Raw genomic sequence first — 288,358 nt, forward strand, 5'->3', positions numbered from 1 at the left:
AAATTTAAAATACTTAACTGATTTTTAAAAATAATTCTAAGTATTCATTTATTTGACTATGAGCTCTTAATTTTTACATTATATAGTGTTCAGCAACCTGGAGGAAAAAAATTCTACCAACTAATGACCCAGAAATAAATTACAGTACATACACCTTAGGACATATGAATTCTCTTGTCGAATGACATTGGCACAAGCCCAAACAACAAGAATAAGAGCTTCTGAAAATATTTCATCTGCGTGGCACTACATCATTCCCATGCACTGTATTCATTCATACAAGAAATATTAAGCAGTTAGTGCTATTCCATGCATCAAGGGCTTTAAAATAACTTTCTGAATTATGTCTCAGCAACATAACAAATCACACTATCAATTAGCTTCTGTAACAGAAATGACATTTCATAATATATTTTAGCGTGAAAAGAATTGGTCAACTATAATTTATGTAATCTGAAAAATGTGAGGAAGAAAAAAATCATAGTGAATTTACTGATGATATTCTAGGACAAGAATATAATTTGAGTTGTACATAGCTGTCCAAGAAAATTGCGTGGTTCTAAACAGTCTGCAGTAAAGAGCTGCAGCAAGTTTGCTACAAAATGATAAAACAAAAAAAGAGAAGCTCTGTCATTAGTCCCTGCTGTAACCTCTTTAAAATGATACTTCCTTAAGAAATCATTCAAGGATTTCATGTCACATGTGTGTCTCTCTGTCTCTCTGTCCAGAGGTGCTGTGGCTGGTCCTGCCAGCATGGCTGCTGTCCCTGCTGCGCAAAGGGATGCAGTGGAGCAGACACCAAAACAGAGCAGCTGCTGCTGCAGGTGTTTGTAGGCAGGAAAATCAGAACAGATTTGAGTGTGGTATACAGATTATTCCCATAATTATTTAAGACCATTCATCTTGAGTTTGAACAATAATTTTGTGATTTTACAACCTTCTAAGTCTTCCAACCTGTGCTTTGGCACTGTCTGACCTGGAAGCTCTCTTGAAATAGGGTATCAGAGGGAATTCAACCATCCTATATGAGTGTAAATCCTTTCTTCTCTTGTGTGAGGATGAAAGACCGGCTCATCACTGTAAAGTCACCAGGAAGTCACTCCTCCCTTAAAGTCCCTCTTGGGTATTAATTCAGGCCTCCAAACGCAGTGACTTCATGTATATATAGTGACAGATAGTTATCAGCACGGGTTTTAAGGATGTGATCAAGTTAAAATTGAAGGCATGCCTATGTGCCCTGAAATATTTACTGGTTGGTGGAAGACCCAAATTGGTACTCAGATGATAAACTGATGGAATACTTCTCAGTCAGTGATAGTAGAGCATGTGGGATCTTTCATGAACATGGTAGTAGTAGCATTTTCAAAAGTAGGCACAACAGTCTTCACTTCAGAATAAGAAGAGAGGAAACGTATTTCATATATTGCAGTTTTCCAGATGGTTACTTAAGGCTTATAGTTTCTTATGACTTACTTAAGAGGAACAATTTTAGATCTCTTAATGTCATTTTTATAAAAATGAAGTATGGAATGTTAACAATATTGCTGGTGGATAAAATACCAATTATAATATTCCCTGAAATATGAATCTTGATACCTATTATTATATGTATGTATACTCTTAAATATACTAAAATAATAATTGTAAATGCAATAGTCCATCTATGAAGAAATGTTTTCTTCCTCTGCTAAAAGAGTGCTTGAAGTCAGTGCTGAGTTCAAACAATTGAAGCAAACAAAATAAGGACCCCTTTCAGAAGTAAAGGCCAATATTTTGGGCTAGGAAGGTACAAGAAATTAAAAGGGTGTTTTGTGACAGTGTCCATTACTATGGGAAATATTTAGGAAGATATTTCTTTGTCACCGAATATCTACTGTGATTTCTTTTCCCTTTGTTTCATATAATGCTTCAGCTTCACACATGATGGCAGAAGAGGGTGAAAACTGTCAAGATTAAATTGAAAGTGAGTCCATACTGAGCTTGAGTAGATTGTCCTTTCCAGTAACTGAATGTTCATGACTTGTCACTTTCCTTGATAGTCTCATACTTGACACTGAGCATTTGAAATTGTTAGGAGAAACTAGATGTTTACAAAGATGTACAGCTTTTCCAGAAATCAAGGCTGCACTAATTAATTTGTGTTTATTGTGTTTATTTCCTGAAAAGGCATCTAAAAATATTTTTATAATGTTCTGGCTTTTTTGATGACTTAATTTTCTTAAAGAAACTGAACTTATTGTCATAAGTTTCTTAGCAAGGTGGATGGTAAAGACTTCTGGTTTTTACAGGCCTACCATAACCATAATCAACAATTTCACAATTCCAAGTTGACATAACTTTTCTGTGCTATAGGTACACTGAGATAAGCTGCAGATAATAACAGTGAAGTAAACTGAAGAATCAGATTCATTATTATCTAAAATTATTTTTAATTCTGAGTAGGTTTTTTCTTATTTTTGCCCAAGTATGTCAATTGTGAAAGAAGTTCAGGGAGAGATCCAGAAAGCAAAGAAAAAAAAAACCAAAACAAACCTGAGTTTTTCAGAAGTGCAGATGGTAATTTCCCTTGACAATCATAAACTCTACTGGCTTCTGAGTGAAAAGATTATGTAATACAGGTGTTTTATTTTCTGCTTTTTGATGCCAAAATTTTAAGAAAGAGATCAGTGCTCCTGGTATGTTTTGATTAGTGCAATGAATACATGATCATAATCCATCAGTAAGGGAGAACAGTTTCATGCTGTAAGACAGAAGTGTTCATTTGGAAAACTGCAGGCAATGGTTTGGAGAACAACCTCTTAAGTGCAAAGTGAGTTTGATGAAAGAACAGTGACAGTGGAATTACAGTTAAGACCTGTAATCTGCAATATCCTGGAATAAAAATGCAGGGAAACATGTTTGTGATGAAAACATTTAATCTGCTCAGAGGAGACATCTTGATCTTCATTCTGGTAATAATGAGCTTGTCTGCTGGAGTTCTCAGCATTGTAGAAGCAGCCAGAACAGCCTGTTCTCCCACTGATGTGTATTAATTACCTGTCAGTACGCCAGTGGAGAGAATTAACTAAGATTTCCTGATGGAACAAAAGAATGGGTTTCAGAAATATTTGCAGTTCTGCCATGTCCTCAGAATTTATCTGAGCCTGTAACTCTTGAAATAGGTTACATAGTATATATGGAGTATACTGCAGCTGAGGTATGTAGATGACCACCTGTACTTTGGTTAATCCTGACAGTGAGGCAGCAGCTAAATTTCATAGATCACTATGCATAGTACTGACATAGAGTTCCTACCTTGTCATTCAGCATCTGAGCCTCTCTGGCCATTACTTTTCCCTGATGATTAACAAGCAATCCTGTCACTGTCACTAACAACACAGGTGCATGCTTTCTCCTGCACTGCTGCTCTGGAAGCTCAGATACACATGGATACAGAAGAGCAGGCATAGAATGGGAACAGACTTCTTCAGCTGAGGCAGACTTCACCACGGAGATACACTGCCAGTATGCTTTGCTTATGGTGTATCTGCTGTAGCAAAATATCTCTGATGTAACTATCTTCTGAATTTTTATCATATATGGAACAAAAGCTGTTTCCAGCTTCTAAGTTATAACAGCATACTTTTAGCTTTTCATCACATGTGATCTGTGTGGGCACCAGATAATTGAGAGGTATTTAATCTGTAAGGATTTGTCCCTTGCCACTCCACTCCTGCATGTGCAACTGGATGCACAGTTTGTGTATGCAGCAAAAGGAAGTCACAGCCCTAGTAACCACCAGAATGGCACAGAAGCCAACACTGAGATATTTGTAATAGGTATTGCTATCAAGGATTTATACACTTGTTGTCGTCCTGACACAAAAGCATATACTACATTTTCTGGTCCAGCAGAAACAGAATTTAAGCCCTACTATTCCCATACGTAAAATAAATGTTTGTTTTGCTCCTTTGGTATAGTCACATCTGTGCCCTTGGGCAGTGTCTGCATTTGCACCAGCACACTGGCTTCTGTGTGTGAGAACTTATAGTTCTCAGTTTTTTCTCCTCCAACAGAGTTCACTGGTATTTCTCCTGAATGACATTGACTTTGTTTCATCTGAAAATACCTATTTAGCATTCTTTGGTTATTAGTATTGCAAGATGGCATTAGAATATGAAGTGGGATGCACACTGAAATAAATTTGCACTGGAATTCCCCAAACCTTTCTGCTTCTTCATCAGTGTGATTCAAGGGACATGGCCTACATCTGTACTCAATCAAACAGGGCTGTGTTGGCCAATATAATCTATTTGTTTGACATTTTTATAGTAATTAATTGAGACTAAAGAGGGATGACTACATTAATATCTTGATGCAGCTATATAATAGTTGAGATAAAACTGGTGTGCCAAATTGCTGAAAGGCCCTTAAATTCTCTCACAGATTTTTAACTATTTGCGACATAGAAAAGGAAAGAGACTTCAATATAATGTAATAAAGAGAAAAAATAGTACAATCTATAATACTAAGTATTATAATAAAGAACATTATCATAAATTTTCTAGAAATCTTCTCTTCACCAATCATTTAAAATTATATTTCTCAATAATTGAGATGAGAATTATTGTTAATGTTCATTACTCTATTTTCTTGGATAATCATTTTCACTGAGGTCATAATTAAACAGAAATGTTCTAGCCATATAATATGTATATTATTCCTCTAGCTAGACTGTGAACAAATATGTCAAATATGTCTGCCCTGTGTATATCTATGGGAACACTCAGGCTGGAATAGTGGTGGAGGAGCATCAGAACACTCTAAATATATGTGAATGGTGAATCTGCTTAGGCTTAGACCTCATCTCACTGTCAAACCCTTCTCTCCTTTGCAAGTGCATTTGTTGGGGAAGGAGTCTCCTCTGAGTGGGATGTCAGATTTGCAGGTAAGAGCAACCACAGGGAGAATATTAGAAGTGTTTTATTTTAGAGGTGTTGCTCTGAATGCAGTAAAGAAATGAATGGAAGAGAAAGCAAGAAGGAAAAAAAAAAAAGTAGGAATTAATATTTCATCCAAAATCAGAAATAAGAGAGAAATGAGTTTCTCAAACTTGGTTTGATTGATAGTCTCATTTTTAATTTCAGAGCCCTTGGCAATAAAGGTTCAGTGTGGGTAAGGGCAAGGTCTTATCACTCAAAAGTGAAAGAAACTCAGATATGTGGTTAAGTGCATTTTTACCAAAAACAAGGCAAAAATATTTGCAAAAGGAGCAATGATAATTGCTTTATAATGTTACGTTAATTTATCTGTTTATAATGAGATACAAATAGACGATTTAGAAGGTAATCTGCATCAGAGCTATGATGGAATAATCTAGTTTATGGTGAACTTCTGGTAGAGCTGATCTTCAATAACAATTTCTGCCCCTCTCCATGCCATTGCACTTTGAACAAGAACGCCTCCAGCAGTGCTTTGCAGTACATGTGGTTTTAGGAGAAACAAAATCTGTATGTTAAAGACACTTCTATCTTCAAAAAGCAGTAAGGAATCCCCAGAGAAGCTGTGCTGTTTGTTACCAAAGCAAGAACATAAACGTTGTAAAGTGCACCAACACTACATTCACTGTCTAAGCTTTCATCTACAAGTGAGTGATGAGCTGATCTTATGACCTTTTAAAAGTATCCTTTTCTAAATTTGAGGCTATGAAAAATAGCTTGAACAATATACTTTCAACCTCGGTAGTTTATCTCTTACTGAAATTATTTTTGAAAGCTATTTTGGATATTTTCCCCCATGCCCAAATCCACTTGTTTGTTTGGGTTTTTTTCTCAAGAATATACAACTTTAAGAACAGATTTGTGTGTTAGTTTTTCCACGAGAAAGAACTGACACAACTCTAAATGCAGAGTAGCTCTGGTGGGCCACAGCAGAAGACATGGAAATGAGGAGATAGCGATCCCAAACAGAGCCTGAGCAGAGTTTATACAGAGGCCTCAGCTCTACAGACCTGTTCATTAGCTCGAGTGACCACTCCATACCCTGTGCACATGCCGTGAGAGGATTCACTTGCCTTAAAAATGCACCTGTATGGGCTCATTCCTAGTGAGAGAGGACCATGGTGTGCCAACTAGAAAGTGCAGCATTGCACAGGCACAAGATGGGCAACTCTGTTCACTTGGACATACCATAAAGATGTCAAGAACAAGGTTGGAATACTTCATCCTGGATAGGGTCTGGGTAGCATATAATGACCTAAAAGGAGAGATTAATTTCATGCTGAAACAAGAGGTTTCCAGCACCAGAAGGGTCCTAAGATTGCTGTTATCTTTTCTATAATTTCTGGTTTTCACTCAGTGAATCATTTAGCTAGGCTTCAGTGTTGGTGCTTTTCTTATTGTTATCCCAAAGGAACCAACATGACCTCAATAACACAACAGTAACATTTATGACAACCATCATTTATATTAAAAAAAAACCAAACAAACAAAAAACCCCCCTATTTCCATTACAAACAAGTAGATTGATGAAGTATCGCTGATATTTTTAAGAAAAAACACAAAGCAATTATCCCCCTATGCCATGGAAGATTTGTAGGAAGGGCAGTATCTTTCTCCAGGTTACATCATTAAGATGCAATGATCACAAAGCAGAAAGTGGTGTAGTGTTATGATGCTAATTTTGCAAAAAATAGAAAATGCTACAAATTTTTTTTAAGGAATGTGATTGCTAGGCATACTCTTGGTGGCAAAATGAAAATTCAAGGACACAAGATGCTGTTTATTAGCTCCCAATCAAGTGTAAGCAAGCTGACTTCGGCAGTGTTAACACATTTTATTAATGAAATCTTAAGGTCTTAAAACTATCCATTGCCTAAATTACTTTTTGTATATGGTAAAATGTTCATGTCATGCTCTTACCACATACTGCAAAAATGTGTCCCTTTAATCACTGTGCACAACTCTGAACCCCTAGTTTTGTTTGTAATTTTTTTTTTTTATTGTGTTACATTGAAAGACTTAACAACCAGCTCCTGGGAGCCCTGTAATATTTTGCTCCTGGGCTGATACTGTTCTGGTTGGCCCACCATGACAATGTGTCAAGGTGTTCACACTTTTAAAAATGTACTTTCTGACCAGTAAGTAGGAAAAAAGGTATCATCCTCCTGAAAAGCATTACTGAAGACATTTTAAGATGAAAAAACCCACTGATTCTATTATTCCTTGTTTCTATCAGAGATTGGTACATCTCATATAGACAGCTTGCTGTTTTCTATTGCTTTCCATACATTTTTACATTATTTCCATGCATTTTTACATTGTTTTTTTTTTTTCTTTGCAAATACTTAATTTTTGTTGCTTTATTTTGTACTACAGAGATATACTTTACATATCCTCACCTTCTCTGGAGATAAAATAATTCTGTTGCTTTTAATTAAACACTAGCACTTCTGCCAATTCTTCATGATTTAATATATGTAATACCATTAACTTGTGATTAACCTAGGTCAATATATCCTTGGAATAGAATATCTGAGTCTTAAATGCAAGAATTTTCACTTTCAAATCATATCTGGCTGTTTTAATGGACTAATGAGCACAAAAAGGTGCATAGAATTAATAACTGAATACCATAGTCTTCCTATCTCACAGTATTTCCAAAACATTTTAAAAAGACATATACATCTGTTTATTGTTCTGCTACAGATAACACAGGATTAAAGAATGGTAAAGAATGTGCCTGTCAGAATAAGGATCAACATTTGTGTTTAAGATTGAGCTCTGCAAAAGTTCAAGCCAAAATTACACTCTGTAAGGCAGTCACCTCATGAAATTTTGTGAGATGAATAGGAAGACTGTGCAGTCTTTTGCAGTGAGTTCTCAGATGTGCAGCTCATTTTATTAGTAGACTAACTCCTCTCTTTGGATCTTATAATCCCAAAATGAAATCAGGGCAATGGAATCTGAACATCCTTCTAATCAGAAGACAGAAAAGGATCTGATGCTTCCTAACCTCTCTTCCTCTTCTACAAAGGACACCTCGTAGAAAAGGTCCAAAGGACTTTTGTAAGATGCAAAACAAAGAGCATGACTGTCCATGGGTGTGAGTGCTGTGAGGGGCACAAGCAGGAACAGATGGCCAAGCAGTTCCCTGGGCTTGCCAAGGCCAGAGTGGCTCAGGGACTCACTCCTGTGCCTCAGCGGGTAGCTACAGCAGGTAGCTACAGTTCACCTCCTCACGAGCAGGGGAGTCACACAGAAACCAGCCCCTGCAACATACCAGGCTTTCAGGATATGCTTTGTGCTGGATGTCTGTGTTATCTTTTCCTGACCCTCCAGCATCTCCAGCTGCTGCAGGAATAGTTCCTGATTTCCGTCAGCAAGGCACTGCTTAGGGACTAGCTTTGACCACAGGTATCTCAGGTAGTCCCACTCTTTTTCAAGGCAATATAGTTTTTCAAACATTAACTTAACAGAAAGCAGAAAAAAAAAATCTGATAGAAACAAAATGTCTTTATTCTGTGTGAAATAATTCTAGTTTTTGGAAGTAAAACTGAACCATGTATGATTCATTCCATATCACATTTCTATAGCTAAGGCCTGTACAGGATGGAGCTAGTGTAGCTTCTCTATACCATTATGGAACATTATTTGCTCCAGCTGGCATTGTTCTAATGTCTTCTCTAGAAATAATGGTTTTCTATCCTAAAGCATTTAAATACATTGCCTTTTCTCCTAAAATGCATTCAATTAAAGATGGATTTTATACAGGATTAAAATTCCAATGTGCCTTAGCACAAGCTTAGTTCTTGGCAATATTTCATACAATGATCCCAAACACTTTGTAGAACAGAAGTCTGTCTTTATTACACTCATAACCTGGTTTGGCTTTTCATGTGCAAATGACATTCCACTAAAGCTAAATATATTGTTGCACTTCATTGTGTGAATTAAATATGAGATGGAATACCGACACAGAAAGCTGGCAATTTCCATTAGCTTTCACTGTTTACAGAAGCAGTATTGGTGTTATAGTCCTTGCTTCTGAAAACAGAGGTGTAGTAACAAGCTAATAATTTATTCTGGAATCAGCAGCCCAATTAAAGCAGTGAGGATGTGACTTAAGCAGAAACAGACACTTAAGGAGTGGAGGGAGAGAGGCACACAGTAGTGTGGTGCCACAACCTGCTGCAAGTTGATTGTGGATTGGGAAGAGAAATGCAGTGGAGGAAGTGACTCACCTTATGGCTGGGTATTTGAGAGAATTGCAGTGGAGGAAGGGACTCACTTTATGGCTGGGTGTTTGACTGCACCCGTAGAGCCAAGCAGCTCTTACCCACACTGAGGAGCCTGGGATCTCAAAGCTGGTGTCCACAGGACCACAGTGACACCAGCGACAACATATCTTTATCCTAGGTGATCGTAACAATGAAATACACTGTAGCATTGCATTAATGATCCATCTCCCGCTCTACATGGGACACTTTTTGTTTTCTGAAGCTGTCAACAGAGCCAAAGGTTGTCGGCTTCTGTGTTCATCTCCAGTTTTCCTCTTAGAAATGGTACTATGAACTGCCATGGGGGCCCTCTCGCTGCCTCTTCTGTCCTGCGGTAGCGCTGCTCTCTCTGAAGTCAGGTTCATGTTGGACTCTGCAGTTCCTATGGCACTGCAACTGAACATTTGAATCAGACACTGCCTGAACTAAAATGTGAAAAAACAGGAGATCAGTCAAAACACATAAGAAATGTAAAAACAATTCTATAAATCAATCTGCATATTAGCTAAAGTCTTGGAAAATCTCTTATGAATCAGTTTGGAATATAAAAAAATAACCCTATAAAATAGGTTTGCCTATGCCACCACGAAGAACTCTAAACCTAAAAATTAACTGTTTTGAAAAGAGCCAATCTTAACCTAGAAAATAAATTTTCTGCTTCTTGCTAATCATATCTAATGGACATAATTGGTCATTTCTCTAGACTCATGTTTTCATATACTAAATTCCTGGCTACTCAAAGATGGGTTTTTGTTGTTCTCATCCACAAACAGGGTAAAGTATAGCACACATCTACATGGTTTGGGAGTTCAGGGTGCTGTCCACAGGATGTGAGATAAGCAATAGCTCTCTCTGCAGGACTGGATAAATAAATTCACCAATTTTTATTCAACAGTTACTTAACTGTTTTTCTTCATTTAATTTATGTGCTTGATGCCACCACTCTCAGTTGCTTTATTCATTGCAGAAATCTGCCCATGTTTATTATCATTCCTGTTATCACTGTGAGCACATGGCACTCTAGTTCATCCCCATGTCAATTTTTTTTTTCTGCATCCAATCCTCTGCCCTCATTCCAGAGAAAAAAGCTCCCTATCAAATGGGCATGTGCAATACTTCTACTCCCCTGCACATAAACCACAAATGCCTCATTTTCCCAAGACAAATTCAAGCTTTGAAAATCTGCACCCCACCTCAGGATCAACTTAATGGTGTTGCATTCTTAAAGCCTTATTGAAATATACTGGGACAGTCTTGAGAACATAATTTTCATGCAGGAAGCTAACTCATGTTTCCTAAGGGCTGATTTTCCTTTATAATATCTAAACCTAATAATTATTAACATTTATATTTCAATAATGCTCAGAGGTTTACACTATCTTCCACCAGGCAGATTATTTTTTCATTCTAAATGCTGGATATTGTAATGCTTGTTAGCTAACACATAGGTAGGTAGAAATAATTCATTATAAAGCAAGACAAAACAGCAAAATATGAGTGTTAGAGACACTCTGAGAGCATACAGTACCTGTTTGTTCATAAAGACATAAATAATTGGATTATAAACGGTAGCTGTTTTGGAAAAGAAGGCCGGAATTGCTGCCAGACAAGGATCCAGCTCAATGGAGGGATATGCAGTGACTAGGATAGAAAAGGTAGCATATGGCATCCAGCAGATTAGAAAGGCAACGATCATAAAAACAACCATTCTAGTCACTTGTCTTTCAGGTCTCCTGGTAGTTCCCAGCCTGCCTTGTGCATCTGACACCTTTTAAGAAAACAGAAAAGATTCTAAAAAACAAACAACAAGGTGTCCAACCAGTGACTTCAGTGAGCTGTCTAGTTGCCACACTAGAAGGAAGGACCTGCTCTTCCCAAGTGCAGCAGCACAGAGGGATGGGTGCCAAAGTTACTGCTGAGAGACATGAACTACCATGTACCAGCATTAGTAAATTTTCCTTTGCTTAAGTATCTTTATATTTTTATTGTCAAAGTGAAAAAGAAGGACATCATGTCATAAGCAGATAGTGAGCTGAATTCAAGCACTTTCTATTCCAGGTAGCTTTTGCAGACAGCTGGTGTCTGGCATGGGTATTACAGACAGCACACGGCTGAGGCTGTGCTACCTCCTCACCGAGGGGCAAATTCACACCGGGGGAGTCTGTCTGCCTCAGTGGTGCTTTATGGCCTTCCCCGGAAGAGCATTTACAATCTAATGATGTCAGAATTAAAGTGGGATTGAGGCATTTAGTAGGAATGCTCTCCCTCTTTTCCTCAGTGGTCATGCAAGAAGCTTAAGCATAGAGGTTGATACAGAGATTAGTTGATGTCAGTGTCTTTCTGGGAAACATCCCTGTTTGGTTTCTGATGACTTAGCAAAACAAGGTGCTGTTATGAAATGTTATTTTACATGAGAAATAATTAATAACTCTGTATGGCTCCAGAAAAACCTGATACCAGGTCTTGCAATTATTTTTAATAAAATAAGATTTGTTTGCATAACATGGCCTTTTAACTTCCTGCAGTAATGTTAGAATTCTGTGGAGACATTTTCCCGAATACTTTTGAACTGCACTCAAAGAATTCAACGTTTGTGCTTAAAGAGGTATTGATGCACCTCCTAGGAAGGGCAATGTCCTCACCTCTGTAGAAAGTTTCAATTCACATCAGTTTTTGCCAGATATAAATATAACAACAACATATCAACAATAATAACAACAACAACAGATTGTTACAATAACTGCAAGTTACTAGGCATTAACAAAGGCTCTGTTTGGTACTGATAAGATAGTCCCTGCCAATATATGAGATTTCTGTAGCATTTTTTTAATGTATGTTGTTTCTACACAGAGAGCGGCCCAGCCTCCCTTTCAGCAGAATTGCAGTCCCTTGGAAAAGGAACACAATCTCCTTTATTGCAGTTTCAAAGATTTCATCTTTGTTTCATAACAGCCTGGTTTTCTTTTTCACATATAGCTTTTCCTTTCTCTCTAAATACTGATAAAGAAAAACATACTGGTGCCTTATCTTCCAAATAAAGGAATACTGCCATTATAATTTACCTCTATTGTAAACTACTAATTTGTTATTTTCCCGAAGATTAATTTCTTTCATCAACTTTGATGTTGCAGTGAAAGCTACAATTGGCATTGTAAAGCTGGGGTCACTGGGACTGAGGGACTGGCAGATTATTCCACTCAGGAACAAGCCTGCACTGTGACAAATGTGGGACAAAATGCATGAAGAGGGATGGTTGGGAACATCAAGACACCAGTTCTGGTGCTTGAATCTCTCTGTTCACTGTGATCAGATTTTTGAAAATGAGCTTAGTTGTGAGATACAATCATATGGCAATTCAAAATAGATTTACAGAATGTGTTGCAGGTACTGGCTTTTCAGAGCATTGCAGTAAATAGAAATATTAATATTGTTCAAAAATCTTGTCCCCAAATCCTGGACCAATTAGGAATTTCCTGTTATATTGTCTTCTTTGTCTCTTTTTGCAGCTTCCTCTTTGGATCAGGTCAACACAACCATTAACGAAAATTCAAAAGCATTTCTTAAGTCTTTTAAATATTCCTAGACAATTTTTTTATTAAACAGCATTGCATTATTTACAAAGGCTACATCTTATTTTGAGCATATTACTAAGTAGTAAGCAGCACTCTTAAAATTTACAACTGCAGTAATTTTAAGCCGCATTCTAATTTGCCTGTTTTGAGTCTTATGAAATATCACTGAATTGAAGCATAATTGTGAATAAAGCAGTACTGGATCATTCTGTTTATTTATGAGGTAGACATTCTTTCACTTGTATGATGTTTGACTAATGAGATGTACTGATAAGTGATGTGAACTCCACACTTCAAAACATCACTTCTAACCATAGCATGAATTTCTGTGTGTAAGGGTAAATATATAACAAGGGATATAACTGAGTGTGTTTTCTGCCTGCAAATCTGACCTGTCTGATCTTTATAGAAAATCAAACACAGTAATTCCAAACTTTTGCATGCATACACATTTTAAAAGTTTACTTATGGGTGCTTCTTCTTACCTTTTTTAACTTCCGCACCAGTTTTCCATAGGATACCAAAATAACCAATAAGGGTACTATAAAACAGGTGGTGAAGAAGGTAATAATGTATGTACGGTCAGCATAAGCTCCTGAGTACCTGTATAAAATACAAAATACCTTTGTATGTATTACTACTGCATGTTCTTATTATTTTCTTGGACTATTAATCTTTCTTTTCAAAGAGTCACTAGTATTTTTGTCAAACGTTTTTATTCAACGTGCCCCTTTTCAGCTCTAGTCATATCCCCAGATGGAGCCCCGGGCCATCTCCCTGCCAGGGGCTGGGAGAGGATCCTACACCTACAGGTACAGTATGAAAGAACTGTGGGGCCGATTACGTGGGAAGGGACATGTAGTACAACCACCTGCTCCAAGTAGAGCCAGCTGTGGGGTCAGACTAGCTGGCTCAGAGCTTTGTCCAGCCTTCTGAAAAAAATCTATCTCTGACTCCTGACAAAAAGCACAAGGTCTAGCGTGATTATTTTCATTAGAGATGGAGGCTCCGCCCTTTAGAAATTTTTGTTTTAGAAAGTGATCACAGAAAATTTTGATCAGTTTTATTACAACTTTCTTTACATCTGTTTTTTTTTCAGAGATTTACATCATCTTTAACCCTTTCCTTTATATTCCTGGCCCTGAGGCATCATGAACTGCAAGTTTCTTACCATACTCTGTGAGAGTGGCCTTACCAGTTAGGCTCACAAGTAGTCCCGATCTTACTGGTGGTGTAACTGCTCCAACCAGTTGTTGGTAGAATGGTCCAAATGAAGGAAAAACTCCAGACAAAGACAATACCTAGAGCTGCATGCTTCCCCCTCAAGCGTGCATTTCTCAGCGGGCGGCAGATCACAACGTACCGCTCAAAAGCCAGCAGAGCAAGAGACCAGAGAGCTACAATGCCTGTAGCAAGAGAACAGTCAGCATCAAATTTGGGTAGACAGCTGAAAAGCAAACACCATCCCAAATTACAGAATCCCTGAACTGTTTATTTTGAAAAGCATCTCTGGAGGTCTTCACGCCCCCTCAAGCACTGTCCATCTAGCAGGTTGTTCAGGACCAAGTCCAGCTGGGTTTTGAGTATCTTTGGAGATGAAGACTCCGCAACCATTCTGGGCAACCAGTTACACTCTTTGACTACCCACAACATCAGACACCTTTTCTATCAACACCAGTTATGAAAGGATAGGCAATTTATGTGCATTATTCTATTACTAATGAAGAGCATAAGAATTTCATGTTTGTCCAGTTTGCAGTCTACAGTATGAGTGCTACAAAACCAAGCAGCTAATCAGGCCAGTTAAGTGACTAGGACTTGCACTTTTAGTTCTACACTGAAAAGCTGTAAATTATGCATAGCATCCAAATTAATTTACTAAAATCTTCAAAACATTATCTTTGAAAAAATTATTTCAGGCTATCATAAAACTCCAACCTGCAGACAGCTGTCCACAACATCAAATTATCAATTTAGGCACATATTACCTGGTGGGACACCAAAATCTTGAAATAGCCTGATCTTTCTCCATAGGACACGGCTTACATGCCACAAACTGATGTAGAAGCATTGTCCCTCAGCAACATTCCCTCTGTCTAGCTTAAACAGGTAGAGAGCATCTGTGGGACTCCTTTTCAGGCTGAGGATCAGCACTGTGTGATTTAGAGCAGGGACAAGTATTACTGGCTGTCTTCATGCAGCTTCAGAGACAGGGACAGGATGCAGGAATAAGTGTCTGTCTCAAATGAGTAGAAGCCCTGTTCTAAACGAGTATCCCATTTACTCTGCAGAAGTGTATTTACACGGGGTACTGTGTGGTGAGGATTTTTCCTCTTAGAGTACTTCTAATATTTTTTGGTCGTAAGTGAAGAAAGCCATGAAAAAAAATCACAAAAATATGTTGAAGTGTGGACTGACTGTTACAGGTATGTCCCTGCTCCTCAGAGCCCCTGGAGGACAGAGAACACAAGATGTTCCCTGCCCTGAGGTTTTCCACAATTTATGGGCAGCCACTCACTCTTTTTCTCTCTCTGTTATTTATATATGCACACACTTAAATACAAATATTGAAAATAGCTATGTGTAACGACTTTTTTGCTGAAATTGTTTTACCATAAGCCCCGTAACACTGCTACTCTATTGGAAAGCTTTTCCTCATTCTATGACACATATTTGATGATGAGTACACATGCAACAGGCCATGTATATGACAGGGATAGAGAGATATATTTTTCACTCTCCACTACAGAATTTATGTAACAGGGGAAAATACCAGTGAATAAAAAGGCATGCAAAGTCAGTGACTTAGGAAGCTGCAGTAGAATACATTGAAGGAAGTTGAAGGAAAAGAACATACAACTACAAACAAAATCAAGCTTACCAAAAAATGTGACAGCAAATCCTTCCAATACACAAGCCCAGTATCCCATAAAAAAATAACCTTTTAGATTTGTTAAAAAGCTGATGGTACCACCAGTCAGTGAGACCAGGAAATCAGCCACAGACAAATTGACTATAATATAATTGATGGGTTGTCTCAATTGCTTGAACTTAAAAGTTACCAGGATTACAGCCAGGTTCTCAGCAAGTGACAGGGAGGTCACCAACAACATTACTGCTGCCAGAAGCCTGAATTGCCAGGGCTGGATGGAGTCCAAGGGACGACGGAAGGGATCCCATCTGGCAGGAGAAGAGTAACTGGGCAAGAGCGACCCATTTTCAAATACTCTGAATGCATCCATTCCTTTGTTCAGTAGCAAAAATTATAATATAATATAATATAATATAATATAATATAATATAATATAAGACTTTCAACTCTGTAAATAATATCCAGGATTAAAAGGAGATGTTTGCTCTCTCCAACAGAAGTGTGAACAAACTCCCCCTCCTTCTGCTCTCCAATAATAACTGAGGAAAAAAATGTTTCAGTTGGAGGAAAGTTTAGTGCTGCAGAGCGAATGTGGGAGGAGGGATTAGCAAGAAAATTATTTTGAGCAACTTAGAGCCCCTCTTAGAGCAACTAGAGCAACTTCTGCCCCTCTCTGTCCACTGCCTCCCTCTCACTGCAGCTGTGCCTTTATCTGTAGCAGCTTTCCTTCTCCTGCAGCAGCCAGTAGTGCTGAAATACCCCTCAGCTCCGCCCTACTCAGTCGGGAAAAAAATCAGTGTTTGCTTGGAAGCCTCCCACACTTCCAGCACTTTAAAAAGAAAGGCTACCTGGAGAGAGGGAGTTGTCCGTGGTGAGCAAGAGAGCTTACAGGAATTTGGGAAAAGTGACTGTAAATGTTGAAATCAAAATAATGTGATGTTTGACATTGTACTGACCCTTCTCATCAGGTGGTTCCCAAAGAATTCTCCAAAGATGAACTTTTCTCTACAGACCTTGAGAAACCAACAGATAAGGCCACACATGGAAGCAGCAGGGAGCAAAAACCAGACCTAGGCACTCCTTTCCTCTAGCTGCAGACGATTAGATCTCACTGTCTCTTTGCAAAGCAGTTATTTTTTTCTTAATCAACCTGACTATCTCAGATAACCAATAAATGAAAATAAATGTTCTAAATATTTCACTTGCTCAGAGGCATTTATAATGACTGATGTAAAGATAACCTACATCTGGCTGTAGTGATATGTGCAATATACACACAGGGTCTCATTATATACATGTCATATTTAGTGAAGTTCTGCTGCTAATTTCTAGCCCCAAAATGCATTTCTTTTAGCTCAGTCTTGCTTTCTTAGATCAGCTGATGAGTGAAAAATGTTCTGAAAGCCTACTAAATATAATTACAATATTAAAAACTGAAATTCAGCATCAACAGAAACAAAAACAGCCAAGTTTTTTGCGTCACACCAACAACTGAATCCATCTTTACCCAAAACAATTCCTGTAGCCCGGGTAGGTAGCTGGTGAAAAGACCTGACTGCACATTGCTGACAGGAAGAACTGTATGTGCTGTATCATTTTGCTGGCAGAATTTGTCAGTTTGTTGCTTAACATGTAATCCAGCCTCTGATTAAACTGATGGAATTTTACAGAATAGTAAGAACTGAGGCATTACTTAAAGTTCATTACAAATATGGATTTGAAGAGCTGACCCTGACTTGATCTGACATGACTTAATATGTGCTTCTGCTCTGAATAGTAATTTTGGATATTATAAAGAGTATTCAAGAGCCTACATAAAACATTTATATCTCTTTCTGCTAACTTTGAAAAAAACAGTCTGAAATTTGAAAAATTAAAGGGTTTTTTTATTTCTTCTGCCCTATCAGTAAATAATTATTTTCAGTCTCTTGATTTCCCCAAGTAGGGCTGATCTGAATGTAAGTTCAATTTCTGCAAACTGAATACACTTGCAGGTGCTTTAATGAACATGGAAATATCTCTGGAGTACTTCCTTTTGAGACGCACCAGAAGTTATCACCCACATAACCTGTTTCCTCCAGTGTCAATAGAGCTCGTAATTGCCTATGATTGGATTTTTCTGATGACATAAGATCATTTATGCACTCTCTTGCCCATCTGAATTGGGTTTTTCCTAATAAATTTTATTTTTGTATTTGTACTGAAATAGAACATTTATTGTGGAGAATTTATGGGAAGAAAGTAAAATGTTCTGAGATACTACTTTAAGAGAGTTTTAGGTCCTGTATAAACCAAGCCATATGTCAGTTCATCATACACAAAGCTCTATGAAAAAAGAACAATCATTTCTCAGTTCAGCAACTCTCTTATTCCTAGCTTAAATGTCACAGATACATGTCCCTGTACGCTTCAGAGTGCTCAGGGTTTTTAAACAACAGTATCTATTGCAGCTCTAAATAAAAAGTTTGCATATCTTGCAGCCCATTAAATGAAGGCTTCTACTGATCCAAATGCCATTAAATTCTATCACCAAAAGTGAATGCCACAAAATCAGGGCAAAGAGGGGGTGAAGAGAAGTGGTAAGGATACACAGAAGGACCAGTGCCAGCACCTTCTCCTCGTGCTGTGGGAACGCTGCCATTGCAACACTCCCTTCTAGCCCAGCAGAATGATGCAGCCTGGGGAGGGACTGCCAGAGCTTCTCACAGCTGGGGAGGGACTGCCAGAGCTTCTCACAGCTGGTCACCAGCCTGGGGAGGGACTGCCAGAGCTTCTCACAGCTGGTCACCAGCCTGGGGAGGGACTGCCAGAGCTTCTCACAGCTGGTCACCAGCCTGGAGACCCAGGGACTGTGAAACTTCTGATAGAAGTTTGCTAAGCAGTCCTTCAGATTCAAAACAGCAGAAATTGCACAGACTGCTCCAGAGCATAGGCAGATCTTTTGCAGATAAACTTAGACTGCCTGAGACATCCTGTGTGTGAAATCCCATAACACCTCTGATACTCAGTGCTTTGGAGAGAAAAGCAAAGGAAGAGTGTTGAGAGAGGAGATGAGGCTTTCTCAGGCAAGGAAGCAGGGTGGACTGACTATGAATTTGCCATAGTGAAAGGCAGTGCACAAAGACAGCTGCCCTGATCTTGTTGACTTCTCTACCAGAAGAATTACACCCCAGTACATAGTTTTCCTATATAATCATAGGAAAATGCAAAAAGCACAGGCTGAGAAGAAGAGTCAGAACAGTCAGGGTAACACTGAGATCCAGCACAAAGTAAGCTTCTTTATGCATGGAAAAAAATCACCACATTATGCAACTTGATAAATGAGTAGCAAGCAGCTTTCTCTGCTCTGATTTGGCATTAACATGGTCATGGGACTCCGGCTAGGGCTGCCCGGGGTGGACGGGCAGGCTTGCAGTCCTTGACAGGAGGAACCTTTGATAGCACAGGGCTCTCCCCTCCATTCAGCTGGCTGTGCATACAATGAGCAAGGCATTTCTGCATTAACTGCACTAACAGGCAAGCACTAAGCACATCTCATTCTGCCTTCTGCCTGACTATTCTGTGGATAAATTAAGATATATGTACTTCAAGAGAAATATTGTCTTTACAGGAAAAAAAAGGGTTTCACCTTCAAAATGCATGATGTTTTCTGTCTTCTTCACATTTACAGATGTCTAATTTACCATTCTAATTATCTTTCCTATTGAAGTAGACATTTTCTAAATGTTTGTGTTTGGAAAGAAACAACTATAATATCTTTCCACAATCTTTTCTCCCTTTGAGAAGGTAATTTTGAACCCTTCTTTCCATGAGATCTTATAAGTACTGCTTCTTAGTCTTTTAACCCCTGTTCCAGGGACAGATCTTGTTAGTAATTTTGTTCCTTCCAAATGTGACTTCATACAGAGTTTTTCTATATCATCAACAAATAAAAAGTCCTTATGTTCTGCATAAGCAGTTACAAGATAAATTTAATTTTTGCAATTCATAAAATCATTCAGAATGATTTTAATCAGTATAAATAAATCCTATCTTTCATTACCAAAACAAGGGGCAGTGGGGGAGAAGAATGACCTCAGAAAACCAGAATATATAGTGTAGAATAAAGTGAAGCAACAGCACAGAAGAAAGGATTACTGTCATAATTCATGTGGCAAATTGGATGTCAAATGAGCAAAAATTAATGCCAGAAAGGGAAAAAAAAAGTATTGGTAACTTGGCATGTGAGAGGATAGAAAGTGCACATTAGAATGTGTGAAAGTAAAGTTAAGCCTCACAATTTCACATACAGAGTGTACATATGCAAAAAAGTTACATTCCATGCTGACAGAAAATCACTGGAAAATGTTTGCTCATATGACATATAAAAAAAATCTGCTAGAAATAAAGCTGCCTAAACATCTGTTTCATTCATAAACACTTGCTGTTAAACACAGCACATATACTCTCCAAAGTAATTCAGTCTCTCACTAGAGCAAAAACTAACTTCCTGGTCAGATTTCAGGAATATATTTCAAATATATTTCATATTGATGACCTTAATGTAAAAAAAATAATGTATTAAAGTGATCAGATTTCAAGGAAGGAAAATCTCACTGTTTCAAGAGACTTAAGTATCTGTAAAGACAAGTTAAGACATACAAACCAACAGGACTAGAGTTACAGAGGATATCCTTGTCTTTTTCTGTTTTATTGGAATTGCTTTATTGGAAGAGCTAAGATCTCTTAAATAACTACATATCTGTTCCTGTCCCCAATACAGGGTTCATACCATGCCTTTTAAAGGTAGAGTCATCTTTAAATAAAGCTTTTAAAATTCTTTTTTTACTTTCATTTTTCTTTAATATGGGATAATTTCTCAATGAGTTATTCCAGTGTATTTTTAAACTACTTTATCTGACACAACTTTCTGTTTTCTGTTATGTGTTCTAAGAAATCCTGTTATGCAAAACACAGCTGAGCTCATTCACTTCTGTCCTCAACTGCAAAAGAAACGGCATCATTCCCTTGTTAATCCAATTAGCATACACAAATTAAAAGGATTATTTATGTCAGTTGAATTGGACATTGTAGAATATATTATCTATAGAACTATCCCTGAATGTATTCCTGGATTGCTGAAATGACCAAACTGAAAAAATACAGTTTTGAGGCATTTTTCTGGTGGAAATGCACTTGGTTATTATTCTAACAAAATTGTAAATACTATCTAGTTTCTGACATGAAGGTTTCACTGTGTTTCATGTTGTATAAAGAGAACAGAAAGGCTTCAGCATGTGATTTCAAGTGAATATAAACTGGGAGAGTTCAGCCACTTCCTTGTAAGAAGGGAGGAGTGACCAGTGCCAAAGGCTGTGACCTCTGAAAGCACATCTTCCTGCAGAGGAGTTCCTGACCTGCACAGGGCCTTCTTATTGGAACTATACTTGGAGAGCCTCTTCCTGCACTAACAGGGAAAATAACAAGATGGTGAAATCAAATTACTACAGAACAGACAGAAAAACAGTAAAGAATAAGGAAAAGAGAGAGATGGCAGTGTAGAAAGCGCTGAGTGAGAACGTAACTTGGCAAGACAGAGAAAACGAGCCACATCAGGAGTGCCCATGTAGGGAGTTTTCACTGGTCCTATTTCTTGCTTTTTTATATTCTCAAAAAAACTTGGTGTAGTGGAAGGTGTCCTTGCCCATGGCACTCCCTGCCATTAGAACTGGATGATCTTTAAGATCCCTTCCAACCCAAACCAGTCAGTGACTCTAAGTAGAATAAGCAGTGTAAGTACATGGACACAGCACAGTCATTGGGTGCTTTTACATCAGCTTTGCACTTTTCTGCACACAGAGAAGAGGCAGGAAATGTAAACAGCCAGAACTGCAGCCCAGGAGTACAGTTCAGTGGAGAATGCTTGTACATGCAGTTCAAGTTAGCACTTGGACTCCCTGATCTTGGAGGTCTTTTCAAACCTAAACGATTCCGTTATTTTATACAGCAATCACTGCCACACTAGTAACACATCATTTAAAATAATAATAGCATTGTATTTTAAATTACCATCATTCTACAATGGGAACAAGGAAAAAAGGTTAGTGACATGAGAAAAGGATGGCCTTCTTTCCAAGATACCTGCCAGCAACAACACATCTTTTCTTTATTAATGATACCGATTCATTTCAGTGGTATGCTTGTTCTAGAAGTTGCTAGTAATCGTAAGAGGAAGAAAAATTGGGACAATTTCAAACACTACCCTTTTGTATTTGCCCTGAAAAGTAAAGTAAATAGTATTACAGTGCCCTCAGGTGGTGTAATTAAATTCTGTCCTACTGTCTTCTCTAGAAAGACAGCTCTAAATAATACTAATTTTAGCAGACTGAGTGAATATGGAAGGCAAATCACAGCATAAACAGTTTTGTTCCCAATGAAGGTTCTTTTCTTGAGCGTTCTGACAACTCCTGATCATTAAAAAGCATTCTTTAATTTTTAAATACTGTGGAATACATGTAACAAATCTCCAGAAAAAAAACTTAAATAACATCATCACTGAATGTAAGAACAAAAACTAATAGAAGGAAAGAGATCTAAAAAAGAAGGTAAAACCTAAGAGCAGAAGACGTAATGAATTCTGTAAGAGCTTTTTGGAAAAAAATACTAGGTAGATATTTAAAAAACCAAAACAGAGTCCAAACCCCAATCAATCAACCAACCAAACAAACAAACCCGCCACAGATACAATAGAATTTCTTAGATACATTCATGTATGTCTTAATGATGATGAAAATTGCATAAAGAAAGCAGTATATGATGCACTTGTAATATAACCTGAAACATCCTGAATTCATACTATCATTTTAGTCTGAAGAAATCAGCTTCCTCAAGGCACAGGATATCTTTAATGTGCATCAGTCCATTTTTTTTTTTTTTTGTTATTACTAAGAGTAACAATATAAAATGGATATTATTTAGCCGATCTACTGCTCCACAGTCAGGGTAATTCCAATATTTTGTCTCGTATAACTAAATGGTGGATGTATAACCATCATTTATCATTGTTTTATGTCTTCTTCAAAAAAATCTGAGGAAGATCAGGACATCACCAGGAGAATCTTCTAACTTACCACAATTAAAAATTTGTCAAAGCTGGAGTAATAATGTAATTTGTTATTCTTTTGAGATACTCTTAAAGGAATAGCCTGTCAGCTTACAAATATAAATTACATCATGGAATATGTGCACTGAAGATGATGGGAATCCTACCACCGAACATGGCTTCACAGAGAACACCACTGCACTGTAGCTTTGCCCATGTAGTGTCCATCCAGTTCTGTCCTGTTGTCTTTCTTGGGAAACAGCTATACAAATAATATTTATTTTCAGCAAGCTGTGTGAATATGGAAGAAACACACAAGACAGTGGAAGCATCATAAACCTAAGCAATCCACTATTTTTCCAACTCCCAGTAAATGGACTCTGATGTCCTACAGCTCAGAACCACACTGCTCCTCTTCTTACTTGCTCCTGAATTGGCTCCTAATAGCTGTCTAACAGCATATGTTGAAATATTCCCCAAACTGCTCAGAGAAACATTTTCAAACTGTTGCAAAACCCAGACAGGACAAAAGGAATTTGAATCTCACCAGTCTTTCATTTCCTATGCAAATGATACTTTCATTTTCTTTCATGATGATTTGGGGAGCTCTCCAATCACTCTGAAATCGTGTGCCATATGAAATTCTGTGCTAACCCTTCAGTTTTCTAAGGATTGCCTTGAGATTTCTGAGGATGGCCAGAAAAAATGCTGTCACATTTTGGTCATCTGTCTTTACAAAAAAAAAAAAAAAAACAAAGGTAAGGCTCTCACCCCAAGTCATACCCCAGTCCTCTCAGCTTTCAGTAATCCCTGTCTTTTTTCTTATCCTCACTTACATATTCAGGTAGAGTTTTACTAACAAAACAATTCTCTGTGGCTCAGAGAGAATCAATAGTGCTTATAAGCACACTCTTTATTTATTGGCAACTTACTCCTGAGTTCCCCCATCCAGGCTATCAATAGGAAGGCAATCTCTTTATAGCACTAATGACTTGCGGTAAAGTATATACATCTGTTTAATACAAATAAGAGCAAACGACTTCCCAGTCTTGGTTAGATAAAATAGAGCTCACAAGGGCTTATCTTACTTAGAAAGAATAATTTGTAGCCTTCTCTCATTAAAAGGATAAACTATTAGAGTGGAGACAAGTAGGAAAAGAATAGCATTGGAGGAACAAGGGAAGTGGGAGAGGGTTGGTGGGTGGACACCAAGTTTAACACGATCTAAAAACTCAGTGATCTTAATATTAACAACCATCTAAGCCATTGGCAGAAGAAAAGGGACAGGTAAACCAGGGTTTCCCCAGAAAGAGGGAAAAAAAAAAATCAAAGTCCTGGGAATCTCAGTAATACCAGTGATCTACTGGAAGCTGCACCAAAAATTCAGTCCAACATAAACTGACTCCTAGATCAACTAGGGTAAGAAAAGCCCTTCATTTTAATAAGGACATTAAGCCAAAAAACCACCCCCACCCCACCATATCCTTGTTAAGTGTGTCTGTCAAGATATACAACAGAGAGAACAAAACTAATGCTAATAATTGCTTATCTTAAGTCTCTCAGAAGTTTCACCTGCAGAAATACTGTTTCATTTCTTGCCCTAAAAATATGTATAAAATTATGTTCATGCTACTTTCCATCAATATTTACAGCAATGATTGGTGATTATAACACTAGAAGCTTTCCTTAAACCTAATTCATGTTTTCCAGAGCTTCAAAACTTGTGGCTTAAAATCCAAAGCAGACCAATTCACTGAAGCACTGAAAACTTCCTCATCCTAAAATCTCACTCTAGTCTTCAGCATGAATAAGTTATTTTGACAGGATTTAAATATATAGCTCTCCCCCCACCCCAATAAAGAGATTAAAACCTCAGAGAGTCACAAGATACATATTGAGCCTTTTGTTTTTGTTCTTTCTAGAAAGAACTAAAAAGCAGTCTCATCTATGTCCTTGGTAGCTGAAGTTAACCGGCTTCCCAGGAAGATATCAGTTAGAAACAGAATTTTTACATTTCTTCACATTTCTGTCACACTGTTCTCAAGGTCACCCAGTTTCTCTTGTTGCTGCTCCAGACTATGAACACTCTCAGCTCTGCACCATTAGCAGATTCCTACCTTTTGTGCCAAGGATCATAATGGAAAATATTAAATATGGCCTTTCTCAGAACATACATCATCATCTGAGATGTTTCAACAGAGATCATTTTGTCTAAAATGACTTTGTTTTCTAGTGACTACATTATTAGGCAAAAATACCCCTCATTTTTAAACACAAGGATCTCTTTCAGGTATGCTGTGAAGAAGCAGCATCCACACTGTCAGGAACACAGGCAGACAGCATCATCACAGGGCCAGGACGTGGATTTTCCTGTTCTATGTAACTCCGTGCAACAGCATCATTTCCCTCGCTCCTCCGCTGATACCTCCATCAGCTGCAGAATAACTCAGGAAAGGAAACCTGTGAGGTGAGCTGCTCTGAGCTCCTGCTTTCTCAGTTATTCTGTTTTTACATGGACTTTACAGATGCACTTTACAATAATGTATAATACAGTGGAGGAATCTATTCGTGACTTATTTTATTCTAGTCCACAACCTCTCAGACATTTTCAGCTGCACAGAAGCTACAAGAAAAGGTACTTTGGCTGTATACATAACCAAAAAAAACCAACCAAACAAACAAACAAAAAAAAAAAACAGGTTAAATAAAACTTGTCTGAAGTTATTTGTAATGTAGAATTTAATTCTGGTCCACGTACTGCAATACTCCTCTTTTCCTATGTTGGAATGTGTTAAGTCCCAGACGAATTTGATGTTACTGATATCAGTTTTGTTTCTAAGCCATTTTTAAGAAATGTTACTGATGTCAGGGGCAAAGCAAAACGATCGTGAACTTCACACGGTGGGAATTCGTGTTTTGTCCTGCCTGTAATTACGCCTGGCGAGTGCGTCAGTGCCGCGGGTCTTACCATCCGCGGCCCGGTGCGGGCGCGTCAGGCTCCGGGACTGCGCAGGGACAGCGCCGGGACAGCCGCGCGAGTCTCCCGGAGCCCCGGCGCTCGTGTCCGTCCGGGCGCCTTAGCCCCGTCCTACCGCCGCCACAACACATCCGGCACGGAGAAAAGCGGCGGCAGCGGGCCCGGCGGGGGAACGAGACCGAGACCGAGACCGAGACCGAGACCGAGACCGAGACCGAGACCGAGACCGAGACCGAGCCCGGGCCCGGCGGGCGGGGCGGACGAACCGCTCCGTGCCCCGGCCCGTTGCCGGCAGGGGGCGCCGGCAGGGCGCGGAGGCGGCGGAGGCCGGGCCGGCCGCAGGGGCGCGGGGCAGGGCGCGGGGAGCCCGGACAGGCGACCGCGCTGCCCGGCCCTGTTCTCCTCCGCCGAAATGAACATTCCGAAAGCCCTCCATCAGTAACTTCTGCTCGGCCACAGGAAGCACCGGAGACAGCAAGCGCTCCGGCAGCCGATGAGCCGCTGCCTCTTCGGAACGGTATTCCCGACTTATTTTACCGAGACCACCACTCCGAGAGGCTGCCGGGTGTGATTGCGGGCGCTGTGCCGAGGCTGGGGGCGAGCAATCAGATGGCTGGGGCCCGGGCGCGCGTAGCGGCCGGTGCAGTCGCCCCGATGACTGCCCGGCCACTGCGACGTCTCCGAGGGGAACGAGCTTTGCACCCGGAACGGGGCTTGCTTAAGGGCTAGGGGAGTCCTTGGCCCCGGAGCAGCCTGGCAGCGCCTGGGACCCAACAGCATCGGGGAGAGGGAGCGGCGGGGCGGAAAGAGGATTCGCGAGCAGCCCGCGGGCGGGGAGCCGGAGACACCCGGCGATGCCTGCCCGTGGTCTTCTCTTTCGGTGCCACACCTCATCGGAAGAACAGACGCAAAAGTAGATTTATCACGCCACGGGGTCTACAGAAATAAACCCCACATATTTCCACTTGGAAAAAAAGAGGGTATGAGATTTCAGGAAAGTCCGTGAAATGGACAAACGCACCACTGGTGTGCAACAAGTGTCATTGATAACATACAAACTGTCAACCGGATTCCGAGGGCGGCTTTAGATGGAGCGGGAGACTTTGGCTCTGCCCCCGGGACCCGTGCGCCGATGGGCGAGAGACCCGAGGTAGCAGCCCCCTGCAGGGCCACCGGCCACCGCGGTCCAGAGGCCGCCGGGGGCGACGCGCGTCGCGTTTTGCGCGCTCCTGGCTGCGGCGGAAGCCGCGCGGGAGCGGGGCGGCGGCGGGACACAGGCACGGACACTCTCGGATGTCCCGGGGAAGCAGGCGGCAGGCGCGGGAGGACACTGCACTCCGCCACGGCCCTCTGCTCCCGGCGGCACGGCAGCCCAGCGGCGAGCTTACCCGTCAAGGGTGGACGGGGGTCAGTCTCGCCCCGCCGCAGCGTGGATGGCGGAGGCCGCACGCTTACCTTGTTCCATCGGTCCCGCGCAAGAAAGCGGCGTCTCGGCGGGGCCGCTCCTCGGTGAGCGGCTGCCGGCTGCCCGTGTCTGGATCAGCACCCGGGCCCGGCCGGGCGGAGCGGGAGGTGTTCCTCTCGTCAGCCGCTCAGCGCCGCGGGGTCGGCATTCAGAGTCGCGAGATCTGCGGGCTCGGCGGGCAGAGGCGCTGCTGGCCCCTAGCACCGCACTGGGGCAGGCAGACGGGCGGGACGCGAGCAAACCCGGCGGTCTACGCCCCGGAGAGGCACGAGGTGGCAGAGACCGAGCCGCGGGCTGACTGCGCGCCGGCACCTGCCTGCCCGGGACGGGTGGTCCCCGATCCCTGGCGGAAGCCACGACTCTCCGGAAGGGCCGATCAGCCCCGTCTGCGGCCACCTGCAGCAGCTTTCAACGCCGCCGTGAGCCGGGGCCGCGCCGGAGGCGGAGGGAGCAGGTGGCATCGCCAGCCCCTTCCCAACGCACGCAGGCGTCGCGGAAACGAGCCTGCACAGAGCTGATGAGGCTCTCCTTACAAAGCCCGTGACTGTTCCGTCCGCTGCTGATGTTTGCAATAGGCAGAGGGAAAAACAACGAAGTCGTTTATTAAACCTTCTTTAGCGCAGCGTCGTTTTGAATCTCACGTTTGTACACTAAGCTTTTTACAAGGATGCACAAAACGAGATGCACGGACTGTTACATCCCGTAACTCCAGCGATTGAAAACAAAGACCATGGACGAACCCGAATAATTACTTCCCAAAGCTGACCTACATTGACATTACGGTCTTGTTACAGGTTAAACGAAACCCTGTTCACCTGCAAACGATTCTGACGACAAACATGACTACATCCAAAGGACCACGCTTTTAGTAATTGTTCTGATATGATCAAGTCGATTCGTGCTTACTTTATGAACACTTTCAAAATATTTAGTTCCCCGCTTGTTGTGGTTAATGTTTTCCTTGGATAACAATGTATCAAACCCGTAGAGAAAGCAGTTGCAAGGCGGAAAACATGCTATAAACCCAGTTATTGGAATTATTTTCTGTGTAAGCCTCAAATCGGAATTCTTCTTTTCTTGACAGTGAATTATGCTTTCGATTAGGAATAGCTCTGGTCATTCAATTTATTCGAACGAGCTTGGTTCCGCAGTGATGCAACAATAGTTTTTTTCCCTTTAAAGACCAGGGGCTATACCCCTACGTCGGGTCGGGAGGGTGGGGGGGAACGAAGGGAAGGAAGAGAAGGTAGGGAAGGCCGAGAAGGAAGGGAAGGCCTTTGCGATGCCAGAACAGACAACAAAGTTGTTCACAGGGCGTAAGATAATTTTTTACAACAGCTTTAAAAACGTTAGGCTCTAGCGCGAGGGAACGGCCGCTGAGCAGCTGAAGACGGAGCCGATTACCCAACAGAATAGCGATCGGGGCGGGCATTACCCCTCAGTGCTCCGGGGCAGCACGGCCGCCGGGGCCCGGCGCTCATTGCCTGGCTGTTCGATGAGGCGCCGGCGGGAGGGGCCCGACGCTGCGAGTGGGGGGGCGCCGCCGCCTCCGGATGTAGCCACTGGCGGCCGGCGGGGGTAGAGCGGCCGGCGGGGCGGGGCCGGGCGGGCTGGCGGACCCCGCGGTGGGGCCGGGCTGGCCGGTCGGACCCCGCGGTGGGGCCGGTTGGACCCCGCGGTGGGGCCGGTTGGACCCCGCGGTGGGGTCGGGCTGGCCGGTTGGACCCCGCGGTGGGGCCGGTCGGACCCCGCGGTGGGGCCGGGCTGGCCGGTCGGACCCCGCGGTGGGGCCGGTCGGACTCCGCGGTGGGGCCGGTCGGACCCCGCGGTGGGGCCGGTTGGACCCCGCGGTGGGGCCGGGCGGACTGGCGGACCCGGCGGTGGGGCCGGGCTGGCTGGCGGACCCAGCGGCGGACCCCGCGGTGGGGCCGAGCTGGCCGGTCGGACCCCGCGGTGGGGCCGGGCTGGCCGGTCGGACCCCGCGGTGGGGCCGGTCGGACCCCGCGGTGGGGCCGGTCGGACCCCGCGGTGGGGCCGGGCGGACCCCGCGGTGGGGCCGGGCTGGCCGGGCGGACCCCGCGGTGGGGCCGGGGGTCCCGTCGGGCGCGGCGCGGCCACGTGCAGCCCCGCGCGCTCCCACGGCTCGGCCCGGCCGTGACGTATCGGGGTGGAGGCGCGCGCCGCCCGCCGATTGGGCGGTGTTGGCGGCGCGGGGCGGCGGCCGCCCAATGGGCGCGGGGCGCGCAGGTGCCCGCGCGGTTATCTGCGCGCGGGGCGCGGCGCGGAGCGTCCCCGCGGCCGCCGGACACGCGGCCGGGGCGACGCGCGGAGCTGCGGGTTCCGCATCCCCTTCCTGCCGGATCGCGCGTGGAGCGCGCTGCCCGTAATCCGCCGGGACGCGCCACCGGTGGGGCTCTTTCTCCCGGGACTCCCATTCTGCTGTTTGGCCGCAGACTGGCTTTCACCCCGGCTCGGCTTTCGTCGCTCTTCAGCCTGGACTTCGGAGCTGCGCGCCGCGGGAGCGGGCGGTCAAGCGCCGGGATTTTCCTGTTCCCAGCAAACTTCGGGACTTGCTGTCGCTGAGATCCCGCGAGGGGCGAGGAGCCCGTCCCGCCCGCGGCCGCGGTCCCGGCGAGGGTCCCCAGCGGAGCGGCCGCGGCGTGGTTGGGAAGGACCCACGCTCGCTGATGCCCGCAGATGTTAGCGGTGGGACAGATGGATGCTAATCGCCAGAGCGCATTCGTCCTTAGCAGTGCGCCGCTCGCCGCGCTGCACAACATGGCCGAGATGAAGACCTCCCTGTTCCCCTACGCCCTGCAGAACCCCTCCGGTTTCAAGGCACCGGCCCTGGGCGGACTCAACACGCAGCTCCCCTTGGGGACACCGCACGGAATAAGCGACATCCTGGGGCGGCCCGTGGGCAGTGCCAGCAACCTTCTGGGCGGGCTGCCCCGCATCAATGGGCTGGCAGCCTCAGCCGGGATGTACTTCAGCCCCGCTGCCGTCTCCCGCTACCCGAAGCCTCTGGCGGAGCTGCCGGGACGGCCGCCCATTTTCTGGCCGGGAGTGGTGCAAGGCTCTCCCTGGAGAGATCCTCGGCTCGCCTGTCCCGGTAAGTGCGGCCGGCTCTTGCAGGGCGCGGGGAGCAAGCGGCCTGGGATCCAGAGCCGGGGCGGCCCCAAGCCGGCGGACGAGCGCGGTGAACGGGGCGGGTGGCAGGAAAGCCCGGTGCGGGTTACTCGGTCCTCACGGCCCCCGGTCTGTCCCAGACCGAGCCCTGCTTTAGAGCCGGCGGACACCCGAAGCGGCTCCGCAGGGCCTGGCTGCGGGCCGGGGGCAGTGCAGAGTTCATCCCTGACGCAGCTCTTTCTCCGCTTCCAGCTCAGACGGGGATGGTTTTGGACAAGGACGGTAAGAAGAAACACTCTCGACCGACTTTCTCTGGGCAGCAGATATTCGCTTTAGAGAAAACCTTCGAACAGACGAAATACTTGGCAGGACCGGAGCGCGCCCGGCTCGCCTACTCCCTGGGGATGACTGAGAGCCAGGTGAAGGTAGGTCCGTCCCGCGGGCTCCCGCCTCTCCCGCTCCCTGCCGCGGCTGCTTTCTGCCATGTTGATAATTACTAGCAAGGATTTTTTTTTTTTTGGGGTGTCAGTTAGAATTTAAGTTACATTTCAATATTGGATAGACTTTAGGCTAATTTCTAGGTGTTTTGTGCTTAGAGCTCTCTGCTGCAAATGATTTAAAATAAATCGACATTATACTTAATATAAACCCCCATCACAACAACGACAAAAAGCCCCTCGCAGGTAATTTTTTTAAATGGTCACTTTTCCACGAGGATCACATCCACTGGCACAACTTTACCTTGTGTAACCCCGCAAATTTTTTAGCAAAGCCTGCAGGTGCATCTGAATGTTGGGGTACACTATAAGCCAGAAGTACTTATTTTTCCTGGCTATTGTATTCTGTTTTCAACAAACGACTGTTCTGGGAAGCTGCTGATTTAAGCGTCGTGCAGCCCCGCAGAGCCGGGCAGGTATCCCCAACGGGACGCCCCCTTCCCCGGAGCCGTCCGGGGCTCTGCCTGGTGCAGGCTCTGCTCCGAGTGCCCGCAGCCCCGCGTTGTGGATGGGATGGGGTCGGCGGGGGTGGACGCGGCGGCGGGGCCGAGGCCGTGGCTGAGCTGTGCCCGGTGCCGGTGCCCAGGTTTGGTTCCAGAACAGACGGACCAAGTGGCGGAAGAGACACGCAGCAGAGATGGCCTCGGCAAAGAAGAAGCACGACTCGGAGACAGAGAAGCTGAAGGAAAGCTCAGACAATGAGGACGATGACGAATACAACAAGCCCCTGGACCCCAACTCAGACGATGAAAAAATCACGAGGCTATTGAAAAAGCACAAATCCACAAACCTGTCCCTTGTCAGCCCCTGCAGCACCAGCTCAGATACGCTGTGAGGGCGCTGGGCCGACGGCCGCACCGGGCAGCGCGGCAGGGGTGAGTGTAACTGGGTGTTTGAAGTGGTGTGTTGTACAGCCTAAGATGTATGTGAAATGTATATATTTTTTACAGAATAAGTTATGAATTTATTTTCTTTCTCATCGATGTAAATTTCAGAGAAATTTTTTCAACTTTTTGGGTTTTGTGTCCCTGTAAGGTTTCCTGCTCTTTCCTTTAGCCTTCCTGTTAATTTCCTGCTCCTAACAATCAGGTTTTCTTACGTTTTCTATGGGTCCCAAGTCTGAGCTCAGCCACTTTGTATATAGCAATTTCAGATTTTGTGATGTATATTTCTAGTGTAAAAACGGCAGTTTTCTTTCATTCCGTCCCCTCAGCATTTTGGCAGTTTCATTTCTCCTGCCTCTGGATTTTATGCTTAATAATACCAAAAAACCAAACCAATGCCCAAAAAAAGCACGAGAGGAAAATGGACACTTGATTTTACATTAGAATGTCTCCACATGTGTTGGAAAGACTTTGTATAAATCAATAAATTATTTAACAACCTCCTTTAGTGAGTTTCTTCCCGCATTTCTGTGCCAGGGGCCGAGGACACCAGAGCTTCTGCAGGGTGCCCGATGCTGCTCCGCAAGGGAAGTGGAGCCGCTGCGTCCGGGGTCGGGCGGGCTGAGCCGGGAGAGCCCCGGCCCCGTGGCACGGCCGGGGGCCGCGGTCACTGCGGCGTGCGGGCCCGCGCTGGGGACTGCCCATCAGCCCCGGAGGGGAGACAGACCCGGGGCTGAACGTGCAGCCCGAGCTGCCCATGCAGCGTTTCGTCGGCTTCGGGCGGGTGATAGGATCCGCTCCGGAGAGGGAGATAGGGGCCGGGACACAGCCCATTTTGCTGCCTGCGTACTGGCCGCTGCAAAAACCCGGGGAAGAAATTGTTGAGATCCGCGGCGGCTCCACCACCCTCCCGTGCTTTCCCGCCGGGCTTCCGGGCCGTACTTCGGCCCCACACCTGCGTCCGCACCCGTGCCCGAACCGGGCTCTGCGCCGTTCCGTGGCCGCCAAAGCGCTCCCAGCCGCCCGAGACTCCACATTTCCCCCTCGGCACACGCGAGTCCGCGTGGGTGTTTGAGCCGCCCGCGTTGTTAAGATGTTTTTTTTTGCTGCTTTTGTTTATTTTTTTTTTTTAAAGGAACGAGAGCGTCTCTTTTCCCCGTGTCTCAGCTAGGGCTTCGCAGCCCGAGCAAAGGCAGGGAGCGGCTGCACCGCAGGCGCTCCTGCTGCCCTGCCCAGCAGCCAGCGTCCGGTGCGGGACCCAGCACCGCAGGCCCCCCGTTCTGCAGCCACCTTCCGCAGCGCTGGGCCGAGCGGGCACGTCCTGGCTCCCCGCACCGCGGAGAGCCGCGCCCGGGCCTCCCCTGCTCGCCCTCCCTCTGGGTGCCGAGGCCCGCACGGCGCCGTTACCACCGCGGCACGACACGGGCCCGCGTCGGCGCGGCTCTGCTGCTGAAAGGGGCCCGGACCTCTCCCCGTGCAGGCCCCACGGGTGCCGGTGTCCCCGCTCACTGTGACTGACTCCCCTTCGCTCCTGCCGGGGCAGCTCCGCGTCCCGGGGAGGGCGGGGGGGGGTCCCGCAAATCCCTACTCACTGAACGGGGCCGCGCCCAGATATGCCGCGTTTACAGAGGGAGTAAATCGAGTTTAGGGTCTAGTCTTCACCCCGGCTGTGAGCACGCGGAGACCGGATCGGTGTTCGGGCTCCTGAGGGGAAGTGGCTGGATAAAAGCACCTGCGCTCGAGGCTAGTCATTCCCACCTGCCTCTTCCCAAAGTTCTTAAACGAAATGAGCTCCGAGGGGGCGTTACGGGAGAAGCGGGCTCCGAGGCACCGCAGGACTGACAGCCCGGAGACACGGCCCCGGGCAGAGGGGGAGCTGACAGGACCCGTCCCCATCCTGGGCCAGAGCCCGCCGCTCCTGGGCTGTCCGGCGCTGCGGCGGGGTGTCCGCTGGCATCGGCCTGGCTCGGCTCACCCCGCGCCCCTGGATTCGGTCCGGGGCTGTTAAAATGCGGAAGTTGCGTTTCATGAATTTCTGAGGGTTCAATTCGTAGCATTCTCAGTAGCTCACCCCCGCAGGTGACCAGTGCAGCCTGCAACCCCGGGAAGGTTTGGGCCCTGGACGACCTGCGGTTGGAGGCTACAGCGAGTTCACCGTACTCGGGCCCCGGTCCCTGCTGGAAAAGGCTGGAGAGGTTTCTTCTGAAGCTTGGGATAATCACAAAGGAGTTTATGGTGGCACATTTACTGACTTGCTGAGGACTAGCATCTTATGAACAGCTTGTAAAGCTGCATCACCTTCCTCTTATCAGGGCTCCCATACCAGCTCCTCAGTGCCTTTTACTCGGTTTGTATTGTTTTGATTAACACCAGAACTGCATCCTATTGTAGAAGTTTTCATGTGAAAAATACCCTTGTTGCTTGGCAGATTCAAAGGTATCTCAATAAGAAATGTGACAATTTAAGAATTTCCCTGTAATCACCAAATGAAAGGGGCAGACACAGCCATGTTCACCATGATTAGTTTTATTGCTTGAGAACCAGAGTACTCATTTCTAAAGGCCTTCAGAGTTATCATGAGTTGAGTTCGCTTAAATAGAATTACTGTGTGGTTATAATGCAACATGGCACAGTAACAATACAGAGCTGCAGACACCCTTTGGGCAACAAAACTTGCTATAAACTGGGCTGTACTGTTGAGAAAACTCTGCAAGCGGATATCAAATCATTTCCAATGGTAGTGATTTATACCAAAATCAAGCATCAATCTAATGCCATCACGCAGTCCATGAACTCTGTAGTGTTCTAAATTAAATCAATAAAACATACATTTGTGTTTCATCAACAGACTCCCTAATCACCTTTTAATGTTGTATTTAGTGGTGGGAGGAAAATGTCTGTAACAAGACTATATTGTAGGCTGCACTGAGCTACTAACCAGGAAAATTTACAGTTGGGTTGATGGTTGGATTTTTTTTTTTTTTTTAAATACCGTATAAATACAGTCTGTGTCCAATACAGTTGCTACTTGAAGCGACTATGATTTTCTTCTCCCGTATTGTTATTGTTTCAATATAGAATATGGCACCATGAAACAGTAACAAAAGATGGACAAAAACAGTTTACAAAATTCTGGAAAGTTACACCCAAACCTAGCTAAGAACTTCACATTCAATCCTTAATATTATATAGAAAGAAGAGAATATAGGAGTAACAAAGTGAAACTGCTAATATATGTGCTATATAGTAAGCTATATATCTGTATCCAGGATGGCACTGCTATATATTATTTATTATATAAATGTTGGTTGTTGATGTACACTTAAACTAAACCTGCTAAGACTCCAATACTTACTGCTGATATGGCACTCTCAAGCATTCATACTGGAAAGTATATTTAGCATAAGTTTTGGTCAGGTTTATAAATTATTTATATATCTGTGTATATATACACATACATACATATATATATACACACACATATATGTATGTATAGAAAGCAGCTGCTGTGTGATTCAAAAACCATGTAACATGGCAGTATAGTAAATAAAATGAGAAAAAAAATTAAAAAATTAAAACAAAAATGCTAAAACTAAAACACAAACCATTAGCCTTGGTCAAAAAAGAAAATACCATTTAAAACCACCAATATCTCTATCTATACAATCCAATGTACAAAATCCCAAAGTGGTAAAGATATATAATGGGTATGATACCTTTAAAACTTTATAATATGCTGAAATAGCTTTTCCACATTGACAAACACTTATTAAAAGTTGAAAGTTGTGAAATCTAGAATACATAACATATCTGCTGTCTATTTAGAGTTTTGGCAACAGAACTGTGACATATATATAAAAAATAATTCCACATTTCTACTTGATGTCACATGAACATACAAGACAGTGAGGTATGTGAGGCGTCTCTTGAACAGAGTCCAGATGCTGAAGCATAGTGTACGATCAGCAGTCTAAAAATGTGGCACTCAGGACTGGATTTATCAATACAGCTGTTAGGATTACAGATTTCAGTGTGCTGCCTTCCCTCCTGGCTACAGTGTGGTTTCACGGAAAATCTTCTCACTTCGTAGGCATCTTTTTCCTGTTGCAGAATTGGCATTTTTTAAAAAAGAAAGATAAACACAGGGGAAATGATGTAGAAAATGTAATAGAAATGTAAAGAAAAAAGATGATATTTACCACCACATCACTGCACGACACAACACTTGTGCACATTTGCAATAGGTTTACCTGCCCCAGCAGCTATTCGAAAGGACAGGAACACAGGCTGCAGCAAGTTAGGGAAAAATAGAAGTTACATGTTTGAAACATACGTGGTTTTTTTTTTTCTTTTTCTTTTTAGTCAGTAGTAAATATAACAAAAAATTCTCTATGACTGGAAACAACATGTTGCAACAAGTTTTTGAATTAATCTAATTACAAAATGCACAAGGGAACAACATCATCTCCTCACAGATTTCTGCTCCCATTGAAACTTAAGGGAAAATTTTCCACAGACTTCTGTGGGAAGAGGTTCAGGTACCATACACATCTCCCTTTTGTAACAGTGCCGCAGCACCTTGGTGATGAAGGAAACAAAAACTGCTGTTTCTGAACTGGCTGACCCAGAGCTTCTTGTTTACTGGGTAAGTTAGTAAGTTGCTCTATTTTAAAACCTTGGATGATTCTAGACCAAATGCCTTAAGTGCATTTTTCCTTAGAAAATAATTCTCTGACCATGGAATTAAATAGGGGTATGCATTTGTGAGTTCAGATTTGCATGTACACATGCATCCACACATACAAGTACCCACTATCCCTCTCTGAATTATCATTCAAGAGCCTCAATGCTGTTTTTAGATAGGCTTTCAGAGGTTACCTCCTATTCCTCAATTGGCTTTTTTCAAGGAAAGGAAATACTTTTTTGTATGTTTTATTCTATTTCTAACTTAGGTTTCCATCTGGTATCTTCAGAAAAGAAGACCATAGAATTCAGGTATTTTATTAATTTAAGCAACTGGTATTTATTTATTTATAATTCTTTATAGTTTCTCTATATTATTTTTATCACTTGTTGTTTGAACATGGAACTGCCAATATGTTCTTTTACTAATAAGCATCTATGCATCAACCTAGTTGAAGCTATGCTTTGAAAGCATAGTTGATAACCCAATGAAATCACTTGTGTTCTGCTAGAAGAGTTTTAAGTGCACAGATGGCTGCTCCTCTTCGCTTGCATCGTACCCTGCTTTCATTCTAGCACCTGTCCTGTTCTTTGATTTCATACAAGCAGCCATTCTGATAGACAGACTGGCTGCACCTGAATTCGACTTTGAAACATTTTCAAGGTATTACTTAAAAATAGGGCAGAGATATAGCTGAATTACAATTAGTAGAACCTAGTGCATACATTCTCCTTCCTAATTAAAAAAAAAGAAGATAAAAGACTGAAATATTTAATTACCTTGTGATCCCCCATGCAGACATTTGGCCCAATGTGGTCATATATTACTATCTTCTCATCATTTTCTGACTAGTTAAAAAAAACCAGAAAACAACAGAACAATAGTCAGTCCAAGAATTCTCCAGATTACACACACAGAAGGAACATTGGAAATATTGTGCAAATAGGTGAAACCAGTTTCTGAATGAGGTGATATTAACACATGTTCGTTTGGCTCCTCCAGAGAAAGGATGTGTAAAACAAACTTTTATGCCCAGTACTGCTTGCAGTAATTTGTGCAGTTTGCCTGCATAAAAAACCCCCCTGAGATCTCTGTGCCTCCTCTCTGCTGATGGGATCTTGGGAAACATTCATGGCTAACGCTGCACTAAGTGAAATGAGTGACTTGTAGTTGCATTCCAGGCTTCTGCTGCAAAGTGTAGCAAGCACATTTGGCCAGTCCTTTTTTAAGAACAACACAATTTTTATTGAATTAGGTGAGATAAATGTTCTTTGAATTAAATGCAATCCATGTTGCCTTATAACAGCATTTGATTTCATCATATAGAGGATTTTAAATGTTCAGAGAGATGAATTATTATTTTCAGGTTATGAGTATAATCTTTAACCATTTCTCTGAGATAAATTTCTTCATCTGAAAAAAAGCATTCAGTGATTTTAAGAAAAGCAGCAAATGACGGATGACATTCCTCCGGTCTCCATTATGAATTGCTTTCATTTTGTTCCATGTTGAACTTTACCCTTATACACTGACTTCTTTAGCATTTTTATCTTAATGAATAATAAAATGTACTCATCTTTCTGCCATTTGCAATAAATGTGATTTGGAGGAACTATTTTGATTCTCTAGCACAGTACTTCAGGAATAAATACAAATACATTGCCATACAAAATGATTTCTTATTGTGCTAAACAATTTCTATAAGCTAATTAAATCTGTAATCCGCACACTCTCCAGTCTCTAATGCAATTGTAGATTGCTTTAAACTAGTTGGCGATACTAATTTATTTTGTAGGAAACAGCCAAGACTTTCTCATCTGTAATCAGTCAAGTTTGACTGGGCAATAACTTTATATAAACAGTAGCATTTAGGACTATAAAGTTAAAACTGAATTATCTTTAATGCAGTAAGGAAGCTTAAGGTCAGATTTACTTTACAGCATGGTTGTCTGCCAAAAATATAAAAACATAACCTTCTGCATTGTATGCATGAGCACTTTCCAATATTTCAAGATCATAATGCCACCAGCATCGGAAGTGGGGATACATTCATCAAAAGCGACTTGATAATTTACAAAGGCAGCATAAAATTGTGGATTTTCAACTGCATAATCTTTAGACAGATAAACAAATTACAGCAGCGCACAAGCAGAAACAATATACACTTGGCTGAGCATTCATTACTTCATGCGATCAGGCATCAGCGCAGCTCCTGAGCAGTGGGCAACCTTTGGTGGTTTAGGGCTCAGGAAGCATAAAATAACATGATGGTGAGGTAACCGACCATGGCATGATAGATGATGTTGCATGAAAGCTGTTTACAGCCCCATGTCAGTACAATCTGTAATGCCTACTGTGTAGCTGAACACACTGTACAGTGGCAATTTGTGCACCCTGTCCTTTCTTTACCTAGGATTTAAATGCAGATTTACTACAGATTTACTGCAGTTTTTGTTTGAAATAAAATACAGAATTGCCTAGGCAGAAAAAGAAACACTTTAATTGCCTATAAGAAAAATTAATACAGCAAAAAAATTATCTGAATAAGAATATTAGATAGATAGTTACAACTGAAAAAATTCTTCAAAAGTTCATATACATTTTTATTTTAAGGATTTGTTACAGTGTAATCAGTTAATTAAAATTTGCTTTTGCTTTCTTCAGAGTTCCTTTTAAAGCTTTAAAATATATGTCTCTGCAGTGGAATAAATTCTCAGTCAAGGCCAACACTGCTTCTTGTGTAGAACCACAGAAACCTGTAGGGTCATTTTGCCCTTTCCTCTATCAGTTTGGCATTCTTTTCTGATGACTGTTCTCATTAGGTTCTATGGGCCAGAATGCTGGTTTGGCTTTGAGCTGGATAAGCGAACTCCTGTGGTGGTACAGACTCACTGAGTTAAAGCCCAGTCTGGCCTCAGCAGCACCTGTCACTTTGCATACGAGCTTCTGGAGAGGTCCCAAACTGCCTGACCCAAATTTGCAAATGCAAAGCTCCAGAGACAGAGTTATGTGCACTTTTAAAGGTGAGTTTTGAAGGATCCAGCTGATGGGGTTTCTGTTACACGGAGACTGGAAATTGTAACTGACCTCACAGTTACAAACTTCTTCAGTGCTCTAACTTTGTTTTCCCTTGTTTAATCTTCTCCCATTATATCCAAGTTATAGCCCTCTAGATAATCAGAAAGAATTCCTTTCCCTCTGTACTGTTTACACTCTTCAAGCTTTTGTGTACACATCTATCTCCTTATTCATAGCTTTAAAAAAAAAAATCTTCCCTCATTGGCCAGTCTTTTAATGGTTTTAATCCTTTGTTCTTTAGGAATTTCATGGTCACCAAGCACTGTCAGTAACATTTTGGGTAAACTCTCATTTTTTGGCATGATATTTTTGTATAAGAAAAACAAATAACACTGATTTTGACATTACTATTTGACTATAAAGCCTGTATTGCCCTTAGGCATCACTTTTTTTACTGAATACTGCATTGTCTAAAATTTTGGGTGAAATTTTATGATGTCATGCAGACACTTTTTACACATTAGAACATGTGAGGAAGTGCATCGACTTGAAATTCGAGTATCTGTGGAAAACATGTTCCCAGCCTTTCAGTGAATTATATACTGCAAAGCAAACAGTCTAATCACGAGATAAATAACCCCAATGAGAGAGAAAAAGAAGGTTATAAACTTCAGGTGAGCAACTTTCAAGGGTGTAATTAATTTAAGCTTGAAAAAAAAAAAGCCAAGAAGCTATAGAACATTGATTTATTAGAAGATTATTTTCTGTAATTCACTCCCACTAAACTGCATTAATTATACAGGAGCACACAGACAGACACATGACTTTTGGCAACTTTGGGTTCAGTAAGTCTGCTAGAGTCATACAGTCTGGCCAGCCAAGACAACCTCACTGCAGCACATCCATTTATACAGCCGCCCCTGGCCACCACCAGCTGGCCAGCTCAGAACAGGGAGAAGTGGGAGAGATCTCCATCACCTCCCCATTCCCTGATCTGCTCTTGGCCCTCCAGAGCAGCCAGCCACCAGCCTCAGCAGGACGGGGTCTAGGTGCAGCAGCACGCACACAGGGACAGAGGCACTGGGAACTGGCACAGGTAACAGCTGACCCGGCCCAGTGCTCCCAGGAAAAGGAGGGCAGAGTGGAACAAGGAGAGAGCAAATGACAGAAAAGAAAAATGGAAGGCTCCTGAACCATATTTAGATCATTTAACCTTGGATAGAACATCACCAGCTAACCCTAACCCTCTCTATAAGCACTAAATCCCAAGAGGAATTGTATGTTCTAAAAATGTTGCACAAGCTTATCGCTAAAGCTCTAATGGAATGTCTAAATTCAGGCACCTAGTTGGTTTACCAAAGTTAGGAGCCTACCTGCTGGAGACTATCCTCATTCAGGGGACAGGGATAGATTTGGCCTACATAGGATCTGACATATTCTTGGGAGTACCTTAGGAAATCTACCACTCTGGTAACTCAGGTGCCTCCAGTTGCTGCTGTACAGGCTTTTCTCTCAATTGTGTGACTCCTCAGCCACTAGCCACTTGTACCTGCTCTTGTCTGCATCCCTGCTGAATCCTTGGTAGGGGCAGTGTTGCTGCTTATGTCACTGTAGGGTGGACTGGGCTGGGGGACTAATGGGGACTTTTTATAGGGGCTTTTTTATTTTCTGTCACTCTCTTTAAAGCAAGCGGTTAGTCTCCCAGTGCTGTGCATCCCTGCACAGAAGAGGCACAGGACAGAAGACAGTCAGTTATCACTGGCAGCTCAGATACCAAAAGAAGTGCTTGTGAAAGCTCATCTTTTAGTCACCGTCAGCAGGTTTATGGGGACAAATCCCCCTTCATAGGTGCAAAGCACTGGAGGCACACCCCTCCATTTACTACCATGGTCTGCTGTCTCCAGCTTGGCAAACTCAAGGGCAGAGTCTTCCACTCACACCTGCCTTTGGTGCAGATAAATGCAGTGTGGAGGCACTGGGGGGCTGCAGGTCTGTACTTACTTTCAGAATGAGCTCCTTGGCTGAATGGGACATCAGGATTCTGTCGCACCAGGCTGGACATCTCGTGTTCATGTACTGCCTTCCCTGGCTAGAGTCCTCGCTGTAGGGATAACTGCAAACAAATCCCATCCACAACCATCAGTGACTCTTGGCAAAGCAGACTGACACCTCTGGCTCAAAGGGCCATACCACTTACAAAATGTCACTGTTAAAAAGCAGCTCTTCCAGACACCTTTTTTCCCCCTCCTCCCTCTTTCCTTTTCATGTGCTCTTTTTCTATGTCTCTTCTCAGATCTACAACTCTACTGCACGGTTAAGAAGTTAAGATACACACAGTTTCAAAACTCTCACCTCCTACCTTGTGTTTTTGCATGTGAGAGTGTTCAGAGTGCTGGGACCACTGCAGCTGTACACAAACCTCTCCTGTATGGATTCTTTAAGGGTGACAGAAAGGAAGACAGGACAAGACAGCAGGCTTTGCAGGAGATTTCTTCAGAACCAAGGAATCAGGAATGTGGTTTAAAGAAAATTATGCTGACTACATAAGATCCCATACCTATGAAATTGTGTTAACGAAAAGTATATTATTTTGTAAAGACATCTCAAATAGAAGCAGATTAAATAGTAGTTACACTCTGGGGCCATCATAAACATGCTATGACATCTCCAGTGCATTCTAACTTAGCTTTAAAGGGCAAGAGAAAGTGTTTATTTTAATCCACAGAATATAACTAGAGGTAACACACCTGTGTGAGCCCATGGGCTGAGATCAGGGCTGAAGCACCTGAAGGGCAACCTCTGGCTCAACCTCAATAAGCTGAGGCCAGAATTTTTCTGTCTCATCCAAATCCTGTCATCAGTTTACTAAGACAGAACTTTGCATTTGATGATGGCTCACCACACTGTAAGGCCCGCTGTTTTCTTAGACCATTTCCAAAATGGCATGTAGGAGTAGCTAAGAAGGGGTTTTGGAGAAATCCAGAGGGTTTGTGACAGGCTCAACTTCTTGAATACTGGGCCTGAATTAACTGAAGTCTGCCCTTGATAAAACTCTTAAAACCCCCAAACATCTACGTATGTATGTGTGAGTGTATTTGAAATGACATTTGCATTTTATTCTGCTCCTCACTGAATTAATAAAGGAAATACTAAGGTTTTTCTGATATGTGTCTTAAAATAAAATTTCTGGTATTGTAAAAAAAGGGTTTGCATGCTTGAAGAGAAACTTATTTACCATCCTGCTTGGTGTGATACTCTGAAACAGAGACATACAGCTCTCTACCAAATGGATTTACAAGCTACACTGCCATTAAAAAGATTAGCCATGGCAAACATCCAAGAAAAGTGTACTGAATGTATTGGAACAAACCAGTGATCTCAGTACGTTTTCCACCTCATCAAACCTAACAAGACTCATTTTCAAAACATATTATGAGAATTCAATTTGCTGCTCCACTGACATACAGAAGTACAGCTTATTTCTGAGTGTCTGTGAAATATTTTGATGATGTAATACTATATTGGTAGTAGAAGCTCTTTGTCTGCAACTTAAGGGTTGACTTTTTCTCATAACCTCTTACTTTACTTATTCCAGAACCCCACATAACTGAAGCTACTTTTTATGACATAAAGGTATAAGAATCATGACATAAAGGTATAAGAATCAATCACATTTCATATAATCCTTCCTTTTACAGCATTAACTGTATGGCTTTTGAAATATGATGTTCTGTACCTGGAATGATCTGTGACTGCTATGTGTTAGAGCATTAAATCCTAGAGCCTATATTCTATTAAATGGTATTTATCAATTTGCTTTATTTATCTTAATGCTTTCATAGGGTGAAAACTTCTGCCTATTTTTCAAAGTCCTTAGCACTGATCACCCAGTCAAAAGTTACTGTAAGTTTACAAGTGCCTTTGGCAAATCAGATTTCTAATGGCTGGGACAGAGATGAAAACAAATGCTGCAAAATTGTCCAGACAAAATGGCCTGTAGGTAATAATTTAATATAATAAAGTGAGGCAAACTCTTCTTTTTATAAGAAAGAATCCTTTGAAGGAAGCAGGAAGCATGGAGTGCTCTGTCTCACTGCACTCCAATGAATAAAGCTCCCTCCCTTCATCCTCTCTGGCGTGTGGAAGTCCTAATCTCAGTGAAATGCTGACACTAACATAATAAAAAATCCTAACAAGATGCATGCCCCCAAAACTGGGAGAACTATTAGCTCTCCTCCTTCATGCTCTAGAGGGGTCACAAACACTTTGGAATAAGCAAAATTCTTTTGTACATGGGCTCAAATAGTGGCCATAGTTGGATATGACTCAAAATTCTCATGAGGGATTCTTTTTTTTGTGACTTTCTGGGTTGTAGGGCTATTTTAGTTAAATATATGCCACTGATCTTAAGTAGATTTTAGCAAATAGGAGTTCTATTAGAGGTTTCTGGAATATAACTGTCATTGAAGAAGATTTTGTGAAACATGCTGCTGAATGTATGCTATTCCAGAGCAAAACGTTTCAAAGTTAGTATACCATACGCCTCAGAAGTTGTCTCCATCATCCTGTTCCATAGCTAAGTGAACAGTGGCATGAAAGTAGTGTGACTGCTTCCAGAATCATCTGCATGTGAACTCTGAAGCTTTAGCTTGCTTGGTGTGTTTTTAAGGGTCTTATCCCCAAGGATACTCTAGTGTCTTACATAATGTTACTTCCTTTGGATGTCTTCTCCCCAGCTGATCAGATTTAAACCAAGTCAAGAGTAGCAATGGAAGGAGGAGCAGACAGATGCACAGGTGTTTTAGGAAGGATGACAGCTCTGATGCAGCCAAAACAGAAGGATGTTGCAGAATCAAAGACTTAGGGAAAACACCCAAAGTCTCAGAAGCAGCTGCTGGGGTAGCACTTGTTTCAGACTCAGCCCCTGGGCGCCCCACACTCGGGGCCGAAAACACAACGCTGTCCTGTCTGCCTGCCCCACACAGCCACTGCCTGAGAGCACTGACCCATGGCACGACTCAGGAAACTGGAAAATACCATCCCATGGTGGGACCCAGAAACTGGAAAATACCATCCCATGGTGGGAGCCAGAAACTGGAAAATACTTCCACCTGCTGCAGTGGGGACCCAAGACACAAGTGTGCCAATACACGCTTCTACCTGACCGTTCACTTTTCATTCTTTCTAAGCTGGCTTCATGATTTCCCTTCTCTTTTCCTTCCTCTCAACCCCACTTCTTGACTGCTTTTTTGCCTCTTGGTATAGTCTCTTAAAAATTACTGTAAATTTAAGCTTGTGTGCATGCAAAAAGCAGAACTATTCTCATAATACCCATCTTGCAAAAGACATTAGGAATAAGACTGTCTATGATCAAGGGCAGTAAGATAGATTTGTTTTGCTGATCTCCGGCCTCTTTTCAAAACTTACTTAGTAATTCTAGTCAATAGATTTTCTGATTTGTGAGTTGTAGAAATAATTTCAGATTTGATAAAAACAACTGCAGGTTTGATAAAAAGAAAGTCAAGGACTCAATACCAAATAATCAAAAGTTTGAAATTCCAGTACCAGTCTCCTGGTGGGGAGGTATTGTGCCATTCTTCTGTGCTTCCATCATTAGTCTTGACTACCAGGACAATGACTGTGGCAGAGAAAAAGGGAAAACCAGCTTTCCCTATCCCAATAACTAGACAGGAAAGAATGTATTATTTTTTCCTTTCATTAGCATTCTGCCTCAATCACAATCTACCTTGTGTAATACACAGAAAACAGGGATCTTGAGAATGAATAGGGAGTGCTCATGTAAAAATGATGACATAACAGATAGAGGCCTCTAGGTACCACTGAAACATAAATGATAAATAGATATAATGCTAACACATACAGGTGCTAGAGGTAAGGTAAGGATGTACACAGTTCCATAGTATTCTGTACAGTTACACACTTTTTTATACACACTATATTACATCTTTTTAAAAATACAATAGGGAAATGGGGAATTCCCTGTGGAACAAATTTTATGCCCTATTTAAAACAGTGGAAAAGGTCTTAGGAATTTAGGACCTTAGCCTAAAGAACTTAACTCATGTTAGCAGGGTAATTAATAGCAAAAAGTGACTGTTATTCTTTGTGTATTTCAGCCAGAATTACACAAAATACACTTTGACTGTGCATGTTCCTGGATGATGCACAGACAGGCAGTTCTGGAGCATCCATGTGAAAAGCTTGCACAATTTATTTCCAATTGTTTAGGACTTACTCTTTCTGAAGATGCAGCTTCTAGCTGCTTTTCCATCCTATTTCACGAACTTCTGTTTCAGTTGCACTTATTTAATCAGGATTACTGTCAGGTAGGTTTTCTGAATAAAACTTCTAGCAACATCATTAATATAATGTTCAATACTGTTGAAATTTAACCAAACACTTTGATGAATTGCTAACTTACTCTGTTAATAAGGAGCAGGCCATCCAATGAACTACTGTTGTCACAGTCAATAAGGATGAGAACTACTTGGCAATTGTTTGGGGAAAATAAACCATTAAGAGGGTCAGTAAAATCAGAGCACTACTACTGTTGACAGGTATTGTCAGACATGATTAGACACCTTTACAAAAATGCTCACTGCAGGGTGAAAAGTCGTTCGACATCATAAACCATCCTGTCAGCAGTGCCTCAACTCAAAACACAAGCCAACAATGCTGTGTATATAAATGTCTCCTTAACTGGCATTTCCAGTTAGGAAAAACGCTCCTAATGAACTCTTCTTGTGTGCAAGCATGGATAAAATCTGTTAGTGAGATGGGTGAAATGTACTTTCCAACAGGACAATTCATTCCCTCTGGAGGGCTGTTACCTGCAGCTGCCACAGGCAGTGTCCTCTGGCACGTGTGGCACCCGCGTGGGACGTGCTGGGACAGCCAGTGCTGGGACACCCTGTGCTGGGACACCCTGTGCTGTGCTGGGACACCCTGTGCTGTGCTGGGACAGCCAGTGCTGGGACACCCTGTGCTGGGATAGCCAGTGCTGGGACACCCTGTGCTGTGCTGGGACACCCAGTGCTGGAACACCCAGTGCTGGGACACCCTGTGCTGGGACACCCTGTGCTGTGCTGGGACAGCCAGTGCTGGGACACCCTGTGCTGGGACACCCTGTGCTGTGCTGGGACACCCAGTGCTGTGCTGGGACACCCAGTGCTGGGACACCCTGTGCTGGGACAGCCAGTGCTGGGACACCCTGTGCTGTGCTGGGACAGCCAGTGCTGGGACACCCTGTGCTGTGCTGGGACAGCCAGTGCTGGGACACCCTGTGCTGGGACACCCAGTGCTGGGACACCCTGTGCTGTGCTGGGACACCCAGTGCTGGGACACCCTGTGCTGTGCTGGGACAGCCAGTGCTGGGACACCCTGTGCTGTGCTGGGACACCCAGTGCTGGGACACCCTGTGCTGTGCTGGGACACCCAGTGCTGGGACACCCTGTGCTGGGACAGCCAGTGCTGGGACACCCTGTGCTGTGCTGGGACAGCCAGTGCTGGGACACCCTGTGCTGTGCTGGGACACCCAGTGCTGGGACACCCTGTGCTGTGCTGGGACATCCAGTACTGCTCTGGGACACCCAGTGCTGGGATACCCAGTGCTGGGACAGCCAGTGCTGGGACACCCTGTGCTGTGCTGGGACACCCAGTGCTGGGACACCCTGTGCTGGGACACCCTGTGCTGTGCTGGGACACCCAGTGCTGGGACACCCTGTGCTGGGACATCCTGTGCTGTGCTGGGACAGCCAGTGCTGGGACACCCTGTGCTGTGCTGGGACAGCCAGTGCTGGGACAGCCAGTGCTGGGACACCCTGTGCTGTGCTGGGACACCCAGTGCTGGGACATCCAGTACTGCTCTGGGACACCCAGTGCTGGGACACCCTGTGCTGTGCTGGGACACCCTGTGCTGGGACACCCTGTGCTGTGCTGGGACCCTGCCTTCTACAGACCATGCTGCCAGTACTGCTCTGGGAACTGTGGCACCACTCACCAGGCAACACTGGGGAAAATTCAGCTATTTGATCCTTTTTGGTCCAGTAAAGGTCATTCTGAACAACTGTGCAGCCTACTTCTAGGTTCAAATACAGATCATTTAGCAAACTTTATCATGCTTCAGAGAGTGGAAATGCCTCCTGTTCAAAAACTCCTTGTGCTCGCTCATCTGTCAATTGTCCCCACATTTTATAACACCAATTTTTTTATAATACAAAGTATTTGAGATGGGATGGAACTATAAAGCATCAATAAAAACTGAGCTCTTTATGGGAAGAACTGAGACAATTTTGATTTGGTTTATTTTATTTTTGAACTTAGGTATGAGTCCTCACATTTACTAAACCTTTTCTCATTTACAGGTCTTTCTATTTATATATGACATTGACAGAGAATTCAAAAGGGGAAAACCTTCAACCACTCTTCTTCAGAAAATTATTTACTATTTTCATATTTTCTGAGAAAATGTTGGATCAATTTACCTTCAGCTCTCAGATTGTCTAAGATACTTTTACCTGAAGAAAGGATGGTGAACGTGGACTGCCAATACAACCTTTGGGTGCTCTGAAAGTTTTAAGGCCAAAGATATAAATAAAAATATTTTGATATTTTTAATTTACAGTCAGCATTAGTGTGAGCTGGTAATTAAGTGTGATTTCAACAAAATACCATTCAACCAATCAAAGGGTGATATCTAATTTTTGTCAGGTACTAGAGTGTTAGTTTCTTCCTCAAAATTGAATTAACATTTTTTATTTCCCTGAACCTGAAAGGGAGAGTTGGATTCCCTAGATCTCTTCCTAACAAATGACCCCATGTAATTTATCTTCATATGCACATCTTAGGCAGCAGATCTAAGCTAAGCAGTAGGACACACTGGTGTTTGAATTAGATTATCTGCTTCATAGGTACCAAAACACTAATAAGCCTTGGTGATGCTCTGCAAGCCAACTGCCCACGATACGTGTCTCACTTCAGCCAAATCAGGAGGGCAAACAGAGCCCTGCAAACACAGTAGTTAGAGAGCAATGTGTTAAACAGCTGCTACTTGCACAGGCTACACTAACACCATGGTGATAGTACCAACAATTGGAGTCAAAGGTGACAATGGGACAGGGGGTCACCCGGGCAAACCAGCAGCAAAGGGCAGGATGGGTAAACAGGACTTGAGCCCTGAGTCTGGGCACAACACAAAACAGGAGGGTTAATGACATGGTATATTTATCAGAACCTTTTTTATAGATTTATGCTGGGCACATTGCTCTTTGGCTTAACACTTCTTTGGAAAATACTGGTCTGTAATATGCTTCAGAGTGAGCATTACTGTATCACCAGTGTCGCAGGACCTTTTTCAGTTTAAAAAATAAATAAACCCAGAGCCTCTTTCTTTTTCCAGAAAGCATAATGCAACCCTTCACTTTCTGTGAAGAACATTCACCCAGAATGGTGTCCATAGTGCTGCTGAAAACCACCCTGTGGCCAAACCCCAGTGACAGGAGGACACGCGTTGGTGCTCGCTCCGGTGCCAGAGGCTGGCACAGGGCTGATGGCAACGGGCACACTGTGCTCTGCTCTGACCCCAGAGCTGTGGGGAGGCCCAGCTGGCAAGAACGGATTATTTGGCAATACTAGAATGGGTTATTCGGCAATACCAATGCCTCAGCAAGTGAACACTGAGTGATGCACTCTATTGCTTTAGTAACAGTAATGCTGTACCCCACGCAATGTGTGCAATACTGCTACTAGTACAAGTGGATAAATGGAATCATGAATAATGTTGGCTTGTTGGGAAGGACCCAGTGCTGACTTGTTGCACCAGAACAGCCTGATGTTACTATCTATGACTGTGATTGAGCTCGATGTCTTTTCTGGGAATACCTGTACTTCTCAGAAGTACCTTACTTTGGGGCTAAATTTTACAAAATCTCATATTGGAAAAAAATAACTTGGAACCTGAGGGAAGAAATGGGTCAGGATTCAGACTCCAAACTACTGGGCTTTTCAGCAGTACATTCAGATGGGACAGCCTGGCTGGCAGCAAGGACCATAAGCTCTTTAGAATATGCTTTGTTTTCTGCTTGCAGCGTGGTGTGTAGTCCTTACTTTACACATGGTCTAGAGTAATTATTTGAAACTTTTTTACTTCATTGGTGGTCCTTTCTTTTCCCCTTTGCCATAATTCCTTAAACCAGACCTTGGATAATGCTGTCCAGTTCCTCACAAAATAAAGAAACACCCTATTTCAATTTGAAAATTGAGAATTGGTGAGAGTGGCACTGGTTTAATGTGAGTGGAAACATGGAGGCAAGATCTGAAAAATCATTGTAATTATTAAATTCAAATTGTTTTGGAAGAAATGACAGCTGTCTCTCTGCTTGCAGCTGGGAAGCTGTTTCTGTGCTTCAGCCTTAGATGCTGTAAGCACCCAAACAACTGCATCATGTCAGGTGGGAATTTGCTCCTTGGGGGCTGAGAGATCCATGGATGATTTCAGATACCTCACTAATACTGGAAGGAGTTTTACAGTGCATGAGTGAGTTTGAAGTTCAGTAGAAAATACTTCTTAGTTGGCAAAAAAAAAAAAAAATTGTGTTATAAAAGTAACTGATAATGCAAGCATAAAAATAACCTAGGGCTTTTTCATATGAATGCCTAACTCCCTTTTTGTGAGACAACAGGACCCAGTAGCATTACTGAGGAGGTGTTCTAGGAAACGAGAATCCCGATTGCTTCAGGAGTGCTGCCCTGCCCTGTCAGCAGGCAGTCTGTATGATCTGAGAACATGCAGAGAGGCAGTGAGAACACTGGGAATGAAGAGCAGCCTGCTGACACCTAAACCATCATCTTGTACTTCCATTTCACACCCAAGGGTGAGATTGGGGCTCTGTGCAATGGCATCCAGAGGTTCTACTCTGCATAGTCTCTGCAGAAGGGAAGGAACAAGGGAGCACTCTGGGCTTTGCTTCATGCAGAGCAGGCTGGCTCAGTGTAAATCAGACCACAAAAATACATGTGTCATTGTGCAACCTCCTAGGACAGAGAAGGGTCATGGGACAAAATACAAGGTAGAGAAAAAATATTTTATGGACTAAATAAGATTTTTGCAGAACAGTGAACCAGAGCTAGAGAGAATTCCAAAGGAGGACACTCTGCCGAGAATAAATGAGATTCAACCCGTCTCCTGCTCAGAGGTGTCAAAAGCCGAGACACTGCCAGTGCAGAGGGTCTGCTTGAGACAAATATCACACAGAGGGTATCTAAGACACAAACATATGTCCAACCAGTAAATTACATGACAGCCTAATTCAACAACAAACAAGAATAGGTCACTTTAAGAGAATGATTAATACATGAGATTGCTGTGCATGCAGCCTTATCTGAGAGCAAACCTTGTATGTGGGTGTGAACTCTTGCTAAAGTCAGCTCCTATCTTTGTTATACAACAGCTACAAGAATAATTATAATAATTAATGGAGAGCAGTGATAAAGGTAACAATTGCCCACCTGTATATTGACAGACCACAATGTTTTTACTTCTTTTTTTTCACACCTCCTGCCTTTTGCAGTGATTGTTGACCATGAAGCCTTTGCAGCCTCACACTGGGCTGTTTGCTCATGGCCAAACTGTTCAGCTTGTGAGTGACAGAGCTTACAGAGTTTAAAATTCTAATTTGTATTTAGTTTCCAGGGGCTTGGGTTGCTATGGGCTACACTAGATCACAAAGGGTAACAAGATGAAAAGATGAATATTCACTATATAAAATAAAAGACCTCAAAATATAGAAGTGGGTGAATAATGTCTGAGGAATACTCTTTGGAAATATTTTTTACAGGTTGTCTAACATAGCAGACCTGCCACATAGCCTGTGGTCTCTTGTTAAACTGTGGCTGCCCTCCCAGGAGGCCCTCCCCTTTGGTATATCTCAGCAGGACAGAGGAAGGGTTTGTGAGGGAAGGGTGGACTCTGGACAGGGCCACAGGAATGCCTGGCCCTGGCTGTCCTCCTGCCACTGCCCTGGAGGCTCCAAGGACCCTGGACAGAACGTGCTGGGAAACCCTGTGGGCATAGCATCAGCAGATCCAGGTCCAGAACAGATGGGACGAGCCTCTTTCCCCTGGAAGTTCATTCACTGCATCCTTGACATGCTCCTCTGGGCACAGGCATACAAGGTGCTGAGCTGATATGGCTTAGGCACATACATTAAAGAATTGAAAGGAACTCAGAATTGAAGAGAAGTTTGGAAAATGCTTTAGGGCTGCTGAACAGAGAGGAGATAACTGACAGGCCTGCAGATGCTGTCAGTGCTATAAAATCACAGAATGAAGGAATGGTTTGGGTTGAAGGAACCCTTGAGCTCAGTCAAAGCGTTGTTCTAGATGGGTTCTAAGGGGTGACTACCTGAGCACCCCTCCTTCTGCACTGCATCATGATGGTCACCCATGGCAGCATGAAGAATTCACAGCAGATCAAGTAGACATTTGGTCTTAAATGACAGTATTGCACTGGGGAAGAACAATAGATTCATTTTGAGTTCCCCAAGTATGCCTGCAGAAATGCCAGGTTTAGATGTGGCTGTAGGAGCACTCAGAAGTGGCTCTCCAACCCATCCCACATTCAAAGTTAACTGAAGAGTCCCGAAGCTAATGTGCAGTAACACAGAGTCTGTCAAGACCCTGTAGAAAGTCCTTTGTATATGGAGGAACATTAATTTGCTGTGCTGCCTTAATACCATTCCATTTACAGATACAAATTTAATCTGTAACTATAAATCTCATAGAAGTATTATATAAGTAATTATTTATACATACCAAAAATTATGTATGACTAAAAATAGTAAAGTATTTCTGTTAAAAATACATTACTGAGCCTGTGGCCATGCAAGGACCACAGGAGGGGTAATAGGATGTCCTTGCCTTATGACACAGAAAACAAGGAGGGATGAGTGAAAAAAGCATCCTAATGTAAAGCTAGTTTGCTCTTTATATATACATGCCATCTTTCAGTATATAATTTTTTAATAATTTTTTATTATTACTATTACTATTAGTCATTGAGAAGGAAACAGAGTGAGTAGAACTAAAACACACAGAGACTACTCACACCTATTTCTGATCTCTGCTTGAGGGGAGCATGACACTGAAAAGCTCTTACAGAGTGGTCTGAAGAAGCTGAAAACTATTCATGGAACAATGTATTTTTGGTAAGCCTTGCTTTGGCTGAAAGCACTAATGTTGGAGAAATTAAGTAGAAGAATATGTATGGTATAAAAATTGCATCACTTCCCCTCACCTTCATCCACCCTGACCAGATACATGACGAGTGAGGCACACTTAGGGATGTGCACACCCTGCTGGTCTACTGTTATCATACTCAATCAATAAGGACAATTTAGAGTGGTGGTAACTCCGTGCATACTTCCAGTGTCCCAGGGGATCAATACAAATCAGTATCGCAGCTGGCTGGTAAGAAGTAATGAGATTATGATCACAAAAGGCAAGCTTCCCAAATTTTTTCTTAGCGTATGCCAAAACATCATACTTTTCTATCTGTCCATGAAGCATAAAATAGTAGTATCTAAACATATTAAATCTATTAACAAAAAAGTATATAAAAATCATAGTTTTATCTGCCTTTCTTCTACTATTTTTTGAACTTTTTCTTTGTGAATGCACTATTTCTTTCCCTTGAAAGCAACTGTGAGATTTGACTTCCTCACTCTTGGAAAGGGACGATACATGTATAAAACGGCACCAAATCTTCCACAGATTTCTCCTGAATAGAACTGCCGTTTGCAAAATGCTTGGTTTTGTATGATAGGAATAGTTGTCCATTCATGGCTAAAACACCTCAAGGATACTGCTGACTAAAATCATGCACCTGTATTAAGCCAATTTATTCTAACAGTCTTAAGTAGTTATATGATGTTTACTGAAACTGAAAAAGCAGAATCTAAGTTCCTGCCCTCCTCTCTGATACCCCTCTTGGATTTCCCTGAGTGATAGCAGTAGGCTCTACACCCCAGCTGACTGTACTCCTGCTGAGTGCCACTGCTCACAGTCATCAAACAGCTTGAGGCAAAGACTGTCTCTGTTGTTGCAGTAATGTGATTTAACAGGTGGTCTGGGCCCAGTGCTTAGAAGTCCTTCCACATCTCTGAGCACGCATTCCTGCCAGGTCTGTTTTAAGAGCAGCTATAAAAGACAGGATCAGCGGAACCCAAATGATGAGCTATGGAGCACTACTGGCATGTGGTTTATTAGTGATGGAGGGGATGTGGGGAGAATAAACAATCATGAAAGGAACAGAGATCATAATTTCTGCAATAAATATGGGAACATTCACATTTTAGCAACAGTGCAAGTAATAATTATGTTGTAGCTAGTTAAATAAATGGATTATATATGAATCTTACCTGGGAGGAAATGAGATGTCCAGTTCATACAATCTGTCTTTAAAGACTGACAGCTCTCTGTCAAATTCTAAAAGCTATAAAAGATAGAAATAAATGCTTTCACTCTTTAATGTTGAACTTCAGCAATTAAAAAATACTACATTACATAAAAGGAAACTATGATCACACACAGCTTGAGATATAGCCTTCATAGAATAGTTTTGGTAACACAGTATAAAACTGTCTGGACTATTTTGATACATAAACAGTGCCTTGAGAAAAGTGTTCAAAACATTCCTTTTCCTCAGTGAAAGTTGTAACATTGGCTCTTCACAGCACTGCCCTGTAAGTGCACTTACACTGCAAGGCTACATTTCTTGAAATTTCATTAGCAGTCTCTTCAGAGATAAACCAGACTAGCATTAAGAAAGAACAGCAAACTGATATGCTAACCAGCCCATGAGAATGTCAGTGAAATGCATCATATTACTCTGTATTATCTTAGTGCAGATAAGCAACTACAATGTGCACATCACTCTTGCCAAGCAAAGCCGAGTTCCTGTTCACCTGCTCTGGAGGGTGCTTGGCAGACAGCAGACAGAGGGATGCATGACAGTAGGTAAAGGGTGCTCCCAGGCAGCAGCCAAGACAGAGCACCAGAAGCAGGTGTTTAACAGATGTAATGTCCTGTATAAATATTAGTCCCAGCCACACTGGTTTTCCCCATGACCTCTACAGAGAGAATAAATATCCACAGTCTTTGTTCATAAACACGAACCCACTCACAACTCAATGATAATTGTCCCCATTGAACCCATAACTGTTCTGATGGATGCAAATGATCTTACTCCAGAACCTGGCTGGGGTGCAGCCCCACGTCTCAGGGAACTGCAAGCTAAAGACAAAAGCTCATCCCCACGGTGCTGGCCCTGGCTCTGAGGACCACTTGCTGTTCTGATGAGCGTCCCGGCACTGTCCCGCGCCATGGTGGTGTTTGCCCACCGTTCATTAATCATGTCCCATCTCACAGCTGTGCTGATACCACTGTATGAATGGTAGAGGTTCCCAAAGAAATTAGATCGTGTCCCCCTTTCCCCTCTGTCACCTCATAAATCATTCCTGAAATGTGCAATTAGCAGCTACTTGTACACATTAATTATCTGCGTGAAAAGCAGCTACCTGAACCACCTGCACTGCTGATTAGTTCCCTCTCCACGGCTCGCCCAGCTCTCTCCAGGCTCTCCTGCCATATGTAGGTATCTTTATATGAAGATGCCAGGTGATGGGCAGCTTTCCCTGCTTTAGTTCATTCGACACCAAACTCTGTGGCAGTATGCTGGAAAGATTCTGCAATGCTAATAACTGTGACAATTTGTGCTTGTTTTAACATCTGATTGTAAGCCTGAGAATTCAGTATGTCTACAAAAATATTTTGAAATATCTGCGTGGAAACTTACAGTATGTATCTAATAATATACTCAATACTAAAAGTGTTGGGCTGGTCCAGCACTCACTGGTATAACTGAAGTAAACTCAATGCACTTGAAGAATAAATGGATGTTTCCATCACCGTGAATGTTTCCAGGCTCTGTTTCTGTTTTTCAGTAAGCAGAACAGATTGGTAGCCACAATACATACACACTGGCTATGAAAACAAATATTACCATCCCTTTCCTGCTCCACATGTCTCCACCTTAGAGGTATCAGTCACCCTACGTGAATCTGGGATAGGAAAACAAGTTTCCATAGCCAGTTAAAACTATTAATTGAAATGTATGTCTACACATGTTTCCTACTGTTCCAAGTAAACAGCTCAGAGCAGGGAAGGGGAGGTGTCAGGAGAAAGGCTGTTTCTGAAGTGTTAAACTGAATGAAAGAACAATGCTCCACAGAACACAATGGTATAAATTACTCATGGCATCCCAAGGGTTGGCAAAGTTCAATAGATGCATTGTCCTCTCACACCAGTTCACATTTTCAAAATTTTATACATTCAGATTGTTCTAGCTATGATAATATTTGCAAACTCAGTGAGGCCTGGGGTTTAGAGGACTAAGCATTTGGATGTGCATTATCATCCACAGAAGTTTCTGCTGTATTTGTTTGCTGCAGTTGTGTATGCAGTGTCTGTGCTATGCAGATGAGCTGCTGACACTGTGGCAGATAACAGGAACAAGACAGCACTGTGTACTGTGCTGTCAGTTTCCCAAGTTTCCCCAGGTAAAGGTACAGCTTCAACCTGAAGCCAAAGCCCAACCAGGTGCCTAGAAGGATTCAGGGAATGCTCATGGTGAAGAATTCATCCTGCCATGTAAAACAGCCAAATATGTTTACTGGATTATTTGCAAGAGCTTTTATTTCCTGCTAGATATTAAATAATAACGCACTTTCATAAATTATTTTTCCTAGTTATTAAGTGACTGTGTAACAGGGCCTGTAACCTTCTGTCCAAACAGAGTGTGTAGACAGACACCTGCTCGCTTGAGAGGGCAAGGACGGGTTATCTGTGTGCTCAGGGCTGGGCAGTGGGAACCCCCCAACACCCCTTCTCTGTTTACCTGGCAGCACTGCAGGCAGTGAGGAGAGCAACGGAAGAGATGATGTGTGAAAACCTGAATTGTGCATTTTGAGAAACTGCAGTTATCCTTTTCAGTAGAAGACCATGTTTCAACTGTTATTTTTTGCTGTGAAAAACACTTGCATTCTCATTTAAGCCTGTAATCTCAAAATGCAAGGTTTTTGATGCAAGTGCAAGGTGTTCATTAAGCCTTGTCACAAACAATTACAAATGTCATTTGCCCTGAAAGCAACTTTGGTTAAGAGAAGGCACAGGGCCTGGCATGGGCATCAGTCAATTCCATCTGCTTTACAGATATACGGGTGCCTGGAGCAACCTGGCATGACAGAAAATGAATGAAAATTAACATGGGCAAGATGATACTGAGGAGCAGTCAGAATTTCACAGGGTAATGCCTTTACTTTTAAAGCATGTAACATTGTCTTTAAAAAACCCCACCTAGAACATACTCCTTTCATGGCAATTTCACCACAAGCTGCTCACTGATTTCCATACTGTACACCAATCAGCACTGTGAATAATGTCATTGCTGAACAGGAAACATGAGTATGTCTGTCACTCTAAATGTTTTAAAAATGAAAAAAAAATAAGTTCAAACACCAGAAATCAATATATTGTTCTATTTAATTTACTCATAATAAGATCATCTTTAAGAACCAAATCTTTAAGGTGTTACATGACATGCTGTGGTAATTTGAGCAATTACACAGATTTTAAAATGCTGTGACTGGGAGATCATTCCGGAATTATATGCCATAGGCAGCTTTCAGAAGCCTGTTATTTTTTCTCCAAACTCAGTTTCACCAATGTATTTATGTGAATGCCACATATTTATACCTAAATAAAAGTGAAGATGATGCAGGGTCTACGTTTTATCTGCTGCAACACTGAGTTGATGACATTACATCAAGATATTTGCTCTACAATGTCCAGTGACCAGCCCAACAGGAATGTTTGATGTACACCTGAATGAAAATACCATCCATCCATCATCCATCCTTCCGTCTGTCCGTCCGTCCATCCATCCAACCAGTGTATCAATAGTTAGTTACTACCTGTGAGCCACTGTGACCCCACACTGCTGGAATGCAGCCAGGCAGTATGTGTAGGAATGACTGCATTTGCAGCAAAGGATATTTCCTATTTATTTTGAGGAGAATTAAAAGCATTCAGGACTGATGGCTGTGTCAGCTGCAGTACCCATCACCTCCTAAGGGAATGATCAGAACTGCTGTTTTTCTAGGGTGCAGTGTATCCTGTAAAACCTGCTGAAGGGATTCTCACTTTTTGCTCCCTTTTTCTTGGCAGCACTGTAACATGCATTTATGTGCTGGGGTGGAAGTGAAAGCAATGCACAAAATTCTAAATTCCTACATTATGCAGCTTCACAGTAGTCAAAAGGTTATAAGAGAGTTTAGGCAGTTGCAGAAACCGAGGTTCTGCTTGCTTCAATTTAAAGCAATGAAGCACTGTTAAAAGGTCAGCATCTATTGGGTACACTGCAATGGGCCACCTTGGCTAAAATCATACACGTATGAACCCCTTCAAACAGGGCAACTTAATTCAGTCATTGGAGTAGAACAACAGCAATTACTCATCAAGACCTACAGACCAAAGTCAGAGCACTGGTAGATCAGGAGGTGATATTAGCAGCATTTATCAAATCCATCTGCAGGGCCCACAAGAGAATTCACAGCTGTGAAAGGGAAATGAAGTTTCAGACCAAAAAGAGGAGATGAGCATACATAAGTGACCTCAGAGAATTAAAACATGTGGACCCTGGTCACTGTAACCTCCTTTGCCAGTCTTGTGGAGCGCATGTTTTTTTACAAGAGACTTTGGAAAGACAGTAATTTTATCCATCTTTCCAGTCCCAGCAAATTATTTAGAAACTGATTCAGTAGTCTACTGATTTCAGGTAAAGGCCTGTGGAAATGCTGATCCTTTCCACTTATCCATGAAAATGCTGTACATACCTCTGTCTGATTTAAAGCTACTTCTTTCTCTAACAAAGACTATGTAAAATGATCTATTACTACATATTTTGAATCTTAATCTTCTTTCTCTCATTGCCAGTCTTTAAAATCATATTTCACAGAAAAAACACCAAATCATTGAATATAAATTTACCACTTATGCTGTTTTTGTATAATATTATATTTCTGCACATATCTATATAACCTGAATGGCAGTGTTGTCAAATCACAAACGCCCACATAAATGTGGATCTATGGCACACAGAGAAATGCAGATCTATGGCCACAGAGAAATGGCACCAAAGAGATTGTTCTCAGCATTAGGGGGGCGAGGCACAGCAATGCATGGCTAGTGGCACTGAGGGCTGACATGACTGGTATGGATAAGCTGTCAGTCAAACACCTGCTAACAGTTGCAAGGGCTCAGCCACCCCTCTCTTCTGCAACATGCAGCAGCAAATCCAGATCTTATCCTGTGAGACTTTTGTTACTTGAAAAAACCAGCATCAGAAATCAGAACCTGTTGTAGTATTTAGGAAATCAGCTCTCAATGAGAAGACTGGAGTATATGAAAAGGATAAACTAGTGAAGAAGCCAAAAGCACCGACACAGATTAAGCCTGGGTTTCCACTCGTGCAGCAGCAGGGAACTTTCTGCTGGCCACAGAAGCTCCTTCCACACCTCAAGGGCTCCTTGCCCCAACGCTGCCCTGCAGCAGTGAACTGCATCCCATCCCTCAGCTGCCCTGTGCCCGGCAGAGCCTGGAGCACACCGAGAGCCTCCAGCCCCACCACCCTGTGTGCAGCCAATGCTTCCAGCAGACGGGATCTGCTCGCCATACACAGCCTGGTGTGAGGCAGTGTGGCCCACAGGACAGTGGCTGTGCCCTGTGACTACCAGCTGCTCACAGCTGAACACACGCTTTCCATTTTCTGATGGGAAATTTGGATTTTGCTGCTCACTCTCCTGGGACTCCAGTGCTTACCTCAAAAGAAAGTTGACTCTGGAAAAATGTATTCATGCAAATTGCCATTTTCATAACTTTGCTGGGACAGACACTAAATATTATTGTAATAATTCATACACTGTGCACAGTAGCTTGTGACAAAGCCCCTTCAAAATGTCAGGAATGACTGAGTGGATGCTGCCTTTAAAACTGAAAGACTTTAATTAGGAATATCCTACCTGCAAATATGACACACTCAATGGATTATTTCATTAAACTTAATATATCTGTTATTGTGAAACATTAGTTTGTCCCACCTGGGAATCCAAACCACACACTATCCTGTTACACAGTTACTTGTGATCTGCAATTTGGGAAAAGCATAAAATATGGAGAATACAGTTTTAGTATTACTTGTAGAGTGGTTAAAATTGGAATTTTCTTGAGGAACGACTATGAAATGTTTCTTACTCAGGCAAAACTCCCACTGTGGATTGAAGATTCCCCGAGGCTTGGCTGGCATGAGTGTTTTGGGGAACAGCAGGACCACAGAGGCATATCAATGCTGGGTGTGCCCCCGAGGGGTGTGGGGAGCTCCAATCAATCCCTGTGCTGCCCTCACGGAAAGTCAGGCATCTCCCAAGGTCACTGGGAACCTCCAGACACCTAACACTGAGGTGCTGCTCTTCCAGCAGGGATTCAAATCCATCCCCTCCTTGTGTGGGGCTGCTGGAGGCTGCTCTGGGAGCAGCAGGGAGGAGGACTGCAGTCTGTGCCTCCCACACCTGTGTAACAAGAATACGCAGACAGGCCTCGGACCAGGGACCAGAACCCATCTCTCCATCTCTGCAGCTGGGTACCCCACTCTCGTCTCTAGCTGTGCCTTTTGTATGAAAGTATCCTCAAGGACAATTTTTCAAGTTAAAATTACTATTTGCTTTTCTCTGTGCAATCTTTTGTGCATGCAGACATTAATTTGGGAGGTTATCAGGGGTACCTGGAGAGCACAAGAGGATTGAGCTGCTGCAGAGAGATGGTGAAAAAACAATTAAGCACCTTTCTATTCTTATTTGGCTTGCCACAGACTTTGGGCAAGGTGTGGAAGCTTTGGTAAGGCGCTTGTGTGCACAAATATTAACTCTAAGGGATGATGGTGACATCCATAAACTTGGGGACTGGAATGCAGGTGCAAACGTTGCCTCCCTGGATATTCTCTTATATGTCACACAGGTTAAAAAGAGCCAAAGCACATTAGCAGATCATACTACAGGCTGGATTACAGAGTGCAAATACAGATGCTGAACCTACTCTTAGGGCTAGACTTAAACAAGAGACAATGGTAAAAAAAAAAAAAAAAAATCACAGTACACTTGAATTATCCTTAGGCCATACAGCAGCTGTATAGAACAGGATGGGGGAAAAGGTAATGAAATACTATTTGTAACTTTGTGCTATGGACAAATTTTACATCAGAATTATTCATCTATTTGAAGCTTGCGGTAAACAGCTAACCCAACACATCTGGATTGACTTGTTTGTGCAATCTGGATTTACATTTCTGTTTTGCTAGTGAGAACAATTTATTGGTAATATTCCCTATCTCTGTCATTTCTCATTTTGCAGTTTATCCAGTGGCATATCAACTAATGGCTCATTTAAGCAAATGCAATTCTAAACACAGGAATGCTGCTTCTGAATAAAGACGCAGAGCATGAAGCTATTTTCCTATTAATACTTTATGAAAATCAGGCATCTCAGAAGATTATCTTAAATAAAAGAAGCAGTTTCAGGATAGGCAGGATTTCTTTATGACCAGTCTGAGGTAGCAATGGTCCTAAGCAATCAATTTCCTTTCTCTATCCTAATTTGCCCTTATACATCATATTCAAGATTTTATCTGGACAGGGGCTGGTTGGCTCAGTGGATAAACCTCTGCCTTTTCACCTCTGGGATCATGGTTCAAGTCATACCCTGATGAAATGCACTTGATCGTCCTAATCTAGTTCCTAGTGGACAGTATTCCCATTATCTTTAAAAGGGTCAGAGCCAGAGCCAAGGCCATTGGGAAGAGTGCATTGTGCTATATCTTGTCTGTTGATTAATACATTTTCAGTGACGCCAGATCTTTAATCTTCATAAGAATACATATTCTCACAAAAATCTTAATAGAGGTCCCTTGCGGACTATATCCTTCTGCTCAATTTGTGTATCATTTCAGGATTTCCTGGGAACACACACATTCCCCCCCAAATATATTGCTTAAAATTTAAAAGTTTGTTTGCCTGTACTGTTTGCAATAACATCTCTAGGTTAACTAGCATGGTAACACATCACTTTAAATCACTACTTCTCAGAGGGAAAACAAGACCTTTAACTCAATCCATACTTAAAGCACATTATAATTTTCTTCTCATACCATATCAGTTGAGGCTGAACACACACAGAATAAAGGGAATTTATTCTGTGAAGGGAAACTGAGTCAGAACATACTCTCCATAAGAGTTCACTGTTTGTCCTCTGCACCAAGCGAGCTGCTGCACAATTAAGAAATAGAATCACTTCCATTCCATGAAAATCCAGGTTTGGAATCATTGGGCTTTTCAGCATAACACTCTTGGCTCTGGTTTGGCATGAATGCTGGTACACCACCAGGCCCTCTGAACCCTCTGGTGATCCTGGAGCTGTGTGCAGCAGCGCCGTTGGACTAATCCTTCTGCCCCTGAGCAGCCCAAAGCACACGGGACACGGGCTCTGTGTTTCTGTGGGAGGTGGGCCTGTGGGGGCTGGGGCTGCAGCACCCAGGACCAGCAGGGACAGCAGGATGCAGGACCACCAGAGCAAGCACAGCTTCACTATTAGTCACCAGCTTCCACAAAGATCAATAGAAAAAAGAGATCATGATCTTAGCAGGAATATCATCAGGTTCCACTCTTAAGGCAATTAATTCACTGATCACTTTTACTACACAGTTGTGGTCCAAATCCTAAGAACAGTGCATTAGCTTCTACCTGGATTGATTATTTAATACAGATCATAGAAAAGACAGGAATGTAGGTACCATTCCTCACCTTTAATTGCAGTTAAAGATTATAAAATGATTCCTGATGATTAAATCGTTCCTCTGTAGTCATTACAGGTTTTTACATTCTTACTATATATTTATTTAATTGACTACTGAAGAAATACAATTTAGCTTGTGGTTCTTTGGTATAAATCAATAACCTGATTATATTTTTTTTTCATTACATAATTACTCTTGGCTTGCTTTTCTTTTGATTGTTTTGAAATTAACAGGGAACTCCTTTTGAAAAAAAACCCCACTTATAGCCTGATCTATCACAAACAATTAAAGCATCTGGAAATATCTGGTAAAAGTGTAGGTTTATTCAAGAACTCCCTGCCCCTCTTCTGGAAGCACTGGCATGGCTGATTTTTATCACTTAAGGGCTGGAAATCCAAAGCTACAGCTGTGTTTTGTGTGAGTGACATGCTGGTGAGCCAGTGTGAGCTCAGCAGCGTGGGCAGCCCCACAGACCCCACAGGAAATCCATGCAGGGCTCCAGGGCACTCTCTGCACCTGCTGGGCAGAAGAGGAGCAGGACCACAGAGGAGCCATGGGGGCACGGTGGGGGCTCCCATCCAGGGGCTGCTGCCTCTGGGAAGGTGTGAGAACCTTCAATTGTCCACCACTCCAAAATGAGAAGCCTCATTTGTCCTTTTCCAGTACTCACAGACAAGCCCCCAGAGCAGGATGACACCATGGAACCAATCAGCACAGCCTGGCTGTGTGCTACCATCCAGGTCAGAAATGCTGAGCTTTTGCTAATTGAAAACAACAACGTAACTGGGACCTGTGCGATGCCAAGGTGGAACTCTGCATGCTGCAGCTCCTCCTGCCCACCTCTCTCAGTGCTCCTCTGCAACACCCTCCCCACACACCCACACAGGACAGCTCTGTGTGGGTGTGGACTCACACCCTGCTCTGTTGGATGGACCACAACTCCAACGTACAATTCAGAACACAGGAATTAAATAATAAAACACTTCTGCATTATTGCAACAGCTGTTTTCAAATAGGCTTTATCTTTTTTCCTATCACCATAGAACTGGGTAAATCTGGGTGTTCCTTTCTGAAATACAATGATACAGAACAGTCATTGCACTCTGGGGTAATCAATATAGGTAATTGCTAAGCTAACTTTGGAATAAGCTACAGCTAAGTCTGAATAAGCTACAGATTAGTTTGGGAAAATTAGACCCGACAGATTACAGTATGCATTTCAAACTGAATTTCTGTTAAACAGGTGATTTGTATCTATATCAGATTTTTCATAAAAAATAATCATTTTTATAAATATATATTATGATTCTTTTTGTTGATTACAATGTAGAAAGGAAAGAATAACTGTGTATGGACAATGAAAAAGTAGCCTGTTGATAATAAATATTTGTCAGATCTTGTCACATCTGTATACATTCCAATGCTACTGAAGAGACATGGCACTGATAAAAAAATACCCTCTGAAAAATCAATGGATTTTGAGCTAAAGCAGTTGCTAAACACACAGAAAACATCTTTATCCAACAGCCCCAGTGCTGTGAAAATTCCCAAGCCTTGCACTGGTACAGCTAAGGAAAATTTAATCTTCCCAAATACTCATCAGGGCACTCCATCCTGCAGACCTGACAGCCCCACTTATAATTAATTATACAATTTCGATGGGAATATCGACTGCACAAAGCTATAAATCATAGAAAAAGTCAATAGGCATGGACACATTCAATCATGTCCCGACCAATGATTACTACTCTTAAAATACAATAATTATTTTCAGGAGCCAGCTTGAATTAAATTTCTGTCAGGCCGGTACAAGACCGGCGGTTGATGAAGGATGCGATGGATTTTTTGGGTTGAATTCGGTGCAGAGACATTTATCGTTTTAGATAGGTAGTTTGTTTTTAGTGATCATGGTGCTGCGTGTTTAACTAGACCATGAAGATTAGATTATCTCCAATGGCTCATTATATCGTTTATCTCTTTCTTCCATGTTTGATCTGGAAGATTTCCCACTTCTTGATGCATGAAAGAAATGACTACTGATTTTGAAATGGAATGTGTTTAAGTGGGATTCTGCCTGTACCTTCACACCCCACAGCCCTGTATGCAAATCAAGCAGCAGCCATCCAAAATACCACTAGGACAAGGCAAACAAGCACCAAGAACAGCTTTACACAGCTTCAGGAATGCACTGGGGGAAAACACAAATGACAAATACTTTGTCAGTTGTTTAAAAAAAAAAAAACCTGTAAGAGTTATTATAATTATATGCATAGAGGAAAAATCTGAGACAGGAATGTGATTCATATGGGAAAAGGAATTGGAAGGAGACATTGCTTTGAATTAAATGTCCCCAAAACTGCAAAACATCAGTGAAAGAAACATTAGGCATTTCCGAGGATGCATTCACCTTGTAAATTGAAACCAAACAACCCCAGACTGATCTGACAGTGACTGTCAGAAGTCATTTGAAGCATTTGAAGGTACCACAGAGGCACCTCTCGTAGTGAGCACACAGGCCACATGAGCCACGCTGTGGGACAGCAGCAGGGACTAGAAGGGGAATCAGATCTTCACCTCTCATGAGTCTTACTCAGCAAACTCTTCTGACCTCAACAAATGAGTGAAATCTCATATTCTCACATGGAATCAATATCCCAGGTGAAGCCAAGTTAAAATCAGAGAGGGCACCAGGGCTTCAGCTGCCCTCCATGTCCTAGAGCCCTGCAGTCAGCCCTCCAACAGCCTGGCTCTCTGTGAGCAGTGAGAGAATGAGCTGTAGGCAGGGTTTGAGAGGAGAGGGGTGGAGAGCCATGGATCCTGTGCACAGCCCATCCCCAGGCAGCAAGCAGCAGTGTGCCCTGTGAGCGGGCACACTGTGTGACTGGCACAGAGTGCAGCTAACTGGGAGCTGGGGATGGGGCCCTCTATGTGTTCCCTTGGATACATAACTCCTAGGAACCCTGGATGAAATGGAGAAAGCTGCAAGCTGTGATACACAGCTTTTCCAAAATGAAGTGGCCACCATTTGAAATAAAATCACATTAAAGAAAATACAATGCCCCTCTCCACAGAAAAATCAGAGTCCTTGTTACAAATCAGAGTGTGAGTGTCCCATGTCTGCTTAATCCTCTTGGGAAGTCCTGTATGCTTGTCCACATAGTGACAGTCTGCTGCAGAGTTTGAGATTGCTATTCGAGTTACTCTTGTGTTTTGAGTATATTTTTGCACACTTAGAAGACCCAGGTGTTTTCAGAAGGGCTTTGCATTTAAGGGCCTTTCCTAAGTTACTGTGTGATGCACAATGAGGAGCTAGGAAGAAAAAGAGGATGCTTGAAGAAATGCAGACTAGAGGACAGACAAGAAAAGTGAATTGTGTACATTTAATTTACAAGATATTTATATAAAAAGAAGGTAAACATGCCAAAGTTAAGAATATGTACACAAAATAACTGGCTAAGTGGTGAGGAAATCTGAAACAGTTATTGTGTTGGCTGAATTATCTCTTCTCATTCTGCAGACAGGAGGGGTGATAAGGATAAAGGGCTGGTTAGAGAAATGCAATTTGTATGTGAATTCCCAACTTACTCTTTGAAAGGGTTTAGCAATGAACTTACCGCAGTGCCATTGTTGTCTCTAAATACGTCTTGATTAAAATAGTCAAAGAGCTTCTTTTCTAATTGCAGCATAACCTAAATAAAAAAATAAGGAGAAAGGTCAGCAAAGCTCTTGGACTCAGCAACTCAACACCCAGCTGCTGGCAGTGACCCTTTCAGAGACATGCAGCCCTTTAAAACCACACATTTCCACATGTCCAAAGCCCCTTGTCAGCTTGCCCATTTGCTTGGCTGGCAATCACTTAAACAGATCCAATTAACTGAGCATTAGGTGTGACAATCTATATCCTCCCCTCCCTTTACATTATCAGTTTGGAACAACTATATTCATGCTTTGTAGAAAAGAAAGTGAACATTCAACACTGTTTCTATTTACATAGGGGTGCCAAGGGCATTAAGTTGTTTACCTTTCGGTCATTATCAGATTCACGAAATATTAGCTTGACTACTTCATTTGTGTCAGCTGCCCGGATGGTCTGCATTGTGGCCTTTGCACATAGTGTCTAAGAAAAACATAAGAGGAGAAAGGGAAACAAGCTTTTATGCAACAGAAGACCCGATTTAACTGAACATTATGAATAGATCTTCAATGCCCCCCATCGATTACAATTTGCTGTAGGTCAAAATGCAAAGCATTGCTAATTTAAGTCACTTCCACTTATGATGGACTTGAAACAATAAACTGAATTACTACTTGAAGAGAAACAGGCAATATTAAGAAAATATCAGTCAGGAAAGGCAAATAGTCATTCAGCTTCTACCATGCAGACAGGTTCTTTCACAGTTATCACTGTATGCTGTATCACACATTACATGCAAATATCCTCCAAACCACTGCTTACAGATAATGACCAGGTTTTGTGCTGGTTCTTAAGAGCTGATAACTACATTGACACTGCAGTTCTGTGAGTTAACCCTTGTTTGCAAAAACATCTGCCCTGTAAATTCATGTTACAAGTACACTTTTCAAGTCAGAGAAATGCTTACACAATCTGACAGCAATTTTCACAGTTTACTTTGCATAGCAAATTCCCTCTTTTAAATAAGAGACATCATGTCCCTAGATATTCTGAGGACTGGGTGCCTAAAACATATTATGAACCAACATTTTTATCAGGCACAGATGAACACAGATGAACAACATTATATCAGGCACAGTATGAATTTCCACGAAAGTATTGGGCCTTGATCTATTGGCCACTGGCCTGGCTGAGACCCAGTTCCACGGGTAGTGGGGAATAAAATGAACTGGGCTGCTCAAAGGGCATGGCAACAGGTAAAAATCTAGAGCTTTTAGCAAAGCAGTTAGCGAAGCTTCAAGTATGTGAAGTGCTTTGAAATGGAGGCATATCCATCTTAACTGGGCACATTTCAGTAAGTGCTCTGCAGCCTCCCTGCCTGGGCAAGGCTGCTGGGTGTTGTGCAGAGCTACCTGTGCCCCTCTGCCTGGCTGCTGGGAACCACAAGGAAGAAGTCAGAAAGCTGAGGAAATTTTTCAAAATGGGCATGGTTCAAAGACACAGATGTGTCGCCACACGTGGGAGGCAACTCAGCATCCATGGCTGCTGCTGAGGCACACGTTGCTGACAGGATCTGTGCACAGCCGTGGATGTGCATATGGCAAAGACCGTCCTTCTGAAAGAAACCTTCTTTTGCTAGAGGCTCTTAAGAAAAGTGTTTTCTGTTAAAGAAAGTAACTGAGTCAAGGAAGCAATGAGGTGACTTCCCTGCTCTGCTCACCCCATTCCTTTTCATAATAACCAGACAAAAGATTTTCATTTTGTATAATGTTAATTTGTAAAATAAATATGTTCTGTGGTATAGACTTTCACATCCTACTACGTGCTTCTCTCACAGACAGAAATACTTATATTTGGATTCATTATCAGAGGTGCAGTGTCTACCAGACACAACACCATGAACTACAACTCACTTCTCCTTTCCCCATTCTCACCTTCTCCTGAAGGCAGAATTCATGCCAAATAAGTATTTAAACAAAAATCCATCTGCTTCCAAATAATTAAGATCTCATCTGAGGATCTCAGTGCCAGAATGGGAATAATCTGCCAATGGACATTTTGATCCCATTTGATAAAAATTTGATCCTGATAAAGGTCCTCACCTATTGGCACAGTAGAAATAAAAAGCAGCGAGTTGAGTGCTTTCATTTTTAACAAGTAACTTGAATGGGATTTGGTAAAAACCCACAAATCTGTTATTTTTCCTACAGGTTTGTGAATGAAACAGGTGTTAATTCCCCATCTCACTGAAAAAAATTATGTCCATTTCTGACAAACTTTTCCTGACTGTTCCCTCCCTCCCCAAAAGCAGTGCCAAGTGCATCTAACTCTGGGTTTAGCCTAGAACACTCTGCACACTCGCAGGTGTGTGTGCAATCACAGGTTCCACTGGCAGAAGGAGCACTGGCCCCACAGGCACAGGCACGGGCTGCTCTGCGAGTACTTCATCTGCTCTGCGGGATGTTCAGGTGGTTTTTTGAAGGCTTGGGAGAAGAGTGGTAACATGCTGGTGAAATGCCACCCTGCCTGGCAGGAGGAGTGGCATGCTGCACCTCCAGGAGCTTTTGCCTTCTAGCACAGACCTCCTACCTGTTCCCTCGCACCCAAGGCAGGCGGATGACCCCTTTGTCTGCTCGGACCTGCAGCGGCCGTTTTGCCATCTGTGTCCGAAGGAGCTAGTGAGGTAATCCAGCAGCGAGCCATTCCCAACCTCGCTCCCTCCACGCGGGTGATTGAAATTCAGAGCACAGATCAGATAATCGGGTCAAGCCCAAAAAAAGAGGCTTTGGGCTCATGTGTCACAAATCAGTCTGGTCCCTTCAAACAGCACACCAGATTAGAACAAGCACCCGAACAAACCAGAGCGGAAAACCCCGCAGCTCTCTAAAGCTGGTTTCTAAAGCTCTAACAAATCGCTCCATCTTTCACTCATTTAAACTTTCCAAATGAGGGTCAATACGGTCCCCGAGCATCCAAATGCTAATGCGCTTAAGTGCGCTTAAGCAGCTTTCCAGACTGAATGGGCCAAAGAAGGGCTCGAAAAGACACGGCAGAGTTACTGTCACTGTCAAAAAGTCATTGTAGCCACCCCCAGAGTGGTTGCAATTCAACAAATTCATGATTTCTGTCTCTTAAAGGCATCTGCTTGAGAACATTTTTTTCCCTGAGCTGCTTTATCTCACAACGTCAGGCTGGCTCCAAAAGAAAAACCCTGCGATCGACTCTTGAGAACCAATACAGAGAAAGGACCCACATACCTTATTGCTTTCAAATTTCACACACACAAAAAGTTACCTTATTCACAGACAAAAGTGATTGGGCAAAGGTTCATTTCTTATACAAGCTGGAGGCACTCCTTTTTTCCTCCTCCTTTCAATTTCTGCACAGTCGTAGTCACCCAAGCAGAAAACTTTCAGGACCATGTGCCTTTTTAGGCAAGCCTGCTTATGAAGGGATTTTTTGTTGCTAGCAAAAAAAAAATCAAAATGCTATGAAAATTCACTGTTCCTTGCTGGGTATTCCCTCAAAGGTATATTTTTACAAGGGCAGTAGAGGTGAAATCAGATATCATAACTCTACATAACTTCTTTTTTAAAAAAAATAAAACAAAACATATTTTTTTTTCTTTGGAAACAAGATTTGGTTAAAAAGCTTGCAGGAGGGCTCTATTCAGAGTTGAGATAGAGCTCGGTAGCCAGCCTTTCCCTAGCAAACACAGCCATATCTCATTCCTGTTTTCCCATACTATACACAGGTAGATGCTTTGTAGAACTTCTGAAATAGCCCTTTGTGATAACTTATGTGTACTGAACCGCAAAACATAGTAACAACTTTCCTGACAACGGCCTTAGAATGTAATAACAACATCCTGCTACACAAAGCTAGGAGGAAATGTTTTTTTATATCTACAAGAGACAAATCTGGAACTTCTTCTAGACTCGGCAATTCTCAGAATTATGCTGTTGATTTACAGCATGACACACCTTCTGCTCCCTCATATACACCACATATACACCTCATATACACCACAAATCAAAGTGTTTAAGACTGCATTTCTTCATACTTAGAGTAAATAGGGATACAGGCATTAAAACAATTGTTATATTCATAAAACACACAACAGTCCATAAAATACACTTTATATCGTGTTTATATGGGAACACTGTGAGCAGCTGTGGACTGCTCTGCTGCTTCCTGCTTGGCTGGAAATAGCTGCGGATTTTTCACTGATTCCACACTCCTGCTTTCTGAACATCCTATAGACTCTGAGTCCACCTCCTGATGTGTGAGCTATTACACGCTTGTAAGTCCCTCAATAATTTTTAGGCGGTGGGAGGGAAACCCCCCAAAAGGGGGTATTTAAACACCTAGAGACAGCCTGTCCTACTGCATCTGTCCACTCATGTTAAAGATGTGCATTATTGTTCTCTATTATTTGAATACTCTACTTAGGACTTATTATTACTTTGAATTCTTCTAAAAAACAGAAGAGAAAATAGAATAGATACATTGTTCCTTTACAATTTAAAAAGTTCAGCAATAGCTGCCACTGGAATTTGCAGCAAGCTGCACAGATTGACACAGATGTCCTCATGGCTGTGAGTGCTAGGAAAGAAGTGCAGAGTCTGAAGATTCCTGACAGAAGCTAAGTGAAATAAGGTCTTGAGCACATGAACAACCAAATCAACTACATTTTAAGATACTTGACTTTTTTCCAGTGAAATACTCTGTGGATTCTGGAATGACAGAAAAGACAGACATACATGTATCATCTAATTATGAAAGTGAATACTTCTGAAATGCTGCTCAAGACCCGAAATCAATCTGACACTTATTAAACTAGGATAATATAAAAAAAAAAATTATAATCTGGATGCAAATTGTATTTGAAATAATCAGTGAGGTAAAAAATTTGCTACTTTGGGAATAACAGAAGCATCTGTCTTGTTTGGGCTCCTCCTTACCTTTGAGAAGATTACATGATTTCCTGGATATTGAGAATACAACAACAGCGAATTCCCCAAATCAAATGACATCAGAGAATTAAAATTTGCAAGTGAGAAAAACAAAGTTACACGTAACTTTATGAGTCAATGAGAGTTGTGCATTTAGCTACAGGACAGATAACACCGTGCTTTTTAAACTGCACCTTCCCATTGAAATGGAGGCTTATTATAGCCAATTTTTCACAGCCACAGAGGTTTTTGGCTTCACAGCTGCTGCAAAAATCAAGGGCACCCCAGGGCTCAATCTCCAGGCTACAGCAACCAAACCCTGTCTGAGATGACATACACTTCTATTGAAAAAAATATTCTTTAGACTATATATTACCTTGTGTTAACTTTAACTGTGTGCAAATAGCAATAATATCCCAGAACAGCTACTACACTTTCCAGCAGCAGGAACTGAACTCAGCAGTGACGTAAGTGTTAGCTGAATAAAGAACAAACACAAACAAGTATTAATGAGAATCCACGTAAATACCAATAAAATTACTTTCTCTTTGGATGTTCCCAGAGGAGTCAGCTCACATCCAGCGGAGGCAGGGCGGTGGAGCCGGGTGGCAGCAGAAACCCCTGCCCTGCCCCTGTCTGGTGGCACTGCTCATGTGCCCTGTGCACAGCCCCTCTTCCGAGGGCACATCACTGCCACTGACAGGACCCTGCTGCCTGCACCGTGTCGGGACTGGTTTAACCTCAGGGCAGGTTAAAGAAGCACCAATCCTACCCCTGTGAGCGCCTGGCCCGGGAGCTGCCTGGGACCCGGTCCGCTCCACGCAGCCCCCTACAGAACTGTGGCACAGGGATATTCTGGGATATTTTAAAATGCTTCTTCGGGTGGTGTCTGAGACCAAAAAATCGGCACCAAAATACTATCCTCATGCTCCCATTGTCCCAGAGATCTCCTGCCTCCCTAAAACAGATGATCCCTGCTGGAAACAACTTGCCTTCCTTTGGTCTCAATTTCACAGCAGCACTAGGTTAATTGTAAAATGCATTTTCTTGTCCAGAAACAGATATAATTCATGACAAGGTTACCACAGCATGCCACCAAGCAATGCCAAACCCTTCCTGTTTACTTTTCAGGCACTGTGCTGAGTGACCTGAGCGTCCAGGAGGCAGCAGGGCCGCTGTCTGGCAGCACAGTGTACCTGCGCACCCGCCTGCAGCCAGGGTGGCTTCCCTGCCCTGGCACTGCCCAAAGCACCACCCGGCTCCTACAGAGTCATCCCACAGCACTGGCTGTGGCTCCTGTGCGTGTTTGCTCAGCAGGCAGGAGGCCAGGCTTACCACAGCATGCTGCTGCAGACCCTGGCCCGGGCAGGGATGGGCACTGGAGTGGCCGGCTCACAGCTGGAACAGCTGGCCCAGTGCCAGAGTGGCCAGCTCAGTGCCATGTGTCAGTGGCACAGCCTGCCCTTCTCCAGGTCTGGAGAGAGCCCCGAGGTCCCTGACTGCAGCCTCTGCTTCAGCAGCTTTGCTCTGTGCCAACAGCTGGTGGCAATTAGGGCTCTCTTTTAAATTCTCTTCTTCAGAAAAGAATCTGAATTAATTCCAAAAGGCCTCTGCCTCTCAGATTCTCCAAGATTACAGATCAGGCTAAAACTCCTTTTCCATATTCCCCTGAATGCTGATTACCTTCTTATTTTCTCTCTCTGTCTCTCTGGTCAGGTTGCACATCTTTTTTGCATTCTCCTGTTTCATTTTCCCGACTATGATCTCAAGCCTGAGTTCAGCAACGTATCTACAGGGTTATTCACAAACAATTTACCTGGAGCTGTCTGGCACCTGTGTGAATCAGGACATGGAACTGTGCAGGGTCTCTGTGGATAAAGGTAAAGGGCTCTCCTGCTCACTTTTTAAGGCTTCAGTTTAAATTCTCTTGCTGACATCAGACATCAATAATTGGCATCCAGGACTTTGATCAGATCCAGATAAACCCACAGCACAACAAGATCTGAAACTTGGAAGCAATCTGACAGAAAAATCCCTTCCCTCCTCCTGTCCATCCTTCTAAATAATTTTGTATTACTACTTGATGTCAAGTAGTCCTGAGGGAGTATTCTAAGAGAAATATTTGCTTTTTCTTAATTATAGAAATTGGGACAGTCCAACTGTTCCTAAGGAAATTCTCTGCATAAATGCAATATGTATGTCTTGTTCCATAAGGTGTGATCCTCTTCAGATCTACTCAGATGTTCTGTTACTTATCTTCTATTATTTTTTCTGCTTTGGCCATGCAGTAATGCCAGCTTGAGAAATTCCTTGTTGGAAACCTTCAGAGCACTTACACTCTTCCACTCCAGCTGACCAAGCAGAGGACTGGGTGTATTGTTCAACAAAGACTTTGATGAAACACACAGAATCTGTGATGTAAATCTGTTTCTGCAGAGAAACATAAAATCCCCTGCTCTCTTGAATTCAGGAGGAATGGAATAAGAGTCAGCTTTTCTCCTTATAGCTAAACTTGCTTTTACTTAACTTGCAGAATAGGAACCTCTATTTCTTTTCATTCTAAAAGCTAAACAGGCTGTGAACCCCATCTGCTCCTGTGTACCTTGCAATTGCCTTTGCTTTGAGTGGTAACATTTGCCTGTGTGCGCACTAAGGGTGCTTGTGTTTCTGCTGCCTCCAAACTTCATGGTTTCTTACAGCCACAAGAAAAGGAAACATGGGAGCAGTAACACCAAGTAGCAAAAATGTAAGCCAACTGCTAAGAAAATTATTTGGTGCTTCTTGACTTCCAGCACTGGGTTCTGCAGTGCCTGGAGCCTGTCAGCTCCACTCTCAAGCCTTGCAGGGAGCACACGTCCCGACACAGCACAGCATGGGCATGGCCAGCCCATGGAAGTGCTCCAGGCTCCCACCTGACCTCAGAACAGCAGCAAGCCCAGAAACACTCCCAACCAGCACTGCCAAATGGAGTAAATTCAGGAGTTTGCCCTTTAAAATAATGGGGAGTTTTTTACAATATCAGTGGTGTGACACAGCTCAAGTTCAAGGCTTAACCTTTGGAGAGTGTGACCCTTTGGCTCCCACATAGTAGACTCTCAGCAGCAGGTATAATTAGGAGCTGACTTTCAAGACATGTAGTATTGGGCAATTCTGAAATCAAATTCTGTATGTACCTAAAATCTAGATATCCTGAGGCAGGCACTGAATACTTTTAATCACAAAATCAGAAATAATAAAGAAATAAAAAACTTTTTTCTTCTTCCTATTATGCAAACCAGCAAAAAAATCCTTAGTCCCTTAACAAAGATGGGATTTGAGATGTGGAACATGTAAGTGACTTGCATGAGGCACAAGTGTGTTGTAGGCTGCCAGCAGCTCAAGCTTGGACTCTTGCTAAGCCTAAGCACAACGGTGGGATGGACAAGTCCCTCCAGGATGGACATGTGTCCCCCAGAATGGATGAACGCCCTCCAGCTCATACAGTGGTCATGAGCATGTACAGCAAAGTGGAAGAGATGTCCATGTTCTTCCACTGTTTTCTATCTATGGGGAAAAAAAACCCACTCCAAGTTAACTTTACTATTTAAGGAAACAAATGTGACAGGAAAGTGATCTTGAGGTCACTGCATCTGGTTTCCAGTCCTGAACAAGTTGGGAATGCAAAATTCACTGTGTTGATAACTGAAACATGCTGCATGGTGTTATGGTGAGACTAAAACTTTGCTGACCAGGTGATGTCTTCCTGATACAGCATGTGAACCATTTCTTTACTGTATTTTCCCCCTGTTGTTTTGTTTGTCCAGCCTCTTTGACTCAACTCCTTTTTATTCTGCCACATCTCATTCATTTCTCATTGTCATACTCCCTGTCTGGTTCACCATCATTTGCTGCTTTACTCACTTTTGAAATGGAATATGAGGTCAGCAGCCCATAAGTTCAGATAATCCTTTATAGCTAGTTATGTTCAGAGAGCTCTGAAAGCCATGATGGGGGATTGCTGAACTGTCCCTCTCCCAGCCCTGTGGTCGTGCAGGTGTCTGGCTACTGCAGTGCCCTGGCCACAGCCAAATGCTGGGCTGTCCCCAGCACATTGCCCACCAGCAGGCTAGTGCTTCTTCAACAAGCCCAGGACATCATGGAGTTCACCCATTTCCAGGAGCCCACATTCACACATTAAAATAAATATTTTTGGATGAAATGAATGAAGGATATTTTTGTAAAATAATGCGCAAGGGGAGTACCCAACATCTGCTATATTCTCCTTAATGAAAACTAAATTGGACTGACAGATCAGCATGTGTACACTCCCAAAGAAGACTGGCATCACATAAAAACAGCTGTAGGGTAGAACAGTCAGTGTGGAGAGAGGAAACAGGGTGGCATGTTCTATGTGCTGCCTCTATTCACCACCCTGGTAATGCAGCCCTGAGTTCCTTCTGGCTTGGTCTGTGATGGTGTGAGAGCCAAGTGTTGTGCAGTACAGCAATGCTCAGGACCTCAGGACATGGTCTCCACTGACAGGTTCAAGACTCGGGACCAACAGCCCTTGGCCAGCTAGGGGCACAGCTGATCAGAGATTGGAGGAACAGCAACTTCACAGCACTGGCTGGGGATTCCCAGGGATTTAACCCTGCAGGGAATGCTGATCCCTGGCTCATTCGACCACATCACTGAGGGCACCCACTGAGTGAGGACAGAAAGTTCTGCAAGAAATGAGACAACCAGAGTCCTCCTGCTTGTAACAAAGACCAGCAAGGCCCCCCCCACCAGAGGGGATGGGACCTGACTGGGCCAAACAACCAGAAAGTGTATTCTACAGAGTTTCTGAAACAGAAAGGAAATTCTTTTTGTTACGCAAACCAAGATTCAAATATGTGAGACACGTGAGTACAGAAGAGTTAATGCAGCATCATTTTAGAGCTCACAGCTGGGGTTGGCTTGTGAAGTGCTATTCTTTCTGCTGTATCTTTAAGTGCAGTTAAATTCATTTGTCACTTGATCGAAAGCCAACAGGCTACAAATCTCCCAAGCCCCTCTGGCGCTGAATAGTGACAGGAGGATTCTGTTCTGCCATCAGAAAACATTTGTGCGCAGCTCTGTCCGCAGTCATACACGCTACTTTAACTCATCTGCCTCCCCATTCTCCCCATCCTGGCAGGACAAATTGCTCACTGTGGCTCCCTTTCAGAGGCAGCGCAGCGCGCAAAGAATCATGACTGAGCAGAAACACAAGGAACAGGCACATAAAAATTCATCACTTTGGCCTGCTGACCTCTTGCCACTGGATTTGGCAAACCCCATCTCAAAAAGTAGCACCGAGGGAGAGCTAAGCAGAGCGGCTGAGTGAAATTACTGACAAAAAATATCCTGGACACAGGAAAACCCCACCAGATGCTTCATTGTCTTTGCAGAGAAGTGGTGCTGAAAAAGGGGGTGATCTACCACATGGCATATTGGGTGGAATAAGTAGTGCCATTGTTTCAGGGCAGCTCTGTCACTTTACTGACCGCAATACAAAGAGGTGTAAAGCAAGATTTAATCCTGACTTTTTAGTCAGCAGATTAAAACCAATCATGCCAGATGTCCACAAGACTGTTTAACATACAGAAAGCTTTTTCATACTCTACAAAATAGTAGAAGTTGTAATAACTTCTTTATTTCCTCTAGAGAGGCCTTTTTAACTCACTTTTACTCAGAAAAAAGGGAGATGTTGTAACAGATTTTAAGATGTGCTATTAATTTTTACTCTAGCCTTTCTTCTTTTCCCTTTTGAGACAAAGCTAAACAAAGTAAATTCTTTAACCCATCCAAAATTAGACAAGTATGCCAAAGAAAACTGCTGGTATAAGAAAGTTGTGATTTTAAAAAGAATTTATACCCATTAAGACCAGCAATGGATGCTAACAGCAGTGATTAAGTTCTTCAAGTAGTACTTGAAGCGGTGAAAGACATTAAAACATGGTGGTCAGCATGCTGAGAAAGGAACAGATTATCCTTTTCCCCTCAAAACTGGAACTGTGCTGGTGAGACTTCGGGCCCAGATGTCTCCTCACCCCTGGTCTGAGGATGTGTGTGCTCTGCTGCCTGCCTGGAACAGAGCACACAGGCAGGGCACGTGGGGCTGCGGGCTGGCAGGACCCTCGGGGGAGCCCTGGCCACAGGAACCTGCCAGGACCCTGCCCAGCACTCGGGGACGGGTGCCTCTGTGCCAGCAGACACGTGCAGCAGGGGATGTCACCTCCACAGCCATTCCTGCCGTGGGACCCAGAGCCCTGACCACAGTCACCGCCAGCTAAAATACAAGTGCTAGTAAGTGAAAAATACTCACTGAGTGGTCTTCCTTAAACTCACCTACACAACTGTTACACACTTTGCAGTGCTGCTGCTTTCTTCTATATCTATTTATGAACAAATTAATATCCAAAAGTACTACCATAACGGATATAAATTCAGCAATAATCAAAGCATATTTAGTAATTTTTTCTACTATATTAGCAAAATGGAAAAAAGTCTGCATATTAGTGTTCCCCTGCTGAATTTCCATAGCCAAAAAGGCTGCTAATTCAGCAAAACTCAGAATGTATATTTAGTTTGTCATATTAAATTGTAAATAATTTATGCATTTAAGAAAAATAATTAACTTCTCTTTGGAAAAAATGATAGAAAAAATAAATCTTAAAATTCCAGTATTGGGCTGATTTCTATCGCATTTATCATTTAATAATTTAGAAGCCATATGGCAGCAAGATAACACCTTGCTTGGCATCCCTTATCTATCACTTGCCTTGGAAAAAATACAACTTACATATTTCATTTGTTTTCTCATCATGTGCTTTAACAAAATCCTCATTACAAGCTTCTAAAACAAAAGTAACTATCTTAGTGAATCCCTGACCTAAACCAGTACTGTTAAACCATTTTCTTCAATTCATACCTGACAGAGGCCTAAGTGAGGAGTTGAAATCATAAACCAAACAAACGAGCAAGGCACTGCTTCAGTTCTACTAACACTAAGCTAGGGACAGGCACAACTCCTTCCTGGCTGCTTTGTGCTCTCGGAGGAGCACCTGTGAGACACCTGCAAGCTCTTCCTGCTGGGCTACTGCAGGTGGGGAAGGGCTCAGCTGTGTGTGACTGTGGCTCTTCTGTCCTCCTGCCACCACATGAAGCACTCTGCGTTTTTCCAAAGCAGGGTGCCACTTCTCGAACTCATGGCACACAGAAGAGTGTGTTCTGGCTGACCATGGTTTGCAGCATTGTAAACCACAGCCACAGCTACAAGGATAGTAGCCTGCTTCCTTACTGGAAGATGGGTTTCATTAAGTTAATTAAGATGCACAATTTGTCTTTCATCATCATCATCCTTACTGTACTCCTTGCAGCTCCTGTATCATACAAACTAATGATTCTCTGATTCTGTACTGAAAATTTTGGACAGGCAGAGCCTCCAGTACTGCCTCTCATTTCCCCAGTGCACTCTAATGGCTGAAAGGTGTAACACACTGGCTTAAAATCTTCTGGCCTCTCACTGTCATGCTGAGGGGATGTGGGCAGGCACTGCAATGAAGATGATGGTACTTTGTAACTAAGTCCAACTAGAGGCTCTCAAGCTACCTAACAGGAATAAGTCAACCAAGTGTAAATCTGACTAAGAGATTTCTGCCAGTTAAACACGTACTTCATTACTGCTTATTCCACCCTGGAATTTGCACAAAATTACAATTCTACTCTCTACTTCTGAATTTCTTCAGGCAAATCTTGTGGGTGGCCCTCAAGATACATTTTACCAATTTTTCATGCCCATCCCTCGAAATGTGACCCTGCTCCTGTGCTTTTATCTCTCTGACAACTTCACACAGGAAAACATGCAGCCCCTCTGATAGCATGAAATCGGAAACAATAGCCTCTGGAAACAAAGGGGAGGAGGGAGGCAGGGTACAGTCCAAGTCCTGGCTGATTTTAGGCACAAACAGATGTTCATAGGGCCCAATACCCTGAGCAAGCTGAAAGGAAAAGCTTGTAAAAGAAATGGACCTTAAAAACAATGTATTGAAGAGCTTTAAAATAAAGGCAAAGGGAAAGCAATATGGCTTTCACTGATAAATCTCAGCTAAGAAAACCAAAGTGGCACCATGAATTTCAATGATGCATTTTTCTTTCTCAATGAACTCTACAGCTCATTTTGAAATCTACAAATTGCTTAAATCGCAACTTAGTTTACAAGTCTCCCACAGCCATTAAAAGGTTACAATACAGGCATTTCTATTTCTTGTAACTAATCACCAGAGCTGGAAACACCCAGCGAAGCCCTGAAATATAGGCTAATGCCATTATTTTAAAAGCTGCTTACAGCTCAACAAAGAGGAATATGCTGAAAGAATCTTGATTGGAAAAAATCTTAGACTAGCTGTTGGAACAAATTATGTTCAATCTCCTGTTCTTTTCATGTGCACTATTTCAGACTCAAAAAGCCCCATGGAAAGAATCCTAGAAGCGCTGTCCTGAATTGGACTTGAGTTGCATTTCACAAAAGCCAAAACGCAGCATTTACAAATGAAACAAAGTGTGGAATCATTCCTCTGACTGAAGTTTCTGCTTTTGTGATTAAAACTCTCTTCCTCTCTCTTGAAGAGCCTGCCATCCAAAAGGCCCTGTGCCATGCTCCAATGCACAAAATACATGTATTCATTACAGGAGAAAAAACCCTGAAAAATTTGGCACAAAGGCGGGTGCATAGCTTAAGTCCTGTTTAGGGTAGCCCTCACTTGAACTCTGCTCATTTGCATAGATTTTACCTATTGATTGTCTCTATCAGGGATACAGTGGATGGCTAAAAGGAATGTTCCATCAGCTGCTTGTGGTCAGGTGCAGATTTAATTTGATAGTTATTAGCATCAATGAGACTCACACAGTAAAGGAATAAAGAAGTGGAATGTTTTTCCACCAGCATCACAATCAGTAGGAATTATTTTAATGACAAACAAAGCTGAGACTGAAGGTATCTAAGCCTATAGGAAGCTTAAGAAATTACAGGTTGAAACTCCATCCAGAAGTGACTGTGCATTTGTCTACCCTGATCATACATACCAGATCTCACGTGGCACCGATTTCATCCTCAACTGAAGCAAATGGCACCTCTTTGACTAAAACAAACCTTCAGAAAGGCATGGCCTCTTGGTTACACACAGGACACTCACCAGTTCCTCTGGCAGCCACTCCAGGAACAGAACTACTTTTTGATCACTCTTGTGGCTAATATCCCATGTATGATTTTTCATGTTAAATTGTCTGTTGGCAGCTTCTAAACATCACTTAGACCCAAAAGGAAGGAGGACACTGCTATGAGCATAGCAAAGTATGAAACTGCAGCGTTCTGACTGCAAACTCCTGGGAAACCCTCGGACCCATGGCAAGGGGTGTCTGAGTTAAATGCAGTAGACCTCTAAGAAAGTCCAGCTCAGCAAAGCTGGCCCTACAAGTTCCGAAAATGACTCCTTGGCACTCAGATCTGACCCAGTGTCTGGGCAAGAGGATAGAGGGCCTCGCTCTCCTCTCACACCAAACTGTGACTCTGCAATACATGGAGTGGAGGTGCGCAGTGGATTTCAATACACAGGCTCAGCAGCCACACGTAAAGTCAAATATGCAATTACAACAAATTTACCTAAAGATGCCTGAATGATTATGCCATGGCATTGCTGTGGGAGCTGGGGTTCAGCTGTTTGCAGCTGTTTGCCTTTGGTGCCTCCCACCGCTCTGCCACTGACCCCTTGGTGCTCCTACATGTGCAACACAGACAAATGCAAAGTTGAACACTGATGTTTTCAACAAACTCATCTTGCCACAGGATCACTTGATTTCACTCCACCACTTTCATCCAAGTTGTTAATCTCAGGATAAACTGCCTTGTTCAAGCATGTTTTGTGACTGCATTTTCTCTCTCAATTTTCTTCTCATTACCAACTCTTGCATTAGGTTGCCTGAAATGAATATCAAGCTAATGAGCCTTCAGCTATTGAGAACCTTGCTCAGTGTCTTAAGTGCAAGGGGGCACTTAACTACAGGAACAAATTTATTCTTCTTCTAAAATTCTGTAATGTCCCAGGTACACCAATTTGTTCCAAACCAACTTTTAAACCTGTTGTTTGCAGATGGGCAATTACAAATGGCCATTCCTACTCTTTAAATTCCTTCTCCTGACTGATCTGTCAGGAAACATCACTCAGGCACTGGTGGCTCAAAGCTTTCCTTCATTTTAAAATTATACATAAATGTGTCAAGTTTAGGAAATTTCCAGTACATTCAGGGAAAAGCCTAATGATTTTTTTACTTCCAGATATGATCAGAGCCCTTGAACCTTTTATGGCTACAATACTGACATCCTTGTGAAATTCAGCACTTGTTAAAACTGCAAAAATAAAGGATAGAAACGAAAAATAAGTCTTGCTGACTCTTTCTATGACATCTACAAGTCGGGTAATACTGTAAACAGCTACCCTTCATAAGCCTTCCACATCTAAGGGAAAGAGAATTTATATTCATCTGGATTTTTGGACTGTCATCAGAGACTTCTGCATGAGTGCTAGTAATGTAGTATTACTTGTAGTTGCAGTGCTGAACGATCTACAGCAATGTGATTTCAGTACTGCTATCAACTGAGCAACCAGTGCAGTTTGCACTAACTTGGCACATTTTACTCCATCAAGGACATACTTTAACTTCTGAGAACTACACTCAGTGTGCAGGAAATTGAACTGCCCATATTACAGGGTTTTAAAATTACCACTACAAAACCCACTATGAACTAGTACACAGATAAGATCAGTTAAAGATCTGTAATTCACCAGCTTCAGTGCAAATTCCATTTAGTTCTAGAGGGATTACCAAAAGTGGGAACAATGTTAATGCCAACAGTCTATATATACCCTTCTGTAGCTCCCCAGTGCACACACATGGCTGAAAGAAATCTGTGTGAGTTATTGGCAAAACATCAGGTGAAACAGCCATCTGTATAGGAATCATGGGCAGAAACTGGCTTTTATTTCAGTGGTCAGAGGTTTCACCAGAAATTCTGACAGCAAAGGGCCAGCGTCAGCTGTTTGCTGAACCAGGTATAATATGCAGCATCAGGCAGCAGTTCGAGCCCTCTGCACAGCCTAACAACAGAAGAATTGCAGCCTTCATTTTGTCTAACCCTGCTTTTATTGTTTCTCATTGTTTCTTAGAGTTATTCTGTTGTCAATATTTGAAGAACAGAATCCTGTCTGGGTATTGATTTCCTAAAGACTTTGAATCACTGCCTTCATAATGCATATATTTTAAGGCAAGTGCATGCAAAAGGTGGAGGTGAAGTTGCTTATTGAATTAAATCAATACAAGATACCACACTGGCAATTATCATCTAGTATTCATTTTACATAATGTAAAATACCCAGCAGACAGAAGAAAAACAAATTTCCATCCCACTTCGGCAATCTTAATTTAAATCTCTTGCATACTCTGGACCTTGGGCTTGCTGAAGTTCAGCTGTTGTCACTCAAGCATTTAGCACACACTTGACTCTGCTCTGAAGCAGGTGATGAGGGGATGGCACAGTGCTGCCTCCTGTGACACTCCCTTGGCTCCCACTGAAGGGAAGACACAGACAGCAGTGCAGCTGAAGTCTGGAGATGCTTCTCCAAGAGCAGCTCAGGGGCTGCACTGCAGAGACTCCATGACTAAAAAAGCCCCAAATGACACTGATGGGGAAACACAGGATCCACACTAAAGTCCAACTCAATTCAGCTTATGTTTGTGTTCTGCAAGCTTAATGGCAGTACTATAGTTACGCTGCATTCAGCTGAAAGCAAACAAAAAACTACATCTGGTTTAATTTTCAGGGGACCATTAGGGTTATATGAATAAAAATAATCTCGAAGTAGCATTTTAGAAGCACAGCGTGATCTCCATGACAAGTTTTACAGTAGATGCACTTCTTTCCTGTCTCTAAGGCAGCAAGGGGATCTGAGTGCCACGCAGCAGGCTTGCCAGAACACCGTGAGGACCAGAGCTAGATGCAACAAGCAGCAGTGCACCCTAATCCAGCCCAGACTTCTTCAGGCTGACGAGCAAACCAGCAGCCTTCGCCTGTCAGAGAGCTGTCTGCTGTGCTCAGAGCTGGACAGGAGGTGATGGGAATCATCTACAGCTGCTCAACAGCCCCCTGCACTGAACCACGTGGCAGAACTGTGCTCCTGCCTGGCAAGGGCCGAGCAGATGTGCTTCACTAGGAGCTCAGGAAGATGCTTTCCCCCAGGAAGCGGCTTCCCTCCCTTTATGACAGGAAAGCAGCAGAGGCTGGGCATATCTGTCTGTGACACTGTCAGGGCGCTGCCTCTTCCCACTGCCTTGCTGGGGATGGGGAGTACCCCCACAGCTGTGCCAGGAGGGGGAATCCCCCCGAGGCATTCTGTGCACCCTAAATGACCCTGGCCCACTCCACAGCTTTCCTCCCCACCTTGCAGCAGCAGTTTCCACGGAGCACAAGGAAGCTGACTTGTCAAACACTTTTTACATGGGACCGCAGAAGTGCCACCACACAGGCTGAACCCAGAATCTGCTCCCACCAGGAGGCTGCTCCATATATACTGTTTCTTCTCCTACCTCTACTAGAAAGTGCTATTTAATTGTTAGTGTTTATTTGTCCCACTGAAAGGGCAAGTTACATGAAAGTGTGGAAAGTCAGCTGCAAAGAAATCAACAAAAAACAGCAGAAGCCAGAGGAAACACGACTTCACAGAAAGGTCTATGTGGTAATATACCTTGTTCTTCCAGAGGAAGATGCCATGAAGAAATATGATAAATTTCAAGGATTTTATTGGCATACTCTTAACTCATTAAAAAAAAAATCTATTCCATGATCGTTGAGAATAACATCAGACTGTATAGGTCAAAAATTGACTGACATCACTCTGGACAGGCATTATTGAGACACACAAAGAAGCTGTTGTGCCTTTAAGCTTATGGTACATTGCAACGCAGTAAATGAAAAGCCACTATTATGAGGGGATGTTTATGTCAGTATCTGAAACAAATCTTCTTTTTACTAGGATAATACTGTCTTAAATTGTTAACTGTTGATCAGATAAACAACATGTGATAAAGATCCTATAATCTCTTTTCATACAATTGGTTTTAACCCCTTAACAGCTTTACATATTAAAATATTGCACATTAATGACCCTTCTGAAAGCTTGAAAGAGCTGTAAATTACATCCTAACACACTTCTCTGTAAGCAGTAATGAGATAATTCAGGATTAGATTTTAATAAGGTGGAGATAGGATGATAAAATTTTCACAGGAGGTAATGTCTCAGTCACTGCTAGAACATCCTGCTCCCTTCCCACTCTTTTGATCTCTGTGTGAGAAGAAACAAGTTTGATCTCCCTGGTAAGGGTGCAGATTGAAGAGGTATTTCATGCAGTGCAGGACATGGAGAACCTCTCTTGCCATGTGGTACCAGGCAAAGGTGACCCATTGCTGCATGACTACATAAAGGGCCAGAAAGCTTTATCTTTATTTCCTTGGAGAAGGAGCAACCTAAATGTTACAGCAATTATTACAGCTGATTTGAGATTCCTAGATTGCCACTTTGCATATTTTGCTTTGAAATGTCAAATTCAAATTGGGACCGGGAAAAAATGACACATTATGGGAAATCCTATTCTGACAAAGGTAAAATTGCTGTCTGAATTATCAATATTAATAAAGGCAGATTTGTGGGCACATCATGTAGATCAGAAAGTCGAAGTTTCCTTTAATAATGCAGATGATAAAATACAGTGGAGACCAGCATCCAATATAAATTTTTTTGAAATTACCACAGTGTAAGTTCTCCTCATAGGGGCTGAGGAACAGAAACTGCTGTCCTGTTTCTTACGTCTCTGCTACAGAACTGTGAGAGCAAGAACCATGAAAGAGAGAAAAGTAACAGGCTGCAAGTGCTTATTCCATGGTGCTAAGCAGTTCAGGGTGACTTTCCTGAACTTTCTTAAAATTAATACTGACGTCTATGCTAATTTACAGTGAAAGGCGGACCAGGTCCATTTGCCTGTGTTAGTGCAGAGAGGGCTGCAGAAGCTGGAAGAAGAGAAACAAATAGAAAATCTGTCTGCCAAAGAGGAATACATGTACGTACGTGTATGCCTGCATTGTAAGGTACAATCCAACAATATTCTGAACACCTTTGTGCTGCCAACTTCACGGCAGAGATCCCACCGAGAGCCGCCTGTGCCTCAGGGAAGGACAGATCAGGGCGTTTGCACCACTGTGACAGGCACAAACCCCAGCCCGGAGCCTGAGGGGCTCTGTCTGCCACCACAGTTCAGATAATCACACTTTGGATAAGGTGGCTTTAACTGCAATGGAAACAGATTCGATCAAGATTTCCATTACAAGCCAAATGATTTAATGCAACAGCAACTGGTGTCTCTCACCACCATCATTTGCTGCCTGGCCCATGCAATATCCCACCATAAATGAGTTTTTCATACTTTAGGCATCACCTTTGTCCATTCTCCCTGAAGCTGACCACATTTACCACTGATCAAATCTAAATAAAAATAAAGTTGTTTTTTTTTTTAACAAAATATCCATCTTGGTTCCTTAGTGCTCTTTTCTACAAATTTTGAGACTTACTATTTTCAGGTAAAATCAAGAAATTTTTGATGTTTTAACATAGTTGCACACACATCCAGAGATTTTGTGCATTCAGTTCATCAACTCTCACTGTATTTCTGACTCCTCCTCAAGAATAAAATTTGCCATTGCAACAGGTGTTGCTGATGATAGAGGCAAATATGATCCCGTTCCTTGATTTTCAGATAGTTACCAAATTCTTTCTACCCAATTTTGTTTCTGATAAGCAAGCAAAATATCATTCTTTAACGCACAGTGTAATTTTTTGGGAAAAACTCCCTTTAGGCTTCCATTTATGGCAATGAAAATAGGTATTCACAGACTTTTAATACACTGCAAATATGCAGAGTGTAAATCTTTCTTTCCCCCTGCCCTTTGCTTTAGGTCATCAGTGGGAGATCTAAATACTACTGCACGGTTCATACATAGATGTGAAAAATTTGTATTGCAGTAACACTCAGGAATAAACTGAAATGTAAAAAGAATGCACTTTCTGTAGGTACATCTATTCCTTCTAAAATGAAATAATTCTTAAAAAGGGGGATTTTATAGCATTTTCCCAGGTGATATCCTGCCTCATTTGAGCTCTTAAGTTTCTATGCTAGAGATAAGCAAAAAAAACAATTAACAGGTGGCTTTATTAAAGTACTTATCACAGATTTTTACATTATGCATTATAATACTCCACTAAATTATTTAGACTACACCAGCCTAGATAAGAGTAACTTTAAAGTCCAGATATTATTACTGGTTGGTCATATGTGTGATTTTCCAGCCCCAGCTGCCCCGTGAGCCCCCTTGCCCTGCCTGAGGAGGGCTGGCTGCCAGTGCTTGAAGGTAAGCACGGGATGAACTGCTTCCCACGTTGTGACTCCCACATCCCCAGGGGATGAACTGCTTCCCACGTTGTGACTCCCACATCCCCACGGGATGAACTGCTGCCCACGTTGTGACTCCCACATCCCCACGGGATGAACTGCTGCCCACGTTGTGACTCCCACATCCCCACGGGATGAACTGCTGCCCACGTTGTGACTCCAATGCTCCCCATGGTACAGGGGCAAAACCCCGGGCATGTCAAAAAGTGACAAACACACTTCAGAGTGTCATCCAGCAGACACCAACCAGCCTCCTGCAGACAGACAAGCACTGTCACACCTGGGCAGGCTGCAGCAGCTACCTGCACCTGGCAACAGGACTGGACCAACTGCGAGCCATTGTTGAGCCCGTTTTTCCACGTGCACAAAGCCGCAGCCTCTGGAACTGCCAGCCCAGGGAAAGGTGCCAGGTGCCCTGCAGGTCCCTGTGCCAGGAGCTCACAGGCACCCCACGCCAGGTGCCCTGCAGGTCCCTGTGCCAGGAGCTCACAGGCACCCCATGCCAGGTGCCCTGCAGGTCCCTGTGCCAGGAGCTCACAGGCACCCCACGCCAGGTGCCCTGCAGGTCCCCGTGCCAGGAGCTCACAGGCACCCCACGCCAGGTGCCCTGCAGGTCCCTGTGCCAGGAGCTCACCCGCAGGAGCCTCCCGGCCCCGTGCCCTCCCTGCCCCACCGGGGTCGGGCACGCACAGCCCGCAGCCGCCGCCCGGCGCAGGATGCCCGTGCCGGCCGGCCCCGCCTGCCCGCAGGTGACGGCCGGCAGGTGCGAGGGCTGGGGACGGCGCTGCTGTCCCCGCTGTCCCCGCCGGCAGTGCCAGCCCAGGGCACAGCTGCCGCGCAGCGAGCGCGCCCTGCGCCGGCCGCACCGCGGGGCCGCCTCACAGACCGCGGCATTCATTAGCTTAATGACGCCCAGCCCTATCAGAAAGCACGAGATAACTGTATTTAATTTGTGTACGTTTTAATTACGGACCAGGCAGCGCCGAGTTTGATGAACGCATCATCTTTTCCGTTCTGCTTTGTCACCGCGCTTGTGTTAATTTGCATCGGAGGCCGCCGCGAGGCCCCGTTTGCACCGTGCCCTCCTTCACAGCACGACGCCGTCGGGACCTCTGCCTGCCGACAGCAGTGCCAGCCCTTCCCGCGGCCGCAAATTAAAAGCAGGTTTATGACCACATGCTCCGAGACCCTCTGGGGCCCCAGAGGAGGCAGCCAGAGAACAATCCATTCACTCATCTCTCCCCTTATCTATGATGGAAGTAGAAACAATTGGATCATTTAATTTACTGTTGCAACGGGGATATGGCTCATTGGCCCCTCGTTGTTTTGAAGATGGATTTAATTAACCTCCTATGAATCTTGCCAATACGTGTGGCACCATCAGTATGGAATGAAAGATGTCGAAAAATCAGCTGCAGGGTAATGAGCATTTCTCAAGCTTGCTCTGCTGAGAGGACTCACGGCTACAGAGCTTGGCCCCAGCAGAAAGCTGTGGAGCAGATTGAGTTAATACACTGCTGTGTGGCCTCTGGGAATCCAAGCTCGGGTTTGCCTTAGACTACTAAGAAGAGAGGTAATTGAATAATTCCTAGTAGCCACATGTACCTTTAACGCAGAGGCGATTTGCAATCACTGGAAAATAAATAATTGCAATTAACTAGACTATTAAGTAAATATATCCAGTCCCTCAGGGAAGTAATCTGCATGCTTTTATAAGTCTGGCTACAATATAAAACTCATCACAATGTCTGTGAGAGTAATTTATAATGAACATTTAGCAGGTGCCTCAGATGTGTTGCTGCGATTTACCTACATTAATAAAGCCCTCCTTATTAGACCTGAAGTTGTATGCATTTTAATTTAACATATCTTTCTTACACTTTCCTTTTACAAATGATGCTTTTTCCAGCATTCCCTAGAAACATTTGAGCTTGTAAAAAACATTAAAATTTTTATGAGATGAAGGTATTTACAGCAAACTGTTTGAGATTATAAAACCAATCCAGGATTTTACATTCTTTCCTAACTGGAATGAAAACATGATCTGAAACTTGTAAGCTATTGATTTATTCCATAATGTGCTGGTTTATCTCAGAAATAAAGTAATGTGTTTTTTCTCTTACAGAAATGGTTTAGTATCACTTTACTGCAGGAGGAAGGGGATGCTGTTACAGTTTTAAACTACCAGCCCTATGGAGCAGGACCTCCCGGAGCTCAGCACTTGGCCGTGAATTAAATGGTTGCACCTGGTAGCCCAAAGGGGTATGTGGGCACCTGCATGTTATCACTGCCCAGGAATTAACAGTCTGGTTTAGTTAGGAGTAGGGAGGCACAATGAGTATGCCCACAACTACATACACTTGCTTTATATGCCATGTCAGTATTTTTAATGCAATAGAACTTGACTGATTTCTCAAAGAATTAGTCAGAATTAAAAAAAAATAAAAAATATTGCTGTGTTTGTAACAACAAGACTGTGCAATTCTTTCATGCCCTTTTCCTGATGCATTCAAAGCATATTCTGCAATGTTATTTCGATTAAAAAATATATATACACACATACAAATATTTGCACCTGACAAGACAGCCAGGTGGTTGGTGGTGTATCCTGAATGCACGAGGAGAGCAAGAGCCTCATCCTGACAGGTGACCTGTTTCTGTCCAGGGAAGCACATCTGTACCAAGGAGGAGATAATTAACTCTCTACATCCATCCATCACCTGACTACCTCACTTGAATCAGCTTTTCAAATCAGTGATAATTGTCTAATTAACTATTAATCTTTTTCATGACAATTACTAATGGATCATTTGTTGGCTGGAGTTTGCAAAGATCCTTGTTAGTGTCCAATACATGGGATGAAACAAGTTCAACTTAAAATATTTCTTCATATTTGAGTAAAGAACTAAATTATTCAGATGTGAAAAGATGTTAATCGGCTTTTATTTTGAACAGGAGATGTTTGTTCCAAACAGAGCGAGTGATGTCTCAGAGGAAGAGGTCCCCGTTTTGCAGGCACACACTGTGGCAGTGCCAGGGTGCTCCTCTGCGTTCTGCTGGCACGAGCACGCTGGATAAAGGGATACCATGCCCCCACTGGCTTGTTCAGAATGAAAGACCACGTTGTGCCAAGACAGCGTGATCAAATGGAAATTATGTGATTCACTGCAGCATCAGCAACACAGTGGGAGCTAAAAAGAATGAAGTCGTTCCTATTTTATCAGATAATATAAAATCACATGGTCAGAGGTGGCAGAGAGGCACAGTGCAAGTGAATGACAGAGCCAGACATGTAAATTCTTATGAACAGTTATTACCTTTTAAAAAACATTTAATCAGCAATTCCAGTCCTGACTTATTAAAGGGCTGTTTGGCAGAAGTCTAGAAAGGAAATATTCTGGTTGGCTGTAACCCATGGAGCACACAGGGTGGGTGGACAAGGTTAATTCTGAGTTTTAAGATGAGGACATCACTTTTTTTTTCTGCAGATAGAGCTTGAAAGCTTTTTGTAGGCCAAAATGTCTGGAATCCTGAAATACTACTTCTGCTGCTACCTTTATAAATTTTCATATACGATACACTTAATCCCTCACCAGCTTACCAAGCTACCACCAATCTTAACAAGGCTTTAATAATGAAAATAATGGGTTTTTTTTCCTGGATACAAGGCAAGGCTGTGGTTTACCTTGAACAAATGGATTTTGTGATTAATGTGACTTTCTCCGAAAGCCTGACAAACTGAACTTGTTACTGAACTGCCGTTCTTGGGACTGAGGAGCACACAATTTTTGATTTTTTTGTCTTGGAAGTACAAGGTACTTTTCTAAGAGACTCCTGAATCAGCAGTCTCAGAAAGAGGGTTTTACTCCCAAACAGTCAAAATAAGCCCTTTTTATACTTTCCTATAATGGATGTATTGCATGAGGAAGACTTACAGTATGGAGTTTCAGTGCATAACTTTAAATATTAAAGTCATTCTCAGAGATTAATACAGATTGTTACTATGGCCAGCTGACTGAAAAAATACTCTTCCTTGGTCTAGACCCACCCAAAACACTTGAGTGGTGACTAAAACAGAGCAAGAGTGGTAAACTGGCTCACTGAGACAGAAGGAGAAATACTGCTCTGGACAAGCACAGCCACAGCTGGGAGCTGAGATACTTTGGGCTGGGGCAGGGTACAGGAGAGAAGCAGCTCCAAGTTCCAGCACAGTGCCTGGGCCAGCTGGAGTGGGAAATGTCTATTTAGCATCTTCTCTAACAAAGAAGAGGAAAGGGCGCCCTGCCTGTGGCAGCCCGTGCCTGGGAAGCCTCACACATGGAACGGGAGCAGTCACAGCCCTCCCTCTGCTCTGCCACAGCTCCCGGGGCCACACAGACACACAGGGCCAATTCTGCTTCCACACCTAAGCCAGCAAGTGTTTGTGGAGTTTACAGAATATAACAGATGCTACTAAGCTGTTTACATTAAAAAGAGAGGTAAAAGTGGAGATCAGAATGGCCTTAGACTCATCACAACATGAAACCCCATAAGCTCTGCAGCAGCCACCACAGCAGCGAAAATTAACTTACTCCTTCCATGTGGTCACTCACAGTCACTTAATTTCTCTAATTTCTCACCTGAAACAAAAATAACCTGACCTCCTCAGTTCTTGGTAAGAAACCCCCTCATTCATCCCTCTACAACCTCCTCTTCTTACTCTTAACGTGTTCAGAGATTTTAGTATCCTGGTTTTATGTGGGTAACAGCCAGATTATCTTATTTCAGACCTTTCAGGCATGTAACGTATTACCTTTTAAAGAACCAAAAGACTAACTCATAATAATTATTAAATTTCTGTAATATTCTTCAAGTTCAGCCTACAGTATGTCTCACTGCCGCTGCAGATTTCTTTGAAGTCACCTCATCAAATCTCCTTTCTACTGAATTTTAGAAGGCAATTTTCCAGAAACAGAAAAAGTACCTTTGTCACACATGGAATGATAAATTTTGGAGTGTACTTCTGGTAAGTGCAAAGATTACAGTGACCTGTGTTAGCTTTGAAAGGGGAGATCAGAATCTTTGAAAAAATTATAGGAAAGCTGTCTCCTACATGAAGACACATCACAAATCCATGTTTCTGTGAAATGCTGTGACAATACTTGTACTAGAGACACTGCAGAGAAGCTATAGACTAGAATTCAAAGTTGAACCAATATAAAAGTTTGCATATTTTTTAATATGTTACAAATACTTCCATATGTGCTGGGAATAGAGGTGCTGGAAGGTATCTGAAAACAGTGGGCAAATAATCAGAATACTGTAAAAAAAGTCTACCCAAAAAAATGTAGCATTTAAAAAAAAATCAGTAGGCAAAACTTTGAATTTAAACAGCAGCAAATCCTCAGCCACCTTTGCCAGTATAGGATTAAGTGAATTTACCTGGCTGTCAGACAGAAGACTCAGGTCTTACAGAACATCTTAGAGTGACCAAAACCCAAGGAAATGTAGATCTTTCTTCTGCAGTTACTGCCTTACTAAACACATTTTGTAACTACAAGGGTTATTTTTGCTGGCTGGAGCAGGGTGGTTTCCTCCAAAAGGCTGGACCCTAATGGAAGACTTTCTGAAAGTTCTACAATGATAAGCACTGTCATTCACCTTCCTCAAAGGGAGAGACTGGCCCCCCAGCTTGGCTCGTAGTCCCAGTGGGATGTGCTGGGACCTGGCCCCAGTGATGCTGCCCAGGCAGGTCAGGAACTGAGCAGCAAACACACCTGGAAAATTCACTGGTGCTACCTCAGCAACAGCACCTGGCATTGCCCATGTGCCAGTAACAACCTCCCCTTGGGTGACTCCAACTACAGGAAAGCAGATTTTCCTAGCAAGGAAATCAATGTGACTTTAAATTAAGGCTCCCAAAAGTGTTCAATACATTACATATTAATGATTTATAGTCTATTAATTATGAATTAATATGCACAACATTTTTTGCCTCTGATTTAGGACACTGCACATCAGGGTCTGGACTCTACATTCTGAACAGCTCTCAGATTCTCCCTTTGAATGGCTTAATTAGGAAGTTATTTACAAACACACTTTATTCTTTATGTCTGATGTAAGCACAGTCTGCATTTACACAAGTGTTGCTTGTAGCATCTCAGTGTTCAAGCATTCAGCAGCTGTGGTCTCAAGAGGGAATTCAAAAGGTCAGCAAGAAAAGCAGAGATAAATTTAGTAACGTACACAAAGATGACAGGTCAATGGATTAACCCTTACAATTCCCAGTATTAACTCCACGCTGAATACTCCAAAGAGTGGTTAATATCCATTTGCATGGGCACACGTTTAAATACCAGCAGGGACTGGGATAGCCCTTGGAGTGGGAGGTTCCCAGCTGAGCACAGGCTCACCCTGGGGCTGGCACTGAGCGCCTGGCACAGAAGCACCTCTGCCTGCTCTGGTTCCTGCTCTGCCAGCTGTACACGGCCGTGGTCACCCAGCTCCAGAAAAAGGCACGCTGGAGCCACACCCTTTACAAGCTACTTCCTGAGGTGATTTGGGCCTGCATCTTTAACACAGGCAGACCACCAAGTCCTGTCTAGTGCAATTTCCTCTAGAGGTGGCCTATAGCTCTTCCAAATTGTACATTAGGAACGGCTCTGTCACCCAGGAGGCAGCCCTTGCTGCCAGTGCTGTACACTATGAACTCCCTCAGGACTGTCCCGGTGCCTAGAGGCAGTCCCAGACACATCACACAACTGCTTCCTACAGCTTTGGGGCTGCTGACATACAGGTTTATAAACTACACCAAGTACAAAACACTACAAAACAAACTTACTGTGACTTTAGCTGTCCATGTATAAACTGGAAGTTTCTGAACCAACTTCAATTATGCTTAATTAACACTGCAGAGTGGCTGGGTGAAGTTCTGATTACTGGGCTATGCTACTTCTCAAAAAAAAAAAAACAGTAGAAAATCTGTATTATTCTAGTGCTTTGTACACTCACACAGGCTTGCATCTTAGGTAGGAAGAATGAGAACATGAATTTGATTCATCGTGCAATTGTACCTTTTGTGCTCACATGCAGCAACATGAACTGGTAGGGGTGAAACACCCCCAAAAATGAAGAGTACTGTGTCAGGCTCAGACACCTCTGGGCTCACCCTGCTTGCTCTGCAGCTCACTCAGTTTCCATCATTTGGGGTTACTGACACTGTTTTGTTTGATGGGATGAAACCGACAGACATAAATGTAGAAATCTTAATCTATTGGTACCAAAGCAAACAGCCTCTGCAGCTTCAGTCCTGCAGACTGCTGGCAGTATGTGAGGCAGGAAAAGCTTGGAGCACCCTTCATCAGTACTGAGTGCAGGAGGTAAGTCTGCTGCAGTGTGACTGACAGGGGCTCTCAGACAGCAACATCCTCAGTAATACCATCACACCACTGTGAAGAGAAGAGGCATAACAGCTCTCTGAAGTGATCACCATCAAGTGATCTCTGAACATTGATGATAACTATGGCAGCCACAGGGCAGCAGAGCAGGTTTTAACCCTTAACATATGCAGTATGAAGCTGCATATTCTGAATTAGTGACTTGACTTTCATTTCAACTATGCTTTAAGCTTCTTGGCTAACTGACTGCACTACAGAAAGGAGTCCAAGAAGTTATTAGTTTCATATGAAATGTTCTAACATCAAACTCCAGTTTTTCAATGGATGGACTACTCATCACGTAAGGAAGGAGAACAGCACTACACCTGAATGGGGGGGGATGCCAGCCTTTGGCACACAGGACATTTCCCACAGTTACATTTACAAAATAGAAACTTTTGGCTCAAAAGATACATGCCTACCCTCAAGGACACCAAAAAGACATTGTAGTACCTCAGAGAAGTAAAGTGCAAAAACCGTAAGATTAAACTGGTTTACAATCTGGGTGTTATTTCTGACACCACCTTACCTGGAGCTCTAGCATTCAGGTCGAGAAAAGAAAAAGGTTTAGTACATTGTTTTGGCTTTATACAAATCTCCTAGTCACCTTTGCACATCAAGATGCTACAGGCACAAAGGTCTGTACTGATGACTGCCTGTATGTTTAAAGTGTGGAGATCTATCACGGACATTTAGGAAATGCCTCTTGGTTTTCCTCAGAGTAGGAAGGTAATGCAGCACTTCCTCTGTTTGCAGGAAATTATTCTGATTCACTGTGAGCTATAAGGAGATGGCAGAAGTCACAGCCACACAATGTTAGATAGATACTTGTTGGACATTCCTGTTAGAAGTAGTCTTGCTCAAGTCTGATGTCAATATTAACATTACTTTGTAAAGTTACTTTTAGGTTTTCTACAGGAAAAAAAAAAAAAAAAAAAAGAGATAAATCAAACCGGGTAGGGTCTACAACAGAAGAAAAAGAGAAGTCCTACCTCTACTACTGCTTTGGCATCCAGTCTGAAGTTGAAATCTCCAAAGACAAAATATGAAACTTTCTCAAAACGCTGATCGATAATTCTGGAAAAAAATGAAAGCAGAATAATCCTGTCATTTGGCTTTACAAACATGCAAGAATATACAAAGATGCACACATTATCCTTAAGCACAGTCTCAGAAATAATTATTGGAACCATCAAAACTCACAGTTTATACTGGACCAATATATTAACCATATTTTTCGGTTGATTTTCTTTGCTTAGGCAATTTTATCTCCAGCCCCGGTACACCACTGCATCAGATTTCCCATGCCTGGCTGACAGAGCAAGCTGAGGAAAGCATATTTGCAGCAGTTCATGTAAATCTTGCAGAAGTGGCATTTGGGGATCATGGAAATCTTGCAGGTATCATGGAGGGCCTTCACATCTTGGAAAGTTTAAGGCTATAGCTTTGGGCTGGGCAGGTAAGAATTGGGAATGCTGAATTACCAGTGAGTTCAGAGCACATTTGAGATTACTGATATGTAAGCAATGTTACTGTGTTTTGGGGTACTTTGTGAACCACACAAGAAGTCACAGGGTTGGGGCAGACATCAATCATCCCACCTGAGAGACTGAGCATCCCTGAGGTTCCCAGACCTGCTACAGCTCTCTCAAGACAGCTCTCTGTGTTGCTCACAGCAGATTTTTGCTGAGGCTGTAGCTAACACCTAACAAGTACTTGCTCCAGCTGTGAAGATTGACTTTTCCTCAAGCCTTTGCTCAGTCCCACCCAGGGAGATATGGCATTACTATCCATCTTTCAAATCTTGTACTACTAAAAACTGTCATATTATTAGCTAATCTATTATTAGCAACAGTTGTAAGGTACTCTCAACAATAAACAATTTTACAGCTTCTTGGCATTTAGAAATCCACCAAGTCACAGTTATTTACAAACCAGGAATAAATATAATTCATCTCCTCTCATTGGCTGAGGAAGGCATGAAACACCCAAAACTCAGCTGCCACAGCCACAAAGAATTTATACAGACAAAATGCACAGAACCCCCCTGGGTGTGCAAGATGTGAGAACTAAGGAACGAATGCAGGCAATATCCTGTGAACATTCTGGGAATACATCAACATGTAAGCATTATGTCAGAAACTTCAGGTGAGCCTGGGCAGGGCCCACACGGACAGGTAAAGCACTACCCAGCAATGCTGCCCCATCAGGAGGTGATTGTTTCAGGTGGCTTTACAATTTCTAACGCATTACACCCATTTATTCCCAAAGCTATAAGGAAAGATGCAACATTGGATCTGTAATGAGATACTGCTTCTCCTCTGAAAACATCCCACAGTTTTTGTCAACAGTAATCTATTACATAAGGAATATTATTCTATGGAAAAAATTATGTGCATTGGGCCTAAGACACTGATCATTTGAAGAAAATCTCTTCCAAAGACTTATCTGTTTCCGCTATGAAAATCTCCAATCCTCCATTTAGCTGACAGATTATTGCAGGCACTGTTAATAAATACTGCCCACTGTCAGCTACCAGCGAGCCCTGAGAAAAACCTGTCACTCCTGACCTGCACAAAACATTAGTTTGATTAGTGCCCTCACGGAAAATTGAAGGAAAATGAGAACTTAAAAGTTAAACCATTTTCATTGCCACAGTTTGCTAAAAGTTAAACCATTTTCATTGCCACAGTTTGCTAACACTATCATTGCAGAATCAGATCTGCAACTTACACATCAGAACAAGACTTTGCTTTGCCAACTGTCCTGATTCAAGGATCAGCTTTAGCTCTGCTCATTGCCATTTACTGCTGACAGAGGAATGACAGATATTGCAGGAATGACATCAAGGTCCACTGAAGGCCTCTTGAAACAAATTTGGGTTATGAGAACCATGCCTGTGATTGAATTATGCAAAGACAGATTTTCCAAATAAACAGACTATTCAAAAAATAGTCTGTGAAAATGTCTCCAAACTGATGACTGAGCCAGCTGATTAGTCTGCGTCCAATCAATTAATGAAAACACAGCCATTTCGTAGTCCTGCACATTACCTGATTTAAATGTGATTTGCATACAAATCAATGCCAGCTCTACACTTGATAATTTTCTCCAGTTTCTCCCCTTGTAGCTTGTCTTGTTGGACATTTTAGAAAGAGTGTCTCATGATAGATTAAAGAGTCCAAATGTTACTTCTCCCAAATGATGCTCCAAGTGGCTTCTGACACATCTCTTTTCACAGGTGGTGAAATTAATTCAGGTGTACAAGAAAATTCACAACGGTGGCACAGCAAAGGATGCACACATTAATGTACCTACTAAGTGATGTGGGGTACCTAACAATGAAAATTCCTTTAAGTGACTCAACTTGATACATGTATGTAACCTAATGTCCTTGCCATTACTTACTATTAATAAGTGGAACTTACTATTAGTTCAAGAGTTCCCAAGTCTTAGACCTCTTTCAGCAGTTTGGAACCCTGATAGCTTTGTGCTGAAACACCTCCTGGTACCTAAAACAGCCCTGAATCAATGGCACAAGAACCATTTTCCTGACCGTGCTTTCAGAGTCAGACCCCAAGTGTGCAAAGGAGATGGCAATAAAGAAGAGTAGAGCCATGTCCCCTCCCCTGGGAACGTGCAGAAAAGCTGCCTTCACTGAGGGCAATGGGACAGAAATGGGGCACTGCAAACACAGCCAGTCTGGCCAGGGACACAGGGAAGGTGTTAAGACTGGGGTGAGAGCTAAACAGAAGTCCTCTGTTCCTTGTATTTCCATGTTCTAAGCCATAAAAATGTACAGATCAACATGTACAGGCAACTGAGAATTCAGAAGGCAAATTTTTTAAAAAAACAATGAGTGCTTGCAGAAAAACTAGGAAGGCTTCCAAATCTACGTCATTCTCCTTTGCTCTTTGTTTCTCAAAAATATCCTTCCTTTTACAACAAATCAAATAGTCCTTTAAAACTGCCACCATTGAAACACTCAATGAAGTGATAAATCTGAACCATATAAAAAGAATGGAGTCAGCCCATGTCACCAGTATAAATCCTATGGGTTTGGTGGCAGGACCCAGTGCCATTTCCTTTAACAACTTTTACCAGCTCATCCCAAAGGTTTCAGCACACCTGAAGGCTCTATTCCTGTACAGGTTTAGATAGCTTATGACAGAACAGGTGACTCAGTTCTTCACCACTGTACAAAAGGCACAGGTATTTCCCTTGCACAATTCTACATGGCAACACACACAACAAGTCCTCAATGCCCTGCTGTCCCTGCTGCTTCTTGTGACCTGTGCAAGGCCATCAGGAGCAGACAGGGGTTCAGAGCGGATCCAAAAGTCAAATGCAAATGAAACAGAAAACTTTTCCAACAGATGACAGCTAGCCCTTCCTTTCCAGAACAAGAAGTCTTCATTTTGAAAAGGGTGGAAGAACACATTCCCCACCTCATCCTTTGCTCTTGCTCCAAAAGGAATCACTTATAGGAAAAGATGTTTTTAACATTTTAAGACATACGAAAGAAAGATCTTTACTTCTGCACATTTTGGAAATCAATATAATAAATTGGCAAATCAATCAATGTAGCAAACTGGAAAATCAGCTACACTGGGAAAAAAGCATGCTCCCATCTGGGTTTACTGCTGTCCCTGGTAAACTTTAGAGCACACAACTATAAACACCACAGATGATGTCTCCTCTAGCAGTTCCAAAACCACAGAACTTGTAATTGCACAGAGAGTCCTCAATAACATATTCTTCATGTCCAGAACACATTACTTGAATTATATTGCCAGTTTCAAACACATTATACATTTTTAATTGATGGCACTACACTGAAATTTTTCTGCACTGAACATGTTAGTGTCTGTCTTCGCATCTTGTTGTATTTTGAGAAGTGGCAGACAAGTTGAATGAAAGAGCTGAAGAAATTTTAGCCATCACAGGGGAGTAAAAGAAGGAAACATTCAAGCAATTGTTACTTTCAAGTGGAGTTTACAGTCCAAGTTATCCCCATGCTGAAATGCTTTGATGAGTTAAATGCACAATTTGTACTTTTTTTTTAAGGAGTAAACTTGACTGTCACTGCAAATTAACACTAAATTACAGTTTCTTTGCTGCAAAATAAATACATATAATTCTTATTTTGGTCTACTAACTGCAATTTGGCTCACTCTGGGTATCAGCAAGAGCCTTACAGCCCAGAAAGAAGCTCCTGTGTTGCACTGGAGACATCCATGCTCTGCTGTGTCAGTCAGGCTTCCAGCAAACCTCGCTCCCTCAGCAAAGCCTTTGGCCTGGCAGACCCTGACACACTGTCCTGTGACAAAACCATCTGTTATTCTGGGGGCATCAGGTGAATTATGAGGAACCTCTGACCTCCCCAAGCTGTGCTGCTGACCAGCCTGGCCGGGATGGGAGCGGGGCTCGAGGGAGAGGTCACTCAAATGCCACGGCAGGAGCCTGTGCTCAGGGGCTGCTCTGGGAGCCTGGGTGCCCCAAATCCCTCTGCCATAAGGACAGACCTCCCAGCTTGGGTGGCAGTGCCAGCTGTGCTGACTGTGAAGGCAAAGTTTTCTCAAAGCCACTTAGGAAATGTCAGATCCCTACCAAGACTAAAATAAGGAAGAGAGAGGGGCTCCTCTTCTCAATACTACTGGAAATCTGGGCCTATTTAATTAATTTCAGTTGCTACACATAACAGGCTTCAGTGCAGTCCTAAAGTGAACAATCGTGTGTTATTAGAATCCCTGAAATACTTTTGCAATATATTTTAAAGTACTCATTGTAGTAGCTAAAAATAAGGTTACTTGATGAAATGCACCTCTTTTATAAATGCTGTATGGGGCACTGCATACATACTTCAAAGCACGGAAATTCAGCCAGAAAATTATAGAATCAGCTCCCCCTTTCTTTCATACTTTTCGCCCTCCTATACTGTCCCCCCTTCACAGACTGGAGAAGACAAGGAAGCAGTTAAATATCAGCAATTTGGTCATGGAATAGAGCAGCTGAACATGATTCAGTGTGACAAGAGGCACTGTGATTTGGCTAAACCATTTCTCAGGGCACTTTGTAAGGAGGATCAGGAGCATTATTCCTTTAATAGCCATGTCGAATGCAATAGCCAGCTGGGTTTTGTCCCAGACCAAGGTATCAGCATCAGGTCAGAAGGTAACATTCTGTTTACACGATTATTTCCTAAAGCACTTATCTTCTCCTCGGTGTGAAAGTTGACTTTTCTGTTTGTAAGGAGGCCTAAAGAATTGAGGGAATGGGAAAAATTAGCTACACTGAGCTGGAGCTGAATGGCATTAGGTGGGAGGTCTGAGAAAGGCTGCAGCGACGCTCAGCAGGACACCTTATTAGCCGCGTCATCGCAGTTCATTCAGGCAAGCCATACCAGTGTCACCAGCATTCCCACACAAAGACAAAGTTCTTCACACAGTCTATAAACATGCCTCCCTGGCCAATTCATCCTAACTTGACACTGCTGAAAAAGAGGGGCTTGAGGGTTTTGGGTTTTTTTAAACACAACAATAACATAACAAAACAAAACAAAAACCGTGCAGCTCTGCCAAGCAGGCTGAATGGGGGAGAAGGAGGGACACTGTCACATTTCTTGGGAAGGAACAATTCAAAGGTCAAGTCATATTTTATTCAGTGAGCAAATTTTTCTAATAACTAAATGTATTTAAGATAAATACCAGCTGATATGAGCTGTTCCATCTTTCTTGAACGATTTCTAGGGTAAGACACTATCTCTCCACAACCTATTTTTTTCAGTGCATCATCTGCACATGGGAGTTACAGACACAAAAGCTTTTACAAAGGACAGAGAACCAAAGAATGGTTTGGGTAGGAAGGGACCTTAACATATGAGTGCCTATATAAAATGTCCTCTCCTAACTGAAGGAGTACAAGGATCACAACTAACACACCAAGACAAGAGGATCAGCTCACTCCTTGTGTGACATCATTTCTCAGGGCAAACTCACTGGTTTACTGCTGACCTGTGCAGAGCTTGGAGACATGGGTTCTGTGTGGAGTTGGTGCAGCAGAAGCAGTGCCGGGCTGTGTCCCCACAGGCTGTGCCCCCACAGGGTCATGGAAATCCCTGAAAATCCTCTCTCCCAGTGGGTGAAGTGCTCAGGGCACCCGTGGGGCACTCGCTGTGCACAGCACAGGCGCCCGGACCCTCGCCCTGTCCATGGCAGGAGCGACTGTGCCGAAGGCATCACCAGCTCACCTCCCCTGTCCAGGCAGGATCTCAATCCAACAGGGAACGTTCAGAAAATGGCTTGGCCATCCTGTTGGCAGAAGCCAAGAGCTGGCTGGGAGGTGGCAGGTGACCGATGGATAACAAGGTCATACACACCTTCTCCACGGATCTATGGTGCCAGAGGTAGTAACAGCTCCTGCAGTGACTTCTGGTGGAAAGTTAAGGAACGACAGCACTGTCTCCTGCTACAGCCGCGTCCAGGAACTGAAGATCAAGAGGATGGAAATAATACTACGTTTTGACTTACACCAACCCAGATCATTCAGATTTCTGCTGTTCCTATCTGCATTGCTTTTTCTTTATTAAAGTTTTAGTCAGAGATCAGCTAAAACAACACCTGCACCTTGAGAACTGGTCCCCTCCAGCAGAGGTTTCAGAGATAGCTTTGAAAGAGAACCCTGTCCTCTCCTGTGTATCACTCCCTTCTGCAGCTCCAATAGTGCTCAGCTTGCACACTTTTGCAATTTCAAATACACATTTAGTGACAAAGTCCAGAAAAATCCACATTAATTCCGAGTACAAGTTACCTGCTGACTGATAGTTTAAGTGTGCCTCAAAAGCCATAATGGAAGTGCCTTCATTGGCATGCCCAAGGTGGTGTAGTGCTGTCATTAAAAAGATAAAGTTTATAATATTTTTGTGCTTCGTTCTTTCTGATATAATGGCTAAAACCTATTAATAACACCAAAATATCTCAAAAGGTCAAGCACCATACAGCAAGATGAAGGGAATTGTCAAGAAGCTTAGGCAATCATCTTAGCACTCAAGACATTTGCCAGGGCTGTTTAACTAATATGTGATGTTCACTTTTAATTTCAATATAGTGCCATTTGGGCAAAAATGTTGTATTTTTTAATTAATTACAATGTCAGCAGCTATTAAGATTAAAAGAAAGACCACATCAATAATAAATACTTAATCCAAAGAAAGGATTACAAGAAGAGCAATAAAAATCAATTTTTAGAGCTGGAAAATTGTGACTTTTTCCTCACTTGACTGGTATTTTCATTATATTGACAAACCCATGATCTTACCTGACACTGACATTCGCCTAATGAAATAGCAGCCCTGGATAATGATGTAAGGACTTGTCAATTCCTCTACAGGACAACACAGCACTACAACACCGGCCTTACCATACAAAGAAATTTTCACGCTCTTCAGCTGATACAAGAGAAAACTACAAGAAGAAACCAGAGAAATGGTATGTATTTTTGGATCTTTGCTTTATCATGGAATATTAACATCCTTCCACATAGTTTCTGAGCTCTTCAGTGCTGGTGACACTTGTTGCTCAGCAGACAACAGGTAACTGCCCTATCTTTCTGCATGAAGCCCAAGACATCCCAATTCTTGTTTTTTGTTCTGCAGGGCTCAAATGTGGGGAGCAAAGCCAAATCCTGCGGTCACTTAGTGTCAAAAGCACAAACAGTGGGACAGAAATAACCAGGACATGTGGCAACAGGATACTGATCCATTGTTAAGCTGACAAAAATACTTTTGGTGACAGATTTAGAGTAACTCAGACTAAAGACACTGTCAGTCCTAAACAGCTCATTGATAGGAACGGCAGTGCGATGGTTAAGGAATTTTGCCAGATTTGGGTCTCACTAGGCCTACAAGAAGCATCTTTTCCAGCTCATCTCCTGTGATGGCTGTATGGGCAGCAGAAGGTGACAGGACACAAGCCATGTCACCCACAGCCAGCTGCCAGTGATGGGGACCTGCAGGCTCCACCGTCAGGACTGAGTAACAGCTGGGCTCAGGGCAACTGTGAATTTGAAATAAACCCAAACGTTTCTAGAAAAGGACAATGCAAATGGCTCAGACCCAGAAAGAATTCACTAACAAAGGACTAAACAATGCTCGATGCTGAGAACAGCTCCTGAGCAACCAATTTTACATTATCCCTTTGAAAATCACACTACAGTGGAGCACCAAGAGCTAAGAGAGGGAACAAAAAAGGGGTGAGGACAGAAACGTTTGAAGTGCTAAAGAGAAGGGAACAACCCTCTTTCTAAAGAGCACGGTGATCAAGACAGTTAAGAGCTGTCAACATTAAGTTTGAACAATGAAAATCCTAGGGATATAAAAGCAGCAGGACCCATTTCCTAGTTGGAGTGAGAAGCTTGCTCATCTTGGCTGCATCTTAAACCCTGCACTGATGAAATGAAGATAAGGAAGCTCCACAACAGGTGAGGCAGCCACACCAACTGCCCTACCCAGCCCTGAACTGGGTCTGCCCAGCCAGCCACATCCTCTCCAGCTTCTGCACAGGCAGAGCAGTGGCTGGAAGCGCTGTCCCTCCCATCTGAGCATTTTCCTGTTAGGGATGATCCGAATCTTTCCAGGACATGGAACGCGGGATGCAGAGCCCACAACCTCCTCCCACCGTGCTCCCACCTTATCGGAGTCAAAATCTTCAAGGTGGCTACTTGGCCTGGTGCCCACAGGCTCCAGCGGGAACAGAATGGGGCTCTTTCAACCATTCTCCGTTTTATCAGCTCACAGCCAGCATTGTAAATAAAATCACAATAGCAATTTATTTTCATTTCTCTGCAAATGAATAAGAATTGGATCAACAGCCCATATAGATTCTCTTTAATTGAATCACAGCTATTTGAGAAGATACGGCTATAGGATAGGAGATTTGAAAAGGCACAGACCACAATGGATGCTGATGTCAGTGTCACCTTTAGCTGGACACTAATGACTTATCTTCATCCAGCTCCAGGCTCTTTAAGGAACAAATTACAGTAAAGACAGAAGTATAACGCAATGAGAATGTGCAGAGTGTGTCACATTCTCATATAAAGCCATTTTCTGAGCAAAATCAAGCAGGCAACAAGTTACTTGCAGTAATTTCTTTTTTAAGAGGCATTCTCTTTTCTCGTATCACATATTTAATTACACATGCTCTCCCAGGAGAGGGACTGTTGCAGCAAACCCAACCTTGCCTGTGCTTACAGCACTTACATTCTGCTAGAAAGACTCAGCAGCCAACAGGGCAGCTCCAGGAGATCCTGTTAATGGAAAACAGGCAAAAAGGAGTAAAGCCCTTGGGAAGATGAGGCGGAGGCTCTGAGTGCCACAAGACTGCCATGATCCACATCCACACTGCAGGACAGGGACTGTGGGCAAGCAACTGACTAAAACCTCTCCAGGAACCCTCAGAGCTTTAACTGCAGCATTTCTTCTGAAAGAGCCTCAATTCTATTCACACTGGCCAGGTACAGCAAAAAGTGGCTTAGTGCATCTACTCCACTTTTTATTTAACTGACACCTTTCTCTGTGATACCTGCAAGTATCTAAAGTTCTGAATTTGATTTCAGAATTTCGCTTTCAAACCTGGTACTGTTCACACAGATTTAGCACAAGAGAAACATCAGAAATTTACCATTTGAATAATGAATACTGAAAATTTATTATAACGTGCTCAGTTTATAATGCAAAAAAAAAAAAAAAAAAAAAAAAAAAGCCCCAAATGCTGAAAACAACAGCATAAGGGCAAAGTTAGCGATTAGGATGACCAAAAATTATCATTCACTTAGTACAGAACTATTATTGTGTCCTTCAAATTATACTAGTGTATGCTTTCCATTAGAATGCATACCAGTACAAAAATGTTTTCCTGCTAAAAATACAACCTAAGTAAAATTCACAATGTGTCTGTGCAGAGAAGGAGGACACGAGCTGAGTTTTTGACAACTGCATCAAAGATGCCAAAGCTCAAGCCAGCAGAAAAACAAGGAGCAAGGAAAAGTGACTTTGGCTGTATTTGACAGGCTGAAAGTAACAAGACAATTTTGCTGGATTTACTCTTTAAAGAGCATATTATCCAAACACGCTAATTTTGAGAGCACTTAACCTTCCTTTAAAGGGGAGAATGACTGAATATTAATGAGCTGAGCTTCGGGTGTTTAATGAAAAGCTATCGATTTGAATGTGATCCAGGGGTTTAAACCTTTGTTAGAAGACATTTGGCTGGAAGGTTTATTTGCCCTGAGAGTGCTTTCTATCTGAATACACAGAAATTTCACTATGCATTTGAAGACTCATGTTAAAATCACTGTGGCAAAAAACAAATAAAGTAAAAACAAAACCAAACCAAAACAAAAAATCCCAAGCCCTCCTAAAAGCGAGCTGCTTTGAGGATCTTCCCAAATGACCCAGATCTTTAGAGCAAAGTTTTCCTTTGCCTAGAAACTAAGTGGCTTTTCTTTTGCTCATTCAGCTGCTAGTTCTGGGAAAAGCCCAAAGAGAAACATTTAGATTGGAGGGGTCTTTGAGAAGAGGTGACAGTTGACTGATGAGCATCCATAAAATGACAAAGAATAGTTGTGTGGAGCCGGTGCATCACATCGCCTCTCCCTGGGAAACTAATTGCTCTGAATTGTTAATAGTAACATTATTTTTCTGGCAATCATTTCTTTTCAATACTCAAAATCAGCATGAAACAGCTCCTTTGACCGGACATAAAAGTTAAATGTCCCAATGTTGATCAAATTAACTTCAGCTATGTGACAATGGACTATATTTGTGAGAAAATAATGAAGGGCACAAAGAGAAGCTTTATGCTAAGATTTCACAGTTGTAATGTAAAAATGTTTCTGTTGAACTAGGCCAGGGAACATTTCAATAGGAAAACAGAAGAGCACTGTCACTTTCATTAAAAAAAAACCACACTCATTTTATGGCTCTCAATGCTTGAGATAATTTCAGGAAGTTTAGATGGCTGGCACACCAAGAGCCAGGGATCAGGCTAACACCTCACGTCCTGTCCTTCCCAAACTCTCCTTCCCACTCTTGAAGGGCCCCATCCTGCAGCTTTTTCCTCATTCCCCAGACTAGGTATTGCATTCATACACTTTTCCCCATCAAATGGCTACAGAACATGACTAATATGCCAATATAGTTAATTAATATGAAATATGCACAAGCATTAGTCACAACAGATGCATGAAAAATTAAACCAAAATGTAAACTATTTTCCTCTCTTACTCTCACAAATAGCTTATACCCTCCAACTTCAGAAAATACAAAAAAAACAAGTATCATGCAAATAGGGCTAACTGTATGTGGGAATTATCAAAAATGGTCTTTGAAGAATTCCCCCCCCCCCCCCCCCCAAAATATAAAGCAGATGTTCTTACCTCATTTTAAAGCAAATTCAGTTTTGACTGTAGACCTGTGCCTACCTAGAACAACATAACTGACTTCTGGGGGCTCAGTTTGGGTTTACACTGGTGCTGACAGAGACTCATTACACACCTCAATTTTCTACATACACACTGTATATGTATTTGTAAAGTTACAAGCAAATATTTATTTAACAACAGTGTGATTCCAATTCTCTTGGTCTTTAAAGCAACAATCCGACACCACATCTTCTCCCCTGCTAAATGGCAAATATTAAATGCAATCTGGCTCAGCACATACCAGTGAGCTGCCTTTAAAAGTGTTCTTTCCATTTAACTGATTTTAATGCTATTAAAGCTAAATCACTTTAGGATTAACTTTATTAAAGCAGAAGCTTTATTAAAGCTAGAAGAACAAACCCTTCTACTCCTCAAACATGCTATTAGGATTACTAACGGATTTCCCCAGGAGAAAACTTTTAGCACAACTTTGTATCATTCCCCCAATGCTTTTTCCTTGGTTTTCCCCCACCCTCCCCCTGCTCAGCAACGCTGTGATGTTGCACAGCGTTTTTCGTATGCGTTAACACTTTGTGGCTAAAATAATTTTAGAAATACCATCTTCCCTGGCAATCTGAACAGTTAAACTGATCCATTTTAGCTTTATTTGCAAACCCTCTTCTGGTTTGCATCCTGAACTCCTGTGGTAGCTGTTGCCCAGATAAAAGGCTGTACATAACTCATGTTTATGAAGATGCAGCGTGAACACAACTGAGCTTTCACTGAGTCCCACAGTGACCCAAATCAACTGTGAGAAGGTGTTTCTGTTTCATTCAGTGAAGGTTTAGCTCAATAAACTGTTTTCCTTCTCAGCATTGTTCACTGGGTTTGAACTGCATCGCTGTTAAATGCTCTTTAGCAGTTTAAAGGCTTTAAAGGAAAAGACTTATCAGTCTCTGTTTTTAACAGCACTAAATCTGCATTATTAGTTCATGCAGATAAGGGGATTTGAAAGCTCAGCTTGAAACCTCTCTCTTTCTGTATTTATCTGACACTGCATAGTTCCAGTAGCTCAGCTGGAAATGTAGATCTATGAAGCTTTAAAGAGAGATTAAAGCCAAGAAAAGAAGTACTTTTCCCCCTATAGCTGCTCTCACTTTCCCTTTTCCTGCTGTCTGAGGGAGTGCTGGGGGACAATGGCCAAAGATGGTTCCCAAAGCCCCTGAATGGGGACACTGTTGGTGGCAGCATTCATTCAAAGTAAGCTTCAGTGTATTGTCCTCCCCAATCAGCAGATCAGAATAGAGTGTGCTGGTGGCTGCCAAAAGGTTAGTCCTGCCGATGAAAGGGGCTTCCCATTATTCACTGGCTACAGAACTCCCCCTTTGTGCCGCCAGCCCCTCACCGCACTGTGGAGGTCCGGATCTGCGGCTGGCTGCTCCCTCAAAATGAACAATTCATCCACGGCGAGCTTGCTGTGCCACTGTGCAACCCGAAATCGAAGGGCTCCTTTTCTAAGGACGGAGTTGGGGCAGTTTTTGGCAGTGTCACATTTTAATGATATACCATCGTGACATCCCTGACCCACAGCTGACACTAATACTGCAGCCTTATTACCTTACCCTTGCCAGGGCATCGTGGGAGGTCCAAAGCCAAAATTAGCTAATGAAGCACACTGTACGCTGCAAACAAGTGTGCAATAAGTAATGCAAAAGGTTTGCACAGGTTTCCCTCACGCAAAGCATTAGAAAAGGAAAAGAGACCAATGGAGCCAAGCAAAAATGAAAAAAAACCCCATACTGGTCTATGCAACAGAACTCAAGAATATGCACCCAGACTGCACGAGATCCTAATCTTCCTGAGTCCCTATTCTGTACATCAGGGATCTTACATATATATATATATATATATATATGCTATCTGTGCAAACATTCCAATCACCTCCAGCATTTTCAAGTGGTTTGAGCAGGTTTTGCAAATGATACAAGAGAAAGGCAATAGTGGCTTTTTCCTGTTCACCCTTGGGTCATCCCAAAGGTGAAATTCCTGTTTGGAGAAATTCCTGCTTAGCCCCCTGCTGGGGGAAAGGCAGTCTCTACCTACCCGCCCTTCAGGACAGAAAACCCAATGAAAGGAAAGAAAATTGAGAAAGAACATGACTGGAAAGGTGTTGACACGTCACTGCAACATTTCAAAACCTTTTCAGTGAAAAGCTATACAGGAAAAAATGGCAACGAGATATTTTCCAACACATAAACTGCTTTGTTCAGGAGTGTCTGTAACTTCCAGGCTGCTGCCAGAGAGAGCAAGAGGACAGGGATGCCTGTGGACAGGATCCCTTATGGCTCTGCCGTGCACAGGGAGCGATGCCAGGCAGCAGAGGGGCAGCAGCCTGCTTTGGGCAGTGGCTGTCCATGGGGCCAGGCTTGTGCAAGGGGCTGGCCCTGGCCAGCGGTGTGGCCTCAGCCAAAGGCTGTGGGGAGCAGCGGGATGGGGCTCAGCACCCCTGGCTGGGCTGGGACCCCCATTCCTCACCCTGAGGCAGGACAGAGGTGACACTGCCCAGGTGGCACTGGCCAGGGAACAGCAGCAGTGGTCCCAGGCTCACTGGGGGTCCTGGTGAAGAGTCCTCTGAACCCAGCACCCTGGCCCATGGCCACTGGCTGCTGGACAGCAGGGCTCGGGGCAGGAGCAGCACACAAAGTGCTCTGGTTCTGCATTCCCTCCAGCTCAGCAGTTTGTTTTAAGCTCCCCACTGTGCCGTGGATTGCCGTGTGTGCCACGGCTGCTCTGGAAGGGACACGTTACAGCTCTGTTTCTCAGGCAAACATGAATCTGGCTGGAGAAATACTTGTTTACTCTGCCAACACACCGATGCCCACACAGAAACATTCTTTTCTTACTCAAGAGAAAGCGGTCTTCTTCCTCACTTTATAATTAAGGCAGCTGTAAATTTCTGGGTATTTTTTGGGACTCCTCTCTATTGCACCACTCATCAGATGAGCCAGATCTGTAATACCACTCCAGCCCACAGGGCTGCTAACACCAGTGGTGACCATACACAAATGCTGTGCTGCTGCAGAGATGAGCAGCCTGCTGCACCCAGCTGGTGTGGAGGGACCCACAAGGAGAGGCTGAAAGACCTGGGTTTGTTCAGGTTGCAGGAAAGTTGTCTACATGAGGACTCTGCTGGCTTTACCTGTTTGGTAGTTACAGAGAGGAAAAAGCCAGACTTTGCTCAGCAGTGCATGCCAAAAGATCCAGGTGATGGACACAAACCACTTTGAGGAAAATTCTGTCTGGATGATAGGGACAGAAAGTTTCACAGTGAGGGCTGTTGAACACAGCAATGTGTGGCCCAGAGGAGCTACAAACCACCCTGCTGGAGCTACTTAAAGCTCAGCTGGACAAGCCGTTGAAGCCAGCCCTGCTCTGAACAGGGGGATGAATAAGGGACTTCCAGAGGTCGCTTCCAACTGGAATTATTCTGTTATTCTGTGACTGAAGATGCACTTGAATGCACTTCATTAGAGCTCACATAGTCTAAAAATAAGCTAATCTACCTAACACATTTAGAAAATAAGCGTGGTTCCTACTCTGCAATTCTGGTGACTTCAGAGTGGTTCCCTGAGATCAGCTATTTGGCTTTAAAGAACAAGTGTCAAAGTGATCTGTAACCAGCACTGTCTAGAAAACTCTGGCAAGCAGTAACCCGTTTCAGGTGACAGAATAAAACCTTCTACATTTCTGAGTGTGCCATTTGAAACATCCTTCATTTGCTGCTTATGAACACAGAGATTGAAAGAGGCCAGGAAAGGCTAATACATACCTATCAAGCACATAGCCAAGAGCCTTATGCCGTATTCCTGAGTAAACCGATGGGCTTGTTTCCCAAGCAATTAAATTGGAAGCATCATGGAAAAGATGAATGTTTACCAAGTCAAAGGCACTATGACAAAAAAAGGAAAAAAATAAAATGATTCAGGATAAAAGAAAAAAAACACCATTTGTTGCATCAGCAAAGCATTCAACACAGCACTTACTGTATTCACACTTATGTTACCTTAGTATTTACTCACAAGAACTGTGCAGATTAAGCTATCATAATCAGAAAACTGTCAGACTGCCATCAAGCTTACAGCTCATCCAGAGATAAGACTCCATCAAATCTTTTGCATGAAGGATGTATAACATGAAAATGAAAAGCTATTTGCCAGTTACAATTCCAGAAATCAGGCAGTACCCTTTCACTAAAATATTTTTAAAACAAAATTAAATGTGTAAACAAACAACTTCCAGTTTCAAAGCTGCAGCTAAGTGTCAAGTAGAACTGTGGCTTTGCAATAAACAACACGAAAAGGTACTGAGAGGAGAATGTTACTGACATAAAAGATTAAATCACATCACTGTGACTCCTTATCTGTCCCGGTGCGGAGAATGCTGGGACAGCAGCAGTCAACACACACCACTTCCAGCTGGGAAGAGGATCCCTGCTGCTTCCCTCGGCCCATGCCTGTGAGGCCACAGAAGCACAGATTTGTTTGGCCAAAGAAGCCCCCTGAGCCTGCCTGCAGCCTGGCAGCGAGCGCATGGACAGGCTCTGGCTGAGACAGGCACCAAGCAGAAAGCCCAGGCTATGCTCAGGGAGGTTTCCCAGACCATGGCAGAGCTGGAATGGACCTGGACACAGCAATAATGGCAGTGAGAACAGCGAGAGCACGGTCAGACACAGGCCACTCAGCACAAAGGGCTCTGCCAGACATCCTGGTGAAAATCTCTGGCTCCAGGGAGCAGCACATCCTGTCCAGTGAACCCACACTGATGGAGAGCAGTCCCACTAACCTTCTTATAAAGAGATAATGATCACAGAACCACAAAACATGACAGCTTGAGACATCCAGTCCTGTCTGTCTGAAGGACAAACAGAAAAAATCCCTGTAGGACAGGAAGGGTCCCACGTCACCAGCTCACCTGATGTGTAAAGCTACCTATAACCCAGCCCCAAATGTCTAAAACATGCCTGTTCTTAAAATTTACTGATAAAGGACTTTCCACCTGCAACTTCCTTGTCCTTAAACTCAGATTTTCATCATATTACCTATTCTCCTGCACATTAAACTGATTTCTGCCCCTTCTGCAGGGCTGACAGCAACCAGTTTCCCTGCTGTGGCCACCCAAGTTTCTCACCCCCTAGCCAAACTCTTCCACCATTCCTGACTCTGCTGTCCTCTTTCCAGCATACCTAGAGCAAGCACTGAAAGCCTAACAGAACACTCTATCACAGGCCTTGGCAGCACTCAAATAATTACTGTGCCTTCTCCCCTCGTGTCCTTCACAGCATTACCTATTAGCACATCTCAGTAAGATAATAATGATCCATATTCAATTCCTTCTCCCTTGATCCTTTTCTGCAGCAGGGGTAATGAGTCAGTTATTCCCAAAATAGTATTGGTGCTTTTAAATTCTCCTCTCGAAGTGCAGTGCTCTGCATTTCCCTGTCATCTTCCAGGGAATACTTCCTCGAGAATATCAAAATTATTCTGCTTGCTGATTCTGACCACTGATACACTTGCAAACATTCCTAAGCTTGGTGCCCTACCTTAAATGTTGTAAGTGCATTCTCTACTCCATTCTGGCTAGCAAATATGAACTACATATGTAAACTATATTTAAGACTGTAATGCATTCAGTGCACTACCTTGCACCTGCTAAAACACTGAGAACTACTGGAATAGAAACAAACACCTTCACCTTAGTCAAGATACTAAAAAACCCCACAAAATGAAAGTACATGAATTATGTAGTTCTCTTTCATTTTTTGCATAATATGAAAACCTATGAGTGCCCAAGGATTCTTTAGTTCTTTGTCCACACTAAAGGTAAGTTAATGAAAAATAATGGATTAGAAAAATCTGGATTCACAGAAAAACTCCATGGAGGCAGACCACTGAAGAAAAAGGACAGTTCTCTGAAGTCGGCTAAGGTCACTTTTCTGGATTTTTGGGAGCCCCTGTTTTTGGCATGAGATACATTCTGTGACAATGTGTTCCTAGGTAGGGAAAAGGAATAGCTCCCTTCAAGGACTCACACAGAAATACTAACAACAAGTGCCTGGGCTCTATTTTTATTGACCTATTAGAATGTAGAAATGCATCGATCAAAAGTCATGATTTATGGAATTGGTTTTCATGATTATGGGGAGAACTTTGTTCATATGCACAGAGACTGGGTGCAAACACTCATCACACCCTGAAAAGTCACATTATGCTCTCAGACTTCCTTAGGTGAATTTTATAACCCCCTGTATTTCCCATAGCATTTCACTTTCATTCTTCAGAAATTGTAAATAGTAACTTGCCCCTTCAACTTCCCATTAGAAACATCTGAGACCTTGCTAGATCATGTGGATTATAATTGCAAATTACTCCAGACAGAACTACCACCATGGCTCAGCTCATTACAGACTAGGAGAAGCTGTGAGGCTCCTCACCCTCACTGCCCAACATACCCTTGGCAGACACTCACCCAAACATCCCCCCTACAGCCAAGGACTGTCCTTTTTTAATACCCCCCACAAGAAAACATTACATTTAAATCTGTCTCTGAAGAACCTTTTTTTTCTTGGAAAGGCCTAAAAATAAATTAATGTTGTTTTTTCAGCAGAGAGGAAATCCCAGAGGACAGAAGAGACAGAACCTAAGGAAGTCATGATGCAAGAGCAGTCCAGATTAGCATCTGATTGATGTTAACACCCACTTCTGCAATTATCTAGTGCTGGAATCACACCCCATGCATATGCATCTGTAAAAATTAACATGAACCTACATTATCACACAACTGCCTGCCCAATTTCTGGGTCAGAAGTCCATAAAAGGAATAAACCTGGTACCTTTTCTGTTTTCACAGACTGCTTAATTAAATAAACATGCTTATGCCAACAAAGCCAGAACACTGTTCAGTACTCAGAAGTCAGCCTATGTGAATATTCATGAGATTTCAAAATCAAGCTTTCAATTGTAAGATGTGAAACAACCACATGAGGAAGCAAAAAGTGTTTAATGTTCAGGTACATGTACATGACTATAATATAAGTAAGCAGTAAAGAGCAAAACTGTGACTACATGGTAAAAAAGCAAGGTCAGATTTCCAGGCAGGCTCAGAGAAATCTGAAGGAGCGCCCGTGGAACAAGCTCTTTCTGCAGAAGCCCAGCGGTGAGGGCTGCACAGCCAGGCTGTGGTGCCCGGCCCAGGTGAGACGCCGCCGAGCCCCAGCAGCACCTCGAGAGGTGGCAGCAGCAGGGGAAGTGCCAGCTCCAGGCTGAGCTGGACCCCGTGCCCTGCCCAGGGGCACCGAGCTGTCCCTGACCCGGAGCTCCTCTGCTGCACAGCCCCACACCAATGCCACGCTGCTTGTGCACCATCACACTCTACCGAGCACGCCGTGCTCAACAGACAACAAAGCAGGTGTAGAACCTACCTGCTCTGTGAACAGACCAGTCTACACATGAAAACACCTCCTTGAGACAGCTGTTAACAAACGTACATAAACCAAATGTAATCAGAAACAACTTTAAGGTGCAACTTACCAATCAGTAATACACCACCTTGTTCGAATGAAACCTTTTCTGGACCACTTGCACTGAAAAATAAGAGAATAAGAACCAATCACCTTAGGTAAAGAATACTGTGAAAGTGAAATGTACTGACACAAAGAACAAAATGAAGCAGAGCTCATCCATACATTAGATCCAAGAAGCACTGAACACAAACTGAGGTACCTTTAAAACAGATATTGTGTCCTTTATAAATCCTGGAATTAATTACATTTTTGATCCTGCAGCAGTTACAAACTTACGTGTAAAATTAATAAAAGCCCTGGCAGTATACAGATGAAAGACAACCAAATAGGAAAGCTTTCCAGCTATATTTATGCTTAGCTTAAACCAGCAAATTCTTATTGCCTATGCACAAATGTTTTCTTTGTAATTTTACCTGAACTGTAAAATGTCATCAGAGATTTACATCAAATTAAACCGAATGAGATCTGCTAGAAAGCTATTTCTCTTGCTGAGCTAAGCCACCCAATATTTCTATAAAACTCAAGAATGTAAGTAGTGGTAAAAGATTCCATTCATCACAACTGCACCAGAAAGCCACAGCTCAGCTTGGGCCCACACCTGTCACTCACACTCAAGAAGGGGTTTTCCAGCACCACTGCCACAATCTACAACCTCCCATGGAAAGACGATTCTGCATCCTATTTATTCCTTGTTAACAATGCATGTGTGTCTGGGCTAATGTGCTCTGGGAATGAATATTGTACCACACAGGCCTAAATAATGCTGCCAATGATATTGTAGCAAAAGACTGATTCCTTATTGTGAATAAACTGCCAGTCCCAGCAGAGCATCCCCAGTCAGAGGTACCACTCCCCCAAACCTCCCGAGGCACTGGCCAGGTGTATTTATTCTCCTCCCTAAAAACAGACAGTCCTCAGTCCTAAATACTGCTGAGATAGTGAAGGGCCTCCACAAACCCAACCAGGCTGACTTGAATCATAGACTCTCAGACTGGCTTGGGTTGGAAGGGACCTTCACCTTGTTCCAGCTTCCCTGCTGTGGACAGGGACACCTTCCAACAGAAAACGTTGCTCCAAGCCCTGTCCAACCCAGTCTGCATCTTCTGACCACCCCTCAGGGAAAAGGGACCCATCTCCCTCCCCTTCTGCTTAGGCACAAGCACAGTGACTGCAGCCAAGACCAACCAGAAACAACACCATAATAATTATATTTCAAATAATAATCTACTTTATTGCAAGAATTTTTTTAACTGTGAAGAATTAGCCTCTTCTGCAGGTCCAGCAACCACTCAGGGGATGGCTGGCTGGAAAGGAAACACTCTGATCCTTCCTAACAGGATCCACAGCTGGATCACAAATCCCACAATCCAGTAAGGTCTCTTCTGTGATTCTCATGAGTTACAAGCAGAGATGTCAACACTTATTCAGAAGGAAACCAATGAAAAAAATTAAATGCTAAAAGCATTCAAAATTAGCTCTAATTTAATCTTGATTAAAAAAGGGAGCTTTGCCATTTCCTTCGTAAAAATAATTACACAGAACATAAAATCAAGTAGCCCAATGTGGTCCAGGATAATGTTTTCAATCAGGCTGCCATTTCTCATTTGCTATTTTCCTCTCTGGCAAAATGGCAAAGGCACTTCAAAAGATGCAACACCAAAACAGGCCCAACCAGATCATCTTGCTGAGAGTCACACTCAGCTGGGTTTTGAGCATCTCCAAGAACAGCGATTCCACAACCTGTCTGGGCCCGTCTCCTGCTGTTTAACCTCATGGTGAAAGCGTTTTCCAGATTAAATCAGATTTTCCCTTGCTGCAACTGCTGCCCCTTGTCCTGCTCCTGCACTGCCCCGGGGCAGCTGACCTCTGGGCCTGTCCCTCCCTCTCCTGGGGCACACAGGAGAGAGGCAGGCTCTCTGCTGTCTCTGCCACGGCTCTGGTCCAGCCCCACGACTGCAGCTCTGACACCTCACTATCAGAAGTCCTCACCAAAAAAAAATACAGTTTTTAAAATCACAAATTGAAAACTGGTAGTTACATTCTGCCAGCTTTTCCTTTGTGAATAGAGTCCCTGAGGAGATTGTGCTGACCTTTCAAAACCCCCCAGAACCACCACCTACATAAATAACCCCTGCTACATCGGGGGAAAGGACCTCCAGGCAGCATTAACATGAAGAGAGAGGTTAGAGAGGGCTAATGTCAAAAAGCACTGTGAGCAATAAGTAATGCACACAAACCATGATTGATAATGACCAGCACAGAGCCTTAATTCATCTTTTCTCCATCATTTTACTGACGGGGACCATATCAAATTAAATAGTGACCCAGAAAGGGTTTATTCAACCATACAAAGCAGGGCATGAAGGAAAGACATATTAAAGTGGTGATGACTGCAGTGTAATTGCAGCTCCTTAAAGGAACACCACAGCTCAGAGGGAAACCTGAAACAGGAATCACCAAATACTGGCAGCAAGAGCAACCAAGGTACTGAGCAGCACCCAGCACTGACAAGGCTTCCTTGCCCTGGTGAGAACTCAGAGCCTTCCACAGGAGCCCACGTCCCTGTGCTCACGACATGCTCAGCATTCACTAGTCAGGAAACAGAGCTGAATTATGGCAAATGAAAACAATGTAGAATGTAGTTCCTACCTCAAAATACTTCCTTTCTTCCCTTAGAGTAGATGCTTCAGTAACTACTTGAAGCCAGCAGCTCCATAATGCTACAGATGGAGTCAAACATTGCCAAAAAGCAACAAGTGGTGGACAGAGCCACGAGGGTTTGGGCCTTTTACCTGGCCCAGAGAGAAGGCAGGAGACCAGGGAGGAGCTGGAGCTCACAGTGGGAAAGGCCACACAGCTGAGGTGAATAAAGCAGGAACACCTGTGCCTCTACTGCAAAACAACTCCTGTTTCATTGTGCAGCTGGTATATACCCTCACCTGCAAACTACCTTCAGCTACTCAGAACTTGAACACACTTAACTCCTTTAACTTCAGTAAATAATTCACTTATCAATAACTTGTCTATTTAACATTAGGAATGCAGAAGTTAGCAGGCTTCAGGCCTGCGAATGCAGCCCAGGAGCTGGAGCTCAGAGCTCTGATATGAGGAGTCATCCCCAGCCTTAGGTACACACTGCAGCTGAACAACATGCCTGATGTATTTCTGATCATGCATGTGCTTCAGTATTTCTAAATGAAGTATTTGGAATGCAGAAAGTTTTGGAAACAGAATGTAAAGAAGAGCTATGGCTTGGGAAGGAGGAAAGAGAAATTTGCTTTTTATGGCAGATTTCAAAGCAACAATCTTTATTTTTACTTTAACAAATAGTCACTAGCTGCTACACCATCTGTAAGCCAGCATAAAACCAGGTGGAGATGACATAGGTCATCTTATGCTCTCGGAGAGTGATCTACATTTTAAAATAGGAAAAAAAAAATCCTACTTCATGTCCCAGAAAGGGGATACCACATCTTTCACCTTACATTATTAAGTCTCTTCTCAGATCCTCTGTTAATAGGATTCCTTTAGCCAGCAGATGGATTGTGAATACAGGCAGTTTCATCTACTAAAAGACAACATAAATCATAATTGAGAAAGGAGAGACTGCAGTAAGGTTATCACCATACAGCCTCCTCCATGAAAGGTTTGCATTAAAGCATTAGTGAAATTAATTCATCTTTCATAAGAGCTTTGAGCAGTATCTGTGATCTATGATAACAACCAATTTCTCACTATGAGAAAAAAAAAATTACTCAGGCCTGATAGACTACACAAATCTGCTTTTTTTAAAATGGCCTAACATTATCTAGAGTGTTGCTCCCAGAGGCATCATTTGAGGTTTATGCCTTGCCAAGAGGACACATAAATCAAAGCAGAAAGTTTTGTTAGTTTTATATGCAGTGGGCTGTAATTATTTTGAATTGCATTATGCCTCAATCACTGTAATTACTTTTAGATCATCCTTAAACAGCTGCAATAAAAAGAAATCAGTCTTAAACCATTTCTCACACAAAAAAATTGCAGATGTGATATGAAAGGTCTGGCTAAAACACACAAGAGCATGTCAATGTAATGTTTGGGCAAATATGCTGCTCGTGCCTTCTGCTGGGTAAACCCAAATTTCCAAAATACACACTATTTTGTGGCTTTTTAATTGCTATTGCTATTATTAACATTTGTCTAGGGAGAAAACATGTGATAGCAAGATTAATTTTAGCTTTACATATAGAAACACGCACATGAGAACCAAAACTATCTCCCTGTTGTTTTTTGCTCTTGCTGTGTCTGTGTGTTTAAGACATTTTCTTGTCTCCAGTTCCAAAGAAAAACAGCATGGTCTAAAAATCATTGCAATTATTTTCTCACTTTTCAAGCACATGAAAATATACTGGGCTGGCAGATGCCAGGGTGCAGGCCAGGTGAGCACGAGGAGCAGAGCTGCAGTTTGGATGCTGCTGCTGCTCACATCACTGCAGATCTGCACAGCCCGTGTCCCTTTCCTCTCCTCCTGTCCCTTTCCTCTCCTTCTGTGCAAAGCTCTGCAACAGCATGGCCCCGGCCTGTTCCACGGGTCTGGCTGCAACAGCATTCCCAGGAATTGTGCTGGGGGCAGGAACAGAACTGAACTTCCAAGCTGCTTCGGAGGTTTGCTCATTACTTAATTGCATATATTTGCTGATTTTCTCTCTTCCTGTCTGTTCCTCCTCCAGGTAAACACTATCCCTGACAACCAAAACACAGAGGTTTCTGCTCAGAGCAGTTGTTTAAGGCACTGGAACCAATGGGAGCAGTATGAGGGTGTCACAGCCTCCAAAGGCTGCTCCTCAGGTTCCAGTCCCCACAGTCGCCATGGCCTCGTCCCAAAAGCAGCACAGGAGGGTGTATTGAGGAGCAGCTGCAGCTGCTAATGAAGTGGGAACATCTGATCTCTGAGCACCATTCCTGCTCCACTAAAGCATGTGAGAGAGCCCTAAGACTCAACCACTGCTGTGAAGAATTGTTGATGCAAGAGGGGGAATAAACAATGCTGAAAAGTTACAGTCTCACAGTGAAGCAATAGCAGTGAAGTAAATAAAGGAGGAAATAGCTCTCCCCAGGTATCAGTGAGCAAAGCACAGCTTGTCTGGTGCTGAGGCTCTGCAGTGCCCTCAGCCATGGCACAGCACTGCCAGGCACTACCACAGCTCACTGCCACCGAGGGGAAAACAAGCACCTGAGGAATGGCTCCAGCTCCCTCAAAGTATTTAACACTTAGCTTCTAAGTATTTGATATGTTTATTCACAGGAAGTAAATGCTTTGCAAAATTATGTCAAAGGCACTTTTCCTTCCAGTACTGAGATATAAAAATAAATCATTTAGTATCAAAGTCAAGAAAAAAGAACAACCTTCATCCTATCAATCCCATAACTATTTATGAAATGCTCTGCCAAGCACACAAGCACTGTGTAAATATCTCTAAGTGTGTATATTTACAAATTCTAAATTAATTTTAGGAGCTTATTTAGTTCTTCCTTTTATTGAAGTAGTGACATGCCTGTTCGATCCACAAATGTTACAGGAGTTCAACAAATTTATTCATGTGGTTTGAGGAGAACATTAACCATTAAACACCCTTGTTCTAGATGTTCTTAATTAAAATTGAGAAAATTAAAGGAAACATCAAAGAAGAGAGTCTGCACTTTCAGGTGCAGTGCAAGAAACCCCTCAGCTCTGCTTTTGTTTCTGGTTTTGACAAGACCAGCAATCTCAAACCGCCAGCACCCCCCAGTTCTTACAGAACAAGAGCAAAAGTGAGTGTGAGGGCAGCCTTAGGCCAGTGCCAGTGTGTGTCTGGCTCGGGTGTCCCTGGCAGCAGAGTGAGCTCCCCGTGCTGGCCGGCCTGGCAGGATCCAGAGCCGTGGCCTCGGAGCTGCCAGGAGCTCCTGAGACAGCCCTGCCGTGGCACACTGCCACTCTGCCAGGCTTTGCACAAATCAATCCTTTCATCACTGTCCTCACCCCTCACGAGGATTTCTTACTGCATTTTGGTACATCGTGCCATGACTTAAAACATGTATTACAGGTGTCAAGAAACAGACAGACAAAATTCCAAGATTCCATTCTGCCCTTATCACTGAGAGGAGCTGCTCAAGAGTAGTCAGAGGAAATCAGAATCAAACCTAGTATTTGGAAATGCTTCACAGTTCTGTACATACCTCAGGGAAATAATCCTGTGGAAACTTCTCTTTTTCCAGCATGGGTGTGCTTTCTAAAGTGTCAGAGTAGATTTCTTTCCCAGTAACCTTTTTATACTTCTTAGCTAGGAGGAGAGATAAATCAAAATTAACACACGTAACTTCAACATTACAAGCATCTTCTCACACTTATTGGAAAAGCAGCAGCATCAGCAAAACAGCTGGTAAATCAACAGGATCTTACCAAAAATGTACAAGCACTGGACTGTTCTGGGGGGAAATAAACACCCCTGTTTCTATCAGACACCTTGAAGCTGCACAGTTATGGTATTGCCATTTCTACCATCCAGAGCCCTATGAAGTGGTGGAGCTCTAACTGTGAGCTTGGTCTCTGTACAGCCCTGCACCCAAATCCCACCTCAGCTGCTCTGAGACCCTGCAGCCCCCAGGCTCCTTCAGATCAACCCTTTCTGGCCATCAGCACACGAGGCATGGATTTTTACAGCTGGAATGGGTGTTGGACTTGTACAAGAGACTCAGTGGTGATGCACATCACTTTCCAAAGTCTCTAATGAACAATTTCATCATAGACAGAAACAACACAGACTCCCATGGATCTACTCAGCTCATGAATGAGAGGTTCTCCTTCTTGATCCACCTTACACTTGGTTTCTCACCTGATGAGTACAATGTACTGGCATATCTAAGGTGAGAACCTGACTCAGTTTAACTCCTCTGACACAGGAGCTCGGGCAGCTGATGTGCAGCTGCCACTATGCTGGACCCACTCAACTGGATTCAGTTTCAACTGGGAATGTACAAAAGAAAAACTCCAAGTATTATCAAGACTCCAAAACTGTTCAGTCCTACTGGATATCTGAGGAAGCATTTACTGTAATGCAGCCCTATGTCTTCGGGGAAAAAAAAGGTATCATTCTTTATGCACCAACCACTCTGAGGCCTGGCTCCCACAGGACAACTGAACAAATATCCTGATAAACTGATCTGGCATCATTCTAAGTAGACTGTGAATGGATGTGCCTCTTTCAGCAAGTTTAACAGTGTCAGCAAAGAGATCCTGATGCCTTCTGAGTTACAGAAAAGACTTGGCAGAACTTTAAGGACTGAAGGCATCTGCTGGGAGAACTTCAGTGACAGGCAGCAGCTGGCAAAGGGAGGCACCTCTCCATCCCCTGCGTGAGCCAGAGGCTCCTTGTGACAGGAGTGCAGAGCAGAGCACGCAGGGGCAGCACAGCCTGGCTGCAGCTAACACCAGCTCCACTCCACTGCTGACTTCACTCCAGAAAACAAGATTCCTTCTGTAAACACAAGTGGTCAGCTGGAACCGGCCTAAACCCCCTCTCTTAGAGGACATCCCTTCAGAACAGACAGCTTGGCACTAGTTTGAATTGTAAGCAAACTTTTGGGCCTCTGACCACTGTGAAAACAGCTCAACAGATCTACACTATAGCATATAATATGTGAGGCTGCAGGAGAAAACTGTTCTTTTTTCAAAATGGAGATATGTCTTCCTGAGATCTGAAAAACAGTGACAATCTTTTTTTTCCAGTCTGTATTCAGTCACATCCAACTGTGCAGTGAATTTTGAAAAGCAACAGTGATGTTCCAGGAATACTGAATTGTGTATAAACATCTATTTTTTTGCACGCTTTTGAGTAGAACCAAAATTTCATAATGATTTTTGTGCAGAGAATGTTTGTATTCATCTGGATTTTTCTTCTGATTTAAGAGCTTAATACACTGTGAAAACGTCAATAGTCATGAGAGAAGAGGCAAGTTTTACATTTCCCCTGAAAGATGGGAACCTTTGGGGTCATATTTTACAAACCCTATGCTGGGAGATGGATTCTGCTCTGACAAGAACAGCGTGTGACTTGCAACACCTATTCACCCACTTCCTTGATTTTTATTAAGAGTTTTTTCCTTCTCAATGATGTTTGGGCCGAACCCATCCTTTTGAGCATGGTTCACATTGGCAAGTTGGCTCTGCTAAGGTTTTGCCAAGAAAACAAAGCAGCGACCATTTAAAGCATTTCTTTTCTGAAACAAGCATCTGTTCATTGTTTTTCTATGAATTGTTTTCCTGTATACGTTTTCTTCCATTTTCTCACTTTTAAAAATTTTTTACGCTTTCTTTAAAAGCTGTACAGTAGCAAATAAGCTGCCAACAAAGGACTAATAAATCCAGAAAGCTCCTCTTTTCCTGAAGCAGCTGTCATGTCCCTGTCAGGAGCAGGACACCTCCCATCTGTGACCAAGGGAGGGACCTTCAGGTGGAGTTTGGGGTGAAACTGCTGCTGCTCCTCTGCTGCTGATGGGGTGGAGCTGAGGGCTCAGGTGTGCTGAGACAGCTCCCCAGCCACTGGCTCACAAAGCCATTGGCATGGCAGAATGAACAAACGGCCACACAGTGGACAGCAAACTGTCCCACCCAGGGCCTGGGGACCCCTGGGAGCCCCCAGCCCCCCCAGCCTCCCCACCACGTGCACACTTCATTCCTGAGCACCTGCAGAGCTGCTCCTGTCAGGGACCAAGCCCAGGTACGAGCTCTCAGGAGTGCCAGCTCTGCTGGGGAGTGTTCCCATATGGTTTGCCAGAAATAAAATCACTCTGTCTGTGATATTACAGCAAAAATGGTCCTTCAGCACTGAAAGCAGAGGTCACAGGAGGACTTAGGTTGGCTAGGTCTTGAATTGTACATACACAGAACTACTGTTCAAATATTTCAGGGCAGAAAGATCCTATACCCTCAATTATGTGAGCAGAGAGAATCTGCTGAGAACAAAAATAATTAATCTATACAATTATGACAATTAGTTCAGTCCATAGTCACTACCATCTCAACAGTGCCTCACCTTAATGGGATGCTAGACATAGTATTAATGTGACTCAGCTCAGTAAGCTAAATGAAGCTCAGGATATTTTTGTATTAAATATACACAGTTCTCAACTGAAATAACATAAATTTTATATAATATTTTCTATATTCACCTCAGGAAGCATTCAGTAATTTTCTATGATATTTCTAATATTTAAGTTACATAGCCCAGCATTACTTTCAAACTTGTGAGACACGGCAAGACCTCCAACCCAGGGATCATTGTGGGTTAAAACAGTGCCACCCTCCTACTGACCTGCTCTGCTCCCAAGTAATTTAAGCCATAAATCTACCTCAGCTGCTTTGCAAAATGACCATCACTGTTGGACAGTTAAGGTCTTGGTCCTGTATCTGATCTACATGGAAGAACCTTGTGGCCATTCAGAGTTCCTCTGAAATCCTCAGGGATCCCTATGGACCTAAGGGTGTATGGCAATGATTAATGCTCTGGCCTGCAGCCTGTGGCCATCCATTGACTCCTCCTAAAAGGTCTATAAAAGGTAAGAAAAGCAACACCTGTCACCAAGGGACCTGCCTGCATTTTACATAAAATGGAAACACTGCCAGGTACCACCAGCAGAAAAGAGGATGGAAAAGCTGCCTTGATGTATAAAGCCAACCAACCATTAAAAACATTTAATTCCTTTGCTTACCTTTAAAATCAAACTGGTAGATGTTTTTCAAAGATTCATGAAGAAAGTAAAAACTTCCTAGAGCCTGTAAAAAAAATCCAATAAAACACGGAATTAAATATTTTTGTATTATATTATATTATATTATATTATATTATATTATATTATATTATATCATATCATATCATATCATATCATATCATATCATATATAAAAAATATGTACTTTGGCTAACAAAACCCAAAAGAGCATCAGGCTTTCCAATTACAAAAAAACCCAAACTCAAGAAATTAAATACTAATAAACAGATGTTTACATTTTCTAAGATCTATAAAATTTTTAATTTCTTTTGCTGCTTCTCTGAGATTTCATCAGTCATGATGAAGATGACCTCTGACAGCTGACTATGATAAGGGCACTGCCAGGTGTACACTGAAGCACCAAACGGATGGATGTGATAGGTGACACAGACACCTGAGCACCTGCAGAGTGCCTTTCTCTGGCCTTTCTTTGGGCCTTTCTGAGCCCCAAAAACAGACCCTCAATTCTGTTACAAAAACCTGACCATTTCTTCTTCGCTTTCAAAGCAAAACCAAAGCTTTTAGAGCATGTGGTACAGGAAACAAGGGCAATTTTGAAGTTTTCTAACTTACAGTCAAAGCCTCTGCAGAAGAGGCTCCACGACCTTCCAACACAGCCTGACGTGGCTTTTTCCTACCCTGAAACTGGAATAGCTCCTCAACAGGGACAGCCCCCTGTGCCTTGCTGCGGCTGGAGCTGCAGGCTCCTCTCCAGCTGCCCCTCCAGGGCTGCCCACCCTGGGGCTCACGGTCCCTCCCTTGGTGCCACGGGAGCTTTGCCTCGGTGACACGCACAGGGACCACGAGCTTGCTGCTGGCTGTGCCTTCTCCACAAGCAGGTCATTTACTGCTTTTCCCCAGTTCATGAGAGGAAAATTACATATTAGAAGAGAGCAAATGAAAATCAAGTAAGAAACGGGGCAAATAGATTTTATGCTGGAATATTTAAAAAAACCAAAACAACAAAAAAATTAAAAGGACAACTTGATGAGCCTTTAGATACATCTGATGCACTCAGAAGAAACTGAAAAAAACCCCAGCCTGTTACTGGATAAACTCTTACTAAGAAGAATAAAAGAAGCAACAGATTAACCAAAAAGGATGATTTAGTTTCATTCCATCTTTTCCTCTCCAACAACAAAGCCCCTCCCAGCACAGCAGGGCTTGGTTCGGTGACTCTGCATTATTTATATGAGATGCTGCACATCCAGGGATTGGACATTTGCTGATTTGTCAAAAGCACAAACATGAGGTCCTACTCATCTCCTTGAGATATTAGTCCATCCAACAGAAAACAGTGCCACATGTTTAATTGATGAGTGCACGTCCCTGCGACCCAGGCAGATTCCTTCAGGCCTTTTTATAAAAAGGGTTCCCTTTTTATAACAGAGCAAGAGAACAAGGAAGTGCAGGGGACATCCCTGTGAAGGACTCAAGGCTAAGTGTGCTGCAACAAGGACACATTGCCAGGAGAAAATAAATCCTGGTACAAGACAAAACTGCTGCCACCTGATATTCCCATCTGGCCCATCTCTTTCTTCAAAGCATAGGGCAAAATCTGACATATATAAGGGTAACATTTGCTATATAACAATACTCTTTAAGAACTCAGTATAAGGATAAAGCTTTTTTTCTTACATGGCCTTCCGAAGAAAAAGAAAGAAGCCTTGGCAAGCATCTGGAAAGTATCATCCCAAATGCATACTGTTGGAAAAATTTAAAAGCAAATGAAAAAGGGATCCTGGAATGGGAAATCCTAGGCTATGTCAGTAACACATGGCAATCCTGTAACATCTAAGTGATGTTTTTAAGTGAGCTTTTCCTTTTTCCCCACGATGCAGGACAGCAGAATCATGCTGTGAAGGGACCTCTGACAGCCCAAGCCCTGTCAGTGAGGCTGCCCAGGGCACTGTCCAGGAGACTCAGAACTCTCCTGAGCTGCAGAGTTCCTGCCTTCCCTTCTGAGCTGCTGCTCCTGTGTCTGACCACCCTCTTGGTAAACTTTTCCCTTCATTTTCATTGGAATTCCCCATGCCTCAGCTGAGATGGAAATTTATGACTAAGTAAAAAAAAAGTAATTGGAAATAGTGACCGATCCAATTCAGGTACGAATAATACTCAAAACAGGTGACCATTTAAATCGAGGTGACAGAATTGTGAACTCCAAAGCTTCTCTATGTAGCATAACAACAACTAAACCAAGAAAAAAACCAGATGCTCTAAACCCTATTTCACTTAGGGTGTCATAACTCTATTAAAAACAGTACTGCCATTCATGCTTAAGCTGCAACTTCATTTCTGAGTGTCACAATTTGTTCATTGCTTGACTTTGTAGAGTTTTAATCTCATTTTTAAAAACTAATTTTTAAGACTTATGCAGCAGAAGTTCAGTTTGACAGTCTACACTTGTGGCACTGAGCATCAACTACTCGTGCACAATGAATCTGGGACAGTGATGAAATAACTCTGTCAAGTTTCAGGAGCTGATACCACTAACATTCAGACTGGATTGGACTGTGCAATTCCAAACACCACACTAAAAAGAATCAAAGCTATAATGGAATGGAAATTACAGCTATCACTACTTTCCGCATTGTTATAGACTTAATCAGGCTTAGGTACATAAATGTAGACTTGCAAAACTGATAGAGTGCACTTATAATTCTGTGCCCTAACACAATGAAATATATTAAAAAAACCTTCCAAGGCCTACTGCCTAGGCCCTTTTGTTGAGGCGATTATGTTAATTCAATTTATTTCTCATAAAATGTCGGTTAACAATAAAGTTAAATTAGATTAATTTAAAGTTGAAGAGCTTTGCTTTATTTTCTTATTTACAATTTCAGTATCCTTTGGAAAAAGCAGAGCTGGTGCATATAGCAGCAGCAGCAACAGCAGCACATACAATATCTAAGTGATACAAGACAGAAGCACATTATAGATTATAAACCACCCAAACATCTTAACTTTTAAATATCTCAAACATGAAGAAAGAAAGCTATTATTTGTTCCATGTGAAAGGTTGCTGAGATGGATGACTTCTGCTGTTAGCAGAAATTCCACACCACCTGTAAAGAGGTGCTTGTACTGAAATGCAGCTCAGCAGTCATGCTGTGCACTGTCCCTCCCTTCCTCGGGCAGAGACATCAGTGCTGCACCACACAGACCAGCAGACCCAGGAGTACTGCAGCCCTCTCCACAGCAGAAACCTGGAGCCTAACTCCAAGGGCCACTGAGGCTGACTTCCCCAGAGCAGGGACGAAGCAGGGACGAAGCAGCTCCTGCAGCTGTGCCCTGCAGGCAGCGCTGCCCCAGCCCTGAGCACATCAGCCTGCAGGCTCTCATCCCCCGAGCAGCCCGAGTTCTGGGCTCAGGGCTCAGGCACAGCCCAGCCTGCGGGTTAGAACAGGGGATTAAATATATACAGTCACCTGTATATTAAATATATACCGGTCACCTGAGCAGAGCACTGCTGCCCCGGGCTAGCCCAGGGATGGCACACGGAGCACTGCTTGCCCAGGGCTTGCCCAGGGATGGCTCATGGAGCAGTGCTGCCCCAGGGCTTGCCCAGGGATGGCACACGGAGCAGTGCTTGCCCAGGGCTTGCCCAGGGATGGCACACGGAGCAGTGCTTGCCCAGGGCTTGCCCAGGGATGGCACACGGAGCAGTGCTTGCCCAGGGCTTGCCCAGGGATGGCTCATGGAGCAGTGCTGCCCCAGGGCTTGCCCAGGGATGGCTCATGGAGCAGTGCTTGCCCAGGGCTTGCCCAGGGATGGCACACGGAGCAGTGCTTGCCCAGGGCTTGCCCAGGGATGGCTCATGGAGCAGTGCTGCCCCAGGGCTTGCCCAGGGATGGCTCATGGAGCACTGCTTGCCCACGGCTTGCCCAGGGATGGCTCACACTCTGCTCACCACACGTCTCACTGGAATAAAGTGCAGGCAGCAGCCACAGGCTTCTCTACTTGATTTTCCAAGCAGCCTGCAAACACACAGACCAGTGTGAGCTCTATTTCAGCAGCCTTAGGGCGGAGCAATGAATGGATGGCCCACAGTTAGGCTCGGATCAGGAAGTCCCCAGCTCATCAGGCCAACCTGGCAGCCCCTGGGTCTGTAACTGCATCAAGGTCATTGTACTCAGTACCACCAGAAGCTTCTAGACCAGCCCAACCTGTTGGCCTCAGGGATACAGGGACAGTAAATGCTATTCCCAGGACTGATCAGCCAGGTGAACTGGGAAGGAATTGTTCCCTGGCAGGGTGGGCAGCCCTGGCACAGGGTGAATTCCCAGAGCAGCTGTGGCTGCCCCTGGATCCCTGGCAGTGCCCAAGGCCAGGCTGGACACTGGGGCTGGAGCACCTGGGACAGTGGGAGGTGTCCCTGTCATGGCAGGGGTGGCACTGGGTGGGATTTGGGGTCCCTTCCAACCCAAACCATGATTCTGTCAATCCTTGATTTATACCTTACTTATTAATAAAGTCAGGAGCTGACAAGACAGAAAGGACTTAATCAGAGTCTGAGGTGCCCAGTTACACCCAGAAGCACATGGACACTTCACAGCAATACCCCTGGCCACGAGGAAATACCACACATTCACTGCCAGCAACTCAGTGCCAAAACAGAAAGTCAGGTGGCACAGCCATGAATACTCATCTGTAGCTTGGCCAAGTTCTTAAGAAACACGCAAGAGAGTAAAACTGATTCTTCTGCTGTCCCCCTGTTCACTGTAACCAACAGCTTGGCTTTAACACCCCTAAAATCAGTCACAGACCAGCACCCACATCCTGTAGGCACAGCAGGGAAAATTTCCTTTGCAAAGTCCCAGGACCTCTTTCGATATCACGGTCACTAATTGCAGAGTACACAGGCAAACACATCCTGGCCTTTGTGAGAATGGCCCTTATGGAAACGCTCAGGACCCAGGGAAAGGCCAGGCATTTTATCTCAGGCAACGCTGCTGTTAACAAAATGCTTTTTCCGGGCTGACAGAAGTACCTGACCAATCCTACCAGGCTGTGTGCACACCTGTACCGCAGCTGGAGACACGGAGAGCACACTGAACCTAAGGGGAGCACATTCATCAGAAGAGCTTCACATCTCCCCAGAAAAGTACTATGGAGAAAAAAACAGGCATCTTCTTTCTGTTAGCACACTGAAGTTGAACATTCAGTGCATTTAATTAGGTTCCAGAATGATACTCATTATGGTTTTAGAGATTTCTTTCATTAATCCATACAGAAAGACTCATCTGGGAGAACCAGTGCTGATGGCAAGAGAAACAATTGGTTCTGATGGATTACACATCCGGCATTATTAAAAGCACTATTCCTTTAATTATACAGGAATTTTGCCACAAAATTTTGACGATTTTAATAGCTATAGGGTTTTTTTAAACAGTTAATTGGCATAATTTCTTTTTAATGTCCACCATTTCAACTGTGGATATTTAATGCAAAAAGGAAATAGATGAATAAAAGTTTAATTACTGTACAGAGTAAACATTTGCTGCATTACCTCACTAAATGTGACAGTTAATATATAAAGATTGCTTTAAATATATTTAAAATAAATTGCCAATGATGACACAGAAACTGTAATTCATGTAGTCATAAAATCCATAATTAGCTTTAATGAATATTTAAAGTCAAAGTTCAGCCCAACTTTTTCAATGTTTAACCTCCTATATCAATATAGTTCAAGGAATTCATTTATCATGGAACATGACAATGTCTGAATATGAATTAGCGCGAGCACTGCTGACAGGAAGCCCTTATCTCCTACCAGCCTTTTTGGCTCTGCTGAATGTCAACAGTGAGTTTGGCACGCCTGACTCTATTGATTGTGTGCCTGCTTTGCCACCAACAATTTAAAAAGCATTTCACATGTTTATAAACCCAAACAGCAAGAGCAGGCATTAGTTTCCCATTAGCAGGATGGAGTCTGTGAGTGGCCACCTCTCGCTCAGGGCCAGCCTGGCACTGGTGGCGGCTGCCACCCCAGACAGGCTGACAGCAATGTCACACTGGAGCTGCCACGGAGACTCCCAGTCTGGGCTCGCTCGTGTCACAGCGACGTTTCAGGGACTTCAAACAGAAGAACCTGGAAGGGGAGGACGCGGGGCCTGGACCAGCACGGTGGCTGCCCGTGCCCAGTGGCTGCTTGCCACCACCCAGCCAGGGCTGCGGGGCTCTGGGTGCTCTCCTGCCCGGGCCAGACCCTGTTCCCAGGGACTGGGGGCACCTGAGCATGGCCTCAGCTGATGGGGCACCTGGCCTGCAGGTACCCTGACATGGGTACAGCCACAGCAAAACAGCCCCGAAATTCTGCTTGGGAACAAGACACGGCTGTCTCGGGCTTTTGTGCCAGTTTGGAAACACTTCGTAAAAACATCTGGCCTTAGTTTGCCATAAAATGTCGGTTTTGATACAGCTGCCACTTTCCCAAAAACAAAGGAAGGGCAGGCTGCAGTACAGGCTGGAGGCAGCACACCTGAACAGTGAATGATGAAGTACACACAAGGGATGGTGCAGTTTTTGCCTGTGGTTCTGTGCACACTCAATCCACTACAGCCAAATTAACACCAACCATCTAATACCCATTCAAGGTTAAAAAACCAGGCTGGGTACACTGATCAAGTCATTATAAAATACTCTATCACTTCTTATTTGCAAACAAATTAGGTGTCCAGCAATTTATCATTTCCTGAATTAGAGTTATCAGCTAAAGCACATACAATTAAAGTGCCATTGAGCCTGCCTGCACAGCCTGCTCCACCTGAAGCGCAGACAGACGGAGCCCGATCCAACCATTCCAAACAATTCCACCCTGCTCCTGCAGCTCTGCACTGCAAACACAGCTATCAGCTGCATTTCAACAGCATTTGAATAATTGCACCTTTAATAAAGTGTCAGAGTGGGTGGGCTCCAAATACTCACTGACAAACTTCAGAAACTCTCTCAAAACAGACCTTGGCCTGTATTCAAAACACCTGTTCAGTTACATGGGATATTTCCATTGAACCAAATGGAACTGTCCACTCAGAAGGACTAAAACCAGTGGCAGGACTGGCACTGCAGATTCTCTTACTCCATAAAGCCTAAGCCAATATTATGCATCATAATCTAAACATACAATGTCTATAAATAAATAATACATATATTTTATTTGTAATACCCATGTTGTGAAGAAGCCACCTGCAGCTGTATTTCAGCAGTGTCTCCAGTGCCCACTTCCCAGTTAAGACAGTTTTGCTGGAGTATTAGATACTTCTGGAAGCAGCACATGCAGCTGGGAGGGATAAAAAAGGGTGTCCAGCTCTAGGAGTCCCTAAATCCTGGGAATTTCTTGACTATAATTGTACTAGATCCATAGCTCCAAATATCCTTCTGCATTTCTAAAATAATTTCCACATACTGGTTTTGTCTTTAAAAGTTCTTCTGCCTTAAAAAATTCTACTTTATTTGTAATCCATTTATTTCACGGATCTGTCCATTTTTCAGACCGACTCTTCCAGGTGCACATCTGCATGAGGCTGGGAAGTTCCACCTGGGCCTGCCCTGTGCCAGGTGAGTCAGCTCTCAGTGCCCGTGCTCCCAGCTTCAGTGAGCTCTCAGAACACTCACTGTGGTTTCCAGACATCCTTGACTCCTCTGAATGCTGCAATCTTTGCTGTGCAGCCCTTGAGCATCAGCAGATGCACCTGCAACGTCTAGCACTGCTTCCTCACTCTTCCTTCTTTTGTTCAGAGCAGCCCTTTCAAGTGTGAAGCCAGTAACAGTGCAAATATCAAGAGGGATAATCACTACAAATTTATCACTAAAAAAATACAAATAATTTTTTAAAAATACTATTTTTTTTGTTTTGCTTTTATAATAGTCAAATTAAATGTAGTTGAGGAAAGAACTGATCTGTAAGTGTTCATACATAGCTTTATATCTTGTACTGTTTATTTCTAGTCTCTTTCACAGGATTTTGGTATATTCAGATGGGTTTATCTATTTAGGTTTAATTCAAGGTTGAGACTTGTCTACACCACAGACTGGAGTAACTATTCTGAAAATTCTAAGATATCTAAATCCCAAGTCACTTAAATGCTTAATCAAGAGATCAACATAAAAAAGAACTTGCTTGCAGTCCTGGTCATTACAGATACCTCAGAGAGGTCTCTGCTAACAGTAACCATCATGGCACATTTTCTGGAACAAAAACCTAGCCCCAGGAGTTTTAATTCTCCTATTCTGAAGACTAACAGAAAAATGAGGGATCTTCAGCTAACACAATCCACCTCTATTCCCTTCTCTTAATAATTTTGTTACAGCAAATGAAAAATCATATTCAATTTAAAAACATTATTTGGGACCAGTTAATTTAAGAAGAGAAAAATTAACAAACAAAACCTCTGAGCTTTATATAAACCTGTCCAGTGAGTTAATGAATAACCTATATGCAACCTAATGCATGGACAAAGAATATTTAATGCCACTTTTGATATTGACATATTTCACAAAAAGATTGCATATTTTAATTACAAATCAATTAAATTTAAAAAAAATCAGACAGAGGTTCTTTTCTGAAAACCGAGATTAGTGCCAGACCAAGGAACCAACCCAAGCTAAAGGAAGTGGATGTGTGCTGAGCACTTACAAAAGCGCCACTTATCAATATTCCTGAAGGCAAAGTAGAGCCTTCACAAAGTCATTAATCACACTTTTATTTAATATTTCTATTACTCAAGCACTCTGGAGGCCCCAATCAGGATAAGAGGCTCCCAGCTTGGCTGTGCCCCAGTGCAGAAGGGAGGCTGCAGGAATGCAGGAGCAGAGCTGCAGCCCAGGGCCGTGCTCTGCATGCGGCCACCCCGAGGGCTCATGGCAAGGGCCGAGTGTGCCAGAGAGCCAAAACCTCTGCCGAGGGTGCCAAAGCCAGTGCCAAGCCCCCTGCCATGCTCACAATATTCACCAGCTCCTCAGGATGGGAAGGGACACAAAGAAAGTCTAATTTCTAACTGTGAGCAGAGGATAAACCTAAGTTCTCCTCAAAAGATACCCAGGTAAATTTCATTGTTGAATCTTTTGGAGAACCAAAACTATTCCCCAGGAAGTTAAAAATTCTTGACAAGCTCAAAAAATTACCCAAAGATCCAGATTTATCATGTGGATAGTGGCAACACTTCTTGAATTTCAAGAAACAGAGCTTGAATGTCAGGTTGCAGAAGGTAATATGCAAGAGCAGAATATTATTTTTCATCTGTATTATACCTGCTGTTTCACATTTATTTTTGCAGCCAGGGCCAGAGGGCAGGAAGAGCAGCCTCAGTGAAAGCTCAGCCTGCTGGGCAGGGGACAGTGCTGCCAGTGCCAGCTGCCAGGCTGTCCCCCTGTCACACGGGACAGGGTGTGCCCTCAGCAGTGCCACTGCAGCTGGGACCCCACCCCTGTGCATTCTGAGCAGGTGGAAACACTGACAGATGCTCAACACTTCACCACAGTTTTCTTCTGGTAAAAAAAAAAAAGACACATTACCTTGGGGAAAACTGGTAGACTGTGTGACTCTTACTACACTGAGCTGATGCTAAATAATTTTAATTTTGAAAACTTTAAATCAATACTGTATTTCATTTATATGTTCTTACATAATACACTCAAGATGACAAATTCAATTTGATGAGGAGGCATTAATGCCCATTTCATTTAGCATTATACAGGTCATCTACAAATAGGAAAGTACCATGTGGTAAAAGGTTGTATTTAGCATGTCACAGTCACTGGTGGTTGTTTTGTATCTCAGAGAACCTTTGTAGCTGCTTCAAAATAAGAGATGATTGATTTACAAAGTACCAAATTTCAAATTTCATATTCTAGGACTAAACATCAAATAATTGGACAAAGCTGTCCCCTTGTCTGACCCATCACAATCAAGCCCCTTTCAAGGTTGACTGCCTGCATAAGAAATATGTGCATAATTTCATTTTGTCTCCTGTCCAACATCCAATGTTAGAAGTTAATTAAATTGCTTGTCCATTGTATTCATCCACTTACAAAGTTAATGATATTCTGTTCTTGAATTAAAGAGAATTTTATAAAGCCTGCACTATGGAACCTGGCATGCTGTACACCGAGGAGCTGAACCCTGTCATGGTTCCTGATTGCAGCTCTCCTAATTAGGAAACAAAATGAATGTTTCTGTGTCTGCCAATGCAGAGGACAAGTCATTCCAACAGCAAAGGTAAATGCTCTGTACAATAGCAACTTAATAATATCTCATGTTTGACTATAATAAATTCTGCAGGATTAATAAACCTGTTAAATTTTTAAATTAACATAACAAAGATGAACTGCAGAAGAACAAGGCAGCCTCAAAGGAGGGTCACAGATTTGAGGCACAGAAGAGCTTCTTGCAAGGGCATCAACCTTGAGGACACTGAAATCATCGTTTCTCGTTCTTGCACAGATGAAGAAGGAAAACACAATGCTATGGCAACCTGCTGGAGAAACTGGGATTATTAATAATTTCATCTGTACCGCTCTGGTGCCTTTGGCTTAGCTACACTGACCTGGTACTTCTGCAACAGTCTTCCTGGGCAGCCACACAGCCAGAGGTGTGACACAGCTGCAAATCCAGTACCTACAGCAGCGAGCTGGCTGTCCAGGAATGTGCTGGTGACAGCACTGACCATCAGGAGCCAAAGCCAGAACCAGCACAAAGCCTACGTGCCACGTGACAAAAAATAACCACAAGGTTACTATTTTTTTCTACTCTACTCTACTCTACTCTACTCTACTCTACTCTACTCTACTCTACTCTTTTTGTACATGGTTTGTAGCAGCGTGTGGTTTAGGATTCCACAATGGTTGTTCTTCCACTCAACCATGAGGACGAGTAGAACCCCTCAGCACCCTGCCCTGCACAAAGTCCTGTTTCAGTACACTCCTTTCCACAGCCAGAAGCCAGGTGCCTTCCCAGGCTGATGTCCTTGGAGACCCAGTCTTTCCCACCTCAGTCCTTGCTCTGGGCAAGCTGCACCAGCCTGCCCGTGGCAGGGGGCTGGACCTGGACAGTCCCTTCCAGCACAGACTGCTGTGGGACTCTGCGATCCCACCTGGCACTGCCAGGGGACAGGGCTGGAGCTGGGAGCAGCACAGGGCTGGCTCTGCTCCAGGGCTGGGCCTGAGCCGCGTCTGGCTGCGTAACCACGGTGGCACAGCCAGCCCAGCAGCTGTCCCTGGTGGCACAGCCCTGCCATGTCTGTCCCTGGTGGCACAGCCAGGCCATTGTCTGTCCCTGGTGGCACAGCCCTGCCATGTCTGTCCCTGGTGGCACAGCCAGCCCAGCAGCTGTCCCTGGTGGCACAGCCCTGCCATGTCTGTCCCTGGTGGCACAGCCAGGCCAGCAGCTGTCCCTGGTGGCACAGCCAGCCCAGCAGCTGTCCCTGGTGGCACAGCCCTGCCATGTCTGTCCCTGGTGGCACAGCCAGCCCAGCAGCTGTCCCTGGTGGCACAGCCAGCCCAGCAGCTGTCCCTGGTGGCACAGCCAGGCCAGCAGCTGTCCCTGGTGGCACAGCCAGCCCAGCAGCTGTCCCTGGTGGCACAGCCATGCCATGTCTGTCCCTGGTGGCACAGCCAGCCCAGCAGCTGTCCCTGGTGGCACAGCCAGGCCAGCAGCTGTCCCTGGTGGCACAGCCAGGCCAGCAGCTGTCCCTGGTGGCACAGCCAGGCCAGCAGCTGTCCCTGGTGGCACAGCCAGGCCAGCAGCTGTCCCTGGTGGCACAGCCAGGCCATCATCTGTCCCTGGTGGCACAGCCAGGCCATCATCTGTCCCTGGTGGCACAGCCAGGCCATTGTCTGTCCCTGGTGGCACAGCCAGGCCATCATCTGTCCCTGGTGGCACAGCCAGGCCATGTCTGTCCCTGGTGGCACAGCCAGCCCAGCAGCTGTCCCTGGTGGCACAGCCAGCCCAGCAGCTGTCCCTGGTGGCACAGCCCTGCCATGTCTGTCCCTGGTGGCACAGCCCTGCCATGTCTGTCCCTGGTGGCACAGCCAGCCCAGCAGCTGTCCCTGGTGGCACAGCCAGGCCATGTCTCTCCCTGGTGGCACAGCCCTGCCATCATCTGTCCCTGGTGGCACAGCCATGCCATGTCTGTCCCTGGTGGCACAGCCAGGCCATCGTCTCTCCCTGGTGGCACAGCCATGCCATCATCTGTCCCTGGTGGCACAGCCAGCCCAGCAGCTGTCCCTGGTGGCACAGCCATGCCATGTCTGTCCCTGGTGGCACAGCCAGGCCATTGTCTGTCCCTGGTGGCACAGCCCTGCCATGTCTGTCCCTGGTGGCACAGCCATGCCATCATCTGTCCCTGGTGGCACAGCCAGGCCATCATCTGTCCCTGGTGGCACAGCCATGCCATCATCTGTCCCTGGTGGCACAGCCATGCCATCATCTGTCCCTGGTGGCACAGCCAGGCCATCATCTGTCCCTGGTGGCACAGCCAGGCCATGTCTGTCCCTGGTGGCACAGCCATGCCATCATCTGTCCCTGGTGGCACAGCCCTGCCATGTCTGTCCCTGGTGGCACAGCCAGGCCATGTCTGTCCCTGGTGGCACAGCCAGCCCAGCAGCTGTCCCTGGTGGCACAGCCCTGCCATGTCTGTCCCTGGTGGCACAGCCAGGCCATCATCTGTCCCTGGTGGCACAGCCAGGCCATGTCTGTCCCTGGTGGCACAGCCAGGCCATGTCTGTCCCTGGTGGCACAGCCCTGCCATGTCTGTCCCTGGTGGCACAGCCAGGCCATGTCTGTCTCTGGTGGCACAGCCAGGCCATGTCTGTCCCTGGTGGCACAGCCAGGCCATTGTCTGTCCCTGGTGGCACAGCCCTGCCATGTCTGTCCCTGGTGGCACAGCCTTGCCATCATCTCTCCCTGGTGGCACAGCCAGGCCATGTCTGTCCCTGGTGGCACAGCCTTGCCATCATCTCTCCCTGGTGGCACAGCCAGGCCATGTCTGTCCCTGGTGGCACAGCCAGGCCATCGTCTCTCCCTGGTGGCAAACACTACCAAACAGTACCAAAACCTCGGGCTTTCACTGCCTATTTGTATCACCATCGTTATGAACTGAGTAACAAGTACAATGAGAATTGCCCATATTTGAAAAGCAACCTCTAGCAACTTTTTCCAATTTAATACAGAATATTTTACAGTAAAATCAGGAAGTCTCTCTCCCAGCTCTTCTTTGTCTTTCATTTGATGCTGTTAATACAGAGACTCGGTGTTAAACCTTGTATGTGTCACTGGACTGACTGAGCCAACAAAAGTGACCCAGGGCAGTGACTGCCCTGCCCTGCTCTGTATGCTGCCACTTCAGCCAGAGACAAAGATGCAGATTATATGCTTTTAAAAATTATTATTATTGCTAACAAGGAGCCAAACCTGGTATTTCCTAACAGGCTTCACTTCACTGACATGAAGAGCAATGTGATTTATGTGATTAGATATTTTAAGGCCTTTGGACCAGTTACTGCACTGATTCCATAAAAGAATAGCAATATGAACCAAAGCACCAATAGCAGAACAATTCAAGCTTACTCTGTCACAGTTCAGTAAAAATAATGAAAATTGAGTTACAAAGAATCTTTAAAAAATTTCAGTGTATGCAAACTAAAAATAAAACCATAAGTGAAAACGTGCAGCATGTTTGGTTTAGCAAACATAAGAAAACATCAGGATTACTGATAAGAAATTAATTTTCCTGTAATTATACAGAATAACTGGATTATGCAGAATAATTGAATGCATGCTGCTATTTTGCATTTCTTCATGTACACTTCAGAGCAATATTTTATTGTAATTAACTTTAAATTATGCTCAGCATTTTCTTCAAGTGGTTGCATTTCCAAAATAATGCTACATGGACCAAACCCAAAGATGTATTTCAACTAATGTAACTTTTGTGAACTGACACTCATTAAATGGTATTGGCAAATCAATAAGGACATAAAGATGTAAAGCCTTTCTTTATGAAATAAACCAGATTATACTCTTCTAATCTAAATACTCAGTTAAGTCTATTGGTAATTAAATCACATGGAAAACCTGCTTTATTATTAAAGTCTCTTCAGAATGTCCATGCAAGTTGGAGTATGTACATATATAATATATATTATTTATATTTCTACCTTTCATAACTTTTCAATTTAAAATTCAAATTAAAATTCTGTAATTTTTATTGGGAATCACATTACATGCATGATTGAGATAAGTTAATTAAAGGACAATCAATTCTAAGAGATGGCCAACAATGAACCTAACCAGTTTACAAATTACCTACTGCCATTCAACCAGAGCATGCAATGTCTGTGGGCAATTACAAAAAAGCTTTAATTGATTTTTAAAATTTCAATAATACCATACATTTTGTACATTCATAAGTACCTTGCCTGGGCTATGACTTTTAGCATTAGAGGAACTGCTGGGACCACCACTGCAAACTCCTGGGCAGCGCAGAGCCCGGATTCAAAGCTCAAAGCAAAGCTGACACGGCCTGTGCACCCCAAACCAGCCATGCCTGCACCTCAACTCGAACAAACACCCAGTTTGGGTGGTGTAATGCTCTAAGATAGCAATATTTTAAAGGAACTCATTCTTGACTAATTACAATTAGAAGGCATTTAGCACACTCCCTTGAAGTTTGTTACAGACAGACAAGTTCCACTGCTCTGATGGCAGACAAGAATATTGCTCTCTGAAAATTCTGGCATTCCAACCGAATTGCTCAAAACCAAGCAGTCGCTCTCTGACTCACTTCTAATACAGCAAACAGGACTCCTTAATGCTCTTTTGCCTCAACATCCTACAAAGTCTGAAGGAAAGGGTTGCTATGACCTGTTTCCACTGCTGCCTCCCTGCTCCACTGTGGGGAGGTCAGACGAGTCCCAGAGCACCAGCTCTGAGAAGCAGGAACAAGCAAAGGCTGGGCCCCCAGCAAAGGCATCTTCTCACTTGGGAAATCCCAAAAAAACCTACATCATGCTAGGAAAAGGATCTCCAGTGATTCTGTGGCTGCAGGCAGGACACTTGTAATGTGCAGGGAACTCATTTTGTGAGGCTGTCCCTGTACAACAGACATCACATGGACAGTGAGCAGAAAGCAAACGCAGGCTCACTCTTCCTGATGTGCTTGTCCTGCTGAGAGCCTGGAGATGAACAGGGCACTAGGATGGAGGTGCCTGTATCTGCCAGCTGCCAGGCACGCCAGCTCGGATTTATCCTGAAGCAGAAATCCAGCTTCGAGGTGGGGATCTTGGAAGGATGCCCCTCTCCCTGCTGCAGAAGCTCGTTTCACAAACGAAACATCATTAACAGTTTAGGAAGAACCTGAGAGAAATGTTTGCCGTATTTTGTTTGGAAGTGCAATTCATCATTTCCATTAATGCTTTACCTTTGGAAGTCTCAGATGAATTTCAGCTGTTGAACTGCCACAAGGGAATTCAAGGTGTTGAACTAGAAAAAATACAACAGTGCCCAAAGGCTTTACCAGCTTCAGGTGGGGGCCTAGCTTACAAAGGCAGCATTTCAATGTGCATTCCTGACTTCTAAAAAACAAATCCAAAAAGAAAAACAAAACCAAAGGGCTCTATAGACCATATGAAAAATGAGTTATGATTATTTCATTTACTATTCCTGTCACCACTGCCTTGCTCAAGGTTTTTGCTTGCCTGTTTTTGGCCTTGCTAGCATCACCATATTACCACTGTTTTCTAGTTTTGAGCTAGAAAACAGTAAAGAAAATATATTTTAAGCATTTCAAGAACAGCAGGTCATTGTAACATGCTTTGTGAAGCTGATCCATCAGTAACAAGAAGTCCACTGTACAGATTAAGCTCACGGTTCTGGAACGTGCTTCTTGGCCACAAGGAAGTTGATAAAAGGGAGCTTTGGTGATGCAGCCTGGAAGCCTCCAGACCTGCAGGTGAGGCCTGACTTTACTGCAGTTTGCAAGGACATTAACTGCAGATCTGTTCCTGCTCAGGACGATGCCAACAGCTCTGACAGCCCTGAAGAGGGAGGCACATGCTCAGCCAGCCTGGAATTACAGCTGGGCTCAGGAGGCACCCTGTGCTGCTGCACTGCCAGGATTACTGTGCTTTTACACTTTGAGCACAACTGAATGGAAACAAGTTTATACTTTTAAACTGGAATATGCTTTCTTACAGAAAACAGATTAATTAAAAGGTCTAAAAAAAAAGGGCTCTTTCGAAGGAGAGCAAGGTATCAGTCAGTTTTGCTGTTAGCACACCCACAGGAAGGGCTTCTTGTCCTACAGGCTCACACCTGGATGACGAAGCAGCCACCATCTGAAAGGAATGTTTCAGTAATAGTGGAAGTGAGAAAGAAAACCTCTATATAAATAGAAGTAATAACTTGAATTTTATTTTAAAACTGAGAAGATAAAAATAGTCTGTATAAATCAAGCAAGTTGTCTCTTCATGTCACTTTTATGATGGACATTAATCTTAGTTTCTAGACAGAGCTGCTGTCTGATGTAACCACGCTTATTGACTTAATGGGAAGAAATTTATATTAGTCTAGGAAGCTGTGATGAATGCAGTCTTAAAGTTCAATGACTCAAACACTTAGTAACCTCAAACATTGACCCAGATAGACAGAAACTTAAATCTTCATCCTGAAGCATAAGTTTATGCTTCATTCACATTTTGTTGTCAAGGCATTTTGAATCTTCACGTGTTTTTTCATCTCCTAATGCACATATGTGCGTGCACATGCTGTGCACACCATTTCCACCCAGAGAGAGGCCTGCCACTCCTGGGGTCAGGCTCTGGTGCCCCTGGCCTCTGCCCAGCTCAGGGGAGCCCAGCAGGTTCTCCCAGCACCAGCACCAAGGCCATGGCTCAGCCACAGCCCGGCCTCTGCTAGGCAGCACTGGCCCTGCCCTCAAACATTTCCACTTCCAGATTTAGGACTAAGATCTGATAAACAACCTTCACGCCTAAATATGTTAATATACATGTGTTCAATGAAAAGAAATATTCCTTAATCTGAGATCAGATAATATCACTGAACAGCAAAAGCTGTTCAGCTGCTGGGATGTCAGCAATTTAATGCAGCCAAAAGTTTATGGATCACAAATGTGATTTATCACACAACTGAAAACCTGTAACACTGACTCTTGCAAAGAACAAGGCTCAGGCTTTTGTGTAATTTGGTTTGGTTTAGAAAATTAGACAAAAAATAAACCATTCATGGCTTATGGCTCACACATTCAAAATTGGAGATCCCTGATGTGAAAGACACGTATGGACACCAGATGCTTGATTTGTTACAGGAACTATAGTGAAAACACTGAATTCCACCCCCCTCCACTGTCTGAACTTAGAAGATAGTCGTTAACTAACTTATAAAATACATTTTTATAGAAACACCCATTCCATAAATCAGGAGAGATTCCCAGCTGGATGTATCCTGAAACACTGGAGTTAACAAAATGCACCAATCTACATGGGACCTTTGTGAGACGACGGTGATGGAAATAGGAATGTTCCAAGTCAGAAGGAACAAGGCAACCGAGTTTAATCTGATTATTCTGAGGTTGAGGCAACATATTAATCAAGTGGACAAAACAATTCTGTTAATGACATTCAAAAGGTACAGTACAATAATCAATCATTTACTATATTGCAAATGATAAAACAAGCATCCAGAAGGGTTATGCTAATTACATGTTTCAAGTCAAATGAACCCATTCCATGCTTTGTCTTGTTTAGACAAATAGAGCATTGCTGCCATTTAATTGTATTTCAGATGTCTATACCAGTGTCTGCAGCGATACGTTAGCCTGCACACAACTGCAGCCGGAAAAGAAACTGCAGCTGATCCTGCAGGACGGAGCGCCGGCTCCGCAGAGCCCCGGCCACGCGCCCCGGCAGCGGCACCGGACACACGGGCACGGGACACGGGAAACAGGGACATGGGACATGGGACAAAGGAAACAGGGACACAGGGACACGGGACACAGGGACACGGGACACGGGACAAAGGAAACAGGGACACAGGGACACGGGACACAGGGACACGGGACACGGGAAACAGGGACATGGGACATGGGACATGGGACATGGGACATGGGACAAAGGAAACAGGGACACAGGGACACGGGACACAGGGACACAGGACACGGGACATGGGAAACAGGGACGTGGGACACAGGGACACAGGGACACACAGACACGGGACACGGGACACGGGAAACAGGGACAAAGGAAACAGGGAAACAGGGACACGGGACACACGGACACGGGACACGGGAAACAGGGACAAAGGAAACAGGGACACAGGGACATGGGAAACAGGGACACGGGACACACGGGCACGGGACACAGGGACATGGGAAACAGGGACACGGGGACACAGGGACACAGGGACACAGGGACACGGGACACAGGGACATGGGACATGGGAAACAGGGACACAGGGACATGGGACAAAGGAAACAGGGACACAGGGACACGGGACACAGGGACACGGGACACGGGACATGGGAAACAGGGACATGGGAAACAGGGACAAAGGAAACAGGGACACGGGACACGGGGACACACGGACACAGGACACAGGGACACAGGGAAACAGGGACACAGGGACACGGGACACACAGACACGGGACACACAGACACAGGAAACAGGGACACAGGGAAACAGGGACACGGGACACACAGACACGGGACACACAGACACGGGACACAGGGACACGGGAAACAGGGACACGGGACACACGACACAGGGACACACGGACACAGGGACACGGGAAACAGGGACATGGGACACAGGGACACGGGACACATGGACACGGGACACACGCACACGGGACATGGGACACAGGGACACAGGACACACGGACACGGGAAACAGGGACATGGGACACAGGACACACGGACATGGGACACAGGGACACGGGACACATGGACACGGGACACACGCACACGGGACATGGGACACAGGGACATGGGACACACGGACACGGGAAACAGGGACATGGGACACAGGACACACGGACATGGGACACAGGGACACGGGACACACGCACATGGGACACACGCACACGGGACACAGGGACACGGGACACACGGACCCAGGACACAGGACACACGGACATGGGAAACAGGGACACGGGAAACAGGGACACACGGACACGGGACACACGGACACGGGAAACAGGGACACAGGACACATGGACACGGGACACACGGACATGGGACACACGACACGTGACACAGGACACACAGACACAGGAAACAGGGACACAGGACACACGGACATGGGACACATGGACATGAGGACACACGGACACGGGACACATGGACACAGGAAACAGGGACACACAGGACACACGGACACGACGACACACGGACATTGGCTTATGGACACTTTGGCACGCGGACACAGGGACACTCGGACACAGGACACGCAGACACACGGACATGCGGACACAGGGACACTCGGACACACGGACATGCGGACACAGGGACACTCGGACACACGGACATGAAGACATAGGACAGGGTCACATGGACACACAGACACGGACACACGGACACTTGGACACGCAGACACACACGTGTGGACACTCGGACACGCAGAATGCGGACAGGTGCACACGTGGACAGACGGACACGCGCCAGGCAGGGAGCTCCTGCCAGGCACCCTGCAGGGGCAGCTCTGTGCCTGCACACCCCCCTCACCCGCAGTGCAGGACTCAAGGAAAACAGGAACATTTTTAAGCAATACCTACTAAGCCTATAAAATCAGCCAAACCCACAGAGAACTGACAGCAACCAAGTGTGTTCCTAAGTCTGTAATTAAAACCAAAAAAACCCAAACCCAAAGATCTTCCCCTAAATCCCAATCAAAACATCCTTTCGGATTAAAAAATAGGTAAATACAAATTTCCTTAGTTTTCAAAAGGAAGTTGTTTTTTAAAAAAAAGCACAAATCACTGCTATGTGTTTCAGAACCCTAACCCCATGCCTTTTTCTGACAAGCAACAGATTACAGTTTTATTCAAAGCATTTTCCAGTGAAAGCAAAAAAAAAAAGTAAGCCATAAGAAAATTCAACTTCCTACATTGCATCACCTTCCTCACTTTTAAGGGCCAATCTCTTGGTTACAGGCAAGAGAAATGCCCTCCTAAAGAAGCCACACTAACAAGTGCACAGATGCTATTGACTTCAGTGGGCTTCCTTGGGAATTTACATATTTACCAAATTAAAAAAAATATTAACATCCGGACTCAACAGGGGTGATCTGGCCCTACTGTTCTTTTGAGTAAGAAAAATGTCCATTTTCAGAAAGAAGACTCTTGATTTTGAATTGCAATGACTGCAAGTACCCTGATTCACACCGTATCCTGTATAGTTACACTACTGCTTCTGGTTTTCCTTGATAAAAATAAAATGTAAGGCATAAGGAAAAGTAGCCTACTAGCTCAGGTCAGGGAAAAAAATAACTTTGCTGCTATGTATAAAAACACAAGATCGATCTTCTGCAATTTAGTATCTACATTTAGTTTTGAATTTTTAAACTGTAAATTATCAAAACAGCAATACTTGTTTCCTAGCAACATTTCAGTAAATTATTAGACAAATCCAAATCACTGAAATGAAATTTTTAGCCTTAAAATACTGCATATATATCTGCCTGGTCTTTTAAAACCTGCTCCCTACCAGAGTGGTGACATTTTTCGTTTGGAAGTTTTACAAGGATTAGTCATCATTTTTGCTATTATATGCTATATAATCAGCCATGTAAACTCCTGTCAGCTTGCCTTAAATTAACTTTAATTCAGGTTTGCCAAAGAAGAAAATCCAACTGTAACTAAATGAGGTCAAGGACTTTGAGGACCTCATCGAGTCCCACAATACCTGGATCTCTTGATGAAGTCCATCTGCTCATCATGAGTCACGCAAATGGGTGCAAGTATGGATGGCAGATTAAAGAACTCTGTTTAATATTAGTCAGAAATAAGAAACAATAACTAATATTTGTAAAAAGTTACACCTGAAATATTCCACTCTGTCTTATGTTAAATGTACTTAGCAGAAAGGTCAGAGCTCCTGAATTTGCTAGATAAATAAATGTTGGTGAGGTGGATGAATCACTGGAGAATTGGTGCATGGCAGCGAATGAATAACCTGCAAATGCTTCCCAAACCCCATTATTTCCCTTTTTCCAGTAGGCCAAAGATTCATGTCCCTGCATGCCGCCAGTTCATTACGGAGAAATATCATTCCTCTCCTGGCACTCTCTGGGCGGCCTCTCAGCCCCACGAGGACCCTTTAATGTTTAATTCCCCATCATCTGCTCCACTGAACAGCTTAATCTCTGCTTGTATGATCAATACTATATCAGTGTAAATTAAAATGACAATTTTAAAGTAATTAAGCCTGTTAATGCTCGATTCAAATGTCATTATTTGCACAAGGGATTGAGGAGAAATTACATCGTGTCCAGGGTGACAGGAAAATGTTTGAGCCTTCTCAATCCTGTTGCCGCTGTGCCACTGGAGGCTTTAGCAAAGCAGATTAACTTCTAGCTCCCACTGCCAGGATACCTATCCAATTTCAAAAGAGGATAACACAATTTGATAAATTTAATTCCAGCTACAAACTCAATTATTGTGATAATGGATGAAAACTGGGAGGAGACACTAAACAAGACTCACATAAAAAATACACTTAACTTCAGAATGAGATACAACAGTAATTGTTTTATTTGATTTGCTCTATCCCTTTTGAAAACCCTTTAAATAATTGTGATTGTTAGAAGAATGGCCAGCATTTATTAAATAGCATGAGCTCTAAGATCAAAGTGGCTGCAGTTTAAAGGATTTTGGTCACAATGGAAATGTTTGCTATCCTTCGTTGTACAGCTACATTTATTAGACAAGTAAAATTACATCATTACAGTATTGGATCTCATAAATAGATCTATAAAACTCAACTACACTCAGATGAAATCTCAGCCCATTCTACGTGCTGGCCTTTTCAGACCTTACTGTGACAGCATGTAGTCATTTATTATTTCAAAGGAAGATTTTAATAGTAGAAAACCCTAAACTTTAAGAGACAGCCATAGGAGTGGGTTTGCATTTCAGGCCTGACCAGTGGAAAGTGCAGTCAAGCTATTGTTACCTGAGCTCATCTTTAACCTCGGGATACAAAAATCCACAGCAATTTAGGCAAAACACTGGACAGAGCAATCAACATTTTGTATTTTGAAGGAGAGAGCAGAAGTGAAACACTGAATGTCATGGTTTTGACTCATTGGTAAGGAAAAGTCAAAAACCTCCTATGCAAAGGAAGTTTCAACAGCATCACACTCCTACTGCAAAGGTACCACCAGCCTGAGAGGTCCATCAGCATTCCTGTCACTGGATATTGTTTAATAAATTCAGTTTATCTGACCGTTTGCATTTCCCGAAGTTCTCTGAAATAATTATATTGAATTTTTATTAGTGCACATGAAACATTTTTGGCTTTCACTTCTTTGAATAATAAATGGCATATATTAAAGTGCCTTACAGGTCTAATAACTTGCATCAGATCCATGTAGGCCTGTCTTATTAACTTTTAGTTTAAATTACAGCAGAATTCATCAATCAGTGTTTCTAAAAAGCAGACTGCACATTGCCACAGACTCAAGAAAAATGGATCTCAGGACAATTAAAACATCTACTGTGTCTCAAGTATTTAATCAGAAAATCTATCAACCCACAGATTTTCTTAGATGAACTGTCTAACAAAGAACCCTGAAAGAGTAACCGAACACTATTAAAATTTTTTTACAGTGATGAAGAAAATGGAAAGAAAGAACTGAGCTTTAAAAGCAAGCTTAAGTTTTAAAATTAAATTCATTAACTCTAGCACAGAGTTCTGAAATGAAAATTAAGTCGAGCTGCAGTAGGCTTGGTGCTCCCTCACTCACTCCTTGCACACAGCAGCTGCTGCCGTGGCACAGCTCAGACCCAAGCCCCGAGTGCTGTCCAGTGTAATGAGAAAGATCTGTCTCCTGCAGGAATAGCTGCAGGTTCAAAACTGGGACTCCATGGGAATGCTACTAATGTGAGTTAATGACATTTTGCTCTGATAATGAAATCTTTAAATTATAAAGCTTCTGCACCAAAACAGAACCAAACTGCTATCTTTAAAAAAATGACCAGAAAGCACATCAAACGAGTGAGGCACTGTTACTCTGGGATTCCCCAGTTCCTTCAAACTCTGCTTTACCCTCTCTCTTCTCACATCAGTGACAGGCCTGAAGACCTGGCTGCTGCCACAGCATATGGAAGCAAGCATGTGTTGGGCAGGGCTTACTCTTCTTCGGGAAACTTGAAAGAGGAAATTAAACATACGTCTTTTGGAGGGTATTTTAAATTATGTTAGGAAATATGAAGTAACACTGTTTTCATACCACAGTGAAATTATCATCCCTAACAATATTATGCAGTATCTGCACTGACAGCTTGAAATGTTTCCCCTGTCATGCTGTATGAATAAGTAATCCAGACATGAGTCCACATATGGATTCTACAGCTAGCTAGTTGAATTCATAGAATATATATTAAAAAGGAGTAATGTGCCAAGAGTATTGAACAAGGCACTTCTCCTCAAGTATCCAGCTTGCTCCCACAAGGCAGAGAGGGAGCATGGTTCACCAAGGGTACAGATGAGGACAGCTGCCTAACCCCACTGTTCAGAGCAGAGTTCATTCCTGCTGAAGGGAAGGGAAGGGAAGGGAAGGGAAGGGAAGGGAAGGGAAGGGAAGGGAAGGGAAGGGAAGGGAAGGGAAGGGAAGGGAAGGGAAGGGAAGGGAAGGGAAGGGAAGGGAAGGGAAGGGAAGGGAAGGGAAGGGAAGGGAAGGGAAGGGAAGGGAAGGGAAGGGAAGGGAAGGGAAGGGAAGAAGGAATACAACTTTCAAACTAGTTCCTGAATAGACTATTAGACTATTTCCCTTTATACCTCACCTAAAACCTGGGCACATGTTACTACAGCTTTTCTGGCTTGCATTACTAGTAGGGTGTGTTAATGGACATCCCACCGAATGGAGCAACACATTAATTGTTTCCCTACGTACAATAATAGTTCCATTTATCATGCACATGTTGACCCATGTTGGCTTTGCAAAGCTTAATGATCATCACTGATCTCAGTGCCTGAAGAATGAAGGAAGCATTGGTAAAATTTTCCCCAAGTGACAGATTCATTCAGAATTATTGAACAAAGCTTTGCTGCTGAAGATAGAACAAGTGTTCAACTTTGCTTTTCAAATTGCACTGGCAGGCTTTTAAGGAAATAACACAGGTCAGTAGAAACAAACCAAACATTACTGGGAGTCCATCAGATTTATTTATCTTCATCACTGTTCTATTTGAAAATAACTCTTTCTTTTAATACTATATCTAGTATGAGCTGTTTTTTTCTACTAGGCCTTTATTAACCTGTGAGAAGATAAGGAAAACCAAGTGCTTTAACAGATTACTAATCTGTCTTGATCTTCATTCCTCCTATGCATATTTGGTTCATTTAGCACCTGCAGTAATGAGAGGCTTCATCTGGGTGATGGAGGATCTTTGTCCTATGCTGGCTGCTCCACAAGAAGCTGTTCACATCAGGTACCCATCTTGGGCAAAGTAAACTCAAATAAACCCTTTTTGGTGAGGCAGCAGATGGCCATGTTAGACCCAAACACTGTGAGCTCAGCCCTTTCAGCAGAACCCATCCAAACACACAAAGGACAGGAGCATTTTGTAAGAAATAACCAGAACTTTTCTACAGTTTGACAAAAAGGAACTTGATGAATTCTCTGAACACAGGTGACAGTTGCTCAGTTGCAGGGGGTCTCAAACCATGCAGTGAAGAGGCTCCCAGGTGCCATCCTGGCCCCAGTCCCAGCACTGACATGAGCGCCTGCACAGAGCAGGGTCTTGAGCAGAACTGCTGATCTGAATTCTGAATCAGCCATCGTGACTCCGGCTCCTTCTGTTCACTGCTTCAGTGGGCTTCTGTCAGGAAATGCTAACAAGCCTTTAAGCTCTTTAAGAGCTTAACAAATTTTCAGTTTGCTCCTACAGATTTCATGCGGAATATTTGTTTCCCACACGTGGTGCCATGACACAGCACTCAATCATATTTGTCTTTTGCCCTGATATATGGTCCAACCACAGTACACTTGGTCAAACCTTTGCCAGCCTGTCAGTTACAAATTTTTCGTACTCTTTAGGAAAGTCCAGTGACAAGTGATTGAATTAAAAGACAATCTGGGCATAACACTGATCTTACCATAAACCGAGAAAATAAACACAACCAGCAAGACCTGAACAGCCACTGACTTCTTTTTTTTTTTTTTTTTTTTTTTTTTTTTTTAGTATCACAGCCAGGGGAAGGTTGCTAAGGACAATGTGGCATGACCAGGGTAATGCCACAGTGCTGCAGCAGCTGAGGATGCTCCTGCCACGTGATCTCTTAACCCTGGCACTGGTATTTTCAGGTGTCAGAACGACAACGTTCAAAGTTCTCCTTTTTGCCAATGAAACAGAAACATTTTTGAAAATAGAGAAAAAGCCCAAATACATAGTGGGTCTGTACTCTCTTTAATTTCCAAAGTAAAACAGAATCTAATATTGTTTTTCCACTTGGAAATATTCCTAAACAGGAAAGGAGAAAAGTTTTAGTGCTGCTGTGTTAGACACAGCTGCCAAAGATGTCCACAGGACAAGGACTGCAAAGCTATGAAGGAAGGAGACAACATTTAAAGACTGTTAGGAATTTTTTCTTGCTTTCCATCTTTACATCACTGCATGTAAACCTGTGGTTTTTTGCTCTTTTACTGGTTCCTTGGCCTACACTCTTAAAGACTTATTCTCTTCCTATTTTTTCATTACTGAACTGGGTATTTTATGAACAAACTCTAAGAATATCCATTAACCCACAGTCAAAAAAACGTCCCTGAAAATAAACACAGGATCTTTGCTATTTAGCACACACAAAGAGTAACAGGTTTACAAACTGCATTTACAACACTCACATTATTAAAAAATCAATTTTTTTTTTCCCTTTGCCCTCACCACAAGTGATCTGAAAGGACATGAAAGATACTGCCAGATTTCTCAGGACATGGGGAACCCCACCTGTGAGCTGGTGGTACCTACAGATTCCTGTGTGTAAGCCTTAAAGCCCTGGGAGCACACTTAGGTGCCATTTCACAGGAATACCAGAAAAACAGATACAGGTTTAAAAAAAACCCAAATAGTATAAACCCCAGGCATTTTAACCAAACTACTGCACACTAACAATGGCTGATGAATAACCTGGCTGAAGAAATGCAGTTATGGAGGGAAGTGGACAATGACCCAAACTGCCATTAGCTACAACAAGTAATTTACAGAGATCCAGTTTTATTCCTCTTAATTGATGATGTTGCCTTGAATTAAACAGAATAAACACATGATCCAGGAAAGGAACACTGCAAAATGAGAACTTGTGCCTATGGAAACACATGAAGGTGTGAACAGTGACTCGAGGACAGCTGGGGTGCAGTGAAGGCTCTGCAGGACAGACCCAGTGGCTTAAGGGTGTTTTTTAACACTGACCAAACTCCTTTCTGTTCATGGAAGAGGCTCCTCCCAAGCCCATTGCAGCTCTCCTTTCCTGCTACGTTTCAGCACCGAGCCGGTGCTCTGCCATTGCTGCGACAGCTGCCAGAAAACAGCAACATCAATAAACCTGTTCAGAAGAACATTTTGGTATCTAAAACTCAACTGGCTGCTTTTTAAGAGAAAATGACTTTTTGAAAATGCAGGTGACTGTATTTTACCCTTCCCGCTAACCAGGAAGACCTAAATACATCCACGCCCAGAGTACACAATGCTGCAGGGCCCGAGCAAGTCCCACTTAAAGAGCTCATTACACTGCTGCATACCTACTGCTGGTCGGATGTAAAATGAAGTTAAACCAATGAAGCAAAAATAATCCATTTAATGCTTATGCTCTGTGATGCATTTCTATGGGGTTTCTATTGTTGTTGCTACAGTGCTTCTGTTCATTCTTATGCTTTAGTGGTTCAACTGCAATTTATCAGCCTGAAGTGGAAAATACCTGGCACCTACTTAAAATGCATGGAGCTAGCAATAAAATTAACCTTGTGGCAATTGTTTTCCCACATGTTTGATAGACCAATGTCAGCTCATCTGTTAGAAGGAAATAAAAAAGTCAAGCCTAAATGTACAAAAAATTATGATGGAAGCCTTAAATAAAGCAAGGGTAATGCAAGTTTATTGAGTCAAAAATCAATCAATCAATGACCGAGTGGATTAGGAGCACCTCATAAGCCCCAAAGAAATAATTTGCCCAAACACTGAGATTTAACGGTAGAGGACCAAATTCCAACACTTTTAGGAAGTAAGTAATGAAAAATCAATTTGAAAGGAAAAACAGATCAAGAACCCTGGATTCTGACATGCCGACACATTTATTGCTGAATACCATTTCTTGGCTGACCCGAAAACTTCGGAAGGTGTTTATTTACTTTCAACACCTTCCAGAGATCAATATTTTTAATTTGGATCCGAGTTATTATTTTTCACATCACAGCATCGGGGAGTGGAGTAAAGTGGCTCATATTTTAGTGCTAAAAAGATCGATATGACAGTTTCACCTTCACTGCAGCCCCCCGCAGCCGCACGGGTGCACATCATCACGTCCCGCAGGGGGGTGCAGTGCCGCGGCACAGGGAGCAGGTCATCACCCAGCCCCAGCTCCAGACAGCCCATGATTTACCTGGTCATGAAGGGCCTGGTGCCCTTAGAAAACCAATCTTGCTTCTCCCACTTTATCAGGCCTGTCTCTTACCCGGTGTACGGGAAGGGGGAGGGGGCAGGATGAGAGAGAAGGGGAAGAGAGGGAGGGCTGGAGCAGAGCGAAAGACAATCAGTTTCACAAAGCGGATTACGTCCCTCATCGTAAATGCATCCATTCCTTTTTACCTTCCTTGAACCAGGGCACATCTGTAATCGATAATTAATTTTCCATAAATTTCAAAATATTGTTCTGGTGGCTGGAAGAAGTGGAGCGCACGGGGGAAGCAGGAGGGAGGATCCTGTGGCACGAGGGGCTGCTCGTGGGCTCTGGTGGCTCCATCGATCGGCGCTGCAGGGCTGGCGAGAGCCACAGAGCCGGCGGGCGCTGCCCACACCTCCTGCCCTGCTCCAGGAGCCACAGCCACCCTGAGCGCTCCAGCCTGGCTCTGCCTGCCCTCCCCGGGGACACACCGGCTTCACAGGCGCCTTTTACCTACAGTCTCGGGGCTCCAAACCTCCCTTCCACAACAGCATCACCCTTCCAGGGCAGGAGACTCAGATGCTGCACAAACACCAACACAGCGCTTCAGAAAAAGGACGAGTGTTTCGAAACACTGAGAAGAGCATTAACTGCAGGTTTTACTGTGACATGGAGGTCATGGATGGGATGTGTGTGGCATGAGAACAGGCCTGTGGGACTTGTGGCTGGCAGAGCTTGGAAGACTCAAGCTTATCTGGGCATGCATGCACTGCTCAGGTAACTTGCTGCAGGCTGACCATGCTGTCTGGACAAAGTACTCGCGTGATCACAGAACCACAACTCAAACCCAAGCACTAATTGGACACCCCAAGTGACTTTGTAACAAAATGGTGATGTCCAGCCCCCAGAAGTCATTGGTGACACAATAACATAGCTGTTACTTGTTATTTAGTGCAGTAATCAGTTCCTTAATAGCACAGCTCACTTGAAACCACATGGATCCCAAAATGGGAAAAGCATCTACCAGTAAGAAGCATTTATGAGGAAATCTCACATTTTCTTCTTAGTGTGTCTTAGAAAGCAAGCAGCAGAGACAATGAAGAAATGTGTATCTGCAAGATGGGCTGCTCCAAGGAACACATTCTTTTCTCAGCATAATTAATAGCTCACACTCTTTAAAAAACTGCCTTCATGAAGTCCTGTGCTTGGAAGAGTGATAAATGACAGTCATCCTCCTGGGGTGTGTTCCAGAATACTAACTGAAAAGTAAATGCAGGACTATTTCTCCAAATTATGTATCCGAGCTAAAGGTCATATTAAAGGAGCAGCTTTATGTAATGACATTAACTGAAAGCCAGCAGCTTCTGGCTTACTGACAGCAGCACTGCAAAGTCAGGGTAAGGAGACTTCCTCAGACTCACAGGGACATGCACAGCACCCAAGCACGCCGTCCCCAGTACACCTCTTCTGTATGGAGAGGGACTGATACGCACTTCTAAATTCCAGCCAGTAAGTCCTTCTAGATTCAAGAAGTGGAGAACTGCAGTGACTGACAAACAACCCAAACGCGTGGATGATCACCTGTGGTTTTGTGACGCTGTTTAGAAGGAAGAGTTCTTGGATTTCACTGCAAAGCATCTAATTTTCCAATTAAATCTCGCAACTCAGTAAGAATTCTTGGTTTGCTGACCTCTGTCAGTCAGAAACCAAGGGAATCCAGGCTGACACATGAAATTTTGTACTCTTATGTTAGTATTAGGAGATCAGAAAACAAACACTAAAACCTGGCTGAGACTCGCCCTAGGATCCTGGTGTTCCCAGGGGCTATTTGGAAGCCTAGCAGGGAACAATTTTGTGAGTTGGTATCTCTCACCTGGGAGAAAGGCTGAAAACAGAGGACATATCCAAGGCCCCTGGAAAAACATCCATCACTGGATGTGCTCTGATGCAGACACATACCTTGGATAATGCTCCCCAGACTTCTCCACTCTACCATCCTTGCTAAGGAACACATCCTTCCCTCTCAGCCAGTATAGACACACAGCATTTTACTGGCCTGTTAATACCTGCTGCATCTCTGGAGAAGACTCACAAAAACTATGCAAGTGGTATTTTGTTGGCTTATAGTTAAAGGCACAAAAATGAAGCAGAGCTGTGGTGCACTGGAAATCCTAAGAAATGACTGCCAAGTGACTGTCTCCAGTTTCACAGCCTGGTTTAGGATTGGTTCATCTATGCTTTTTTAAGTTTGTATTTTCCAAGTGTTCTAATTTTTTTAGCTCAGATTTTTCTCACTCTTTCAGGACCACTGGAAATACTTTTTTTTGGTCCATCAAAAAAATGATTTCCATATACAGAAGAATAACCCTAGTCTACATGGAGAAATTACCAGTCAATACAAATTTATAGCAAAGAAGCTGTTTTGCACTTCCACAGATAACAGCAGCTTCCAAATTATATTTTCATCCCTTCCTTCCCCATTTACCTCCAAGGTCTCTGGCCCACAGGCAAGTGTTCTCCCACTGCTGCCCAAAAGCTAAGTGGAGGTACCACCAGAGAGGAGTCCTTGTCCCTGCCTAGAGGGCGAGTCTGGAGAGAGGACACACCCATGGAGTGAAGGTCCAGAGTGTGTGCAGCAGATAAGCTCTGGTTCAGCCTAAGGTCCCAATGCAGAGATTTGCACCCTCTTTGCTTCACAAAGAATGAGTCAGTACAGAAATACTCCATCTTTTTTTGGAGACCTTTTCAGGAATACAAGGCATATAAGACTGCAGCCTTCTGAGCCTAGGTTTGGTGAGCCATTACTGTAATTAGCTGAGAGAGACAAAAATTCTTGCAAAATCAGTTAGAGGGTTTTGTGTTTTGTTGTGAGTTTTTGGTATTTGTGTGTGTGTGTGTGTGTTGGTTTGATTGGGTTTCTTAGATTAAAATTATGATTTGTCTTCTTCTACTCCCCAGGGCACATACATTTAATGATCATTAGGACTTTGTTCCCAACATTCTCACACATTACCCATCCATGCAGACTCCCTTTCCTTACATGATTCCTTACTCCATGGTCCAAACCCCCCAAACTGCTCTACTCTAAATGGTCAAACCATCATTTATGAATTTTAATTCATATTAAATTCTGGCCCAGTTTCTGGGCAGCCCTATGTCTCACAACTTCCATCACTGTGAGCTGTACCTACAGGCACATGCTGTCCCAGCCTGCTTCCAGGGACACGGACTGGCTCATCACTGGCACATCTGCTGACTTTCACAGATATTAAAGATCAGCCCTAACACTGTACAAGACAGATTTCCATCTTCCATGGTATTTATATCATTTGGTGTTCCCACTTGGATAAGCTGATTCCCTTTCCTGCCCCAAATAAAACTTTGCTCCTTTACTGACCTTGTTATTTGGAAGAAACAGAATCCACTTTTCAGATGCCAATTCCTGTTTACAGCACAATTTTTCCTATGCTTATTACAAAGCATGTGTAAGAGAAGCCTTCTAGTTTGAGGAAAAATAACATGGATGTCCCAGAACCCCGGTGCAGTGACAACTTTCAGAAAAGAAAAACATGCCTCCTTGTAAGAGATGTTCCAAATGTTAGGATGAGTGCTTCTCCACTAAACCTAAGAGACAAAAGATGCACAACCTGAACAGTCTGACTGGAAGGATGCCGGGACCACCAGTCACACAAGCACCAAACCCCGTGGGCAAACCAGCACTTCAGCCCTGCCAGGGAGGGACACAGCACAGGACACAGCAACTGTGGCTTTGTGGGTAATCCAGGAGTCATGTCCATCACTCCCAGAACCAATGTTCACGGTGATTTTACTTCATTCAGAAATCAGATTTTACATTTTTCTCCAACAACATCTTTTGTTTGCCTGGAAAATATGGAATAGAATGGAACCAATCCCAAACTCCTTTACACTTTGGTATGCACAACTAAAAGAAGGGAACAGATAACAACTCTTCCCAACTGCAACTGCTGCCACCTCAGGAGACCTGGTATTTATCCTGTTTATTAAAAAAATTGTATGATCAGTTGCTTTTGTTTTGCTACATTTATTTATGTTAATAAATTACTGCCAATATGGCAATCTATGTTCAGCGTAAAGGCCAGAATTGAGACACAAAGCTACTCCTGTACAGTGAGCCACTCAGTAAATAGCAATATTTGGAACTGTTTGGACAGAGACAGCAGTGTCTCAGCCAGAATTCATGAGCAAAAATCACTAAATTTGTCAAAATGACTAAACCCCACATTTCTACCTTTTCCTCTTTTGTTTCACACACTTTGCATGTCAGGAAAATACTCCCTGTTTGACATTTCATTGCTTAATGCTTTACTGGTGCAGTAAAACAAGACAACTGCTGAAATTATAGGAAAATAAATTTGTAATTTCTTCCTCATTTAGCCATTTTTGAAGCTTGTGTATAGGAAAGTCATTAATGTTATGTCCTCCTATCGACGTTCCAAGCCTTTCAAGGGATAACTAATGTTTTTTCTATACTCTTCCATGTGGCCAGTTAAATTAGACACATTATTTCTGTGCTGTTAGGGAACACTGATCAATAGATACTTGGAAAGCCCTCTAAGCGAAGTGGAAACACTTCCTCAGTGTCAGAGGGTTCTAGTTTGGGTCCGTATGCTGCAAACATTGCTAAATGTAACGGAGCAGTGAGAGTGTGTCTGAGGCATTTCAACCCTCGCGTCCAAACCTCCGAACACTCAGGGCTCTTGAAGCATGACACGCTGTCTGCTGGGCCTTTGTCACTGGCTTCTGTCCCTGGGCATGGCTCCACTGCCGAAACCCATCGGCCTCTGTCAGCACAGCCTGCGCGCTTCAGCTCAGCTCAGCACCACCCAAGCGCTGTGCAGAACCTCAGCCTTTTTCCCTTGGAAATTAATGTTCAGTGTCTTTCACAGCAACCACCATACCCTGAGATATGATCAGGTGACATAACACAACTCCATCTTTTGCTCCCGTTAGTTTTTATTTCATTGTGAAATAACAGCTGCATTCCCAGCCTTTCTGCACGGTATGGTGGGTGAGCAGTGCAGTGAAGCCCGACTGCCATAGGATGTCCACAGTCAGGGTGTGAGCAGCCTCACGGATTGCTTTCTTTTTGGCTACAAATGCTGCATTATAACATTATGTCAAACACTAATAAACCCATCAATTTCTGTCAGTAAACACCATGCATCTGATTTTTTCTACAGTCACACTGATCTTATTTAAGTATTAATTCAGCGCCTCAGACAAACACATTAGCAAGTACCTTAAGCAGCATTTCATAATTTCTCAAGCAATTACTTTCTTATTTTCCAATCTCATATCTTTTCTTAAAAGCCAGAGCTGTTCCACATCAAACATTTTGTCACACAAACCAAATTCCACACATGCATTACCTGAAAAGAGCTGTTACTGACATGAAGGCTCTGTGTAACTGGCCCTGCCCTTCATCCTGCTACACACAAATGCAAACAGGATTTCTGACTGCTCCATACCTTTGGCTTTTTTTTTTTTCTGTAAAAATACTAAACTTGGGAACTAGGTGCCCAAATTTCTAAAGAGGACCCCCATGTGGGGCTTTGAAAACTTCAATTTAAAGTATTTCCTGTATTATTTGTGTCAGATCCTCAATTACTTGAGCAGATAACACTGTTTTCCATTACCATTCCTTCTGTTCTATTAAATACACCACATCCTCCTGAGCACTTATCAAGGCTTTACTCAGAGTGCCCCTGAAGCAGCAGCCCTTGTGAGGAGCCTGGGCAGCTGGGGGGCAGCGAGGGGCTGCTGAGCACTGCCCCGCAGCCTGACTACAAGGCTGGGAGGATCCCTGTGCGTTAGAAGCGAAGGCTTAGGTCCGAGTGGATACACTCCACAACACTTCAGTGTCCAACTCGTGTTCCCCAGTGTGCCGAACGCAGCACGGACCGAAACACTCAGCGCTGGCTGGGGAAGAGCCTGCTCAGGGGTGAGCTGCTGACCACGGACACCGAGCAACCCTCTACTCTCCTTTCTGCTCCTGGGAAGCTCCGTCACTCCCGGCCCGGCCCAGCCCGGCCCGGCCCGGAGATGTTCGCAGTGAACACGCGGGTGGGGAATCACAGCCCCTGTGCCCACAGCACCAGCACTGAGCGCGGCCGCTGAGCACCGGGCCCGCACTGAGCACCGGGCCCGCCCTGAGCCCGGCTGCTGACCCCGGGCCCGCACTGAACACCGGGCCCGCCCTGAGCACCGGGCCCTGAGCACCGGGCCCGCCCTGAGCACCGGGCCCGCACTGAGCACCGGGCCCGCACTGAGCCCGAGTCCTGAGCACCGGGCCCGCCCTGAGCCGGGGCCCGCACTGAACACCGGGCCAGCCCTGAGCACCGGGCCCGCACTGAGCCCGAGCCCTGAGCACCGGGCCCGCACTGAGCACCGGGCCCGCACTGAGCCCGAGCCCTGAGCACCGGGCCCGCCCTGAGCCGGGGCCCGCACTGAACACCGGGCCGGCCCTGAGCACCGGGCCCGCCCTGAGCCGGGGCCCGCACTGAACACCGGGCCGGCCCTGAGCACCGGGCCCGCCCTGAGCCCGAGCCCTGAGCACCGGGCCCGCACTGAGCCCGAGTCCTGAGCACCGGGCCCGCCCTGAACCCGAGCCCTGAGCACCGGGCCCGCCCTGAGCCCGGGCCCTGAGCCCGGGCCCTGAGCACCGGGCCGGCCCTGAGCACCGGGCCCGCCCTGAGCCCGAGCCCTGAGCACCGGGCCCGCACTGAGCCCGGCCGCTGAGCCCGGGCCCGCACTGAGCACCGGGCCCGCACTGAGCACCGGGCCCGCACTGAGCCCGGCCGCTGAGCCCGGGCCCGCACTGAGCCCGGGCCCTGAGCAGCGCCCCGCACTGAGCACCGGGCCCGCACTGAGCCCGAGCCCTGAGCACCGGGCCCGCCCTGAGCCCGGCCGCTGACCCCGGGCCCGCCCCGCACACAGCGGGGCAGCGCCGGCGTGTCCGGGCTGGTGCTGCTCCGCTGCACCCAGCGCCGCACAGCAGTCCTGGGGCCCGGCAGAGACACACAGGGCACAGCAGTGTCAGCCCCGGCACTCGGGGCGGGGACGGATGCCACGATCAAAGCCGTGAGCATAGCCTGTACCAAGACAGCCTTTAACTCTGCAAAGCCTGCTCCCAGCTCCCCTGCCGCGGAAATTTCCTTCCTTTCACCTCCAGAAGATTTGCCGTGTTCTTGGACTGCAAAGAAACCGTATTTAAATAAAAGGCGAAAAAACAAAACTTTTATTCCATTCACAAAAAGTGAGAATCTCTTTCTAGTCATGCTTTCCCTCAAAGTTCTTTACTGTTTGAATAGAACAAGTTTATCAAACTGAATTATTCTTCAAGAGACATGCACTTTAAGTTCTATGTTCTTCAAGTATTATGTACTATAACAGAAGGGGGAAAGCTAAGTAGAAGTGGAGAACTTTAATACAAAAAGCAGACAACAAGTCTTAAGCTGCCATGGACTCCCAAATCAAAACCTTGGAAATACGTCAGCAATATCACTGGACTGTCAAAAGCAGAGTTGTCAAACAAATGGCAGATGATTGAGAAGATTTACTGTTTGAGGTATGTGTTGAGCCAACCAATAACTCTTTCCATAAATCTTTGGTCAAATTTCTTTAAGAACATGCAGAAATTAAATATGCAACAAGGCAGAAGCAAACAAAACTGCCACCTGTTTGTGCACTTTAAGGAGAGCAGCTCGCCCCATGGCAGCCCGCGGCAGTGCCACAGGGGACCCACCGCCGGCGGCCCAGGGCGAGGAACTGCCCCGGGGCTCAGCGCTTTCTGCTGCTCCTACCACAACGCACAGCAAACAAAACGAGCAAAACAAAACCCCAGCCACTGTCCATCCCGGAACATCCCCTGTGCCGTTCTGCCTGCGGCACCCTGCCGGCCCGCGGGCTCCCTCCAGCAGCCGCGGGCAGGGCAAGCCGGGGACAGGCCCGGGTCAGGCCGGGGACAGGACCCGCCGGAGCGGGGAGAGGGGCGGCGGCCGCCGCGCTGCCCTCAGCCGCTCTCCGGTGGCTGCTCCTCCTCGGCCGGGCGCTCCCAGCCCAGCCCAGCCCCGCACAGCTCCCCCAGAGCCGCGGCGGGGACACGGAGCCGGGGACACGGTGCCGGGGACACGGTGCCGGGGACACGGAGCCGGGGACACGGAGCCGGGGACACGGAGCCGGGGACACGGTGCCGGGGACACGGAGCCGGGGACAGCAGGCTCGGGGAGCGCCGGCCAAGGACCGCCAGCCACAGCACGCTCTGCGGGAAAGGAGTGCTAGGCTTTGCTTTAGCCTCACCTCTGCAGCAGCCATGAGAAAAGTATTTTAAAAAAAAACCTTTAAAAGCTTAAAATAGTTGATTTCTTCTTGTGTTCAGAGAATATAGTTACAATTTAATTTCAAGTACCGCAGCTGTTTTTTAGATAGATGTATTCCTACAAAAACAGGTTGTAATTATTCTTTACAAATATTTTTTTTTCCTAACCATGTGGTCTGTTGCACAACTGCAGGATGGAATTCTTAATATAAAATCCACAGCCCATAGAAAATTCAATTATATATATGAATTCCATAGCTGATACAAAACAGTATAACAATTTTGTGGATAAAGAAGCCGCTTTATCACTGATTTTCTCAGCATCGGCACATCTGTAAGCAACAGAGATGTACGCATAGCTGTATTACTGGGCTACTGATCTGTGAAATCCCTCACTGTTTTGTAATTATTCCTCCTCTCACAATTATATAAAAGTGTCAGAAAACAGGTGGAAGATGAGCCATGCCCTCCCAACAAGAATTCTGTTGATGGGTTAAGAGATATATTTCAAAAATGCATAGGAAAAAAGACAACTCAAAACCAAAGGAAGTCTCTTGCTGTGGCAACACCTTTCAAATGCCATTTCCCACCCAGAAGAGATTGGAAGACATTACCTGACAGACAACTTAGTTCCCTAAGAAATTAAGTGGGAGGTTTCCTTTCTGGTGGTTGTAAGTAAATGTCCATGTCACAGAATGACAATACTTCTACAACCATTTTTCCAGGATTTTGTCAGAAGCTGTAGGATTAACTTTGACATTCACGAGCTTTCTTCACAAACTCATTTTTGTTCAATTAAAAGAAGATAGAAGCTAATGAAGAGGTCAAACTTCGTGACACACATTTCAAGAAGCTCCCAACCATGTATTTCACCAAAACTCCTGAAAAAGCAGGAGGCTGTAAAAGGAAAGGATTCTGGGTTACAATGAAGACGATGAACTCAATGAGGATGGACAGTGAGGTAAGAACTGCTGGAACATGTGCAGAACCAGTCTCCACCAAGTGCAGTACCAGCCCTGATCCCTGGCAAGCACTGCCACCACGAGGCTCCATCCTGCTTTGCATTTTCCCTACAAACAGGAAATTAAAATTCTCATTTTTCCATTTCCATTTTTCTACCACACACACCTCGCTAGAAGCGCTTTTGTGCATGCAAGCACATGGCTGGAGATTTGCTTCTGGCACTTTAGGGCCTTTATAAGGAATACTAACATGTTTTTCAAACCGTTTTATTCCTTTTGTTCTGCCTAGGAAGCGGAGCTAGGAGAATATAATAAAGACCACACAAGTATCCAAGTAGCCAGCACTTGCACACAACCAGTGCTCTGCTGCCAGCTCTTGCCCAGGACTACCACACAGCCCTGCACCTGGGCACCCTCTCGCTGCCACTAGCCTTACACATGCTTCCACGTGCTTGAGTACCAATAAAAAAAAAATCCCAAAGAACTGGCAAAGTAAGATTTATTTAAAAATATTTATACTAACTTATCACTTAGGGAAAACAAAACAACAGTGAGACAGAGGGGAGCATTTGCTCAGGAGTGATATGGGAGACTGATGATGACAACACTTGCAGGTTTCTCATATATGCCTCTTAGAAAGGAGTCTGGACTTTTCTCCATCCCAGAAGACTGCTCCCTGGATGGACCTCATAGGAGTTAATTTGAGAAGAGAGTCTGAATGACACTCGTGGCTTCTCCTGTGGCATCACCTGCACTTGCCGAACAGCCCAGTCTCCAACCCTCCCTCCAGAGATCATCACATCTTGCCAAGCAGTGCTGCTGCCACCCACTCAGACAAATTACTACTTCTCTGGGTTGGCAAATTTTTAGAGGTAACAGTATAAAAATAAACACTGGTATACAAATTATCTTTCTATGGAAAGGAGAGGGAGGAAGAAAGGGTAAGATGGAAACAGGCTCACGTGAATAGTGAAGAAAATTCACTGCAAGACTACAGTAATCAAGAAGCAAGAAAACACACTCTAAAGTCTACTGCTCAGCAGTGGGTTACAGTGACAAATCTGAGACTGTGATCGACATCCCAGCAGCAGCAGAGCCCCTTCTCCAGCCTCCCCAGGGCCAGAGCACTGCCCCTGAAAGACACCCTCGGGGTGTGTGTGTGGTGTGTGTGTGTGTCCCCAGCCCGGTGGCAGTGTGTCCCAGCGTGTCCCCAGCGTGTCCCCAGTGTGTCCCAGCGTGTCCCAGCATGTCCCCAGCCCGGTGGCAGTGTGTCTCAGCGTGTCCCCAGCCCGGTGGCAGTGTGTCCCAGCGTGTCCCCAGTGTGTCTCAGCGTGTCCCCAGCCCGGTGGCAGTGTGTCTCAGCGTGTCCCCAGCCCGGTGGCAGTGTGTCCCAGCGTGTCCCCAGTGTGTCCCAGCGTGTCCCAGCGTGTCCTCCCAGCCGCAGTGCGGGGCTCCGGGGCTCCTGCAGGGTGTCCAGCGCCCACACCTGGGTGCTGCAGCCTGGAGCTCCAGCTCCATCTCCTGGGGAAATCCTGCCTTTCTGCCAAGCCTCAACATTCCTGTAACACTGTTAATGAAGAAGTGGGCTGAGAACTCATCACCATGTGAATTCCCTCAATATTCAATTCAATTACAGCTCTCTTCCTAAATCATCTTTTTTACTTAACCAAACTCTAAATTGACAGAGCTAATAAGCTCGGGAGAATCAGTGTACACCATCCATTTCTGGGAACAGGACGATATTTTCTAAGACGCATTAATAACTACGACAGGATTTATGTGTAAGATAAATTCATTTCAATTTCCTTTTTCAATTAATGGCCAATTATTTGAACTCAGCTCAACCAAAAATATTACTCAAGTATCATTAATCTAACAAAAATTAACTTTACTGTTCTCTCAGTAACGAGCAGATATAATTTTAAGGTACAATAACACACTTGAATAACACGTTGCCCATCTGTATTCTCAAGACCACTGCTCCCCACTGGAGCCCCCCGTCATGCTGGCTCAGGTTATTGCTCTTAAGGATAGTGACTTGGGCAAAGGTCTGCCCTGGATGCTGCTGCAGGCTACCAGTGCATTATCTACCTTGGAGTAAGAGCCATTTTACATTTTAAAAAATGCTGGTACAGAGCATGTGAAGTAAAAACAATTCCAGGGGAAAAAAGAAAAAGAAAGCACAACCTTTTCCTGCACACCCTGGCAGTGCCTGGACTTGCTTTATCCTCCGTGTTCCCACAGTCTGGTGCCACCCACCCCCAGCCAGGAGCACTGGGTGCTGCATGGCCCGGGGCACCGCTGAGCCTGCCCTGCTCTGGGACAGCGACTGCCCCGCGGGTGCAGGGACACGGCTCGGACAGGGCACCACCAAGCACCAGTGCACACGGCAGGGGCACCCAGAGGGGCGCTCAGCTCCCCACATCCCCAGGACCCGTGCCCATGGAGAGGGGACCCCATGGGCACTGACTGACTGCTGCCTCTGCCACCTTCAGCACCCCAAACCTCTCTGCCTCAGGAACTGAAGCGCAGGGGTGTAGAAAGCGCCTCAGAAAAATGCCTGTTGCCACTGTATTCTTTCTTTAAAACTTACTTTGTCCAGCCCCCAGGTGGTTATTGCAGGGAAGTTTCATTTCAATCATTATCTCAACAAACCCACCCTCTGAACGTGGGGAGCTGTGCAAGCACAGCAACCTCTCTCTCTTCAATCCACTGGTATTAATAAAATTCTGCTTGCAGCTTGAGGCTCTGGTGTTGTTTAAACACATCTCTAATGTCAGAAACGCTGGTTTTGAAAGGATGGTTTTGGTTTTGTTTTTTTTAATTTGAATGAAACCCTGCTAGACAATGAACTAATTACCAGGAGGAGGAGGCTGGAACTTCAGCACATCACATGTAGAGCCCAGTGGCATTTGTTCATTGGAAGGTCACCTGTGGGCCTGGGCAGGCACACAGACAATGGAGGAATCTGTTTGTTTTTTAAAAATAAATCTGTATGGGGAAGCAGAGCAGTTACCCCACTGTGCAGATGCTTCTGCCCATCAGCTAAGGGCTGTGCCAGCCACACAGCTCCCAAAATGCTCCCTGAACACTCCAGGCAGGAGCTGGTGGTCAGCTTGCCCTTGGAGGTCTGGTTTGCCAGGAGCCCTCAGGACTGATGTACTCCAGGAAAGATTCTCTCCCAGCCTACAGAAATCACATGTTCAACACAGCAGGAGGCTTTAAGCTACACAGGAGTTTCCTCTGCCTTCTCTGAACAATGAAAAGGAAGCCAAGGATTTGCTAAGCTATGTAAGACCTTAACTGAGTAGTCCAGAAATCAATAAATACACGGCACAAAACAGGACTAGACTTGATCTCATTACAATAAAAATGTCACTGATTATACTGACGTGTTTTCATATAAAAACAGTTATGGATTTGATGAAAACATCAATGTATTTTTGACTGATACTTACCTTCAGTACATTTTCTTATTCCAGAAAAAAACACCTTATTTACCATTAACTTGGGTTATTCAAGAAGTATTGACATGCAAAAGTTCAACACACCCAACTATTTTTGAGTAATTCTTCACATAGAAAAGTGACAAGATTTATAATTTACCCCTTACATGAAATATACGAAGTACAATAAAATTAACAGAGAATGTAAATAATGGGATGTTTGGTAAAATCAATGGAACTGCAAAGACCTGTTTTATTACAAGTGAAGTCCATTCTGTATAGTCACAAATAAAAAACACAATTAATTTTTCAGCTTCTCAGATTTTTACCTATTTCAGTCTTCTTATATCTGTCTTTTCATTAATTGCACATTCTTCAACAGAAATCAAGATCTATTCCCTATATAACATTTTATACAACAAAAGAAAGTACCATGCTTTCAAACAGGGATTTACAGGAGGCTGTGTTTCACAAAGCTTTGCCAAGTTGAGTGTCTGAAATTTAGCACATGAGCCAGTTTATCCAGACTCGACTGCTATTGGTATTTCCAGACAAAACTGGAAACAGCAGCACAGCTGCCAGTTTAGTTAATCTGAAATTTCTGGGAAGCCATTGTCAGCCCTGCAGAGGCTGTCACCCACCATCCTCATCCATAACTGCTGGAAGCTCTGAGCTCCAGCACTGCCCCCTTCCCAGCGCTGACAGCCATCAGCTCTAATGCAGCAGCTCTCTGCCAAGAGATTCATCTTCAGTCGTTTTATCATTTTTAAATCTGAGAGAGCTGTGCCTCTCCCAACTGTGACACGAACTGCTTCATCCCCGTGCACCCTGTGACACCCCTGCTGCCCCCAACGCCTGGCCCTAATGAAAGCCTTGTTCCAGGAGTCAGTGGCCCAGGCTGCCACTCCCAGCCTGACCCTGTGGGCTGACCCCGTCCCTGGGACAGGGACCTGCTGCCCCAGCACCTTCCCTGGCCTTGCACTCGCTGCTCTGGGGTTTATTCTGTGCCATGTGTTTCATAAGTTTTGATTGGAAGGAAATCCCACACAGTCTCACCCTACCATCACTCCTAGCAGAACAAACACAATCCACTGAACCACAGCTCTCTCCCTCATCACAGCACCTACCCCCTCCCCAGACCTAAAACCAGCTGCTTGTACACCAGATTTGGTATATGTGACCAAAAATGACAAATCCTGGTATTAAGATTTATGTCTGGGATGATACAAAACGATCCACTTTGATCCTTCATACAATGTGGATTATTAGTTTTTAAAACCAAGCGGCTCCACTAGAGACACCTCATTTTTATGCTGGTTTCTTATTTCTGATGTGGAATTTGCACCTGTGCTGCTGTGAGCTGGAGACAGAGGCTGCTGACAGTGTTGTCTCAGATCCTGCTGCCAGTCCTATCAAAGCCAAGCTGAGTAACTGTGGGCAGCAAAATCTGGTTTAGTTTTGCAGGAGCCAAGCCAAGGAAAGCCTTACAGAGGAAGTGATGCCAAAACTGGTAAAAAAGGGGATGTGAGAGCAGCAGGGATAAAGGTTAGCCAAACTGTAACTACTTGGGCTTCTCCCTTTCTGAAGGAAATAGCATTATACAACAATATATGATAAACATTTATATTTCAGAGAGGTAGTAATATAACGACAAAGCTACGATCTGCTGCCAAGTCTGTGCCTTAGAAGGGATGGAAAAAAGTCCACAGAAGTTACAGAACTTTACAATCAAACAGAACTAACAAGGAAACACAAAGACATGTGACATCGTACAAGGCAAACCACACTGGAGATAAAACCAAAACTTTACCCTAAATGGACACACCACATGTGAAACCCCTGCTCACACAGTCACACATACACACACACACTGAACAGAGGAGCTGGAGATCTGCCAGTTCAAGTCACAAGTGTGAAAAACCATTTCTATGAATCTTAGATTCCTGACAGCAGTGCCAGGATCTGTGAATGCAGACTGAGAGCATTCAGTGCCAAAAAGCAGACTCTAACAAGTCAGAAGGTTAAGAAGCTCAATGTGAAAGTGCACCCTCTCTTCTGTCCAGGTTTTTGGGTTTGGTTCCAAGCCACTACTACTACAGTCTAAAAGTGAAGGTATAAACCACTTCTCTAGCATGCAGCATTTCCTCCCAGTCATAGTAACACAAAACATCACTGAATAATTGCTCTTCCTTTGGGTTCTGCCTTTTCCACACTAAGCAGATTCAGCTCTAAAAGGTTCTTAAAGTTACAAACAGCCTATCATGTGGAGTACACATCAAAGACTTCTGTAAACCCATTTTGTATCTCTACAGTCACCACTTCAACAGAGGGTAATTTAACTAAATAATAAGAACACGGTTTTGGTTACACTATTTCTATGGAAAATAACATTGGTACCAGCTGTCTTTTTTTTCTCTTCCCCTTTTTTGAATCAATATGTTGGCAGAACTCTTTTTTTCCCCCTGGAAGGCCCAGCTTTAGTAAATGAAGGATTAGAATGAAAAAAAAAAAACGCAAAGTAATATTTATGACAAGAAAGGGGGAAATACAAAGGTGTTTGGGGAATACTGCAAGAAACACAGTGCCTAGAAAATAATGCTGGTATGTGAAACAAGAAACCACATTAGTTCTTGAACTGGGTGTCACTGGGGACATTGCAAAATACAGGGTTCTTCACAGAGACACAAACAGCACATGCCTGACTGGGATTCCTGTTCAGCCTCTCTAGGAGCCTTTTTATCCACCACAGGAATGCCATCAAATTGAATCAATGCACCTCATGCTAAATAAAAGAATTTCAATACTATGAAGTATGTGACTATTGTTAAACACAAAGAAGTTGTACTTTGTTATGGATTGCATTAGTCTTCTATGCTGTTTCCCAAATTAAGATCACAGGTGATTATCCCTTTTTCCTGTATCACAGAAGAGTCTTGACTGGAAGGGAGCTCTGGAGCTCACTGGCTGTGAAGGCAGGTCAGGTAAATGCAGAGCCCCTTGCAGCTGCCCTGCCCACATCAGGAGATCTGTGCTGCAGGATCCCCACAGGGATGTGTGTGGGATCATCTGGATGCAGCTCAGACCTGTGAGTGACTCCAAAACATACAGCTCTGTACTACTGCTTTTACCTACCAGCACTTTCTGAACATCTGCAGAGTACAGTTTCAACATTAGTGACTCACTAACAGTTTGTCCCTCTAAGGCTCAGTAAAGCTGATAATCTTGTTTTTATCTTCTACGATGAGCAAGAGAAAAAAACCCACTGATTCCTCTCCTGCAGTTTCATCTTAGCTGGGCTTCTAGCCAGAGTTACCAAAAAAATGAACAAATAAAAACCTTTCCAGGTTCTTATTCCCTGAGCTTATATGCCTCCAAGCTGGGGTTTGTGTGTGTGCTGGGCACCTGTTTATTTTATTTTCTGAACTGTCCCAGGTGCTGTCTTTGGCTGCACCAGGTCTCCAGCCGGGCTCCTCCGAGCCACCACTGCCCCTGAGCAGCACAGTGGGGGAGAAGGCAGCTTCTGCCCTGGGAAGAAGGGAGATGTCACCGATTCACCTCCAAAGGGCTGTTTTCTCCTGTCCAGTGATCACTTGGACACAGAGCAGACGTGCTGGCACAATGCACAGCCCTGGCACCAAGCACACAAGCCTTTCTGCTCTGAGGAAAGGCAGCCCTGCACACATCACTTCACATGTACCTGAACACCGCTCGTGTGCTAATGCAAACTTGTGCTCTGGCTGCTGCCACCATGCCTCAGGCCAGCGAGGCTGTGAGCCAGCTCTGGAGATCCCTTACACAGGCCCTGACCCCTTGCCAAGCTCGTCACCAGCTCATCACACTGCCAGACACTGCCAGGCTCTGAAATGGAAGGTGATTCTGAGCCACTAAAGTCAGTGCTGGAGGAAAAAAGACCTTAGACAATCATTTCAAACAAAAGATGCCCTGCACACTGATATTCTGCTCATTCTAAATGGATGCACCTCTGTGAAATCAGCAGGTACAGGTGCCACAGATAAACACTCTTAAGAGTAAAACATAATAGTAATAAAAACAGAATCATGATCAGGATGGAAACAGCGCACCGTCCTACATGGGTCAAAAATCCTGAACAGAAGAAATTCACCTTCGGTTGAAATACACTCATGAAATAAAGAAATTTACCGTGAAATGTTCCTGTGATTTATAGTTCTCATCCAGGTAAACTCGAGCTCTGTTGTAGTCTTTCATTGCATCACTTGATAACAGTTCTCTGAAAGAGAAAGAAAAGACTGAACATGTAAAGGGAGATACAAATGTACTGCCTTGCCTCAGCATTGCTCTGTGCTCTGACATCCCCAGCATCACCCAAAGGAACCCAGGTCCTTCCTCCTCCTCTGGGGGGAATTTCAGGGACAGAGCTGTCCCCTGCCACAGGCACCTGCCTGCACGCGCCAGATCTGCCCTCATCAGCCGCACCTTCAGTGTGGATCGCGAGGTTCCCAGTGCCATTTGGACACGACTGGGAAGGGTGTGGGTCTGTGCTGCCGACAATACTCCGGGAATTTGGGGGATTTGTGCCGCAGCCCGAGCGCGGCCCCGAGCGCGGCCCCGAGCGCGGCCCCGAGCGCGCAGCGCCCGCCGCCGCCAGCAGAGGGCGCGCGCGGCCGCGGCTCGCGGGTGCTGCCCGCGTTCCCTCCCAGCCGGATACATTACACCGGGATAAATTACACCGGGATAAATTACACCGGGATAAATTACACCGAGATACGTTAAACCGGGATAAATTACACCGGGATAAATTACACCGGGATAAATTACACCAAGATACGTTAAACCGGGATAAATTACACCGGGATACATTACACCGAGATACGTTAAACCGGGATAAATTACACCGGGATAAATTTCACCGGTATACGTTAAACCGGGATACGTTAAACCGAGATATGTTAAACCGGGATAAATTACACCGGGATAAATTAAACCGGGATACATTAAACCAGGATAAATTAAACCGGAAAAAATTACACCGGGATACATTAAACCAGGATACGTTAAACCGGGATAAATTACACCGGGGATAAATTAAACCAGGAATAAATTACACCAGGATACATTAAACCAGGATACATTAAACTGGGATAAATTAAACCGGAGATAAATTAAACCGGGATACATTACACCGGGATACATTAAACCAGGATACATTACTCTGGGAATAAATTAAACCGGGATACATTAAACCGGGAATAAATTAAACCAGGATAAATTAAACCAGGATACATTAAACCAGGACACATTAAACCGGGAATAAATTAAACCAGGATAAATTAAACCGGGATACATTAAACCGGGATACATTAAACCAGGATACATTAAACCAGGAATAAATTAAACCGGGATACATTAAACCGGGCTGCCTTACACCGGGCTGCATTACACCGGGAATAAATTAAACCAGGACACATTAAACCGGGACACATTACACCGGGCTGCCTTACACCGGGCTGCCTTACACCGGGCTGCCTTACACCGGGAATAAATTAAACCAGGACACATTACACCGGGCTGCCTTACACCAGGCTGCCTTACACCGGGTCAGTAAGCCCGTGTTGCACCGCTGACTGAGCGCTCCTGCCCTTGTCCCCAGCTCGGGGCCAGGCTGTGCCCCCCCACTTACTTCACGAACTTGTCCACGTGAGACATTGAAGCTTCGTAGTTTTTCCCTCCGAATTCCTGACAGTGTAAAGCCATGAAATGGGGCTTGTGAGCATGGACCACCTGGAAGAGAGAGAAAAGCGAGTTTTAACATTCAGCACACAGCAGGAACACTGACCCGTGCTCAGGGAGGACTGGCAGCTGCTACCTGAGAGGTCACTGCACAAGCAGCAGCAAGGGGAGCACCATTTGCTATCTACATAAAAGATTCGGAACACATAATTATTATTTCAAATATTCTTAACTAATATTTCCTTTTTTAAACTCTTACTTAGTTCCTGGGATGTATATATACATATATATATATGTATATATTTTTTAATATATTTTAGGATTTATATTTAAAATGTAAATAAACTTTTCCCCTCAAAGATGACATGATTAAGATAATCCAAACCTTTCCTTGTCTGGGAGGTAGAAAAGTTCAAACAATTCATTTGCTAGAGTGGACTTTTTTTTCAACTTTTACAAAATTTCTCAGTGCTGTTTAGCAGCACTTTAGCAGTAGTGTTTGATATTTTTATTTATAGACTATCTTATTTACAAAAGTATTTAATTAACAGATGCACATACACACCTGTTAACACTGGAGACATGGAAATCCATCATGCTATTCCAGGTGTTAGTCTTGAACACTGCAAGTATCTTAGATACTACACAGTCAGCACTAGGATGCAATTACCATACCAAAACCCTAGAATGTCTGTCTTTCCTCATACCTCAAATCAAATACACTGTTTATAAATTTGCTGCTGTTTTGAACACACATTCAGCGTTTCTCTGTCCTATGGAATTTTCTCTGCTTTGCCTCTATTCAGAACTGCAAACACCACATCCAAAATGTCTCTGCTAATACTGAGTCTCTCTCTATACCTTGTGTTCCATGCCTTATTGTGAATTAATGGACACAAGCTCCAGAACAACTTCCATTTTAACAGGGAACAGTCCGAAACAATCAACAAGGTGCCAGTGAAGCATACATGGAGAGGACTGAAATCCCAGGTGGGATTCACTCATTTCTCACGGGTGGCACTGGGTGGCCCCGGCCAGCAGAGGCCACGCTGTCCACGCAGCCTCGGCAGGAGGAGTGGGGGGCTGCTGGCAGCCCCTGCAGCAGCACCACAGCCCAGCTGCTGGGCAGGGCTCGGGTGCTCTGCCCTCGGGCCACACTGCAGAGCTCTAACCTCAATGCAGCGAGGAACAGCTGGAAAAAAGGGGCTGCTCCCCCCTCCTGCTCACTGTCTTGCTGCTGGAGCCCTGCAGCTCTCAAAGGGCACAGACACGGTACTGCAGTCCTGCTTTTAATTATTTAAATCAACAGTGACTAATAGCACTGTTAAAAGGTCTTTAGGAATCGTGGAATCACAGAATGGTTTGAGTTGAAAGGGACCTTAAAGCTTATCTCATTACAGCCCACTGGCAGGGAAACCTTCCACTGGAGCAGGCTGCTCCAAGCCCTGCCCAAGCTGCCCGTGAACACTTGCAGGGATGGGACACCACAAAAGCTGTGCATGTTTCTTTTAAACAACAGTGGAGAGAAAGTGCCGTTTGATGAGATGACAGAGTGCAAAATCCTTCATTCCTGACTACACAAATAACCTCATTAGACAATTAAGCTCAAAGGCAATGAATTAAAGATCAGCAAAATCTGAACTGCGGGCGGTTCCACTGAGCCAGAGGCAGTCACAGGTCCCTGCTTTGAGCTGGCACCTTTCCTGTGGCAGCAGCAGAGCTGCCCAGCCGGGGACAGCAGCAGGGAGGGCCCACGGGCACCGCAGGTGCCAGACCCTGCGCGGGGCTCCTCGGAGCACGCGCCTGTCGGGCACAGCAGGGCAGTGCCAGCGAGGTTCAGCGCCGCTGGCAGCACGGCCCTCCCTCCTCGGGGCCGCTCCTGGCACGCTGCTCTGCACCAGTGCCCGGCACAGCCCCTGCCGCAGGGCCAGGGGGCTCAGGACCAGCGGGACAGGGCGGTGGGACGCCGGCCAGGGCCAGCGAGGGGAAGCCTGGCAGCGGCTCGTGCACGCCAAAGCCGAGCAGAACCCGGTGTGCTGCCACATCCAGGTCGCACAGTGAGCCACAGCGCTGCCAGCCTCCCCAGGTCAGCCCTGCAGAAAGAAGGGAACGTCCTGCCCTGGGTTTCTGAGTCATTTCCAACAGCCACTTCCTCTGTGCCTCAGCTTCCTGGCCACTGAAACATCTTGGCACTGACCTGCTTGGTGAAACATTCTGAGGTGAGCTGCTGCTGGCAGTGCTACTGGATAAAGGGAAAAAGGAAATACTCCCACTTGGGTGTCTGAGGATTACTGAGCACTTCCATTAGATCATTAATGCTGGTTTCTGCCACCAGGGATATCAGCACCTTGCTTTAAAGCGTGCCATCAATGGATGGAGAATGAGCCAGAGCAGGACCCAACAGTAATTTTAACTGGGGGGAAGGAGGGAGAAAAAAAAAAGAAAAAAAAGCAGATGACAGACCAGATGTCTAAAACCATATCTGAAATGCAAGAAATTATACCCAGCTGGGACATGCCTTTCCTCTGATATATATTTCCTATTTACAAGTAACTAAGACACAGTTGCTGAGAAGATGTCCCTGTACAGATGTTCCTTTCTTCCCAAGGCACTGCCCAAGGGACCACTGGCAGCAGGCTGCCATCAGAGCCAGCAGCAGCAAACGACAGTCACCACTAAGTATACCTGGCTGGTTCATTTTGTTGGCTGTCTGGAGAACAATACGAACCAACCACAGCCCGTGAAGCAGAGCTCTGCAACAGAGCTCATCTGTGGACCCTAACACCAGGCCATCCCAATTCTCCATGTGCTTTATTGCTCCCAGTCAGTTCTGGATTCCAGGTCCTGATCTTCTCTACTTGGGGAGCTCTATGAAGACACCATGATCAGAAAGCAGTGTAACTATTTAATCCTGTAAAGCCAACACTGTCACTGTTTCAGGGCAGCACACGCAGCAGGAACTGCTGAGCATCGTGTCACTCATTGTAACTGCTGAGAGTTTGCTTCATTAGGAGCTCTTCTTACACAGCCCATGAAAATACAAACTGATAAGACAAAAACATAATAAACTATTTCAAGTAAGATTTAGGAACCACAGGGAGCCCTGAATGGGGAGTGCTGCAGTGAGATAACATTGGAGAACAACTCTACTGTGCCGAAGCAGCAACAGAAAACACTTCCAGGCTCTGAAGATGCAGGACACAGTTCTTTTTTTTTTTCTATACAAATCCTTAAGAACTTGAAATCACAGTGGGTATTAAAAAAAAAAAAAAAAATCTGTCTTTTTTGATGGGGAAACAGCATTGGCTTAATAACAGCGAGGTCCTTGTGGCATTCCTTGCAGGTTAAACCACTAGAACATACCTGAGTATTAGTTATGTCCTCTCATATAATAAGTACCCTCCAACTAAAAGCAAATTGGGTCTGCTTCATTACCTTTTACTAGTTTTCTGCTCTTATGGAAGAACAAACAGTACATAATAATGAGTAATGAATACTTCAGAGCTGAAAACTCCCAGTTGCCAGAGGTTAAAGACCCTACATGAGACCACATAAATAATGAATTTGCATCCAGAGCAGCACAGTGTATTTACAAAGTTGGGCATTATTTTCAATTCGGGATATGCAAAGGTAGCGTAAAGAAGCCACAATCAGGAGTTACTCTGGGGGATGTGGGTAACTGAGCAAGATGCTCCAGCACAGCTGAGTATGAACACAGAACCGGTGCGACGTACAAGCCTGACATCTTCTCATGCTACACGTGTTTGCCTGCTTGGGCAGGGCACGGGGAGGCTGGGGCAGGCTGTGCTGGACCTGGGGCACAGCCAGGACAGGACACAGCCCCACGCTGCTGGGCAGCTCTCGGAGAGGGCAGCGGGCTTAGACCTCACCCGAGCCAAGCAGGAGAGCAGCCGGAGCCTTGACGTCACACAAACAGCATTGCTTAGAAAAAGATAGCAAAACACGAGCTGTGAAATACAATTTAGCTTGTGTGGTCCTAAAGCACTTCAAGTATTTTCAATTTCTCTAAGCCTGAAGAAGGGGCTCCTCCTGGGGACAGGCACCCAGAACCATGCAGCACTCAGCTGTACACAGCCAGCAGCCCCGGCCCACATCCCCCTACCCTTGTCACAGCCCGTGGATTCAAAGCAACAACCAACAGCCCAAACAGCCACCACCCTCTGGAAAAGGGCTGAGACCTCAGCTTGGAAGAGCTGCAACAGTTTTTTCACCCCCTCTAGTTAAAAAAAAACCTTAATCACTCCCTCTAGTTAAAAAAGCAGCATTAGGTCGACTAAAACAATTAAACAACCCTTGAGTGGCTGGGTGGGGTTTTGTTGTGATTTGGGGTTTGCGATATTTTTGTTTGGTTGGTTTGGGCCTTTTTTGTTTGTTTTTCTTCCTTCTCTCTGAAGGGTAACACACGAAGTTCCCATGCAGCTATACGAAGATGACCTTTAGCTATTAGGTAAACTTTTAACTTCTGTACTACTACAAATAAAAGCTCAAAATACTCTCAAACACATCAGGCAACATGGAAAATGGCATTAGAGGAAAAAACCCTCTGGCTCCAAGTTTGCATCTAAAATGACCATGTGCCACGAATGCGACACAAAAAGATAGTTACTAAAATCAGTGCAGATTCTCAGCAGCTCCAGCTCCTGAACTCCTCCTGCCCCAAACATGAGGCCCAGTGCAGATGGGGAAAGGGCAAGGGATGAGGAAGGAGGGAGTGAAAAGGAAAAGGAGTCCTAAGTAAATAAATAAGTCAATAAAAGTTCTCCCTCTGTGCTCCTACACCCTTTGCTTGCAAACAGCTTCCTTTGTGTTCTTGCAGCTTGCTCGCCTGTACTTCTCCTGTGCACTGACTGACGTGGAAGCTGCCAACCATGGGACAAAACTCCCACGTGCATATTCTCATCTGCAAGGCAGCGAGTTCACCAATCATCCCACTGCTTGTTAAGCACTACAATCTAGATCATCAATCATCCCATTTCTTGATAAGAACCAAGTCTTCCCTATCACACATTAAACACTCCAAAACGCTGCTCTCAGGCTGTCTCCACTCTCCCCCAACAATCCCTTTCCCTCCTTGTTTCCAGTGTAGGTTTTTGGGTAAGAGAATTTTTACTGGAAAGAGGACTAGTCTAAATTCAGCTCTTTCAGACCTAAGTTACCAGTACCTATCTGCAGTTAGGAGATGGGACACAATCTCCAGCACCAGGACTTCACTGGCTCCTGCCTCCCTCTAAGGCAGCTTTTCCACCCTTCGATGCAATTCCCGATTATCAGGGCCACAGTGTGACATACTTGCTCACGAGCCTTTTTCCTTTTGTTTTGATTCCAGCGGATTGCCTTCAACTGCAAATACAATTTTCTGCCTTGAACATTAGAAACCAGAGCCAACTCTGAAATCCCTAGGATTTGCAGCATCTTTCCCCCACAGTGCTTGCTTCTACTCCTGATGGGAACACAGGTGGCACCACGTGGCACGGAGGGCGACCCAGAGCACACGGTGGCACAGTCCTGCAGCACCCAGGCCAAGGCTGTACCAGGGAGGGGGACGCGTTTCCTCGCCCCAGGCTGGTGCTGCTGCGTGCTCTGGTCCCAGAGCATCCCCTCAGCAAGGCCCGGGACAGCCTCCCAGAGCCACTGCTGTGACACTGCTGACCTTGACAAAACCTGCACACATCTCTCCAGCTCAACAAGCCAAGCAGAGCGCACCCTGTGCTGTGCCATGCCAGAGCACACGGACACCCTGGTGCTGTCACCCCCAGCCCACTGCCACACAGCACAGTGCCAACGTGCTGCTCTCTGGCTATGCCAGGAGCTGCTGCTAAAACCAGCCTGGAAAGGCTCTTTGAAGTAATCTTTTTTTCTGTTTGCATTTCTTGGAGAAACTGCTTCATTTACCAGCATTAGATCTGCCACATTTTTCATGTTAATGATGTAGGATAGGATATTTGTAGATCAATGGCAGAAGTTTAAAAAATTGAACACGTGACATTTGAATATTATTTTAGCCCTCTGTACGCTAGCATGTCCTTGGAAATGCATATGGTATGTAAGCCAAATGTAACACATTGCATTCACCCATGACAGCAAATAAAATCCCTCATTTTAATTTACTGGAATTTATAAACAAGTCCACAAAATGCTCTTTAACCAATATGCTCTTTGACATCAGTTCAATGACGTTACGGGTTTAATTTCTAGAAACATTTTAAATTTAGAGAGGTAATGGTTCTTCCTTTTCTGTGGAAAACATTTTGACTACTTACACAAGGACCTCATCCTCAGAAGTTATGCAAACCGCCCTGACACAACTGCATATGCAAATTGAATTCCTCAGAAGAATGGAAAAAACTGCCGTCTGCGGTTTATCTGGTTTCAAGTTTACCAAGAGGCACCGAGAGCCATTTCCCAGTGCTGCTGCTGAACCTCAGCTCACAGAGGTTTCGCACAGAGCGTGTGGAATTAAACACAATAATCCTTTGAGGCTGGACGTTTGCTGGGTCGCTCTGAAGCCAGAGCCAGAATGGTGCTAAGTGATTTTTGGTATGTTCATGTTTGTCTCTTCCCTAAGGAGCTTTTTGTCAGGTTTGGTTCCACTTCCTACTGTGCTGGAGAGCGGTGTGAGCAGGCAGCCCGCTGCCAAGAGCCAGAGGGGAAGCAGGATAAGGCCAGCAGCAGCCACAGGCAGCACTGCTACCTTTTTTTCCTTTCTTTTTCTTTTTCTTTTTCGAAATACAGTTCTCAGACTGCAGGGACAGAGGGCAGAGGTATGGAGAGGGAACATAGCAGAACCCCCCCAGCTGAGGGATGGGCTTGGGTCTGCCTCAGCAACACTTTCCCTGGTCTGGACCCTGCAGTACACTGGCATCATGGAGCATTAATGGATAATTTTATTCCTCTTTGGAATTCTGTACACACAGTATTTACTGGGCCAAAGGCAGACCACGTTCAGACACATGTCAGCGGTCCCTGCCCTAAGATAGCAGCAGCTCGTTCTTTTCCCCACCTCTTCCTGTTTCCCACAAACTATTCAGAAGCGTTTCTGCAGTGCCCACCCCACTTCAGAAAACAAATCAACATAGAAGGAGTTTTCTTGATAAACATACGTAAATCAGTCATGTGGTGATGAAAAGTATGCAGCCATCTAAAAAAACAACCAACCAAAAATAAAGAGTTCTCCCTGTTTATTTTTATTTCCTGCATAGGAAGAGTTTTTCCTGAAGCTGTGGAGGGTTGGAATCAGAACCAGCTGAGATGCTTGGGTAGTGCAAGCACCATGGACATACAGCAGTGATCAACCAAGGTGGAAGAAGAAAAATAAAGAGATGAATCTGAAGCTGGCAGATACTAAAGAATATAAGAGTGGTTACTGCACCTTGGATTTTTGCAAATCTTACACTTGCCAGTAAAAGTGAACTGCAGTATTTTACATCAATGTAATAAAGGTCACAGGCTGCACTGGCAGTCTGAGAATGTAAAGACTCGTGGGATGCTTTCAATTACAAAAGGAAAAGATGAAATACTGCTAATCATGTTTTCTGCACACAGTTTCACTTTACAATTTGAACAGCACAATTCTGTTGTTTAACTATTTTTCTGTAAGAGATGTAGGACTGGATAAAGGAATGCCTTCGGTACCAGATGGCACTTTTCCATGGCCAGGTCAGGCAGGGCTTGGAACAGAGTGCTTTAGCAGACAGTGTCCCTGCCCTGGCAGGGTGGCATCCAGGTGCTCTTCCAGGTCCCTTGAGGCCCTGCCAATGCAAACCACTGTGGGACTCCAGACTGCCTCAGTTCTGTCAGCAGCGACAGCAGCTCTCAGCTCTTCCCAGGGATGACACCTCCATGCCCCAGCAGTGCTCATTTCCTGCTGCTTATTGACACATTTCTGCACAAAGACTGCAAGTTAAGTAAGTCTCTACTGCAATATCACAGTGTGTGAGAGGGGCTTTCATACTTTAAAAACCTCCTCACACTAGAAGGTTACAGCACCTTTTATAATGGGTTCAGTGTCAATATTTCCACATTACCAAAGAAGAAAATTGTTAAGAAAGAGCAGACAGGACTCATTTATTGCAAACCAATGCCCAAAATTGTCATATTTCAATTTTAAGGTAAACTGGACTACCCAACAGATTTTTTTTTAAGTACTCAAATATATATCTTATTCAGTAGACTTAAAGACCATTTCATGCCAAACTGAAGTCAATTTTATAAAACCTGAATCTATTTTTCAGGCAGAGAATTGTTGATGAGAACAAATTGTGCTCATATGCTGAATTTTTATAATGATTGCTTAGAAATCCAGGAAGAGACATATTTTCAGGGCTGTCTTTTACTATAAAATAAAATCACTATCAAATAGCAATTTCACTTCACAGAGCAAAAGATCCTGACATTACTAATTAGTAATAAACAAAGATGCACAAAACTCTGTGAGAAAATAAACTTTACCTTACCTGATAAAATTCCCGAAGCCAATTCTTCTGTAAATTTTCTGGCTGAAAAACAAAAAGCAAAAATTAATAATAAGTAAGAGAAATCTACTTTTACAACAATATTGTGATATTATTGCTTTCCTCAGTGCATTCAAGAAGGGAGCTTTTTTCACAATTAAAGCAAAAAGTACAAACACGAGGATGTTCCTCACCCTTTCATTCCCAGTGCCCTCTGGTTCTCAGCAAGAAGGTGCATTTTGTGTATGGCTGCACAGCATTCGTAGCCACACGTTTATCAGAGGGTGGCACACCTGAACTATGTCCTGTCAGATCAGCTGGGGATCAGAACCTCGCCAGCCTGCCCAGATGCTGCCACTGAGCTTCCAGTGACCCAGAGTTACTTCACACAAGCTGGTTCAGAGGAACGACAGTGCTTCTGGGGACACTCCATCCCATCAGGCCTCCTGCCAAGGCCAAACTGAGAGAAGCATTTTCAGATCGCTCCAGAAATTACGAAAACCGAAGCCACAAAACTGCAGTTAGGTGCTAAGTTCTGTCTTGTGAGCAACAGATCCCAGCCTCAGAGGGCTGAGAAGGGATCTCAGAGGGAGAGAAATGATTTGTTGAGCTTTATCTTCAACAAGAAGACTTCTGGATAATTTTTGCATCCTAGTGGGGAATAACAATACAAATCAGACTTCCTTGCCACAGCAGTGGCAGGAATGTCCAGAATCGGTGGGAGGCAGCAGAACATATCAAACTGGAAACAGAGACAGCTCATCCCTGCCAAGCAGCTCTGACACCAACTGCCCAGAGGCAAACACACAGGCACCAACCTTCTGTTCTGCTCTGTGCTCCCATCAAGTGTGCTATTTTCAAATAGCTGCATACAACTGCAAAACAAAAACTGCAGCAGGAGGAGCAGCACTGGAAGGGGCCCGCTGAGTTCCTGTAACCAGTCCCAGCAAAGAGGGTGCTGAGGAGGTCTCTGGGGCTGCCAGCACGGACTCCCATGCCCAGCCCGTGCCAGCCCTGTCTCTGGCTGCTGCTCGCCCTGGACTCCCGTGCCCAGCCCGTGCCAGCCCTGTCTCTGGCTGCTGGCTAACCCTGGACTCCTGTGCCAGCCCTGTCTCTGGCTGCTGGCTAACCCTGGACTCCCGTGCCCAGCCCTGTCTCTGGCTGCTGGCTAACCCTGGACTCCCGTGCCAGCCCTGTCTCTGGCTGCTGGCTAACCCTGGACTCCCGTGCCAGCCCTGTCTCTGGCTGCTGGCTAACCCTGGACTCCCATGCCCAGCCCTGTCTCTGGCTGCTGGCTAACCCTGGACTCCCGTGCCAGCCCTGTCTCTGGCTGCTGGCTAACCCTGGACTCCCATGCCCAGCCCTGTCTCTGGCTGCTGGCTAACCCTGGACTCCTGTGCCAGCCCTGTCTCTGGCTGCTGGCTATCCCTGAACTCCTGTGCCAGCCCTGTCTCTGGCTGCTGGCTAACCCTGGACTCCCGTGCCAGCCCTGTCTCTGGCTGCTGCTCGCCCTGGACTCCCGTGCCAGCCCTGTCTCTGGCTGCTGGCTAACCCTGGACTCCTGTGCCAGCCCTGTCTCTGGCTGCTGGCTAACCCTGGACTCCTGTGCCAGCCCTGTCTCTGGCTGCTGGCTAACCCTGGACTCCTGTGCCAGCCCTGTCTCTGGCTGCTGGCTAACCCTGGACTCCTGTGCCAGCCCTGTCTCTGGCTGCTGGCTAACCCTGGACTCCTGTGCCAGCCCTGTCTCTGGCTGCTGGCTAACCCTGGCTGTGTGCCCGGGCTCGGGCTGCACAGGAAGGGTCCTGCTGGCTCCCAATGCTGTGCCCTCCTCCAGCAGTCCCTCCTCTGGCACCACCACATCTTTGCTTTCCACTTTCACCACTCTGTGGTACAATTCTGTAACCTAGCCCTTACTTCAGACTCCTCTCCAGCCACCTCACATAAATGAAACAATTTGAACTTTTGAAGGACTGGAGATAACAATCAAGTAGAAAGATAATTTATCTTCCTCTTATTTTTCTGTCTAAAAATAGGCACATTATATTTCATGTCTTCCACAGACTTTGGACTTCTTCTTATCCCTTCTCTCTGCACTCTGTCCTTCATTAAATTATCTCATTCTTTTTGCGACATAATGGAAATTAATCTTTTCCCTGTCCTCTTTGATGCTAAATCCTTTCATACCCATTCACCGATGAACCAATTTCTCCCGAGTCGCTAATCCAAACCCCACTTTATCAGGCTCTTTCTGGTCACTGGAGTGGGAAGCATTCCCTGTGCCCCGTCCCTCCATCCCCTGTCCAAAGTCCCTCTCAGCTCCCTGGGCACTGAGAGCAGCCGCAGTCTGCTCCAGGTGTGTCCCAGGCGCCCAGGGCTCTCCTCTCCCTCCATCCTCCCTTGCCCTCGCAGCTCCAGGGCGCTGAGCCCTGTGCCCACCCTCCTGCCTGGGAACACAGGTCTGGTCAGCACGGACTGCTCAGGGTTATTTGCCACAGGCTGCTCCTCAAACACACCAAACCCTGCGCTCTCCAGGCAGAGCTCAGCAAACGCCCCTGTGCCTGGAGGAGCACGGCTCTGGTTTCATCCTACCCTTCAGGCACACATTTTGACTCCACTGAGACGCAAATAGAAACCCTTCCCCTCAAACAAGCACAACTTCCAGACAGCAACACCACATGGGATCCATATTAAAAAACCAGGACATGCATCCCACATGCACTGCTCCCCTCAATTAAAAGCTGTTTTGACCTTTTCCTGGAATTCCAAATCCCACTCAAACTATCTCTTTTCATGACGAGTTTCCACTTGAAGTCTATTTATGTCACACTGGTCACTGTAATGGTCAGGTCTATAAGAAAAACCAGTCAGCTTGTGAACACATGAACACCACATGAGCTGGTAATAGCCCAAAACAAGCGGCTTTTCAAATCAAACACACAAGCAGTCTCTCTTCTCCCCAGTATTTCTATTTCCTACAAATTTACACTCAACAGCCAACAGGAAAGCTTTAAGCCTATTGCAAAAGTATACTCAGATGGGAAGAAGTCTTTTCAAAAAAATGAGAAAGAGAATATATATTTAGACAGGGTAAGGAGCCTTTCATTCAAAAGGAAAAAGGGAAGAGAGCTAAATGAAACTAAATTAACAGCCTGGAAAATTTCTTTTCAGCTTTATACAGAGGGAAATGGAAGAAAACCAATGAATTATAGAAAGCAGGTTCTATTTTGTGAAGTTTATTTTTAGAAAAGTATAGGCTAATTTTTTAAGCTAAAAGGAAAAAAATCTTGACTCGCTTTGTGAAAACTGGGTTCCAAAATGAATCAGAGGACAACTGGCCACTTGGACTCTGCACACTGCTGAACACACAAGGCACAACCAGCCTGATTTTTACATGCCTGACTGAAACAGCCCCAAGAGCCCCACATGGGCTGAGGGATCACTGGAACCCTGAGTTCCCAAAGTCTCCTGGCATCCCACAGCACCACAGGGGCCCTGCTGCAGCCACAGACGCCCAGGGTGCATCCCAGGCAGGAGCCAGAGCCTCTTCATCTTAACCATCAAGACACACAAAGAAAAATATGAAATACAGGCTATTTTTCCCTGCCTTTACTATAATTGGTTTTCTACTTATTTAATGAAAAGCAAAACCTTTGATCAGGTTCTGTTTGACCAGCAACAGGCTCATTCAAAAACTTATTTTGAGTCTGCCAACATGGCTGACCATCACAGTTGTTTCAACAGAATTATTCAGATTGTGAATTTTTATCAATATTTTTGATCTCTTATATTGTCTTTGCAAATTTACCAGCACTCTTTAGACATTTATATTAAAAGATGCACTGGATCTAAATCTTTTTTTTTATTATTTTCAAATAGACTTGTAAGCACTGCTGTTGCTATGCTCTCTTGAATTACACAGACGATACTGGCAAAAGCCCCCCATCAACTGGGTACTATTAACGTGGTGTTTTGTAGTCACTTTACACTCCTAAATGACAAACAAAAAGATGAAAATCTGCATGTTCTGTTCACATTATGAGTTCACAACATTTCAAAGCCCACACAGACAAACCAATCAGGACCAAACAGGAAAACTAGAATTATGAGTTTAAGAAAAAACATTGAAAGAAAAACGCAGATTTTTCAAAATCCAACTTTTACTTAAACACTGTGTTTTTGTTCCATGCATTTGCACAAACAACTTACAAACACAACTGTGGCGTCCCTTAGTTCAGCATTTCTGAAAGCCTACAGCTTTCCCAAGGAGCAGCAGAAAAAGACCAGTGACGGTCACCAGGACCACGGAACCGGTGCGGGGGACAATGAACACAGCCAGGATGAACACAGACCGACCAACGGGGGCTGGACACTCGCGTCTGTCAGCAGGAGGCTGCGGCCAGTTCACTCCAGGCTGAGCAACGCAGTGGCTCGTGGGACGCCGAACCAGGAGAAACAGAGAAACAGAAACAGCAGGTACCCGGGTAAAGCGGAGCCGGAGAGGATGGGGAAGGCGCTGCTGCCGCTCCTCCTGCGACAGGGGACCGCGGTGGCCATGGCGAGCCATGGACGTGTCCGCAGGCACAGCGCCTGCCCTGCCGGGGAGGGGACAGCGCCAGGGCAGCCTGGGGACAGCGCCAGGACAGCCTGGGGACAGCGCCAGGGCAGGGGGACAGCGCCCAGGGCAGGGGGACAGCGCCAGGGCAGCCTGGGGACAGCGCCAGGACAGCCTGGGGACAGCGCCCAGGGCAGGGGGACAGCGCCAGGACAGCCTGGGGACAGCGCCAGGGCAGGGGGACAGCGCCCAGGGCAGGGGGACAGCGCCAGGGCAGCCTGGGGACAGCGCCAGGACAGCCTGGGGACAGCGCCCAGGGCAGGGGGACAGCGCCCAGGGCAGGGGGACAGCGCCAGGACAGCCTGGGGACAGCGCCAGGGCAGGGGGACAGCGCCCAGGGCAGGGGGACAGCGCCAGGGCAGCCTGGGGACAGCGCCAGGACAGCCTGGGGACAGCGCCAGGGCAGGGGGACAGCGCCCAGGGCAGGGGGACAGCGCCAGGGCAGCCTGGGGACAGCGCCAGGACAGCCTGGGGACAGCGCCAGGGCAGGGGGACAGCGCCCAGGGCAGGGGGACAGCGCCAGGGCAGCCTGGGGACAGCGCCAGGACAGCCTGGGGACAGCGCCCAGGGCAGGGGGACAGCGCCCAGGGCAGGGGGACAGCGCCAGGACAGCCTGGGGACAGCGCCAGGGCAGGGGGACAGCGCCCAGGGCAGGGGGACAGCGCCAGGGCAGCCTGGGGACAGCGCCAGGACAGCCTGGGGACAGCGCCCAGGGCAGGGGGACAGCGCCCAGGGCAGGGGGACAGCGCCAGGACAGCCTGGGGACAGCGCCAGGGCAGGGGGACAGCGCCCAGGGCAGGGGGACAGCGCCAGGGCAGCCTGGGGACAGCGCCAGGACAGCCTGGGGACAGCGCCCAGGGCAGGGGGACAGCGCCAGGACAGCCTGGGGACAGCGCCCAGGGCAGGGGGACAGCGCCAGGCCAGCCTGGGGACAGAGCCGGCAGCCCGCTGCTGGCCCGAGAGGCCCGCTCCGGGTGCGGGTGCGGGTGCGGGCCCGCTCTGGGAACGAGCTCCCGGCCCCTGCCCTGCCCTGCCCGGCCGGAGCTGCTCGGACACCGACCGCTCGCTGCGGAGCTTTCCGGCTGACCGCCCTTCCTGCGAGTGCCTCCGCACCAGGGCACGGTGCTCGCTCGGAACACAGGGCAGCCGCAGCGGGGCCGGCTCCTGCGCACTGCGGCAGCGAACACGGCCCGAGCGGCGCTGCCGGCGGCGGGGAACGGCGGCCGGGAACGGGAACGGCGGGGAACGGGAACGGCGGGGAACGGGAACGGCGGGGAAAGCGGAACGGGAACGGGGGGAAAGCGGGCCGGGAACGGCGGGGAAAGCGGGCCGGGAACGGCGGGGAACGGGGGGAAAGCGGGACGGGAAGGCGGGCCCTGAGCTCCCCGGCAGAGCACGGCACACGCTGAGGGAAGCAGACTCGGCACCGCTGCCTGCTTGGGAGGCTCTGCGTCTCTGAACAGCCAGAGCTGCCTGAGCCGGAGTCTGCGTACGCAGGAGAAACCAGCACCCCTCGAGACAGCCGAAAGAGACAGAGCCAGTGCCCGGCCAGGGATGCTGAATTCCGAACACGGCAGCACTCTCTTAAGCACAGGAAATGCAGCCCAAAACGGGAACAGCAAACAGTGAGCTGTTAATTAACTACTCTGGCCATATCTGAGGGAAATGTGAGGAATAATGGAACAGAAGCAAGGGTGAGGAAGCAAGTCCCTACTTCTTCAAAAGATCTGGCTGTAAAGACATACACAGATACAAGTGTGTGTGTAACATATATATATTATAGTTCATACCACAACCATAATTAGTTGCTCCCCAAACAACACAGGGCGGGGGAGGGGAAAAGAGCCACCTGTCTTTACCATCTACATAATAATGGGAGCATGTCCTGTCAGTATTCCCATCCGGACAAGATCTTTCAAACCCTCGAGAACCTCACTGACCAATCTTACAGGCTGTAAGACTCTAAAACAACCAAAGAATCACACAGATGCCCTCAAAAGCAAGACAGCTTACGAGCAGCAGCTGGAACAAGCTCTAGTTCTTCAGCTGATGAGGCCGATGCCATAACAGCACCTAAAGCAACCCCTGGATGGGACAGAGCCCATGAGCCCAGAGCCATTTACTGAACCCCTGTAAAACAAACCTCCTGTGGCCATGTGAGTGAAAAAATGAGTTAGAACAACAAATGCTTTTTAACAAAGAACATCTGTGTCAGTAGAAGCCAATTTAGTTTAATTTCGGGGCTAGGATGTAGAGTCTCCTGCAAGCTTGAGCCCAGTGGGCACAGGTGACAGGAGAGGGGGACCTGAGGGTGCCAGGAGGGTGAGCAGCAGCTCCCTGTGATGTAAATAACTACACCTGCAGGCAGGACAGGACAGGACAGCAAGGAGGGAACACCACAAGCACGCTGCTTGTTCAACAGGATTGTGTGTTTTCTTTGCTGCCCCAAAGAGCAGCTCTGTCTCAATGGGGACATTCAGGAGCCCCACCTAAACTCTGGAGACAAAGGAACAAGGTCAACTCAAAAATATCCCTCAAAGAAAATAAAACCAGAAAACTACTCCTTACCAATGGAAAAAGTGACGTTTACATTACAAACTTGAAATCATCACCTAATTCAGCATAAATAACATTTGCAACTAATACATGATGATTCAGGGCAGTGACTAAAAGCAATCTGCCACTCATAAGAACAACTAAATCTTAGGAAGTTCATCAATCACATACCATACCCAAGTTTGTAACACAATATTTATAACTCCCAAGTAGAAAGATGAAAGCTGCACTCCAAGTTCCTTGTGGCTATGGAGCTTTAGAGGCAGCACCAGTGTCCAGGGCCAGGCTGGACAGGGCTTGGAGCACCCTGGTCTGGTGGAAGGTGTCCCTCCCTGCCCATGGCAGATGGGTGGAATGAAATTATCTTTGAGGTCCCTTCCAACCCAATCCATCTGTGATTCTACAATATTCCAAACAAAGTATTAATGTCTGTCCCAAGTCTATTCCTTTCTTGGCTAATCCAGCATCACAGAACAAAAGAAAAACACCTCTCTCAGCAGTAATGGAGCTCAACTTTCAGTTGTAACATTCCCACAGAACAGTTAATTGAAGATACATATTTCTAGTAGAGTTTACATAACAGGTAATTTTCTTAAGCATTACATTAGATTATACTGAGATGGAGCAACAAAAGCTCCAGATTTTCAGAATTGCTGGTGTTGAATTCAATAGATCTGATAGCAAAGTGACCAGGCTTACACGGGTCTAACACACATACAGACACACCCTTAAAACACAAAGTTGAACTGAGTTTAGCCATGTTTTCTGCAGGAATGCAGCACACAGACACTGTTTATCCTTGGGCACCCGGTGAGCTCAGCCTGGTTTGTCCCTGAGCACACAAAACAGGAGCAGGGCCAGGGCACAGCCTCTGTGGGCTGACTGCTCTCCACAGCCCACAGGCAGGATAAACCCAGACAGGCACAGGCACAGGGCAGGAACCACTGCTGGATAATGACTTACAAATAACTGCAAAGACTGGAATAAGAGAAGTCCAGAATCTTGAATCTCCTGACACCAGTGAACTGCCCATGTACTTCAAATTTAACTTCTATTACTGACATCTTATGGAAAGCTTAAAAGCTCCTGGATATTTGAATAACCAATGTGTTAAGAGCATTAACAAAAGTTAATCCAACACCACACAAACTCTAATTGTTAGCAAGATCAACGACATTAATACACTCAAGTTTTCCACTGGTTTGTATCCTGATTTTGGACTGACACAGGGAAAACTGAAAGAGTTTAAATGAAATTAATCTGCTTGTGCATGTGGATAGATAAAATATAGCTGTGGCAAAATTCACACCCACAACCACCACCATGGCCTGTCCTGCGTATTTGTGGGGTTTCTTTCCGTATTTGTTTGAAGTGAAGTCTTTAAAACTCCCCCAGGCTGAACAGGGGGATATCTACAACTGTTCTTTCAAATCTGCGTGGCACAGAAACACGCACAGGGGAGCAGCACCATCCGGGCTCGCAGCTCCCGGCAACTGAAGGCCAGTGATCCAAACAGTTCTTCCTGTGGGCTGAGTTTGATGAAGGCTTGGAAACTTCCCACATGTTTTATTAATCCAGTGGTCTGTGTCAGCTGCAGGCCTTTTCACAGCCGTGCTGTGCTGGCACAGTGAAGCAGGACATCCCAGACTCCCAGAGCCTTCTCCACTCAAGTAAACAGCCTGGTGAGAGCACCACAGGTCAGTCATTCCATACAGGCACATGCTCTTAGCCTGATACACCAACAGCTCTGGGCATCTGAGCCCAGCAGCTCAGCGAGTAACTGCAGAGCAGGAGACCTGTAGAAAAAATTGCCTTAAATCAGTAAGGTACAGTGTGCTCTGTAGAAAAATAAAAATAATAATGTAATTTTATCTAAGTGCTCATGTTTGCAGACAGTAAGTTCTGTGACCTAAAGCTCAAGAGCTGAAGGTCATGAGTTGCATGCCCTGCAGTGAAGCAGTGTCTATCAATCAATTCCTCTGAGTAATAAATGCTCTTTCCTCAAGAAGACATATATCCTTATTTATGAGCCAAATGCCGTGTGATGGGGCACTGCTCTGCTGGGGATGGAAGCCCTAGCCTTTCCCTGAATGGCTGCAGAGCCAGTGCCAGGAGAGTGCAAGCTGTCAGTGAGGCAGCTCCAACACACCCTATATTCTATTAAAAAAAAGAGCCCTCACACCAAAATACCACAGTCCCAAGACAGCTGTGAATTTACCCCCAAGTGAATCCCAGGGGAGTTCATCACACTAATAAACACACAGTGATCTAATATACGTACTTGATAGCAGAGCAGACAATGACAGTTGTTTACATGCTATTTAAAAAATAAAGGGCTAAGGGAGATACTTGGAAATTTATTTCAATTTGACCTAGAGAATAGGTTTTCAGGATTGGTGGAGTTTTTTCCTCCTCCTTGCTGCTATGCCAATTTCTGTAATAAATGCATCTTTGACCAACAGCCCAATAGTCCACAAACCTTATTTTCAGCTTTATTCAGAGCTGGCACATGAAAACACCAACCTTGTTTTGGTGATGTTGAGGGTGAGCCCAGCAGAGGTGGTTTGGAACTGATGGCATTCTCCTATGGGATAACATCCTCTGCCAGCAATGCTCCCACAAACACACAGCAAAATGCCCAGCTGAGACAAAGCATCTCATGCTGGGAAGGAGCTCTGGAATCATCAGGAGTGATCTGGAGTCCCACAGCCTCCAGCCAGAGCTCAAAGCCCCAAACCCACCCGTCATGGGTCAGTGAGCCACACGTGGCCCCAGCGCAGCCAGCAAGGATGGGGGGCCAAGAGCTCTGGGTGTCCAGCCCCAAGGGAACACACCTGGGAGCACACCTGGCCATGCTGGGGCTGCCAAGGGCTCCATGGCACAGAGCTCTGGGTGTCCAGCCCCGAGGGAACACACCTGGGAGCACACCTGGCCATGCTGGGGCTCAGGAGGAGCGAGTGCTGGGCACTGCACTCTGCATTACTCCTGACAGAGGCAGCGAGTCTCTGCCAAACACTGCCCATCAGGGAGCGATGGCAGACAGCTCTGGGAGCTGAGGGTGGGCTGTCCATGCACACAGCTCTGGGAGCTGAGGGTGGGCTGTCCATGAGAGCTCTGGGAGCTGAGGGTGGGCTGTCCATTCACACAGCTCTGGGAGCTGAGGGTGGGCTGTCCATGAGACAGCTCTGGGAGCTGAGGGTGGGCTGTCCATGAGAGCTCTGGGAGCTGAGGGTGGGCTCCACATGCACACAGCTCTGGGAGCTGAGGGTGGGCTGTCCATGAGAGCTCTGCGAGCTGAGGGTGGGCTGTCCATGAGAGCTCTGGGAGCTGAGGGTGGGCTCCACATTCACACAGCTCTGGGAGCTGAGGGTGGGCTGTCCATTCACACAGCTCTGGGAGCTGAGGGTGGGCTGTCCATGAGAGCTCTGGGAGCTGAGGGTGGGCTCCACATTCACACAGCTCTGGGAGCTGAGGGTGGGCTGTACACGGGATGCCAGGGCAGCAGCATGCAGAAGAGCAGTGTGGTCCCACCTTGCTCAGCTTAGGTGAAGCCCTGAAGACTCTTCCCCTGACAGGTGACACTGAAGCAGCCTCCTCCACTGCTGTGTGTCACAACCAGGTGTCCTTGAGCAAAAGCAAAGGTTTTGGGTTTGCTTTACACAGGAAGGATGGGGGGAAACCACCCACCAACAAACCAAGTGAACACGGGAAGCCTCCGTTGTCCCATATATATTATTACTGACACCTTGGTTATTCAGGAGCCAAATCCTTTTCCCTCCTACATCCTTGGGATAGCCCAGAACAAGGTTTAGGTGCTACATTTGCACTTAACATGCAATTGCTATAAGAGCAAAAATGTATGAAGAAACTATCCAGATGATTCTTTATGGTAAAAATAAAGCATACAAGGAGAAATATGAATCTTCAAAATCATGGACAACTCAGAAGAAACAATTTAGAGAAACAAAGTTTTGCTCAATTAATAAAACATTGCTGATGCAGTTTCAAGGAAGCCAAAGCACCAGAACTGATATATGCAACTGGAAATAACCATGCTCAGTATTCCCTTAAGTTTCCACAAAAGGCCATCAGACATCTGGCAGAGAGGCAAGCTTAGAAAGAAATAAATTGGCAGAGATGTGTGCAGCCCTTCTCAAAGTGTTTCATCCAGCCAGCTTCAGCAGAAGCAAAATCTTAAATGAAATACACAGATACTTCGCTACTGCTTTTAAAACAGATGTACTTTAAGTCTGACATTTATATTCATTTGGAAACCTAACTAACAAGCAATACTGAAACAATGATTTTTAGATGTCTGGAATGCTGATATCGCCACATATTTATTTGAGTATATAAATCTTAGGGATTGTGTTTGGGCCCCAGTTACAGAAAAGAGCCTGTTGTTATATTGATCCATTCACAGTTGTAAGGTCCTTGGGCTTCTACACATAAAAATTGGATGTACAGTCAGTATTTCTGATTTCAGTCAGAATATACCTTACAGTAATACACCAGAGCTCAATCCTCTTGTTACAGTGGAAAAACAAGCAAAAATCCCAAACACAGTATGTTTTGAAAGAAAATGTTTTCCTATTCTCCCACCCCTCAGACAAAAATGCATTTTATAGTATAAAACGGAATTTTAGCAGGTTTCATGAAAGAAGAAAATAAAGAGTAAACACATGAGATGAAACAAAAAATACATTCCAAACTGATTTGCGCAACATTATTTTAATTCATATGAGGTTACTAGGGTGTCAAAAGGCAGCACTGATGGCAGTTCTGGAATTCCAGAAACCCTTCACTGCACTGAGCACTGATGGGCAGCAGCTCAGCACTCCTGTGAAGGACACCTGTCCAATCCTGCCCAGGAGCAGGGTGGGCAGCACCCCAAAAGCACACCCCTCTACCTCACCTTGGAGAGAGACAACCACGGAGAGCAGCTGTCAGCCCCCAGCCCCTCTAGCTAATGGGCTACGTGCACAGAGCTTCCCTCATTGTGGGGGACAGGCAGAAGTGAAACCTGCTGCTGTCACCGAGCAATCCTCCTTCTCCCCCTTCTTTTCTGAATTTCAGCTCCCCCTGGAAGCTAAAGCAGGAGAAAGGCCCAGCTGTGTGTCCAGGCGGGTGTGTGATGTCCCCAGTGCTGCCCCACTGCCCCTCCGTGCCCACAGGGCAGGGGCAGCTCCTTGCCAGGGCGTGCAGGGCTCCCTCTGCAGCACCAGCCAGCCCTGGATGAGGACTGAGGGCTGCAAACACAGCGGCCACAGGCTCGGTGACACCTGCCACAGGTGCTCCATGTGACCTGAAATGGGGTGAAGAGGGTGGCAGCAGCTGGGATCTGTGCCCACCCTGCAGGTCCCCACTGCAGGTTCTCAGGGACGTGTCCAGGGGCCGGAGCATCCCCGAGGATGCAGACCTGCAGCCCCCTGCTCAGACCCTTCCCCACCCCTCCCTATACTCAGGCTTCCTTCACCAGACAAAAAAAAAAAAACGTTTCTGTGCCTATAAACTCTTCAGGGTTTCACTTTGCCTTTTTTGCCATTAACTTCAAAGTAAAAGTCGACTCTCCTGTGGGTGCGTTTCCACAGGAAATCCTGCCCCTTGTTCACTCTTATCCTTAAAGAGAACCATTTCCTTTGGCTTGAAAGCAAACTGCCTGTAGCCCTGTGCCACAGTGAATGCTGTGGAACACTAAATATAGACTCCAAAGGAAGGAAACATCAGGCAGACAACAGCAGCAAGGACTGTCAGCATGTAATGCTGGATGAACACACTCTGCTAACACAAAACCTACAGAATAACCAACAATGAGATCACAGCTTCTCTTGGGTTTGAGGAAAAAAAAATTCCATTGCTGAAAATAAATTTTAAAAATACCTAAAGCAACGAAAGCAAGCACAGATGAGAAAGACACCCTGCCAGTGCTCCAGCCTCCAGGATCCTGACTGCTCCTCCTCATGTTAAAAGGCTTGAGTGAATGCAACCATTATGTTTTTAAACATGTGAACTTTGCTCAGCTCTGAAAGCCTACACCTTGTTTTACTCTGGGAGGTGTCCCACACTGCACAGAACACAGCATACACTACGTGGTGTATGCTCCACAGCTCCTCAGCCCAGCCACTCACTCACAGCTTTCCCTGGCAAAGTGAAACTTTATTCAGAATACCCCAAACACAACCTCAGGGGTTTGTGAGCCTAGTCCCACGTGAGAACCTGTGACACCAACATCTATTTCCAGTTCTGCCTTCAAACCATCGTGCTGTTCCCACGACACAAGGCACCAGTGAGCAGCAGTGTAACCCAGACTGGGAGCTGCTGCACCCCTTTGATCATTTCCACTCAAACATCTGGCTGGGAAAGGAGGATGCTGGAGCTTGCCAATGTACCAGCTCCCACACTGGCACTTCCCAGAGGTACCAAGCTGGGCTCTCCTCCAACTGCAGGTACCATCCTCACTGCTGCCTTGGACCACCCTGTCTCTGGCTGCAGTGACCTCCCCTCCTGCACAGACAACTTCTGGGCTCCCACACCTCAGCTGTATGCACCAAGAGCCCTGAACAAGGAAAACAAAACTCACAGAGTACACTCCTTGTGCAAAACAAATGGCAACAAACTCCAGTTGAAGACTCAGTCCAAAAGTCTTTGCTTTTGCCCCAAGAAGTGCAGTAAAAGTTATCCAAGTACAACCAGAGGTCAAAGATAAAGCTTGATTTGTTCCCTGGTCCCATTGAACACAGCCAAGTGAGCCCCTGTGCTCTGGAACACACGGACAGTTTGACCTGTGAGGCAGCACATCCAGCTCAAATGCTGTGCTACCCTGTTCTGCCCCTACAGACAGCTATTCTACATTTATCCCTCTTGTCACGTTAAGTGTTGATACATTTTTATCTGATTTCCATTTGTGTCCCAGTCAAGCTCCTCCAAGCCCGTTACTCTCAGCAGGACAGTGCATTCCACAAGGATCATTTCCCCAGCATCACTGTGGATGTGAGAGCCCAGCAGTGCTGCGACCACCCCAGAGGAGAGCACCAAAGCTCTCCTGGCTCTCAGGGCACACACAGTCCCAGCTCCACCTGAATAAAGGTTTACTTGTAATTTGCATTTACAGTTGTGAAGAGATTAATCGATTAATTAAGTTACTATTGAACCAGTGTGACCAGTCGTTAGTGGTGCAAAAGGTATTTAATATCTAAAGCCTCCTGACTGCGAAGGGGCTGCTGAAAACCAAAGTGGTAGTTGTTACCACAACTGTTTTTCAAAGAGAAAAACTCTCACAGCAAGCTTTGGAAGAGCTGCTGGGCTTCCATCACTTCCTATCTGCATTTCCTGCACAATTTTCCAGGCTTTAGGCAAGAGGCTTTTTGGAACTAACTGAAAACAGGGACAGATATTAACAAAGGGTAATAATGTGTGTTATTGTCACAATTTCCAATATAACTCTGCGAAACAAAAATGGCAGTTGAGCTGAAGCATCCCTGTCCTACAGCTAACCTCATGCTTATGTGAGCCAGAATCAGGCCCAAACCCTTTCTGCAGATTTTCACCGAACACTGGTGAAAGGGAAGGATTACATCAGGCAGCAAGCCAAGAGTGCAGAAATGAGAGCACATTTTCAGAGTACACCTGCTGAAGGTAACCAAGTACCTGCCAAGCAGGAGATCATCCCAGGAACTGAGGCTCCTGCCGTGCAGCCCTTCCCAGGCATTTACTGGAGTGCAGCCTGTGTAGTCAGCTCCTGCAGCTGCACTGACTGCCTCAGCACTCAAAACTTGTGTTTTGTGTTTGATTTAGACCTTTTTAGATTATCTTTTAATGAAAATTCCAATGGCCAGGTGAGTACGTCAGATATCATTCCCAGAAAAATGTGACTTCTCACAATTTCTCTCTCTGTGGCTATACAAACTTGAAAACATGAGTCAAGCATTCTTTAAGGTATAGCAACCAGAAGCAAATGAGAAAGACCTCAAATATCCTGATTTCAGGTCTGTTGCCACAGTTTTAGTACCACGCTGGGGGTTGGCAGCTCCCCCAGTGCTGCCCAAATCATCCCATGACAAGGACAGAAAACACCTCAAACACCAGCCCCAGCTGTGAGAAGAAAACTCTATTCACTGCACGAGCAGTGACAGGCTGCACAGCTGCAACCAGCTCCAAAGCACTCAGGTGCTGAAAAATTACTTTTCAAAGTGTCCTTTTTGAAAAAAAACAAAAGCAAATTTATTTGCCATGCTTTATAAAACATCTTTTGCATCTGTGCTTGATATTCAGTAGGACTAGTTTCACACAAGCAAAGGGTAAAGCAGGGCAGGGAGCTGGACAAACAAGAATAAATTGCAGAAATTCCATACATAATGGCAGAAATGTGAAGCACCACCGTGGTTGGGACAACAAAGCTTCACTGCTCAGGCAGAGGGTGAGCGAGTTTTGCCACCCAGCTTAGAGCCCCAGGGCACCTTTCCTCCAAGGCTCCTGTGATCTCCCCATTTGATGCACCCTCCATCCCCCTTCAGTGTGACTCGGGTTCCCACGTTGGGTTTCACAGGTAAGCACTTGGCAGCTTGTTCCTGTTTGCATCTTCCATGGCAGCTTTCACTGCAGCACAAGCTGCCTCAGGCTCCTGGTCCGTGTCACATCCCGAATTACAGCACGGAGGGGTGCCAGCCCCACAGTGGTACCAGTGTGCCAGGCACTACACCCAGCACTGGCCCTGCAGCCTATGCCACAATTCATTCTTTAACTATAAGCACACATCTGTGGCTTTTATATATGCAAATATATGTTAAAATGCTATTGGCTGTGAAGACTGTAAGAGTACAGGGAGCTCAGCAGGCTAGAAGCCAGCAGACAAACCTGTTGTTTGAGCACACAGGCTGTTCAACTCCTCTCAAATTTTTACAGCGTCCCCCTCAAAGATTTTTAGATTTCCACACGGCTTTGTCCTGCAATAGAGCAAAAACATCTCCTGGCAAATCCAGTGTGAGAGCAATCAAGACAGGAAGCTTTGGCCAAAAACAAATAAACAAACCAGGCAACCAGAAGTCAGTTTCCCGCTATTGACACGAAGTGCTTGGCAAGGCTGAGCAAGCCACGGGGCTTTACGTGAATTAGGGAGCTTATCCTCAAAAAAATGCAGTGTGAACTGAATGAAGAGACATGACAAGGAGCAAAGGATCTGTGACAGACTGAATCTGGCAGCCAGACAGGATCTGCGTGTGAGCGCAGCCCACACAGATGTGACACAGAGGTGGAGAAAGCCTTTTACAGTAACCAGGTGCAAAGCAACAACCTGAGCAAGTCAGGCAGCAGGGCTGACCATCAGCCTGGGCAGAGGATTAGCAAGGTCACGACTGAGCCTGAACTCGAGCCAGAAAAACATCGTCTGCACTGGGGTTGGTAGAACCACTCCTGTGGGACTCCTGAAGGGATTCTTAAGCTCATGGGGAAGCTGCTGATGGCAGAAAGCTTCACAGATAAAAAGAGCAGAACAAAAATGACAAGGCTTAGCAATATACAAACCCACAGGTAAAGGAACAAAAAAAAAATATACATGCAAAACACCAGAAGTGTTTTCTCCCAGCTCATTAAATAGCACTTTGCTCTTCTACACCCATCTACAAAATTAATCACAAGACACAGCCAGGAATAGAGACTTCCAATTTAGAAGTTACATCTCTGGAATGTTTTTCCTCATTTGTAACCATGCCTTGCTCAGATAAGAGACAAGACTGCAGCAAGAGAATTGATGCACAAATTTCCCCAGAACTACTGAACTCTTCCCAACCTACTGCACATACACAGTCTGGCACACTGAACTTGAATAAGCACCCGCTTGAAAATTAAAATGCAAGTCAGGCACTGCAAGAGCATGTAGTCTGGAACCTGCTAATCAGAAGGAAAAGTGTTTCAGAGAAAATCACTCCCTTTTGTTGCACAACATTTCACCATCCACTGTTGCTGGTAAGACAGACTTTGGAGGGGACAGAGGGAAGACATCCTCAATTGAAACACTTTCCATCTCCAACCCCCTCCCATAATTAGAAGTAAGGGTGAGTCTGCCACAAGGATGGGCCCTGGGAGGGGAGATGACTCCATGCTGGTGGGCAGCTTGCACTCCCCTGGAACATTCTGCAGCTGGCATGATCACACTGCTACTGCTAAGGGGTCAGACAACCCTATTCTGTGCACGAGAAATCAAAAAGCCAAGCACAAAAAATCCCATTTCCACAAACATGTTGTGGACACATTTATTCAACCAGGCTTGATCAAACACTGAAACCAAATGTGTGGCATCGTGAAGTACCAGTGGAAACCCCCCAACAACCAGCCAGCAGTGACACTACTGCAGCCAAAATTCATTCCGTGTCCGTGGCCCCAGAAATCCAAAGCCACTATGGAAAATATTGTATATTTAAACCTAACTATTCAGAGATATCCTGTTTGCAGTGAGGTAACACCTCTATTTTTCTCTGTCACAAGGAAGTGCACTTCACCTAGTATCAACATTCCTCATGGCGCTGGAATGGCTCTTTTCCTGTTTAGGAAAATGGGCTTCAGGCTTCAGTTAAACTCTGAGAAAAAGTAAGGACAACTTTATTGACTTTTTCTCCATGAAATTTTTTTCATATTTAAGCATCCCAAATGAGTTGTGGGTTACACTGGGGAAAGTCACCTTGAGTTTTCTTCTGATCACCTGGAAGAGATGAAACTGCAATGGACCCATCACTGGCTACCAGGGCATTTCAGGACAATGCTGCAGATCTGGGGACACACTCACAAGGACAGCTGTACATGTTTTTACATGCTTTCTAGGAGAGCTCTGGAAACATATATTTATGCTGGAATATGTGAATTTTATTAAAAAAGCAAGGGTAAAACTATCCTTAAATTCAGGATTGAGAATTAGGATTAGCAACACAATTGCCATTCCCTTGGGTTGGAAACTGCCCCACAATCCTCAGGCTGGAGCTGCTGCCTCCCAACAGACAGCATGAGAGGGAGAAGGGAGGCTGCAGCTCAGGAACCACCTCCCTCGAGCAACCCTGTGCATCACACTCCCTATATTGTGATTTTTTCTGTGTGCCACACTTCTCTACATTGACAAACTGTTCTCCACCTCGTGGCACCAACACAATCTTCAGCCCATTCCACAGGAAAAGAGTTATGGAAACTGTCAAAACCTACAGCAAATAATTCACCATCACATTAATTTAGTTTAAACAATAGCAACTATTTCCACCCTTGAAACGGATTTCATTTTTCAGAGCAGCTCAGCACTAAAAACTTGGTCTCTCACCAATTCCAGCCCTCCTGGAAGAGCGCAGCAGTTGATGTTTGCCAGCATACCCACAGGCACCCACCCCGGGTCACCGGTGGGTGTCCCCCACACGGGTCACCCCACACGGGTCACTGGTGTCCCCCCACGTGGGTCACCCCACACGGGTCACCGGTGTCCCCCCACGCGGGTCACAGCCTGGCCACACCCAACATCCTCCCAAAAGCCCCTCTGACGCACAGAGGCACAAGGAGGAGCTTTAAGAGGTGACCTGAATGCTGACTTAAACTTCAGATCCACATGAGAAACGGAATTTCCTCCCTCAAAAAAGTTAAGACCTGCACTTGACTGCTGGAATACTTCCTTTATTCATAAAGCAATGTACAAGTGAGGGCACTTCACTCGGTGTTTTAAGAAAACAACTGAACAAGTGAAAATTCTCTTCCTGCCCTGTGCTTATAGCCTTCTTACATGCCCAGCTGGATTTTGTTTCCCTCTTAAGTTTTCACACAGATATTTTCCATAGTAACACAAAGTTTACTCAACTGCAGTTACAGGTTAATAAAACTAACTAGAATTATTTATTAATGCACTCTTAGTATCTGGTATGTACAGGCTGTTGTATACCTGTTTTATATTTCTACTTGAAACTAAAAAGGTTTGACACACTGTGATTAGCTACATCCATCCCTGTACATTCAGAAGCCACCAGAGTCACATCAGAACAGAAGCTTCAAACTTCCTCCAAAATTCCACAGCAAAACACCAAGTTTTTTATACTTCTTTTTCTGGGGCTCAGGAGCTCAGTTTTCCACCTGAGCTGCCAGCACAGGTGTCCTCATGTGACAAGTACACTCAGTGTCAGCTCACCTGCTTTGCCACTTATTCTATTTTGAGAACAGATAGTTCAAAGTGGCAGGGCACAGCTTAATACATGCAAAATAGACCTACTTTTGTTTTCAGCCATAACTGGCCTGTCAGAGATCCTTAAAGGCACACCAAATGTCACCAAATGTCTGAACCATGTTAAAACTCCAGAATTTTCCTTCCATTCTCCAATATCCAGTGTTTAATTAATAAGAGCACATTAGCCATGGTGATCATTTCGACAGTTCACACAGATTAGAGTGCAAACCACAGTAAATGATGAAGCTGTGACCACTCCTGAGGCTCAGCAGGGCTCTGGAGGCTGTAGCCTCCCTTGGCTTTGAGCCTCCTCACCTGACAGGTGCATGAAGCTGCCAGGTGCTGCTGCAGAGCCACCAGGCACAGCCCCCAGCCAGGAACTGGGGCAGGTGACAAGGAGCCAGACCCAGAGGATGTCCTTGTGGAGCCAGGCATTTCCCCAGGGAGCAGTAACTTGGGAATCTGCCTGTTCCTTACAGCAGTGTGCCAGCAGCCTGCACCCCAGAGCAGGGCTGGCCTGGTCTGTGTGACACGGAGCTGCTGTCCCTGTCCCACAGCCAGGCCCAAGCGTGGGGGCTGCAGGGCAGGGCTTTGAAGGGGCCCCGTTTGCAGTGGGGCAGCACAGCTCTGATCAGCATCTTTACACACCCTTCTGTGCAGCTTTGCAGTCAGAAAACACTCAGGATGAAAACAACAGACTCGCAGCCAAATCCCAGCTGGGGTTCCCTGAGCATCCCTCAGACTGGGCTTCTCCTGGCACCATCCCACGCAGATGGCTGTTAATGAAGTGACCCAGATTACACATGCTCAGCTTGGTTCTCCACTTCAGCTGGGACTTTGAAGCTGTAATTACATTTACAACCCAATGACAGGAGTGTATATGGGCAGATTCTCAAATCCCAGACAGAGCCACAGCACACCCATAAAATGAACCTATAAAAAGCACATACAGAAAATGAACTTTATGTATGAAGTACATAAAATGTACTTCACTACAGACTGGTAGAAATGGTGCTCAGGGCAGCCTCTGGGTCTAACCAGGCTGGATTCCAGCTACAGGCTGCAAATTCACTGACCTCAAAGCAAGACTATGCCTATATACCTGTATACCAGTCCTCTACCTGCTAGGAGGAATTAAAGTCCTTGAGGTGCAAACTCTAGCACTGAGTGACACTTGCTGTAACAGCCAGACAACCCATGGTGCTGCTGGGAGTTAATTACACCGTGGGGAGACAGCACACCCGGGCAGGTCACAGGGAACAGCAGCAGAAACAAGTGTGCACTAAAACTAGCACTGCCACTAACAAGGTGAAGATTTCACTGACTTTTAAAAGCCAAACAAGTTGACAGGGTCAAAAGTTAATTAAACCCATTTTACTTCCAATTATCTGCCATTTCAGGTTGGGTTATAATACGGTTAAAGCATGAGCAAGAAGGGTCTAAGAGCATCATTCCATATTTACAAAAGGAAATATTTTCATTTTTTATTATAAAACCCCCAGCATCATTAGTATTTTAAAGGAGTTCCCTAGAAAACTTGGATAATTTTGGATTACCTTTTTTTTTTTTAATTCTTCATTCACAGTTCCAACACAACCACAAAACTAGAGACAAAACCACTTCAGTCAGTAGCCTGAAAATTCAGAGTCAAGGTTACTCAGGAAATACCTTCCAATTCCATCAGCGGTGCTCCTGGAAGCAGCCCTAGGCTTCCAGGACACAAGTGTATTGTTGAAGGCAAGTGCCTGCTATTCAGAGCTCTTCAGTGGGGCTGTTGAACACACCAACTATTAACAGAAAGGAACTGCAAGAAAGAGAAGCATCATTGTTCCTACACTGACCAAATCTTGCATCTACTGAAAATACGTTAGAACACTCAACAGCAGGGTGCCTTTGTGTCTTCTGTACCTATGCAAACATCTCATTATGGTTTTACCTCCCTTTCACAAGGCTCTCACTCCCAAAACATTCCTTCCTATCAATTCCTTGTTGACAAAACAAGAAAAGAATCCTGATTTCTTCCCCTTACTGTTGATAGGAGTGAGCCTGCTGAATCTTCTCTGAAGGAAACCACCAGGAGTGATGCACTCCAGCCTTAAAGACAGGCATTTAGCCCACAAGATCAAACTCGAGGTAGTCTGAACACTGCTGTTCAGAATCAGCAGATTCTTTCCAAAACCACTGCTACCAAATGGTATAAAAATGCAAAGATACAGTGTTTTTAACTGAAGTGTCATATCTTGTGTGACTTAATGCATTAAACAGATATTTCTACCACAGGAAATAAAGTAAATATACCAATTAAAAGAATTTTTAAATATCAATAAAAATACTCAGGACTTGGTCTCCAAGCCCATTTTGGAGCTTTTGAAGCATTTTAACCTGCACTTCAGCCTATATTATCCAGGATATATTATTTCCCACAGAGACACAAGCACTTAGCAGACCTCAACAGTGCCCTAGGCGAAGCTCCAACAGCTGCTGAAGGTCAGGCTTGCTGCTCCCAAGCAGACAGCTTTGTCAGGCTGCAGACCAGCAGGAGAGCAGTGCAGGGAATTCCAGCCTGCTCCAACCAGGAAAACAGGGAAATGCAAGTCATGAAACATCCCCAGATACAGCTTCTGTTTTCCCTCAGAGAGCATTAACCCCCAAACACTTCCCCCACTTACTTCAGATCTCATGAAATGCTTACATTTTCTCTAAGTCCCAAATCCCACTCTCTCAGCTGGCACCAGGCAGCTCATCCCCACCTGTGCCCGGTGCACTGTATCTGAAGGGATTCTACAGGGCAAACAGGAGAATATCTGCCTGGGCTTCCTAGCTGTGAAAACACTGAACTTTTGAGCTGGTTTGTCCAGGTGCTCACCACATGACCACCTGCACACTGAGTGGAGCCCCCCCGATGTCCCCCAGGGCTGCTGCCCGCCTGCCCTGGGACGTGCAGCCACTGCAGCCCGGCTCAGGGACACGGAGCTGCCCTGGCAGCAGCAGGCACACACTGCCCAGACCTCACAGTGCCAAGCACAGCCTGTGTGGCTGCCGAGCCAAATGCCAGCTGCTCCAGATGAGCCCAGGCACCTCCTGGAGGAGGCCATTCCCTCACGGACTGCCTCAGCTCTGTCCCAGCCTCTGGCACTGCTGTACACCCTAGTCAGGGATGATTTATTTGTTCCCTGGTACGTGCAGCAGCATCTCCCTCACTCATCTTTTGTACAAGAGGAAGACATAAATGTAAGAGAGGCAGATGTGGAGTTTATTACTACATTGAGTGCCTGAGCTCAAGGTTAAAAAGTCTTCTCCTCAGCCTTATTAACAGCAGAGAACCAGCCTTCAGTGTCAACAGCCAGCAGGCAGCTTGTGTCCAAGCAGTTTCTGATCCTGCTACACACAAACCTGAGCTCTACCACAGCTGAAGCCAGCACAAAGCCTGATGTCCTGCACAAGTGGCCAGAGGCAGAGCCATGGCAGTGCTGCTGGAACCAGTACACCCAGAGCTTGGGGAGGGATGGCAGGCACTGGCAAGGCTGGCATCAGTGTGCTCAAATCGAGAGTAGGTAAATCCTGAAAAGATTTTTGCCTATGCTGGTTTGGCCCCTCCACCTTCCCAGCTGCTGCAGCTCAGTCAGGGAAGCTAAAAATACTTTACTTTCTAAAAATCCCTTTTCCACATGAGGCGGAGCTGTGGTTACCACAGAGATGGCACCACACAATCCCACGGATCACTCCACATCCCCGTGGAGCTCCGAAATAACCTCCTGACGAGGATGAGACCTGGCTGCAGCCAGGCTCACCCCACGGTCACACAGAGCTGCCCCAAGAGGGGCTGGTGATCGTCACCCAGGGCTGTCAGCCTGGCTGCCTGACAGCACCAGAGGGGAGGAGACTCCCTCTTTTCAGAGCAAGCATCCACAGAAACCATTGCCTTATCATCGTTTGAGTACCAATTCACTCACATATCACCTTGCTTATGAACGACTAATCCTGATGGATGGGACAACTATTAAGAACTCATTCCATTTTCTATCTTACCATCAAACAGTAATTCTTCAAAGCCAGGAACACTGCGGGCACACAGCCCTCCTGACACGGCCAACAGGCTCCCAACAAATCCAACAAGCCATGGTGCTCCTCATGATGCAAAGCTGAGCCTGCTTTGAATCTTTCAAAGTCCAAGAAGAAAATGTTATTGGTATGTTTCTGAAAGATTTGTCCTATTTTAGTACAAGGGATTGAAAATTACAGCTCTAGTGCTCTACTGATATGTGATCAGCAGGAAAAATGCTAAGAGAAAGGATGGTACAGTGTAAAAATGAGGACATGTACGAAAGAAGATACCTAGACAAAAAGAGAAAAAAAAATATCCCTGCATAGAAGACTTGACAAAAAATCACCCCAATTACTACATTGTCTGCACAGCCTTGCAGGAAGCTTGATATTCCAACCATCAGTAAGAGATATTAAAAGACCAGGCAACAGGGTGGTTTTGAAATAAGAAACCACCAAATTTCCCAAGAACATCCTTAGTATAAAAAGCAGATTAATACAAAGTCAAACCACCCTCCTCAAACCCATGACCTCAGTAGCTGAGTGCTAGATATCCCAGGTCAGATCCCTCTATGTGTCCTCACATACCTGGTGACAGAGACACCCTCCATCCAAGCCCTGAATTTTAGAGAAGAATGAATATTATCTGCATTTACTGGACCTGGTTTTAATAAACTCATTGATTTCAAAAGACTCTTAATGAGTCCAGTTTTAAGGATGTACATCAGTAGCAAGAATGGCAATAATTTCAGTTAATTTCTCCAGCTTAAAAAGCTTACTGTACATTTCCTCATCTAAAGGAAAAAGGGTGAAAACATGCAATCAGTCAATCAATCACATTATGAATTTCTGAGAAGTCCAAATACATGAGATACTCCATGGACAGGGAAAAAAGTAGGAGTTTTTTCCTTGCCTTTAATAAGTCAGCATTGCCAAGCACTGGAGCAACAGAGGAGGCTCCTCTGCTGATCCCAGGGCTGGAGCCCAACTGGGAGAGTTGGGGCTTAAAGCCACTTCCAGTGCCTAAAGGGGCTCCAAGAGAGCTGGAGAGGGACAAGGCCCTGGAATGTCAGGACAGTGGGAATCTACCATTGCCAGAGGGTAGATTTAGGTTGGATATTTAGGAGAAATTCTCCCCTGGCAGGGCAGGCAGGCCTTGGCACAGGGTGCCCAGAGCAGCTGTGGCTGCCCCTGGATCCCTGGCAGTGCCCAAGGCCAGGCTGGACACTGGGGCTGGAGCACCTGGGACAGTGGGAGGTGTCCCTGCCATGGCAGGGGTTGGAACGAGATGAGCTTTGAGGTCACTTCCATCCCAGGCCATGCTGTGACTCTGACTGGATACGAGGGTGCAGGTCAGTCTGACACTGTACAGCAGGGTCACACCTGCCTGCTGCTCCCCAGGACCTGTCCCTGTGCACAGGAGAACAGCTGACACCCTCACACAGGGCACACCTGCAGGCATCGTTTCTTCCTTGGTCTCCCCATGGTTCATTCCCACACTGCCACAGGAACAGTGCCACCAATCCCAACAGGTAGAGAGCCAAGGCTGTCTTAAACTCAGCAGCACAACCAGTCATTAAATCCATACTTAATAGACATCTTCAAATTAATCTCACACATGATACCAACTAACAGGAGTTTTCTGCAGATTCTAAAAATCCAGCAGCTCTGTTTCATGTGAGGTTCTCATTCTTGAATAATTTAAAACAGGCAGTGTCTCTCTCTCTCTCTCTCTGTCTCTTTCTCTCCTCCCCTCGGCCATTTCTCATTCCTGTCAGTACACACAAACATTCTGCAATAGCTTTCAGAGTTCAAAAGGAACCACAACATCACAGCTGGCCTCTGATAAATTTCACCTACATTCCCATACACTGACTGTAGAACTTTAAATTAAATATTTCTATTCTCAGCGGATTAGATTGTTGAGAGAAAGCAGATGCCAGGAGAGCTGGAAGCATCATTAACCCCAAGGGCTTCTGCAATGCCTGGGAGTTAATTAGGTGAGATAAGAATGAAGATGATGCATAAAGCAACCCACAGGCTCTGCTGCAAATCAAGGGAACACTGAAGAGCAAAGCCTGACTGCTGGCACACCTGAAATCGAGCTTGGATCCAAAACACATGAATAAAACATGCTGGCCAGACATCTGAGAGACAGGCGCATCGGGAACACTGGGAACAGCTTGTAGGACAAGTGGGATCTGCTCTTCCCTTCACCAGCATGGAGAAAATTTCTCAGTGGGAGCTTTCCCAGGGCTTGAAAGGAACAACACAGTCACCTGTCCTACGCCCTCTCCAGAGCCACTAAAAGCTCTGGTCCCATCTCCTCCTTCACTGCCACAGAAATCTGCATCTTAAGGATGAAGCTGGGGAAGAGTTCCAGACAGCTGCACCCATTTTGTTTGTGCCACCTTGAATGTTGTGCTGTGACCACATGTGATGCCAAGGGAAAATAAAAGGATCTACTCGCAGAGCACAGCCCTGATCTGTGTTTGCAAAGCTATAGAGAGAAGGGAGAAGCCAGAGGAAGGTTGGAAGAGAAAAAAAGTAGCAATTGGGTCATGTCCAAATTGGCTGGATGAAGACAAACTTTGAATGAAAGAGGCTGTCTCCTGCCCAGCAAAACTCTATTGCACTAAGTGCACCCCAAACATTCACCACTGGCCACAAAGCCTTTACCTGGAACTTTGGCTTTAATAATTTCACTGCAAGATTCACCTCTTAAGATGCAGCATGTCCCACAGACAGCTAGCTGCTGCTGAAACCATTTTCCAAAGAAGGATTTATCAGAATTTCAGCCCTTTGGCACAAAAGAACCTTTATGGAAGATGAAAAAATACCCCAAAATGGCAGTTTTGCCCTGCTAGGTATCTCCCTGCACTGAAAGCATTCGAATTATATTACATAAGGAAAAAAAACTCCACTGTAAGAGTTAGTAAACACTACACCCTGTCACTGGTTATTCTTTCCATCTCTGTTTTACCTAAGAGGCACATATATGTTTCTATCATTACAGCCTTAACCTGAAGATACAGTCCCCTCAGTTTATATACATCCATGCACAATACTTGATGAAGGCAAACAAAATACAATAAAAATATTGCACTGGAGTGTAAAACGTGGTTTATCAATTTTCAGAAAGCTGTCCGAGGAGATGGTTCAGGAAAAAAAATTAAAATCCAGTAACGCTTTCAGGCAGCTGTTAACTGCAGTCACAGCATTCGTGCTTGAGGATCAGCTGGAAATCCACATTACTTGCACTGTAACACAGAACATCATGAGAGAGGCTCCCAAGGAGCGTGGGAATGGAATGGCAGAGTTTGAGACACACATGGCCAGTCCTTTACAGCCAGTGACGCAGCAACATCATTTTCACTCAACCACTTTTCCAGCAGTTATTACAATTTGAGAAGAAAAAGTCATTTCAGTGAGTAGCTGAAAAAAAGCATTTTAATCCCTAACATATAAAGGTCTCATCAAAGCCTTAAAAGATTTGCTAAGCACAGTTATTAATAGTTTGCCTGTCTGCTTTGATTATATTTGACATAGTTTCCATATGGAAACTTAAACTAAATTTCATCAAGAGCTTTACTTTGTTTAAAACATCAATCCATCTAATGTAATAAATATTTGCAGATATAGGAAAATATCACCTTTGTGGGTTATCCTTATACAGAAGAGTGAGAAAATTCACACACAGCTTCACTCCAATGCTTCCTACTTCCTTCCTGAATAATACACACCTTATCCTCCAACGCAATCCTCAGCTGTTTCACTTTGAATACAGCTATTTTGGCTTCACTGCTTGTATTTGTGGAAAATCCTGTTTGTTTTCTTTGCACCAAGAGGCTTGTGGGGTCAATGAAGTTACTTACATAGATAAACCCTATGAAATCTCCCATAAAAAAAAAAAATTATTGGAAGTAACAGCATCATGCTAATCAGCCAAGTTAAAAAAAACCACCAAACTAACATAGAGCTGATAAACCAGTAAGAACAGATACTACAGATACTAGTCCCATCATCTTTCCATTCCTGTCTTCCCTTGTACACAATTAGTTTTTGTGTGATATTTAATGAAACCCCACTAATTTATGCAAGCAATAGAAGCAGCCATGTCAAGGTCACAACTTGGATAAATAATTTCACATCATTGTCATTAAGATTGTCATTACAAGTTCACGTCTAACACTAAGTACCAAGTTACGATGCTCTCAGGAATCAGCCAGGCAAGCACCTGGACCCGTGTCTGGAGACAGCCTAAGCTGAGCCCAGACCCCTCAAACACAGCCCTGGGACACAAGTGCCAGTGTCACACGAGCACTCGCAGGGCTGTGCCCCAGCCGTGCAGCACAAGGCTCCTTCCTTCCACCCACTGCTGGGAATCCAACCAGAAACACGCAACACCTGCACCACCCGCCTCTGGCAGCCTTGGGATGCAGCCATCTGCTCAGCTGTGAGATTCAGCAGCTCTCAAACACTGAAGACCAGGTTCAACACATGATGAAAATCCGTGAATTAAGAAGAGAAGTGCACTTCAATCTTTTTGAAGTGTGACAGTTCCTCTCCCTGACAGGTAGGAGGGGCTGACATCAGTACAAGAGATACACATTGCTGCAACATACCAACTAATAAAAACCATTCTAAAGGAACAATGCAGCACTTGTGCTTGGAGTTTTTACCTTTAGCTATTCGCCAGGTTTAAAAACTGTCAGAGTATTAAACTTGGTTTACCTTGAAAATAACACACTCTGACAAATTATCAAAAGATCTGTTCTAGACATGCTAGTCCTAAACATGGTTGAACTACCAAAATTCATAGTTACTTGGTAAAAACCCAGGAACTGGCATGTTTTTGTTTCCCTGTTATCTGCAGTGCTCCATGACAGAGCGTGGCCGTCGCAACCAAAGGAGCAGCAGAGCTCTGGGCTCACACTCTGCTCACAGGCACAGCCACTCACAGAGGCTGCTCTCACAAACCCAGCTGCTGGCAATGTCTGTGCCGAGTTTAAAAAAAGAACAGCTACTTGAGAAAGAAAACTAAAAGAAAATCCGGTTCACGGATGGCAAGCAGAGCTTCTTGTGGCTAGAGATTTCAGGGGGCCTTGCCAAGCAAGGATGGCAGACACATTTCAAAAAAATTCAATTAAACAAAATGAGGTAGAACAGAAATTGCACATTGCCTCCTTTTTTTAAGGCCAAATCTGATGCTGCTGTGTTTTCAAAGAACACTCAAAGAAGTAAACAAGATGCAGCGATAAATTCCAGCGAAAGTCTGAAGCGCTGCTCAATGAAAGCAGGCCAGTTTTGCTCCCTGCCTTGGTCTGTGCTCTGCAATTTATCAGAGGAGCAAATGTCAGGCAGTCTGGAGAGTGGACACATCAGAGAACTGTGCCCCTCTATTTTCAGCACACCTGCTGGGCCAAAACCCACCATCACAGCCATTCCCAGAGTCCCATGAGGAACACAGGCTTTTCCAGAACTGGTTCTTGCCATCCTTCACTTCCACAGCAAACCCAGCTGTGTGCTGATCTCTGCAGAGCGTGCCCAGCACCGAGCAGCCCCTGTGGTACTGAGCTACCCAACTGCACAGGAACTAACGGGGGAACTAATTAAATAGCTCATCAATTAACGTGCCAAACAAACAATGTGTGGAGCTCGGCCACTTTGCTGATGGTGCAGCATTCCCTGAAGTAATCTCACCTCTATTCCTACTTACAATATTTAAGCAAAACGCAGCATCTGATGAGAAGGAGCAGCAAAGCTGTAGAGCAGGCTGTGTAAACCCAACCCACACTCCCAGCAACAGGCACCTCCAGCTCTGCTCACACCGCTTGTCAGCTGCCCCAGGCATTTATATAATCTCTGTTAATGCGTGTCCTTTGGCATTTGCTTTGTATTTTTTCCACAATCAGGCACTGAATTTTAGGGAGGTTTTAAAAACAGTTTGTTTTCCCATATTGAGACCTTGCCTTCTCAGTACACACCATCATTTACAATGCATTTATACTGCCAATTGTACTTAGGGCTCTCCAGGCACCACAACATTAATTAATCATAAATACCAGCTGAGCTCAGTTCACCTGTTGCTCCTGTTTGAGATCCCTAAACAGCCAGTACATCTTGCTGTATACAAGACTTCTGTATATAGATACAGAAGAATTTATGCAACATGGCTTTAGACACGAGAACTTCAATTTTTATCCATCTTTGAGGCACAGGTAATGATAAAAGGAGGAAAAAGCTACAAGATAGACAGAAGGGAGAACACTGCTCCAAGAAAACTCACTACCATGGAGCCTGGGTTACCCTTCCAAACCTAGGAAAGGATTAAAAGGACCAAAGAGATTTACCACCTCTCTAATAATTCATTTCAAGCACAGTTCACTGGGGCAGTATTTATTGCAACCTGTTCACATTTCCTTCAAGTTCATTGTCAGAAGTCAGTCTCTTTCAAAATGTAAAAAATAAAATCACACAACCAAAACCACCAAAACAAAACGAATAAAACACCACCACCAAAAAAAAAAAAACAAACAAAAAACAAACAAAAACAAACCACCAACAAAAAACTCAGTGAACAAACAAAGGAACAAAAAAACCTGTCACACAACCAACTAACTGCAATTCTAAACTCTAGGGAGCAGTGCAGCTGGAGCACACCTGAGGGCACGGTGCTGCAGCAAAAAGCACCCATGGACAGATGCTGGGTGCTGAGGGAGAGAGCAGGGCTGGGTCAGGGCTGCTCCTGCACATCTCAGGCCACTGCAGCACACCCCAGCAGCCCCAGCCCCGCTGACCACAGCAGGAGCCAGACCCAGAAACACCCTGCAGCTCAGGGTTTTGTGAACAGAGAGCTCTGCAGGAAACGGCCCAGACTGTTTCAACAGCTCCATCAATCACCTCAAGCTACAGGCGAGCAGCCTTCCCAGCTATTTTCTGTGACTTACCATAAGCTTACTTCATTATACAGGCCAATTTGCCTGTAGATGCCTTGGTTCAGGGATCAGAGGGAAAATGTGACAGACTCACAAGAAGTGGGGCAAAGATCCACCCAGCTCCCCCTCGGCCTTCGGGCCAGCCCAGCAGGGCAGCACCACCAGGAACATGCAAGGGCCACTGTTCCACAAAAAGGCCAGGAACCCCAGAGAGGCTGAGCTCTGAGCAGGGCTCTGATCCAAAGGGCTCAGTACTGCAAACACAATACTCAGGCCTGCATCTGCCCCGAGACACAGAACTGCAAACACAATACTCAGGCCTGCATCTGCCCTCAGACACAGAACTGCAAACACAATACTCAGACCTGCATCTGCCCCGAGACACAGAACTGCAAACACAATACTCAGACCTGCATCTGCCCCGAGACACAGAACTGCAAACACAATACCCAGGCCTGCATCTGCCCCGAGACACAGAACTGCAAACACAATACTCAGGCCTGCATCTGCCCCAAGACACAGAACTGCAAACACAATACTCAGACCTGCATCTGCCCTCAGACACAGAACTGCAAACACGATACTCAGGCCTGCATCTGCCCTCAGACACAGAACTGCAAACACAATACTCAGGCCTGCATCTGCCCTCAGACACAGAACTGCAAACACAATACTCAGGCCTGCATCTGCCCTCAGACACAGAACTGCAAACACGATACTCAGGCCTGCATCTGCCCCGAGACACAGAACTGCAAACACGATACTCAGGCCTGCATCTGCCCCGAGACACAGAACTGCAAACACGATACTCAGACCTGCATCTGCCCCGAGACACAGAACTGCAAACACAATACTCAGGCCTGCATCTGCCCCAAGACACAGAACTGCAAACACAATACTCAGGCCTGCATCTGCCCCAAGACACAGAACTGCAAACACAATACTCAGGCCTGCATCTGCCCCAAGACACAGAACTGCAAACACGATACTCAGGCCTGCATCTGCCCCAAGACACAGAACTGCAAACACAATACTCAGACCTGCATCTGCCCCGAGACACAGAACTGCAAACACGATACTCAGGCCTGCATCTGCCCCAAGACACAGAACTGCAAACACAATACTCAGGCCTGCATCTGCCCCGAGACACAGAACTGCAAACACAATACCCAGGCCTGCATCTGCCCCGAGACACAGAACTGCAAACACAATACTCAGACCTGCATCTGCCCCGAGACACAGAACTGCAAACACAATACTCAGGCCTGCATCTGCCCTCAGACACAGAACTGCAAACACAATACTCAGACCTGCATCTGCCCTCAGACACAGAACTGCAAACACAATACTCAGACCTGCATCTGCCCCGAGACACAGAACTGCAAACACAATACTCAAACCTGCATCTGCCCTCAGACACAGAACTGCAAACACGATACTCAGACCTGCATCTGCCCCAAGACACAGAACTGCAAACACAATACTCAGACCTGCATCTGCCCTCAGACACAGAACTGCAAACACAATACTCAGACCTGCATCTGCCCTCAGACACAGAACTGAGTGCTTTGGGAAGAATTCAGCTTGTACTCTCTCTTCTCAGAGCTCTAACATCTATTGCCAAAATGCATCAAAGAATGCCATTTGAGTTCATGGTTACTTAAATTATTTGGAAAAAGCACCCATTTGTCTCCTATGGCAAGTCACAGCTAGTGCTTAGAGACACACAGAAAAGTCAAATGAAGTAAATCCCCCAGTTCCAGATGGGGTTTTGGCAAATCCACCTACTGTATCTTCACATTATGATTTGCTTATGCTCTACAGAAGAAACACTTGCACAACCCCACAGATATGTTACAGGACATAGGGTTATACTTACAGTGACGTACCTCAGGTTGGGCACACAACAGAAAGGGATACACTGCCTTGAAACATCAGGCAAACAGCCTAAGAAGGCTGTAAACACCTCTCCTCTACAAGCACTGACACTATACACCTCCTATTCTTTACCTTAAAACATGTACTTAAAGGAAAAATACCCATTTTAAGCATGGAAAAGCATGAAAAATGGAACAGAACACATGGAATAGTCTAATAAGCTGTTTTTGTGAATGTCACATTTCAAAAACACTGGAAATTTCTACTTTAACAAACAATCTTGTAAGTTTCCCAACTTTTTTTTTATATGGCCATTTAATGAGAACTTCCATTTTCTTAAAGCTTTTAGGTTCATGGATTTAATTAAGAGGCTTTGGAAGAAGTGCTGTGAAGTCAAAGTAAGAATTTCAGTTCTGCCAAGATCTCAGGAAAACACTTCATATTTTTCAATTAATTAAAATACTACTGAACCTTCTGGAAACGCTGAGCAGCTGCAAGTATCTCCCTCTAGGACAGTGTGATGCATGGAAGTGACAGCGTGTGCACATTTCATGCAAAGATGGTTAAAGTGCTGTCTAACATATTCTCCAATTCTCAACGAAAGCTCTGAGGAGCTCTAAGGAACATGGTAAGACGACTCAAGCATTTCCAGATTCCTCAGCAAAGCCAGCTTTTCACTAAAGCTGAGATCCACCATTGGCTTATTCTTGTATTTGGAAGAAAAAACAGTAATAACCTTCCTGCCAAGTATGAGGCTACATAACATTCACTTTTAACTCTCTGAGGATTTGGGAGTTTGGGGATTTGCTTGGCTTTTTCTTGGTTAGGTTTTATTTGTTTGGCATTTTTTTAAACAACTGTCTGTTATGCAGGATATACATTAATATTTTGGTATTTGTGTGACATCCCGGGGAGATGGCTGTGATTCTGGATGAGAGCCCTGTCCATCCTCTTCTTCTCCAGTCCTTGTTCCCATTTCCGGATCCCACTGCAGAGGCGAACCTAAAAGTCACAAACCATTCAAAACAGAGCAGTGCATTTATGGTGCGTGGAACAGATGGGTCTCTCCATTTCTAGGACACGACCCTGCACAGGCTTTCAGGATAAACCCAAGCCCACCACCTCGAGCAGCAGGTGACACAGAGACTCCTGCAATAATGAACCCACACAGCTGCAAAGCTGCTTTCTGCTGGCAGAGTGGGCACGGGGAGACGGAGAGAACACTGCCGACAGCCACGGCCTCAAGAGGCTCCCCCGAGCACCGTGACACCTGCCCCGTCTCCTGTGCTGTCCCTGCTCGGCCGGGGCCCCTCGCTGCCCGGGAACCACCGCGAGCCCGGCTGCGCCGCCCGGGGCCCAGCGGAGCGCCCCGTGCCCAGCCCCGGCCCCGAGCCCCGGGGAGGGGAGAGCCCGAGCCCGAGCCCGACCCCGGCCCCTCAGCCCCTGGGAGGGGAGAGCCCGGCCCCGGCCCCGCAGCCCCGGGGAGGGGAGAGCCCGAGCCCGACCCCGGCCCCTCAGCCCCGGGGACGGGAGAGCCCGGCCCCGCGGAGAGCCCGAGCCCGGCCCCGGCCCGTGGAGGGGAGAGCCCGAGCCCGACCCCAGCCCCTGGGAGGGGAGTGCCCGGCCCCGCGGAGAGCCCGAGCCCGACCCCAGCCCCTGGGAGGGGAGAGCCCGGCCCCGGCCCCTCAGCCCCGGGGAGGGGAGAGCCCGGCCCCGCGGAGGGCACGGCCCCATGGAGAGCCCGAGCCCGACCCCAGCCCCTCAGCCCCGGGGAGGGGAGAGCCCGGCCCCACGAAGGGTACGGCCCCATGGAGAGCCCGGCCCCGGCCCGTGGAGGGCACGGCCCCATGGAGAGCCCGAGCCTGGCCCCGGCCCCGCGGAGGGCACGGCCCCATGGAGAGCCCGAGCCTGGCCCCGGCCCGTGGAGGGCACGGCCCCGTGGAGAGCCCGAGCCCGGCCCCGGGCCGCAGCTGCGGTTTGGGCAGGAGCGCTGAGGCAGCGGGAGGCAGCTCTGAGACCAGGTGTGAAGTCCCGGCCCAGGGCAGGGTCCGAACCTGCCCAGCTGCCGGGGGAGGCGGCAGTGCCACCGCAGCGAGCGGGCGGGCCCGGCCCCGCCGACCCCGGACAGCCTCACGGGGCTGGCAGAGGCTCGGGCTGTGCCGGGTCAATCACTCCAAAGTAAAGGGCAGCTCTCCGTGCTGCACATGACATGGGGATTGAACAAAAACGTAAAGCAGGAAGAATGCTTTCTTTTTATTTTCTGTCCTATGACGTCTTTTCCCGGTTCTCAGCACAGTTCTTTGGACCAATCATACTTCAGGCAAAAAACAGCAATGCTGCAAGCACGGGAGTAGATAGAAAAGAAACACAACCATAGCAGTTTCTCTGCTTTTGAATCACTTCCCAGCACGTGCCTCTGCTGCAGCTTCATTTTGGGGTAAATACCATGTTAGCTGCCAGTAAACCCTGTGGATCCGCTGCCCTTACGGTCCCAGGCATTTGGAACGTTCTTCTGGCTCTTTCCCACTTCTGAAGTAACTGGGAACAGCATATTTATTTGCTACTGAAATGTCAACAGAAAAGCAAACAAACAAAACCCATCAGAGCTGCAAGCCTGAGTTGGAGACTCCAGTTCCCACACACCAGGAGAGCATGAGGAAGCTTTCCCAATATTTAGAGATTTTGTAAGCTGACAGACAACATGCATGGTTTTCCTCCAATTTTTAGGAAGGCATGCACATGTTCCAGTTCCTGGACCAGTCACTCCACAGAGCATCTGGAAATGGTCTACATCCGTAACAGAAATGCAGATAAAAAGGGAATGAGGATTTGCCACAAAATGCTGAACAGAGAGAGAAGTTTGCTGACATCCCTAGATGTCAGCATCCCAAAGTGCTAGAAAGCAAGGACAAGGGCATCAGCAACAAAGATAAAACCAAGGAAAAAATGTATAATGTCTGGCTACAGCGTCACAGAATGTGGTGGAGTTTTGGAGGTCCACTCCTTGCTCCAGCAAAGTCTCCCAAGAGTCAGGGGCTCAGGGCCTTGTCCAGGTGGCTCCCAAGTACCCCCAGCGATGGGGGCACCACAGCTCCCTGGCATTTCCTTTTGAACCTTTCTTGCACTGTTCTGCATGCAGCAGTTTCTACCTGATCTGTTTAATATGCACTTTCATTATACAACACTGAATGTTTGCAGAAGTTCATTATTTTTAAGAACCACAAGCAAGTCTTGCACTGAAATTCACCTGTTTATCAAGGATGTCTCCCTTCACCTGGCTGATACAGCTCTGTCTTCATCCATCCTGGGAGACAACTTTCTGTTCACACACCTCAGTGACACTACAATGACAGTAACAGCCTACAGGGACAAGCAGATCCACACAACATCCACAATTTACGAAAAAGTGGGAAAGGAACTACAGATCTTCCTTTTCTGAGATAAGTAAAAGGTGCACAATGGTCATAAATAAATACTTTAGTATTTAGTAAGGACAATTGAAAAGGGTTTTTTCCTTTTTGCTAAAAGGCTGTCACACAAGACAAATGAGATCTGGCTTCAGAGCCTGGTGAGCAGTGAAGCCAGGATCAAGCCTGTCCTCCCAGCCCAGAAAAACAACACTGCCAGTTCATGAAAATAAACTTGTTTTAGCAGAGGATTTTTGGGTCACATCCAGTTCTCTGAAGTGCGTGGGTTGGTCCTGTCATATTGTCCCACCCAGTTCTTGACTTCTTCATGTGCCTGGCAGCATTTGAAGTTAAAAATAAATATAAAAAATACCCAAACAATTTTTCAATTTCTTCCTCCAATAAAAAGCACAATAGAAATTGTAGATCAAAACTTTCACTCTGAATAGATGGTTTTTGAAAACATTTTGAATGGTCAGGTCAGGGACACGGAGCCTATGCTTTTGTCAAAGGGAACCCTCTTTGTGCAAATCTGCTGCAGCGCTGGACCCAATGACAGCTGTCTGCCCAAGAGTGCATAGAAGGTCTTCTGTGCCCAGAGAGTCTGAGAAAAGCACAGATTCTGTCCTTATATAAAAATTCTGACGTAATTAAAACAGCCAATGCTGGCTGATGGTGCTTGATGAGTACAGATTTTTCAAGTGATTTTTGTACCATTTCTTTTCGTATTCACTTGACACACAGAGTTCAGCATACAGTTCTGAGCTGTTCCTACAGGAAAACTAGTTTTGCTTTTCCAAAAGGATTGGTAAAGCCTCTAAACTTGGAGTTTGCCACGCCAGGAAAACAAAAAGCTTCAAAACAAGCTCCCACCACATCACTTTAATTAAAACTTTTCATTAAAAGCGTTAATGAAAGAATTCAGAATTAGGTCCTGCTTCCAGTGCCTGTGTGCCTTTACTGTTCACCCACTGCAGTGCCACCAGCCTGGTACAGAGGTGCTCCAAGGAGCCCAGCCATTGATATGCAGTGCTTTGCCAACACATTCAAGCATTCCAAGACAATTTAAAAAAAATTTCTTTTCAAGAATGCAGTGGAAAATGGGAAGCGAGGAGTGAACGTGTAGAGGCAGCTCCACCTCAGGCGAAGTACAACAAACAGGTTTTGGACCCTGCGTGTTCCCATGGTACCCAGAGCCTGTGATCAGCCACTCCTGCGCCCGAGCGAGGCCTCGTAGCAAGGGTGAATGTTCTAGAGAAGGTGACGTTCTCCACATCCTGTAAACACTGTCTGCCAGCCTCACCAAAGCGCAGACTCACACGGAGCAGCCTTCCCTACTTGTACTTACTCCCATAACTAAAGAGAGCTGCTTTTGCTTTGCGCTTGTGCAAGCCAAGAACCTCTGGTTAAGCAGAAAGCTCACACAGCTCAGATCATCTGAGCCTTTGTTTGGCCAGGAGCTTCTCCAGCAGCCCAGGGTGGTGCATGCCCGTACAGGCGGTGTTGCAGTGCACATGAGGTGCTCCTCTGCCTCTCCTCAGCTAAAGCTGACGAGCAAGCCATGCCGTGGCTCTCTTCCATGGCCCACACAATCCAGCTCCCCATTTGCACACCAGCTCTGGCTGCAGAGCCATGCTCACCTGCCATCACAGCCCTCCACTGCTCCAGCTTCAATACCAGAACCTCCAGAGCATCCTTCCAAAATCCTCCCCTTTTGGGCAGGAGGACCAAGACGCCGTGCCCACAGCCAGTCCCAAGCATGGGAATGCCTCTGTTGGAGGGGCAGCTGTCGGGGACCTGCTGCCACTTGCTCTAGGTCATGCAGGATGCTCATGGCTGAATGCAAACTGAGCCCTGATTTCCAGAGCCTAGCCCAGCATTCCCACCATTAACCACCACTCCTCCTGGAACACCCCTTTTGCCCTGAGGGCAGTTATTTTTTTCTCCAGGCTGTTTTGAGGGTGGGGCAGTCCAGGGCAGTTGCTGCACAACACAGGCACACAGTCACTGTCTGAACTGTGGTGGATACTGGTCTCCTGTACTGCGAGCTGCAGCCTTGGGTGCTGCAGTCCAACACTATGGGTTCCAAATTTGAGCCTCATTTAACATGACATTTTGTGTTGCAAGGGAAAACCTCCAAACCACCTCATTCCAGCACCATTCCGTACACTGTCCCTGGGCATGTCTAAGAGCAGCAGTGCATGGCTTCCAGATGCAAATCAGCCCAAATCAACACCTTTTCCTTCTGGCTTTCAAAGACTGAGCATAAGCAGGATATGAGCAGATGCCACGCGTCCAGTGCTTCTGGAGCTGTCAGGGACCTGCAAGGAGCAGGCAAGCCCAGGGCCCGTGGAGCTGAGAGCCCAGGGCAGAGCCCAGGGCTGGCCAGCTGACTGCAGCATGGATGCAGAAGCGGACAAAGGCAAAAACATGTGTTTGTCTTAGAAAAAAGCTTGTGTGTGAGAGGTCAGGATTTCTTCTCCTTTATCCACATGTTACCTAGAAGCTGTGGCTGAGCAGAGCCCCTGGGCAGCCTCTGCCCAGGGCAGGCAGCCCCACACACCCCGTGGCACCCATCGCCTTCTTTCTGGCTCTGCTACAATTCTGTGTGATGTTAAAGCCTCTCCTGACTAGAGCTTCTGGCTGTGAACTGTATTAGAAACCAAACCAAGGTGAAACCAGGGAAAAGAAGAAGAGACAAAAGAGGCGGGAACAGCAGGCAAGGCATATAGGTGGGAGAGCTTTTCACCAGCTTGGGAAACAGGACAAGAAAAGACCAGGAGCTGTTTTACTGTGGACAAACCAAAAGCTGAAGGGAAAATCCTTCCAGTCACAACCACAAGCCAAAGGAAAGCTCTCCATGTTGCACCCTGGCACTTGTAACCACATCCCTGAGCCATGGGTCCCACGATCCACAGCCCAGGGGTCTCAGCTGTGCTGCAGGGTGATAAACACCCAGGTGTCAGTGACAGTCACACCCCAGGAGCTGCTGGAACCGACTCCAAGGTACCACCAGAGGACAAAACCTGTGACAACACCACAGGTTAATTGCTTTCCTTAGCTTTAATGTTCTGCTTTCAAGGATATCATTTGTTACAGCTGACTGACTCATGAAGATGAAAGCTTAACAACTTGAAGACATTAATGAAAACCATCAATTATATCTGACTTCAAGTATCATATAAGAACAATGAACACTTTTGTTTGCTTCAATACGTGCTTTAACTTCAAGTTTTGCCAATAACAGGAAAAGCGTTAAAAATTAAAGTGATTAAATAAAATATTTACATTCTAAAATAATGTACTAATACTGACAAGTAGTGCTAAGAGTGTTGAATAACTACTACACACCATTGGAAGACAAGAAGCCAAAGTAATATTTTACTTTTAATACTCACTCTTCCCCAGAATGATGATTATTGTGCTTAATGTGACCTACTCCACAGTATGAAAAATAACATATTTCCATGGAGATTTCAACAAGGGAAGATGCCACTTCAGTAATAAGGATGCCAAAAGGATGCTAAAGGACTCTGACAGCATTCAAGCAGCCACTGAAGTCAGAAGGACCACCTCCTGTTCTCAAAGAGAGTGAAAGATGGTTAGAGAATATCAAATAAAGTATTAACCTACACTAACATGGATGTATTTTGGGAGCTTTCACATACTAAAAGCACACAACTGGCTTGCAGTCACACCTGGCTGCCTTTTTTCCTTTTTTTTCTTCCAGTTTAAGGTAAGAGTTTAGGGGCAGAGGACAAGGCAAAGCTGCAGCCAGAGTGGCTGATCTTCTGCAGGGTGGTGGAAGAGACACCTTCCAGAGCCACACTTAAATCCAGTTTGCCTTCCAAGGTAGTTCAATCACTGGATTTCCTCTTCCCACTCGGACACCAAGGCATGGCATGCCCATGGTGGAGAGGAAACTGGGTTTAACCTGGTAGGATCTCCTCCTCAGCAGAGAAAAGAGTGTGCTCACTCACAGGGCAGCCACACACACCTTCCTGATGGTGTACAAGGCACCCACAAAACTACAAACCAAAAGACTCCTTCAAGGGACTCACTTTAAATCATAAACGAGGAGTAAGGAAAGAGCTTTCAGAAAGAGGTGAGTACACATGGTACCAGAAAGGGAAAAGAAGTGTCTGAGGTAAAAAGAAGAAACACATTCATGGGGGTATAATATATAAACAGTATGACTAAATAAATAATAGAAAAGGGGAAAGAGAGAAATAGTAAGTAAAAACCAGATCAGCTTTTTATGCAAATCATAAAATCTGAGAGTTTGACTTGTATTCTGTGTCTTTGAAATCAAATTTTGTGGTAGGAAAATTGATTATGAGAACTTTGGAACAGGAGCAAAACCTTTAAAATACGCTTTAGCACTTGTCTGAGCTAAAAAACTATCAGACCTGTGTGTAAAGCTTTCTTCCTATGGTATCCTACCCACATTGCATAATTTCATTTTCAAATATGAAATAAAACAGGAACTAAGTCCTTTTAAAACCTCACACTGATACACTGATGATTTGTGGAAGCCTGACAAGCTGCAAAACGCCAACTCTACTGCTATAAAACCAGATTAAAAGGAAGGTGTAATTATAATGCACTATAATGCCACTACTACCTCCTTGTGTTCCATGTGCTCTTGTTGTCAGTGATAACACTTAATCAAAAGGGAAAAAAAAAAAGATTGTTGAGAAGATAAACCTCTGAGCATCTTTCTTAGGGAAGGCTAGACACTGTATCAGCTCTTAATGGAAACTCTTTTGCTCAGAGAATTGTAAAACTATTTGCTAAAAGGAAAAAAGTGCTGGATTTTTGCTAAAGAAAAACTCCACCTTGGAGGAAACCTCCACCCTATGTGCTGCCTGTACTGTTACTGCTCCAGTTATCTTCAGCAAATTATAGAGCTTTAAATTTTACAAGTACGTGGATGCACAATAACCTGTCACTGCTTTCTTGCACATCTGCCTCGGGTCTGGCTCCTCATTTATACTTAAAGGAGGACTTTTCTCTGCAGCTCATACTCAGCTGTCACTCTGAGTACACCCCAGGGGTGGCTGGCGAGCAGGACATGCACCCTGGACCACAGCATGGAGCTGGGGATGCTCCGAGTGGCTACCAGTGACCCCAGCACACACTGACAGGCGTCCTCAGCCTGCCCTGGGGTGCCAAGAGCCGGCTTCGCTGGGAGCTGACGCTCAGGGAGCTGGAAATCAGGACAAGTGTTCAGCTGCTCTCCCAGCAGGCTGCGAGGGACTGACACTGACCTTGTGGAACTGCACAGCTGCGAGCGCATCGCCCCCGAAGACCAGCAAAGGAGGGTTTCCAACAGGCTTCAGGGGCCACCCCCAGCTGTTTGTTTGCTTCAGGTGCCACCCCCAGCTGTTTGTTTGCTTCAGGGGCCACCCCCAGCTGTTTGTTTGCTTCAGGTGCCACCCCCAGCTGTTTGTTTGTTTGCTTCAGGTGCCACCCCCAGCTGTTTGTTTGCTTCAGGTGCCACCCCCAGCTGTTTGTTTGCTTCAGGTGCCACCCCCAGCTGTTTGTTTGCTTCAGGGGCCACCCCCAGCTGTTTGTTTGCTTCAGGGGCCACCCCCAGCTGTTTGTTTGCTTCAGGTGCCACCCCCAGCTGTTTGTTTGTTTGCTTCAGGGGCCACCCCCAGCTGTTTGTTTGCTTGCTTCAGGTGCCACCCCCAGCTGTTTGTTTGTTTGCTTCAGGGGCCAGCACTCGCTCCTCCTGCCCTGCCGAGACACCTGTGCAGGCCAGCTCAGGCTCTGCTGCTGCTGCAGCTCCACCATACAGCCCACACACAGCCCTCAGCTCATCCCCAGCACAGAACACAAGCAGCAGGGAAGGATTTTCAAACCAAAATCCCTTTCCACAGCATCTAAAAGGCACACACAGCCAGGACTATTCCACAGCCAGGTCCACCTCAAAGTTCCACCTCCTGCACAGGGAGTTTAGAATGGAGTCAAACAAGATAGCCTCCTAAAATACAACATAAACATGAGCATGAGAGAAACTGAAAGAAAAACATTTGAGAGTTTGCCACAGAAAACCAAACAAACAGAAGGCAGCAACAATATTTAAGAAATTAACAGGGCCACTCCCACAACAACAACAACAACAAAAAAAAAAACACAGAAAGCAAATACCAAAATAAACAGAAACTAGAAAGCACAGAGTGCAGAGTCATAGAAAGGGAAGTTGGAGATGACTTATTTCTACAGTTCCCATTATAGAGAACACTGAAAAATACTTTTCTGTCAGCCTTCTATGTTATTGCTCAAAAAGCACGAAGCCCTAAATGCAAGTCTGAGCTGTGAGCACCCAATCTTGCAGCATCAAAGAGAGCAAGACAATAACCCCCCAAGTCTGGGGCCCCTGTGAGCCAGCCAAAGCACTCAGTACCAGGTTCAGCCCTGCAGGCTCCAGCCTGCCAGAGCCACCTGGCCACAGCCCCAGCCCCCCAGGCTCTGGGCAGCACAGCGAGCAGCATGGACCCAGCGGCAGAGCCCGGCCAGGGCCCCCCATCAGCCTCTCCCCTGTCCTCAGTTCTGCTGCTCTTGCCCTCACCTGGCCAGAACACGGGCCCAGGCTCCCCAGTCCCTCCCTGGCAGCTGCCAGCCCAGCCCACCAGTGGGAATGCTCCCACGCTGGAACATCCCAGAGAAACGCCACCCTGACCTGCCCAGGCTGGGCCACTCTGACCTTCCGCCCCAGGTAACACCAACGCTGCCCACCTGACCCTAAGGATGGTGAGTGCTTCTCAGCAGTGCAATAACGAGTTTCTTCTAAAGAGTCACAATGAACCAAATACTACTTTTCACTCAATCTCACAGCTGTGGTTTGAAGAGAGGGTGCCTTGAATTGCAACGTGCTTCTCTTAATACTTACTTAGAAATCAAAACCGAACTAATACATTTCCCATACTACGACATTTGAAATGTTCCACAGAATTCAAATAATTATTCACGGGGGAAAGAAATCAAAAAAAAAACAAAATGAAAGACAAAAAAACTTTTATAGTTATCAGTTAATACCAGCTAAATACACAGACGTCCAATACCAAAACAAACCTACACCCACTGCTTCAGAATCAGAAAATTAGGATCAGACATGATAGAGAGACTGCACTGTCTCACCACCCATTAGAAGGCCAGGCTGTTTTGAAAAATTATTATGGGAACTATTTCTACTTCAAATTCACTTGATAGACTCCAGATTTTAACAGACGTAAAGAATACTTCAAGTTCACAGAATAATGAGGTTGGAAGAGACCTCTAAGATAATCAAGTCCAACCTATGCCCTAATACCTCAACCAGACTACAGCACCAAGTGCCATGTCCAGTCTTTTTTTAAACACATCCAGAGATGGTGACTCCACCACCTCCCCTGGGAAGACGATTCCAGAACTTTATTCTTCTTTTTTTCCTAATATCCAACCTGTACCTCCCCTGACACTGCTTGAGGCTGTGTCCTCTTGTTCTGTCAGTGCTGCCCGGTGGAAGAGACCGACCCCACCTGTCTGCACCTCCCTTCAGGGAGTTGTAGAGAGCAATAAGGTCACCACCTCTGAGCCTCCTCTTCTCCAGGCTGAGCACCCCCAGCTCCTTCAAACGTTCCTCACAGGGTTTGTGTTCCCAGCCCCTCACCAGCCTTGTAGCCTCCTCTGGACACGCTCAAGCATCTCAGTGTCCTTCCTAAACTGAGGGGCCAGAACTGAACACAGCACTCAAGTTCATACTCAGAATAAGTTTATTCATAATAACACTACAAACAGGGCTTGAAGCAGAAAGTTCATCCCTGCCCACTTCGTGTACTGTATGAAAAAGGGACACATTCACCCAAACATGGATAGGTGAAGGCCACCTTGAAATGTCAAAGCTTACTGCCCTGCCATGAAGACCAGTGCTCTAGAGAGTCAAAGAAAATAGGGGCACAGGTAGGGCAGCAATGTTGTCAGTCATTCAGAATTTTGGGTATCAGCACCATACAGCAATTCCCTGGCACACTTCTCCCCTCCTTCTCTTTTAAGCTAATAAAATAACATGTTCTGGTTAACTTTTACCCACCTTGTCATCATTGCACATCTATTCTGACTAAACCTGTCCTGAGAATTTAAGGATTACATACATCCAGTGCATGAAGATGGGAAGGCTTTGGAAGCTCTGACCTGATTTAGGCTCATACACTGCAATTCCAAAGACACCTGGAACAAATGAACTATTTTCCAACCCAGGGAGAAATGTCAGAACCTGTACAGCTAAGTCTGCTGGGCATCTTGGAAATCTTTCCCTAAGGACCTACATGGAGACACTTAACCAACACAGATTGTCAAAGTCACCTGAAAGTGACCCGGAGTAAGAGATGATTCCCAGGGGTGAGCACCAAGGTGGTTCTCCAGTGTTTGTGCCTGCACCCAGATAAACACACAGCACACAGAAACACAGCTTCTGGGGCAGCAACAGGACTGCAGAGGTGCCCAGCTGCCCCCTGCAGCAGAAGCAGCCACAGCTCCTGTGCTGCCCTGGCCAAGTGGGGAGGAAGCTTTCTCCCCAGAGCCTCACCCACCTGCTGCTCACAGCCTCTCCCAGGTGTCTGCCACACCAAACACAAGCAGCACTAAGCTGTTCAGAAGCAACTGAACAGAATGAAGGGGATATACCAGACTGGTAAAAAACCTCAGGACATAAATTAAACCCCTGTTCAGCAAAGGCAGCACAGTGCCAGGCAAATGGATTCTGTGCCCACCACAGAACCCAGCTCATTGCAAAGTACATGTGAAATTTTGTCAGTGCAGACAGAGGAAGCAAAGGAAGCAAGGAATCAGGGAGGGAAAGGATGGGATCACAGGTTTGGGTTGGAAGGGACTTTTAAAGATCATCTAATTGAATTCCCCATCTGAGAAGGGGGAAAAGAGAAAGGGTGACTCATGGGTAGCCTCAACTACATCTTTTGTTACTGTGCATACTGTGATAAACCCAGGAAATTATTCTACAGCAAAAGCATTAAATGCTTAAGTAAACACAAAGGTACCAAAAATCAAACACATTCATATTCATGAAATGCACATGTTCATGTAACTTGGAAGAATATTTGAAAATCTAATACTCCATTAATATTTTTAATGAAGCAGCAAAACTACTAGAGGAATGAAATGAACGCAGCTCAGTCCCTCTTCACTTTGCCATGTTTATTCATGAGTTCCCAGGTCACCACTGCAACAGGTAATTAGCGGATGGGGATGGCTGACAGGACCAAACCCATGTGTTATCCTGACCTGCTTCTGGCAACCAGAGAGCAAAAAAAGCAGTTTTCCCCTCTCTGCAAAAGTACAGGCAGGTCAGCAACACCACTGATCTAGGAAAGACTGTCCCACCCAGGCCAGCCTGCCTGCCGAAGGTATCGTAAGCTATGAAACGCTGGTCTCAAGAGCATTTGCACACACAAGCAAACAGTGCTCACACAAAACACAGCTGAAGTGCAAACCATGCTGCTGCCCCCCAGCACCACTCAGGGATCACACGGAGACGGGGCAGCACAGAGCCATCGCGGGGTTTGCTGGGTGGCAGGAGGCCCACCCTGCAACCCCCCCAGCACCAGAGCCCCCTGCCCAGCCCAGCGAGCCACCAGCAGCCTCGCACACGGGCACCTGCCCCGGAGCTCCCGAGGGGAATGCTTCCCACAGGGCTCTGGCCACATAGGATGGGAGCCCAGGAGCCCAGCACAGGGGCCAGCACAGGGGCCAGCAGGGCTGTGTGAGTGCGGGTGCCTGGCCTGGCCACCCCAGCTGCCAGTGCCCCTGCACTGCCCTGTGACAGCACACACTGTCACACGGCCTGCAGGTCAGGCTACATCTGACTGAGTGCAGTGTTTAATTAAAATACATATCACCCACTGAAATCAGAAACAGAAAACATGACTTAAAGGAATGGGAAGTAGTTTTCCAGCCCAGCTCTGGCACAGTCCATCAAAGCAAGTCCTTGTTCAGGACTGAAACCATTCCAGGTCACAGCAAAGAAACATATTCCTCGACTGCACGGGAAGGGCCCAGCAAGCAGAAGCAGGCACTGACAGCTCCCACACACAGCTCGAGAGCCAAGCCCCCAAACCCAGCTCACGTCACCTCTCCTGCACCCAAACTGCACTAATGTAACTCCAGAAGCCCGGCCAGGCAGCCACCAGTCCCAACTCCAACAGCCATGCACCAGGACCACAGGCACAGACGTTCAGAGCAGTCTTTCCATTTCCCACCCTGCAGCAGAACTGATCCAAACAAGCCCGGTTTCGCTGCTGCAGAAAACTCAAGTTTTTCACGGCAGGGCAGCTGCTGGCTAGAACTGAAGCATGTTCCCTCTGGCACAGCGAGCACGCCCCAGGAACACCCCAGCCCGAATACTGACCAGGAACAAGCAGGAAATGGCTGGGTCTGACAGCCGGGGATTCTGCAGGGAACCGCCTGAGTGCCCCTGCCAAGGCACAGGAGCACAGCGAGTCGCTGGGCTCACATGGATGGCGAGCACAGAGGTGTCACCCCTCGGCTCCAGCCACGGAGCAGGAAAAGGCAGGAAGCACCTGCTGAAACCCCACTGAACACACCGGCATCACCCACACACAGATGCTGGGTATGCCCAAGGCCACAACCATGGCAATCACTATGAAACGAACATTTTCACAGTGTTCACTTAATACGGAGTGGTATGCTTAAGTGTAAAACTAACTGTGGTGATAACAGTAAAAGTCTACTTAACTTGAAGAAAAGGTGAACTACATCCTTTGACTACAGCCGTTACAATGGCAGTGTGAACGTCAGAAAAGCCTTTAAAGCGACGAAAAAGCAAAGCAGACTTTGAAGACCAGACAAAAAAACTCCCTGGGTTACTGCACCTCGGGGCTCTGTGCATCAGGCTTAGAGCAAAGCCCCTCCTAACACACAGCAAGAACAACACGCAGCGCAGCCCGGTCCCAAGTCTCTGCCCGAGGTGTATTACTTTATAACGAGCGAACCCCTGGAAACGCTCCCCCCGCGCTGTGGGACGTGTCCGCACTTCTCGGGCACTGGGGGGCTTTGCCACCGGGTTCAGCGGCTCTCGGGGGCCGCGTCCGGGCTGCGGGAGCCCAGCGATGGCCAGCAGCATCTGCCCTCATCCACGCCCCGAACCGGAGCCGAGCGTTCCTCCCCCTGCTCGCCCGTGCCAGCCGCGGCTCCCGCCTCATGTGCAGCTTTGAGAACCGTTCCGGAGCTCTGCCCTCTCACCATACCGAGCAGAAACTACGCTGCATTTTCGCGTCACACTGTGCCCGGTAGCCGGGGAAGAGCGCCCGGAGGCGGGCAAGGCGCTTCGGGGCTCTGCCGCGCCCCCGAGGGGCCCCCGGACGCTGCGGACGGTGTCACAGCACGGCGCCCACCGCGGGACGGGGACGCGGCACCGGCGCCCCCTTCCCCCGGCGCTCCCGCGGCCGTGCCGCCCGCCCCCCGGAGGCGCCGGGACTCGGCCGGGACGGCCGCCGGGCCCCCGGCACCCGCGCTCGGGGCGGCAGCGCGGGGGGCGGGCGGCGCAGCGACCGGCGGCCCGCGGAGCCCCCGCCCGCCCCGCTGCCCGCGGTACTTACGTCGTCGAAGAGGGACCCGACGTTGGCGGTGACCAGGAGCACCCCGGCGCCGGCCGCGGCCGCCTTCCCCGCCATGGCGCGGGCGGAAGCGCGGCCGGGAGCGGCGGCGCTGCGGGGAGCCCGGGGGCGGGCGCGGGGCGCTGCGGCGAGCGGGGCGCCGGGCCCGCCCCGTCAGCGCAGCGAGAGCTCCCGGCGCGGGCAGCCCGCGAACATCCGCGCCCTGCGGGGCCGCGGCTCAGCGCTCGCCCGCCGCCGCCGCGCTGCTGCTGCTGCTGCCGGGACGGCTCCCGCCGGCGGAGGCTGGCGCCGGGCCGCGGCGCATGGCAGGGCGGCGGTGCCGGCGGGGCGGTGCGGGGCTCGGCGGGGCCGGGGCCGGTGCCGGGGCGGGTCCGGGCGCTCCGCGGTGCCGCCGCCGCTCCCGGCTGTGCGGGCGGGCGGGCGCGCCGGGCTAGCGCTCTGCGCGCGCGACGTCACGGCCGCCTCGCGCCGCTCTTAAAAGGGCAACGCCACCCGCGGCGGGCGCGCGCACGCCCGGCGGCGCCGTCCCGCGGCCCGGCCGTGCCCGCGGCGGGGGAGCGCGGCCCGGGGGACGCGGCGGGCGCCGCTCGGCGCGGGGCGCTCCCCGGGGACCGGGCGGGGCCGACGCTGCCCCACCTGCGCGCAGCGGGGCTGCCCGCCCGGTGCGGGGGGCTCGGAGCGAGGCGGGGCGGGCGCCGCCTCCCGCGGGGAGCGCCTCCCCAGGCCCGGCGGCCCCGCGGGGCGACCGGGGTCTGTTTACCGGGGCCGCCCCGCGGGGCCGGCGGCCGTTGGCCCCGGCGGTGCCGCCGCCCGAGCGCGGCTCGCGGGAGGCGGTTCCGGCCGCGGAGGACAGGGCTCTGTCGGGAGGGGACGGCGAGACGGGTGGCGGGGCTGGACGAGCGCCCCGCGGGGGCCGCGGGCCGTGCGGAGCCCCCGGGTGCCCCGGCCTTCCGCGGCTCCCGGCAACCCCCGCCGCGGAAGGAACCTGCCGGGTAGCTTTGCCAAAGCGACCCGAGAAACGACAGATGAGTCGTTGCTGGGTGCGTGGAACATCCCCCGTGGCGGCCCGTGTCCCACGGCTGCTCGGGGACACGGACACAGCGCGGGGAGCCTGGGCACGGCGCAGGTGGTGCTGAACGGATGGGACAGTCCTCTCAAGTCTACTCCGTGGCAAACTTCACCAGGCAGGGATGCGACTGGAATGGCAAAAGCTCTGCCAGATCCAGAGCACCGGCCTTCCTTGCCAGAAGGTGCAAATTAAATATACAATTAAATAAAAAAAGATATTCTGGAATTCTGCTGCATCCATGGGATACTTGCTGACCTCCAGTGATCTGTGGCACACAGATAGATGCAATGCAGACACACGGAACAGGGCTGCACTTCTCTGAAAAGTCTTTTGTAAGGTTTTGTGCAGCTCCTGAGACAGCTGCATAAAGTTGCACTGTAGATACAGTGATTTTACATGGATGCAGCCATCAGAGCTGTTGGAAGTGAGCTGATCCAATACACCATCCTGGTGTACCTTGATATATCCACAGAGAGGGAAAAAGAAAATAAAACGGGGAAGGCACTTTTGCTGCTGTTGTGATTTTGGCACAGTCCTACAGCGTTCGGCCAACAGCGATTGCACCAAAGCCAGGGTATGCTGGAGGGAGCCGTGTCAGGTTACAGCAGCTGGAAAGGGCTCCCAAGCCCTACAGCAAACAGGTGAAAAGTTTGGCAGTGCTCAAGAACAGGACACCAGAATGGGAAGAGCCCAGTGAGGACTCGCGATGCGCAGGGACCTCGCCACTTGCTGCAGCAGAGGAAGCTCTGCAGCGTGAGAGCATCACGGCTGCACAAAGTCGAGCAGTGTCCAACCAACGCCCGGGCTGATGGCTGTGAATCCCACGCCTTCTGCACAGAGGGCAGTGGGTAAAAGCTTAGACAACAGGAACATAAAGAATCACAGCACACACAAAGCATTTTCAGATGAGTTCCCAAGAGCCTGCTTTGTCCCGTGAGGGATTACCATGGAGGCTGTTTCCAAAAGCGAGGAACGCTGAGCGCCGAGGGAGGGGCAGCGGTACCTGAGAGCAGCGGCTGTGGGGGAAGCACGGGGCAGACAGAACATCCACATCCCCACGGAGGAGCCGAGGGCACGGGACCAGCGGCCTGGGCTGCTCCGGGAGCCAGTACAAACATGGTGGGAGATGCAGGGGAGGGCTGGAGGGGACATGAGCAGGTTTGCAAGGCAAATTGTGCGGGGCTGATGGGGCTGATGCTTTGGTACTTGTTACATTTGGATGGACAAGATCTGTACCTGCGCTATGTGGGAACAAAATAACTGGGCAAATCCGTTTGAATATGAAAGTTTGCCTGTAGCAGTGGGGAAAGGAGCAGTGAGTAAAGCACTCATAGAAGGTGAGGGCTGAGTTCTGCGTCCTGACGTGAATGTTAAACCTCAGTGGGTGCCGTAGAGCTGATGCTTTCTTTCACCTACTGCAAAGGATAACTCTCAGAGGGGATGGCACAGTGGAATGGTGGGGAAATAGCAGTAAGTATGAAAATGCCACTTTGCATCTGTTCAGTGAGCAGGGGCTGTGGCTGCCTCCAGCTGCATCTGCACCAGCTCCAGCATTCCCAGCTCTGACCCTGAACTGAGTCCCACGGGCTCAAGGGTCAGATGCAGGTCAGATATTTCTCTTCCTCCCCACACAGAGCTGGAAGGCCGGTGGGAGCTGATCCGTGTGTTACTGTAGGGAAAACACCGCTGCTAGCTAAGGCTGCCTCAAGTTTCCTGTCACTCCTTTCACAGTACTTAAAACCCAGACGGCGTAGTCTGAGTATTTGCAGTCTTGGTGCCTGCCCTGAATGCTAAAATTGAACAAGAGAGCTCAATAATCAGGTTAGTTTTTACTAAGGAGCTTTGCAACAATGAGGGGGAAATGGTCTGCAGGTTTGGCTTGGATATGGAGCCTAAATATCTTTAGCCATCGCTAATGATTGGTCCTATGAGCTGTTGAGGTTTTCCCTCAGGGTGAAACTCCCATCTCAGTGTCCCACACCTGCAGTGCAGTTGTGTTTAAAGCCTTTTGCTGTGATTCTGGGCAGCTCCAGGTGATGCACGGTGGAGCTGTTGACAGCCCAGCACACACGTGCTGCCTGTTTTGTCTCTGGAGGATAGCAGAGACCAGCGGTGTCTGCTCACACTCCAAGCCATGAGGGAGGCAACAAGGACAAATGTAACTTCTGACAGACATGGACTGTTCTCTATAACCATTACAAATGCCATTTCTTTTATTTAAAATTCCTTTTTAAAATGCTACATTTGATCAGGTCTGCAACACAGATGAGAAGATTCTTTGTATTTCCTGGAGTGGATGTCCCATAACCCAACAAGCACCAAATCCAGTGGCAGTCCATGCTATACACTGAAAATACTGCTTTAAAACAAACAAATAAAATATAGTTACTGAATTTGTTATTCAGTTTATAACAATTATAACAATTTATAACAATTATAACAATTATAACAGTTATAACAATTTCCAGGTGCACCACAATGTTTCCCAGTGTGCTTGAAACTATTTGGATGTTTCTGTTCTGTGTTTACAGCCAGGGTGATTTACAGGAGGGACAATGCTCACTTTGAGGGTGGTGAGGCACTGGAACAGGTTGTCCAAAGAAGTTGTGGCTGCCCCATGCCTGGAAATGTTCAAGGCCAGGTTGGGTGGAGCACTGAACAGCCTGGTGTGGTGAAGGTGCCCTGCCCGTGGCAGGGGGTGGTCCCTTCTGACCATTCTGTGATTCTGTGACTTTTGCAGTGGGGGGGATGTGATTTACTTTATGCTGAGCGTACAGGAGTAAATCGGGGCAGGAAGGACATTACGGGCTGCTGTCTTCAGTGAGGCTCTATTTCTTCCAGCTGCTCAAGAAGTGAGATGCTGCTGCTGCTGTTCTTTGGCAGGGGCAGCCCAGTGAGTGCCTGGTGCAGCTCCTGCAGTGAAGGTGAGGCCGGGGAGCAGCACAAACAACATCGGGACAGACGGGGAGAGGTGAAGTTTGCACCTTCACTGCCCTGGGCAGCTGTGTCAGTGTTTGTCACCTTCAGTGACAAAGTCCACAGGTAAAGGGATCCTAAGGAAAAGGACTGGTACACATGGGAATAAAACTGAAGACTCACAAATTCCCTCCGTAACAGCAGGCAGCTGCTCTGCCTCTGCAGCACCTCCACAGTACCTCGGGAGCCCACTTTCCTGTACCACTGAGCACTGTGAGAACCAGAATGTAATCCCCAGGAAGGTGTGCCTGGACAGCTTGTGAGCTTCTCTAGAGTAATGTAAGAGGCAGAGCCAGACACCCAGCAATAACCCAGGGGCTCTCGGGGAGGCCTTGCTGCCATCAGCTCAGTGGGGTGGCTTCTCTGAGCAACACAGAGCTTGCTAAAGGGCCGGTGTCCAAAGTGTCTTGAGCAATAAGAGAAGTTCACATTGATAATCATCTTCAACGATGTCAGCTGTATTCATAGAATAACAGAATCCCTGAGGCTGGAAAAGCCCTCCCAGCCCATGGAGTCCCAGCCGTGCCCCATCCCCACCCTGTCCCCAGCCCAGAGCTCTGGGTGCCACCTCCAGGGATGGGCACTGCAACCCTCCCTGGGCAGCCCCTGCCCATGCCCAAGCACACTTTCAGTAAAGATTTGGTGCACAACAGGGACAGCAACATCCCCTTCCCATTGTTCCCTTCGAGTGTTTGGGGATAAGGCCGGTGCAGCCCCGCTGCCTCGCACCTGGGCGTGGTGGTGTTTGCACAGCAGCGTGACACATTCCTCACTCCCAAGTGCAGGCATTTGCAGAGAAATTGCCAGAAGCCCGTTGCCAGTCAGGGATGACTTTACTTGTGCCACCCTGCTCCTGAGCTAGCAGTGCAAGCCTCCTGTGGCTGTGAGGCGTTCCCTCTGCCCAGCCCTGGCTGCTGCCACTGGGCACGGGCGCTCCGAGGCACACGATGCTCTGCAGACTTTGCCAGCAGCCAATGTGAGTGAGGGGAGAGGTGAATTAGTGCTTTTTCATCCTTTCAAAAGTGTTTCCAGCCAAGCAGTCACTGGATGAGCACTGGGAGGGCTGCCCACAGTGGGAATGGAGCCGTACTGGGGGTCACGGGCAGTGCTGTTCCTGCAGCTCCTGGAGCCCCTCTGAGCCTGGACTAACCATGGCATTCAGGAGAGCTTAGCTCTGCCTGTTCCCACAGCATCACAGGGCTCTCATCACTTTCTGGTGGGTCCTTCATCTCTGGCTGCCTTTGTGGTGTTCTCACACACATTTCCAAATGAAACTTACCGGGATTCCTCTAACAGCAAAACAAAACCTACATGTTTAACATGGTTCTTTCTGTGTTTGTCACTTGCCAAATAAAGATTAACAGAGAGTTTTGAGCTTTTAAACTTCAGCCAGAATAAGTATTATTGTAGAAGCCAAGCAACAGCCTTACCCCCAAACTGTTTGCTGCTCCTGTTTTTAAACATTTTGCTGAATAAAAGTGTTTTTTGTACATTCTTCCAACTCTTTGTGTTTCTCATATTTAGTCTCTTCTCACAGCTCTTTCCCTTACGAGGATTTAGCCCCAGATAGATCCGTCTGGTCTGCTAAATGCTATCCAAATATTTACTTTTTACAGCTCATAAAGAGTCACACCTTGCAAACACTCCTTGAGAAATCCTAAAGCATTGTATTGACTTTGTTTTGGGGTGTTCCTTAGATAAATGAGGTGCAGCTGCTCCTGAAGGAGCTCATCACAAGGCTGCCACCCTTCAGCAGCAGTGTCAGGTAGGAGGGCAGTGCCTGGGAAATCACAAGTGCCATTCCCTGTGCTGGCCACTCTCATGAGCAGGGAGCCACTTCCCAAGCAGCAGCAACTGGGAAGGGCTGGGCCTGGGCTGTTGGAGAGCTGCAACACCATTTATTTGTTCAACAGGAATATGGATTGAGTCGTGATTTATCCCAAAACAATAAATGTGGTGCTGCCATAGTGGGTTTCAGCTCCCCAGCATGCTTCAAGCTCAGCTTTCCTAGTGGGACAGCAGGGACAGCAGGGAGTGCCACCAGGAGCCACGGGGATGGCAGTGGCACACGGGGGCTGCTGAACGGCCCTGCCGTGCCCCCCTGACTCCCTGGGTTTGCCCCGGGTGTCCCAGGAACCCGCTCAGCCTCAGAAAGCTCTGAGGTCACCGGTGTTCAGGGCAGGGCAACGTGCTGCCGGGCTGAGCAGCCTCTGTCCGTCTGTCCTTGTCCCTGGCACAGCCACGGGGTCTGCCAGACGTGCTCTTGGCACAAGCAGGAAAACCTTTGGCTTCTCCCTGTCCTGCTCTCCAAGGCAGGGTGTGAAACTGGGCTTCTGTCCCCCCGGTCTTTTGTTGATACAAAAGTGAAACAGTACCTACAAACCATTGTCACTGTAGTAAAAGAGTAAGGACACACGGCTTTTAAAGCCAAACCTTTACCTGGCCATCCCCTGGCAGAGCAACAGGGCAGCTCTGACCCTGATTTTCTGCTGACAGCATGCAAAACTTAGTACAGTTGGATTTGGGCCTCTGCCAGCTGGGGATGAGCTGTCTCTGTTTGCTCTTGGCTAAATTTAGTCTCTGTTGCAAAACAGCTGTATGTATACATACATACAGAAAGGTGTGAAATGGGAAAATTTATAAATATATGGAAGAGGTTAGAGAAAGCAGGATATCTAAACAGCAAACCATTGGTCATCCTCCTGTGTAACAATCTCCCAGAGCCCAGTATCAGTCTGTGAGACCAGCTGTGAGCTGCACCATTGCCTCCAGCTCTTGTAAAGAGTCAAAAGAGTGTAAAAAGAAAAGTTGAGGACTCTCAGCTGATTCTACCAGAAAGTGGACAAAGAGGGACTTTCAGGAATGTTAAGAAATGCTCAGTTCTGCTCCGTGGTATCAATCCCTCACTTTCATATAAAGCAGTAAGAAAAAACCACCAAGACTCCAGTGTCATGGGATTAGAGTGGAAAAAAGTCACAGGAGAAAGCAGAGCTTATTAAGCATGAATATATTCACATGGCAGGTATCACAATATTTATAAACTATTTTTTGAAGAATCTGGATCTATTATATTGCCCATTTATACCCGGCAGAACAAACAATTCCCCGAAAATAAAGAAAAAACCCAGAAAACCATGGGAGCCTGAGAGATGCATGGTGGCACACTGAGGGAATTAAGGATTTATGCTGAGCAATTTCCTCATGAAAAAATGTCAAACCCTCTTCCCAGAGGCCATTGATTTTCGTGATAAGAAGAATTAACCATCCTTTGGCCATCTTAAATTACTAAATTGTTTTTGGATGTCTGTGGAGAACTCTCAGGCATCTTGGTGCCCAGCTGTCAGGAGGGCTGGCCACTTTGTGACCCTGCTGTGTGCCAAAGGGAGGGATGGTGCCACCGAGGGGTCCCGAGGGGTCCCGGTGCCACTGAGGGGTCCTGGTGCCATCGAGGGGTCCCGGTGCCACTGAAGGGTCCTGGTGCCACTGAGGGGTCCCAGTGCCACTGAGGGGTCCCAGTGCCACTGAGGGGTCCTGGTGCCACTGAAGGGTCCTGGTGCCACTGAGGGGTCCTGGTGCCATCGAGGGGTCCTGGTGCCACTGAGGGGTCCTGGTGCCATCGAGGGGTCCTGGTGCCACTGAGGGGTCCTGGTGCCATCGAGGGGTCCCAGTGCCACTGAAGGGTCCCAGTGCCACTGAGGGGTCCCAGTGCCACTGAGGGGTCCTGGTGCCACTGAAGGGTCCTGGTGCCACTGAAGGGTCCTGGTGCCACTGTGGGGTCCCGGTGCCACCAAGGGTCTGGCTGGGGCCATGAGCACGGACAGGGGATTGCACCCTGCAGGGAAATGGGGATTGCACCCTGCAGGGAAATGGGAATTGCACCCTGCAGAGACAAGGGGATTGCACTCTGCAGGGACAGAGGATTGCACTGTTCAGGGACAGGGGGATTGCACCCTGCAGGTGCTACATGGGGACACCAGGACAAGGTTTGGTGCTGCTGGTGGCAGCAGTGGTTGGTGAGGGATCTGTGCAGCTGCCCTGGCCCCTTCCCAAGGCTTTCACAAGGTCATGACAAGGAAATTCCCAGTCTCACAAGCAAATCCTTCACACATAGATGCAACTAATTTATCATTTAAGCCACTTACTGTTTCTCAGAATTTGGTTTCTTTCGAACAAGAGCTGTGATGTAATTTGGGTGTCTGTCTGTGTGATTAGACCAAACCTGCTGTCATTCCTAACCCACCATAATGACTCCAGTTCTTTTTTCTGCACCCAACTTTTTCTAGAAATTTGATTTTCCTGTTAAGAAAACCTCAGGCTCTGTGGGTAAAGCTCAGAGATGGGACACTGAGGAAAAGGCAGGGTGGAGGAGTGAGTCCTGCTGGGCTCTGGGAACCCCTGGAGGGAGGCTGGGTCCTGGGATGTGCCTCCCCACAGCCCCGGCAGGACCAGGCAGTGCCAGCCTCTCACAGCAGCACGCTGGCAGAGCAGGAGCTGCTCCTCATGGAGCTTCTTCATCCCTCCGTGAGCTGCCCACATACAAAATACAAAAAACCATAAATATCCAGATGTAGTTTAGAATGGGCAATACCCTGGATTTGGTCTGTAGCCTGTAGGTTGCACAGCCACTGGCACTTTCACCCTTTTTACCCTGCCCTGAGGCTGGGATGGAGAGGGCCTAGAGGAACAGAACTTTTAAACTAAATTACACAAGGAGTAACAGTGTCAATATCATTGCTGCAGAAAGCCTATTACCTAATCACCTAACATTAAAGAAATAGATTAACATGGTGTCTGTTCTCCCAGGACCATAGATATTTTTGTGGGATATGGCATTATAATAAAAATTCCCCAGACTTCTACTTAATCTAGAAAACTCATTAAATAGATTCAATACACTATGGAATTCTATATAGAAATATTATTGTTAAATGTGTACCATATTTCTCTGCCTTCTTTGCCCAGTCATTTTCATCTTGTAGCATATTTTACAGTGTGAAGGAGATACAAAGAAGACTCAGAGCTGATGCAGGCTTTAAAGACCAACAACCTGTGTGCTTTCATAAAACCATAGAATCACAGAATGGTTTGAGTTGGAAGGGACCTTGAAGCTCATCTCATTCCATCCTCCTGCCATGGGCAGGGACATCTTCCACTAGGCCAGGTTGCTCCAAGCCCTGTCCAACCTGGCCTTTACTATGTGGGAAGATGGGAGGAAACGGGCCATAATTTGTAAAATATTTTATCATAAAATATGAACTCAGCATGAACAGAAAATCAGGACTAAACCATAACCTGGTGAGGTTTGAATCCTCAGCCAAAGATGTGTTACAAAAGGCATACATCTCACCTGAGCTACAGCAACACAACTTTCCTGAGCCCAGAGCCATCAGCCTGGGGGGAATTTTACCTAAAGATGAGTTCCAGGGCATTTCTGACCAGGGTGCAGGAGCATGGCCCCTCCACTCCACCAGAGTCTTTGGGGAGCCTCTATCAAGCAGGACCTCCACGTTCCTTGCAAGGTCCTCCACTGCACAGCAGCAGATCAGTGGATGTGCAGGGAAGGTCATGATCAGCAGCTTTGATCATCTGGAAAATAGGTGGTGACCTGTAAAGCTTTAACTTAAGAGCAGAAAGCAGAACTGTGAGGACCAGCTTGAGATTCTTGCAGAAATTCCTACAGGATCTGAGGCTCACCAGGAATCCCAGTGCTTTTGCAGTAGGTGCAGTTGTAAATCTGAGCCTCCCTCACTTGGGTGCTGTCAAATTCCCCACGGATGTTTGAATACCGCACACTGGAGGAAAAGGCCTCGTAGCACGTGTGGTTTCTGCAGCAGGGAGCAGCCAGTCCCTCCTGAGCTGCAGCAGGGAGCAGGGAGCAGGGAGCCAGCCCTGGAATGGCTGCAGCCACGCAGGGCAGCTCCTGGCAGGGTGTTCTGATTGCACTGCTGTTAAAGTGCTGATGGAAACTTCCCTTCCTGTCCAGCAGTGGGGCTGAAGGGGCTGTGGGACTCAGCTAACCAGAGGTGTGTGTGAACCAGGAAGGTTTTCAGGCTGTCCTTTGAAGCACTGGGATCCCTGAAATACCGTGAGCATAGCGAGTTCAGGGTGTGGAGGGTTTTTGGGGTAGTACCTAGGGAGAGCTTTCCTGAAGGAAAACAGCACTGTCCTGCAAGGCAGAATCCTTGTTTTCAGCAACATATGGAAGCAATAGCTTCAAAAATGCATTGGGATAAACTCTCCTGCTGCAGATAAACAGCAGGGCACGGTATGGAGTGGCTGCATGGCTCTGTCGCTCTCTTGGACACCACTTGTGTTTAAAAATCAGCTGTTTGGTTTCTGCACCACTACTGAAAGTAGAGAACGTTCTTGTTTCAGAGGAAATGGCTTCCCATGCAGAGCAGGGAGGGAGGCAGGGAGGGCGAGCAGCCAGAGGGGAGGAAGAGGGAGTTGAAGGCTGAGGCTCCTCCTTCCCAACTGAGTAATGGAAAAACGATGTAAGAATTCCAGCATCTGAATAAATATGTGCCCTGTGACCTTAATCCCCTAGGAACCAAAAACATCCAGAGTCAGATAAAAATAGTAAACCCTTTACATTGGTGAGGGAGAACAGCACTGCTCACAGCTAATTAGCTAAATCCTGTTAATAGTGGGGAGCTGCACAGCCACCAGGAAGCAGGTCTTCCAGAGATGACTGAGCTGAAGGCACAGCCAAGGATGAAGGCAGGGATGAAGCTGAGGATGATGCTGAGGACACACACACCTGTTGAGCCACACGGAACTGTGAAAGGCCACGGGAGGATCCACCACAGCCAGGGCACTGAGTGAGCAACGTGCCCTGGAGGAGACCCCCAGAGCGACTCCTGCCTGATGGCAGCTGCTGTCTGAGACCCAGAACCTCAGAGTGCAGACCTTGCTTGTGCTGGGAACCATAGCTGGACAGCAAGGATCCCCTAAAAAATAAAAAAAGAAGAGAATTACAGTGATCCTGACAACAAATGCCAATTAATTGTTTGGGTTCAACTGTGCCACTTTATTTTAAGTACAACATCTTCACAGTGAGCCAAAGATGAGCTTCTATTGAGCCTATGGTGGAGACAATGGATTGCTTCAGTCAGCATCCACAGCTCTTTGCTCTAGTCCCGAATCCCTGTGTCGTTAGTCACTGTGGGGTTTTCCTTACAGTTCCCTATGTGCAAGCATTAACACCAGGTGAGGCTTTTCCACCCTACACCTGCACAGGTGTGCAAGGTTATTGGGTGTGCACAGCCAGGAGTCCTGTGTCAATTAAATTTTCTGTTTAATACCTTAGATTTTTCCAGCCAAAGGAGAACTCATCAGAGGGCAGGAACCTCACTAGTGGATCTCAGTGGCTGCCCCTCTTCACCTTCACCAGAGAGAGCTCTGGAGCTGACCCAAAGGTGGGATTTGCTGCAATCAGTGACTGCCCAGGTCCCTCCCAGCCCTGCCCAGAGCTGCCCCTGGCTCCCACCCCTGCTCAGGCAGTCTCTGCTCCCTCTGCAGTGGTGCCCCAGGGCTGCTCCTTTGTCACCACCTGGACTGACTGGCCTGTGCCTCTGCTCCAGGTGGCCCTGCCATGTCCCTGCTGTGTCCCTACTGTGTCCCTGCCATGTCCCTGCTGTGTCCCTGCTGTGTCCCTGCCATGTCCGTGCTGTGTCCCTACTGTGTCCCTACTGTGTCCCTACTGTGTCCCTGCTGTGTCCCTGTTGTGTCCCTGCTGTGTCCCTGCCATGTCCCTGCTGTGTCCCTGCTGTGTCCCTACTGTGTCCCTGCCATGTCCCTGCTGTGTCCCTGCTGTGTCCCTGCTGTGTCCCTACTGTGTCCCTGCTGTGTCCCTGCTGTGTCCCTACTGTGTCCCTGCCATGTCCCTGCCATGTCCTTGCCATGTCCCTGCCATGTCCCTGCTGTATCCCTGCCGTGTCCCTGCCATGTCCCTGCTGTGTCCCTGCTGTGTCCCTGCCGTGTCCCTGCTGTGTCCCTGCCATGTGGGAAGCCTCTGGCCCTGGTGGGACGGCAGCACCTGGAGCACTGGTGCCAGGAGCAGCATCTCCCTTTGCAATGTGATTTTGGGCTCCTTCAAAGCCGAGCTGAACCCAGCCCCTGTCACAGCACCGTGTTTGTGTTCCAGGAAGCAAGTGTGAGAGCTGAGAATTGCCATCCTGTGGCAGCTCCTGGCCAGGTACACAGGTACCTGTACCTGTACCTGTACCTGTACCAGCTCAGGCACAGCACTTCCAGTTGGGACTTTCCCCGTGGTTGTATCGATGGGGAGCAAGGGAATGTGCCAAACAAAAGCTTCTCGTACTGAGTGCCAGCTCCTCTAGAGTTACCTTTTCTCCCACTCTGAGCAGGTTTAAGAAGAGCTTTTCCCCAGAAGCAGGCATGGTCCCTGGGGATCAGCTGTCAGACAAGTCCTGGAGCAAAGCCAGTGCCCAGCTCCCAAACCCAGCCCTCCCCACCCTGCAGTGAGTGCTGAGCACAGCTCTGTGGTGAGGGGGGCTGCAGCAGCAGCTCCTTGCACCTCACACAAACCCTTGTACGTGGCTTTTAGAGCTCGTTCATCTCCCCAAGCAGGAACACAGTACCTGCTCACAAGATGTCCACGGCTCCTCCAGCTCCGGCAGCTCCCGGGCTTGGGCACAGGGACTGCCCAGGGAGGAACAGGCAGGGCAGGGATGCAGGCACCACTCTTGCATTTCTTCTGCTCTAGAACATGAAAGCAGGAAACTAGGAGCAGGAACTGGAGTAACTGCAAGGCAAGGCTCGTTATTTTCAGTGACTGCTTCCTTTCTCCTCCTCGCTCTCCAGAAGCCATCCACAGAAACACCTCACCATGAATTTATTTGTGGAGCTGTATTTCAATTTCTTTATGAACCTGTATTGTTTAGTGGCCCTCTCATAGCCAAAATTGTTTGCAATTTTAAAGAAACAGCTTTGTTTTTCTTTTTCAGTATCTGTCAAGAGACAGATAACCAGATGAAAAATATTCTCATGATCCTGTTTCAGCTTTTGCCAAGAAGCCTAGTAGAGGAAAGTGAATCTGAGAATAATATCCAATGCTTCCCTTTATGTGAAAATTCTGCAAGACATCATATTTGTAGGTGACCTGGTGAGCTGGCATCAGTCTTCAACATGGACTAACTGTACTTCCCCTTTACTGGTGAGGGCCATGGAGAAGTACAAGAATGGACAAGACTTGGATGTGGTTAAGTGCAAAGTGCTTTTTTAAATCCAGTCTTTAATAGAAAAGTTGTTATAAGGACACAATTCCCTTAATTGTAAATACAGACAATTATTTAGGAATACCTCTTTCTCCAAACTGACCCAGCTGGCTCCTGTGGGTTTGCTCAGGAGCACTGGGCTCTGGCCTGGCATGGCCAGTGTGGTTTCACTTCCTTTTCCAGGCAGTGGATGGACCCAGGACCTGCAGAGAATGGGAATCTTGGGCCCACCAGGAGTGTTGTCTTTGGAAAGCTCAGGGCTCTCAACACTTTTGGAGCTCATCTCATCTTGGGGACTGGGGGTGGGCACCTGCTGCCCTTCTTTTGCCTTATTTTAACAACTTGGTTTTGTTCTTTCAGGAGCTGTTTGAAGCCAAGGAAGAGGTGTGAGCTGGAGAACACCTACTGGCTTACACTTATGTAAGCCTTTTAACAGCAGTAACAGTCCCATTAAAGGGAAGAGATTTGTATCAGGACAGAAACATGGTGAGACTTGGCTGCTTTGGGTATAGATTCATGAAAGTAATTTCAAGGCTCTCTGGGAGCATAATTAGAAACATGAAGTCCTGGGATGTCTTCCTTCCTTTTTAATCCAAAACCACTTTTAAGAGCTGCTGGCAGCTTGAAAAATGGTTATTAAGGGAGAAACTATTCCAGCCAGCTTGAGGGACAATCAGCCTGCAAAGTTTCTGCAAATTGTAAGGTTTGGAAAAAGATCTACTTATTCAATTTGGAACAGTACACAGGCTGATTCTGGAACAAAAAGGGATGTCAGAAACATGGAAAGAAAGTTGTCCTTTAATCTCCCACAGGGTGATTTAATTCAAGGAGACAGATACCTTTGCTTTTTGGAGCAACACCACCTGCAGAACTTTCAGATGAAGGGAGGCTTTTGAAGTTCCCACAATCCCATAAAGGGTACAAGGGGGAGCCTGGCAGAGGCTTGTTCCTGTTACATTACCTAGGGACAACAAATCAAGCATAGAGATGAAATGTTAATTCATCCAAGATGTTATTTTCAAAGGCTTCTCTGCGACGTTAAATAATATTTGCCTTTGAGCAGAGCAATGGGTAAGGACAAAGCAGGCCCTGGCCGTGTGCTCAGGCAGCACGGGAAGCTGGGAAAGGGAGCCAAGGCTGGTGTTTTTCCATGACTGAAAGACAGCTTCCCCTTCCCCTCCTGTAGAGCTTGCACAATGATGTATAAGTGGACCTGAGCTCCTTTTGGTGCTTACTCTAAGGGTAACGTGTATTTTTCCTGCTTTCTGTCTTGAGAAGGTTGTATTGATGTTTTAGAGAAAATCACAGAATCCCAGAACTTTTTAGATTGGAAGGGATCCCAAATCCCACCCAGTGCCACCCCTGCCATGGCAGGGACACCTCCCACTGTCCCAGGTGCTCCAGCCCCAGTGTCCAGCCTGGCCTTGGGCACTGCCAGGGATCCAGGGGCAGCCCCAGCTGCTCTGGGCACCCTGTGCCAGGGCTGCCCACCCTGCCAGGGAAGCTGTAAATAGGAGGATTTTGGGGAGGAGTGGGCAGAACAGAGTGGAATGCCCTGCAGGTTTTCCATGACAGTGACTCAAGTGGGTGAACAAAGGCTTTAAAAAATCAGTTTAATGTTTTCCAAATGTTTGACAACGCACAGTGTGTCACAGAGATGGGCAGCAGCATCAGGAACAGAGCTGAGAGGCTTCGTAGCCTCTCCCTGGGATGCAGAGGAAATGTCAAGCTGTCCTTAGCCTGGATATGAAAAGGTTACACTGAATTAGGAAATCAGCACTGACTGAACGACTTTTTCTCCCCCTTAAGTCTGACAAAATGTCAAGAAGCTGTGCAGCTGCAGCCCAGGGCTGGGGGCCCAGGGCAGTGTGGGAGCAGGGCAGAGCTGGGGGGGCCAGGGGGGCCAGGAGCTGAACAGGGGCACCCTGGTGCCTGGGCTGGAGCTGCCTGCCCTCCCTGAGGAGCGAGGAGTGGGTGCAACCCCCAGGCTTTGGTGTCTGCCTCCGGCTGATAAATAGGGCAGCATGACTGTAGCAGTTTGTCAGAGAGAGAGGCCAGAGGAAAAAGTGACTCATGGCTTGGCCCTGAGGAAGTGCCATCCAAGAGCAGCCACAGTGTGCCAGCAGGAGCTCCTCTGCCCACCACCAGGAAGCTGGGAGAGCTCTTCTTCTCCAGGCAGGATATGAATGTGTGAAACATGGGCTGGGAGAGCTCTTCTTCTCCAGGCAGGATATGAATGTGTGAAACATGGGCACTCTGGAGCATCTCCCAGTCCCAAGCCCGTTGCAGACTGTTCCTGTTTGCTGTGACTGTGGAGAGTCCAGCTGGGCTGGGATTCCAGGCATTAGTCCCAGCCTCTGCCACCTGGACAGGGCCACACGGTGCTGTCACCAGACACATAATGTGCTCTGGATGAGCACCAGACCACGTTACTGTGTGAACTCTAACAAAATACCTTCTCCAGGGTGTACTAACACACCACAAAGCTGGTTGATGCCAGGAAACGGCCACTGGATAAACTGTCCCAAAGAGGAGAGTGAAGTGAGCCCCGCTGCAGCCAGCGTGGGTGCCTGGGGCAGCAGCAGCAGCAGCAGCAGCAGGGGTCTGCAGAGGGTCCCAAACTGCTCCCAGGCTGGTGGTGTCACAGTGTCCCTGCTCTTCAATGTGGACAGTCTGCAGTGCCAAACGCTTGTAACTTCAGAGAAAGGATATTCTTAGTGTAACTGTAATTTTTATTTTAACTTTTTCTATAATTGAGGTGAATTAAGTGTAATTGGAAGCATCTGCTCTGGTTTTGACGCCCGATATAGCGTGGTATTCTGCATCTCCTGGAAGAGATCTCCTTCTTCAACTCCCACTAGATCCAGCTAAAAATAGTTAATCTAAATCACACTCTCTCGGGCAGAAGTGCTCTTCAGCTCTCAGGATTTGCCCCTCTGTGGTACCAGACTTCTCGTCCTGGCAGGAGCAGGGGGAAGGCAGCCAGGCCCTGGAGGGCACAGGGGAGAGCCCCATTTTGTCCCCGGTGTCTGACCTGGGGGAGGTGGCAGCTGGTTCTCAGAGCTGTGACACCGGGGGAAGGCACATGGCCCTGGCACAGGGGGGGACCCCAGTGCCACAGCGTTCAGGGGCTGCAGGCAGGGCAGAGACGGGCTGGGCAGAGACTGCTTCACCTCCTGAGTCCCAAAGGCCAGTGGGTCACCCCTGCTGTGAGAGGAGCTGCCCCTCACCCCGTGAGCATCAGCACAGGCTCTGCTCCCTCTGCCACGGGCTGGGGAGCTCCTCTGGCCCGGTGCAAGCACAGTTGTGTTCCTCACAGGGGTAACAGCATCTTCTAGCCTTAGTTTTTATCCTCATTTTTGAGCTTAGCATAGGCTGAACAAGCCTAGAAAATTTCTGGAAAGAAAGCAGAGGAAACTTGTACAAAAGGGTTTGCATAGATGTCTTGGCACGGCGGCAGAAAGCTGTGGCAGCGTTTGCTCTGTAGCCAGCAGGCCTTTGTTATGATGTCAATGCGTTTTCCAGAGAGCAGCATTTTGGTGGGGAGAGCTGTCTTTGTGCCACTTCACACAAAATTCATCCCCTGCCTGCAGGATCCCCAGCCCTGAGCTGTGCTTTGAGCTGCACACACAGGGAAGATGTGTCTGGCCAAACAGGAAAGGTCACAGGAACATTTTCATGTGCCCAAATCTGTGCCTATGCTTAGTGCATGCATTTACACACAAGTGCACATTTCAGATTGGTTTCCAGGTCCCAGTCACTCCCCTGGTTCTCACTATATAAAACTGAGCATTGCACTGTATTACAGAAATTGATTCACTGAGCTTTGTTTTGTCTAAAATTTACCATGACAGAAGGAACACCTGTGAATATTGCATGTAATTTTGCTTGTAGGCAAGGCTTAATCCTTTCCTGGAAAGGTTTACAGTCTCAGAGCATGACTTTTGATCGAGTTCATATTCCCAAGCAGGATCTGTCACTGTGAGTCAGGATTGAGAGTACGTGGAGAATGAGATGAATAACACACTAAGTATGTTGCAGTTTCATTAGACCAATAACTGGAGATTCAAAAAATTCATTTAACCCTGAAAACAAAAGTAGGCAAGCTGTGAAGAAAGCCAGGGTATTTGCTCAGGTTTCTTGGTCTCCTCCCACGCTTATGCCAGCAGACCCTACTTGTGAGAAGGAGGATTCCCAAATGAATTCCTTTCAGAGAGTGCTTCAGGGTGTGAAGCAGCTAAAGCACAAATACCCAAGTCATGAAATGGCAGTGTCTGAAGACCTAAAAGATGATGACAGCCCACATATTAAGGATATTTTTTTATTTCCTAGTGGGAATGAGAGCTTCAACATTTTGTCTTTCTCACTCTGCTAAGCCTGAAAAAGTCAGGCACTGTGGGGCACTGTGGAATCTTAAGGGCTGAGAGGACCTGGGGGACCAGATGAGATCAAGGGGCAGCAGCTCCTTTACTGCTGGGCCATGGGTGTAGGAACTGGAACTTATGCCCCCACTGCCTTCTCCTGCCCTCCCTGCCCTCCCTCCTGCCCTCCCTCCTTCCCTCCATTCCTCTCTGCCACTCCAGGGAGCACAGGCACTATTTCCTACAGGCTGTATTTGGATATCAGAGAGTCAAGGGCTGGGAAACTCTGCTTAAGGCTTCTGGATCTCGCTGTGAGCTCTGCTCCCTGTGGGCAGCAGCAGTGCTCCCAGCACCCCATGGCCCTGGGCACCCTGCAGCCCTGGGCACCCCATGGCCCTGGGCACCCCGCAGCCCTGGGCACCCCACGGCCCTGGGCACCCCGCAGCCCTGGGCTCCCCAGGCTGCCCGGGCCCCCGACACGCTGACCCCAGCCCAGGCACTGAGACCTGCCGTGCTGCCAGGCACTTCAGGCTGCTCCCATTCCCTGTTTGTGCTGGAGTTGGTTCTGTTGGGGCTGCAGTGAAATGGAGCTCCAGGGACCCTTTCCCACCTTGCAGGCTGCCGTGGCCACCCTCACCCTCCTCTGGCCAAACTCCCTTCCCTCCCTCGCCCCCCAGAGCTGCCCGCCTTGCCTGGTTCAGGTGTGGGCAGAGCTGCTGGACATGCCCCTCGCTCCCACCCCACCATGGCCACATGCCCGTGGCCACCTGCATCCAGGCTCTGCTTGCCAGCTCCTGTGGCAGCTGCCGTGGGCAGGAGGAGCTTCCCTCCCCCTCTGCCCCGGGACAAGGACAAGGACAAGGACAAGGACAAGGACAAGGACAAGGACACGTCTCTCGGGCGGTGTCCCGAGCCTGCTGCGTGCCCTCGGGGCAGCTCGGAGCCCCTGCTCTGCCCCCGCAGCCATGTGCTGGGTACGAGCCACGGGAGCCACATTCACCCCAAACGTGCCAGCACGGCTCAGGAGAGGCAGCCCCACGGAAGGATTCCGTGTGGTCCTGGCTCTGCCTGGCTTTGCCCATGGTAACTGGACCTGCCGGCAGCTCCAGGACTGCAAGGGGGGAGAAGTTTAATGATGTCCCTGCCCTTCAACACCCCCTGAACTAGCTGTGTAGGTCAGCAAGTGTTCCTGCCCACACAGACAGGGTTCCCTCTCAGCTCACATCCATCTTGTGTTCATGAGGGCTATAAATACATCTTGCATTCTATACAAATCAGGCATGCATGAAAATATTTATACATTGCATCCACTCACACAGCCCTCTGGATTCCAGCCCTCACAACAGCAAAAGCTATCATTACTCCATAGCGTGGAGGAGAGAAAATTCTAGTGTGGAAGCAGTTTATCTTTTAGGGAGGTTGAGGAAATGTCAGTGGTGCACAGACTGCAGGTCTGGCAGTTGAGCTGGGCCCTTTAAGGAAATGTCCTCCAAAAGAAGGCAAGGTTTATTGGGTTTTGTGCTGTTGCACTTTTAGACTGTTCAAAATTCTCCCAGGAATCCATTTAATATTCCCATAAAATTGAAATATGAGTTATGCAATCATAATTAGAGCGCCATACTCCTGATAACATTCACTTCAAGTCTTTAGAACTGTTTACTTCCTAACTTGTACCTAGAAGAAATCTTAAAACCCCAAAATGAACAGTTGCCCTGTCCCCTGTCACAGCACAGATGAAAACAAACAGCCAATTGCTCTAAACTTATTAAACCAGTTTTGACCAGAGCTGTTTCCATAGAGCTGCTGCTGCCGTAACCACAGCTGGGCAGGAGGGCTCAGCAGGGGCTTTTCCACCACGAAGTGTCAGAGGCACCCTTGAGGCACGAGGAGCTGAGAGCCATCAGGACATGTGACATTGTCTGTTCTGTCTGTAAAAGCAGGACATGTGAAATTTGGCAAGGGCTGGTTGCATCCCAAGTCCCCTTATATGTCAGCTGCCTTCCTTGGGTAAGTCACAGATGTTTTATAAATTAAAAACCTACCCCCCATCCCCAAGTTGGCAAAGACCTGGGTGTTGTTTGGTCTCTTCTCCCGAGGAACAAGAAGCAGAACAAGAGGGAACCCCTGAAGCTGCACCAGGCAGGTTTAAGTTGGATAGTAGGGAAAATTCCTGGAAAGGCCAAGCACAGGCTGCCCAGGGAAGCAGTGGAGTCACCATTCCTGGGGGGAGTTAAAAGCCATGTGGGTGTGGCACTTGGGGACATGGTTTAGTGGTGGCACTGGCAGTGCTGGTTGGAAGAGTGAGACTCAATGATCTTGGACATTTTTTTCAGATTAAATGGCCTCACTGTACCTCATTGACCCCTCTGGAGCACATGGCATCGTCATGTAGGGGCTGGTGGCTCCTTGAAAGAGGGGTTTGTGGCATTGAGTCCTGTTGTGTCTCAGGCAGCTCAGTGAAAGACAAGAGGTTAACACTGAGGCAGTCTGTTCTCTTCCAGTCCAGCTTCATTTTGAAAGTAGAAATTCCACAGTTTAGGCCTTTTTATGCTGTGGTTTGACAGCTGTTAGAGCCCAATAAAAGCATCACCAAGTAATTTCCCTTTTGCTTCCCTTTGATTTTAGCACTCTTGGGCCTAGTGCTGCCACCTTTAATCATGAGGCAGCAATATCTGTGGTGTAACCCACAGAATTTAAATTCTGCAGACTACTGGGGAGCACGGATTTTATTTTATTCTAGAGGAGTTCACGTATGTGAGCAGCAGAGGGATGATGGCACTGAATGTGATGAGCCCTTTGGACACCATGTCAGCATTTTGGTGTCTGATGCATTCGGGGCAGTTCCGGGGCAGCTGCCGTGGCTCCGCGGGCAGCAGAGGGCGGCTGTGCCGGGCTCCGGCACCCGCGGGGCAGGCGGGCTCGCTGCGGCTCTGCTCTGTCCCGTCTGACACTGTTCTGTCCCTTCTGTCCCTGCTCTGCCCCGTCTGACACTGTTCTGTCCCTCCTGTCCCTGCTCTGTCCCTCCTGTCCCTGCTCTGCCCCGTCTGACACTGTTCTGTCCCTCTTGTCCCTGCTCTGCCCCGTCTGACACTGTTCTGGCCCTCCTGTCCCTGCTCTGCCCCGTCTGACACTGTTCTGCCCGTCTTTCCCTGCTCTGTCCCTTCTGTCCCTGCTCTGCCCCGTCTGTCCCTGATCTGCCCCGTCTGACACTGTTCTGTCCCTTCTGCCCCTGCTCTGTCCCGTCTGACACTGTTCTGTCCCTCCTGTCCCTGCTCTGCCCCGTCTGTCCCCACTCTGTCCCTCCCGCCCCTGCTCTGTCCCTCCTGTCCCTGCTCTGCCCCGTCTGTCCCTGCTCTGTCCCTCCTGTGTCCCGCTGTCCCCAGGCTGTGTCCCGCTGTCCCCAGGCTGTGTCCCCGCTGCCCCCCGGAGCTGCGCGGGACCGCCGTGAGCCGCCGTACCCGCTGTCCCCGGTGACAGACAGGGCTGCCAGGTCGACACCGGGCTGCGGGCAGGGGACGTGAGCCAGGCCGGGAAGAAGCTGTGTGTGTGAAAGCAGGAGGGGTTGGCGACGGAATGCTGTGTCCTTGCAGCCGGGCGAGAGGCTGGCACGGGCAGAGCAGCCCTGGCTGGGCACTCCCGGCACTGCATCCTGCCCCGGGCACCGCATCCTGCCCGGGGCACCGCATCCCACCCAGGGCACCGCATCCTGCCCGGGGCACCGCATCCCACCCAGGGCACCGCATCCCTCCCGGGGCACCGCATCCCTCCCGGGGCAGCACATCCCACCCAGGGCAGCACATCCCACCCAGGGCACCGCATCCCACCCAGGGCACCACATCCCACCCAGGGCACCGCATCCTGCCCGAGGCACCGCATCCTGCCTAGGGCACCGCATCCCGCCTGGGGCACCGCATCCTGCCCGGGGCACTGCATCCTGCCCGAGGCACCGCATCCTGCCCGGGGCACTGCATCCCACCCAGGGCACCGCATCCCACCCAGGGCACTGCATCCCACCCAGGGCACCGCATCCCACCCAGGGCACCGCATCCCTCCCGGGGCAGCACATCCCACCCAGGGCACCGCATCCCACCCGGGGCACTGCATCCCACCCAGGGCACCACATCCCACCCGGGGCACCGCATCCCACCCGGGGCACTGCATCCTGCCTGGGGCACCGCATCCCACCCAGGGCACCGCATCCCACCCAGGGCACCGCATCCCACCCAGGGCACCACATCCCACCCAGGGCACTGCATCCCACCCAGGGCAGCACATCCCACCCAGGGCACCGCATCCCACCCAGGGCACTGCATCCCACCCAGGGCACCGCATCCCACCCAGGGCACTGCATCCCACCCAGGGCACCACATCCCACCCAGGGCACTGCATCCCACCCAGGGCACCGCATCCCACCCAGGGCACCGCATCCCACCCAGGGCACCGCATCCCACCCAGGGCACTGCATCCCACCCAGGGCACTGCATCCTTCTGGCTCGCCCTGGGCACTCGGTGCTACCCGCACAGCAGAGCCTCCTTCCTCTGCCCTTGTGCCCACCGGGTGGGCCGGGCCAGCTTTGCCCGGTCCCTCGGAACAGGAGCTGCCCCTTGCCCAAAGCTCCCTTGGTGCCCCAAACTCTGTCCATGCCCTCCTCTCAGAGGATCCCATGCTCCACTGTCCATCCTCAGAGCACCCTGGCCAACAGTCCAATTGTGATTTTAAAGTCAAAATGTTTAATTACCCTAATTGCACTGAGGTTTACAAATAATGTTTATCCCAAATACTTCTGTCCTCACTTCACACATCCTCAGAAGTCTCGAATTTATCTTTGCCAATAGCTGCAATATTCAGTAAAACAGCCCCTCAGTTGTGAACAGAATATGAACTGCATGCGAGGGGGCAATGTAACCAGCAGAGCTGCAAAGCCCCCTGTGGCCAAGCTTGACTGAGCTGTGCCAGAGCCCTCATCCCAGTCCCCAACTCCTGCCCTTCTCCAGCCAGCCAGGAGCAGCAGATAAATGTGTTCTTAACCTTTGCAAGGACCTGGGAGCTTTGGGGGTGGTATTTGCACTTCAAAGCTGGAGCCAATGCCATCCTCAGAGGACAGAACAGAGGAGCAGTGTGACACTTTAGCATATAAATACTTTTGAAATCATGCAATATGAAATGAAGTGATTGTTAACATTCTGTGAGCTTGCGCAAAGCTGAGTAATATTCCCAGTGATGTTATTAAAGCTCAGACAGCATGTGTCACCCAAAGCTAACAAAGTCCTGCTCCGAATACTTCAGGAGAGAGAGCCAGGTTGCAGAGAGGCTGCTGGCCTCTGCAGCTGGCTGCAGAGAGCAAGTGGAGCCCCAGTCAAGGTCACAGGACATGCCAACAGTCCCATCACCAAGGGATGGAAGCACTCCACCAGGCACCCCTGCTGGGAAAGGGGCCACCCTGCCTCTCTTCCAGGGTTAACAGGTTGGCTTTCAGTGCAGAACCAATTTCCTAAAGAACCCAAAAAAGGAGACTGACAGTTGACATTAAAATCTAATGAAGTTAGAAAAGCAAGGGGACAGATAGTTTAACAAGGAGCCATTTCTGGTGGTTACTAGATAAGATTTTAAAAAATTGTTTCATCCTGACTTGACCTAAATGGAGTGGAAAATTACCATGACTACATTTATCTGAAATCATAAAGTGTGTTCTGATTAGAGCATGATAAAAAGGATGGTATAAATTGATCCAAAGATAAAGAAAGGGCAAGGGAAATGAGATTAAGAAAAGAAGCAGACGCTAAAAAGGCAGGATAATACAGCAAATCTCTGAAGCTCTATTAAAAATAGCTGTAGGAACTGGAACATAAATAGTTTGGTGCTTCACTTTCTGTGCGTTGGGCTGCAGCCCAGCCGCTGTGCTGGGGAGCCCGAGTTCTCACCTCGTTAATCCCGAGCCCTTCAGCACACTGCCAAAGGAGAAGCAGCTCTAAACCTGGCAGTCGCCTTGCCCAGGGCCTGAGCCTGGGCTGGAGAGCCCTGTCTGTCCATCCGTCTGCTGGAGCAGTGTCCATCTGTCTGCAGCAGTGTCCATCTGTCCATTCAGAGCAGTGTCCATCCGTCTGCAGCAGTGTCCATCTGTCCATTCAGAGCGGTGTCCATCTGTCCATTCAGAGCAGTGTCCATCCGTCTGCAGCAGTGTCCATCTGTCCATTCAGAGCAGTGTCCATCCGTCTGCAGCAGTGTCCATCTGTCCATTCAGAGCAGTGTCCATCCGTCTGCAGCAGTGTCCATCTGTCCATTCAGAGCGGTGTCCATCCGTCTGCAGCAGTGTCCATCCGTCTGCTGGAGCAGTGTCCATCCGTCTGCAGCAGTGTCCATCTGTCCATTCAGAGCGGTGTCCACTGCACCAGTGCCTGGGGTCCCTCCTGGCTGCGCTCATCTCTGACCTCCTGCCTCCTCTCCTCAGTGAAACCTGCAGCTGGTTAATATGCTTCAGTCCTATCAAATTACATGGAAATTGGTCAAAAGGCTAGAAAACTAGTGCAGTGGGTCTGAAAACAAACCGAGCCAGGAAGAGCCTTTGGCTGAACTTCCCTTCCTAGAGAGACGGCACTAGCCTCTGGCAGAAACCTTCATGGTCATGGAAGCAAATTTACCTCTGATAAAAGCTGCGTTTCAATTTCCTAGGAACAAGTTATAAAATGTGAAATAAACAAGTACTGTTTTTCCCTCCCTGCCTGGCTGCATAACTGGCTGTCTGGGGACTTGGTGTGTGCACCACTGCCACGGCACCGAGCAGGGAGGAAACACCAGCCACAAGGGCCCAGGTGAGAACACGAGCAGAGCCCGTGCCGGAGGGGCTCTGTGGGCTGGGGATGGGGGCACAGCCTGGCCTCACCTGGCTGCAGTGGCCCCGAGAGAGCCCGGCCTCTGCCCTCCACGTCAGCAGCCGGGGTCCCGCCGTCAGCAGCAGCGTGAGCTGAGACCAGCAGTGCTCCGTGGAGCAGCTGCTCCTCCACCCCGAGGTGCCCAACCCAGCCAAGGAACAAGGCCCTGAGACTGGCAGTAAGTTGTCCTGAGATAATCTCTCTCCCAAAACCCATCCTTGACAGTCCAGAAATGCTGCTGCTGCTGCTGCTGCTGCTGCTGCTACTCGGTACCTGTGGCTTAGGAATGGATGAAGGGCTGACACCACCTTCCTTTTTAGCTGTTTTTTTATCTTCTGCCTAATGACTGGAATGTCCAGTCTTTCTCTCTGCAGAAAACGAAAGCAGATTATTTACCTAATCCCCATGAGTCTGATCTCAATCCATTTTTTCTGAGTGCAGCACTGAAATCCCCAGCATCCTGTGCCCCAGCAAAGAGCTCCCTCCTGGACCTTCCCTGGACAGCCAAGCATGGCTGATTCATTTAGACGAGACTCAGCAAAAAGCCTGTTTGGAAAACTGTTTCTCTTTGCATTTGGTGTAAACTTCCTTTTCCACTCTCTGTTTACATTAACGCAGACATATGTAAATCCTCCACCAGGTTTCCTTCAAGGAGAAAATCAAGGCAGAGAGTGACAGGAAGCCCCATTCCCTCCAGGCACTCAGAGGGTGTCAGCAGAGAGGCTGCAGGTGTCCCCTCCTTGGCCCTGCCAGGTGGCCCCAGCATCGAAGGCAGACACTTTCCCACAGGACTCCACGAGCAGCTCGGGGTTTTCTTTCTGTGTGAGAAACATCCTGGTATCCATGTCTGTCCTTGCTGTCCTTGCCAGTGCCACAAGTCCATGGCAACATTAAAGTTCTCTCACTGGCGAGCTTTCTGCAGTGTCATTAACCAGTCACAGACAATTTCATATCCCTAGATTTGTTTTAATTAATGTCCAGCTACTCAGCTACTCCAAAGGGTGTCTGTGCTCTCCCCTTTCCAGCTGTGAATATTCCATCCTTGAAAACAGGACTGGCACAGCTGATGGGGAGGGATGGTGAGGGGGTTAGAGGCCAGTGCCAAAGCTGACACCACAGCCCTGTGCTGTCATCAGCTTCCTCCTGCCTTGTCCTTCTCTAGATCCCTGGCAGAAGGGTTTGGAAATGATGTTTTGAGTGTTGGGTGGTGTCCCTGGGGACTATCAACGCTCTGCTCCCAGAGCCTGGCGGGATTCTCTTTATTTGTGGATTTAGGAGGATACAGGATGAGGGCTCACTTACTCCTTACACAGGTGCCAACGAAACAAGGCAGGTATTTTGTGGTGCTGTGGAAGCAAATTTGTCTTTGCTGATCAGCAGCAGAAAGAAACCTGGGAAGACAGCAATAAAGCTGAGGCTGGGTCCTTAGTTCAATGTGATGAAAGAGAGCTCTGTGCCATGCCTGGGAGGTGATCCCAGGCAGGCAGAGGGTGCCCAGCTCTCAGCAGCTTGGCAAAGAAATCAGCCCTTGCTGGGGAAGCTCACTCTCTTGGGAACGAGTGGATCCAAGACCAATAGAGATGGCAAAAACAACATCCAGCTATTCTGCACTCATCTCTGCTGAAGTCTATTTTCATTCATGTGAGTCTGCCATTGCTGCCATGGTGACCAACTTAGAAATTAATGATATAAAGACATTAACAACATATTTAAATAGGAACATTCAACCCACGGTTCTGGCAAAAAGATCCACGTATTCCTAGATTGTGCCACTCCCACCTTCCCATGAGTTTTTTGATCTGCCATTACCTCTCCGCTGATGTTAACAAATATAACCAGGCTTCTGCATTTTTAATTTTTTTTAACTCTGAATTATATAAACCAGATATTCTTTAAACAACTCTGTTCTGTCCAAACCCTGTGTTGCTGCGAGCACCAACGCCGTGCTCGTGTACTACACGAGGGGTGGGGTTTGAAATCCTGGCTTCAGACAAAGGAAGCCCCAGAGAGGTGCCCGCAGAGCACGCGCTCCCTGTGGTACACACTGGGCTCCTGCCTTTGTTCCTTTGGGGTTTTCCACAGGAGATGGGTCACAAAACGTTTCACCAGAGCCAAAAGCTCATCCAGGGCTGGGGCAGGGAAGAGAACCTTACAGAGCCTGCCTTGCTCCTCTGCCAAGTGGTCAGCCCCCTCTCCCAGAGGGAGGCAGCAGCTCAGCCGTGCTTGTTCTCCTCTTGGGGCTGTTCTCCAAGCAATGAGGCTCTTCTGTGCCTGAGGAGACCCTGCCACACCTGCTGTGACCCAGCTCTGCTGCTTTCCCTTGTGTCCCCTTCCCAGGTACGCTTTCATCGGTGTCTGATGGTGCCCTCTGTACCCCTCCATCTCACACAGCCTTTGATGTTGGTGCTGTCATGGAGGTCATTTTTGTGCTCTTTTCTGCAACTATTTCACCACTGACTCACGCTGTTTCTCTTTCCTGTGTGTTTTTTTAATGCATGAACATATATCTACCCCTTCCACATTCCTTTTGGTTCAGCTTTGTGTTCTCTCAGGAGGTGGGGACAAGCAAGAGGGGAGTGAGCTGCACCTGAGTGTCAGGGAATCTGGCTTTTCAGAGCATCCCTGAAGTGAATGCGAACCGGGCTGTGCTGCAGGGAACCTGTGCCTGCGGGCAGGGATGTGTGCAGGGAAGGACTCACCCCTGGGATGCAGGCCTGAGCTTTCCCACTGTACGAGCTCGCTTGTTTTGGCACTCTCAGGGCTGGTTTACATGCCTCTGCATCCAGCTGCTGCTCAGCTGCTGGAGTATTTTCCTTCAAAGAGCTACTGGGAAAGAGCCCAAAACAACTTAGCAGAGGTGCCTGCATTAGTTCTGCTGGAAGGGATACTCGACAGAGTGGAGTGACAGATGCCTTTCCCCAGAGAGGTGCTGGTGACTGTAGAGCCGTGGCTGATGGCTGGGTGCTGTGGCTCGGTCAGACACAGCCAGCCTGCCCACAATTTCTTGTTCAGGGACTGATTTTCAGTGACCAGCCTGTGCAAACAGGAAATAACAAAAGAAGCAAACAAAAACTGATATCGAGAGGACTGAACACGCTTACAGAAAGAAGGTGACTTCTCCATAGATGGAGTTGGCTGGATCAGCTGGGGTGGTGCCTGCTGTATTTCACACACAGACAGCACTTTCCAAGAGATGTGCTAAAACTGCTGGAAGGTAGCAAATTCTCACAGATGTTTATTCACAAGTACCTGTGTAAAGGTTTCATCTGCTCTCCCAACACAGCCTTCCTGGGAGAGGAACGCACTGAGAGGACGGAAACTAAAGGGTGCAAGGAGATAATGAGAGTGAAAGAGGGCAGAAAAAATGCAGCTGAAATTAGCACATAATCAGGATTACCAGGAGAGTTTACTGGGTGTCTGAAGATCAGTGCATCTTTCAGATGGATGTCATCCCAAGTGCTGCTCTGTACTTACAAGAGGAAATGGTTCACTTCCTAATGTGTCTCGATTAAAAAGTCTCCTTTAATGATCGGCTGGTTCAAGAAAGAACAAGGCCTAATCCTGACTCATCAGACAGGGTTTTACATTTCCTGGTGTGCCTGAAGCTATAGGAAGAGAGGCCTGATGCAGGTGACAGGAGGAAGCATCAATCTTGTCCCTTTGGAGCAGAGATCCTGTGAGGATGGGGAGCACAGGGTGACCTGAAAGGGCTGAGTGTAAGCGTCTTCTCAGCTTTTTGGTGAGAAACAGATGGGTTCTGAAGATAGCAGAAAGACAGAAAGACTAGGGTTCAGCAAGCCAAATCCATCGTGTCTCTGATGTGGTGGCTTTAGGGAACATATAAAACAGGAAGAGGGTAAAATGAATGTACAAAAGATGAGCACAGAGCAGCATCAAAGAAAGAAGAACTATTGGCCTGAATAAATAAAAAGCCTGAAACTCAACTCAGCTCAAGGCCGGTTCTTGGACTTCCTGGGGGAGGTGGATATTCAAAATCCACCGAGGCCTGAGGAGGGGGAGTATCCCCAGTGGTGTGCCAGGCTGGAGCCCTGTTGGGCAGGGTCGGCCCCTGAGCTGCACGGTGGTGGCAGAGGGCAGGAGTATTTCCCATCTGCTTTCCCAAGGAGCCAGCTCAGGAGGGGTGCTGCTGTCTGCATCCCGAGCCATGGGGCCAGCAGTGTGAAGAGCTCTTCACTCTTGGGAAAACGTTGTCCCTCTGTGGAGGGAGCAGGACAGCTCACACAGCACAGCAGCCAGAAAACCTCTGGCGAGACAGAGCAGGCATTCTGGGACAGGCTGTGACAGGTGACACCAGACAGCTGCTTAGCTCTGCACCTAAAGCAGGGCTGAGGGCAAATCCGTGCTCCTTCAGAGCCCAGCACCGGCAGCTGCTGAGCCCTGGCATTGCCCATGGCACAGCCCATGCTGAGCAGGAGTGGCACCGTGTCCCCCTGCCTCTGTGGTGTCCCTGCCCAGGGCCTCTTGCCCTCAGCTGGGGCCCAAAAATGGATCTCAAGTGTTTCATTTGCAAACCTTTAACAAAGATCACGCTGACATGCAAATAGGAGAGTGGCAAAACAATACGTGACAGCCAGCTTGCTTCTCTTCTTTGGAAAACTCAGATGTTTTCTTGTCACAAAGCTGCTCATTCTTCCTCTTAACATAAACATCATAATGGGAATAAAATGGTTCTCTTTTATAAAATGCTGTGTGTTGGTGGTTAAGCAAAATTAACATTTTGTAAAGCAAATGAAGGAGAAAGGCAGCTCTCTGACAAGTTCTGTGAGCAAAGAAATGGTTGTTTTATGTTCTGAACAAATTAATTTCACTGTTCTTGGTGCTGACCCAGGTGCAAAGCTGCGTCCTGGGGCACTCAGAAGGGAAATGGTTAAGAAAGCGTCCCACCCCTCCCTGTCCCACCCCTCCCTGGCGTGTGAGCCCAGAGAGAAGGGATGTTTTAGTAATGCTCAAACCTTGTGCCTTCACACAGCTTTGCAGAAGGCAGAAAAACATCCTGTGCTTGTCTGCACAGCTACTTCTGAGCAACCTGGGCTGTGGAAGGTGTCCCTGCCCATGGCAGGGGGTGGAACGGGTTAAGGGCCCTTCAAACCCAAATTCTGAGACTCCATTTGTTCTATAAATCATTAATCCCAAATAAACGACAGAAATTGTGTGTTATCACATCAACAGTCTGATTTTTGTGGAACTGTCAGGATGGTCGAAGTTTGTCAGTGTCAATTTTAGCTTCAGATTAACATTCTTATTAGTGGTCTTCAAGAAACAGAATGGAACTGCTCTGTTTGGTAAAAGTGAGGAGACAAAATTAAACTGGAATTATTGTCCTCTTTTGCTGGAGATTTTTTATTTTAAATTGGAAAAGTGCCTGTACCGTAAGCCCTGAGCAGCAGTAAGGAATCTCCTGTTGAGATAAATGGGAATTACGTTTTTGGCATCTGTTCCTGAGTTGCTCAATTAATTCCATTGCATTTTACAGCAAAGACTGTTCTTCAGCACAAGCCCTTCCTGTTCCAGACCTTGGAGTTGGGAATGTGCAGATTAAGGCATTATTTTGACTACAATCTAAAAACCTTGTAGAAAAGTTGAAAAAATTCCAAGGTGCTGCCAGTGGTTTTTCTGGGGACAAGATTAATATTTGCTGGATTTGCCGTATCCTTTTAACTGCTGCTTTCCTCCTCCTCTCAGTAAATAAATCTGCCTACTAGTTAAACAAACGGACTCGGACAGAAACCAAACACAAGAAATGCATTGACAATAATGCGCTGTTCTTAAAACAGAGCGGCAACAGTGAAGGGAGCCGCGGGTTCCGCCCGGGGCTGGGCACTGCCGGAGCCCCTGCAGGGCAGGAGCGGGAGCTGCGGCCAGCCCCGAGAGCTGCACGGGCTGCTGGGGACAGCAGTGTCACAGGCACGCCACCCTGCCGTGCCCGGGGACAGGGGAGGGCAGTGCCACCGGCACGGCTGTGACAGGGGAGGGCAGTGCCACCGGCACGGCTGTGACAGGGGAGGGCAGTGCCACCTCCTGCATGGCTGTGACAGGGGAGGGCAGTGCCACCTCCTGCATGGCTGTGACAGGGGAGGGCAGTGCCACCTGCAGAGCTGTGACAGGGGAGGGCAGTGCCACCTGCATGGCTGTGACAGGGGAGGGCAGTGCCACCTCCTGCATGGCTGTGACAGGGGAGGGCAGTGCCACCGGCACGGCTGTGACAGGGGAGGGCAGTGCCACCTGCAGAGCTGTGACAGGGGAGGGCAGTGCCACCGGCACGGCTGTGACAGGGGAGGGCAGTGCCACCTCCTGCACGGCTGTGACAGGGGAGGGCAGTGCCACCTGCATGGCTGTGACAGGGGAGGGCAGTGCCACCTCCTGCACGGCTGTGACAGGGAAGGGCAGTGCCACCTCTGCACAGCTGTGACAGGGGAGGGCAGTGCCACCTGCATGGCTGTGACAGGGGAGGGCAGTGCCACCTCTGCACAGCTGTGACAGGGGAGGGCAGTGCCACCTGTACTGCTGTGACAGGGGAGGGCAGTGCCACCTCCTGCAGTGCTGTGACAGGGGAGGGCAGTGCCACCTGTACTGCTGTGACAGGGAAGGGCAGTGCCACCTGCAGAGCTGTGACAGGGGAGGGCAGTGCCACCTGCATGGCTGTGACAGGGGAGGGCAGTGCCACCTCCTGCATGGCTGTGACAGGGGAGGGCAGTGCCACCTCTGCACAGCTGTGACAGGGGAGGGCAGTGCCACCTGTACTGGTGTGACAGGGAAGGGCAGTGCCACCTGCAGAGCTGTGACAGGGGAGGGCAGTGCCACCTGTACTGGTGTGACAGGGAAGGGCAGTGCCACCTGCAGAGCTGTGACAGGGGAGGGCAGTGCCACCTCTGCACAGCTGTGACAGGGGAGGGCAGTGCCACCTGTACTGGTGTGACAGGGAAGGGCAGTGCCACCTGCAGAGCTGTGACAGGGGAGGGCAGTGCCACCTCTGCACAGCTGTGACAGGGGAGGGCAGTGCCACCTGTACTGGTGTGACAGGGAAGGGCAGTGCCACCTGCACAGCTGTGACAGGGGAGGGCAGTGCCACCTCCTGCATGGCTCACACCGACCCAGCAGCAGCAGCAGCAGGAGAGGACAGGAGGGATTGGAGGGATGCTGCAGACCCTGATCTCCTTCACCCCCCAGCGTTTGTCCCCTGTCTCGGTGTGACGTGGCGGGCAGACAGGGAGCAGCTGGCACTGCCACCTGGCCACCGACAGCTGGCATGGAGTTAATCAGAGAATCACAGATGGCTTTGGGTTGGAAGGGACTTTGAACCTCGTCTCTTTCCGACCCTCTGTCATGGGCAGGGACCCCTTCCGCTAGACCAGGCTGCTCCGAGCCCTGTCCAGTCTGGCCTTGAGCACTGCTCCTGGTGGACGTGCCACCATCAGTGTCTTTTCTTAAGAAAAATGAAAGCTTTTTTTAAAAAGTAGAGATTATTTGTTACTTGGAAACAAGCAGGACAGTCTGGCATGCAGTTTTTGAAATGGGCATCTGCTCAGCAGGTGTCAGTGTCCAGGACATCCCTCTGGCTGCCCTGGCTGGCTCCAGACCCTGGCAGGGGGCTCAGAGACCTTGGCATGAAGTCAAAAGCACCTGTGGCTTCCATTTCAGCCCATGGGAAAAGCTGCCAACTCTGTGTGAGGAATTACAAGCCACAAGGGTTTGAGTAGTGTGATATTTAGATTAACACAAGGTGGAAAAGTAGAATTTTGGGGTTTTTAGAATATAATTCAAGGGGTCAAGATGGAAAAATCTGGGCGTGTCCTGGCCTTCTTTTCCTTCTCCTTGCCCTCCAAGTCTTGCTGTGCTGGTGCCACTTTTCTGTTGGTTCAAGGCAGAGATTCACAGTCTAACACAGATGATGGGAATTGGTAATAAATTATAAACACACACACGTAGTTTTGAGTGTGTAAGGTGGGAGCTGCCCGAGGCTCGGGGCAGAATGCCATGGTGGGCTTGCTAGGCAGAGCTGGGCAGGTCAGAGAGAGAATGTTCAGATAAGGAGAAATAAACAACCTTGAAAGTGCAATCAGAGCATTCCAGGCACCTTCTTTGGCTGCCCGGGCTGGGAAGCAAAGACTCTTTATGATCTCGGGGTCACCTCAATATTCAGAACCCCGAGACATTGACAAGCAGGGATGATCTTCTTCTGTGTGACATAAGGTGGAGGCACTTCGTGGTGGCTTTGCTGTGTGCCGAGGAGGATGTGCCAGCCAGGGCCTTCCAGGAGGATGTGCCAGCCGGGGCCTTCCAGGAGGATGTGCCAGCTGGGGTCTTTGGGGAGGATGTGCCAGCCAGGGCCTTCCAGGAGGATGTGCCAGCCAGGGCCTTCCAGGAGGATGTGCCAGCCGGGGTCTTTGGGGAGGATGTGCCAGCCAGAGCCTTCCAGGAGGATGTGCCAGCCGGGGCCTTCCAGGAGGATGTGCCAGCCAGGGCCTTCCAGGAGGATGTGTCAGCCGGGGCCTTCCAGGAGGATGTGCCAGCCGGGGTCTTTGGGGAGGATGTGCCAGCCAGAGCCTTCCAGGAGGATGTGCCAGCCGGGGCCTTCCAGGAGGATGTGCCAGCTGGGGTCTTTGGGGAGGATGTGCCAGCCGGGATCTTTGGGGAGGATGTGCCAGCCAGAGCCTTCCAGGAGGATGTGCCAGCTGGGGTCTTTGGGGAGGATGTGCCAGCCAGAGCCTTCCAGGAGGATGTGCCAGCCGGGGCCCTGCTGCTGCCTGCACAGGAAGCCTAGGCAGCATCAGACATCCTTCGTAATGCTCCGTTCCCTACAAGCAGGAGCAGTAACTTCTGGGAAGCCTTTGGGGGCCGCTCCTGCCCTGCCTGCACTGGGAGCTGTGTTTGGGGCTGTCTGAGCACCATGCCACCTGGCTGTCCCGGTGCCACCTGGCCTGCCCCCGCCTCCCCAAAACCTACTGTTGGCTCCACCAGGATTGCAATAACATGTTTTGCCCTGATTTTTACTGCATGCTTGGCATTGTAGGACCTTGCTCAGGAACATCCAGAGGACACTTCCTTGACCTCGCTGCATGCTGTGGCTGCTGTCATGGCCAGGGTGCTCCTTCCATCACCCTCCTCTCTGGGATACAGGGAGCTCCTGGTCATCTCAGCAGTCTCCCTTCAACTGTTTGGGCTGAATGATCCATTAGTATTCAGTGATGTGTAGAAAAAAGCTCACAAGGACCTGGGGATGCCTCATCCCACTCCTTTCCCAATATTTAGGTTGGAGTCAGCCTCTCGTCCTGCTGGCAGGAGCTCATTTCCCGGTGGGAAGGGCAGCACCTGGCCCGGGGGCGGGCGGGGGGCACGGGGAGCCACGGGCCCAGAGCTGCTCCTGGCCTTTTTTGGAAGAGCCGGGACGGGCTGGGCGCGGCGCCGTGGCTTTGGGCGCTGCGGTGAGGGACGGCTCCTCCGGCCCACATTCCTTGCTAATTTTAACCCGCTCCCTCGAGAGAGCCTGCAGAAGTATGGTCTTGATTTATTAGTCCTCTCCTTCTGAAAACTTCGTTCAAGTGGCTCGAGGCAGAGGTAAAACCAGACTGGGATTCTCAGTCGGGATCCTGCCAGATGTTTGTCTGCACCACCAAGAGCTGCGGGGCTCTTTCAGCATCAGCAGTTTTCCCCTAAGGCGTCTGGGAGCAGCATTGCTGTGGCAGAGCTGCATGGGGAGGATGCACTGGGCTGGGAGCAGCATTGCTGTGGCAGAGCTGCATGGGGAGCAGCTCTGGGCTGGGAGCAGCACTGCCATGGCAGAGCTGTGTGGGGAGGATGCACTGGGCTGGGAGCAGCACTGCCGTGGCAGAGCTGCATGGGGAGGATGCACCGGGCTGGGAGCAGCACTGCCATGGCAGAGCTGCATGGGCAGGACAGGCTGTCACCGGGGTGCTGGCCTGGCCACGGCTGCTGCCACCTGCAGATGTCATTGCCCCAGCCTTGGCCGGGCAGTCCAAGGCCAGGCTGTCACCGGGGTGTCACCAGAGTGTACTGGGGTGTCACTGCAGTGTCACCAGGCTGTCACTGGGTGTCACTGGCATGTCTCTGGCATGTCACTGGGTTGTCACTGGGGTGTCACTGGGTGTCACTGGCGTGTCACTGGTGTGTCCCTGGCATGTCACTGGGTTGTCACCAGGGTGTCACTGGGTGTCACTGGCATGTCTCTGGCATGTCACTGGGGTGTCACTGGGTGTCACCAGGTGTCACCGGGGTGTCACTGCTCCCCAGAGCCCTCCCTCACAGCCCATGCTCCCCTCTGCCATCAGCACCCCGCAGCAAAGCCCCCCTGCAGCAGAGCCCCAGGGCCACTGCAGCAGAGGAGCACGCTCCCCCAGCCCTGGCAGCAGGCAGAGGGGAACTGCCCACTGCCCAGCAGGGCTGGCCTTGCCCAGGGTGGCCACTGGCCTGGCAGGTAAGGGCCGGGCACCAGGGCTCCAAGGCCCAGCGACAGCATGGATGACAACCAGAAAGCACAGGGGGTGAAGTGGGCTGCTGAGGCTGAAGAGCCAACCCCAGGAGACAGAGCTGGCCTGGAGCACTCCCACAGGTGTCAGAAAGGGACAGGGGACAGGCTGCCTCCTGCAGCAAAGAGAACAAACCCTGTGTGCTTCACAGCTGCTGGCATGATGCCATCTTATAGACCCCTCCTCAATCTCTTCATTGTGTACCTCAAAATTCAAGCTCCAGAGTAATCAGCAGCAATACTACCAATAACAGCAAAGGGGACAGGAAAGGTTTGGTTTAGGCACGAGGAAACTCAGTGGTAAGTTCAGCTGATGGCAGAACCAACCTTCTAGGGACTCTGCTGTGTCCGTATTGTTGGGTATTCCCAAGTGCACGTTGAACCAGCACATGCCAGGTAAAACCCCCAGAGCGGGGCCTGGCCGGGGAGGGAAGCACAGTCTGGGAGACCAAGGCATTGCCCAGCCCTGCAGCAGCAGCCGGAGCCCCCCAGAGTGCCCAGTGCCACGCAGGGTTATCCCAGCACTGGCCGAGATGGGCAGGGGTTCCTGGGAGAGCTCCCCTGCCTCACTGGCTATCACAGCACTTCCTCAGTACCTCAGTGTACAGCCAGAGTGCATCAATCCCAGTCTGCACCAGCAACCAAATCAGCAGGAAATCCACAGGCCGGGCATTTGTGTAGAAAACCTTCCAAAGGGAAATACAGACTGTTTTCTTCTAGCCAGTTCCACTTGCTTGTTTCCCACTTCGATTTTGTGTGTGTTTGCACTCACACACGTCGCCAAAATGAGGCTGTGCTCCTGGAGAATGGACAGCAAAGTGCTGGGTGTGCTTTTTACTTTCTTCTTATTAAAGCAGAGGAAAGTGCTCTGTGCTTCTGCTTGGCTGCCCCAGCTCATGGCCTGTGCCATGGGGAAGGTGCCCGGGGCTCTGTGGCACTCGGGGCCGGCGGGTCCAGCCCGGTGCTGTGCCACAGCAACCACCACCCAAAATCCAAAGGCTGTACTTTGGAAAGAAACAGCTCTGGCCTCGTTACTCTGACAGAACTGATGATTTCTCTAAGGTGTTTTGTACTTAAGACTGAAGAATTAAGCAATGCTTACAGTTTAAGGAGGTTTTGTTTGTTTGTTTGAGATTTTCCTGTCCAGCTGCCAAGAGTTTCTGGCTCAGCCTTCAAACAAATTAACTCTGCTATGACCAACCAATTTAAATAAACATTGGTTGAAATCTGAGGCTAGAAACAGTGGGGAAAGTGGGACTGGAGATGCTCCAGACGTTGTTAGCTGGGCGGTGGGGCCCCGAGCCCTGCCTGGAGCAGCACTGGCCCCAGCAGCCACTGCTGCCATTTTCACCCAGGGGGCTTCTCTCAGCTCACCTGGGCTTGTTCCCAGCCCACGTAATGACCCCTGGTCTGTGCAATTGCCAGCTGTAATTAAAGCAGAGGAGCTGAAAAACAGAAATGAATAGAAAAGGGAAATCCTAATTAGCCCTTGCTGTTATTGGTAGTATTGCTGCTGATTACTCTGGAGCTTGAATTTTGAGGTACGCAATGAAGAGATTGAGGAGGGGTCTGTAAGATGGCATCATGCCAGCAGCTGGCACTGGCCAAAGCCCTGCTGCAGCCTCCCAGGACACCCACACGACAGCAGGTTCCTGCCCCTCCCTTTGTGTCTCTCCCTCTTCTTTTCCCACATCAAACCCGAGTGCTGCTCACTCAGCTGACACTGTCCAGAGCTCTCACACTGTCTGGCACACAAAGTCAGTTCCCATCACCTTTTGTGTTTTGTGTTGTTTGTTTTTGTTTTGTTGTTTTTTTTTTCACTTTCCACCAGGGCTGTCTATGGGAACACCTTTACTCCAGCTCCTGCTCCCCATTCCTCCTGTTAGGCTGTGTGGTCATGGTTAATATCCAACCCCACTGAGTTTCTGAGCCCTGAGGGCTCCCAGGAAACTCTCCATGCAGGAAACAAGATCCTGTCACCATTCCATGAAAAATGGTTTTTAATTCTTAAAGTGCCCTGCAATCCAGCTCAGGTTTGTGCACTTTCTCAGCCATATTTAACACTTTTTAGAAGTAACTTCAGTTTTCTTAAGGAATTTCTGTTACCATTAAAGCTTTACAAGGAATAAGGTCTGTGGAAAAGGCTGGCTGGGATATCTTTGGGGTGCACCCCGGGCAGACAGGAAACCCTGACAGCCCCAGGGCCGGGTCACTGGAGCCCAGCACAGCCCTGAGCAGCCTCTCACCAGGAGTTACCCCCAAACCACACCACATCCCTCTATACATAATATGCTTTAATCTCGTGGTCTGAATCTCCTCAAAACAGCAAAAATCAAGTAGTGTCTGGGTAACAATAGGAGATGAGGAAAATGGATTTAGGGAGACAAGAAGTTTAACCTGGTGGCGTTCACATCAGCCCATTAAACTGCTCCTGCAGTTTTCACAGCATTAGCCTCTGGGACTATAAATTGGAATTCCTGATGTTTTCTGATTTGCTACAGCCCTAATGCTTTAATCCACCTTGTTTTCTCTTCCAGATACTTCTCTCCTGATCTCATTGTTGCCTGATTAGAAGTAATCAAATATAATCAAGCACCCAGGGAAGAAGGAAAAAGAACATCCTAGTGGAGGCGTTTTAAGAAGATGGGATTACATTTGAAAAAAAGAGTTCACATGTTTTATGGAAGCAACAGTCCCATGAGTTACAGCAGCTGAGAATGGATTTACTTTTCTCAGTATAAATTGATGCTGTTTCTCCCCAACATGCGTCATCATTTCCTGTTATTTTGAAGATGGAACAAGGCAACTGAGAAAATTAATGCACTTTATATCCATATCTTCACTTTTAGGACTTAGAGATTGCTGTCAATATAGCTAATTTAGGGCCAACTTAAAAAAGGCTTAATTGAAAAAAATTAATAGTGAAAATACTTTTTCCTTTGCTAGTGTTTCTGGTCAGTTGAACTCCAAGGCACACCTGGGGCGAGCAGCAATGCTGCTTGGTGTGGGGAGCAGAGAGCACAGGGACAGCCAGGGACAGGGGCAGAGCCCAGCTGGGGACAGTGCTGCTGTCGGGAGGGGCTGCACCAGCTGCTTTTGGATCACAGCTTGGACCTTCCGTTCACCCACCAGCCTCACAAACACCCAGCCAGGCTGAATAAACTGTGGAAAGGACTTCTCCACCATCCCAGGCAGCCTGCAGCACGAGCAGGGTGGGAACCAGGACCCTCAAGCTGTGACTGAGTTAATGGATTGTGCCATCACTGCAGGCACCTGCCAGGGCTTCTTTGTGCCTCCTCCGTGCTTTCCTCTCTCCCTGCTCGATCTCCTTTATTTCAGATGGAGGATTCTTACTTTGGGAATGCTTGATGTGAGTCAAACCTGGCACCCTGGTGTCTGGAGCACAGCAGCTGGTGCAGAATGCAGGGTGCCAGAGCTGGGTGTGGGGTGCCAGAGCTGGGTGTGGGGTGCCAGTGCTGGGTGCCAGTGCTGGGTGCCAGAGCTGGTTGCTGGGTGCCAGTGCAGGGTGCCAGTGCAGGGTGCCAGTGCAGGTGCTGGGTGCCAGTGCAGGTGCTGGGTGCCAGTGCAGGTGCTGGGTGCCAGTGCAGTTGCTGGGTGCCAGTGCAGGGTGCCAGTGCTGGGTGCCAGTGCAGGTGCTGGGTGCCAGTGCAGGTGCTGGGTGCCAGTGCAGGGTGCCAGTGCAGGTGCTGGGTGCCAGTGCTGGGTGCCAGTGCAGGGTGCCAGTGCAGGTGCTGGGTGCCAGTGCAGGTGCTGGGTGCCAGTGCTGGGTGCCAGTGCAGGTGCTGGGTGCCAGTGCAGGGTGCCAGTGCAGGTGCTGGGTGCCAGTGCTGGGTGCCAGTGCAGGGTGCCAGTGCAGGTGCTGGGTGCCAGTGCAGGTGCTGGGTGCCAGTGCTGGGTGCCAGTGCAGGGTGCCAGTGCAGTTGCTGGGTGCCAGTGCAGGGTGCTGGGTGCCAGTGCAGGGTGCCAGCGCTGGGTGCTGGGTGCCAGTGCAGGGTGCCAGCGCTGGCTTTGTGCTGCCAGCACTGGGTGCCAGCCCAGGGCCACGCCACTGCCCGCTGGCAGCGGGAGCTGCAGGAATGCCACTCCCACGGGACAGTCCCGGCACAGCGCGGCTCTCGGGGGGGGTGGAGCTGCCCCTCCACCGCTGCTCTCCCCGACACTCTGAGCTCGTGGCCCGTGCATTATCTATGAGCCTTGCCCTTGGCCGTTCCAGCAGCGGCTCCCCCAGAACCCGGGTGGCAATTGGACAGCCCGTGTATCGCCTGGCACCTGTGTTCTCCTCTCCAGGTGGTAAAATCAATCACAGGTTTTCACTGTGCAGTAAATGTCAATTGTGCAAACACTACAAACCCAGAAACATCTGTAACTATGGAAACTTCAGAGGAATACTCATTTCAAGAATAAATTATGACAAGAAGCTCTTTATGGCTGTTTTTAAAGAATAAACATAAAACAAGTGAATTTCATAGGCACAAGTTAATTTTACTTTTTAACCTTTAGTGCTATAGCTTTTCATGACATGTTTATCAATACTGATGTAGAGAAAAATGGTATTTTATCGACATTAGCATCCTAAGGATTGGCATTACTGTTTGTATTGCTTCAAAATGTTCTGCTAAGACAATCTCCACTGTGTTTCAAGGGGGATAACACTTTTCATATGACTAATGGCCCACCCTTACAGTTTATGGTGTTATTTATACTTTTTGCTACATTTTACAGTTACCAAAAAAAAAAAAAAATCATCAAGTGTGTGAAAGGAAAACTCAATCACACGTTTCTTGGAGTGGCTGGGACATTGCAGGATATGAGCACAGGGCCTGGCCCCAGCCACAGATCTGGGGAGAAATCTGGGACTTGTTCTTCGCTCCCTGCTCACGGGCAGCGTGAGGTGTCAGGACTGGGCTCAGGGTGGGAGTGAGCGATTCCCCCTCTCTTCTCCCCTTTATGATTTGCACCCCCGTAATGCATGGAAGGTAAATCCTTGGAGATAAAATTTGCTGTTATTTTCAAAAAAGAAGAAAAGCCTAATCACTGAAGGTTTTGCTGTGACAGCTAACCTGCTCTGACTGGCAATTTATTGCCCATTCCTTGTCTGTAGCACGTAAACCCCTCATGGTTTGTCCTTGGCTGTTGTGGCCGTGTGAGCCTGGGAACAGCATCCTATTGCAGAGTCACCCTGGTAGGCTTCAACACTTCCTGCCCAAACGTGCTCCTGGCAGCTCAGCAGTGTCTGCTCTTCATCCAAGAAGACACCTGAGAAGACATCTCTCATCCTTGGAGACAAAACCTGGATGCAGTTTTTCCTATGCCCATGGGAGTGTGTGCTGGGGAGGGCAAAGGGTTGTGCTGTGTTTGCAAAGACATCCCTCAGCATCCTCTCAGCAGCTCTGGCCTCCAGAGACGGGACGGGACTCCTGACTCCTCCTCTGCTGAAGGGTGGGGTCAGACCTTCCATCGGTTCAGGGAGGTTTGTTGTGGAACCAGACCTTCCATCAGTTCAGGGGTTTGCTGTGGAACCAGACCTTCCATCGGTTCAGGGGTTTGCTGTGGAACCAGACCTTCCATCAGTTCAGGGGTTTGCTGTGGAACCAGACCTTCCATCGGTTCAGGGGGGTTTGCTGTGGAACCAGACCTTCCATCGGTTCAGGGGGGTTTGCTAAGTGCCCCTTCTCATAGGGAAGAAGCCGCACAAAAGAGGGGATCTGGGGCCAGGGGCAGGGCAGCGGTCAGAGGGAGACAGGGCAGGGGGGCAGCAGCGCTGGCAGCAGCAGAGGGCTGCAGGGGAGCAGCAGAGGGCTGCAGGGGAGCAGCGCTGGCAGCAGCAGAGGGCTGCAGGGGCAGCAGCAGAGGGCTGCAGGGGGGCTGCAGGGGCAGCAGCAGAGGGCTGCAGGGGGGCTGCAGGGGAGCAGCAGCAGAGGGCTGCAGGGGGGCTGCAGGGGCAGCAGCAGAGGGCTGCAGGGGCAGCAGCAGAGGGCTGCAGGGGGGCTGCAGGGGCAGCAGCAGAGGGCTGCAGGGGGGCTGCAGGGGGGCAGCAGCAGAGGACTGCAGGGGCAGCAGCGTTGGCAGCAGCAGAGGGCTGCAGGGGAGCAGCAGAGGACTGCAGGGGGGCTGCAGGGGAGCAGCAGTAGAGGGCTGCAGGGGCAGCAGCAGAGGACTGCAGGGGGGCTGCAGGGGAGCAGCAGAGGGCTGCAGGGGAGCAGCGCTGGCAGCCCCGGCTGGCACCGGCGCGGGGCTGGGCCGGGGCTCGGGGCCGGGACCAGCGCGGGCCCCGCGGGCTCGCCCAGCGCTGGGCACCGGGCGCTGCAGCCGCCGGCCGCGGGCGCGGCACGGCTTTCCTCGGCCGTGTTTGCGCTCCTAAACCTCTTCTTCCTCCCACAGAGGTCTTTGGAAGTCGGGGCGGAACAATGAGGCAAATGAGCGAGCGAAGCGGGCTGCGGGCGCCGGGCTCCGGCTCCCTCTGCCTGCGGAAACACGAAGCCGTGCTGGGCAAAGCTCGTCCGGCCCCGCTGCTGCGGGACGGGACAGCGCCGTGCCCGCAGGACCTGCACGGCCCGGCCCTGGAACGTGCTCCAGAAACGGCTTCCCGAAATCACAGCCCCGCGGTCTGCCACAGCCTCGGCTCGGATCATTATTGTGAGCGTCCTCCAGGCTTTCAGGAAGAGAAAGACTTGGGACTTATTACACGAGGAGCAAACGTGTTGACAATGGCCTAAAAACGAATGTTCGAGCAGGATATGTGGGTGATTCTACCAGAAATGCTCAGCACGGTCACAGGGCTAGAGATGGCCCAGGCCAGCAGACAAAAGGACGTGGGACAGCACGATGACAGCAGCAGTGCATGGCACAGAGCCCTGGCTGGGGCACAGCACAGAAAGCTGGGCCCTCAGGCCTGGTACTTGGCATAAAATACAACATTTTGAAGGCCAGGCTATTAAAGCATGACTTTGTGACCCTATGATGTCCTGGAGCACAGAAGAGGAGCAGTCCAGCTCCCCCCCAGTCAGCGTTTCCCTGGCATCTCCCTGCCTTGCAGTGATGGCTCAGGATCACGCTGCTGTTTGATCAGCTTTCATCTCTTCCACAACTGGCCACAGCCACCCCACAACCCATTGCTGCCTCTAACTCCTCTCATCTCCCTGTACTCTGCCTCTCTTTCTGCCCACTTGGAGCAGTTTCTCAGTATTTTTTTTGCTTGGGTACCCATATGACTGTGTTGTGCTCAGCAGGCAGTGGCACCTCACTCCCACGCTTTTACAATTGGGATTTTTTTTTTTGTTTTGGTTTTTTTTGGGTCTTTTTTTTGGGTTTTTTTTTGTGGTTTTTGTTTTGTTTTGTTTTGTTTTGGAGGGTTGGTGGTTTTTTCTTTGTTTTGGTTTGGTTGGGTTGGTTTTATTTGTTTGTTTCACCTTTTTTTCCTTTAACACCAACTGTCTCTTCCCACTGGAAATGCAGTTGACATCAGCTGTGGGCTGTGGATGCAGAACCCCTAAAAGCTGTTTGAAATCCAGGTGCATGCTCTCGAACACAGCACCCCCCTCTCACTGACCCTTTCAGACACCTCAATAGGAACAGTTTCCTTCCACAGCCACCTCTTTCCCACCACATCGCCCAGCCAGTGTCTGATAATGGCAGAGCCCCACGCAGGGGTAAGTGCTTCCTCCTCAAGGGTTACATGGAGGGATTACGGCCCCACACACGCTGCTCAGGGGATCAGTGTAATGCCCTGCAGATTAGAAACACCAGCTGGATATTTCAGCATTAAGCCAGCCTTTAGTTCCCTCTCTCTGTGTCCTGCTATTCTGGCCAGTCCCAGTGGCCTCAGCTCCCTCAGGCGCCTCCTTCAGGGCCGAGGGACAGAGCAAAATTTCCAGGTCTGCTCTAAATCGAGGTCTTCCAGAGCGGCTGCCATGTTCCAAGCCCTCAAATGAAAGTGAGGAAGGCACTTTTCAGAACAAAAGGGATTTTTGCACTGTAAATTGCACTACCAATACGGCTGTAAAATACAAAATCTAATTTTAAGGTGTCTTACTAGAATCAGAAAAGTTACAGCTGTGTGTTTACAGAATGCCTCCAAGCAATGCAGATTCCATGCAAGCTGCTGGGCGGCTTCAGGAAATCAGTAATCAGTGCTCCTGGCTTGGCTGCTTGCTGCCAGCATCCTCCTGCCTCCAGTGCACCCCCATCCCTGCACGGAGAGGTCCGGGCGTGAGAGCAGGCAGAGCACCAGCCCGCGTTCACAAGGTGCTGCTGACCCCAGCGCTGGGCACACAGAGCAGTGCTGGGCTGGGAGCCCGGGGAGCCTCCAGCCAGACCCTGCAGGGGTCTCCTGTTCCTGCTGCTCCTGCTCTTCCTGCTGTTCCTCCTGCTCTTCCTCCTCTAATGCCCGTTTCCAGCCTGACTTTCCACAGAGGAGCCTCTGCCAGGGGCTCCTGCTGCTCCAAGGCTGCAGCTCTTCCATCCCATTTCAGCCCAGCTGCCCTTTGCTGTTTCACTGTGATCCCATCAGCCACCTAACTCTGGAAGAACTGGAGTAAAACATCAGCCAGGGTTTCTTTTGCTTTCCCCCTTGGCCAGTCAAACTGGACACGGATCCAAGCTCACGCCCACGGGAGGGCTCGGCCTTGGCTCCCCCCGAGTGCAGTGCAGAGGAAATAACGCTCATTCCTCGGTGCTGAGTTAATCCATGCTGTCAGCTGCTGCTCTTGCAGCATCTAAATGTTAGAGATCATGTTACAGAATCGCTGCTTATCAGAACGGGCTCTGGCAGCATTTGTTGCTGAAGCTGCTCCCGCAGCACCTGCAGCCAGTGACTGCATGGCCCCAGCAGCTCCTTCTGCTGAGAAAAAGGCTGATTTTAAACAGGGGCACTGGACAGACCAACGAGGCACAAACTTACATCTGCAGCAGGCTGCTCCCCCGGTGACACAAGCTGCTTCACTGGAGGTGAGGCTGGAGCCCTTTGGCACCTGAGAAGGTGGCAGCAGTCACAGTGCCAGTGCTGATAAAACCACACGAGCTCACAAGATGAGCATGTCTGTCAGGAGCTCCAAATGACACCACTCCACACCTAATGCCCGTTTCCAGCCTGACTTCCAAGCTGACTTCCCTAAACACAAATGGACAAAGAGGCACTGGAAAGGGGAACTGAAGGACTTGATGGACCAGCTGCAGAGCTGGAGGAGGAGCCCAGGGCTAACAGATCCCAAACCTGTGTCCAAAGGAGGGCAGCAGAGCTGGAGAAGGGTCTGGAGCACAAGTCTGATGAGGAGCGGGTGAGGGAACAGCGGTTTGGAACTAGGTGGTCTTTAAGGTCCTCTCCAACCCAAACCATTCCGGAATTCCACAGAATCTTTGAATGAAATGGGTGGAAGACAATGAATCCCCTGGGACCCCTTGCTGTGCCTTCAGGTGCTTCACTGCACACAGGGTGAGCTGTGGCAGCTGATCTCCTGATCTGCTCTGCTACCTGGAAATACCCCTGAGAGACTTCCACCTTGTTTGAAGTGCACTGTGATGGGTTTAAAATGAAGGAGCCTTAAAAAAAAAATACTGGAATGCTGCTGTAGTCATGTTTTAAAACGTTACAAATTTCCAAAAAGAAGACCTAGCAGAGGGGAGGTAAAAAGGGAATATTTTGTTGGCACTTACCTTGCAGCCAATTTAAATTAGGTAACTGAATATCTATAAATTACCTAATTAGGTCAACTTTCATTCCAACCTCGGCCTGAAATGCCCCAGCAATAAGCTTTCTTCAGAGAATGTCTTTTACACCCCTTGATCCCACATAGTGCTTCAAAATGACAATGATCTACTTAATCCTCATAACTGACTTGAGGTTTTCCAGAAAACACTGACTTCAAACAAATACATTTCTCAGGAATGCATTTCTGCATATGGAAGGATTTGTTCTGGAAACCATAAAATCTCTGCAGCAGAGCTCTGCAGTACGGTTGCATAGTGATGTAAATGGTGCCTTCAAAAGGGCAGTCATGTTTGCTTTTCATAAAGCTCTGAAATGACAGAACTAACTAAGAAAAAACCAATTTTGTTAAAATCAACCTGCCCTCTCGTTAATGGGAAATGAGGACTGACGTGGTCACAGACCCATGTGGCCGGAGCTCAAGGAGTGCTGGGACAAGGCTCTCAGGCACAGGGTGTCCTGTGCAGGGCCAGGAGCTGGACTCGGTGAGCCCTGGGGCTCCCTTCCAGCTCAGGATGTTCTCTGATTCCTTGATTCCCACTGCCCACTGACCCCCTGCAGCAGCCTCTGCTGGCTCTGTCCCATCACACCTGCAGTGTCCTCTCCTCTGCCTGCTGTTGCTGAGAAACACTGAGAACCTCTGAGCACCTCTGAGAACCTCTGAGCACCTCTGAGAACCTCTGAGCACCTCTGAGCACCTCTGAGCACCTCTGAGAACCTCTGAGCACCTCTGAGCACCTCTGAGCACTTCTGAGCACCTCTAAGCACCTCTGAACACATCTGAGCACCTCTGAGAACCTCTGAGAACCTCTGAGCACCACTGAGAACCTCTGAGCACCTCTGAGCACCACTGGGAACCTCTGAGCACCACTGAGAACCTCTGAGAACCTCTGAGCACCTCTGAGAACCTCTGATCACCTCTGAGCACCTCTGAGCACCTCTGAGAACCTCTGAGCACCTCTGAGAACCTCTGAGCACCACTGGGAACCTCTGATCACCTCTGAGCACCTCTGAGCACCTCTGAGAACCTCTGAGAACCTCTGAGCACCACTGGGAACCTCTGAGAACCTCTGAGAACCTCTGAGCACCACTGGGAACCTCTGATCACCTCTGAGCACCTCTGACCACTGAGAACCTCTGAGAACCTCTGAGCACCACTGGGAACCTCTAAGCACCTCTGAGAACCTCTGAGCACCACTGGGAACCTCTAAGCACCTCTGAGAACCTCTGAACACCTCTGAGCACCTCTGAGCACCTCTGAGCACCACTGAGCACCTCTGAGAACCTCTGAGCACCACTGAGAACCTCTGAGCACCACTGGGAACCTCTGATCACCTCTGAGCACCTCTGAGCACCACTGAGCACCTCTGAGAACCTCTGAGCACCTCTGAGCACCACTGAGAACCTCTGAGAACCTCTGAGCACCACTGGGAACCTCTGAGAACCTCTGAGCACCTCTGAGCACCACTGAGAACCTCTGAGAACCTCTGCACTCCTCTCCCTCCTGCCGCCTGTCTGTCCAATCCTGCCCCCCCAAGCCTCCTCAGCTCGTTGCCCCAGATGCATCTCTGACTTCGGGTGGGTGGTCCCTGCTGAAATCCATTGTCTGGAGGACATTTCTGCATGGCAGCATTACCTCTCCTGTGCAGCCTGCAATTCTGCCACCATCACAAGCCCGTCCCTGTGCCTGGACTCCTGCTCCCCCTCAGCGTGGGACTGGAGCAGGGATTTAAAGCACCAGCCCCATGCTGGCTCACAGGCCCAGGTCCCTGGGCTGCTTCTCTCACAGCACCCTGCAGGACGGAGCCTGGGAGCAGAGAGCAGCGGTGCCAGTGCTGGAGCCTGGCAGACAGGCCCTGTGCCCAGGGACAGGCACGTTCCTGGCAGCGTCTCCTGAGGGGGAAGCCCACCGTTGGCACTGGCCTGCTCTAGGAAGTCGTGGAATTGTTTGTGTCGAAAAAGCCCTCTCAGACCAGCAAGTCCAACCATTGGTCCTCCTAAGGACCCAGTAACCACGTCTCCAGAGGCCACATCCACATGGCTTTTATGATTACTAGAAACTGGAAAAAAAGGACAAACAGGAGGCCAAAAACCTCATGCTGAAATGCTGAATTTCCTCTCCAATTCAGCCACGGGATCTGTCCCTCCCCAGGGCACTGCAGCTCCCAGCAAAGACAAACCCTTTGCCTTTGTTTACCTGCTCAGAAACAGATCATCACTCCCTAAATTAGAGCAACTCTGCAATTAGTCCTTAATTGGTTTTATTTTTTCCCTGCCATTCCAACGAATTAGAATTACCAGGCAGTGTCTTGCTGGCTCGCCTTACAGAGGATTTTGGTTCAGGGAAGGGCAGTGGGCAGCGTGACACACCTGGGGCTGCACCGGGGGATCTGGAGCCCCTGGGAACAGCCCAAGACGAGAAGCTCTGCCCTGGCACCAGCTGGTGCTGCCCCAACAGTGCCCTGAGCCCGGGCGTGCCCAGCACTGCCCCACAGCCCCGCTGCTGCTGCAGCCCGTCCGTACTGCCCGGGCCAGGCGCAGCGCCCACACCCGGTCCTGCCCACACCGCCCCTCCTTCCCCTCGTGCGGGACACCTGGGTCTGATGCCCCTGAGACTGCCCTGAAGCCCCGGGAGGGGTTTGGTGGAGGATCTCCCCAGCCTCAGCCTGGGCGGGCCCCCCAAGCACCGCCCGGGAAGCCAAAGGCGCCGTGGGGGGAATGTGACGGGACATGCACCCGAGAAATCTGGGGGGCTCAGGTCACACCGGGCTGAGGGGGGGCCTGGGGACACGCCGGGGGCTGCAGGACGTGCCACAGCTCACGATGCAGCCCAGCAGCTGAGCAGGAAAAACGTGTCCAGCACTTGTGTTAGCTCTTCCCAACACCACAAACCTGATACTGTATAAAAATAACGTACTGGAGCCCGGGGGAGAGAGCCTGCTCCTCATCTTCCTCATCTGTTACACCGGGCTGAGCAGACACGGCCACCGTCCCATGAACCCACCAGGGAATCAGCGGCTGGAATCTGCCTCCTGGAATCCCAGGTTACCTTCACCCTCAATCTCAGCTCCCTGACAGCCTGGTTATTAGATAGATCATTTTTATGGATTATGTCATGCAAGGGCAACATTTTAATGAATAGTGGAATTAAATGTTTGCCAGAATTTTTTATATAAATGATCAATTACTGGTGGGTGCATTCATCACATTTATTAGCTCCTTCCAGAAACATTTCTCATAACTTGCAAATGGAAATGAGGTTGAATTTTATTTCTTCTTCAATTGCCCATAGTAAATACAGTTCTTGCACATAAAGCAGTGGAGTTTTCATGTAATTCTTTTTATGACACGGGATAAAATTCTTATTAAAATGCTTATTCATTTGAGCCTTTTTCTGCTGGAGTACCAGCCCCATGTTCCCATGGGTTTTAGAAAACCATTATTAAGGAGAAAACTTGGAAAGAAAATTCTAAATGTTCACCATTTGGAGCTACATCTCAAAGCAGAGGCCTTTTCCAAAGTGCTCTTTCTGTACTGAAGGGAGCTACTGCTCCTCCCATTGCCCCTTCCCAGCACAGGCTGCTACAGCTCCTCCTCCACCCCATCTCCTGCACCCTCCGGAGTGGCCAGCAGCCTGAGTGACCAGATGTGGCCAGCAGCCTGAGTGACCACACGTGGCCAGCAGCCTGAGTGACCACACGTGGCCAGCAGCCTGAGTGACCACACGTGACCAGCAGCCTGAGTGACCAGATGTGGCCAGCAGCCTGAGTGACCACACATGGCCAGCAGCCTGAGTGACCAGATGTGACCAGCAGCCTGAGTGACCAGACGTGGCCAGCAGCCTGAGTGACCACACATGGCCAGCAGCCTGAGTGACCACACGTGACCAGCAGCCTGAGTGACCACACGTGGCCAGCAGCCTGAGTGACCAGATGTGGCCAGCAGCCTGAGTGACCAGACGAGGCCAGCAGCCTGAGTGACCAGACGTGGCCAGCAGCCTGAGTGACCACACAGCTCTGTCACTGCTCCGTCGGGAAGCGGCTCCGTGCTGGCTCAGGGAATGTTCTTTATGGGGTCTCATTTCACAGGAGCCCCTTCTACAGCTGCCCCAAGCACTCTACGTGCTCGAGGGCTGAAGGAACGGGGTTAATTAGCCCATGATGATAAATCACGGTGGGCTCTGAGGGCTGTGCATATGAATGTACACATAAATAATATACAGATACCACATCCCAGCTGGGGAAGCAGCTCCTGCACTCCTGACCTGCTGGTTCTTCCCTGGCTCTGGTGAGTCCATTTTCCCCAGCTGTATTCCCAGCTCTTTCAGCACTGCTGCATGGCAGTTGCAGTGCAGTGCAGTGGCCCTGAGGTGTGTGTGCTTGTGAGCACTCCCCATTTCTGCCATCGTCCTGCTCCCAGAACTGGGGCTGGGTGGGATCACATTTCACAGAGAGATTTAGATTCACATCTGCTTTACCATGTGCTGCTGATAAAGCCTGCATTGGGTGCTCATGTAAGTGAGAAATAACATGATAACGGACGGAGAGATCACATCTCACAGGAACTGGAGGTGCTTTTTCTCAGACAGATCGGTTTCTCAAATCAGATCCATCCCTACAATGGAATGGGTGTGGAGGACATTAAAGGAAAAGTCAACCCAACAGCATGACAAATGATGTTCTAAAATAGAGAGACGTGCACACTGATTATATCAAACATAGCTTAAAAGCACACAGCTCTATCCCAAAATTGTTTTCTGATGCGCAAGCAGTTCCCAGGCCAGCCACGAGGAAGGGCCGCTGTGCTGGGCGGGCTCGGGGCTGTCCCGGAGCTGCGTGCCCGGGACTGCGGGGCCGGGGCAGCTCTGCCCGCTGGCCAGGGGCTGCTGCTGGCCGGGGGCTGCTGCTGGCCAGGGGCTGCTGCTGGCCGGGGGCTGCTGCTGGCCAGAGCCTGCTGCTGGCCGAGGGCTGCTGCTGGCCAGGGGCTGCTGCTGGAAGGGGTTGCTGCTGGCCGGGGGCTGCTGCTGGCCGGGGGCTGCTGCTGGCCAGGGGCTGCTGCTGGCCAGGGGCTGCTGCTGGCCAGGGGCTGCTGCTGGCCAGGGGCTGCTGCTGGCCAGGGGCTGCTGCTGGCCAGGGGCTGCTGCTGGCCAGGGGCTGCTGCTGGCCGGGGGCTGCTGCTGGCCGGGGGCTGCTGCTGGCCAGGGGCTGCTGCTGGCCGGGGGCTGCTGCTGGAAGGGGGCTGCTGCTGGCCGGGGGCTGCTGCTGGCCGGGGGCTGCTGCTGGCCAGGGACTGCTGCTGGCCGGGGGCTGCTGCTGGCCAGGGGCTGCTGCTGGCCAGGGGCTGCTGCTGGCCAGGGGCTGCTGCTGGCCAGGGGCTGCTGCTGGCCGGCCAAAGGGCAGCTTTGGCACCTGCTGCACAAGGATGCAGCAAACACGGCCTGGCCCCACCGAGCTCCTGACTGGAACTCCTACAGACCCTTAGGTAAAATTGTCTGCTTTCCAGTTCATGTGAGAAATGAGGGAATTACAGAAGTGTCTCGTAGGAAATGACAGGGAAGGGTTTTGGCAAAACCCAGGCGTCTGAGGGCCAGGCCTGATGTTTAACTGGGGTTTTGTCCCAAGTGATGAGGTGTGTCTCACCACAGGAGAAGCCCTTTCCCAAATTCACAATTAACAGAGGCAGGGACTGTTCCTCAGGGCCCTGGGGAACAGCTGCCAGCTCCAGGGCACGGTGCTGTGGCTGCTGGGAGCACGAGGGAAGATGTGAGCACGGAATGGGAGCAGAGATCTGCACTGCTTCAGGGAAGGAATTTGTCACGGTCACAAACACTCTGGCTCCTGAACCTTGGGCAAATAACACAGTGGCATGCAAGGGAGCCCTTATTTCTGTTGCTTCTCTTTCTGGTGTGTGCAGTCCCTGGAACAAGCCCCTCATATTGTCCCCAGGGGCTCCATCCCTTGGCCTGGCCACTGGGTTTGTTGGGCAGAGGGACAGGTTGGCTGTTCCCACCTGTGGGCAGGCAGCACGTGCACCAGAGCCAGCCAGCCTCTGCATTTTCCCTGGCTATACTGGTCTCTCTTGGGCAGAGTTATTTTAATAAAATATGGTTTTCCCCCTGGCTATACTGGTCTCTCTTGGGCAGAGTTATTTTAATAAAATATGGTTTTCCCCCTGGCTATACTGGTCTCTCTTGGGCAGAGTTATTTTAACAAAGTACGTTTTTGTGCAAGGAGACTTTCCTGGGAGGCTGTGCCCTGAAGGGCACGGTGCAGCCTGCTGCCAGGATTGCCCAGGCCCTTCCTTTGCCACGTTAATGGCAGCACAGGAATCCTGCTTGGTGAGTTGGTGACGCACTGCCAGCTGCACAGGGTGGGTCTCTCTGGCACCCCGGGAGCTGCTGCTGCCACTGCCTGTGCTTCTGGTGTGGTCAGCAAGCTCTCTGTGAACCCAGAGCTGCTGTCAGAGCTCCACGAGTCCTCTGCTGACGGCCAGACCTTGTGTGCAAGAAGGCAGCACTCCTTGTTTTAATTTGAAATGCCGTGTGGAATTTCACTAAAGCGCTGCAGTCCTGTGTGTCAGAGGAACATAAAACACACGTTTTTACCAGCAAAGCCCCTGGGATCAGAAAGCAGGGGGATCTGTGCAGTGCTGTGTGTGGGCAGTGCCCTGTGCCATTGCCAGTCTCTGCAGCAGTGCCCTCACAGCAGAGACTGCTGTGCACTCAAACCTCCCCATTTCCGCTTGAAAACGCTTCCAAGTGTAATTTTGTTCCTTTGGGTTTCCCAAAATGACCCAGCAGTTGTAACCCTGTCTGTGGGTGTGTGCCTGGGAGGGGTCCCTGCCACACAGAGGGTGATCTGAGCCACTTGGGCAACCTGGCTGCAGGACCTTGGGGCTTTGGGTGGAGATACATAATTATTGGGTTTCAGTACCTCATTTGCCTGCAGAAGCTCATTTTTAATTATCTGTTCTGCTTTGTGGCTGGAGACTCATGCCTGAAAAAGAGAAAAGGGGGTCTCCTGAGGGAGTTATTTCTGCTCCTACTCCGCAGGCCAGAGCGGAGCTACGGCGATGCAGACGCACAATCCAGTTTTACCCCCGGCCCAGGGTGGGTGCTCCAAACGAGCTGCAGAGGCACTGAGGAGGGAGTGCAGGGACAAAGTGCTGCCTTGGCAGATGCAGCTGCAGGCACCACTTCAGTCTCAGCACTCCCTGAATGCTGCTGACCAGTCTGTAGTGCAGAGCAAACCAGCTCTGGGCAGAGCCGAGGCAAGCCCAGCCTTGAACTCATCCACGCCTTGCTCTCCCCTTCCCACGGGGTGGTGAGAGGGTGAGCATGAGAGCCATCACCAGCAGAGCCATTGCCACCAGAACCATCATCCCTGGAGCCACTGTCAGCAGGGCCATCACCACCCGGGCTGCTGCCACAGCCCTGGCCTTGTCCTTGCCCTGCTCCCTTGGGCATTTCTCTCCCCACATGCTGTGAGCTCATCCCACCCCAGTCCCTGCTGAGCATGACCCAGTGCTCCACTTGTGCTCACAAAACTGTTTTTCATGGTGTCATCTGGGAAGCAGAGTCCTGGAGGCAATTAACAGCAATTCAGGGGAGGCTGTTGGCCACAAGGGCCTCCCTCATTAGAGGGGTCACACGTGCCCCAGTGTTCAGCTGACCCCAAATATCCCAAGCCCACCATCCCATTCACGGCGGGCTTTATCCCTCTGGGGCTCATCTGCTTACTCAGTTCTAAGATGTGGACTAGAATATTGATTATTTTGGGCACTCCCAAGCTACTCTGTTATTTTATTGCAAGGAAAACTGCTATTTTAGGGCTGTGGAACCAGATCTTAAAATATTGAAGGCCAAGAATACCTTGTGCTCTCCATTTCTCTGCTGGATGGATGCGCTCAGCCATCAGAGCAGCTCTGTCCCACCACCATGGGCACCAGCCCCACCCTTCACACACATGTCCTAGCAGAAGCAGCTGGTGTGAGGGTGAAGCACCATCTGCCCCCTGGGGTCACAGCTGCTCTGGAGGGCGTGGAGCAGCTGGCACAAGCCCTGTTGTGCCCAGGGCAAGGGCAGGTGCTGCCAGGCTGGAGGGCTCGGCGCTGCCTGCGGGACAAGGCGGCTTTGCCAGCAGCTCAGGGTGTGCTCGGCTGAACAGCACCATTTCCTTTTGTGTGTGTGCTCTGCTGGCCCCCCAAGAGCTCTGCAGCTTTTGTCTCAGGCTGTGCAGCCGCAGGATGGGCCCTGAGCGCTCGCACCCTCCCAGCACCTCCCGCCTCCCTGCCGGGGACTCGTGCCCACGTCCCTGTGCCCAGCGCGGTCCTGCTGAGAGAAAAGGCTGCTGCCCTGTGTACCAAGGGGCGATTGCTTTGTGGAGAACGTGCATCGTCCCCAGCCCAGCCCTCCTGGCACGGGGCTCGGGGGGCTCGGGGGCTCCAGGCAGTCAGTCCGTGTGTGCAGAGCAGCCACCGGCCCGCAGCTGCCGAGCAGGGACAGCCAGAGCCTGGCGCTGGAGCTGCGGGTCTGCAGCCCCCACGAGTCAGCCCTGCAGGTACGGAGCACTGGTGAATCACTGCTCTGCGCTGTCTCTCATGTCCCAGACCCGCCCCGGTGGCTCTCACGATTCAGTTTCATTTTGCCACGCGTGTGTGATGTTGGTGAGGTGTACGAGAGCCAGGTGGAGTCAGTAAGAGGCAGTGCGACCTCTGGCTCAGACCACGCTGCTAGAGTAGCTCAGGCTGTGTGGCCCGAGGGCTTCCCTGTCCCCTGTGCTGGACAGACAGCTGCGGGTCTGGCTTCTGTTTTCATGGACGCAGCCAGTGTGCCCTGCCACGCTCAAGGATAACAAATCCAACAGCCATGAGGGCAGGAGCTCCGTGAACCTTTCCTCTCAGGACAAGATGAGATGCAGCTAGTATTTCCTACTTGGAAACTCACCAAAGGTTAAAATGTTCTTTCAAAATGTTGTCAGAACATAACATTTTGCTTGAGCAGGACATGCCTCCGCTCAAGGAGGTGGCACTGCAGCCACCAAGCACCTCCTGAAGGCAGGCGGGTGGGAGCAGGAGCAGCCCGGGTGGCGTGGTGTGACATCAGGTACCCACATGGCCACCGGCCACATGTCACCAGCTGGCCACAGCTGGCGGCTGTGCACCGCAGCCGAGAGAGCAAAGCTGACAGGGAAGGAAAGTGTGGGGGGCCTTGGCACCACCACAGCCCCAGCAGGTGGAGGGCCCAGGTCCTCCTGAGGAGCTCCTGGAGACCCTCTGCAGGAAATACTTGGTTCTGGTCTGGTTGAACCTCCCGCCGTGCTGGCACCAGCAGACCCCGGGCTCGGGCTGCAGGTCTGCGGCGGAGAGCAATTCCCCCGTGCAGCGCCCTGCCGGGGCTCCGCAGCTCCCACGGCCCGAGGGACACGTTCCGACAGCTCCCGAGCTCTTCTCCAGGAGCTGTGAGTCAGAAGAGGAAGTCAAACTGCTCTTTCCTCTCTACCAAAAAAAAAAAAAAAAAACCAAACCCAAAACCCCAAAACAAAAAACAACAACAACAACAAAACCCCAAAACAACCCAAAAGCACAAACAAACAAACAAAAACCAATCATTTTTCCAAAGGATTATCATTCAGTGTCAATAAAACAAAAACGCGGAGTGTGCTTTCCTGCGGCATTCCCCGGGGCGTCCTGCTGCTCCCGAGCTGCCGCCTGCGTTTCCAGGCTGCGGCCAGGAGATGGGATGCTCGGCACAGCGCGGACCCGGCCGCCGCCTCAGCCGAGCCACGGGCAGCACTTCCCTGGTCATTTCTGGCATTAGCCACATGTGCTCCAGCTGCTGGGAATTACCAGCTCCAGCCCAAACGCAGCTCCACACTCCCACCGATCCCGGGGGCTCCGAAGAGCCGTTTGTTCAGTCAAGTTTGATTATTGGGCAGAAAACAAAGATTTTGTCCAACAGCCCTAACCAACCCTGCCCAACGTCCCTGAAACTTTCTGTTCAGGGATTTTAAGAAACCTCCTCTAAGCTTCCATCACTGCCTGGTTTCTCACTGGTTTAGGAGCTCACTGGGGTCCCTGTGGATTTCATGGGAATACCTGGGGCCTCTTCTACCAAGGAACAGGCAACAGGACAAGAGGAAACGGCCCCAGGTTTTGCCAGGGAAAGTCTAGGTTGGATATTAGGGAAAATTTCTTCACAGAAAGGGCTGTCCTGCTCTGGCACTGCTGCCCAGGGCAGTGGTGGAATCTTTATCCCTGAAAGGATTGAAAAGCCATGTGGATGTGGCACTTGGGGACACGGGGTAGTGCTTGGCAGTGCTGCAGAGCCCCTGTCACTGCTCCCGGCATGGGATCCCTGCTTCACCCCCCAGCAGGGCTCCCCAGCTGTCCCTTGCACTCATTCAGCTCAGCCATGAAAACAAACCAGATTCCCAGTGCCTGAAGGACACGGCTGTGACACAGCCAGCACTGAAGTGCTGCCCTTTGCATGCATACTTGAATTTTACAAGTGAAATGCAGCCTCCAGAAGAGCCAGCACAGGTCCTGCTCCAAACAATTTAGAGAAAAACATTACTTCATTTGAAATTTCATCCTGCAGATGCAATTTAATTCTTCCATTCCCACAGCAACAGTATTCTTGTAAATTAATAGCATGAAATGTATTAGGAAATTAAAGTAGCTTCTTTGGCACTCATGTTTTTGTGCCTTCTTGTCTTTCTGGTCTATTTTTAGAATACAAGATGTTATTGATCAAAATCTTATAAAAATGATTTATAATAGTTAATAATTACTGTATTAATGCACCAGACTGCAGCAAAATTAGTGCAGGCTGTGTCTGCTGGGCTGGATTCAGCACTGTGCACTCGAGCAGCAGCAAAGCCAAGCCCCAGAGCTGTGGGGGATGTCCCAGCAGAATGTCCTCATGCTGGGAGATGCCAGGGGGACGCCGTGGAGCCTTTGCCATCCTGCTCCATGCTCAGCCCAGGGTGGCCAGGGGTCACTGGGGTGGGGGTGGAGCAGTCAGGCTGGAGAGGTGTGGATCCCTGGCACCGAGGGAAAACACCCTCAGCAATGGCAGGGTTAAACAGAATTTCTTTGAACAACTGAATTGTGCTGCAGCACAAAGAGCCCGACTCATCTGGCACAGAAAGGACAGAGCAAGGGAGCCTGGCCACGCTGGAGCATCACCAGAGCCTGTTCCTGCATCCCAGGAAGGTTCTGGGGCTGGGGGACCCCCGGGGCAGGGCTGTGCTGTGCCTCTGGCCCTCCCCCTGCCCAGCCACACAAGGTCACATTAACATCACTGCAAAGCTCTGCCCTGGCACGAGCTCTTATCCCAGAGCTCACAGCACGAGCAGATCCCAGGATCTGCTCCATGGATCCCAGTCTCGCTGCACTGCAGGACAATCTGTCTGTGCTACTCCCCCATCCCTTCCCTCTGCACTGGCACTAAACCATCACAAGTGGAGCAGCTCCTAAACAAAGTCCTTGGCACCCCCTGACTGCTGGGAGCAGGCCAGTGAGTGGGCTTGAGGGGCTTTACAGCCAGCCTGTGAGGAACCACAGCTCTCAGCACATTCCGGAGCACGGGGAAGTGTCAGGCCACCAGCCTCTCACAGGTTGGTTCTGATGAACCACTGCAGCAGAACCGTGTTTCCCCAGACATTACGGGGTGCAGCTCAAATCCAGCAGGACGGACTTGCCAAAGAATCGAAGCTGGGATTGCAGAGACGCTGAAGACTCGCCGTGGGATCCACAATGCGATGGTGGCAGCTCTGCACCTCTCCTCAGTTGGCCTGGGGAAAGCGGGGTCAGGCAGGTTGTGCACAGCCTGGCAGGGCTGTTCTGGCAGCCAGGCACCCAGGGCACTCTGGTTTATGCCTTCGGGGCACACCTAAGCAAAGCTGAAGCTGAGCAGACTCCTGTTGCTTCAGCATGCAGGAAGAGTCCAAGCAGCACAAAGCCACCACTTCACATCCATCCAGATCCCAGACAGGCTGGAAACCCTCCAGTGATCCAGCTGAAAGGAAAAACAGGATGTTTTCCTGCACCAGAAACCTCTGACTGACCCAAATGAGCTCTGGGACGTGGTGACAGTGACAGAGCGGATGACAGGATTGAAGGGCTTTGTCATGTATTCCATGAGAAAGAGCCTTTTTGTATATTTAGCATTTTACTGCACCAGATTGGGGAGGGAGCACAATTTGATCCAGGCTTTAATCCCAAGGGCTGGCCTTCCTTCCCAGCCAAAGAGCACCATGAATTTAGTGAGACAAGTTCTCCCTCTACAGATCTTTTTGGTAGTGATAAAAACCTGTGAGAACCAGCTGTGTGCCTTTGCCACAGTGCCTTGATTTCAGACATCTGCAAAAGCTGAATACCCACAGAAAACACAAGGAAGAGGCAGATTCCTCATGATGCCATAAAAAAGGGGTCCTTTCCTTGCACCCTTTACAGAATCCAGCAGGTAAAATACCAGCACTAAGCTACCAACAGCTGCTCTGAAATTTTGGGGTGTTTTCTTCTTTTTTTTTGTTTTTTTTTTTTTTTTTTTTTTTTTTTTTTTTGGTTTTTTTTTGGTTTTTGGTGTTTTTTGTTTGTTTGCTTGTTTGTTTGTTTTGGTTTTTTTGGTGTTTGTTTTTGTTTTTGTCCCTCCAATGTGTGTCCATCCCATCCTGAGAGCTGAAAACACCAGCAGCCCCATTCAGGTGGGGCTGGCCAGGGGCGTTAGGGCTCAGCAGTGCTCACGTCCCCAGGGCCAGGCAGCTTGGAGAGGTGGTTTCACTTGCTGATTATTTCTGCCAAGTCGGCCATCAGTGTGTGCTGTGCCCTGGAGCTCCTGGCAGGGAAGGGTGGCTGTCCCACCGCTGTGCTGGCACGAGGTGTCACCTGCTGGGCCCACGGCTGTGGGGAGGTGCTGGAAGGGCTGGAGGAGCTGGAGGGGTTGGAAGCACTGCAGGATGGACTGGAGGCTGGTGCTGTGTGCCTCCAGGGTACACGGTGTGCTAAGGGCCCTGCTCCTGCCTCAGTTTCCCTCTGCAGCTGGAAGGATTACTGTCATTTTCTCCGTTGGCATGTGGTGACCGGCCTTCAGCAGCATGGCAAGGAATTAACTCAGCCAGAGGGGAATCTCCCCTGGGAAATGCTGCATTCTGACACTCAGCTGGATCCAAAGTGAGGGTGGGAAGTGGAGACACGGAGCAGTTTCACAAGACTTCAGCTCAACAACAGCTAAACGAGCTGTCCCGGCAGTTGGAAATCTCAGCATGAAACTCTGATTTAAAATCTTTCATTTCAAATTACCATTTTAGAAGCACAATTTAGTGAAAGATTTAGCCTCCCACTGAAACTATTCCGGAGAAATGTTCCACTGACTTTAATACTGAACATGAAGGAGCTTAATATGTAACAACCAATGTGACTGTACTCGTGTGTGCTGTTCTGCACTGGGAGAGCAGCTATTTCATATCTCTTTTCCATGAAGTCCTATGTAGAATAAAGTAAATTTAAAGGAAATATGGATGGATGTTATCAGAGAAACCCAGTCTGAAACTCAGATGGACACTGACTTTGTCCCTTTAATCAACTCCCATTCCAACCTAATTTGCATTGATCACAAATGTGGAGATGGGTTTTGGACCCACCGTGCTGCTCCTGTTTGCAAACAGCCACTTTGCACTTACAAACTGATGGATTTTCATGTCCTCAAGGGCAAAAAAAAAATCTGATAATAAATGGATGCTCCAGAATATTCTGGAATAGAAAACTGGAGCAAACAGGCTCCCTGAATCCCTCTTGGCTTGGTTTCTTAGTGAGCACCAAACCCAGCATTTGCTAGTGATTTAAATTACTGTTCTTTTAAAGCTGATCCAGCGTGGAAGCCAATAATTCCTCACGTCAGCTTCTCTACCATTTTGTGAAAGTTCTGGTGACAGAACTCAGCCTTAGGACGTTCTCCGTGTCAGCCAGAGGGTGCCCAGCAGGTGAGAGCAGCCTGGAGAGGCGTGCTGGGGGCGTGCTGGGCGAGCAGGCCGATGCCCACGCGCTGGGCAGTGCGCGGGCGTGGGCTGAGGGGCTGCGGGCCTGACCCCACCCCGGCCACGGGGACTGACCCCTGCCTTGGCAAGGCTGTCCCCAGGCTGCTGTGCCTGCCCCCAGCAGTGCCCTTGGGCAAGCTGGGCACGGCTCTCCCACCCAGCCAGCAGGGCGAGTTGCTGGAAGTCTTCCTGCAAGTGAGCTCATCTGGCATCCCTTGGAGAGAAGCACTGCCAGAGTTTGAGGTTCCGCTCCTCAAACCCTGGCTCGCTGCTTCTTGGTGCTCAAACCCAGCAGAAACAAGAGAACTGAAGCAAAAGGGTGCCCAGACAAACCAATGGCTTTGATTGCACCGCAGTGGCAGCAGAGCCCTGAGCTCTCTGCAGGGATGGACAGCTCTGTGCCAGCGAGCCACTGGTGGCTGCAGCAGGGTCACTGTCCTGGGCACAGGAGCTGGGTCACTGTCCCGGGCACAGGGCTGTGCTCCTGGGCTGGGTCACTGTCCTGAGGTGCTGTGCTCCTGGGGCTGGGTCACTGCTCTGGGCACAGGGGCTGTGCTCCTGGGCTGGGTCACTCTCCTGGGCACAGGAGCTGGGTCACTGTCCTGGGCACAGGGCTGTGCTCCTGGGCTGCGTCACTGTCCTGAGGTGCTGTGTTCCTGGGGCTGGGACACTGTTCTGAGCTCAGGGCTGTGCTCCTGGGCTGGGTCACTCTCCTGGGCACAGGGGCTGGGTCACTGTCCTGGGCACAGGGCTGTGCTCCTGGGGCTGGGTCACTCTCCTGGGCACAGGGGCTTGGTCACTGCTCTGAGCTCAGGGCTGTGCTCCTGGGGCTGGGTCACTGCTCTGGGCACAGGTGCTGGGTCACTGCTCAGAGCTCAGGGCTGTGCTCCTGGAGCTGGGTCACTCTCCTGGGCACAGGGGCTGGGTCACTGTCCTGGGCACAGGGGCTGTGTTCAGTGCCAAGCCTCAGCCCAGGACATGGCACGCAGGAATCACAGCCACGGGGATGTGCCACTGTCATACTAATAAGGAGATTTCCACAGCCCACTGGAAATGCAGTCAGACGAGAATCAATCCATCTGGGAGCACGGTGCCATGAGGATCTTGGGCTCTGGGTAAGAGTCACAACCCACGAGCCAAAGACAGGGCCCTGGTGCCTGAACCCTCAGGTTTTCTTGCCTGTCACAAGGTACCTGGAGGGCCTGGTGGCAGCAGCACTGAGAGTTCAGCAGGACAGGGCTCTGACAGGGAGGGGGTCTCTGCAGGGGAAACTGGGGCTGCCTGGGGGTGCCACTGCCACAATGGGCAGGGACACAACGGGGTCCCCTAAATGGGCACACGCTGTTGATATGCCACCAAATCAGTGTCCTTTAGGCATTTCTCTGTAAGAGATGTTTCAATAATTCATTACCTGCCATAATTTAAAAACTCCATTCTGAATATGAGGCTGTCTTCCTCTTGTTCAGCTTTTCCACCAAAAGAGAAAAAAATCACTGTTCTTTTAATTTCAAACACAATCAATTATCAGTCTATACAGTCCAAGGTTCATTGCTCTCAGGCAGCCACTCATAAATATTCATTAGCGAATTAAAGAGCTATTAACAAGGGTAACTTGAGGAGCATTTTTTAACTGTCTCCCACAAGAAATGAAATTTGCATTTCTCGATGTAGAAACCCACAATGAGCAATGGCTCCTTGCATGACAATAAACCATCAGGTAAAAGCCGGTGGGAAGGCAAGAACCCCCCTAGTCCTCACACAAAGGATGGAGCAGATATCTTCAGCTACAGGAGCCGATGAACGACACTCGTGGTGCCCCTGACCTGCCTCATCCTGCCCAGCCCTGGCTCTGCAGTGCCTGGAGCCCGGCCCCTGACCCCAGCAGGCTGTGCCTGCGCTCCCTGCACTGCAGCAGCACAAAACTCATCTCTCCCTGACTGCCGTTCATCCTCATTTGCACGCCATGGTCACTGCCTCCACATTCCCTCTAATTAATTCCCCAGGAGGACACTTCACCCTGCCAGCTGTGTGGTGATAAGTTCTGCTCACATTTATCACAGCACGAGTGTGAGATCACTGGTGTCCGTGTGGGGACCGGGCTGGTGATGAGGGGATCAGGCACCTCTCAGCCCAGACACGGCTTTGCACTGGGGCTCTGTGCTCTCCCCCCTTGCACACAGGACCTTTATTACCCACTCACACCTGGCCTGGCAGGTCCATCACCTGCCAATAGCCAGGGGTCCCTGGAGTCTCCCTGGAGAGGGGTAGGGGCTCCAGGGATTTTAGCTAAGAACCCAGGCAAGGCTTTCTTAGCTAAAACCAGGGGTGGGGAGCAGGAGGAAAATGATCATCCTGGGGACAATGAAAGTGGATCAGCAGGCGGGCTGTGCCGGGGGGCTGCCACCAGCCCCACAAGTGAGAATTCCCCACGTGCTGACCCCGGGGCTGTGTGGCACCACCGAAGCTGTGGAGCTGCTGGGGTTTCCTGCAGCTGCAGCAAATGGAAATGCATAAGTGAATCCCAGGGGAGGATCTGTTATGTGAAGCAATTACTTCTCAACCTGAAAGACGAGGCAGGAATCACCTCCTCTCGTGTCCCTTATAAAGCACAATTCCATAATTAATATCAGTTCCTTGGCATTTGTAAAGTCAGGGTGTCTGGAAACGGGGAGCCCAGCTCAGCCTGAGGTTCCCCCTCAGCTGGGGTCATCATGATACGTGAGATTTTCCCCAATGGATGAGCAGGTTTTGGGTTTTGCCCTGGGATTCCCAGACCCTGTGGGTCCAAGTCACCCACAAAATGCAGGAGTGTTCTCAGCAGCCTGGAATTCATTTGGCTCCAATGGAGCTCTTCATGAGGAAAGAAATACTGACAACCATCAACAGAAGAGGAGCCTTTGCTTTAGGGGTTGTTTGATGCTGCAGCCTGTGGCCTTGGGAAGGAGAGAGACACTGGGCTGGTGCCCAAGTTCCCAACGGAGATTTCTCCTTCCCAGGTCTGAACCATCTCAGGGTGGATTGCAGGGCCAGGAACAGACCCACTGAGCCAATCCCGACTCCCTGGAACTCCTGCAGGAAACTGAAGTCCCATTCTGCTCCCATCAAATTAGCCATAACTTATTTCCTCCATTTCTGAACAGGGCTATTTGAAATTGGAAAGCCACTGTGGCCAGGAGTGCTCACATTTTTCTGTAAAACCACAGCGAGCTGTGTATACATGTATATACATGTAGCTATGCATACACATGCACACAAACACAGCTGTTTGTATGTGTGCATATGTATGTGCACACACAAAAATACGTGTATAAGTAAGCTAACCCCATGATGGCAGTGGGGACTGGCTGAGCTGGGGCAGTGCCCAGGGAGTACCTGCTGCTCCACACCGCTGCCCTGCCAACCTCAGCAGCCACTGCCAGGGCCCTGGGAAATCAGGGGGATGGATTTCCCTCCCTTTCCCAGACGAGCGACAGGCAAGCAGCAGCACACACGTACACGTTGGAAACAATCCTGTCTCCCCTTAGAGAGTTTTTCAAAGCTAAGCTTTGTGCCTCCATTCTCCTGGGGTGACTCTCCCCGTGGATCCTGAGTCACGGCCCTGGAGCAAAGGCCAGTGGCAAACAGGATGCTGAGGGCTGTCTGAAGTCATACAAGTTAGGAAACATTTTCTGACTTTCAGGAATGATTCATGACTTTTACATTTTTGGGTTGGACGTTTTCCTTAGTCACCGGCGGGGTTTCAGTGACAGATGGGCCTCTCAGAGCCTTCAGCTCTCATTTTCACATCCAGACT

At 47.0% G+C, this 288,358-nt stretch overlaps 4 protein-coding genes across 7 annotated transcripts; 1 reads left to right on the top strand and 3 right to left on the bottom strand.

Moving 5' to 3' along the window:
* Nucleotides 1-8,503: 8,503 nt before the first annotated feature.
* On the bottom strand, nucleotides 8,504-27,955 carry LOC128810819 (opsin-VA-like). Its single transcript, XM_053983964.1, has 7 exons — nucleotides 27,921-27,955; nucleotides 27,707-27,782; nucleotides 27,214-27,619; nucleotides 14,024-14,234; nucleotides 13,314-13,431; nucleotides 10,785-11,024; nucleotides 8,504-9,681 (listed from the first exon to the last, which is right to left on the bottom strand). Exons 1-7 carry the CDS (start codon nucleotides 27,953-27,955, stop codon nucleotides 9,451-9,453), a joined length of 1,317 nt encoding a protein of 438 aa, XP_053839939.1. The 3' UTR covers nucleotides 8,504-9,450.
* Nucleotides 27,956-28,623: 668 nt separating this feature from the next.
* On the bottom strand, nucleotides 28,624-29,658 carry LOC128810820 (proline-rich protein 2-like). Its single transcript, XM_053983966.1, has one exon. It carries the CDS (start codon nucleotides 29,656-29,658, stop codon nucleotides 28,624-28,626), a length of 1,035 nt encoding a protein of 344 aa, XP_053839941.1.
* NKX6-2 (NK6 homeobox 2) lies at nucleotides 29,520-32,236 on the top strand. The gene is made up of 3 exons (XM_053983882.1): nucleotides 29,520-30,335; nucleotides 30,605-30,777; nucleotides 31,436-32,236. Exons 1-3 carry the CDS (start codon nucleotides 29,921-29,923, stop codon nucleotides 31,682-31,684), a joined length of 837 nt encoding a protein of 278 aa, XP_053839857.1. The 5' UTR covers nucleotides 29,520-29,920; the 3' UTR covers nucleotides 31,685-32,236.
* Nucleotides 32,237-34,243: 2,007 nt separating this feature from the next.
* On the bottom strand, nucleotides 34,244-225,886 carry INPP5A (inositol polyphosphate-5-phosphatase A). Of its 4 annotated transcripts, none has more exons than XM_053983615.1 (16): nucleotides 225,769-225,886; nucleotides 178,538-178,579; nucleotides 170,014-170,114; nucleotides 168,516-168,603; nucleotides 123,698-123,761; nucleotides 120,167-120,270; nucleotides 113,976-114,028; nucleotides 110,219-110,338; nucleotides 94,962-95,046; nucleotides 66,432-66,527; nucleotides 66,025-66,099; nucleotides 53,871-53,944; nucleotides 41,437-41,548; nucleotides 37,197-37,265; nucleotides 35,984-36,020; nucleotides 35,692-35,834 (listed from the first exon to the last, which is right to left on the bottom strand). In XM_053983615.1, exons 1-16 carry the CDS (start codon nucleotides 225,841-225,843, stop codon nucleotides 35,785-35,787), a joined length of 1,245 nt encoding a protein of 414 aa, XP_053839590.1. In that variant the 5' UTR covers nucleotides 225,844-225,886; the 3' UTR covers nucleotides 35,692-35,784. The 4 variants fall into 4 exon arrangements, with proteins under 4 accessions (XP_053839589.1, XP_053839590.1, XP_053839591.1 ...); XM_053983616.1 differs by having other exon boundaries at nucleotides 35,745-35,834; nucleotides 35,933-36,020; XM_053983614.1 differs by lacking the exon at nucleotides 35,984-36,020 and having other exon boundaries at nucleotides 34,244-35,834.
* Nucleotides 225,887-288,358: the final 62,472 nt, after the last annotated feature.

The sequence above is a fragment of the Vidua macroura genome, chromosome 8 (genome assembly GCF_024509145.1).
Source record: "Vidua macroura isolate BioBank_ID:100142 chromosome 8, ASM2450914v1, whole genome shotgun sequence".
Taxonomy (NCBI): domain Eukaryota; kingdom Metazoa; phylum Chordata; class Aves; order Passeriformes; family Viduidae; genus Vidua; species Vidua macroura.

Coding starts and splice junctions, on each gene's coding strand:
- LOC128810819 (XM_053983964.1), bottom strand. CDS start 27,955: ATGGTCTTTGTTTTCAATCGCTGGAGTTACGGGAT. Junction 27,620..27,706: donor CTCGTTTCCGCGACGCCTGC/GTGCGTTGGGAA, acceptor AAGCTGCTGCAG/GTGGCCGCAGACGGGGCTGA. Junction 11,025..13,313: donor TGGTGCGGAAGTTAAAAAAG/GTAAGAAGAAGC, acceptor TTTTCTTAAAAG/GTGTCAGATGCACAAGGCAG.
- NKX6-2 (XM_053983882.1), top strand. CDS start 29,921: ATGTTAGCGGTGGGACAGATGGATGCTAATCGCCAGAGCGCATTCGTC. Junction 30,336..30,604: donor TCCTCGGCTCGCCTGTCCCG/GTAAGTGCGGCC, acceptor CTCCGCTTCCAG/CTCAGACGGGGATGGTTTTG. Junction 30,778..31,435: donor TGACTGAGAGCCAGGTGAAG/GTAGGTCCGTCC, acceptor GCCGGTGCCCAG/GTTTGGTTCCAGAACAGACG.
- LOC128810820 (XM_053983966.1), bottom strand. CDS start 29,658: ATGGGAGTCCCGGGAGAAAGAGCCCCACCGGTGGCGCGTCCCGGCGGA.
- INPP5A (XM_053983614.1), bottom strand. CDS start 225,843: ATGGCGGGGAAGGCGGCCGCGGCCGGCGCCGGGGTGCTCCTGGTCACC. Junction 178,580..225,768: donor TCGGGTCCCTCTTCGACGAC/GTAAGTACCGCG, acceptor TTTGTTTTTCAG/CCAGAAAATTTACAGAAGAA. Junction 53,945..66,024: donor GAGACAACAATGGCACTGCG/GTAAGTTCATTG, acceptor TATCTTTTATAG/CTTTTAGAATTTGACAGAGA.